Source organism: Canis lupus, chromosome 2 (assembly GCF_011100685.1).
Source record: "Canis lupus familiaris isolate Mischka breed German Shepherd chromosome 2, alternate assembly UU_Cfam_GSD_1.0, whole genome shotgun sequence".
NCBI classification, from domain to species: domain Eukaryota; kingdom Metazoa; phylum Chordata; class Mammalia; order Carnivora; family Canidae; genus Canis; species Canis lupus.
Genome location: NC_049223.1, coordinates 28,314,513 through 28,602,870, shown reverse-complemented (window position 1 = coordinate 28,602,870; position 288,358 = coordinate 28,314,513). Strand labels below are relative to the sequence as shown.

The following is a 288,358-nucleotide window of genomic DNA, read 5'->3' as shown; positions in this document are numbered from 1 at the left end:
ACACAGAACAGTATAATAAATCTTCCTGTACCCATTACCTAGGTTTGGTAATTACCAATTCTTGTTTCACCCATGTTCACATTGAATTCATTCTTGCTGTTCTTGAAAGCAAATCATTTCACTGCATCTCTAAATACATAAAATAATGTACATGTATTTCTAAACTTCTCTAAAGAAGTTTTTAAAAGACATAACTACGATACCATTTATTATACTAAGAAGATCAGCAATAGTTTTAATATTACCAATGCTTCAGTGTTTCAAATTTCCAAAGACTTCATGTCATGTTTGTTTATTTGTTTTGCAGTTTTTTTGAATCAGGATTCAGATAAGGCACATGCACTGTGATGAGTTGATGTCTTTTGAGTCTTCTTAAATCTATAGTTTTACCTCTTCCCCCCTTTTCCTTGAACTTTATTTGTTGGAAAACTTTTGTCTTATGGAATTGCTTAGCTTGGATCTTGCTGATTCCATTCCCTAGGTGTACTTTGACATATTACTCTGTGTTCTTTCTGTATTTCCTATAAATTAATACTTGGATATAGAAGTTTGGCTAGACTTAGGTTTGATTTATTTTTTATTTTTTGGCAAGGATAACAGTGTTCTGTTCTTTTATGAGACAAAATTGGGGTTATCTTTCTTTTGGAGATGTTAGAAGCTGATGCTTAACACCTACATCTATTAATTCTTTAGGTGTTACTATTTATCCATTCAAATGTTAATGGGCATTTGGAATGCCTCCAGATTTTTGCTATTAAAAACAATGTTATACATATTCTCCTGCTATCTTCTGGTTAATAATTTTAACAGTAATTTCTCCATAAAAGAAATGGCTGAGTTTAGGGTATATTTAGCTTCACTAGTCAGTGCCAAACTGTTTTCCAAAGCAATTGTCCTAATTTATGTCTCTACCAGCAGTGGGTGAGCATTCTTGCCGCTTTACTTCCTTGTCTAACTTAAGTTTTGTTCATCTGGCAGATGTGTGATGGTATTTCATTGTAATTTTCATTTTCGCAGTAATAGAGAGGGCTAAAAGGAAGTTTAGTATAAAGACTTTACGTGACCAAGGACATTTTTCACCATTCAATCTGAGCTGCCTCAGGATTTATGGAAAAAAGAACTAAATCCAGATGTTTGCTATTCCTTGTAACCTCATTATACAAGACTTAATACCGGAGTTCCTCTCCCACCCCCCAGTTGGAGTATTCCTTTCTGTTTCATTTCACATATACTTTCTAGAATTTCTCATTGGAATTCCATTGCAGCTATTCCTAAAAGGATTTCCAAACACTACAGTTTGATAACAGTAAGATAATATCCTCCACTTGGGTTAAAGTGAGTCAACCTACAGAATATCTTTCACTTTATAGCCTGGAGGAGATATTGTAGCAGGAATGTCAACATAATAATGAAAAGCTATTTTTCATGGAGAGGGAAAAACAGCTAGGATTAAGGTAGCAGACCAAGAGGAAGTTTCTTTGTTCATCCATTTACTCCCAATGGCAAAATTACAAGGCTTGTAATGTGGCAAGGTGAGTTCATTAGGCTTTTGGGGAAATGTGTTAAAAGGTTGGTTAATGCCATGATAAGCACAAAATTTAAGAAGCGTTTTTAACTCTAGAACTGCCTTCCATCTGAGGTCTGGTAGCATGCTCATTAACTTTGTAGCAAATGTTGTGGGGACAGAGCAGAGGCCTAGCCCTTTAACACTTTGAGTACTCACTTGTCAATAAATGTCTTCATTTACTGATTGGTTGATTTTGAGATGATTTGCAATTTGTTCGTATTAAGGGACGCTTACAGGATTGTTTAAAGTGTTGCCACTTTGGCAGGATATGCACTTTTAAAGTGAAATAAATCCTTAAGTAAATGAACAAAGCTCCTAAGTTGGAATCTAAAGTGCCAGAGATTGCAGCTGGTTTTCTGTATGGGACTCTTCATCATCCTGGCTGAATGAGGCTGATGAGAAAATACCTTTTCCTTCCATGCTACTGCCTTCTTGGGAGGAAATCTAGGGCAGAAAGTGGAGCTTTATTTCTAGGTCAACAGCTGCGAAGGTTGACCCCCAACAGCATTACAATCCAGGGCTTTAGGTAGCAGTGGTGTTTGGAAACACATGGGTGCATTTTTAAAAAAAAATTCATTTATTTATTCATGAGAGACACACACACACACAGAGGTAGAGACACAGGCAGAGGGAGAAGCAGGCTCCATGCAGGGTACCTGACATGGGACTTGATCCCAGGTCTCTAGGACCACGACCTGGGTCGAAGGCAGCGCTAAACCGCTGAGCCACCCTGGCTACTCCGCATTTTTGTTTTTTTGAAATGGCCCCCAAGGTAGCAGTGGTGGGCATTATTGGCATTTAGGTATTGGGGACCAAGTGGGCAAAGCATCTTACAATGAGTTGAGCATCTCAAAACAGCAAATAATGGTCCTTCTCCTAATTCTAGTTATTACTTTTGAGAAACACTGCAGACTTCTTAGAGGAAGTAACCACTTTGACCTTCAAGTTTTATAGAAAATCTAAAGGTTTTTTAGGCAATAAGTAATTTTTATTTTAGCCTCTAGCTTATAATGGGAGAAGAGTCTAGTGTTAAAATCTCAACTAATTCTCTAATAGTGGTGTAATCCTGGCCTAGTTACTTAGCCTTTCTGTATTTCAAATTCTCCATCAGTTAGGTGAGCATAATCTTAGTACCTACTTTATGTAGTCATGAAGATTAAATTAACTAGTGCATTTAAAGTTCCCTACCATGAAAAAAAAAAAAAAAAAAAAAAGTTCCCTACCATGTAGTAAGTACTCAAAAAAAAAAAAAAAAAAGTTAGCCATGATTATTCTCCTTATTCCTCTTGGGAAAACCTGTCATTGTTTAGTAGTTATAGCAGAAACGTGACTCTGATTTGGGAAATTTCCAAAAGTCTAACATTATTTTCTCTACTGTGAGACAAATTCCTATGATGCCAAATCACTTCAGAAAGACAGAAGATGTGGGGCATCATGATCAGATATAAATGACTTCTTTTTTTAAAATAATAAATTTATTTTTTATTGGTGTTCAATTTACCAACATACAGAATAACACCCAGTGCTCATCCCGTCAAGTGCCCCCCTCAGTGCCCGTCACCCATTCACCCCCACTATAAATGACTTCTTGACTTTTTTCTAGGGATTAGCCAATTCCCAATTCTAGGGATTAGCCAATTCCCAATTCTAGGGATTAGCCAAAATTCCATTTTGTAAATATAAGTAATATATGTAATTCCATTTTGTATTTATTTTGTAAATAAAATTGTATTAGTACACCCATTTGTTTCCATATTGGCGGTGACTGCTTTTGTACAGAGGGTTGAGTAGCTGTAACAGAGACTCTATGGCCTGCAAAGGCTGAAATGTTTAATGTCTAGTCCTTTACAGAAAAAGTTTGCTGACCTCTGGCTTAGCACATAATTTACCTTATAATATGGCTATTTATCACTGTTTCCCAGTGACCATTTATTAACATAGCTCAGAAAGAGAAAAACAAAGGGTTTATATATTGATAATAATACTGGTGATAATAGCTAGAATGTGTTTGCCCACTACGGCCAGACATGCTTTTAAGTATATGAGAGGTATTAACCCTTTTAAATGAGTACTTATGATAATGTCTGGCATCTTAGTATGTTCTTCAAGCTTACTTAGTAACTGGCAAAATCAGCTTATGAACCCAGGCAATAACTGGATGTTGAGGAGAGGCTTTTATTTATTTATATTATTTATGCTATTTATTTATTTATTTTAAATATTTTATTTATTCATGAGAGACACACAGAGAGAGATAGAGACAGAGGCAGAGGGAGAGAGGCAGGGTTGCTGCAAGGAACCCAGTGTGGGATTAGATCCCATGACCCCAGCATCATGACATGAGCCGAAGGCAGACTCTCAACCACTGAGCCACCCAGGCATTCCCCCCGCCCTTTTTTCTAGAGAGAGGCTTTTAAATGTGATAAAGTTATGGTAAGAAAAATCTAAGAAGCCATATTTAGGCAATGGAGAATTTAGTTATCTTAGAATTTGCTTAAAGATGTAAAAGAAATACATTATCCTAAAATTAGTTTATAGATTCAGTGCAATCCCAATAAAAATTTCAAGTTGGGGGACACCTGGGTGGCTCAGTGGTTGAACATCTGCCGTTGGCTAAGATCATGATCCCGGGGTCCTGGGATCGAGTCCGGCATCAGGCTCCCCGCAGGGAGCCTTCTTCCTCTGTCTGTGTCTCTGCCTCTCTCTGTGTGTTTCTCATGAATAAATAAAATCTTAAAAAAAAAATTTCAAGTGGGAGTTTTAAAAGTAAAATGTAAGCTGATTTTAAAGCTAATTTGTAATGGTAAATATGTAAGAATAGACAAAAAGTTTTTGAAAAAGAACAATTGCCTTACGGGATGTCAAACTGTATCATAAAGAGAAAATAATTAATCAAAACGGCTGTTAGTGGAAGAATAAATAGCTTAACAGATCATAATAGGAAATACTCAACAATGTGTGTGGTAGATAATACATGACGGAGATAGAATTTTGAATCAATGGGGAAAGAATACATTATCCAATTAGTAAGTAGTATTGAGTCAGTTGGTTATCCATTGGAAAAATCAATAAGGTTACATCCCTGCCTCACACCATATATTAAATAAATTCCTGATTGATCAGATAAGAACATTCTGACCACTGTGCCTCTGTACACTGGTAGAGTGTAAGTGGATAACACGTGGCTTGAATTACTGATTCCTGCAACAGTTAGGGCCAGTAGACACAACTGATATTGTCAGAATTCCTAGGTTTGTTGTCTTCCACAGTCATTCATGAATACAATTGCTCAGGTGCCCCAGTTTTTTGCACATAAATAATTTTCTGTGTGTTTCCACAACTCTCAAAAGGTTAGGCTTAATTTAAAAAGCAAAAACAAATGAATATTAAAACTTCTGTGACAGTGATTGCCAAGAGATGGGAAAAAAATGAGGTTAGCCTTAGCCTTGTACCAGCTGATTCAAGGTCATGGAGCATGGAGGGGGAATCCAGGGAGATTCTGGCAATTTCCTTGAGTTGAGCTGATGGAAGCAGGAGTCCAGAGGTTCTAAGGCAGCTGGAGTTCACATGACAGTGCATCAGAGAGCTGGGGGCAATGGGAATCCAAATATCTATAGAGGGTGCCACTCCAGTGTTTAGCACATACATGAGGAAACTGCCCATGGCTTAGAGAAACTACCAGAAAAGACTAGAGAAAAAAGTGCCCAGAGCTCACCAAGAACCCAAAATAGTGCCTGTTTCCAACAGCCAGATTGCAAATCCTCTCACTCTACAGGGCAGTGGCTAAAATATAAGAAGGATCTTGCCTCAATAGTGCAGAAAAACTAAACGTTTTTCTGGTCTTTTCTATGAGAGCTCAAAGCAAGATCTGAAAGAGCAAGCAGTTTCCAAGTAACATTATCACATCACAGACAAAGCTCAAAAATACTTTTTGGGGGGAACAAATGTATCCAGTAACCAAAAAGAAAATTTTCCGTGTTTGACATCTATTCAAAAGACTACCAGGTGAAGGGGACACAAAGAGATGGAAAGACATTCCATGATCATGGATTGGAAGAAAAAATATTGTTAAAATGTCTATACTACCCAAAGCAATCTACACATTTAGTGCAATCCCTTTTAAAATACCAACAGTATTTTTCACAGAGCTAGAACAAAGAATCCTGAAATTTGTATGGAACCACAAAAGACCCCAAATAGCCAAAGCAACTTTAAAAAAGCAAAGCAAAGCTAGAGTCTTCACAATTCTGGACTTCAAGTTATATTACAAAGTTGTAGTGGTCAAAACGATGTGGTACTGGCACAAAAAAAAAAAAAAAAAAAAAAAAAAAGACACCTAGATCAATAGAATGGAATAGAAAACCCAGAAATAAGTCTACACTTGTATGGTCAATAAATCTTTGACTAAGCAGGAAAGAATATCCAATGAGAAAAAGACCATCTCTTCAACAAATGGTGTTAAGAAACTGGACAGCAACATCCAAAAGAATGAAAGTGTACCCCTTCTTACACCATACACAAAAATAAGCTCAAAATTGATTAATGGTCTTAATTGTAAGACCTGAAACCATAAAAATTCTACTAGAAGACGACACAGGCAGTAACCTCTTTGACATAAGCCAGAGCAACTTCTTTCTAGGATATGTCTCTTGAGGCAAGGGGAACAAAAGCAAAAAAAACCCAAACAAACAAACAAAACAAAACAAAACAAAACCCTACTAGGACTACATAAAACAAAACAAAACAAAAGAAAGCTTCTGCAGTGAAGGAAACAGTCATCAATCCTAAAAGCAATCTACCAATGGAATGGGAGAAGATATTTGCAAATGACATATCTGATAAAGGGTTAGTATCCAAAATATGTAAAGAACTTATAAATAAAACTTAACACCCCAAACAACTTAAAAATGGGTAGAAGACATGAATAGGTATTTTTCCAAAATCAACAACAGAAGAAACATCAGGTGTTGGCAAGAATGTGGAGAAGGGTGGGAATGCAAACTGGTGCAACCACTGTGGAGACCAGTATAGAGGTTCCCCGAAAAATTAAAAATAGAACTAAACTGTTATCCAGCAATTATAGTACTGGGTATTTGTCCTAAGAATACCAAATACTAATTCAAAGGGATACATTCACCGTAATGTTTATAGCAACATTATCTACAATATCCGAACTATGGAGACAGCCCAAGGGTTCATTGACTGATGAATGGATGTAGATGGAGCTACATGTTAAATGAAATAAGTCAGAGAAAGACAAATACAATACGATTTCACTCATATGTAGAATTTAAGAAACAAAATAAATGAGCAAAAGGAAAAAGGGAGAGAAGCCAAGAAACAGACTTTTAATTAAGAGAACAAACTGATGGTTACCAGAGGGGAGGTGGGTGTGGGATGGATTAAATAGGTGATGAGGATTAAAGAGTGCACTTATGTGATGCATACCAGGTGATGTATAGAGCTGTTGAATCACTATACTGTACACCTGAAGCTAATGTAACACTGTATGTTAACAAATTGGAATGTAAATAAAAACTTTAAAAAAAAAGCTGCCAGGCATACAAAGAAACTAGAAAATAAATCCTATAATTAGGAGGAAAAAAAGTCAACTAGTCAAAGCTGACCCAGATATGACACAGATCATAAAGTTAATAGTCAAGTGCATTAAATATGGTATAACTGAATTTGTAAATTCAAAAAAGAAGAAATATTAAGCATGTTAGTATAGACATGAAAGGTATTTTAAAAAGTAACCTTCTGGAGGTGAAGACTACAGTGTCTGAGGTGAATATGCACTGATTAGATACTGTAGAAGAAAAGATTTGTAAACCTGAAGATGTAGAAGTAGGAAACATCCAAGATAAAACCCAGAAAGAAAAGTGACCCTCCTCCCCCCAAAACAATAATGTTGGTGAGCTGTGGGATAAACCTCAGATGATCAAATATATATATAATTGCAGTTCCCAAAGAGAGGAAGAGACAGGAAAAATATTTAGAGAAATAATGACCCCTTTTTCCAAATACGATGAAAATGTTAAACCAGCAGATCCAATGAAACAAAAAACATGAAGGAAATTACATCAGGCATATCATAATCAAATTTCTTAAAACTAGCAATAAGAAGAAAATTAGTTTAACCAAAGAAAATACATCTATCTATCTACACAGTAAAATTGGGAAAATGTGGCTCATTCATAAAACCCAGGTTAAGGACTCCCTAGTTTAGATCAAGAGAGTGAAGTGAAGATAAGCTCATGGTCAGGGAGAGGTAACAAATCATACTGAAAACCAGTGGTTAAGGTTTTGTTACCACCATCCATAAAATTCCATTTATGTTAAGAATCTAGAGAGTGGGGATCCCTGGGTGGCGCAGCGGTTTGGCGCCTGCCTTTGGCCCAGGGCGCGATCCTGGAGACCCGGGATCGAATCCCACGTTGGGCTCCCGGTGCATGGAGCCTGCTTCTCCCTCTGCCTGTGTCTCTGCCTCTCTCTCTCTCTGTGTGACTATCATAAATAAATAAATAAATAAATAAATAAATAAATAAATAAATAAATAAAAAAAAAAAGAATCTAGAGAGTGTATGTTTTTGTGCACTATTCTGGGATTGGTGGGGTCTATGGAACTCCTCTGTTGGAGATTGTTTCTTTTTCATTTCAAGTTTTTATTTAAATTCCAGTTAGTTAACATTATAGTGTAATATTAGTTTCAGGAGTAGAACTTAGTGATTCATCACTTACATACAACAACCAGTGCTCATCACGACAGCACCCTCCTTAAAACCCCTTGTCCATCAGGCCTGTCCCCCACCAACTTCCCCTCCAGGAACCTTCAGTTTGTTCTCTGTAGTTAATGGTCCCTTATGGCTGCCCTTCCTCTCCTTTTATTTTCTTCCTTCCCTTATGTTCATCTGTTTTGCTTCTTAAATTCCACATCATGAGTGAAATCACATGGTATTTGTCTTTCTTTGAATTATTTCACTTGGCATAATACTCTCTAGCTCCACCCACGTCATTGCAAATGGCAACATTTCATTCTTTTTGATGGCTGAGTAATATTCCATTGTGTATACACACCTCTTCTTTATAGAGATTTGGGCTCTTTCCATATTTGGCTATTGTCGATAATGCTGCTATACACCTCAAGGTGCATGTGTCCCTTTAAATCAGTATTTTGTATCCTTTGGGTAAATACCTAGTAGTGCAATTGCTGGATTGTAGGATAGCTCTATTTTTAATTTTTTGAGAAACCTCCACACTGTTTTCCAGAGCAGGGCAGTTGCTCCTAATGTTTTTTTTTTCCTTTTGAAAAAGGATTGGGCCAGTTTATAGGCTACTTGGCAAATACATCTCCTTGGGGGAGTCAAATATTCACCGTGATAAAACAATTTAAATATTTGTTATGGTTGAAGAGACATATAACAAGCGCAAAGTACAAAAGATTCTTATTTTCATTTCGCTCGGGGGTTCAGCTATTTTAGGATCAAACTTGGCTAGTAGGATCAACTTTCCTTTTGATAAATTCTTCCTCATAAATACCAATACCATCATTTATACTTGGAGGAAATACAATTTTAGGACACTAGAGGTCTCTACCTCACCATACAACAAATAACTTCTCAGAGGAAAACCTTAAAAGCACAATTTCCATGGCAACAATGAGTAGGTGGTGGAGGATGGTAGGAGGGGGGGGAGGTTGAAGAGAGAGAAATCTGTGTGACCATGAGGACAGTTCAAAATGGGTGGTTTCTAGTTTCTCTCTGGTGGATGTCATCTGTTGGTGTTTTGACATACTGACTGAAATTTGAGTAGGCTTTGTTGGACTTAGATTTTCCACTTGTTTTTCAGATTTATATCTTTGATTGGACACCCAGAACTCTTAAAGCCCGAAGCACTGGAAAAAAACAAATACCGTGTGGTCATTACTACAAGCGCTTGCGGAGATATCCCCTTTCCCTTTAGGTTTAAGCTATTTCTAAATAGCAACATCTCTTTTAAAATTAATCACATGCTGCTGTTTGCATTTTAAAGTGCCACGTGTGAATGCAGAGGAGAACTTTTGCATTTGTTAGAAAGAAAAGAAGAAGATGACCTCTGAAATACGTGAGGCAGAATCAGTCTTTGAGTATGAACAGTTTTTAGACTGATAACATTTCTTGGCATCTGTCTCTTGTCAGAGGACACTGATGAGCTGAGAACCCATAGGAATGCTAGAATTTGTTCCGGCGTAAATCCCCACGTACTCCTTCCTGTGAGAGGCCAGTCTGGGCCTCCTCTGACTTCCCCCAAGAGACAGGAAACAAAGCTAAGCCTGGTTCCTTCTGGTTGTGGTCCTTTCCCTCTGTCCCCAGCTCTGGTGAGCTGCCACAGTAAGGGGCAGGTGAGGGTGGGAGGGGTGAGCCGAAACCTGTCTGCTCATCCTTTCAGGACTCTTTCCAGCCCTCTCCCCACCCTAGGCATTCAATTTAGGAGCTGTCAATCGTACCTTATCTTATCTATCTTAACCTGTCTAGCTTAGCTTAATATATCTCAAGTACATTTGGGTATTGCTCTTCCATGATTTGTAAATGTTGAGATATCTTTTGTTGTCCTGATACTAAAGACGAGCATTTATTTCACCCATTCCCTCCTACACTTGCCCTCCACTCTTCCACTGGTCTCCCGATTCCATTAGCTCTCAGTTTGATTAATTCTGAATTTACCTAACGATTGGCATGTGACTTATTCACGGTGGATCCATCTAATGTATTGTGATTATACATTTTTATTTTATCTAGAACTAATAGCTACCTCATTTATTCGTGAGTTTGGTTTTCTGTATATCTATCAGTAATTTACCCTCAAATCTCTGATAGAAATGAAGGCTTTTGTGTGTGTGTGTGTGTGTGTGCACTTAAACCCACCATATTCTCTTCTCTGTGTTTGGTTCACTTCCCCTCAGGGTGAACCTTCTGGTAGCCTCTTTTGCCTGCTGTCGTCTGAACTGGTTGCCCTGTTGGGCTACACTACAGCAAGGCTGCTGTGTTGTAATGTTTCGTCACTGGCCTGGGAACTCACGCTGTTATAATTGATCCCATTTTCACTTGTGTCCGTGTTCTGTTTTCTCTAACTTGTAGCTGAGACAAATAACTCTTTTTTATGTAACCCTTCAAGTATTTGTCCTAGAACCATAGCTTCTCTTTTCCTTCTACCTTTTCTTCAAGCCAACCACCTCCAATTCTTTTGACTATTCTGGTGTAACATAATTTGGTTTCCTTTTGTCTTTCTGATACTGCTTCCCCCCCCGCCCCCCCGCCAGCTTCAGGTCTTCGAGGTCCCTTTTAGAATGTAACACCCAAATTCTTGACATGGCCTTATAATTTTAGAATTTGCTACTGTTGTTCCTAGATTCTCTACTTTGAACCCACTACCAGGTCTGTTCTGGGGGAGTAGAAACCTTGGTGATCAAGACTGGAATTGAATAAATCTTCCCAAAAAGAAAGAACACAGTATACTATAGAGGAGTATTCCTCAAATTGGGACATTTTCGATTGTCTGAAGGGTCTCACTACACATTTGAAATTTGTGTGTACTTACACATATGTATGTTATTTTGGTTATATATATATTTATACACACACATGCATAGATTTTTTATTTATGTAAGTTATGGATCATGCTAAGTGCCTTAGTACCAAGTTCCATCTTGAGATTTCAGAGCTGTGCTGTCAACATGGTAGCTACTAGACACATGCGACTATTTAAAATTAAATTATTAAAATAAAAACATAAATTCAGTTTCTTAGTCAAAGCCACGTTTCAAGCAGTAGCCATGTGTTGCTATTGGCTACCATTTTGTACAGCACAGATACAGTACATTTCTAACATTGCAGAAAGTCCTATCAGTGTTGAAATCCAGAGCTTGTGGTACATTTTGTTCACAACTGTGTTAGTAACAACGGAATTACTTTGTCATGCGCTGTAAGAAAAGAGCTGAGGTGCACTTCAGCATTTGCGACAAACAAAGGTCAAATGAATCCAGACATGTAGCTGATTCTATGATATTTCAGTAAAGAAAAGCAGTGGATGGACTGAGTCATCACACTGTACACGGTCATCTAAATTGTGCCAAAGTTGAAAGAATTTATTCTGTGTAGTCAGGACACATTGACACTGGGAGTGGTGGTTTCGTTTCAGCTTCCAATGTCATCAGCACGTACAATTAATATTGTTAATTTCAGTGTTGTCACTTTCATAGTTTTGTCTCAACTTTTACAAACCATAACTTTGCTTTGGTTCTATTGCTGCATGAGAGCAATAAGGTAGAGAGTGTGTGTGCGTATATTTATTTTTCACTTGTTCATATTAAAGTTTGATTCCCTCCTTGGTGATAAGACAATTATTTCTCCTATAAAAGAGATCTCTAAATTATTTGTTGAGCTATGTTAGTATAATAACAATGCTGATGTATTAGTGGATGCTTATTGTACAGTAGAGGGTCTCTTAAGTGTTTTGTATGTATTAACTCCTTCACGGCTCACAATGCCTCTATGACGTTGGCATTGTTCTTGTCCTCCTTCTGGAAAGGAAGAGACTGAGGCATGTAGTGTTTAAGTGACTTGTCCAACGTTATGTGTCATATAGTAGTAAAACTGGGATATTCCTCAGGCAGCCTGAATCCAGAACCACTCGCTCAGCCATGATGCCAGTGTGCATCCCCTTGTAGTGATGGAAGGCACAGGCATTGTAATCAAACTTTTTTTTTTTTTGAAGACTCTAGGCAAAATACCTAACCTTTCCAAATCTCAGTGTCCTTATTTATAAAACGGGGGCAATTATGTTGTCTTCATAGGGTTGTTTTGAGGAAGAAGTGAAATAAGATACATAAACCCTCCAGCACAGTCCCTGGTATGTGGTAAGAGTTTTCCATGAGGAAATCTCTTGCTCCCCACCTGCCATCTAGGGGCTGGCCCAATAGCCACTTTATTAATGAAGCGAATGCATTCTATTAATCAGCAATCAAAGTGATACAGATGGTAGAGGACCGAGAGAGAAAAAATAGGTTCCTTTCCTGTCTCCCTGGTAGGATATCACTCCGTCTCCCAGAGGGAGGCCCCCTGGGTATGAGTTGCTTCTGGCCTCCAAGGTGCTTCCCTGACTGTGAATTTCAAGCTGTACGAAAACTGCCTACTCCATCCCCCTGTATCCTTGGGCTCTGGTTATTTGGGCCGGCTTTCACATTCTGTCATTTTAGAAGACAAAGTGAGGGGAGAAGCATCCTTGACCAGTGTCTACTGACATGGTCAGCAGAAGCCTCCTGCTGGGGGTTTGAGTCTCAGCTGGGCCTTGGGGAGCAAATTGGCTTTGGGGTTGTTTACAAGATATGGAAGGAACTTTTAGGCTGGGAGGAGAAAATGAGTCAGTTCTGGGACATCAGGTATGTAGGGAACAATGAGTCAACCAGTCTGATACTAATAACCGTATGGTGTATTTTGTAATAGTTAAGCAGAGATACACTCAGGACTCTCTGGGGTCATGGCTTCTGAGGGTACGTAGAAAACAAGGCAGTCGGGACTCCATTGTGCTGCTAATCTTCATGGAGTTGAGGGAATACATGCATCCTTTGGTTTTCTAGCTTGCCTTCAATTGGTGGATGCTCGCACATTTTTCAGGACAGTTCCCTGAGTGAGTTAGAGTCAGCTCAGTGAGTCAGAGAACCAAAGCAGGATTGACTAAAGGGTTACCTACAAAAACTCCCCAGACACCTTGTGGAGACCTCAGTAACTCCAGGGCGTTAGAGCAACTCTAGGTGCCCCCAGAATTGGTGAGTTCTAGACCACTAGAGTAGTTCCCCATTAAGTGACAGGCTACACTCCCTATCATCTTCAGTGATTGCTCTCTTCCTCCTGGCTTCTGCTGTTTACCCCTTTTGTTTTTTTGATGCCTTTTCTCTTGGTCAACTGGTTTCTGCCCTTCCTAAAATTCCCCAAGAGAATCTGGTACCAAAATTCTGACAGAGCACTTACCACCAGGCCTCCGCATCAACCAAGCCCATACATTGATAGATGATCATAATTATGTGCTCACCCACAATCTCACTCACTCACTCACTCACTCACTCACTCACTCATTCATTCATACATTGTCTTGAGCAACTGCTAGGGCATAAGATTAGTGACAAAAGGGCAGATGATCTCTGCATCCAAAATCTCTCATGAGTGCTGTGGTGCCAAGAGCAACATTGTCTTGGCTCTAATACATGTTTGTGTGTTAACAGAACTCTTAGGGTAAAACAAAACAGAGCCATCTTTGCTATTTTTTGTCTACTGCACCCAGACTTGCTCTGTGAGACTAATTCTTCAACTTTTGAAATCTTAAAGGTCCCATGACATTTCTGGTTGTTTTTTAGGTGATTGAAAATGTTGCTCACTCTCTTCTGCTCCTCCTGAGCTCAAGTTTCACCTCTGTGATTTAAATATGCAGTGCCATGGCAAAATCCGCAATTTGTTCAATGTAGGTCTTCTCCCCTCTAGTTCAAATGGGCTGCATGGTGGCCACTCAGAGTGGGAAGAAAGAGGCTCACAGCTTAATTATGGCTTCTCATCTCCCTGTGCATCAGTCTTCTCCTTTTCTGACTTGACAACTATGATTTCTGCCCTCCTGCCCTCTTCTAAGTAGGGAGAGGGGACGTGAAAAAGGAGGGGCAGAAGAAGTCTTCCTTGATTTGGACAGTTGTGAGTGGATTCATACCTTTCCTCAGCCTGGTAGGTGATTAAAGCTGATGGTTCCTTTCATGGGGGTCCTTGGTGAGTCTATCCAAGACAGATGCTCTGAATACTGAGATGTCCACCTGCATGTTTTAGATGTGTGCAGAGCTATCTTTCCTCTGGCTGGTGGTGTATGACTTCTTCCTGCACACTTTGGCATGGATGGGAAAAGCCCCAGAAAAGTGGCTGCTCTAGGTAGTTCAGCTAATGGGCTCTGAGAAAAACAGGGTGGGTGGGGGGAGTCACTCTCTATGGCCTGCATCTTGTACACAGGAAGTACTCATGTCTCTTTATTTGTTTGCATGTGCACTAAAGGTTCCATGAGAACAGCCAAACTTTCATTCTATATCTTTCCAAAAGAAACACTGATCTCCCCCTTTTCAATACCTTTGACTGGGATCCAGGGAAGAGTTCCCATTTTTATTGGCAAGATTGAGTCTAGGCAGAAGTATGATATGGGAGAGCATTGGGAGAGGTGGTAAGGGCCAGGCTTCCATGGAGTGGTCTCCTTGTGCTGAATTCCCTAGAAATGGAACAGGTAAGGCCAGGTGTCCCTGAATAAGGCAAGTCAACTTAAAACTCTGTTCAGGAAATTACAGGGCTATTATAATATTGAAGATGGATACAGGAATAAAGCAGGATCTGATCTTAAGAAATCTGGGTTCAAGTTCCCACTGTCAAGTGGGAACTTTCTATATCCTGGAGCCTCAGCTTCCTTACCTGTTAAGTAGCTATGTTAATAAGTAATTTCAGAGGGCTACCATAAGAATGGAATGAGATGTGTCGACATTCTGTATAATCTAAAATATGAAGCAAATATTGTCAGTCATCTAACAAATTCATATCAGCAACATCTATTAAAAGCCAATTATGGATTAAACATTGTTTTGGGTGTTGTGGAATGGATAAAAATCTGAATGTGATTCTTTCTTTCTTTTCCTTTCTTTTTTTTCCAGAGATTTTATTTCTTCATGAGAGACACACAGAGAGAGGCAGAGACATAGAGGGAGAAGCAGGCTCCCTGCGGGGAACCCGATGCAGGACTCGATCCCAGGACCCCGGGATCACGCCCTGAGCCAAAGGCAGCTGCCCAGCCACTGAGCCACCCAGGTACCCCTGAATGTCTCCTGCAGGGGGCCTGGGCCTGGATGCCTGGGCAAGGGGTGTGTAGAGACCTAGACTAAGGGAGAGGCATGCTGAGAGAAAGAGGGGCCTGAGGCTTCCCTCAGGTCTACAAAGCTCAGAATCAGTGAATTTCTGTATGTGTGGAAAGTATTGCTCATCAACCTTTGCAGACCTCAGGATTTTGATTCAGATTAGAACCAGAAAATGTTCAAGTTAGAAGGGATCGTAGATATCATCTTCACTGACCCCTTATTTTGAGGCCCCAGGAGATTAAATGACTTGTTCAGAGTTTCACAGTGAGTGAGAAGCACAGCTGTTTCAGAACAAATGACCCAGACATTTCCGAACCTCCGCCCATGGCCTTTCCTTTCATTCCTTGCTTCCTTTGTCCATTCTCCTGCTCCTTCAAGTATGAGCATTTGGTAAACATCTGTGACCATTTTCATCTAGAGCAAAGGAAAGAGAAGTATTGATTTTCTATATAACTAGAGAGCTGTGGTATTAATAGTATTTTTGGAGCAGAGGACCCAAGCACTGAATCAGTACTTGTGAAGATAGCCACCTATTTTCATCTCATTAGATGAGGTTCTCAGGGTTCATGTCAGCAGAATGTCTTAAAATTCTCTAAAATGCCATAATAGCCTCAAGATAGTCATGATAATTTCACAGCACACCTGTCAGACTGTCTACTCACTTTTATTATTGCCTTAAGGTAACATGAATTCCCTAGCCCTTTGGCCTGCTACGATGATTTATTTTCCTTAACAGGCTTTTTATGTCTGGAACAATTCAGTTTCACATGCACTTGTAGATTATTCCTCATAAGGGTCATCGTGGTGCCAAAAATGGGCCGGGGGAGGGGGGCGGTGGAAGGGGAGGCAAACAGAGCAGCTCCAAAATGGGTTTAGCTTTATACTTGTGTTTAATTTGAAGCTTTGAGATGCTAACTTTACCTGATTATTATTTCATTGTAATCACTTTTTCAGGTGACTTATCTGCTGCCCCCCCGAAACATCTGGCAAGCACCGATCTTTATATTGTCTCCATAGTTTTGCCTTTTCCAGAGTGTCATAGAGTTAGAGTCATGTATCCTTTTTAGATGAGCAATATTCTTCAGATGGATAATATTCTTTGTCTGGATGCCCCACAGTTTATTTATCCATTTGCCTACTGAAGGACGTCTTGGTTGCTTCCAGGTTTGGGACATTTTGAATAGAACTACTATAAATAAACATCCCTGTGCAGGTTTTTGGGTGGACATGAATTCTGTACTCCTTTGGGTAAGTATCAGAGAGTACAACTGCTGGGTTATATGGCAAGAGTATATTTAATTTCATAAGGAAATGCCAAACTGTCTTCCAAAGTGGCTGTACCATTTTGTATTCACACCAGCAGCAGGTGACAGTTTCTTTCTTTCTTTCTTTCTTTCTTTCTTTCTTTCTTTCTTTCTTTCTTTCTTTCTTTCTTTCTTTCTTTCTTTCTTTTCTTTCTTTCTTTCTTTCTTTCTCTCTTTCTTTCTTTCTTTCTTTCTCTTTCTTTCTTTCTTTCTTTCTCTCTCTTCCCTTTCTTTCTTTCTTTCTTTCTTTCTTTCTTTCTTTCTTTCTTTCTTTCCTTTCCTTCTTTCTTTTCTTTCTTTTCTCTTATTTATTTATTCATGAGAGACACAAAAAGAGGCAGAGACACAGGCAGAAGGCTGAGCCACCCAGACATCCCCAAGTGAGAGTTTCTGTTGTTCCACATCCTTGTCAGTATTTGGTGTTGTCAGTGTTCCGAATTTTGGCCAATCTGATAGGCATGTAGTGACATTTCATTGTTGTTTTAATTTGCACTTCCCTGATGACATATGATAAGGAGAGTCTTTTCATATGTTTCTTTGCCATCCACATATATTTTTGGTTGAGGTCTCTGTTAAGGTCTTTGGGCCAGTTTTAACCAGGTTTTTGTTTTTGTTTTTGTTTTTTGCTGTTACATTTTAAGAGTTCTTTGTATATTTTAGATAACAGTCCCTTATCAGATATGTCTTTTGCAAATATTTCTCACAGTGTGTGGCTTATCTCTTCCTTACCTTGAAATTGTATTTTACAAAGCTGAAGTTTTAATTTAATGAAGTCTAGCTTATCAATTCATTTTTTCATGCTTTATGCCTTTGGTGTTATGTCTAAAAAGTCATCACCATACACAACATCACCTAGATTTTCTCCTACATTATCTGCTATGAGTTTTATACTTTTGCATTTTACATTTAGAGCAATGTAATAGAATGTAAGGATGTGTGATCCTTTTTGAATTAATTATTTTGAAGGGTGTAAGGTCTGAGTCTAGACTGACTTTTTTGCACATGGATGTTCAGTTTTTCCAACAGTATTTGTTGAAAAGCCTTCTTCATTGCATTGTATTTACTCTGCTATCAAGGATCAGATAACATTTATATGGGTTTATTTCTAGGCTCTCTCTGTTCTCTTCCATAATACCAAACTGTCTTGATTACTGTAGCTTTATAGTAAATCTTGAAGTTTGGTAGTATCAGTCCTACCACTTTGTTTTCTTCTTTCAGTATTATTTGGCTGGTCTGGTGTGTTTTGTTCTCCATATAAACTCTAGAATCAGTTTGTTGGTAATCACAGGATAATTTGCTGGGATTTTGATTGATATCTCTAGAACAAGTTTGTAAGAACTGACATTTTGACAATATTGAGTCTTTCTGTTCATGAACATGGATTATCTCTCCACTTATTTAGTTCTTTGATTTCTTTCATTAGAGTTCAGCAGTTTTCCTCATACAGATCTTGTACACATTTTCTCAGTATGTACTGAAATGTCATACTCAAAGACATACTCAAAATGTCTTAGTATGACATACCTAAGTATGTCATTTTAGAGGGTGCTAATGTAAGTGGTATTGTGTTTTTAATTTCAAATCCCATTTGTTCATTGTTGGTTTTTAGGAAAACAATTGATGTCTGTATATTAACCTTGTATCCTGCAACCTTGCTATAGTTGCTTATTACTTCCAGGAGTTTTTATGTTGTTTTTGAATCTTTTGCATTTCCTCCATAGATAACCATGCCATCTGCACACAAAGACAATGGTATTTCTTCCTTCTCAATCTTCTTCCCCTTGTTTTATTGCATTAGCTAGGATTTCCAATTTGATGTTGAAAGTGGTGAGAGGGGATATCCTTGCTTTTTTCCTGATATTAGAAGGAAGGCTTCTAGTTTCTTTTTATTTATTTATTTGACAGAAAGAGAGAGAAAGGCCGAGTACACAAGCAGGGGAGGGGGGGGGAGTGGCAGGGAGTGGGAGAATCAGGCTCCCTGCTGAGCAGAGAGCCCAACACAGAGCCATCCCAGGTCCCTGGGGTTATGGCCTGAGCTGAAGGCAGATGCTTAACTGACTGAGCCACCCAGGTGCCCTGGGAAGCTTCAAGTTTCTCACTAATAAGTATGTTAGCTGTAGATTTTTGGTAGACATCCTCTATTAAGTTGAGGAAGTTCCCCCTCTATTCCTAGTTTACTGAGAATTTTTACCATGAATGGGTGTTGAATTTTCTCAACTGCTTTCTTTACATGTATGGATATGATCATGTGATGCTTCTTTTTTAGCGTGTTGATATGATGGATTATATTTTTTTTTAATTTTTTTTAATTTATTTATGATAGTTACAGAGAGAGAGAGAGGCAGAGACACAGGCAGAGGGAGAAGCAGGCTCCATGCACCGGGAGCCCGATGTGGGACTCGATCCCGGGTCTCCAGGATCACGCCCTGGGCCAAAGGCAGGCGCCAAACCGCTGCGCCACCCAGGGATCCCGATGGATTATATTTAATTGAAAGTGGTATTTGCTTTGCATACCTGGAATAAATCCCACTTGGTCATGGTATATAATTTTGTTTTTTTTTACACATTATTGGATTTGATTTGTTACTGTTGAGGGTTTTCGCATCTATGTCCATGAGAGATCTTGATCTGGAGTTTTCTTTTCCTGAAATGTTTTTGTCTGGTTTTGGTATTAGGGTAATCCTGGGATCATAAATTGAATCAGGAAGTATTTCCTCTGCTTCCATTTTCTGTATGAGATAGTAGATAATTGTTAGAATTTATTCTTTAGATATTTTCTAGAATTCTGCGAACTCATCTGGGCCTAGTGCTTCCCATTTTGGAAGGTTATTATTATTAAAAATTATTTATTAAAAGGTTTTTTTTTTGAGAGAGAGAGAGGAAGAATGAACATGAGTAGGGGGAGGAACAGAAGGAGAAGAAATGAGAGAATTTTAGGCAGACTTCCCGCTGAGTGCAGAGCCCTATGCAGGATCAATCTCACAGCCCTGAGATCATGATGCAAGTCACAAGAATCAGATGCTTAACCAACTGAGCAACCCAGGCACCCCTGGAATTATGATAGATTAATTATAGATTAATTATACATTCAACTTCTATAGTAGATATAGGCCTATTCAGATTTTCAACTTCTTTTGTGAGTCTTGGGAAATTGTGTCTTTCAAGGAATTAGTTCATTTAATCTCTGAAATTTATGGGCATAGTTGTTGTTCATAGTTTTCCTTTATTGTCCTTTTTATTGCCTGTGGGATCTATAGTGACATTCCTTCTTTTATTTCTTTTATTTGTAATTTGTGCCTCTTTTTTTTTTTTTTTTTTTTTTTTTTTTCTCATTTGGCCTGTTTAGAGGATAATCAATTTTATTGACCATTTCATAGAACTAGCTTTTGGCTTCCTTGATTTTCTTTATTAGTGTCACTTTTAATTTCATTGATTACTGCTTTAATTTTTGTTATTTCTTCTATTTACTTTGGATTTAATTTACTCTTCTCTTTTTGCAGTTGTCTAAGGTGTAAGCTTACCTGATTGATTTTGGATCTTCTTTTCCCATATATGCGTTCATTGCTATGAATATTCTGTAAACACTGCTTTTGCTGCATTTCACAAATTTTCATAGGTCATGTTTTTATTTTCCTTTACTTCAAAATATTTAAAATTGGAACACCTGGGTCACTCTGTGGTTGAGCATCTGTCTTTGGCTCAAGGCGTGATCCTGGGGTTCCCCTGCAGGGAGCCTGCTTCTCCCTTTGCCTATGTCTCTGTCTCTCTCTCTGGGTCACTCATGAATAAATAAATAAAATCTTTAAAAAAGTATTTAAAATTTGTCTTGAGATTTCTTCTTTGATCCATATGTTATTTAGAAGTGTGTTTTTTAGGGGCATCTGACTCTTGGTTTTGGCTCAGGTCGTGATCTCAGTGTCCTGAGATTTAGCCCTGCATTGGGCTCCGTGCTTAGTGTAGAGTCTGCTTGAGAGCTTTTCCCCCCTCCCACTGCCCCTCCTATTCATGTATTCTCTGTCTCTCTCTTTAAAATAAGTAAGTAAATCTTTAAAATGTGACCACTTTTCTTTTGAATATTAAAAAGTTGATTTTCCAGTTTTTCAACTTTTTACTTCTGGTTAGTCATGTTGTTCAAATCTTCTATGTTCTTATTGATATTTTCATGTTTGCTCTGTGAATTGATTACTCAGTGAGGTATGTCAAAAACCCCTACCATGATAATGGATTTGCCTTTTTCTCAATTTGTCAACTTTTAAGATTGAAATTTAGTTGACATATAATGTTATAATAGTTTCAGGTGTACAACATAGTGATTCAACATTACACAGTGCTAATTAAGATAGTATAGTTACCATCCATCACCATACAATATTATTACAATATTATTGACTATATTTCTTATGCTACTTTTCATCCCCATGACTTATTTATTTTATAACTGGACATTTCTACTTCTTTAATCTTCCTCACCTATTTTGCCCATCCTCTGAACTCCTCTCTCTTCTGATAACTATCAGTATGTTCTCCATATTTATGAGTCTGTTTCCAAGTTTGTTTGTTTGTTCATTTTCTTTTTTTTTTAGATTGCACATATCAGTGAAATCAAATAGTATTTGTCTTTCTCTGACTTATTTCACTTAGCATAATGCCTTCTAGGTCCATCCATGTTGTTGAAAATGGCAAGGTTTTATTCCTTTTTATGGCTAATATTCCATTGTATTTGTGTGTACTGCCCCCATCATCTAGATCCATTCGTATATCAGTAGACAGTTGGGCTGTTCCCATATCTTGGATATTGTAAATAATGCTGTGATAAACCTAGTCATGCATACATCTCTTTGAATTGGTATTTCTATTTTCTTCAAATAAATATCCAGAAGTGGAATTGCTGGGTTGTATGGCAGTTTTAGTTATTTGACAAACCTCCATACTACTTTCCATAGTTGACAGCATTAATTTACATTCTAACCAACAATGCATGAGGGTTATGTTTTATCCACATACTCACTAATACTTGTTATTTCTTTTTTTATTTTTTTATATTAGCCATTCTGAGTGGTGTGAGGTGATACCTCATTGAAGTTTTGATTTGCATTTCCCTGATTAGTGACATCAAGCATGTTTTCTCGTATCTGTTGGCTTTATGTATACCTTCTGTGGAAAAATGTCTTTTTCAGATATCTGCCCATTTTAAAATCAAATTATGATAATTTTTTTGGTGTTGTTATATTAGTTCTTTATATATTTTGGATTTTAACCTTTATCAGATGTCTTATTTCCAAGTATCTTCTCCCACTCACTAGGCTGTGTTTCATTTTGTTGATGGTTACCTTTGCTGTGCTAAAGCCTTTTAATTTGATGTAGTCTCAATTATTTATTTATATTTTTGTTTCTGTTATCCAACATCCAAGAGATTATTACCAATGGTTTCTTTTAGGAGTTTCATGCTTTCCAGCCGCACATTGAGGTTTCTTTTCTTTTCTTTTTATTTATGATAGTCACACACACACACAGAGGCAGAGACACAGGCAGAGAGAGAAGCAGGCTCCATGCACCGGGAGCCCGACCTGGGACTCGATCCCGGGTTCTCCAGGATCGTGCCCTGGGCCAAAGGCAGGCGCCAAACCGCTGCGCCACCCAGGGATCCCCCCGCATTGAGGTTTTTAATCCAGTTTTGAGTTTATTGTTTTGTATGGTGTAAGAAAGTGCTCCAGTTTCATTCTTTTGCATGTACCTGTCCCAGCTTTCCCAATACTATTTACTGAAGAGACTACTCTTCACTATTGTATATTTTTCCCTCCTTTATCATAGATTAATCATGTAGGCATGGGTTTAAGTTTCTGGGATCTTTATCCTGTTGTATTAATCTATGTTTCTATTTTTAGGTCAGTTCCATTCTGTTTTGGTTACTAGAGCTTCGTAGTATATCTTAGAGTCCGGGATTGTGATACCTTCAGCTTTGTTCTTCTTTCTCAAGATTGCTTTGGCTACATTTTTGTGGTTTCATGCAAGTTTTAGGATTTTTGCCCTTGTTCTGTCAACTATACTATTACTATTTTAATACGGATTGCTTGAATCTGATCTGTAGATTGCTTTATGTAGTATGGACATTTTAACACTATTAGTTCTTCCAGTCCATGAGGATAATATATCTTTCCATTTTTTTGTGTGTTGTAATCAATTGCTTTCATCAGTGTCTTAGAGTTTTCAGAGTACAGGTCTTTCACTTCCTTAGCTAAATTTATTCCTAAGTATTTTATTATTTTTGGTGCAATTGTAAGTGGGATTTTTAAAAATCATTTTCTCTTTCTGTCCCTTTGTTAGATTTCTAAGTGTTAAATTCATATGCTACTACTTTATCAAATTCATTTATTCTAATAGTTTTTTGATGGAGTCTTAGGGTTTTCTCTATATAATATCATGTCATCTGTGAATAATGACAGTTATACTTCTTCCTTAACTGTGAATGCCTTCTATTTCTTCTTTTCTTTTCTTTTTTCTTTTCTCCACTCACTCACTCCCTTCCTACCTTCCTTCCTTCCCTCTTTCTTTTTTCTCTGATTGCTATGGCTAAGACTTCCAGTACAATGTTGAATAAAAGTGGCAAAGGTGGAAATCCTTGTCTTGTTCTTGATATTTGAGGAAAACTTCTCAACTTTTCACCATTGAGTGTGATGTTAGCTGTGGGTTTTGTATATATGATCTTTATTATGTTAAAGTATATTTCCTGTCGGCCTACTTTGTTGAGAGTTTTTATCATGAGTAAATGTTGAAGTTTATCAAATGCTTTGTCTGCATCTGTTAAGATGATCATGTGTTTTTTTTTTAATTTATTTTTTATTAGAGTTCAATTTGCCAACATATAACACCCAGGTTTCTTAAAGAGTTAAAAATAGATCTGCCCTACACCCAGCAATTGCACTGCTGGGGATCATGTGTTTTTTATCCTTACTCTTGTTAATATGGTGAATCATATTGATTGATTTGTGAGTACTGAATCATCTTTGCATCACTGGAACAGATCTCACTTGATTGTGTTAATGATGCTTCTAATCTATTGTTGAATTTTCTTCCAACCTTTGAATATATACTGCCACTTTCTTCTGGTTTGTAGAGTTTCTATTGAAAACTCATCTGATAGCTTTATGGGGTTTTCCTTTTATGTGCCTGGTTGGTTTTCTCTTGCAAGAGCTCCCTCTTTCTCTCTTTTTTTTAAGGTTTATTTATTTATTTGTGAGAGACACAGAGATAGAGGCAGAGACATAGGCAGAGGGAGAAGCAGACTCCCTGCAGGGAGCCCAATGCGAGGCTTGATCCTGGACCCCGGGATCATGCCTTGAGCAAAGGCAGATGCTCAAACCATTGAGCCACTCAGGCATGCGGCAAGATTCTCTCTTTATCTTAGTATTTGACATTTTAATTTTTATGTGTCTTGATGTGGAAGTTCTTAGGTTAATCTTGTTTGGGGCTCTTCTTACTTATTCAACCCAAATGTCTTTTTCTTCCCCAGGTTAGGAAAGTTTTCAGCTATTATTTTTTCAAATAAGTTTTTCCCCCCTTTCTCTTCTCCTTCTGGGACCCCTATGATGTGAATGTTAGTTACTTGATATTGTCCCAGAGATCACTAAACCTGTATTCATTTTTAAAATTCTTTTTTCTTTTTGCTGTTCCTCCTGGGTGCATTTTATTACCCTGCCTTCAAGATTGCTCATCTATTGTTCTGCACCCTGATCCATTACTGATTTCTTGTAGTGTATTTTTCATTTCAGTTGTTGAATTTTCCAACTCTGATTGGGACTTTTTAACATTTTTAATCTTTTTGTTTGCAGTTCTGGGTTTATTACTCTTATTTTCAAGTGTGGTGAGCATCTTTATGACCATTACTATGAATTCTTTATTACATATATTGCTTATTTATATATATATATATATATATATATATATATATATATATATATATATATTGCTTATCTCTCTGTTTCATTTAGTTCTTTATTTCCTGGAGATTTATTCTTTCACTATGAACATTGTCCTTTGTGTCTTTATTTTATTTGACTTTCTGTGATGTTTTTATTAATTAGGTGGAACATCCACTTTTCCGAGTCTTGAAGGTATGGGTTTGTATGAGAAGGTGATCTATGCAGACTGCATGTTGCTGGTGGCGTTGGCAGGCTGGCTGGATCTGCAGCAGGTATGGGCTAGTGGTCCTGGGGCACTCTGTACCAGGGTTGCCCTGCTGGAATGGCTGGAGTTGAATCAGGCACAGGTTGGGCATTGTTGGCATGCTCTGTAAAGGGTACACAATAGCAGGATGGCTGGAGCTGAAGTTGGCATGGGCTAGTACATTGGAGGGTTTTCCATGCAAGGGCTGCCCATATGCGACAGCTGGAGCTGAAGTTGGTGCAGGTTGGGGGTTCTCAAGGTGCTCCACTCAGGGTTAATTTGTTAATTTTTTGCCTTGTATATCTTGAAGCAATGTTATTAGGGGCATACAGATCTAGAGATTTTTATTGTTGAATTAAAACTTCAGTCATTGTGAATTATTGTTCTTTTTAAATAATGCTTAAAATGTACTCTTTCTGATATGACTACAGCAATGCCAGCTTTTAAAAAATTGTTTTCAATGTGTCCATGGTAAAATTATTTTGTAGCCCTTAAATTGCAACATTTCTGCATACATGTATTTTAGATGTTTCATATACAATTAACATCTAATTATTTTTAATTATATCTTAAAGTTTTTACCTTTTAGTTAAAGCATTTTGGACATTTAAATTTAATCTGATATCTGATACATTTGGGTTTCAATATATATTGTACTATTTACTTTTTATTTGTCTTTCTTAATTTCTACTTTCCTTTTTTCTCGCTTCATGCCTTCTTTTGAGTTAACTGGAGTCTTTAAAAATATCTCTAGAATATTCCATTATTACTTTCTGCTACATAGTAGTTATGTATTTTATACTATTTGTAAGTGATCTCCTTAGCAATTATTCCATATATTTTTGCCTTATCAAAGTCCGATGTTATTTTTTACTTTCTGCAGCTTCCTATGCAATTCAGAGACCTTTGTGCATTTCCCACTTCCCAATATACTCTTTTTGTATTGAAAAAATATATACATATATATGTTATATGGTCATATATACACATTCATACATATACTTGACTCAAAAAATGGAAGTTAGCATATTATTGACTCGAAAAATGGAAGTTAGGAGCACTGCCCCTATACATTTGAAAATCCTTGCATAAGTTTTGATTGCCCCATAATTTAACTACTTATAGCCTACTATTGACTAGGAGACTTACTGATAATATAGTTGACTAACACACATTTTGTGTGTTATATGTACTATATACTGTATTCTTACAATTAAACTTTAGACACTTTTTTGGTATTTCTAGGCTATGCAGTTCATAAGCAATAATTTTTAAAAGAAAACTTGCATATCTCCATGAAGTTTTCCAATATATTATTGAAAAAGAAATCCATGTATAGGTGGAATCATATTTTACCTTTTTCATTGTTCTTTTCCTCTTGCACCTGTAAGCTTCCATGCTGGATCATTTTCCGTTTTCCTAATAATATTTCCTTTAAAATTTCCTTTAATATTTAGTATTAATCATATTTATAAATTATATTTAATATTTCCTTTAGTGTCGGTCTACTGGTGATAAGCTATCTTCATGTTTGTTTGAAATATCTGTATTTTGCTTTTATTCTTGAAAGATATTTTTGCCAGATATAGAATTCTAAATTGGAAGAGTTTCTTTTAGCAACTAGAGGATATATTCTGACTGTCTTCTTGCTTTACTTCTGAAAAATCAGCTATCTATCTAATTGTTCCTTCTTTGTAGATTATTTATTTTCTTTGATTAAAGTTTTTTGGGTCATCTTTATAAAATATGCCTAGGTGTTTTCTTTCTAGTCTTTGAATTTCAAAGGTCAGGATTTTAGAGCTTGAAGTCTCTAATTATTTACCAAATTTATCATCCATTATCTTTGAAAATATTGCTTCTGCCTAGTCTTTTCTTTTTTCTTCTTTTGACTCTAATTAGATACCTTCTTTTCTAGACCTTGTGTCTTTCTATACTTCTGTGTATTTCTATACTTTTGTCTTTTCATACTTCAATAGATAGTTTCTTCTGACTTATCTTCTACTTCACTAATTCTCTACTTATTTAACTCTAATATACTGTTAAAATCACCCATTGTGGTCTTATTTGTATTAATTTTTCATACAATTTTTATACTTTTATAGCTAACAGTTCTCTCCTGAAATTCTTATTTGTATCTTTTATATATTTGAAAATATTTTGCATAATTATTGTAAGGTGTATCTGATAACACCTGTTATCTGGATGTCTTGTTGGCCTGTTTTGATTTTCTCTTATTATTGTGGTTTCTATTTTTGCTTATATTCCCACATGCCTATTATTTTTTTACTGAGCATTGTACATTGTACAAGAGAAGTATAGAAATAATTTAAGTCCTACCATGATGGTGACTTTCTCCAGAGAGGATCTAAGTTTGCTTCTTGCATTCAGGTAGCACTGCTCGTAATCTGGAATTATTTTCATTCAGTTTCAGTGACTTGGATTATTTAAAGCTGGGCTTTGGTTTTTGCTAAAACCAGTCTTCATTAGGGGGCAGGTATCACTTTGAATTAATATTTTTGTATTCTTTGGATAAATACTTAATAGTGTAATTGCTGGATCACAGGGTAGTTCTATTTTTATTTTTTTGAGGAACATCCATACTATATTTCAGAGTGGCTGCACCAGTTTGCATTCCCACCAACAGTGCAAGAGGGTTCCCCTTTTTACACATCTTTGTCAACGTCTGTTGTTTCTTGTTGATTTTAGCCATTCTGACAAGTGTGAGGTGATATCTCATTGTAGTTTTGATTTGTATTTCCCTGGTGCTGAGTGATGTTGAGTAGATTCTTTTCATGTGTCTGTTAACCATCTGTATGTCTTCTTTGGAAAAATACCTACTCATGTCTTCTGCCTATTTTTAAATTGGGTCATTTGTTTATAAGTTCTTTACATATTTTGGATACTAACTTTTATCAGATATGTCATTTGCAAATATTTTTTCCCATTCCATTGGCAGGCTGCCTTTTAGTTTTGATGATTGTTTCCTTCACTGCAGAAACTTTTTATTTTTATGTAGTCCGAGTAGTTTATTTTTGCTTTTGTTTCCCTTGCCTCAGGAGACATATCTAGAAAGAAGTTATTCTGGCTGATGTCAAACAGATTACTGCCTGTGTTGTCATCTAGGATTTTTATGGTTTTAGGCCTCACATTTAGATCATTAATACATTTTGAGTTTATTTTTGTGTATGGTGTAAGAATATGGTCCACTTTCATTCTTTCGGCGGTTGCTGTCCAGTTTTCCCAACAGAATTTGTTGAAGAGACTCTTTTTTCTATTGGATATTCTTTCCTGCTTAGTCAAGATTCATTGACAAAATAGATGCGGGCTTATTTTTGGGTTTTGTATTCCATTCTGTTGATCTCCATTTGTGTGCAAGTATCATACTTGGTTTGATCACTACTGCTTTATAATATAATTTGAAGTCCAGAATTGTGATGACTTTGGCTTGTTTTTCTTTTTCAAGAGCACTTTGCCTATTTGGGGTCCTTTGTGGTTCTGTAAAAAGTTTAGGGTTGTTCTAGCTCTGTGAAAAATGCTTTTGGTATTTTGATAGGGATTGCATTAAATGTGTAGATTGCTTTGAGTAACATAGACACTTTAACAATAGTTTTTCTTCCAATCCATGAGAATGGAAAGCCTTTCAAGTTTTTGGTGTCCTCTTCAATTTCTTTCATCAGTGTTTTATAGTTTCAGAGTATAGGTCTTTCACTTTGGTTAGAGTTATCCCTAGGTATCTTACTGTTTTTGCTGCAAATATAAATGTGATTGATTCCTTAATTTCTCTTTCTTCTGCTTCATTATTGATTAGTAGAAATACAACAGATTATTTGATTTTATATTCTATTGCTTTACTGAATTCATGTGTTAGTTCTAGCAGTTTTTTGGTGGAGTCTTTCAGATTTCCTAGATATACTATCATATATCTGCAGATAGTGAAAAGTTTTATTTCTTCCTTACCAATTTTGATGCCTTTTATTTCCTTTGATTGTCTGATTGCTGTGGCTAGTACTGCCAGTACTGTGCAAAATAATAGTGGTAAGAGTGGATGCCTCTGTCTTGTTCCTGACTATAGAGGGAAAGCTCTCAGTTATTCCCCATTGAGGATGATATTAGCTGTCAGTTTTTCATATAAGACCTTTATTATGTTGAGGTATGTTTCTTCTAAACCTACTTTGTGGGTGATTTTTATCAGGAGTGGACGTTGTGCTTTGTCAAATGCTTTTTCTGCATCTATTAAAATAATCATATTTTTAATTTTTTTTATTATGTATCATGTTGATTGATTTGTGAATATTGGTTGCATCACCCTGCAACCCAGAAATAAATCCCACTTGCTTGTGGTGATTGATTCTTTTAATATATTGTTAGATTCGGTTGGCTAGTATTTTATTGAGAATTTTTACATCTAGGTTCATCAGGGATATTGTCTGTAGTTCTCTTTTTGAGTGACATCTTTGATTTTGGTATCAGGATGATTCTGGTTTCATACAATGAATTTGGAAATTTTCTTTTCTATTTTTTGGAATAGTTTAAAAAGACTAAGTAATAATTGTTCTTTAAATATTTGCTAGAATTTCCTTGTGAAGCCATCTGACCTAGGATATTTTGTTTATTGGGAGTTTTCTGATTACTGATTCAATTTCTTTCGTGGTTATTAGTATATTCAAGTTCTCTGTTTCTTTCTTGTTTCAGTTTTGGTAGTTTATATGTTTCCAGGAATTCATCCATTTCTTCCAGGTTGTCTGTGTTGTTGGCATTTAGTTTTTCATGTTATTCTCTTATAATTGTTTTTATTTCTGTGTTGTTGGTTATGATATCTCCTCTCTCATTTGTTATTTTATTTACTTGAGTCCTTTCTCTTTTCTTTTTTTTTTAAGATTATTTATTTATTTGAAAAAGAGAGAGAGAGAGAGAGAGCAAAGGCAGGAGGGAGGAGCAGAGGGAGAGGGAGAAGCAGAGGAGTCGATGTGAGGTTTGATCCCAGGACCCTGAGATCATGACCCGAGCTGAAGTCAGATGCTTAACCAAATGAGCCACTCAGGCACCTCTCTCTTTTCTTTTTTAAGTCTGGCTATAGGTATCAGATTTATTAATTTTTTTTTCAAAGAAACAGCTCCTGGACTCCTCGATCTGTTCTATTGTTTGTTTTGTTTTTTAGTTTCTATATAATTTATTTCTGCTTTAATCCTTGTTATTTCCTTTGTTCTTCTAGCTTTAGGCTTCATTTGTTCTTTTTGTAGATCCTTTAGTAAGGTTAGGTTTTTATTTGAGATTTTGCTGTATACTTCCCTCTTAGGACTGCTTTTGCTGCATTGCAGAAGTTTTGGGCAGTCTTGTTTTCATTCTTATTTGTTTTTCTATGTTTTGAAAAATTTCTTCTAGTGAAAGGGAATATAAGAGAAGGGAGAAGTGTGTGGGAAATATCAGAAAGGGAGACAGAACACAAAGACTCCTAACTCTGGGAAATGAACTAGAGGTGGTGGAAGGGGAGGAGGGCGGGGGGTGGGGGTGAATGGGTGACGGGCACTGAGGGGGGCACTTGACGGGATGAGCACTGGATGTTATTCTGTATATTGGGAAATTGAACACCAATAAAAAATAAATTTATTATAAAAAAATTTCTTCTTTGATTTCCTTCTTGACCCATTCATTGTTTAGTAGCATGTTGTTTAACCTCCATGTATTTGGAGGGTTTTTTTCTTGTGGTTGACTTCTAGTTTCATAGTGTTGTGGTAAAAAATGGTGCATGGTATGACTTTAATCTTTTTGTATTCATTGAGGTCTGATTTGTGACCTAATATGTGATCTCTTCTCAAGCATGTTCCATGCATACTTTTTAAAAAAATATTTATTTATTTATTTATTTATTTATTTATTTATTTATTTATTTATGAGAGAGAGAGAGAGAGAGAGAGGCAGAGGAGGAGGGAGAAGCAGGCTCCATGCCAGGAGCCCGACGTGGGACTCCATCCCGGGACTCCAGGATCGCGCCCTGGGCCAAAGGCAGGCACCAAACCGCTGAGCCACCCAGGGATCCCCTCCATGCACACCTTAAATGAATGTGTGTTATGCTGTTTTAGGGTAAATGTTCTAGATATATCTGTTTAGTCCATCTGGTTCAATGTGTTATTCAAAGCCATTGTTTCCTTGTTTATTTTCTGTTTAGATTATCTATCCATTGGCGTAAGTGAGGTGTTAAAGTCCCCTACTATTATTGTATTATTATCAATTAGTTCTTTATGTTTGTTATTAAATGTTTTATATATTGGGTGCTCCCATGATGAGTGCATAAATATTTACAATTGCTGTATATTCTTGTTGGATTGTCCCCTTTATTATGATATGGTATCCTTTGTCTCTTGTTACAGTCTTTGTTTTAAAGTCTGTTTTGTCTGGTATAAGTATTGCAACTCTGAATTTCTTTTGACATTCATTTGTGTGATAAATGTTTCTCCATCCTCTTATTTTCAGGGATCTTTAGGTCTAAAAAGAGTCTCTTGTAAACAGCATATAAATAGAATTTTTTTTTAAAATCCATTTTGACACCCTATGTGTTTTGGTTGGAGTGTTTAGTCCATTTAAATGGAAAGTAATTATTGATACATATGTATTTAGTGCCATTTTATTACTTATTGTTTCTGGAGATTTTCTCTGATCCCTTCTTGTTTTTGTCACTTTTGTTCCCTCCTTTGCACTCCAAGCATTCCCTTTAATGTTTCTAGTGGTCATGAATTCTGTACGTGTTTGTTTGTCTAAGAAACTCTCTCTTTCCATTCTGAATGAGATAGCCTTGTTGAATATTCTTGACTGGCTGCAGATTTTTCTCATCCAGCACTTTAAACATATCATGCCACTTTCTTCTGGCTTGCCACATTTCTGTTGAAAAATCTCCTAGCCTATGGTTTTATCTTTGTGGTAAGGGTCTCCATGATATATTCTATTCTTTTGTCAATCCCAGTGAGGCAAGCTTGACTGAAAGGGAGGGGAGCACAGGGGATTAGGGCTCGGTGTAGGCAAGTTAGGTAGCTAGTGTCAGTGCTGTGCTGCTTTCTACAGGTGGCTCTCTGTTTAAGCCAACTTCTTTCTTCCTGGAAAGGTGTCCCATGAACTCTGCCTCTCAGGGACACACTACAAGGATAGTGAATAGTTTCCCCACTGTGTGCTCCAGAGGTTCTTCAGATTTCTGTTTTCATGTCATCTGCCCCTGGATTGTTTGTCTGTCTTCTCTCCAGGAACAGGGCAGGATACCTTTAGTCTGTATCCTAGACAAGCCTGCTGACATTTATAACTCCAGGCTGTAAGCTGCACTAGTTGCAAGAACTCATGAAATTCAGTCCTTCTCATTTTCCAAGCCAGTGTGACTTTGTGGAAACATTCTCCTTGTGCATTCCCTCTGTGCTCCTCTCTCTTTTGCACCCCTCTCCATGACCACAACTCCCTTGTTGCAGCAGTAGCTATGATCTGTTTCTCCCCTAAAACATGTCTCTGCACTTCTTACCTTCTTCCACGTGGCCTCTTCTGTCCCTTTAGTTGTAGAGTTTTTCTGCCAGTCCTCAGATAGATTTCTGGGGTATTTAGGATGATTCTATAGTTATCTAGTTGTGTTTGTGGGATGAGGCAAGCCTAGCATCTTCCTGTTCCATCACCATTTTCCTGCTCCTTCTCTTATTTGAATGTTTTGAGGAACCACCATAGTGTTTTCCATAGCATTGCACCATTTAATGTTCTCACCAGTGGTGCACACAAGGGTTTTAATTTCCCTACAGCCTTTTCAACACTTGTCATAGTCTGTTTTATTGTAACTATTTCAATGGATGTCCAGACTATACCTTATTGTAGTTTTTATTTTAATATTATTATTTTCACATTTTCTTTTCTTTAATTGAAGAATAATTGACATATGGTATGGTACTAGTTTCAGGTGTACAACAAACTTATTTGATGTTTATATACATTATGAAATGGCCACCCTAATAAATCTAGTTATCCTGTTACCATACAAAATTATTACAATATTATTGACTGTATTCCCTGTGCTATATTACACCCCCATGTCTTATTTATAAGTGGAAGATTGTACTTCTTAATTCCCTTTACCTATTTCATTCATGCTCCACCCCCTACCTGTGGTAACCATCAGTTTGTTCTCTGTATCTATAAGTCTGTTTTTGGTTTGCTTGTTGGTTTGTGTTTTAGATTCCACATGTAAGTGAATTCATGTGGTTAGTTTTTTTTTTTTTTTCTCTGACTTATTTCACTAGCACAATACCTGCTAGGTCCTTCTATGTGGTTGAAGTGACAAGATTTCATTCTTTGTTATGGCTGAGTAATGAATACTTGTATATAATATACCACATCTTTATCCATTCATCTATCAGTGGACATTCATGTTACTTCCATGTCTTGGCTATTATAAATAATGCTGCAGTAAACATAGGGGCGCATATGTCCTTTCAAATTTGTGGTTTTCTCTTTGGATAAATACCTAGAAGTGGAACTACTAGAATATATGGTAATTCTAGTTTTTATTTTTTGAGGAACTCCATGCTGTTTTCATAATGGCTGCACCAACTTATAGTCCCACTGACAGTACATACGTGTGCATATTCTCCACATCCTTGCCAACACTTGTTACTTTTTGCCTTTGATAAGAGCTACTCTGATAGGTGTAAGATGATCTCTTATTGACAGGTTTTGATTTGTATCTACCTGATGATTAGTGATATAGACCTCTTTTCATATATTTGTTGGCCATTGTGTGTCTTTTTGGAAAAATGGCTATTCAGATCGTTTGCTGATTTTTATACCAGATTGGTTTTTTTCTATATTGAGTTTTATGAGTTATTTATTAATTTGTATGTTAACTCCTTACCAGATATATCATTTGTAAATATCTTCTCACATTCAGTAGGTTGTCTTTTCATTTTGTTGATGTTTCCTTTTCTGGGAAGAAGTTTTTTTAGCTTGCTGTAGTCTTATTTGTTTTTGCTTTGTTGTCCTTGCCTGAGTATATAATAATATATCACTAAGAGCAATATCTAAGAGCTTACATGCTATTTTTTTCCCTAGGAGTTTTATGGTTTCAGGTCTTATATTTAAGTCTTTAATCCATTTTGAGTTTATATTTGTATATGTTATAAAATGGTGGTCTGGTTTCATTCTTTTTCATGTAGCTGTCCAATTTTCCCAAAACTATTTATTGGAAAACTGCCTGTCCCCCATTGTATATTCTTGCCAACTTTGTCATAGTTTAATTGACCATGTAAGTATGGGTTTATTTCTGGGCTTTCAATTCTGTTACTTTAATCGGAGTCTGTTTTTGTGCCAGTATCATTCTCTTTCCATTACTATAGCTTTGTAGTATAGTTAGAAATAATGGAGCATGATAATTCCAGCTTTTTTCTCTAAAGATTGCTTTGGCTCTTTGGGGTATTTTATGGTTTCATACAAATTTTATGACTTTTATTCTAATTCTATGAAAAATACCATTGGCATTTTGATAGGGATTGCATTGAATTGCAGATTGCTTTGAATAGTGTGGTCATTTTCACAGTATTAATTCTTCCAATCCATGATCCCAATGTATTTTGCCATTTACTTGTGTTCTCTCAATTTCTTTTATAGTGTCTTGTAGTTTTCTGAGTACAGGTCTTTCATCTTTGGTTAAACTTTTTCCTAAGCATTTTATTCTTTTTGATGAAATTATAAATAAAATTATTTTAAAAATTTCTCTTTCTCATAGTTTAGTGTATAGAAATGCAGATTTTTGTTTATTGATTTTGTGTCCTTAAACTTCACTTAATTTATTTATCAGTTCTAATAATTTTTGGATGGATGTTTTAGGGTCTTCTTTAGAGAATATCATGTTTTCCACAACAAGGGACAGCTTTACTTCTTCTTTTCCAAGTTTTTTTTTTTTTTTAATTTTTCCAAGTTTGATACATTTTATTTTTCTTGTCTAATTGCTTTGGCTAGACATTCCCATTCTATTCTGAGTAAAAGTGGGGATAGTGTCTTATCCCCTGTCCTTGTCTTATTCCTTATCTTAGAGGAAAATCTCTCAACTTTTCACCATTGAATATGATATTATCTGTGAGCTTGTTACGTATTACCTTCATCATATTGAGAGGTGTGTGCTCTCTAACTTTGTTAAGAATTTTTATCATGAATGGATATTGAATTTTGTCAAATGCGTTTGTCTATCTATCTATCTATCTATCTATCTATCTATCATCTATCTATCTATCTATCTATCATCTATCTATCTATCATCTATTTATTTAGAGAGAAAAACAGCATGCAAGTGGGAGTAAGCAGACTCCATGTTCAGCACAGAGCCCAATTTGGGGCTCAATTCCACAATGCTGAGATCATGACTTGAGCCAGAATCACATAACTACCCAAGACCCTGCATTTTCTTTATCTATTGAGATGATTATATGATTTTTATCTTTCTGTTTGTTAATATGGTTTATATTACATTGATCAATTTCTGAATGTTGAACAAATCTTGTATCCTGAAACAAATCTCACTGAATCACAGCGTATGATTCTTTTAGTGTTGTTGAATTCAGTTTGCTAATATTTTGTGGAGGATTTTTGCATCAATGTTCATCAGGGACATTGGCCTATAATTTTCTTTTCTTTTTTCTTTTTAAAATAGTGTCTGATTTAAGTACCAGGGTAATACTTCATTTAATGAGTTTGGAAGTATAGTTTACTCTCTGAGTTTTTGAAATAGTTTGAAAAGGGGCCGCCCGGGTGGCTCTGCAGTCCTGATCCTGGGGACCTGGGATCGAGTCCCATGTCGGGCTCCCTGCAGGAGCCTGCTTCTTCCTCTGCCTGTGTCTTTGCCTCTCTCTCTATCTCTGTCTCTCATGAATGAATAAATAAAATCTTAAGAAAGAAGAAATAGTTTGGAAAGGATAGGGTAATACATATATTTGTTTATATGTTTGGTAGAATTCACCAGTGAAGCCATCTGGTCCTTGTCTTTTGTTTGTTGGGAGATTTTTGAGTAATGATTCAATGTAATTCCTAGTAATCAATCTGTTTCTATTTTATTTTATTTATTTTTTTTTAAAAGATTTTATTTATTCATGAGAAACACAGAGAGAGAGACACAGAGAGAGAGGCAGAGACACAGGCAGAGGGAGAAGCAGGCTCCATGCAGGGAGCCCGACATGGGACTCCATCCCAGGTTCCCAGGATCACGTCCTGGGCTGAAGGCAGCGCTTAACCGCTGAGCCACCCGGGCTGCCCCCTGTTTCAATTTTATATTTTTAATTCAGTCTTGGGAAATTGTATGTTTCTAATAATTTATCCAATTTTTTAGGTTCCATTTTTTGTTGGTGTATAGTTGTTTGTAGTGATCCTTTATATTTCTGTTGTATTGATTATAACTTCTTTTTCATTTCCAATTCGATTTATTTGGGCCCTCTTTTTTTTTCAGGTTTCAATTTAAATTCCAGTTAGTTAACATACAGTGCATTGTTTGTTTCAGGTGTATAAAATGGTGATTCAACATTATATACAATACCTGTTGCTCATCACAACAAATGCATTCCTTAATCCCCATCATTTATTTAATCCATCCATCACCCAACTCCCCTTTGGTAACCAGCAGTTTGTTCTCTATAGTTAAGAGTCTGTTTCTTGGTTTGTTTCTCCCTCTCTTTTTCTCCCTCCTTTCCTCATTTGTTTCTTAGATTCCACCTATGAGTGAAATCATGTTGCAATTGTCTTTCTTTGACTAACTTATTTTGCTTAGCATAACACTCTAGCTCTATCCACATCATTACAAATGGCAAGATTGCATTCTTTTTGGTGGCTGAGTAATATTTCATTGTATATATATATGCCATATCTTCTTTAATCATTCATCAATCCGTATATATTTGGGCTGCTTCCATAGTTTTGCTATTGTAGATAATGCTACTATAAAACTTAGGATGCATTCTTTTTTCTCTTGACAATTCAATTTTGCTTATCTTTCCAAAGGACTAGCTGTTAGTTTCAGTAATCTTTTCTATTGTGCTTTTGTTTGTCTTTTTTTTGGGGGGGGGGGCAGTGTCTCTCATTTATTTCCACTCTGGTTTTTATTCCTTTCTTCTATAACATTGGGATTTGTTTGTTTTCCTTTTTCTAGGAACTTTAGATGTAAGATTAGGTTGAGACTTTTTCTATGTCTTGATGTAGGACCTGTATCTCTGTAAACTTCCCCCTTAGACTGCTCTGTCACCATCTCAATGATTTTGGAGGATTGTATTTTGATTTTCAGTTGTCTCCAGGTATTTCTTTTTTCATTTTCTCTTGATTTCTTCATTGACTCATTGGTTGTTTAGTAGCATGTTTTTTAGTCTCCATATTTTTATTTCTCCCCCCCCCCCCATTATCTTCTTCTAGTTGATTTTTGGTTTCATACAACTGTGGTCTGAGAAGAAGCTTGATATGGTTGCACTGTTCTCAAACTTATTGAGACTTCTTTTGTGGCCTAACATGTGATCTGTCCTGCAGAATGTCCCAGGTGAAGTTGAGAAAGATGTGTTTTCCACTGTTTTTGTATGAAATGTTCCCATATATATATATTAAGTTCATCTGGTCTAATATGTGATTCAAAGCCCCTGTTTCCTTATTAATTTTTTGTCTGGATAAGCTATCCGTTGATGTAGATAAAATGTCAAATTCTTCTACTATTGTTACATTACTGTAAATTTCTTTCTTTGCATTTGTTAATATTTGCCCTATATATTTAGGTGCTTTTGTAATGGGTGTTTAGGTATTTACAAGTATTATATCTTCTAGTTGGATTGATCCCTTTATCATTATGCAATGCTCTTCTTTGTCTCTTGTTAAAGCTCTTTTTTTTTTTTTTTTAGAAATATGTTTTTTCTGATGTAAGTATTGCTACCCCCACTTTCTTTTCATTTCCACCTAAATGGAATATCTTGTTCCATCCCTTTACTTTCAGGCTGTGGGTATCTTCAGATATGAAGTGAGCCTCTTGTAGGCAGCATACAGATAGGTTTGTTTTTTTATTCATTTAGTTATTCATTTTGGTTGGAGCTTTATTCCATTTACATTTTAAGTAATTACTGATAAGTTTATATTTACCATCGCTTTGGTAATTGTTTTTTGCTTCCTTTCATAGTTCTTCTTTGTTCTCTTGCTCTTCCTTTGTAATTGATGACTTTCTTCAATGTTATGTTTGGCATTCTTTTCTCTTTATTTTTGTGCATCTATCATAGGTTTTTGGTTTTTGGTTTCCATGAGGTTCAGATATAACAACCGATATATGTATATATATGTTTTAAGTTGGTGATCATTTAAGTTCCAATGCATTCTGAGAGGACTGCATTTTTACTCCCTGACCATGTTTTGCATTTTTGATGTCATAGTTTATATCTTTTTACTTAGTTTATTCCTTAAGTAGTTATTATAGATTTAATTGATTTTTACTACTTTTGTCTTTTACTTCTCATACTAGCTTTATAAGTGGTTGATTTATGGCCCTTTTTATATGTCTGCATTACCAGTAAGATTTTTTTCTTTCATATATTTTTTTAGTGCTAGTAATGGTCTTTTCTGCTTAAAGAAGTCCCTTATTATTTCTGTAAAGCCTATTTATTGATAATAAACTCCTTTAGCTTCTGCTTATTTGGAATACCTTTATTGCTCCTTCAATTCTGAACAGTGACCTTGCTGTGTAGTGTTTCTGGTTGTAGGTTTTTTTCCTTCCAGTACTTTGAATATATCTTACCACTCCCTTCTGGTCTTGCTACATTTTTGCTGAAAACTTAGCTGATAGTCTCATGGAGGGGTGGGGGGGTTCTCTCTGCATAATTAATTGCTTTTCTTTACTGTTTTTATGATTCTCTCTTTATCTTTAATTTTTGACATTTTAATTCTGATGTATTTTAGTGTGTATGTCTTCAGGTTCATCTTGTTTGAGACACCTACTTTCTGAACCTGAATGTTTGTTTCCTTCTCCAGATGAGGAAAAATTTCAGCTATTTGTCTTAAAATAACTTTTCTGCATCTTTTTTTTTTCTTTCTGGGTTACTTATAATATGGATATTAAGATACTTCATGTCTCAGAGGTCCCTTAAGCCACCTTCATTTCTTTTAATTCTTTCTGCTACCTTGAGCCTTCCTCTTTTTTTTTTTTTTGAACCTTCCTCTTCATTGCAGTTTGGATTTGCATTTCCCTAATGATCACTTATGCTGACCATCTTCATGTACTTGCCAGCCATTTGTATTTATACTTTGGAGAAATATGTTTTCAAGTCCTTTGCCCATTTTAAGCCAGATTACTTGTTTTTTGTTGTTGCTATTGAGTTAGGAGTTCTTCATTATTCTGGATATTAATCCCTTATGGAATATGTGATTTATAGATGCTTTCTCCCATTATATAGGTTGCCTTTTTACTCTGTTGATTGTGTCCCTTGATGCACAAAAATTATTAATCTTGATTTAATCTAATTTATCTATTTTTACTTTTGTTACCTTTTCCTTTGGTGTCATATCCAAGGTATCATTGTCAAATTTAATGTGATGAAGATATCTCCCTATGTTTTCTTATAAGAATGTTATTGCCTTAGGTCTTATGTCTAGGTCTTTGATCCATTTCAATTTTTGTATGTGGTTTAAGATAAGGATCTAACTTTATACTTTTGTATGTGGATATCCAGGTTTTCCAATGTCATTTGTTGAATTAACTGTCCTTTCTCCATTGAATAGTGTTATCACCTTTGTTGAAAAAACCATTTAACCATAGATGTGAGGGTTTGTTTCAGGCCTCTCTATTCTATTACATTGGTTTATATGTCTGTTTAGGCTAATACCACACTGCTTTGATTACTGTAGCTTTTAAATAAGTTTTGCAATCATGAAGTGTGTAAGATGTTTAATTTTATTTCTTTTTTTCCCAAAGATTTTATTTATTTATTCATGTGAGACACAGAGAGAAGGCAGAGACACGGCAGAGGGAGAAGCAGACTCCTTGCAGGAAGCCTGATGTGGGACTTGATCCTGGAACTCTGGGATCATGCCCTGGGCTGAAGGCAGTGGCTCAACCACTGAGAAAACCGTGTCCCTAATTTCGTTTTTATTCATGATTTTGTTTTGGCTATTCAGGGTCCCTTGATATTCCATATAAGTTTTAGATTTTTTTTTCTTTTTCTGCAGAAACCGTTATTGGGTTCTAATAGAGGTTGCAGTAAATCTGTAGGTAGTGTTGGGAATGTTGACATCTTAACAATATTAAGCCTTCCAATTCACAAACATGAGATGTTTACTTTATTTATGTCTTTATTTGCTTTCAGCAATATTTTGTAGTTTTCACTGTACATATATTTTATCTAATTAGTAAGTTTATACTTAAGTATTATATTCTCTTTAGTGCTGCTGTAGTAAGTAGAATTGTTTTCCTAATTTCTTTTTTAGATTGTTTATAGTTAGCATAGAGAAATACAATGGCTTTTTTATGTGTTGATTTTTTTATCCTGAAATTCTTTTTTTTATCCTGAAATTCTGCTTAATTAATTTATTAGTTATAATAGTTTGTATGTGTGTGTGTGGGGGGGTGGGGATTCTACATATAAGATCATATTACTGCAGAGATAATTTTACTTCTTCATTTGTAATTTTGATGCCTTTTATTTCTTTTCTTGCCTGATTGCTCTAGCTAAGATTTCTAGTATTGTGTTGAATAGAAGTGGTGAAAGCAGATATCCTTGTCTTATTCCTGGTCTTAGAGGACAAATTTTCAGTCTTTTCCAATTGAATATGATATTAACTTTGGGGTTTTCATATATGGCTTTTATATCTTGAGACAGTTTTCTTCTACTTCCATTTTTTTTATCATGAAAGGATGTTAAATTTTGTCAAATGATTGTCCGATATTATTGAGATGATCATGTGTTTTCCCCCTTTAATTCTGTTAATGTGATATATTACATTAACTGAGTTTTATATGTTGAACTATCCTTGCATAAATAAATCCCACTTGGTCAGGATTAATAGATTTTTTTAAAACCTATTTCTTAAAGTCTATTTTAATGATTTATGTTTTTTCTAGGATATGATCCATTTCATTTAGATTTCCAAATTTATTGAGATGTAATTATACATGATATATTTTTATAACTTTAATATCTATCATTTCCTTTTGTTTTTGTAATTATAATCCATAGAAGCTCAGTTGTTAACAAGTAGCCAATTTTTTTACTTAAGAAACCAAAATTTGGATTTATTCATGAAGTATACTATATAATTTTTCTTAATTTCTGTTTTTTATCAGTATAATTTTCTTTTAATTTTTAATGTTTCTTTGCTATTTTGACTTCTTCTTGGGCAGCCCTGGTGGCCCAGTGGTTTAGTGCCACCTTCAGCCCGGGGTGTGATCCTGGAGACCCAGGATCAAGTCCCACGTTGGGCTCCCTGCATGGAGCCTGCTTCTCCCTCTGCCTGTGCTTTTGCCTTTCTCTCTCTCTCTTTCTCTCTCTCTGTGTCTGTCATGAATAAATAAAATATTTAAAAAAAAATCTAGACTTCTTCTTAGTTCATTTTTAAGTATTTTTTTTTAACACCTGAAACTAAAACACTTTTAATGTGGAAATTTTCACATACATGGAAGTGGAGAAGATGCTACAAAAAAAAAAAAAAAAACAATCCCTAGACATCAGTCACCTAGTTTCAACAGACATCAAAATTCTGCAGGTTGTGTTTCATCTCCTTTTAAACTTTTTCTTTCTGGAATATTTTAAAGCAAATTCCAGATGTCATATTTTTCACTTGAGTACTTTAGGTTGTATTTCTAGCAGATAAGGACTTTATTTTTGGTGGTTTGTTTAATAAAACCACGTTTCATTTATTTATCTTCCCTGTTTTATAACATATAAACTTTAAAAAAAATTTTTTTTAATTTATTTATGATAGTCACAGAGAGAGAGAGAGAGAAGGCAGAGATGCAGGCAGAGGGAGAAGCAGGCTCCATGCACCGGGAGCCCGACGTGGGATTCGATCCCGGGTCTCCAGGATCGCGCCCTGGGCCAAAGGCAGGCGCCAAACCGCTGCGCCACCCAGGGATCCCCTAACATATAAACTTAAGTTACATTTTTTCTTTGAGAACTTTTATGGGATATCCCACAGATATTAACCTATATATTCTTATTGTCATTCATGTCTAGATAATTTATAAATTTCATTTTGATTGCAAGTCTGTTTTAAACTCCCCATGTAGCTAGAATATCATTGCTATCTTCCTACTGCTACTTTCTGATTGTGGTCAGGGCTACAGCTTTATGACTTTTGCTTTGTAGACTTTGTTGACATTTTCATTGGCAAATTTTGAGAATAACAATAGCATGAACCTATTGAGTATTTACTAGGTGCCCCACACTAAGTATTTTCCATATGTTAACTCATTTAATTCTCATAGTAACTCTGTGAGGTAAGGTACATTTTTCCCTGGAAAGAGTGTATATTCAATGTTTATTGGCTATAAAGTTCTCTTTTTATATATTAGGTCAAAATTCTTAATTCTGTTGTTGAAATATTCTCTGTCCTTACTTATTCTTGTTTAAGACATGGGTATTTTAATGCTTTCCATTGTGACAATGAATTTGTCTTTCATTTTTATCAGTTTTGCTTTTTATATTCTTTTTAAATCCTTGTTTTTGCATGTATTTTCATGTTTTTCTTCAATGTGGAATGTATTTGTTTCAATTCTGTTTTGTGTGGCATCAGTATTACTAACCTGAGTTTGTCTGTTCCTCCCTCTCTTCGTTTCCACTGTTCCTTACTTTACCTTTCTTTTCTTTTCCATTTGACTAGTATGTCTTATCTTCTTTTCTTCAAAATGTCTTGTTATCTGTTATAGATCTACCCCTCTTCAAAAGCATTCGACAGACTTTTTTTCTTTTTCTTTTTTTTTTTAATTTTTTTTTTATTTATTTATGATAGTCACACAGAGAGAAAGAGAGAGAGGCAGAGACACAGGCAGAGGGAGAAGCAGGCTCCATGCACCGGGAGCCCGATGTGGGATTCGATCCCGGGTCTCCAGGATCACGCCCTGGGCCAAAGGCAGGCGCCAAACCGCTGCGCCACCCAGGGATCCCTCTTTTTTCTTTATCAACCTGAGACTCTATCCTTTATCAGAAAGATTGAACTCATTGGCATATATTATGATTTGTGTCATGCCTGGATTTATTTTTCCCTTTTACTATTCTTCTTTTAATTGTTCTTTTTTTTAAAACTTTGTTCTGTTTTTCCCTTCTAATTGTTTGTAAGTAAAATAGCCTATTTCTAATCTTCTAGGGCTTTTCCTTACATTAAAAGAAAACATTTAAACCTAGTATACTTTCTACCTCTAATTTTTAATAAATTTAGGTAAATAATTTTGCCTCTTCTTCCTTTCAGGTTTCCTTATTGTTTCCTTCTCTTTGACCATTTTACTATTGCAATTAAAATCATCTCTACTAGAGATGAATAATGAGCAGACTGCTGCATTTCCTTTACAAAAGGTAATTGCTCCCATGAGTGAACAAGTCTTTGGATTTACAGTCTATTGACATTTTAAGTATCTTATTTGAAATTTGAGAGTGAAGATTGTGACTTGTGATTGTAGACCTATATCGACGTTTTTAATGTAGTCAGGGGATCTTAAGGCAGCAAATTATTATCCTTCTGAGTTTACAACTTGTATTTTTTTAAGGGATCATCTTGTTAGAGTGTATGAAGAGGATCAGTGGTCTCTCAGTATTGATGATATTTGCCCCGTGTTCTGGAAAAATGCTTGATGGCTTGAACCAAATGTTTAAGAGGGAATTTTTGGATCATATCAGCATTCTAGTTATATTGTTTTTCCTGTCTTTACATCATCATTGACTATTGAGGATTGGCCTTTTTGGAGAAAAGGAAGAGGAATGATGCCTTATAATAGCACTTCTACTTAGTATTTCATGTATGCATTCACTATGTATTTATTGAGCACCTGTGATGTGCTAGGCATGATTCTAGGGGCTAACGGTACACTCATTGTCCCTATCCTCAGGGAATTCAGTCTGGTGGCAGAGACAGACCAGTATAAGAAGGGCCAGGGTAGGGCAGCCCGAGTGGCTCAGTGATTTAGTGCCACTTTCAGCCCAGGGCGTGATCCTGGAGACCCGGAATCAAGTCCCACGTCGGGCTCCCTGCATGGATCCCGCTTCTCCCTCTGCCTGTGTCTCTGTCTCTCTTTCTGTCATGAATAAATAAATTAAAAAAAAAAGAAAGAAAGAAAGGCCAGAGGAGAGGTGTGCAAAGTGTGCTATGGAAGCATAATGGAAGGCCTCTAATTTGGCTAGAAGGAGTCAGGAAATGTTTCCCAGACAAGGCAATTTTGGATCGAGAATTGCAGGATGGTTAGGAATTGGCCAAGGCAAGAAGTGGCAACCCTATTCTAGGCATGTTCGACTGCAGGCTTAAAGCCAGGAAGTGAGCAAGAGTAGAGTTAATGGACTGCAAGTGGTTGAAATTAGGAAGTAGGTGGAGGAAGAGTGGAAAATGCAGATGGAGAGAGAGTCAGGACCCAGATGTGAAAGAAAATGAAGAACTGTAATACCCAGGGTTATTAATTTAGGCTCAACAGGGAGACTTCAGGGAGTCCATGCCCCCTTTGACATTGTATGACAAATTGCATTCACAAAAGGTCAGAACCATTGCTTTAAAGGTACCTAAGAGGGCAGCCCAGGTGGCTCAGTGGTTTAGCACCACCTTCCGCCCAGGGTGTGACCCTGGGGACCCGGGATCGAGTCCCACATTGGGCTCCCTGTGTGGAGCCTGCTTCTTCCTCTGTCTGGTCTCTGCCTCTCTTTCTCTTTGTGTGTCTCATGAAAAATAAATAAAATCTTAAAAAAATAAAGGTACCTAAGAAGGAGAGGTAGGAATGATACTATCATATTAGCCTGTTAGAATGATTTTGGGCACACTACGGATGCATCAGAGAGGTTGGCACTATAACTGGGAGACCCTTAATGCACTCTTGCCTGGTCCAAGCAGGAGGAAATGAGAACTAGAACTAAGATTAGGCAGTAGAGGTGGAGGGCAGAGGACAGATGGGAGAAGCAAAGACAAGACTTCTTGACAAGAAGTCGGAGATATAGGAGGGAGAAGGGGAAGCATGCAGGAGGACCCCAAGTTTTCTACCTTGAAATTCAGGGTGGATGGGTTGTGGTGACCTTCTGAGATTTGTTATGACACAGTAGAGTTTATGCAGTATCCTTATGTAATATCTTTGATTTTAGAATCCTTGCTTCTGAAGTGTGTCTTATTGTTTCCATATTGCAAATGTACAAACCATGTTAAGAAGACCTTAAGTGGCCTTTCCAAAGTCACTCAAAACCATGTTTTCTGACATTAAGTCTGATGTTCTTTCCACTGCACCATGACCACAGCATGCCAAGGCAACATTTGGGGCAAAATAAAAAGGACTCACTGCAACTATTACTAACAATCTATGATTCTATTATTTTTTTTATGGAAATAATTTCAAATTTGCAAAAACTGCAAAAACAAAAATAGTACAGAGAATACCCAAACACTCATTACTGGATTCACCCTTTCTGAATGTTTTGCCCCGTTTGCTTTATCATTTGTTCTCTCTTGTTTGTATTTTTTACAAACTATTTGAAAGTAAATGACATACATTATGGCTCTTTATCCCTAAACACCTCAGTGTATATTTCCTAAGAATGAAGATAATCTCTTACAAAATTATAGTTCAGTGATAAGCTTCATAAACTTGCAGTGATACAATATTTTAGCTAATAAACCTTCCATATTTAAATCTTGCCAATTGACACAATAATGGTATATTTTCTTGCAACATAGAACCCAATCTAGGGGCAGGCTTTGGATTTAGTTGTGATTCTTCAGCCTCCTTTTATCTGAACATTTCCAGTCATTGTCTTTTATGACATTGATAATTTTGAACAATATTCTCCTCTCTTTCTCAACTTAAAAAAAAATTTACATCTTGTGCTCATCTGATGCTTTCTCATCAGGATTATATTGAGGTTAGGGATTCATGGCTGGAGTACCACATAGGTGATATGTCCTTCTTAGTATAGATGGTCTGGAGGTCCTATGATTCTCTTATCCCTTATTGATGATGTCAAAGTACTGCCCAGTTTGTATACCACTAATCACTGGGTTTTTTCCCCTTTCCTTGCAACTAAGAAGCCATTTATGAAAAGACACTTTATGACAGTGCAAATATTCTGTTCCTCATCACAATTTCCCCCTAGATTTAGCATCCACAGATGGTTATTGCCTGCTCCAAATGATGCTTTCCAATTCTAATACTGTCTCCATATTTACCAGTCAGTCCTCAGCATTCTACTTCTTCACTTGTTTATCTATTTATTAATGGGTTTATGGACTAACACATTCCTCATTTTCAGTGATTTATAATTCATTACTATGCTGCACTATTTTGTGTTTTTTTTTTTGTATATTTTTTTATTGGAGTTCGATTTGCCAACATATAGTAGAACACACAGTACTCATCCCATCAAGTGCCCCCCTCAGTGACCATCACCCAGTCACTATGCTACATTATTTTGATGCCCAGACTGTCCCTGGTGTGATCAGTGGGAGCTCCTTCCATCTGGTGCCTTGTGACACACTCCTATCATTTCTTTTGAGTACTTCATTACTTTGTGATATGACAAGAAGTCCTGGCTCACACCACACCAGCCATATAATCAGCCATTTCTCTAAGGAACTCTGGTTCCTTTAATGAAGAATAGTATTGGAGACTAAGACCGGAGTGCTCCTTGCCACTGGGTGTCTTTAATCCTTGGCTTTTTCAGCAGAAAGAATTGAGACTATAGGCACATGAGAAACATACATACTCATGTATATGCACATATATATGCACATATGTATATCAGCATAGAAATGAGAGTACTTCTAAGCATGTACATGTTAGAAATTATGAGCCCATACTGATTCAATTCCAGCTTATCGGCCAAGTTCTTTCTCATCTCTTTCCCTTCAATCTCTGTATGTCCCTTCTTCCACAGTGAGAAACTTGCCTCCAGTGTCAACATATTCAATCATTTGTTCAACCCTGTATTACATCTAAAGCACTGTCAGAATTGCTTTGCTGATACTACTGTAGTTAAAACAAAATACCGAAAAGGAGTTCCGGACTTGTTTGCAATTCTTCAATCCATTCTTCCTGGACTCAGGATATTTATTTAAATACTGTGTTCAGGGCAGCCCTGGTGGCTCAGTGGTTTAGCACTGTCTGCAGCCCAGGGTGTGATCCTGGAGACCCGGGATTGAGTCCCACATCAGGCTCCCTGCATGGAGCCTGCTTCTCCCTCTGCCTGTGTCTCTGCTTCTCTCTCTCCTCTCTGTGTATTCTCATGAATAAATAAATAAAATCTTTAAAAAAAATAAATACTGTGTTCATGAGTTACTTGGATTAGTTCTCTTTCTTTCTCTTCCCTTTTTCTTTTCCTTATTACTTTTCTTTCCTTCTCCTTTGATGAGGTTATCTTGTTCATTTGAAATACAATTGGACTAATTTGTCTTAGTTTGCTTTCAGTTATAGATCTTTATCTCTCTTCCTATTCTACTCTGATTTTTCTTTTTGAATATGTAGAATTTCCAAGTCAAAGCATATTTTCCAAAGTCAAAATTATATAAGAGGTGTTCTTAGAGAATACCATTCTTTCCCAAATCTCTTTTGTCACTTTTACCCTTGTGGGTAACTACCTTTGGTATTTTTTGGCTTCTCCTTTCTGTGCTTCTTCCTGCAATGATAAACAAATGTGTATGGATTTTCCCTTTTAAGAAAAGTATTGCATACTATATACAGCTGACCCTTGAACAATATTGCTTTGAACTGCACAAGTTCACTTAGATGCAGATCACAGTATGTGCTATAAATGTACTTTCTCTTCCTTATCACTCTCTTAATGACCTTTTCTCTAGCTTACTTTATTGTAAGAATACAGTATATAATACATATAATCTGCAAAATATGTGTTAATCAACTGGTTAATGTCCTTGGTAAGGCTTCCAGGCAACAGTAGGCATTGTAATGTTTTTGGGGAGTCAAAAGTTATATGCAGATTTTCAACTGCAGGGAAGGGTGGTTGGTGCCCCAACAATGGTGCTATTCAAGGGTCAACTGTATATTCTTGCATTTTTCTTTTTTTCACCTACCACTGTCTCGTAGAAAGCACTCCCTATCAGTTCTTAGAGGTCTTTCTTTATTAGAGTAGGCAAATGCTTTTTTGAGTAAGTTTTTAGTAGTAGCTTGACTTTGGATCATTTATATAAAAATAATTTACATAATTTTAAGCCACAGGTAATAGCAAACAAAATAATCTACTTGAGAATTGGGTATGGTGCAATAACAGGCACCCAGAAGGTGCCCCTTGCCTTCTCAGTACCTTTTTTTAGCTTCACTTTCCCCAACTTGAAATCTGATCATGTTGCTTTCCTACTGCTCACCTCCGGTTTTCTGTAGGATCAAGTCTAGCCTCCTGGGCTCCGACATGCTGGCAGGCTTGCTTATTGCCCCCTTCCTCTTCACCTCAGATTTTCCAGATGTTCCTTAGTCCCCCAAACCCACTGCATTCTCCTTTACCTTCTGGTCTTTGGAACTTCCCTCCCTCTTTGCATCATTCATGTCACTTTATTATTTATTTACTATTTATTTATTATTTATTTATTTATTTATTTATTTTATTTATAAATTATAAATTTATTTTTTATTGGTGTTCAATTGGCCAACATAACACCCAGTGCTCATCCCATCAAGTGCCCCTCTCAGTGCCCGTCACCCAGTCACCCCCACACCCCCCGCCCACCTCCCCTTCCACCACCCCTAGTTTGTTTCCCAGAGTTAGGAGTCTCTCATGTTCTGTCTCCCTTTCTGATATTTCCCACTCATTTTTCTCCTTTCCCCTTTATTCCCTTTCACTATTTTTATATTCCCCAAATGAATGAGACCATATGTTTGTCCTTCCATTCACGTCACTTTAAATGCCTCTTTACCAAGGAGGCCTTCCTTGACCCACTATTTAATTTACAACCCCCATCCCCTGCATTCCCAGCACACCCTGTGTTTCATACTTTATATTTATCATGATGCAAATTGTATGTTTGACTACTGTACATGTCACAAAGGTAGAAATTGTGCATCTTCCTCAGTGATTCATTCCCTCATATCTAGCACCATATTTGACCTATGTTCAGCACTCGAATGCTGTGAAATTAAACTTCAAGATGGAGAATGTGTTCCAGGTTTTCTGAAGAATGAATCAATGAATGAATGGGTGGATGAGTAAGTGAAATGGTGCCAATACTCATTTAGGGTAGCCTATGGGTACTACGGGAGGAATTGTCATGACATGTGGATATCATTATGGTGCCTGGAGGCTCATGATGACCTTCCCATGGAGATCCAATCTTGAGGTCAGGTATTTGGAATACCAATTTGCTAAGACTACATTTCCATTTCCTGCCACTACCCACTGTAGTCCTAGGGCTCTGTTGTTACCTAGCATCAGTAAAGGTTTTCTCCACACATACCAAGCTCAAAGTATATGAAGAAAAAGGACAGCTAGTCCTTTTTATTCTATTGTGCCTCCAGTTTCTATAAAGAGTAGCTGTGTCTCCCTTCCTCACACTGCTATGGGTGAAAATACTTCACAAAAACTCACAGCTCTAGTAGTTCTGAAGGTCAGAAAAATTGCAATGTCTAAAAAGGTCTTTTTCTTCCGGCCTCCTCTTGTGCCTTTTCCTTCCTTTCAGTGATCTTGGGTTATCAGATATTTCTGTTTACTGGCTGGCTCATTCCAAGTTCTTAGCAACTCTGACCAAGCATCAGTCTGTGGGATCTTGTTTTTGTAGGAGTGTTTTGAACTGTAAAGGAAGGTTTTCAAGCAGCCCTAGGGTCACACTCTATGGGTAATGACATATACTTGGGGCAGCCTTGCCTAGGTGCCATTTCTACCCCCAAATACCAGTTGCTTGTGTAATCAGAGGGCTCTCATCTCATCCTTTGGTCACTTGATGTCTCTCCCTAAAGACTGAGGAGCAAATAATTTGCTAGGCTATATAAAGTGCCAGAGACATTCAGCTTTGGAGAATTTCTTAGTTTATTTGGACTGCTATTGCAAAATACCACAGACTGGGTAGCTCATACACAACAGAACTGTGTTTTTCACAGTTCCTGATCCTGGAAGTAGGAGATTAAGATATTAACAGGGCTGAGTTCTGGTGAAGGCTCTCTTTTGGGTTGTAGGTAGCTATCTTCTTGCTGTGTACTTGCAAAGAGCAACTCTTTGGGGTCTCTTTGGAGTCTCTTTTATAAGGACACTAATGCCATTCATGAGGGGTTCACCCTCACAGTCTAAATACCTGTGGGTTAGGTTTCAACATGTGAATTTGGGGGGGACACAGTCTATAACAGAGGGGTGAACAGAATTTGAACACCCCTTTTATGAAATCTGGCAAAATGGCTCCAGAAAACAACTACTGGGAAGAGAATTTTTACGATCAGTATAATTTTATTTCAAGGGATCTCCTTGAGAATCTTGGGTCAGTAAGGCTAATCACCAGCATCAGGGGCATAGGTGCTGTCATCCTGTCTATGACACAGTGTGGGGAAGCTATGTCTTTAAGGTGAAGCTACACCACCATTTTATAACTTGTTCTGCCTTTGAAGGAATTGCTTTTGCTCCTCTCTGCTGGCCTGGAAGGGAGTAAAAAAGGCATAGTGGTCTGGATATTTTCTCATTGCTACGTCTTCTGTAAATGGACTCCCTTGTTAAGATGATGGGTAAAGCAGTTCTGAGGGAGGAGTGAGAGTAACATGGAAGCTATACACACTCGCCTGCCCACCCCTGCTTTTGTTACTGGGCATGATGAAAAATTAAAGAAGGTGCTGAAGAAAGAGAACTTGCTAGACTGTCCTGAGGACAGGGACAGGGACTATTTCATGCTGATAAGGCGGAATGTAGGTTCAATGAGGAAATGGTTGGTGGTGTAACATGGAGGGAATGGCCTCACATGGAAAGAGTATGGACAGTTTAGTTTGAAAAGGGAGAGAATTAGAAAAAGCGTGCTGTCAGGTTAAAAGCTGGAGGAGCTTTGAAATTAGAGCGACCGAGGTTCAAATTCTGCTTTGGCTAATTGGCTGTAAAACGAGGCAGTGAAATGGATATAAATTATAATACCTGACTCAAGGGGTTGTGTGTGTATCTTCTCTCTCCCTGATATATAAGCTGCTTACGTATTGATTCTTCACCCAACTTCCCTTTTCTAAGCCAAAGCTCTGGTATGGAAAATTTGGAATTTATCTTGCTCTGCATGGTTGAGGAAGCAATGGATTGGGTCATAATGACCCAGAAGAGGAGCTCAGAAATGGCAATCTCTCTCCATCATTGTCTAGCTGTGACTTCAGGGGAGACCACTTGTCTTTCAGAAGCTTTTGTTTCCTTAAACACAAACTAAGGGGTCAGGATAGCTAAGTATCCTCCAGTTCTGAAATGCAATGAGATGCCTTTATAATTTTAGGAGGCCATGGCCATCTGCCTTCGTGCTCCCTTTCTATGAAGATGATAGAAGATCTAGAGAAGAGGGTTAAGCTCAGTGATCAAGGGCAAAAGTTTGTTCTCTGGAAATCAGAATCTGTATTAAATTAATTAAACACTTTCATCCCATTTTTATAAGTCAGACCATCACACACTGCTATAAATAGACTACGTAAGTATAGATGAATGTTTTAAATATGCTTTTGTCACAGAAGCTGTGACATGAACAAAGAAACCAAAATGGACATAGATTTATTCTCAGAGTTCCCACACACATCTGGAGGGAATGTGTGTAAGATTTACAGTAATATAAGGCAAGGATGTCTAGAAAAAAATAGAGTTTGCTTTAAAAGAAATGGTGGGCTCGTGACACAGAAACCATGAGTTTGTGAGCATAGATTAGAGGCACTAATCACTTTCCTGCATCAGAAGGAACCTTACTTCTTATGAAAAGGCTAAGAATACTGCATTGACCAAAAATAAAACTGGTCTCAAATTCATTCTAAAAATCAATGTAACAAATACATTAAAACACCAAGAACTATTTGGAGGGCCCCACTGGGCTGATTCATCCCAGGCAGAAATTACCTGGGTGTAGTCACAAAAAATTTTTGTTCTGATGGGAGGAATGGGTACTTGCTCTTCTGCTTCCCCTGGGAGTGTAGTAGGGGCCTCTTCTGGGACAGAGAGAGGTTTTTGTGTTCTCTGCATGCAGGTATCCAGCCCCTGTGGCCTTCTCACTAAGGGACAGTAGACAGCTCTTTGTGAACAATCGGCCAGACCCACAGGCCTCTGTCTAGACACAGGGGTGGGGAGGCCAAGGGATGGGGAGGCCAAGTGCGTGAACTCTAATTCTGACTCAGCTACTCTGTCACTCCATCTTCCTGGTCAATACTTTTCTCCTCTGAGCATCTTCCTTCTGTAGAAACCAAATCAACTTTTCTGGCGTTGGTGCCTCAGGGACCTACTGCTGCCAGAGGCTTGGGAGATGCACATGCTTCTTCATTCATACAAAATAAGCAGTGTACAAAATATGTATAGGCCAATTTAATGTAGAGAGATTATTTTCTTCATTGTATTTATGTTTGAGTTTCTTTCTTTAAAATTAAAAGAAAATTTCCCCAGCTATACTGAGGTATAATTGACAAAACTTGTGTAAGGTGTACAACTTGATGTTTGGATATAGGTAGGCACTGTGAGATTTTTCACCACAAATTAATTAACATATCCATTTTCTTCGCATACTTATCTGTGTGTGTGTGTGTGTGTGTGTGTGTGTGTAGAGAACACTTAAGATCTACTCTCTTAGGGATGCCTGGGTGGCTCAGCAGTTGGGCATCTGCCTTTAGCTCAGGGCGTGATCATGGAGTCCTGGGATCGAGTCCCACATCGGGCTCCCTGCATGGAGCCTGCTTCCCCCTCTGTCTGTCTCTCTCTCATATTAAAACAAAACAAAACAAAACAAAACAAAACAAAACAAAAAAAATCTACTCTCTTAGCAAATTTCAAGTACACAAGACAGTACTGTTTTATAGTCACAGTGCTCTAGTTTAGAACTCCAGAATTTACTCATTTTTGCGTAACTGCAGCTTTGTATCCCTTGACCAGAATCTTCCCATTTCCTCGTCTCAGCCCCTGGCAACCATCATTCTCCTCTCTGCTTCTCTGAGTGTGATTATTTTAAATTCCATATGTAAGTGAGGTCATGGAGCCTTCTCTGGCTCATCACTTACTGTGATGTCCTCCAGATTCATCCATGTTGTTGCAAAATGTCAGAACTTTCTTTGTTAAGGCTGAATAGCATTTGTTGCATATATGCACCGTACTTTCTTCATCCATTCATCCATTTATGGGCATGTAGGTTGTTTTTTATATCTAGGTCAATATGAATAATGCTACAGTGAATATAGAAGTGCAAATCTTCTGAAGTACTAATTTCATTTTTCTTTGGACGTATACGTGCAGAAGTGGAATTACTGGACCATAGGATAGTCCTATTTGTAGTGTTTTGAGGAAACTCTGTACTGTTTTCCATAGTGGCTGTACCAGTTTACATTCCCACCAACAGTGCATGATGGTTCCCTTTTCTCCAGGTCCTTGCTCACACTTATTTCTTGACTTTTTGATACTAACATTCTGAGACAGATGTGAGTGAGCTAGTATCTTGTTGTAGTTCTGATATGCATTTCCCTGGTGATGAGTGATGTTGAGTACCTTTTCATATAACTTTTTTTTTTACATTTTTAATTTAAATTCAATTTGCCAACATATAGTATAACCCCCAGTGCTCATCCCATCACGTGCCCTCCTCAGTGCCCATCACCCAGTTACACCATCCCCCCAGTCACCTCCCCTTTTGCAACCCTTTGTTTCTTTCCCAGAGTTAGTAGTCTCTCATGGTTTGTCCCCCTCTCTAATTTTCATCTACCTTTTGTAGCCATCTGTAGGTCTTCTTTTGAGAAATATCTATATATGTCCTTTGGCCATTTAAAATTTTTTTTTCTATTTACTAGTATGAGTTCCTTATGTAGTTTGGGTATTAGCCTCTTAGCAGAAATGTCTGCAGCAGTGGAAAAGCTGCTGGGGTCCTAGGTGTGCAGGCCTTTGGAGTCTCCTGCCCTCCTTTTCCTTCTCAGGGAGAAGCTGTGCCTGGAGGACTTCTTGCAGCTGAGTGGTGCCAGTATGAGAAATAGTGATGCAGGTAAAACACGCCAGTACAGTGGATGCTTCAACAACCCAGGTTTAAGCTGCACAGGCCCACAGATATATAGTTTATATCTATATATCTATATATATAGTACTATAAATGCATTTCCTTTATGATTTTCTTAACACTTTCCTTTTTTAGCTTTCTTGTAAGAATACAGCATATAATACATATTATATACAAAATAAGTGTTAATAGGTGGTTTGTTATTAGTATGGCTTCTGGTCAACAGTAGGCTATTAATAGTTATGTTTTGGGAGAGTTAGTAGTTACTTGTGGATTTTTGACAGCACAGAAGTTGATGCCCCTAATCCTCCGATTTGTTGAAGTGGGTCAACTCTACTTTTCTACATGTCCATCCTTGGTTTTTTGTCCTCCACTGGATTGTTGCTGCTTCTCAGTTTACTTGGGAGCTCTCCCAGAACTATTTACATCCATGAATAGTTGTTCACTCATTGTTTCTGCAGGGGTATGAGGGCCAAGACCTCTTACTCTTCCATCTTGCTGAACTCCTCCTCCTCCTCAGATGATATGATCTTATGTGTAGGAAACTCTGAGTGGGTCTTTGCTTTAGAAAATTTGCTTCCAGGTTGGCAGAAAACTTTCTCTTTTTTTTAATTAAAAATGTTTTCACTTGTGTTTCTGGTGCTTATGCCTTGGGGATTTCATTGGGGTTTGTTGGCATAATTTCAGTGGCTCTATCTTGCTCACAGAATGACATTTAAACTCTTTGTCCAAATATTTGCAGCACTGGAAATCTGGCTGTCATGTACTTTTCTGTCTTTAATCTTCTGTTACTCCACATGCATCTGCTAGGCTGTTGGTTTGCCTACTGCCCCTGAAGGCCAAGCCCCATGTGTGCAGTCTTTGTAATAGCATGGAGGTTGTCACCAGAAAAAGAACAGCAGAGTCTGACTACAAACTAATCCACCACCTTGCCTTGAAGATAGCAGAAGTTCATCTGCCTTCCTCACAATTCAGAGTAAAGGGTGCTCTTTGCAAAGAAGCAAGACTAGCCCTGAAGACAGCTTCAGGGAATTGATTAAGGAATAGTATCACCATTTAAGAAAAAAGTCTTTAGTCTGTGGGAGAAAAATATATAGATTTAAAAAGATCATGTCTATGACAACTGCACTTACCAAATTTTGGCTAAAAAATTTTTGAGTTGCACATATCTTACATAGAACAGGAAGTAGGGATCCCTGGGTGGCGCAGCAGTTTGGCGCCGGCCTTTGGCCCAGGGCGCAATCCTGGAGACCCGGGATCGAATCCCACATCGGGCTCCCGGTGCATGGAGCCTGCTTCTCCCTCTGCCTGTGTCTCTGCCTCTCTCTCTCTCTCTCTCTCTCTGTGACTATCATAAAAAAAAAAAAAAAAAAAAAAAAAAAAACAAACAGGAAATAGAGAGGAAAATTAGAGTTCTTTGGGAGGGTCTTGAAGACAAACCAGGTACTTCTAGGTACATAGTAGGTGCACAATAAAGATTTGTTGAATGATTTTGTGATTGGGGACCAAAACAATGTCTGAGAAATAGTGGACTACAAGTGGTTTTCTAGTCTCTTATTAGTGTTTTAAGAGGAAGCACAAGAGTGTGCCTTTAAATAGAATATTAGAATTGTTTTCATGCCAGCCTATCTTTAGGGTAAATTAGACTGACCAAGGCAAGTGAAAAAAATGTTCCGTGTATCTTCCCAAATCCCCTCCTTATACTGAGAGCTAGGAAAAGATGGGGTTGGGGAAGTATAATTTAGAAATCTCAAATCTTCTCTCAATCCAGAAAATCTTTCCACAAAATTGGTAGAGAAAGAACACAGTTTTTTCTTTTTTTTTTTTTTTTTCCTGAGTAGGCATTAAACCAGACTGTAACATGTATCACAGGTAAATCTGCTAAGAGATTGCAGAGATAGGAGGCCCCTTATGCAGTGAAGCAGATACAACCTCTCATAAATACATGTTCTCAAGATAAATAAGAGGTGTTACAGCATCTTTTGCTGTACATAGTTCATAGTAACTGGGAGACCACCTGTCCTGATTTTATCCAGAGAAGAAACGGATTCCTCATAGAATTAGGACAGGAGGTTGTTTTGCAAATGGAAACAAGGTACCCAATAAAGTTAGGCTCTTCTCCTCTCAAGGGAACAGGGATACAGGGGGAGCTACCTCACCTGATGTTTGCATTTCAAAAAGGATGGCTCTCAGGTCGGTGAGTAAACATTCTTGAATTGTGAGACCTGAAAAAGGTTACTTAGTCATTATAAAGTCTTACATACACTTGAAAAGGACAGAGAAAGGTTCTGAAAGAAAAGGGAGAGGTGGGGAAGATGTTTCTTTCCTTAGTTTTAACAGAGAGAATTAAACCTCTTTTGTTAATTTGTATTTGTCTTTACCCTGGAATTATTGTGGGCCAGATGTGATCCAAGTTATCAAAAATCTTTCTGTAATCTCTGTAGGTGGTGGGATGGGAGATGGAGGGGGCTCCACTTGCAAGCCAATCTGAACTGAAGACCACCCAATAACCAGGAGATAGGCAATTAAAAAAGAATTCCCTCATTTTAACTAAAGTTGCTAGATTCTCTTTTTTCCAGTCACTTCACACTATCAAGGCAAAGGAGGCTAGTAACAGCCACTCAGTTAATGTCACAAAGGCTGTTTTTGTACTACTTGGTGGAGACAATAAATAATTATTTCTCTTGCTGCCAATTTCATTTATAAGACACACTAGATATATCTCAAATCTACCTAAACATCTGTCTAAAGATATAGATATATCTGTTTATCTTTCCGCCTGTCTATCCATCTTCATACAAGCATATCATGTTTCATTGAGCTTTGCTTTATTGTGTATCATACACATTTTTTTTATAGATTGAAAATTTGTGGCAGCCTTGCATCCAGCAAGTCTATCAGTGCCATTTCTAACAGTCTTTGTTCACTTTGTGCTTCTGTGTCACATTCTGGTAATTCTTGCAATATTGCAAAGTTTTCGTTATCATTTTATTTATTATGATGAGCTATGATGTAACTATAGCCATGAACTGCACCTGTATAAGATGAGAACTTAACTGATAAGTGTTGTATAGGCTTTGCTTGTTCCACTGACTGGCCATTCCCCCATTCTTTCTCCCTTCCCTCTGGCCTTTTTATTCCATGAGATACAGTAATATTGAAATTAGTCCAGTTAATAACCCTACCATAGCCTCTAAGTTTCAAGTGAATTGAAATCATATATCTCTCATTTAAATCAAAAGCTAGACATGAGTAAACTTAGTATGGAAGGCATGTTGAAGACCAAGAGAGGATGAAAGGTAGGCCTGTTGCACCAAACAGCCAAATTGTGAATGCAAAGGAAATTCTTGAAGGAAACTACAAGTGTTACTTCAGTGAATACATGAGTTATGAGAAAGCAAAACAGCCTTACTATGGATATGGAGAAAGTTTTAGGGGTCTAGATAGAAGATCAAACCAGCCACAACATTCTCATAAGCTAAAGCCTCATCCAGAGCAAGGCTCTGACTCTTTTCAGTTCTATAAAGACTTAGAGAGGTGAAGAAGCTGCATTAGAAATGTTTGAAGAGAGCAGAGGTTGGTTCCTGAGCTTCAAGAAAAGAAGCCATCCCTATAACATAGTAGTTCTATGTGAAGCCGCAAGTTATCCAGAAGATCTAGCTAAGGTAATAAAAGTAGCTACCCTAAACAGCAGATTATCAATGTAGATGAAACAGCCTTCTATTGGAAGAAGATGCCATCTAGGACTTTCATAGCTAGAGAGGAGAAGTCAATGCCTGGCTTCAAATCTTCAAAGGACTCTCTTATTAGGGGCTAATGAAGCTGGTGACTTTAAGTTGAAGCCGTGCACACTGACCAACCATAATGACCACTGTGAAAATCCCAAGAACCTGAAGAATTATGCTAAATCTACTCTGACAGTGCTCTATAAATGTAATAACAAAGCCTGGGTGACAGCACATCTGTTTACAGCATGGTTTACTGCATATTTTAAGTCCACTGTTGAGATCTAATGGTCATAAAAAAAGATGCCTTTCAACATATGACTGCCTATTGATAATGCACCTGGTCACTGAGAGCACTGATGGAGATGGACAATGAAATTAATGTTGCCTTCATGCCTGCTATCATAATATCCATTCTGCAGCCCATGGATCAAGGAGCAATTTTGACTTTCAAGTCTTATTGTTTAGGCAATACATCTCATAAGGCTACGGCTGCCATAGATAGTGACTCCTCTGATGGATCTGAGCGAAGTACATTGAAAACCTGCTGGAAAGGAGTTATATTCTAGATGCCATTAAGAACATTCATGATTCACAGGAAGAGGTCTAAATGTCAACACTCACAGGAATTTGGAAGAAGTTGATTCTAACTCTCATGGATGTCTTCAAAGGGTTCAAGGCCAGTAGAGGAAGTCACTGGAGATGAGGTAGAAATAACCAGAGAAGTAGAATTAGAAATGGATTCTGAACATGGGACTGAATTCCTATAATTTCATGGTCAAACTTGAACAATAAAGAGTTGCTTTTTATGGAAAAGCAAAGAAAGTGATTTCTTGAGGTGGAAACTCCTCCTGGTGAAAATGCTATGAAGATGGTTGAAATGATGACAACAGATTTATAATATTGTATAAACTCAGTTAATAAAGCAGCAGCAAGGTTTTAGAACATTGTCTCCAATTTTGAAATAAGTTCCATTATGGGTAGAATGCTATCAAACAGCACCACATACTATGGGGAAACCATTTGTGAGAGGAAGAGTCAGTTGCTGTGGCAAATTCCATTGTTGTCTTACTTAAGAAATTGCCACAACCACCCCCACCTTCAGCAACCGCATCCCTGATCAGTCAGCAGCCATCAACATCCAGGCAAGACCCTCCACCAGCAAAGGTTACAACTTACTGAAAGCTCAAATGATGGTTAGCATTTTTTAGCAGTTAATATTTTAAAATTAAGGTATACACATTGATTTTTTAAAGATATAACACTATTGCACACTTAATGGACTATAGTATAGTGTAAACATAGCTCTTATATACACGGGGAAACCATAAGCTTCATTTGACTCCCCTTGCTTTATTGTGGTGGTCTGGAAGTGAACCCATAATGTCTTTGAGGTATTCCTGTAGATATCTATCTATATTAAGAGATAGGTAGGTAGGTAAGCAGGTACATACAGGCAGATATAAATATCTTCTGGCAGGCTTATGATTAACTTGAAATTGTCACAATAACTCTCATTTCGGAAACATCCATTAAAGTTCCCCCACTGTGCCAGAGCATCTCGTATTCTCATAACCACACAACACACTGTGGAAAATGAGCTCCATTTTATATGGAAAAAATCCCATCCAGGAAAGTAACTTCCACAATGCTGCAAAGCTTATCATGGCTGAGCTTGGACTTGGACTGAGGTCTCTCTGGCTCCCACACTTGCCATTTTTCTATAGCACCCCATGGCCTCACAGACCCAGCACATCTCAGCGTACTAATGAGATGAAAGGAAGGCATTTCTTTTCAACAAATGTGTTCACAGCAGGGAGAACAACAGCCTTTCAGTGCTGTATGGGAACAGTTCTGGGACCACAAGGAAAGCTAAACTAATTGAAATCCCAAAGCCCTCACAATGCTAAGACTGTGATCTTTGCTGGTCACTCCTTGACCAAACTCTACTCAGGTTCTCCTGAATTCTTTTTTAATGAGGTATAACTTTTGGGCTTCTGTGTTTGTCTTTGCATTGTCCAATTTTAGCACAAATCTTGGCAAGTTGGTTTAACTAGAACCTCCTATTCTAGATATCTGATTGAGTTCCTAATTTTCCACCATTGGCAGGTAATCTCTGATCACCTGGTTTGGTCAGAATCCCTCTTACTCCTTCTTACTTCCCCTTCATTCACTGACCTACTGTCTATAAATTCCCACTTTGCCATGCTGTATTTAGTCGTCCAATCTCTCTCTCCCTTGCAAGACCTCTTCACAGGGGTCCCTACAACCATTGTGATGGCTCTCCTTGAATAAAGTCTTCCTTGCTAAGGGAGGCAGGTGAGGGAAAAAGCAGGCAAGAGAAATGAGGTAATAGGAGAAAAATGCAAGGAAGAGTGGGAGCTACTTCAGAGAATTCATATGGACAGAAAGTTGAGTGATACGGGACATTACATCATAGGAGAAGTGGTGTGAGGGTCTGGCAGGAAGCAGACACCCCTGTTTGTGTAGTGGCGGGGGTAGGCAGGGCACACAGAGCTCCCTGTAATTCCCTAGTGCACCCCTGGTGTCATTTAATAGTGTGTATTTCTTGCGGTTGCTAGAATAAGTTACCACAAACTGGATGAACCAACAGAAATCTATTCCTTCACAGTTTTAGAGGCCAAGAGTTCAAACTCAAGGTGTTGATGGGAGCATGTTCCCTCTGAAAGCTCTATGGTACAGTCCTTCTTGGTCCCTTCCAGCTTCTGGTGGCTTCTGGTGTTCCTTGGCTTGCAGCCACCTCACTCCAGTCTCTGTCTCCCTCTTCACACAGCCTTCTTTTCTCTGTATGTCTCTCTTAAGGACACTTGACACTGGATTTAGTGCCCATCTGTACACTCCAGGGTCCCAGGTGGACATATGTTTTGAGGGGCTACCATTCAGATACTTTTCTGTGCATCTGTTTATTACTCATTTGTCCAATGATTCTTTTTAAGCACTAATACACCACTGATTCCTGAAGAAATCAGGTTTGAACTGTGCATATCCACTTATATGTGGATTTTCACAGTACAGTACTCTAAATGTATTTTTTCTTCCTTATAATTTTCTTAATAACATATTCTGTACTCTAGCTTACTCTTTGTAAGAATACAGTATAGAATATCTACAACATACAAAATATGTGTTAATTGTGCATGTTATGGGTAAGGCTTCTGGTCAATAGCTATTAGTAGTTGATTTTTGAGGGAATCAAAAGTTATATGTGGATTTTCGACTATGCAGGGGGATCACTGTCCCTAAATCCCATATTGTTCAAGGGCCAACTGTACAAAGGAGCTGTGGAAGCATAAAAACAAACCGGACTGAGTTCCTACCCTTAGGGGTTTACAGCCTAGAAAGGGAGGCAAACCACACACTCTCATAGCTTGATAGAGTGCCATGAGAGGACAGAGAAATACAATCTTTTTTTTTAATAATAAATTTATTTTTTATTGGTGTTCAATTTGCCAACATACAGAATAACACCCAGTGCTCATCCCGTCAAGTGCCCCCCTCAGTGCCCGTCACTCATTCACCCCCACCACCCGCCCACCTCCCCTTCCACCACCGCTAGTTCATTTCCCAGAGTTAGGAGTCTTTATGTTCTGTCTCCCTTTCTGAATCTGATGGGAGCTTAGAAAGGTCAGAGATACATAAGCTCATGGGATACCCCAGGGCAGAGATACTTTATGGCAGATGTGTCAACTGAATTGGATCTTGAGAGACAGATGTTGAATGTGTAGAAATGGGACATTCTAGACAGAAAAACTAATATCAGGGAGTCCCAGAGGTGGGAAGTGGTGGGAGTTTAGGTGGCGCTAAGAAATTCAGATTGACTAGAGCACAGGTGAGTGAAAGGTGGAAATGGGAAGTCGGGTAGAGAGGTTGGGGACAGAATGGGTGGTCTTACATGGGTTTTAGGCAGTGAAGATGACACAGAGTTTTGAAAATGAGTGTGATGGGATTAAAAACTTTGATTTGTGAAGATATTTTCATAAATAATAAAGATTATCTTAAGCTAAGACACTTGGGATTCAACAGATGCAGAAAGAGGCCTTCTGGGAGCTTTCCTTATCTAAGAACAGAAATTTCAGAGAAATGAGGACTCCTAAAAATTCCTTCTTCAGAGTGGGTCTATTGGTAGGCATGAGACCAAGAGTAAACCTACTTATCATAAATCCCCTTTCTGGGGGAATGTTATGGCCCTAAGGAAGATGGAAAGAGCACTCATACCTGTATAGACAAACATTATCACAAACTTTCTTATTTCCTATTTGTTCTCCTGAAACCCCATTTACACTACTTAAAGAAACTTATTTGTCCTTCCCATAGGAGGCTTTTCTCTGCCCCCACCCTCCTTTCTCCTGCTAAACTAGGAACTTAAGTCCCAAATTCCCCAAACCACTCCTTTGAAATACTCATCACTGGGCAATCCTATATATATGCATGTAGCATGTGTAAGTAAAAGTAGGCTTCTCTTGCTGATGTCTTTTGTCAGTTTAATCAGCAGGCCCAGGTTATTAATGGAGGAGGGTAGATAAAAAGTTATTCCTACCCTATAACGTATGTTGTATGCATGAATTAAAATGGGGAGAAAGGCTTAAGATGGGGGATATTGATCCAGGCATGACTAGCAGAAGAGAATGTAGAGATGAGTATGTTTTTTTGGACACACTACAAAAGCAGAATCATAAGGATTTGGTTAAAAATTAAGGAGAGGGGACAGTGAACAATGACTCTGAGGTTCTGAGCCTAGATGACTGGACCTAGAGTGGTACCATTAACAGAGTTAGGAAACACAATAGAGATAGAGATTATAAGAAAATAGAGCAAGTCAGCAGAGACTGTTTGAAAGCTGGAAGCAAAGTTAGAACTGGAGATGTGGACTTGAGATGATATGCGCTGGGTGATGAAGGTATGAGGTATGATGTGGCAGGAAAGAACCAAAGGAAGGTGAAACCAAGATGAGGAATGGGGCCTTGGAAGTGATTTGAGGTAGGAGGAAAGGGGCTGGTCAAGGGGGCAGTCAAAGGTGGAGGGAGAACAAGGGAAAGTGCTGTGTCACAGTGTCTAACGGGGCTGAGATTGAAGGGAGGATCTTTCCTCATATTAAAAAAAAAAAAAACTGCAGAAAGGTAGGTGAGGACCTAGTGCATTCCAGGAAGGTAGTCCTGGGAGGAAGCAGTGCCTGGGGACATGTAGGAGGACAGAGCTGGATTCAGATGTTGGAGGAGTAGAGACAATGTGTAGACCACTCCAGAGATATCTCATGGTGAAGGGAAAGAGGAACATAGTAACAGTAATTTAGAAGTTACCTGAGTTTCTCACCTATTTGGGGATTTTTAGGGATTCCCAAAATTTACAACATAAACTCCATGCTAGCTACATTTTGATGATAACCACAAAAAAAAACCCAAGTTCTTAGGGGCAAGTAGGGAATAAAACTATTAGGAGGCATCTTTCTTTCTTTCTTTCTTTTATTCCATTTTTACATATCTCCACCTCTGTCATTAAGTCACAATATTTTATCAAAATATACAAATAGCACAGATACTTAAAAATGTATAGCTAAAATTCTAGTTAAACAAGATCAACTGCTACAAGTAGCATGCATAGGTCTTTTATCTTGAATAATGCCTAAAGGGAGACAAATGAGTCATCAAATCAACTTTAAGGGTATAAGAGATTGCTTTGCTTTTCTGTTGTAAGGATTATGCACTTCCTTTTTTTTGTTACAGTGTGAAGAGTATGGTAATGAGTGACTTCCACTGATACTGAAATCAACTGAGAATGGGTGGATGGGGTGGTTCTATTGGCAGGAGTAAGTGATTCTATCTTTGTTGGACTCTACTGTCTATGTTGACAAGATAGCCAGAGTAGGTGTTTTATTAAACCCTCCATCTCAGTGACATGAGCTCTTCTTTACTTTCCATTTTCCTCTTTCCCGAGAATCTCATGCCTAATCAGAATGAATGGATCTGTAAATCTCGAGTTACAAGCTATGTTTATTGTGAAGAATTCCCATAAAAACCTATTCAGGGCTTCCCCCACCACCATTTACGCTTCCACAGATGCAAACAGAACAAAACAGGTTAGTGGTTACTTGTCTGTGGCTGAATGAAGTCCACTCCTGCAGAGGGTGAGGCGCTGTTTCAGTCTTGAGACGTCTGTGCTCACTCTGCCTTCGGCCACTCATCAGCTGTTGATGCCCATGTGAAGAGCCATGATTTCGGGCAGTATTAACTTTTCAGGTCTTTTCACATTGCAGAGAACCATTGTGCCAGTAAGTAACTATGGTTAGTAATGACCTCGCTTCAAGAGTGGCCACAGGAGAGGACAGAGAAGCACCGAAGGGTGTAGTTATTAGTGGAGGAGTTGGCTTCTGCTGTAGATGCAAAGTCAGTGAGGAGCTAAAAGGTCTCAGCCTGTATTATTGAGTGTTTCTTTTCTTTCCCAAGGTGAAAAGGAATCCAAGGAGCGTCACTGGAACCAGTTCACAGACACAAGACAAATTCCCTTGTGTGTCAGGGGATGTGCTTCAGGATATCAACTTCTCCATCCCTGGGTTAATGAAGGAAAAGTTTCTGAACATGTTCTGGTCCATGCTGTTGATCAGGGCTCTGTCAGCAAATGACAGCCGGGGTTTCTCATTTAAGAATTCTTTGTCGAAATTGCTGCAGTCATACGGTGATTTCTTCATCCGAGTTTAAGGGAAGGGTGGAGGGAAAAAGGGAAGAAAATCAGGCATTGAATTATTTATCTTCATTTTTGTTATCTGGGTTCAATCTGTGTATGACCATGTGGGCATTCCAGGTAAACTGAAATAATATTTATAGATGGTCATAGGATTTATGGAACATTTCTAAGATCCTGAGCTGTGCCCTTAGCAATGGTACAATTAAATTCATGTCAAGGAATTTCATTATATACATCAAATAGTATCTCATGCTTCTGGTCAATAGTTTACATGAAACAGGATTGACAACCTTTGAAACAGTGGTGAGCCCAGATTTGACCTGTAGCCTTTTGGTGTTCAGGGGACAGTTTGGGGAAGGGGAAGAGGGTCGGAGCAGAAGTCAGGACTTTTGCAGATTATATACTCCTGTTCTTATATCAATATCCTTCACTATTTTTAGTCCTCTACCCATATTAATTTCATTATTAACCATTTTGGACTTCTTCTATAGACAGATTGGGACTAGCTCCCCTTAAGCCACCTGGTCCATTGGTGCTCATGAGAAAAGAAAAAGAAAGAATGTAAAAACGAACACCTATTTATAAATACTGCTTTGTATGGTGTATGGTTCAATTTTTTTAGATTATCAAAAGTCACCTTTGTGTATATATGAGTAACTAAGAGTCAGGCTCTTCCTATCCTCAAGAGGGCTCCTGGCTGGTGAGACCAATAGCCTGTGGCCTCTGCCTACAAATAGCTGTTTAGACAACACATGAGGGAAATTCCTTCCTACTGGTAGAATCGAGAATTGTCCTCTAGGGAAAGTGTAGATCAAAAGTCTGATTTTTAGGTGGATAATATCAAGTTGATTGTAATGTACCATGGAAGTTGAGACATGAATTATATTGTTCTGATGAGCTAAAACAAGGTAAAAATTCATTTTATCACAAATTATTAACTCATAGTTTAGGTATGACGCTATTAAAAATAACAAGAGTGCTATAGGCCAGCCTGTAGAACCCTTAGAGCATCCCCAGAGCTTGGGTCAAATGTTGAGACTAACTTTGCTAACCCTGAGAACACAGTTGCCTCCTCTGGTCAACCGCTATCCTGATGAATGGGAGTAGCTCTTTTCTAGAGTGGAGCATGTCATCCCACCCATGGAACATCTCACCCATGGAACAGACATAGAGATGTCATCTCTATGCAAAGAGATAGTCGAGATGGTTTATATCTATCTGGGTCATTACTTCTTTTTTTCCCAGGAATCACCAGGAATGGGTAAAGATGGCAAACACACCCCTTTGGTTTACTCTTTTAAAAAATAACTTCATGTAAAAATTGTACTAAAATATACCTAACATAAAAGTGACCATTTGAACCATTTTTAGGAGTACAGTTCGGTGGCATTAAGCGCATGCATTGTTATCAACATCCATCTGCAGAACTTTCTCATCTTAACTGTGTTTTATTTTTGTCTTCACTTTATGGCGGCTTGTTCTGCAAGTGGTCAAGTCACTTTTTCTCAGTGAGGTTAGTGACTTTTGCTAGTGAGCGTACACATGGGAGTTTAGAGACCTGTCTTTTCTTAAGCTCCAATTTACTTCTTAAACCAAAGAACATGTAACAATCACCATTAGGAGATACAGGTATGTGAATGAATTACAAACATCAGACAAACTCCTTATCTCATCTGAGAGTCACCTGGCACGTGCGTGTTAAGTCTGAGGCACGTACGCCCAACAGCTCCTTTTCATGCAGGTACATTTTCGTTGCAGAGGTTAGATACTGCAAACAAGAGTAACATCCCCTTGCTCCCCAACCCCCCACCAGCCAAACAACCTGAATTATGGTTAAGGAAGCACCTTCCTCCAAGAACTGAATCCAGGAGGGAAGCTGGGGCCCACACAGGGGTGAGGGGAAGCAGGCAGGCAGCCTTGGGGGTGAGTGGAGCAAGGCGGGAATGGTGGGGAGCCAAAGGTCCTGGGTGGGTCCTTACCACTTTAGGCCGGAATGGTGGGTCAATCTCCTTTCTTTCAAGCTCTTCCCAGTTGATCTCCCGAAACAAAGGATGCTGGCGGATGTCTCCCCTCACTCCCAGCCTCTTTTCAGGTTCCCTCACGAACAGCTGAGCAACAGCAGAAAGGAGCAGTTATTTCTAAAGGGAAGCCTCAGACAAGGTTGCATCTCTTAGTACCTGAGCTTGGATCCCCAGGAATTTGACTCCATGAAGGTAAAGGCTCAGCGATTTGACACATGCTTTTCTAACTTTATTTTCCTACTTACCAGTGTCACCTGTTGCTTCAAGTCACACCGGTGACAACATTCTCCCTCAATTGAGCCTTCTAAATATTCTGGAATCTGGGCTTTTGCTTCCTTGCTCTTTGCCCTAGAAATGCTGTCTTTCAAGGGGATCTAGACCAATTTATAGGACCTCTGGTAGGATACCAAACTTTTCGACTCAGTGTCCTCATGTGTAAAGTGAGTCAAGTGTCCTTCCTGTGGGGCTGTTCTGTGGGTGGGATGATAAACACACACACACACACACACACACACACACACACACACACACACTGATTCCTGGGGTGTAAAGTGCAACAACATAGAATAAGTGATCAATTGGTTGACTTCCCATTGATCAAGTCTGATTTCTTACAAAGCTGCCTTCTAAGGATAACCGTCTTGCTATGAGGAGAAGCTCACTTCAGGGATAATATAAACTAGTTGCCAATAGCCCCCTTGGAACAAGACATCTGCAAACCTGCTGGTAAAGTAATGTTTAATTCAAATCATCTTTAATATTTTTTGACTTGTTTTTTTCCCCACACTGTCCCCTCTCCTGTTACTTTCCTCATGAGGTGAAACTGAACATTGGCCAGGATAGGAAAGAAATCTGGAAACTCTTCGAACTGAAACACAGCAGGTCAAGGGCAGTACTGAATGGGAGAGACCAAGCCTCTTGAGCCAAGAGGCAAGCCACAGGTCCTGAGTGCCTGCAGTGGTTACCCCTTTTTTCATACCCCTGCTAGATGTTTGTTTAGAATGTAACCGCTGGCTACAGGGTGTCTTAAGGACACCATGGGTCCCTGAAACAGAAACCAGAGTGAAATGAAGTGATTTTCCATGAGCTTCTGGCAGGAACTCACCTCCATGAACAACTAATTTATAGGGATCTCTTGCTTTTACTTCTTTTAAGAACAGCCAGTCTATATGTTTTCAAACACTGCTTTACTTGTCTTGCCTTCCTACCTGAAAATCTTCAGAGGCTCTACCAAAACCACCCTTATCCCGCAATCCCAAAACTAAAATAACAAAAACCAACATGCTTGGATGTTGCATGTTCACTTCGTGCAAAGTGAAGTGTTTTTTTCCTTTTTTGTAATTATGATAATCTTTTTAAAAGTCCAAGTGTAACACTCATGCAACCACCTAGTAGAGCCACATGGCTAGTCACCCTAACTTCCTTCCCCCCTTACCCTATGCTGGCTGCTGAGGTCTCTCAATGGAACTTAAGGTTCAGCTCTGTTAGAAAACCACTAACATGAGGCTGTCACCCAAGAGACTTACTACCCACGAGGCTGTGGGCAAGTTTTCTGAGTCTCGAGTTCCTCACCTGTAAAATGCAGGGTGAAGCAAGGTCATCTCTATGCCCTGGTGAGCCCTAGTCCTCTGACCGCCTAGTGACCTAGGAACGCCTAGGGCATCCCAGGCTCTCTGTTGACACACATCCTTCCATTCCCACTGTACCCCTCTATTTTGTGCAGACATGTCTACTCACTGGATGTGCCACCTGTCTTTCCTACCATTGTCCTTCACTAGTGACATTTCCATCTTGCAAGGAGGTACTTCTCCCCATATTCTGCTCCTATTTCCTTCTCCTCATCTTTATTTTTTTTATTTTTTCTCTCCTCTTCATCTTTAAATCCCAGCCCACCAGTCATGGTGACATTATACTCCCTCTTCTTTGTGAAGCTTTCTTTGATTACATTAACTCTGGTGAGCTCTCCCTACCCTTCAAGTCAAGCTCACGGTCATATGGTTGATTCTCTGACTCATTCCAAGCAATGTTCTTTGAGAGTCAGGGATGCTGCTAGATGTCTCAGCTATATCATCCTGATTTTAAAAACAGATTCTAAAAGCAGATATCAGTGTCCCATTGTCAGCTGAGGAAACTGAGGCTCAGAGTAGCTATGTAACTTGCACAAGACCACAGATCCAGCCCTAGTCAGGGGTAGAGTCTAAAAAAAAATAAATTAAAAAAAAATAAATCTTACAAGATTTATCACTGCCGGATCCTTGGTTGTGACCACGTCTGTCTCAGTTCTCTAGGCTGGAGGAAATTTTCATCTCCCCAGGGGCTTTGTGACACATCATTGAAAAATGTTCCTTGATATGGAAGGTAGTTTTACACATGAGGATTTGGCAGCTTGAAATATGTAATTAAAACATTTAATTTAAGTTTCAGACTTAAAAAAAAAATAAATTATAAGCAGCCCCTTCTTGCTCTGGTGTTGAATTAGTCTCTCCTCTAAGCTCCACAGAACATCTGAACATATTTCCTTCATTAGAGAAAATATCACTATATATATATTTTTAAAGAGTATTTTTGTTTTACCAGAGTATAAGCTCTGAGGGCAGACACCATTTATGTTTCTCTTTCTTACAGAACCTTGCACAGCCATGCAAAAAGTAGATGCTCAATAAATGTTTGTTGAGTAAGTGAGCAAGCTATCCTTCTACTTTATTACTTGCAGACCATGTCTTCAGTCTCAGCTTCTGTTAGCCTCTTGTTTTTAGCAATAGAACAGCATATAGAAAAGGCACCAAGGTCACACAGTAAATATTTTTCCTGCAGACTCAAACACCAGTGTAAGTCAACAGATGGAAAGCAGATTGAGGGGCACTTGGGTGGCCCCAGATGATTAAGCGTCTGCCTCCTTCATCTCAGGTCATGATCCTAGGGTCCTGGGATCAAGCCCTGCATTGGGCTCCCCTGCTCAGTGGGGAGTCTGCTTCTCCCCTCTGCTCATTCTCTCTCTCTCTGTATCTCTATCTCAAATGAATAAAATCTTTTTTTTTTAAACAAGCAGATTGATTTCTTAGAAGCAGAGGGAATAAGTGATTTGCCCTGTATCTCTTCCCTTGAAACAACCATAATATCCTATTGACCTCTACTTCTTAAGGATATTTTGATGAAATAAGATGAGAGGGAAGATGTGCCTTGAGCACAGACCAAAACGTAGCTTGTGTTGTTATAATTAAAGGCTTCAGTGAATTAAATTAGAAGTAACTGCCCCAGGCCACATGTACACCATGCTGTCTCCCATTAGATTTTCCCAGTACCATGTGTGGCATTTGTACCTAGAGCATCATGACAAAGCTTTCTGAGCCTGGTCTATGTACCTGTGAAGTTAAATATATATTTAAAAAGATAAGACATGTAATGAGACTATAACATGATCTCCAGCTTCAGAACTCAAATTTCTTTCTAGTTTTGCACAAGAGTAAATCACTGTCTTCTCTGGCCTATGGCAAATCACTCCTCCTCCTCCCAGGTCCTGAAGATGACTGGTGAACTCACAGGAGGCCATTGGCTCTGTGCCTTGGATGCTGCACGGGGGGGACTCAATGTTCATGAATAGAGACTTGCTTTTGTTCACTAACACTGTCAGAGAATGGTTTACATTTATAGGAAACAGCACACCTTGTACATGAATGGCCAGGATGCAGCTGGAGTTTGTTTAAACTTATCCGACTGTCTGGGCTAGAACGTCAGTGCTGGGCTGCTGAGGATGGCCACCAGCATGTAGTGCCCATCCCAGGAGTGCTCTCCCCTCTTCATTCCCTTCTCAGATACATCTTTCTACAGAAAGGAAAGGTGGTTCTGTTTGAGATCATTCATTTTCCAGCAGTTTCCAAATAAACAAGCAGAACATACTGGATGAATGAATGAGGGGTGTTTCATTGGCAAGAGTCAACTGAACAGCAGTGTCCCTTTTGTAATTCTTGACAGAGCACAGCCTCCTCCACTGTGTAGCTGTTCAGGACACCACATGCATCTATGCCCTATAAGGGCTAAAAGGGATAGAGGCTGACATTGCTGCTGCTGCTGTAACAGATGCCACTTTTTCAGAGGACCCATTTCTTCTGGGTTTTATAACATTATATATAATCCTCTAGAGGAAGTTTCTCAGAAATGTTACTACCTTTGATCTTTGCAGAAAACGGATCTGAAGGATGTGGGGAACTGTTGGATCAAAGTTATAGAGCAAATGGGGAGCAGAGATGAAACTAGAAGCCAGTCTTATTGTCAGCAAATGGCATGATGGAAACTAATTTTTATCAGCCCAACTGCTGGAACACAGGAGAGGACTTTCTTTCTCATGCAGCAAAGGACAGGGAATTTTTACTAACTCACATGGGAACTAATAAGCCCCATCTCCTCAACAGGGATTTAAAACCATGTTCACCAACCAGCCCTTCCCTCCAGCATTCTTTATCTCCAGTTGTCTTGGTTTCTGCTCTGTTCAACAAGATTTATTTTCCATTGTGACAGCAAATCTTTTTCCTGCTATTGAAGCTGCACCTGATTTTGGTTTTGGTATTTGTTAGCTTTAGCCTTAGATTTTATTTTGTTTTTACACTTTTTTATGTTGAAGTAATTATAGTGTCGGTCTGCTTGGGCTGCTAAAACAAAATGCCATCGACTGAGTGGTGGCTTAAATAGTAAACATTTATTATAGTTCTAGACACTAGAAGTCCAAGATTGAGGTGCCAGCCTAGGCAGTTTCTGGTGAGGACTCTCTTCTTATCTTGCAGGTGGCCACCTTTTTGCTATGTCCTCACATAGCCTTTCCTTGGTAAGTGCACTTGGAGGGAGCAAAATCTTTCTCTTCCTCTTTGTATAACTGTACAGTCCATATGGTCCCACCCTCATTATTTCATCTATGCCTAATTAGGTCCCAAAGGCCTCACCTCCCATAATCATCACTTTTGGGGGTCAGGGTTTCAATATAGAAATTTGAGATGGGCACACTCAGTCTGTACAGATAGATTCACAGGATGTTAAGAGCTAGTACAGGTGTCCTGAGTACCCTTCACTGAGTTTCCACTAATGCTTACGTCATTTGTGATGACAGTGTGACACCAAAACCAGGAGATTGGCATTGATACAATATCTGTGTCTGGTTCTCTGTCATTTTATGTCCTGTGCAGATTGGGGTAACTACCATGACACACACGATACAGAACTGTCCTGTCAGCACAAAGCTGTCCCTAGGGATACCCCTTTACAGTCATACTCCCTAACCCCCACTGCCACTAATCCGATTTCTGTCCCCACAATGTCCTTTCAAGAATGTTACACAAGTGGACTCACACAGTATGCGGCCTTTTGAGACTGGGTTTTTTTCACTCAGCATAATGCCATACAAGTGGTTTTGTGCATCAATAATAGTTCATTCCTTTTTACTGCTGAGTAATATTCCATACATGTGACTTGTCATCTTTCCTCCTCCAACTGGATGCCTTCTTTCTTCCCCCCACCCCCACCAGTCCTTCTGTCCTTTAAAACCATCACTCCCAGCATTTACTTTTGATTAACTCCACCTGGCCCCATTACTCCTTCACCCTCCTTCCTCACTGGGAGCTCTTCCAGAACCCAAGGAGGAACTGGGTTTGGGAAGCACAGCTGTTGAGCTTTATGGAACACCAAGAGATGAAGGTGGATCGCCTACAGGCAGCCCCTACACTCTTTCCTTATTTCCTTCTTCCAGTGGGTTTTGTGGGCTCAGGCCTTCCCAGTGTACCCTCACACCACAGATTGAAGTGTGTCCCCTCAAAATTCATATATTGAAGCCCTAACCCCCAAAGTGAGTGTGCCTGGAATGAGGGAGTAATTAAGGTTAAATGAAGTCATATGGGTGGGAAGCTGGTCCAATAGAATTAGCATTCTTCTAAACAGAAACAGCAGAGAGCTCTTCCATGTGAGGACGTGGCAAGAAGGTGCCTGCCTGCAAGCTGGGAAGAAAGCCTTCACCAGAAACTGACCCTGCTGGACCTTGCTTTTGGACTTCTAGCCTCCAGAACTGTTAATAAATAAATTTGTTAGAGTCTGAGTACCTCAGTTTGTGATATTTCATTACAGCAGCTGGAGCCAACTAACCACCTTAAGTCCTTCGGAGGGCAATGTGTAAAATAACAGCAGCAACTCTAATAATGTTTGAACTTGCCTTTATGTAAAGCAAAATTGTTCCCGTTCCTGCTTTGTTTTTACTGTAGTCATATTTTTAACTGGCTAATTTTGAAATCAGCTTTCATTTAATATGTGTGTTGTTCAGTCATTAAAAGCGTATTTAATTGGTCATTCTGAGAGTTTTCTAGGTTTATGGCTTGTTTGGATAATAGAAATGGAAAGTTGAATTGAACTGAGTCAGATTTTAAATGCCATCAGCCTTGGGCTAGGTGTCCTGGGAGGGCTTTGTCAGCACTTTAGATTCAACATCTTGATTCCTGAGGGGGAACTTTAGAGTTGCCTCAACATTTCAAAGACTCTGGACAAGTTGTCAGTTGTATGAGAGCGGGAGAAGCGGATGCCCTTTACATTTAAGTCCAAATAGTTCATAAGAAACAAGTAGACTAGTGGAAAAAAAAAATGGACCTGGTAATCTTTTTAAGTTTAGATTTAAAATCCACTGGTATGTTCTGATGTTGAAAAGTCTTATTCCCATTTCTCAATATAAAGACACCAAGGCTGAAAATTATTTACCTAAATGATTTTTTAAAGCAAGCTGAGATAGGAGATGTCAAAATTCAAAACACCTGTATTCTTGGCCCACTTCTTTTAGAGTTGTTAGCTTCTTGATCACACTGGTACATCTTTCCTTGATCTAAGTAGATGTCAGGACAGCTCATTGGGAGCAGGTGGTTGTTATATGTAATAGGATTTGTAGTACTGTGATTTATGGTTTTTTTTTTTTTGTACTGATACACTGTTTTGCATCCTACAAAAAGGTAAACTAAGACTGCCTAAAATCAAAAATTTTTTAAAGATTATTATTTAGGGAGAGAAAATGGGGGGGAGTAGCAGAGGGAGAGCGAGAGAGAATCCGTAGCCGACTCTGCTGAGCACGGAGCCTAATGCGGGGCTCAATCTCACAACTCTGAGATCATGACATGAGCTGAAATCAAGAGACACTTCACTGACTGAGCCACCCAGGTGCCCCTAAAATCTAAATCTTTAATGACGGCTCTCAGGTGCTTCTTATGTCCCTACATTAGTTTATCCGAGGAGCTCCCAGTGCCCATCTGTGGCATTACCAGTTCTGCATTGATTCTGGGCTATCATGGATAGGGATCTGACTCCTATGGTGGTGATTTCTGGGGACTGCTGCAGAGGTGATGACAGTCTGAATTCTGAGTTATAGGGTGAAAAATGCATCCATTTTTTTTCCCAGTGAACAGAGGAAAGTGATGTGGCAGGGGAGCTGGTCTGCATCATTTTAAATACTGCCTAAGAGGTTCACTCAGCAGGCAGCGAGTAGTGAGATGGAGCATCATGAAAGTGGAGTTTGGTACAGTAGCTGGGCCAGGGAATAGACTGAACAGCCTGTGTATCAAGGGCTGCCACCAAAAATGTCCCCACCAAATAGTACTTTGAAAAGACCCACTAGAATGCTCCACAATAGTGGTGGCCTTAACAACCCACCAGGTTCAGAGTATGAAGCCACCCAGACAAAAGAACAATTGTTTCTCCTTATCCCTCCGTTCTCTCCCTACTTTTAACTGGGTATGACCTGAAATAGAAACTCAAGAATTAGGAAGAGAACAGTTGGAGGACACAGCTGACCACAATATGACCACATTCCCTTCTCCAAAGGTGATTGGCTGCCAGCCCTGAACATGATGGAGGAGAGGCATTAGAAGTCTTTGCGTTAGGGATTAGGTTGATGTGATGACTTCTGTCTGGGGTTGAACAGTTTTAATTTCTAAACTGAGATTTTTATGGCTTAGGAATGATGAAAGATTTGTCTTTCACCGAAGAGTGAACAGGAATGTTGCACGTTCTGTCCAGGTGGGAAGGGGAAGATTAACTGGACCAAGTGGGTTTAATGGGGACAATGGGAAACCAAAGGTTGAGTGTGAAGCCACAAATTGTGCTTGCAAATGGGCCAGTTATATCTGAGAGTGAGGGCATTCGAGAGTCATGGAACTCGGAATGCCTGGGTGGTTCAGTGGTTGAGCGTCTGCCTTTGGTTCAGGTGGTGACCCCGGGGACCTGGGATCAAGTCCCCCATCAGGCTCCCTGCAGGAAGCCTGCTTCTCCCTCTGCCTGGGTCTCTGCCTCTCTGTGTCTTTCATGAATTAATAAACAAATAAAATCTTAAAAGAGTCATGGAACTAGTTTTTGGGCCTTTCTTGTGTAAATTATGCCCATGAATGTTCATCTTCTCATTTTGGTATCTAACGTCCATCCTGTTGGTAACTCGACGCAGATGGTTAACATCCCATTTAAACCCAGTTTGAAAGGACTATTGTTTACCATATATAAATCAGAGCTTAGATCTGTCTGGGAGTACCAATCAGAATACGTAATACTAATCCTATGGAGTCTCCTTGACTTCATTTCTTACCTTCACTAAAAGGTCCTTCGCCTCCTTCTCAAGCCATCGAGGGTAAAAGGGATTGTCCATGCGGATGGAGTGGAAAAGCTCTTCTTCATCTTGCCCATGGAAGGGTGACTGACCAATTAGCATCTCATAGAGGAGAACTCCAAATGACCACCAGTCAACAGAATGGTTATATTTCTGACCCAGCAAGATCTGTGACCAAGAGGTAGAGGTGTAATTAATAAACATGAGGTGGATGAGTGAAAACCCTGCTTGAACTTTTCAACACCACTCAGTAAATAGTTGATGGCAATGACACTATGTGGTTTTAACACCCATCACAGTGAAAACTGCATCTTTTGAGAAGCTAATGATTGGATAGAAATGAGTGGGCAGTGCCAAACTGAGCAAACATTTTTTGATTTTAATTTATACTTTTCCTCTGGCCTTATGTGCAACAAGTGACTTGTACAATTGGCCTTCATTTTCCCACCTGGGATGTGAGGACTTGGGAGGTAGACTTAGACCTAAGCAAACTGGTATCTGCTCTCCTGTGAGTAGCTAAACCAAACCCACATGTTTTACTGACTTCTGCTGACCTGAGACTTTGCATAAACTTTCAGTAGGTAATCACACATCCAGATAAGTCATCTGATCAAATCCATTCCTTAAAACCTGTCCAGACACAGTTGTATGACTAAGGAGTTCCATCTATGGTTTCTGTTAAAAAGTCAAGATATAGTAGGGCACCTGGGTGGCTCAGACGGTTAAATGTCTGACTCATGGTTTTGGCTCGGGTCATGATCTCAGGGTTGGCAGATTGAGCCCCGTGTTAGGCTCCACACTGAACCTGTTTGGGATTCTTTCTCTCCCTCTGCCCTGCACCTACCCCCTCCTTCGCAGCTTAAGTTCTCTCTCTTAGAAAAAAAATTTAGGGAGTATGCCTAGCTCAGTGGCCCCCCTGTATAACAGACTAGGATAACAGACTTCAGATTCAGAAATCCTCTGAGAGTAGTGTCCAGCTTGACAGCAGTGCTTTGAGTAGAACTGATCTGATCTGTCCTTTAGGGACATGGGTTTAAAGTCTGGGATCCCACCTAACAAAAAGATTTCTACCCTTTCACCAATCCACTCTCCTGGTAGGAAAGACTGTATTCTGGCCTTTCAGCTGCTTCCTTGTTTAATGTTAGAAGGTAGAGAGCATACACGTGACTGTGCTTGATGCTTGTCATCCTAACAAACTGAGCTGTGACCTTCTCTAAAACTGTGCAAGTGTCCATCAGCAGATGAATGGATAAACAGTGTGGTCTATACATACAGTGAAATATTATTCAGCCTTAAAACAGAATGAAATCCTGACACATGATACAACCTAGATAAACCTTGAGGACATTGTGCTAAGTGAAATAAGGCAGACTTAAAAAGACAAATACTGTAATGATTCCACTTATATGAGGTCCCTAGAAGAGTCTTATTTATAGGGACAGGAAGGAGAGTGATGGTTGCTGGGGTTTGGGGAAATGGGGAGTTGTTTAATGGATATAGAGTTTGAATTGTGCCAGATAAAAAATTCTAGAGACTGGCTGTACAATAATGTGAATGTATTTAATACTAACTGAATAATATTCTTAAGAATGGTAAAATGGTATATTTTATAGTATGTATATTTTGCCTCAATTAAAACCAGTACACCGTAGGAATACAATAACAATTTGTTAAATGAAGAAGAGGAGATTAAGATTTGTAGGGAATCAGAAAAGACCCCGAACAGCCAGAGGAATATTGAAAAAGAAAACCAATGCCAGGGGCATCACAATGCCTGATTTCAAACTGTATTACAAAGCTGTGATCATCAAGATAGTGTGATAATGGCACAACAACAGACACATAGATCAATGGAATGGAGTAGAGAACCCAGAAGTGGATCCTCAACTCTACAGTCAACTCATCTTTGACAAAGCAGGAAAGACTATCCATTGGAAAAAGGACAGTCTCTTCAATAAATGGTGTTGGAAAAATTGGACATCCACATACAGAAGAATGAAACTGGATTGTTCTCTTACACCAGACACAAAGATAAACTCAAAATGGTTGAAAGATCTAAATGTGAGACAAGAATCCATAAATCCTAGAGGACAACACAAGCAACATCCTTTTTGAACCCGGCTGCAACAACTTCTTGCAAGACACATCTATGAAGGCAAGGGAAACAAAATAAAGATGAACTATTGGGACTTAAGATAGAAAGCTTCTGCACAGCAAAGGAAACAATCAACAAAACTAAAAGACGACCTACAGAATGGGAGAAGATATTCACAAATGACATATCAGATAAAGGGCTAGCATCCAAGATCCATAAAGAACTTATTGAACTCAACACTCAAGAAACAAACAATCCAGTCATGAAATGGTTAGAAGACATGAACACACATTTCTCCAAAGAACAACTACTCAGCCAGCAGAAAGGATGAACACCCACCATTTGATTTGATGTGGATGGAACTGGAGGCTATTGTGCTGAGTGAAATAAGTCAATTGGAGGACAATCATCATATGGTTTCACTTATATGTGGAATATAAGAAATAGTGAAAGAGACTATAAGAGAAGGAGGGAAACTGGGGAAAAAATAGAGAGGGAGACAAACCATGAGACTCCTGACTCTGGGGAACAAAGGGTTACAGAAGGGGAGGAGGGTAGGGGGATGGGGTGACTGGGTGAAGGGCACTAAGGAGGTCACTAAGGAGGTGGGATGAGCACCGAGTGTTATATGTTGGCAAATTGAACTTAAATAAATTTTTTTTTTTTTTTATGGGACACTCAGGTGGTTCAGTGGTTGAGCATCTGCCTTTGGCTCAGGTCGTGAACCTGGGGTCCTGGGATGAAGTCCCATATTGGGCTCCCTGCAAGGAGCCTGCTTCTCCCTCTGCCTGTGTCTCTGCCTCTCTCTCTGTGTCTCTCATGAATAAATAAATCTTTAAAAAAATATTTTTTTTAAAAAAGAGAAAATCATTGTCTTTCACAATTGCCACTTCCAGGATGGGTTGGGGACGAGCTGCTTTATTACCCAATAGGGAGAAGTGATAATAGTATTGAAGCACAGGATTAAAAAGTGAGACTCTTGGGATGGCCATCCTTCCCGCCCCACAATTTGAGGCCTACCTCAGTGGGCCTCCCTGTGTGAACATATACTCATAAATACACAAAGGTCATTTTACTGTTAGAATTCCTTGTTTGAAATGGAATTTTTTCTTACACGGACCTATGGAATGAATAGTAGAAGTACTATTCAAAAAGCACTGGTTGCTTTTGGAAAGGAAAATGATGCTACATTCTAGACATTCCATGTCCTGGTGCTGGTGAGGCTTGCGATGCAGCAGAATGATGTGCATAGCTTCCATCTCTGACTGCTACCTGACTCCAGGCCTGTCCTGGGGAATCAGATACATCTGGTATGAGTCTCAGGGATATGGCAGGAGTGTCTCTAACACAAGAGTTGATAAGCCACAATGCAACTGTGTCAACCATGCAAAATGTTGTGGGTTCTCTCTCTGGCTCAGTCCCTCATGGTGTAGTTTGGGGCAGATTCTTTCACGGCCCCGCCCCTGCATCTCATTTGTGAAAAGTGGTGATAACATTTGGCTTATTACTGGGTTGCTGTGAGAACCCAGTGAAAAGTAGGCAAGACCGCGTGCTGCATCCTACGGAAATGACTATATGTCCTAGGATAAAGACCTATCTTGGTCAACTGGTACCCATTTGTGAAAATAAAGACTAAGTTGCAGACAGATGTTTGCAATCTGCGGCTGACTTCCAGCATAAAAATGCTAGCCACCATCTGTAACTCAGTTTTTAAATACAAAAGTTGAAGTTTAGAGAAGATGTAGTATTCCTTAAGGGAAAGTTTAAAAGTAGCTGCAGGGAGAAAGATAAAGAAAACGTTTGTGTGCATTTGTATGCACACAATTTTCATTCAGATGCATTTGCCTTAAAAGGGTTGGGAGTGGGGGTGAGGGTGGGGGAGGGGGTAGGGGTGGGCTGCTTCACATGCAATTCTCAGGACATGTCAGAAGGGGGAGCTAAAGCAACCAGAAATTGCTCTGAGCTTCAGGTCTTCATAAACCACTTGATCTGGAAGGACAGATGAAATTTGGAAGACAGGACACAGCTGTGGTGGAAATTAAGTTTTCTAAAGCTAGGTGATGTTCTTTTTGTTTTTGATTTTGTTTTTAAAGATTTTATTTCAGAGAGAGCTAGTGAGAGAGAGAGAGAGCGCGCGCATTGTGCCAGGGCACAAGCAGGGAGGAGGGGTAGAGGGAGAAGCTGATTCCCCACTAAGCAGGGAGCCTGATGCAAGACTCCATCCTAGGACCCTGAGATCATGATCTGAGCAGAAGGCAGATACTTAACCAACTGAGCCACCCAGGTGTCCATAAAGCTAGGTGATGTTAATAAAGAATTTGTTTTAAGTAGGGAGGATGAAGCACAAAGCAGACTCACACAGCCACAACAGAAAGTCTGCAGATATATGCTGACGTGCATTAGGTGTTTGCCATAATTATGTGTTTTATTTATAAGAACTCCTGAGGCGCAGGTCCTGTGATACCTATATAACAAAGGGAGTGATTGGACTTCGGGTGGTTACCTGTCTTATTTAAGATCTCTTAGTGAGCTGAAGTGATATTCTGAAACCTGATCCTTTCATATTTAATGTCTCCTAGATTAAACCGCAACCTAACATGGCTATACTCACATTGTCCATATTTTTTAAAGAAACTGGTAGAGAAACAATGGCTGGAGTGGCTCCTTTTTCTGCTTCACAGCCTCTGCTGCCTTCTTATGGCCTCATCATCTTTTGTCCTGTTTCCTTCCCCAAATGAGTGACACTGGTGCCCTCATTTAGAATTTTAAACAGTAACTGAGGTCTCCAAAGAGGAAAATGGGAAGCCCCTCTCAGAGGGAGTGTGGGGGTGGTTGCATTTGTATGTTTGCTTTCAGCATATTGTAAGGTGTGTTACCATCATTGCTATTACTTATTATCCTGAGGCATGTCGTTTATGTTGTGTGCCCAATTATGTGGATTGCTGGGCTCTCTTTAAACAAAATTCATTTTGGCAAAATGGCAAATCCTTAAAACTTTGTCTGGAGGGAGGCTTGAAGATCATGCTGAAGAATACAAGGATATATAGAATGTAAGAAAATGGTAGCAGAGTGGTCTCTCTGACTCTCAGTACAGCTCTTTGTCACCAACAGTGCCATTCATTGAGACAAGAAAGCTAAAACAATAAAAAAGTCAGATGTATCAAAGACATTGTTTTGAATTATGGAATTATTTGAATTGCAACCACTACTGTCAATGATGAAACTTGCCCAAAATATATACTGTGAAGTCTAAGTGAAACTATGCCTTCATGAGCTATCTTTTCCAGGTATGATGGCCAATGAAACTAAGAATTAAAAACCTAATCAGACTTTTGAATCTCAGGGTGCTAAAACATTAAATTAAAATTTTAAGAAGTTTTTTGATCTCAGTATTTTAATGAATCACAAATGTACTATTCATAAACAATAAAATTTAGTTACTTAAGATAATTTTATTTTGGAGTGCCTGGCTGGCTCTTGATCTCAGGATTCTGAACTTGAGCTCCATGTTGGGTGTAGAGATTATTTAAAAAGTAAAATCTTAAAAAAAATGTATATTTCATTTTTAGTTCAACCTGATTATATTCTTCTCTATGCATGTTTTATAACATATAGGCTATACTGGTTGGCAATAATATGTGTGATTCATATAAAAAGTAGACTGGGGATGCTTTTAAGTGATGAGGGAGCATCTTTTACAAAACTTTAAAACTATGTAAAGAGAATGCCCTGAAGTTGGATGGTGTTGGAGAGCAGAGGGCGTCCAGGCAAGAGATGCTCAGGGCCTGGAGTAGGGTAGCAGCAGGGAAGTTGGTGAGGGAATTGGAGAATCAATGGAGGTCAAATCAAAGGGATTCATTTTGAGGATTGAGAAGGAATCAAGGGAGATTCTTAATTCAGTCACAAGACTGGGGAGGGGAAAGAATAGACGTCCCTGAGGGCTACATTTTGGCGTTTGGATTTGGGAAAGGTAAGAAAGATAAAACTCAGATTATTCCTAGCTTTCTAGCCAGGTGAGTAGATGAATAGGTGTGTAATTTACCAAAACAGGGATAAAGGAGAAGGGTGGGGTGGGGCGGAGCAGGTTCAACAGAGAAAGTGAGTTTGAGACCTGTTATATTTGAATGGCCTGTGATAGCTGGAGCAAGAAGTTTGGGCTGGCCATATTGAGTTTGGAGTTAGAACCATAGTCCTAAGTACTATCTCTCATGGAAAATCTATAGTAGGAAGACAAGGGGGCCCAGAACGGAAGAGTGTGAAGACAAGCATGCTGGAAGATGAGAGAGACTGAAGTTGCAAAGAGAGAAGTTGGTTGCTGACGCTATATTCTGGAAGATGCAGAAGGAATCAGAACCAGGGAAAGGCTCTGGTGTAAGGAATTTGCAGACAAGAAAGTTGAAGTTCAATCAAAATTAAATACCAAATAAGCACAGGACAAAGCCAACATATTTCTTAGACTCAGGGTGCCACAATTATGCGAGCAATGACAGACTTGCTAAGTTTTGACCAAAGAAATCAGAATTCCATCACTATCGAACAACCATCCCCTTTTTCCACATTGATTGATATTCATTCATCCTTCTGAAAGATATTTTATTAGCAGTGCAATGTGTCAAGCGCCATGCTTGTTCCTTGAATATAAAATTGCATAAGATCACACTAATCTATACATATGATAAAATGATACAGAACTATATATACGTTGTACCAATATCCATTCCCTGGTTTTGGTATTGTACCATAGTTAGAGAAGATGTAGCCATTGGGGGAAACTAGAGAAAAGGGGTGTGTGTGTGTGTGTGTGTGTATACATATACATATACACACATACATATATATACACATACACACATATATACACACACACACATATGACATTTCTGTACTATTTGTGCAACTTCTTGTTAATCTATAATTTCAAAATAAAAACTTAAAAAGTAAATAGCTTGACTTTAGAGCAATCAACCAGGAGCACAGGGAGATTGAGATAAAAAAGGCAATGAAGATGAGTGTTTTGCTATGAGAAGGCTCAAGTGGTAGGGGATGTCCAACCTCCCTGGGGTTGACAGCTGGGGAGGACTCCATTACCAGGGGGCACATGGATAGAGTACTACTGCTGGATGCCTTCTGAGCAACTTCCATTCTTCTAAGGGCTTAGAATATGAGCTCCTCACCCTTTTTTTTTTAAAAAAAAAAAAACACTTTCGGGATGCCTGGGTGGCTCAGTGGTTCAGCGTCTGCCTTCAGCTCAGGACCTGATCCCAGGTCCAGGGATCAAGTCCCACATTGGGCTCCTTGTGAGCCTACTTCTCCCTCTGCCTGTGTCTCTGCCTCTCTCTGTGTGTCTCTCATGAATGAATAAATGAATGAATAAGTAAATCTTTTAAAAAACAAAACAACTTTTATAGGCTTTTCCATTTTTTTTTTTTTTGGCTTTTCCATTTTACTCTTAAAATGTCACTGACCATAAATATCCTCCTCATTTTACAGAAGAGGGGATGAGGGTCAGCAGACTTCAGCAATCTGGTCACATGACACGAGAGAGCTTAGAAACCAGAGTTTAGGTTTTTCTGGTCCCAAGGTGAAATCACTGGACTTATTCAGGTGGATACTTATGAGCCTGTTCAGTGACCACCTGGATCTTCACTGTTGTTTCCTCCGGCTGGTCTGAGTGGAGTGAATACAGCTTAAGGCTGTGGTAAGGAGGAGCCAGGGCTATGGAGGATATGCTGAGCCATTCAAGACTTAGACTAACTAGTCAGCTGAGCACTCATCAAATAATAATATAGCCCTGTGTGCAGCCATATTTATGAAATACTCAGAAAAACAAATATAAATCCTGAAACAAACTACTTAAATTCTTTGGATTTTTTTTTTTCAGGAGAGGAAAGAGCAGTGATGCTTGGCTTGGGACATGTGGGGCTGGGCAAGGGCCCGTGCACACCATTCGGGCAACACATCCCTACCTCTGGGGCAATGTAGTCAGGGGTTCCGCAGAAAGTGTTTGTCTTGGCATCTCCTAACATGTTCTCCTTGCACATTCCAAAGTCTGCTATTTTGATATGTCCATCTTTGTCTAACAGGATGTTATCTAGCTTCAGGTCTCTGAAAAACAAAAGCAAAGCAAAATCTCACTTTAATAAATACATATTTTGTTAAAATAGAATTGCCACATGAGGGGCATTCACTTGTCCCATCACAGCCTAAGATGATCATGGGCACATAATTTGCTGCTCCTCTTCTTCCCTTTCAACCCTGTTCTTCAATCTATGGCTCTGTCCATGGGCTCACTGCCTTCTCCTTGGTGGTTCTTCCTTGACTAGTGTCTCGTGATTGGGACTTGACCTGGCTCTACTTGGCTCAGGTCAGCTTTCTCAGGCTGGACTCTGACAGACTTTTGCATCCCCCATGCCCAGTGAAATGCTTGGTGCATCTCTGGAGCTATGGATGGATGGCTGCATGGGTGGTGGGACAGGAAATGTGTTTTCTCTCCAGTGTAGCATCTTTCAGTTTTAAGGTGGCTTCAAGAAACTATATTGGGATGTAAAGAAATAGCTAGTGATGAAATGCCATCTGGGTTTGTAGTTGGGGATGGTCTGACATAGGGTCGTATTTAATACTACACAACATGTACACCTGTCTACTTGTGTACAAGATAGCGGTGTGGGTAGCACTGACTTTTCAGGGGAATGGTTCAAGTTTTCTGATTCCTCTTTCTGACTGACCAAGTGCAGCTCAATATACTAACAATAGGCAAGACATGGGCTTGGGACTCTTTATCCCAGTTTCTTTCTTTCTTTTTCTTTTTTAAAGATTTTATCTATCTATCATCTTATTTATTTATTTATTCATTCATTCATTCATTCATTCATTCATTTGAGAGTGAGCGAGAGAGAAAGAGAGAGGGAGAAGCAGGCTCCGTGCAAGGAGCTCGATGTGGGATTTCATCCTGGGACTCCAGGATCATGCCCTGGGTCGAAGGTAGGTGCTAAATTGCTGAACCACCCAGGGATCCCCTCAGTTTCTTTCTTTTATGGAGAGGGAAGAAAGGCCTGAAAAATATACTCATTTTATGTGATTTTTCATGTATTTCTGTTTCTTTGTGGATAAATTATACTGCACCTAATTCCAAGACTGATGGAGGAAGACTGCTCCTAACTAAGAATAATTCTAGAACCAGAATCCATCTGATGCTGGAAACCATATCAATAAATTCCTCTTTACTTAGAGAACTAGTACCCTTGTAGATTACCCATTCCATTTTTAGGTAAATGTGACTGATAAGATTAAAAACAAAAACAAATTATGCCTCCCTATGATTGTACTAGATCACTATTATTACACATGATATTCTGAATATTTGGAAAGTGACTTCAAGTTTTGTCTTGTCTTTCCTTCACCGAGGTCAAGAATTTTGTTCCTCATATGGCCTGGTGTTCAGATGCTTTAGCATTCTGGCCCCTGCCCTCCAAATAGCTTGAATTCATCAGTTTTCTCCTTAAAATTTGGTGCTGAGACTGGAACCAGTATCCTCCAGAGATATAATCGAATTGTGCCAATGACCGTGGGTGGCACTGATAGCTTCTGTCCTGACTCCCTTGCTCCTTCCTGCTGCAACCTAGGGGTTTCCCTGCTAGGTCCTAACACTCGGTTACTGTAGCGGTTAGTAGTGAGCTTACTATGAACTAAAAAGTCCAGGTGTCTTTTTCTTTTCCTACACAAATTGCCATTATGCCAATTTCTTCTCACTCTTACCAGTGAAATTCATGTTTTAAAGATCATCCAAGTACTACACTTGACATCAATTGCTTTAAACTTTTTTTTAGTTGATGGTAGCTTATGAATCCTAGTTTGTTATATAACATCCAGGTTTCTTTTCCTTTATGTCCTCTGCCCTTGGATTTCTGAATTTTCTGAAACCCAAGCTTAGGACATGTGGCAGTGATGGCTACCATGGTCTTCCTTATTAGTGAAGGTGACTTCGGAGAAAATAGGAACAGCTGTCGGTTTACTCTTTTCTGTACCTCCTCTTGGAGAATTTGCTTAGCATTTTCTTCTCAAAGATCCTGCTCCCAAAGGGCCTCGCAAGTAGCCCTGTCTCCTCCGCCTCAGGTGACTAGATTCAGCTGGATCATTCAGGTTTTCTTTTGGGGGATGTTGGGGCTGTGAGAAGGCAGCACTAATTGGTCTCTCTGTCTCCGTTAGGTTTCTGATAAGGGCTGCTGATGGATGTCCTCCAGCATGCCCTTGAGGAACGGATGACCAGTTAGAAAAGTGAAGTGGCTAGGCCAAGAGCAGAGACAGAGCCTATGTAAACCCAAAGAGAGATAGTGATGAGAGAGAAGTTACTTGGTTTCTGATGGGTCTGTGCTCTCGGTTATAGTTTCTCAAGGAGGCTGAGATTTTGCTTAAGCAAAAGTTTGAGTGGTCTTCAGTATTCATATTAGCCTGAGGTTCCCATCACTGTTTGCTTTGCTTCTCATTAAACCCTTCATGAGGGTGGAAATGTGTATTGTTTGCTGTCCACTGTATGGGACACCTTGGGCAGGAGGGTAGCACATATGGAGCATTCAATACATGTTCGCTGAATGAATCGTCACCTACCAGGGACTGGCTCAACACCAGCAATTAGGAGTTGCAATGAAGTTCAGAGTCACTGTTCCCTTCCATTGCTCTCTCCACCTTCTGCTAGAGTAAATTAGCTACAGAGAATGAGCATGGAATGCAGCTGTGTTCTGGTGGAGTGACACTATTACCAGATGTCCCTAGAGTTGACATCTTCCATCTGGGCTAGCTTGGTCCATAATCCCCATAAACCAGGGCATCACTGACTGTTCCTGTCTGGTTGGGTAGCCAGAGTATCTCCAGAGGGACACGTGAATATGTATCTCACATTCATATCCATACTGGTTCTGTTTCTCTCTCATCCTAACTCAAATGTTGTCACACTTTTATTATCAGGACAAATATATCTGTCCAATATGTCTGTCTTTCCTTAGGTCTTCTACCTTCCTGTTCCTTAATTTTTTTCTGTTCCTTAATTTTAATTAAGTACACTTTCATTGTGATTTATGAATTCCAATAAATCCAAGTATAGGTTATGTTACTCCTTATGCCAAAACTACAGATTCATTTTCTAATCTACACTCTATGCAATGTTGGCATCATTTTGGGTTTCTGCTACATGGAACATATTGCATCATTTATAGCCATGTACACATGTTCCTAGAAATTTGGCTAAAGGATGATTTGGGGGTCATAAATAGGGAGCCAGATATCCAGCTACAGTGCTATATGTAAATCCTGAGGATAGTGAATATTGTGTCTAATATTCGTATTGGATTTTCTTGCTCTCACATCCATTTCATCATTTTATTCTCACAACAGCCCTCTGACCTGGAATTATTATTTGTATTCACATTTTTTTTTTGACTGAAAGCAAGGCTCTTAAGGGTTGTATAATTTATTCCAGCTCACACAATTAGGGAGCCAGGATGCAAACCCAGGCCTTCTCTTCTACATCCTCTTAAACCAAGCTTGCCTACTCTTTCTCATTGAACTGAATTTGCTAACATCCAGGGTCTTCTGTGACTACACGGGTGAATTTTAATCAATCCTAAAAATAAATGTTCTCTGGGCCTCAGGCTAGGAAAATGAGCATCATGTTTGATTTTCATTCCACCCTCTAAGGTGAACCAAGTGTTAAGGATTGGGAGAGAAAAGGTCAATGATGTTTTGAGAGATTAAGTTAGAATGTGAAAGGTCCAGAGGTCTGCCCTGCAGAGCCAGACCTCCATGAGGAAAAGGAATGAGGGCAGAGGAAGACTAACTGGAAATGCCACAGAACCCAAAGGCCAGAGCATTCACAGGTACATCAGCTATTCACTCCACATATATACCTTACAGAACACCAGCTCAGCCAAGCTACCTCCTCACTGAGCCTCCATGACTTATCTGGAAAATGGGTATAATGATGCCTGTCTTGCTTATCCCGCAGTACGTTTGTGAGCTTCAAATGAGGTAATTCATGTGAAAGCATTTGTAAGTGGCTTCAAATATAAGGGTTGGGCCAGTGCTATCACTAATAAGATATCATCTTAAGAGGGATTTCAGTTCTAAGATTGGAGATTCTCTTATCTTTCTTTGTCTGCATATTTCCCAGCTCCTCATTTTTACATTTAACCCAAACCAGGGCTGAGACATCTTTTAAGATGTCACCATTTTTATAACACTGGCAGATGGTAAATGATGATGTTAGCACCTGCTTCTCTACTTCTCTCAGCCTCAGTTTTTGGGATTCTTTAGCCATAACCTTTCCAATAAAACTGAACCCATTTGTTTAGTGTTCCTTCCTTGACCTCCTTACTTCTGTTTCTGTGCCTTTTCTGGAATCACGTCTTCTGTCTGCAAAGGCTCTGTTCCTCTAAAAAAAAAATCCCCTTTCTGATAGGTTTTTTTTTTTTTTTTTTGGCAAACCCTCCCCTAATTCTGAGGACACCATTTTTCTTCCTGTTGACACTTTTAATTAGAATCTTACTCACTTGGACTTTTTTTTTTTTTTTGAGTGTAGTTTCATGTACTTATACTTTACCTCCAAAAATTATAAAATAAAAACCCAGGAAGTGCCTGCATTAGGCATCCAGGGCTTGGAACTTCAGTAGCTTTTGTGCATGCCACAATGCTTAACAAAGGGCCACACATTCCAGGGCTATTCCATCTACATCACCAGCCATATGGGGTTGAATGGTGGCTCCTGAAAAGATAAGCTCATATCCTTAATTAAGGATCTTGGAATGAGATCATCTTGGATTATCTTGATGGCCAAGTATCTTCCAAAGAGATATACAATGAAGACAGAAGAGGTGCAGGGAAATGAGAAGGCTGTGGGAAGACAGAGGCAGACAGGAAGGATGCCACCCAAAGCCAAGGAGCGCCTGAGCCACCAGATGCCAGAACAGGCAAGGAAGCATTCTCCTTGAGAGCCTTGGGAAGTAGGATGGTCCTGCTATCAGCTTGGTTTTAGAGCTCTGGGCTCTAGAACTGTGAGGGAATAAACTTCTGTTGGCTTAAGCTGTCAACTGTGTGGTAATTCTATAGGAATGCTTTAAAACTAACATACCTCTTTGATGAACAAACCCAGACTTCATAAATCCAAGTGGTCAGAAGAAGGAAATTAATAGAATCCCCTTGTTAACTTAGTTGCCAAATGGACAGTTTGGGTCAGTAAAGTTACACATAGGGAGCTGAATGGTTTTTAATGCAAGCCAGTCTCAGTCTCATGTACTTGCTAGATGATGACCTCTTCTTAGCTTTAATTATTTGATGGTATCTTTCAAGGTCTCTCTACAACTTCAGTGAATACACTACTAAATAAACCCAATATTCTGTCTTGGTGCATAAAATTCTGTCTTATTGGTTCATGATTTCTCATACATGGACATAGGAAGGGCCCTCAGGTGGGTACAGTTTGTGACAGTAAAGACAGTTAAGGATGCTATTGGTCTTTTTGTTCTGAATGTCAATTTATAAGGTGAAATGTTAGAGAAAAGCACTGTGCTATGGAGAAGTGGACTATACGGGGGCATGTGGGCTTTTCTCTCAAGAGGTTTCTTTCAGCTCTAAGATGTCTTGCTCTTTCTAATCTTCTTCCCTCTCTCCCTCCAATCCATGCAACCTACACAAGCTACTGAGACCTCAGTGCTGGTATATTTTGTATATATTACAGGCATTACAGATGTAAAGAGAAAAAAACCCATAGATTCAGATCAGGGTTTTCAATGTTCTGATGGGTATTTTTCAATTTTCCTGGAGATTAAGGAATTGTACAAAACAACTTTTTCATGTTATTTTTGTACAGAGACCAGAAACAACCCAAACCCCCCCCAAAACCAGCCCCATTATATCCAAAGATTGCCAAAGAGACTGCTTAAGAAGAATGACTTGCACACCTCCCCTAAGACTATTCTGTGACTTGAAATAGGGCAACTCTCCTGTGACTATGCCCTCCAGGAATGGAGAGTTTTTTTTTTTTAAAAGATTTTATTTATTTATTCATGAGAGAGACAGAGAGAGGCAGACACACAGGCAGAAGGAGAAGCAGGCTCTGTGCAAGGAACCTGATGCACAACTCAAATCTGGGAATCTGGGATCACGCCCTTAGCCAAAGGCAGATGCTCAACCACTGAGCCACCCAGGTGTCCCATGGAGAGGTTTTTCAAAGTGTTTGCAGCCTACCCTGTAAGTATCTCAATATTGACCATCTCTGATGGAATGTTTCTGGGTTATATTACACAGTTTGCAACCTTCAACACTCAGTGTGGAGCATCATTTAACCTTTCTTTTGTGGAAGTATAGTTGACAGAGAATATTATATTTTTCAGGTGTACAACATAGTCATTCAACAATTCCATACCCTATGCTATGTTCACCATGAGTGTAGTCACCACTTGTCCCCATACGACACTTTAGCAAGATTGTTGACTATATTCCCCATGCTGTAATTTTCATCTCTGTGATTTATTTGCTTTATAACTGGAAGTTTGTACCTCTTAATCTCCATTTATTTCACCGATCCTCCCTGCCAGTCTCCCCTCTGGCAACTAGCAGTTTTCTAGCACTTTTAAGAATCTGTTTCCGGGGCATCTGGGTGGCTCGGGCAGTTAAGCGTCTGCCTTCTGCTCAGGTCATGAGGTCCAGGTCCTGGGATTGAGCCCCATATTGGGCTCCCAGCTCAGCAAGGAGGCTGCTTCTTCCTCTCCCTCTTTTTGTGCTCTCTCTCAAATGAATTAAAAAAAAAAAAAAAGAATCTGTTTCGATTATGAGTCTGTTTCTGGTTTGTTTGGTTGTTTTTTTAGATTCCACGTATAAATGAATTCATATGGCATTGTCTTTTTATACTTAGCATAATATCCTCTGGATTCACATTTCATAAATGGCAAGATTTCATTCTTTTATATGTTTGAGTAATATTCCATTGTATATTTATAGAATATCTTTTTTTATTAATTCATCTATTGACGGATAGTCCTGTTGCTTTGATAGCTTGGCTACTGTAAGTAATGCTGCAGTAAACATATGGGTGCATGTGACTTTTCAAATTCGTGTTTTTGTTTTCTTTGGATACATACTAGAAGTGGTAATACTGGGTGATATGGTATTTATATTTTTAATTCTTTTAGGAACCTTCATCCTCTTTTCCATAGTCTTTTTGATTTTAGACCTTCTGATGGGTGTCAGGTAATACCTTATTGTGGTTTTGATTTGTATTTCCTTGATGATTAGGGGTGTTGAGCACCTTTTGTGTTTCTTGGCCATGTGTTCTTCATAAAAATGAATATTCATGTACTTTGCCCATTTTAATCAGATTATTTTTTGGTATTGTATGAGTTTTTTATATATTTCTGATATTATTGCACACATTGCAATTATCTCTTATTGCATATATTATTTGTCAATATCTTCTTCCATTCAGTAGGTTGCCTTTCTGTTTTGTTGATGGTTTCCTTGCTGTGAAAAAGCTTCTTAGTTTGATATAGTCCCAACAGTTTCTTTTTGCTTTTGTTTCCCTTGTCTTTGGAGTCAGATTTAAAAAACGCCATTAAGTCTGATGTCAAAGAGCCTTATTTTCTATGTTTTCTTCTAGGAGTCTTATGGCTTCTGGTCTAAAATTCAAGGATTTATCCATTTTGATTTTTTTGTGTATGGTGTGAGAAAGTGGTCCACTTTCCTTCTTTTGCATGTAGCTGCCCAGTTTTCCCAACACCAGTTATTGAAGTTTTTACTTCGTTTGTCATAAATTAGTTGGCCATATATGCATGGATTTATTTCTGAACCTTCTATCCTAGTCCACTGATCTTTGTATCTGCTTTTGTCTTAATACCATATTGTTTTGATTACTATAGCTTTGTAGTAGAGTTTGAAATCAGTTTGATACAGCTTTATTTTTCTGTCTCAAGAATGTTTTGGCCATTTGGGTTCTTTTGTGGTTCCATAGAAATTTTAGAATTTTTTGTTCTAGTTTGGTGAAACATGACATTGGAATTTTGGCAGGAATTACACTGACTGACTCTGCAGATTGCTTTGGGTAGTATGGACATCTTAACAGTGTGCTCCAAACCATGGGCGCCAAATATCTTTCCTTTTATTTGTCATCTTCAATTTCTTTCATCAGTGTATTACAGTTTTCAGTGTACATATCTCTAACGTCCTTGGTTAAATTTATTCCTACGTATTTTCTTATGTAATTGTAAATGGGATTATTTTCTTGATTTCTCTGATACTTCATTATTAGTATATAGAAATGCAACAGATTCTATATTAATATACTAATTATTAATTTTGTATCCTGCAACTTTATTGAATTCATTTGTTAGTTCTAATAGTTTTTTTCCTGGGATCTTCAGGGTTTTTTTTTTACATATAGTATCATGTCGTCTGCAAATAATGAGTTTTACTTCTTTCTTGCCAATATAAATGTTTCTTTTTCCTGTCTGATTCTAGTACTATGTTGAATAACAGTGGCATGAGTGGACATCCTTGTCTTGTTCCTGATTTCCTGATCTTAGTCAAATGCTTTTACTACATCTACTGAAAAGATCATATGATTTTTATTTTTCATTTTGTTAATGTGGCATATCATATTGATTAGCAGTTATGTATCCTTGCATTCCTAGAATAAATCCTATTTGATCATGGTGAATGATCTTTTTAAAGTATTGCTGAATTTGATTTTTTGATTACTGAATCAATTTCGTTATTCATAATCGGTTCAGATTTTCTATTTCTTCTTGACTCAGTCTTGGAAGACTGTATATTTGTAGAAATTTATCCATTTCTTCTAGGTTGTCCCAATTTGTTGGCATGAAATTTTTTTGTAGTAGTCTCTTATAATGCTATATACTTCTGTGGTGTCAGTTGTAACTTCTCTTTCATTTCTGATATTACTTATTTGGGTCCTCTCTCTTTTTGTGATTAGTATGACAAAAAGTAGGCAGCATATAACTGGGTCTTGTTCTTTATTCAGGCATCTCTGTCTTTTGACCAGAGCATTTAGTCTGATTACATTTAAAGTAATTTGATAGGTATGTACTTATTTCTATTTTGTTAATTGCTTTCTGGTTGTTTTTTGTAATTCTCTATTTCTTTCTTCTTCTCTTGTTCTCCTCCCTTGTGATGACTTCCTTTAGTGTTATGCTTGGATTTCTTTCTCTTTAATTTTTGTATATCTATTATAGATATATATGTCTCATGGTAACTCCATTTATATAATACCATCCTGGATATATAGCAGTCTATATTAAGTTGATAGTCACTTAAAAGCAAACACACTACATTCTTAGTCCTTCCCCTCCATGTTTTATATTATGTTCTATTTTATGTACATTTTTATACTGTGACCTATTAATTTTTGTAGATATAATTGATTTTACATTTTAACCCTCATACTAGGTTTAAAAGTGATCTATATGTTTACTTTTACCAGTGATTTTTTTTCCTTTCATAATTTTCTTCAAGGCCTTTTCTGTTTAGAGAAGTCTTTTTACCATTTCTTATAAGGCTGGTTTGGTGGGGAAGAACTCTTTTAACTTTTGTCTGTGAAATTCTTTGTCTTCTTCAATTCTGAATGATAACCATGTTAATCACAGGTTTCTTCCATGCAGCACTTTGAATATATCATGCCTTCTTGCCTTCAAAGTATCTGCTGACAGCCTTATGGGGTTTCACTTATACATAACTAGTTGCTTTTCTCTTACCTTTTTAAAGATTCTCTTTAATTTCTTACATTTCAATTATTTTTAATTATTTTATTTCTTGGTGTGGACCTCTTGAGTTCATCTTGTTTTGGACCCTCTATGCTTCCTGAACCTTGATGTCTGTTTCCTTCCCTAGGTTAGGGAAATTTTCAGATATTATTTCTTCAATTAAGTTTTCCACCCCCTTTTCTCTTCTTCCCTCTCTTCTAATACAAATGTTAGTATACTTGATGGTTTCACAGATGTCCCTTAATCTACGCTAATCTTTTAAAATAAATAAATAAACACATAAATAAATAAATTTATTTGGCATGAAATTTTAATAAATGAAATAAATTCATTTATCTATTTATGGCGGGGGGCGGGAGGAGAGAAAGGGCAGAGGGAGAGAATCTTCAAGCAGACTCCATCCTGAGCACTGAGCCCAATATGGGGCTCAATTCTCACAACCCATAAGATCATGACCTGAGCTGACTGTGCCACCTAGGTGCCCCTATGCTAATTTTTTAAGACTCTATTTTCTTTTTGTTGTTCAGCTTTGAGTGCTTTCTATACTTTGTTTTCTGGATGCTAATCTATTCTTCTTTATCTTCTAATCTGGTATTGATTCCCCCTAGTATATATGTCATTTCTGTTATTGCATTCCTTATTTGATTCCTTTTTTGTATTTTCTGTCTGTCGAAGTCTCACTGAGTCCATCCACTTTTCTCTCAAGTCTGGTGGCATCTTTATGACCATTATTTTGAACTCTTTGTCTGATTGCTATCTCTACTTTGTTTGGTTCTTTTTCTGAAGTTTTGTTTTGTTAGCTTGGAGCATATTCCTTTGTCTCTTCATTTTGACTTTTTGTTTATTTCTATGAATTAGGTGAAAAAGGTACCTCCCCTAGTCTTGAAGGAGTGACTTTGTGTAGGAATGTCCTCTGTATGGACTGTGTATGCCTGGGTTGGTCTGGCTAGAAAGCTTCTTGGAGGGATGGCTGGAGCTGAAGCAAGTACAGGCCAAGAGTTCTTGGGGCATTCTGCACTAGGGCTGCCCTGGCAGGATGGCTGGAGCTAAAGTTGGTGCAGCCTGGGGTTTCCTGGGACACTCCACACTGATAGGTAGGGTCTTGATAGGGTAGCTAGAGTTGTGTGGGCATGGGTCAGCATGCTGCATATAGGGGGTGCCCTGGCAGGATGGCTGGAGCTAAAGTGAACAGAGGCTGGTATGTCCTAGGGCAACTTGCATTAATTTGCCCTGCTAGGATGGCTGGAGCTGGAGTGGGCATGACTATGGGTGTCCTAGAGTGCTTTGCATTTATGCTGCCTTAGCTCGATGGCTGGAGGTGAGGCAGGCACAGGTGGAGGGCTGCCTTAGGGGGATGGATGAGGCTGGGTACTGGCACCCTGGATCTTATGGAAACAGCAGCCTGGCTAGAGTGCCTGGACCCTGTTCCTATCTGCACTATCAAGGTGGAGGGAGAGCTTAAACAGTGCCAGCACCCTTGACCTTGGAGAGAGAGTTCCAGCAGTTCCTCCACTGTTTGGTGGACATTTTAGGATTAGTAAATGGGTTTCCTTCACTTAGAGTCTAGTTGCCCTTTAAACCACTGTGCCCCCAGCTGGGCAAGTCTACATGGCCCTCCTCAGTGCCATCTCTCCTCCCCTGCAGTTGGTAGTGTTGGGGATGGGGCTCCGTCATTACTGTGCCTCTATCCTTTATTGAGGAGAAGCTGTCCAGCTGGTGCTCAGTTCTTCAGGAGGAATTGCTCCTTTATGTATTGGAGTAGATTTGTGTGTCTATGGGAAGAGTTGAGTTTAGGGTTTTCCTCTGATGCCATCTTGGATCCCCTCTTACCACTGAGCTTTATTGATGACTCTGGGTCAGTGTTATGAACATTTGCCACAGAAGAGCACATAATCCCACTCTCCTAGAGCCCCCCCCCCCCCTTTTTTCTTGCATCTTCCATTTAGGTCAGATTCAACATGCCCTTCTCACTGTGCTTGTTTGGTCAGCCTCCTGTCTAGCTCTTTATTTTATTTTATTTTATTTTATTTTATTTTATTTTATTTTATTTTATTATTTATTTTATTTTATTTTTTTAAGTTTTACTTTTTTCTCTATCCTCAGTGAGTCAGAAATGAGACAACTAAGCTTTTGATGATTTCTATGTTAAATAAATGTCAACTCTATTTTGAGAAAGGAGGTAAGGAGATTAAATAGCTTTCCTCTAAGAAGGATGTGAAAAGATGGTATAGGATAGAGACAGTTTGGATGAGTATACACTCATGACAGAGGGTACATGTGACTTCCTATATACTTCTACAGGCAAGAAGGTTTCCAGAGGTGTGTTTGGGTATTTAAGGGAGAGTTCTCCTCCCTTACCCAAGAGGAGAACATTCAGTAAGCATTTCTAGTTGGCCCAAGCAAAAATAGGAAATATGAAAAAGGCAGAGCGAGAAAGCCATAAGATGCCAAAGAGAAAGCATGGCAATGGAAGGAGAGGAGAAAAGTGGAAGTGAGAGGGAGAAGAATTGTCAGGATTAGAATAAAGAACAAAATGAGATCAGAACCTTACTGCTTTTGAGACTGGAGTTTCTGACTTGATTGTCATCACCATGGGTATGGAACTTCCTGCCCCAAAGTACACTCACCATTTCACATCACTACAGTGGCTAAATTAACTGGATAGGGAAATCCAGATATCTCAGTATGTGTTTCCAAAGAGTAAAATTTACCTGTACACAATTCCTTTGGAATGAAGGAATTGTAGACCGAGAATGATTTCAGCAGCATAGAATCTGAAGGAAGGAAAATCAAAGTTGAGTATGGATGCATTAATGGAACAAAATAAAATCCCCATTTTGTATAGTGAGTTTTCTGTCAAGTACTGTCCCACGTGTGTACACACAACTTTGTACATCACTTTATTCAGTCCTAACAAAAGGGAGACGTCATCCATTCTACTGGTGCAGCCCCAGCGCTGAGAGGTTGAAACAAAGAAGTTACCTTAAATTAGTCTTACCTGTACTAGTGCTTATTTTTATACATTAAAGTTAATGTTCAAACTAATTTTTTTGCTAATAAAACACACATGGACATCAAACGTAATAGTGTAAGTATTAAGGGAAAATAATTTTCCCTTTTATTTTAAATTCTGCTTAGAGCTCTTAGACCTGCATTCAGAGTCATTCCACATAGACCCGAGTTGTTTATGGGCAAGAAATGCAGCCCAAAGGCAGAGGCTAGGATATTGGAAGATAGGAGTGAGATGCTGCTCTCCATATCCAGTGATGACAGACACCTGGGAGGCATTGAAGGCACAGCAGACAGTGAGTCTGTGATGGCATTCCAGAGGTAGTGAGGAAGGCAGACTGAGAATCCTTTAGCACAAAAACTGCCTGATGATTTCTCTGCTGCAGAAATCCCATTAAAATATCTCCGGGCACTTTGCTTATGGTTCCTGGAGGTGATGAGCTTAGTGGTATGCTAGCCCCTGGCTTTGACAAAAAGCCGTTTCAGTTAGAGTTTCTGTAGGAGCTGGTAGGACCAGTCCATCTTTCAACCCAGCTCAGCATAAACTACTCAAAGTGCTCATTAGGGGCTAGTGAAGATTACTGAGCATCAGGCAAAGAAAGCTAGCATGTACCTATATTTTTAAGTGGGCCTAGTGGCACAGTTTTCTTTTTTCTGAATGTCACAGTGGTTTTATCACTGAGGAAACAAGGCCCACAGGAGGAAGAGTGGCAGGGGATTCTGTGGGACTCAGCTGAATTCACACCTGCTAAATGCAGCCTGCCCGATTTCACTTGACACCAAAGAAGGTGAAGGAGTAATTCTCAAGGAGTAAAAGCCTCTTCTGGTTTCCTAATACTCATGCCTCTGGAACCAGATGCTTTACGCCTTCACATTGAGCTTCCCATTAGTTAAAGCCTTATTTAAAAGCTTTAGTTGAAGCTTCATCCCCATGACCACCTTTTAAGATCTGTGTTTCATTTGACTACTTCTTTTCAAAGGGCAAATATTTGCCTCTGTGTTTATTTAGAAGTGTGGTGAATTGGGGCAGTTTCTTAAGAAATTAAGTCATTGATTTCAAAACACAAAGAAATGAAACAAAATGCATTCTAGTTTAAGCTTCACAAATTGGGAACATAGTTACCTTGTTTGATATGTCCCCAGAGGGTTACACTGACCTGGGAAAGTGCCACATGGGAGAAATATTCTGTGGGTATCATGGGTACTCAGTACTTGATAAGAACAGTGGAAAAACCCCAAACCCTTTAAAAGGCTCTTACGTTGCTCTGGAAAGATCAAACTTGTGGCAGCTTTGGATGTGGTACATTAAGTCTCCTCCATTGAGATACTCCATCACAAAAAAGAGGTTTTCCTAGGAAAAAACAAAACAATTCCAAATCAGCTTTTTAAAAAAGAAAACAAGGACTACTTTTTAAATGGATTTAGGTTATTTCAGGGGAACCAATTTTGTCTTGAGATCACTTATAAAAAATCTGTCAAAATAATTTAGCTACAGATCAATATCCCTGATGAACATGGGTACAAAAATTCTCACCAAGATACTAGCCAATAGGATCCAACAGTACATTAAGAGGTTATTCACCACAACCAAGTGGGATTTATCCCCAAGATGCAAGGGTGATTCAACATTTGTAAAACAATCAACGTAATAGATCACTTCAATAAAGAAAAGGCAAAACCATATGATCCTCTCAATAGATGCAGAGAAAGCATTTGACAAAATACAGCATCTATTCCTGATTAAAACTCTTCAAAGTTTAGGGATAGAGGGAACATTCCTCAGTATCATAAAAGCCATTTATGAAAAGCCCACAGTGAATATCATTCTCAGTGGGGAAAACCTGAGAGCCTTTCCCCGAAGGTCAGGAACATGACAGGGATGTCCACTCTCACCACTGCCATTCAACATAGCACTAGAAGTTCTAGCCTCAGCAATCGGGTAACAACAACAAAAAATAAAATGCATTCAAATTGGCAAAGAAGTCAAACTCTCCCTCTTCTCAGATGACATGATACTGTATATAGAAAACCCCAAAGACTCCACCCCAAGATTGCTAGAACTCATTCAGCAATTCGGCAGTGTGGCAGGATACAGAATCAATGCACAGAAATCAGTGGCATTTCTATACACCAACAATGAGACTGAAGAAAGAGAAAGTAAGGAGTCAATCCCATTTACAGTTGTACCCAAAACCATAAGATATCTAGGAGTAAACCTAATCAAAGAGGGAAAGTATCTGTACCCCAAAAACTACAGAACACTTATGAAAGAAATTGAGGAAGACATAAAGAGATGGAAAAACATTCCATGCTCATGGATTGGCAGAATTAATATTGTGAAAATGTCAATGTTACCCAGGGCAATTTACACATTTAATGCAATCCCTATCAAAATACCATGGACTTTCTTCAGAGTTGGAACAAATAATCTTAAGATTTGTATGGAATCAGAAAAGACCCTGAGTAGCTGGGGGAATGTTGAAAAAGAAAACCAAAGCTGGGGGCATCACAATGCCTGATTTCAAGCTGTATTACAAAGCTGTGATCATCAAGACAGTGTGGTACTGGCACAAAAACAGACACATAGATCAATGGAACAGAATAGAGAACCCCGAAATGGGCCCTCAATTCTACGGTCAACTCATCTTTGACAAAGCAGGAAAGACTATCCACTGAAAAAAGGACAGTCTCTTCAATAAATAGTATTGGGAAAATTGGACAGCCACATGCAGAAGAATGAAACCAGACCATTCTCTTACACTGTACACAAAAATAAACTCAAAATGGTTGAAAGATCTAAATGTGAGACAAGAATCCATCAAAATCCTAGAGGACAACACAGGCAACACCCTTTTTGAATCTGGCTGCAGCAACTTCTTGCAGGACACATCTATGAAGTCAAGGGAAACAAAAGCAAAATGAACTATGGGGACTTCATCAAGATAAAAAGCTTCTGCACAGCGAAGGAAACAATCAACAAAACTAAAAGACAACCTACAGAATGGGGGAAGAGACTCACAAATGACCTATCAGATAAAGGGCTAGGATCCAAGATCTATAAAGAACTTATCAAATTCAACACCCAAGAAACAAACAACCTAGTCATGAAATGGGCAGAAGATTCACCAAAGAAGACCTACACATGGCCAACAAGCACATGAAAAAAATGCTCCGCATCCCTTGCTATCAGGGAAATACAAACCAAAACCCCAATGAAATACCACCTCACACCAATGAGAATGGCTACAAGTAACAAACAGGGGAGGATGTGGATGTGCACTGTTGGTGGGAATGTGAACTGGTGCAGTCACTCTGAAAAACTGTTGAAGTTCCTCAAGAATTTAAAAATAGAGCTACCCTATGACCCAGCAACTGCACTACTGGGAATTTACCCCAAAGATACTGATGTGGTGAAAGACTGAGATACCTGCACCCCAAAGTTTATAGCAGCAATGTCCACAACAGCCAAGCTGTGGAAGGAGCCACGATGTCCTTTGACAGATGAATGGATATAGCAGAGGTAGTATATGTATACAATGGAATATTCCTCAGCCATCAGAAAGGACGAACACCCACTATGTGCTTCGATGTGGATGGAACTGGAGGGTATTATGCTGAGTGAAGTCAGTCAATCATATATGGTTTCACTTATATGTGGAATATAAGGAATAGTGAAAGGGACTACAAGGGAGGAGGGAAACTGGGGAAAAATTAGAGAGGAAGACAAACCATGAGAGACTCCTAACTCTGGGAAACAAACAAAGGGTTACAGAGGGGAGGAGAGTGGGGGGATGGGATGACTGGGTCAAGGGCACTGAGGTGGGCACTTGAGGGGATGAGCACTAGGTGTTATATGTTGGCAAATTGAATTTAGATAAAATTAAAAAAAATAATTTAGCTGATCTATAGCATTTCTGAACACCAAGAAGCTTGAGGCATCTGGGAGGCATATGTGTAACATTTCTTGGGATACTTTCATGCTATGATTCAGCAAATGGGGCAGTCTGAGGAAGGGTCCAATTGGACTTGCCCACCCAACAACAGGATGATGTTGGGCACTTAATAGGTGCTGACTGTATACCTATTGAAATTGATAGTGTGTAGGATGGTAGAGAATATAAATCAGGGCTCTGATTGGGGGCAGGACTTGGAAGCATGTATTCAAAACTTAGTTCTGAACATGTTCTATGAGCGTGGCACTATGGGAGGAGTGAGTGGGGACGTGCATTCCTGCCTCATCCACCAGAGATGATGAAACACAGTCCTGCCTTCAGAAACCTTACAATTAAGTATAGTCTTATTTCTTTCCAGTACTGATTTTTCTTGTTTCAATCCACAGCTGATGAGCTAGCACATTGCTCCTAACAGAAGACGCCATGCTTGTTATTAGAGCTGGCCCCCTTGAATGACAGCCACCAAAAGCAAGGCTGAGTGGTCTTCAGGTTGTGTTTAGAGCATCAGAAGTGACTACAATTGCAATGAGCCTGAGGTACTCATACTATGTGAGACAATACTTCTTCAGTAAGTACATTTATGACATTTTGAGCATCTTGATTTTGAGAGCCCTCATGAACCACAGAATTAGTCATCCTTAAAGTGTGAAGACATTTAACATGTCAGTGCATGAATTTGCACCCAAAAGCCTCACTTGGGTGATTTTTTAACAGAATTAACCTTTGAGTTTTGATGTGAGACTAACCAAGGCCCTGGGGCATACGAAGTGATGGTGTTCTGGTCTGACAGTGACATACACTGCCTGCCACTTCTACTGGGAAACCAAATATTGTGGCTATTACCTCAGTGGTTCAAGTGAAGGCTAAGTGTTGTCCTGCTTTTTCTAAGGTTGACCTCTGATCTAATTTACTAGTTCTGTATATCTTTAGTTGGGTCCCTTTTTCTTATGGATAGGCCAAAATACTCTGCTGACAGAAGTCCTAACTTAACATTGCTGTTTCACACATAACTTGAGATTAATCATTTGTCTAATCTGTACATATCTGTTTTTATCAATAGCACATCTTTCCTTTAGCTCTCATTGGACAGCTTCTAACTACCTTTCAACATAAAACTATGATGGCCTATATGCACACAGTAGTGGAATCGCCTAGGTACTCAGGAAAGAATGAAAGATATAAAAGCTTAAAGTAAGACCATTTATAATAGTGCTCAGATGAAGGGATCCTCTTAAGAGTTAGGAAGCTTACAAGTTCCTATAAAAGTTGAAAATTGGGGATCCCTGGGTGGCTCAGCAATTTAGCACCTGCCTTTGGCCCAGGGTGTGATCCTGGAGTCCTGGGATTGAGTTCTGTGTCGGGCTCTCGGCATGGAGCCTGCCTCTCCCTCTGCCTGTGACTCTGCCTCTCTCTCTCTCTCTCTCTCTCTCTCTCTTTCTATCATAAATAAATAAAAAAATCTTTAAAAAAATAAAAGTTGAAAATTTATATATTGTCAGTTAGGACTAGAGGCAAAAGGCCAACCCTAACTTCTACACAACCCTGGGCATAGTAGTCCCACCTGTTCTTAGGCTTAAATCAGTTCTGCACCTAGGTGTGAAGGATTGGGTGCTGAATCTGTGCAGTGCAAAAGTCTAAGATATCATAGGCACAATCACTGTTTACTCCCTTGAGCATTCCAAGATGACCACAGTATCACAGTGATTATTAATTAAATAGTAATGGAGATTTATAGCATCCTGGATCCACACTTAATCCTACTAAAATATTTTATGTCTCTACAATAAATCCTTTAAAACAATCTCTTCTAATTCTCATCTTTATATTAAGCCAGGGGCACTGAAAAAAGCCAATCGATCATCTTTGGTTATTTATGATGGCATTTTGCTTCAGTTGGAGTGCTTGATTTGGGTGACTACCAGCTAAAATGTGCTGCTTACAGGGAAAAGGGCAGCCCATGTCTAGAGGTCCAGTTAGGATGGGCAGGATGGAGGAAACCTGTTATACTGCTAGATGGTGCTGCCCTTTTCTAGAGGGTTTGGAAGTCTCAGGAATCTACTCATCCAGGGAACTTTTGGGTCCACTCTGAGCCCAATGAGATGGCTCTGTGATGAAATCATAATAAATATATACACATACAAACCATGCAGTCCTAGGTTTTGTGTTTCAAGAATCCCATTTTGAAGGATGGATAAACCTTTTAAAAGTTGAATCCCAAGTGCCAGTCATAAAAAGAAAATACAAATATAATAGACTCAGACTTTCATAAATGGCTGTAAGAGGGTTGCTCAGAGCTGAATGAAGGTGACCAGCCTTTGACCTGGAACCCTGCAGGACCACTCTCAAAAAGAAAAGTCTGCCACTGAAGACTCCACTTTGGGTCTGGTAGAAATAAACCCAGAAGGACAAGACTCAGGGTAATGGTCAAGACCAGGGGCTTTGCCCTTACTGAGAACCAAGTTCATGCTTCCTCTATTTGTGACCTTGAAGAGGTTAACATCTTCTAAGCTTCGTCTTCTTATCTGCAAAATGGAGGAATAATGTTCCTGCTTCATAGGGTTTTCATGAGTAAGACATGAAATGATATATGTAGAAAGCTGGCTCAGGGTTAGCACTCAGCATGTGCTTGCTAATTGGTAGCTGTTGTCACATGAAACAATTTAAAATCCACTCAAAAAACCTCAGCAGATCAGAAGAACTAAATAAATGGAGAGAGATTCCATGTTTATAAATAGGAATTAAATATTATCAAGATGTCTGTTCTTACCAACTTGACCTACAGATTTAGTGAGATCCCAAACAAAATCCCAGTGAGTTATTCCAGTGGATATCTACAAACTGATTTTAAAGTCTACAAAGAGAGGCAAAAGACCTTGAATTGCAAAAAAATAAAAAAATAAGTAAAAATTGAAGGAGAGGAATAAAGTTGAAGGACTGACACCACCCATCTTTAAGACTTACCATAAAGCTACAATAATCAACACAGTGTGGTATTGGCAAAAGAACAAACAGATCAATGGAACAGAAGAGACTTATACAAACAGTCAACTGATCTTTGAAAAAGCAGCAAAAGCAATACAAAGGAGCAAAATATATAAAGATACTCTTCAAGAAATGGTGCTGGACATGTATAGAAGGAATTCCACCTTTCTTAATTTTCATTATGTCTTAAAGGAAGAATTCACATGATGTCAAAAATGAAACAATAGCAGATACTTCTCAGGAAAGGGGCCCTCACAGTCCTTGGTGGCTCTTGAAACAAAAAGGAAAGCAGAGAGCTAGGTCTCCTCCAGTGCTGTCCTATCTGTTCTAGGTCATGAGCTGAGAGAAAACACAAAGCAGGCTAGTGAGGAGGGACGTGGGCTTGTGAACAACATACAACAGTGTGGACTTCCCTTAATGCTGAGTAAGACATTAACTGATGCACATAATTCTTTTGAGGAGTGAGAACTAAAGGTGGTAAGGGTGTTGGGGGATGGGGTGCTCCAATCTGCCCTGGATTTAGACTTTATCAGCAGCTCCTGGTACAGCATCCATGAGGTAGGAAATTCTTGTCTCTGTGCTGTCACTGACTGGTTATGCAATCAATAAATCACACCATCCCTGGACCACAGTCTCAACCTCTGAGAAATGAGGAGTACTGACTAAACTCCCCTTTAGTGGCCTCAACACCCCCTGACTTTCACCATACATTTTATTGTTTTCCTTTGGGAATAAAGATGACATTAACAACTAGAGCATGGAAGATCCATGCAGTGCTTCCCAGATGATAAAATACATATAAGAGGATGTGATGCTTGCAAAAATGTTACAAAGAGTCTTTGTCTAGTAACAGTGCATATTTGAAGTAAAATTGAAGAATAGAGATGAGCCTCCTCTTGGAACCCTCCTCAAAGGATGTCAGTGTTAAGGCCCACCATGACACCCCAAAGAAGGTTCTACAATAGTGGTCAGATGGCTTCCTTCCATTTAAGTGGCCTCCTGGTTGTGCTCCTAGAACATGGCTATTGGTTGAGTGCAGATACCTCTGTTTCCCAAGGGTCTAGAATGTGACTGCTTTAACAGCTAAATTAATCCTGCAAAGGACTGAATGTCACAATGGATTAGGGGCCACAGAATGTGCCTTAGCATTGTTCTGAGCAGACTCTGAGTGGCAAAAGAATAACTTTTTGATTGGTCTATATTATTTCTGAATCATGCATCTTATTCTTTTTTTTTTTAATTTTTTATTTATTTATGAGAGTCACAGAGAGAGAGGCAGAGACATAGGCAGAGGGAGAAGCAGGCTCCATGCACCGGGAGGCCTGATGTGGGATTCGATCCCGGGTCTCCAGGATCGCGCTCTGGGCCAAAGGCAGGCGCCAAACCGCTGCGCCACCCAGGGATCCCGCATCTTATTCTTTTTGAACTCAAGCAGACCTGCTTTAAGAACATCTCCGACTTTAGAAAAGAATAGAAACAAAGGAGTAGAGCCTGACCACCTGTAGGGTTATTGTCCCTAGTTCAATCACTGAGCTTTCTCATTTTGTGTATGCAGGTGGCAAAAACCTAGCATTTTGTCAAGTACTCCTTGGAAAAGTGAAATTTATAGAAGATTGCCTTGCTTAGCCAGTTTCCTGCAGTAGGAAACATGCTAAGGTTCTTGCAAACTCTGTTGGTGTCAGCTCAAATGGACTGATTCATAAAATGAGTGTTTAGTAAGGCTTCGTGGTCTTTTGAGTGAGTTCTATGAGTGACCTTCTATCATCCATTGATTTTGTTAATAAAGCAGTAAAAACACTGAGCATATTTCCATCCTGTCAGTAAACTAAGTTTAGTTGGGGTTTGAGAGTACAATGACATTAGAGCCACTGGAAGAAGCACTTCATTGAATAGTCCTGCAGAACCTCTACCTAACAAGAAAGTATTTGGTATACCATTCAATAACTTTTATCTATCAACACTCCAGTTCATAAATATACCTGTGGCATGCTGTTCTATACGCCAGACCATAAAAACAAGAGAGTGACAGTTATGTATTGCTTTGCTGTGATTTTCTGACAACTGAACACAATAATCAATGCTGATACTCGTAGATAGATGGGCAAAGTTCTATAGCTAGCTGTTTTCTTTGGTGCTTTAAAAATGGTATTTATGATATTCTTATAAGATCACTTAATACATATCAAGTACTATCTTTTTTCAAGTACTTTCAAAAATTCAAAATAGTCTAGCATTTTAGCAAAGAATTCTGTATGTTTGTGTACAAAGTACTGGATTTTCCAGTTCCCACAAATCTCTTTCATTACTTGGCTGGTGGGACAGTATAGTTGGTTCTCCTATATTTTTACAAAAATATGAAATTGCTGTAGGGAGACACTAATATCTAAATATCTTTGTATTCATATACTTTATGAAATAGCTATATCAAATTTAGCTGTAAAAATGATTTATACTGGTAAAGAGGAAAGGAAGTAAATATCGTATATAAGAATATAAATATTTAAGTACTTTGCCAATCCAAGAACTAGAAAAAAAATCATTTTTTCAGCTATTATGTACTAATTTCAGTGGTATTCAAGGCTGAAACCTCTAAATCATTCTGTTCTAAATTTAACCAAGATGTTGCCTTTGAATCTCTACCTTTGTGCCTCCCATCATTTTTACTTATACCCTTGACATGCTGAGTCTTAACTAGTATTAGAAGCGACTGTGGGTCCTCTTCAGAGTGTGAACTCCCTTAGAAGTTTTTACTTCTGCTTCTTGTCCCCCCAAAAGTAAGGTTTTAGTTGAGAATTACAACCTGTGAGAGTTGCCTTTTTGACATCCCCAGCTCTGTGGTCATGTAGAAATGGAGGGGTTTCCTGTCTGGAAGAACACAGAGCTGGGTGGGGGCAGAGCTGCCCAAGCTGTGTGCCTGGACGGAGCACCCCAGGTGGGGGCAGAGCTTGCTTCTGGTGGGCACAGGATGGTGGGCTCACCTGGGTACTTACTTACACACCCTCTGTCAGTTTTGGTCACACCAACACTCAATTTCTTAGTTACGTCTGCAGTTTAGGAGGCTGGAGCAATTATGAATCTGGGGGATTATATCTATTGCTTTCTTCTCATGTGAGCTATATATTTAAACATCCTACAACAAACAACAGGTTTATTTCCCTTTTCATTAAGGACACAGTCTCAAACCCAACAGATAATCACATGTGTACATTTTATATCTAAATATGGAGTCTATGGAGTGGGGGTAGGAAAGGGAAAAGAAATTGCTCTCTGTACACCAGCAAACTCATTCATTACAGCTTGTTTATATTTCTACTGTAAACTCTAATTAGTAAAATTCACTGCCTTTAATAGACCTATTAGTACATTTCAGAAATAATGTGCCTGAATTGCTAGAGGTTTGTACCTTGCAACAGGAACTCAGACTCAGTTGGTATTTACTGGCTTAATTGTCCCACGGGGTCTTTTTGCATTAACTAACAAATTATTTCCTTCCATAACAAAGTACAAACAGGACTCCATTTCATGAATTTTAAAATTGTTTTAAAACAGGTCTCTACTGAGAAGCAATATAGCAGTTAGGCCTATGGACCTCATCACTTGAAACGCCTGAGTTTGAATCCTGGCTCCCCTGCTTACCAGGTGTTTCACCTTTGATGTGTTGCTTATCCCCTTAGGGTCACCTCAATTTCTTTATGTATAAAATGGCTATAATAATAGGATCTACTTCATAGGGTTGCTATGAAGAGTAATTGAGCTAAAATATGTAATCTGCCTGCAACATGGACTGGAGTGTAGGGAGTGAATGCTCTATAAATGACAGCTCTTAGTACATTTATAACTTAGTACATTTATTGTCTATGTATGATATATGTGAATATGCATGTTGAGATATATATTCTCAGGCACAAAGTGATCTCAGGAACAGACTGAGTTTTAACATAAAAGGCAAGTTTAAGGAGTATATGGTTTTCTTTTTTTTTTTTTTTAGACTTTATTTATTTGAGAGAGAGAGAGAGCACAAGCAGGGGGAGCAGCAGAGGGAAAGGGAGAAGCAGGCTTCTCATTGAGCAGGGAGCCTAATATGGGGCTCAATCCTAGGACTCCAGGTTCATCATCTGACCTGAAGGCAGATGCTTAACGGTCTGAGCCACCCAGGTGTCCCTGGAATCTATGGTTTTCATGTGAAAATGACTTACTTTGCTAAAGATTTTTAGTTACTACTAAATTTAATTTACTATTTATTACTATTTAGTTAATACTAGATTTAGTTAACTAGTTACTACATTATTAGTTACTAAGAAAGATGCAAAAAGAAGATAAAATACTCAAAAATCCCACCTCTGAGCACCTTTGAATGATATAACTTGGAATGACTCTCTTCCTTTTTCTAGTACTTTATGTATTTTCCACTTTTTAATGTATGTTTAGGTATAATTTTATAATTAGGGAAAATATTAATGTGACTTAAAAGTTGTAAGGGAGGGGTTTTTCTATCACCTTATATTTATATGGTATAGATTCTCAATATTTTCCCAGGGAACTTGTTAATCTTGTTCAGATTTATGCTACTGAGGAACAAATCCCCAAAGTATAAGGAATAGCTAGGGCCTTGCGCTCTAGGCAGTGCATCCATTTCACTGCACTCTAGGCAATGCATCCATTTCAAAGAGGTCTGAAGAAGTCTGATCCATTGATAGATCAAAATGAGTATTGCTATTTGTAGTGCTGGCACAGAAATTTAGATTAAGTGTTTGATATAAAGCAAGATGCTATCTTTTTTGTAGCTCACCTAAATTGAAATTGGCAGGTGTAAACCTTCTGATGAAAGTATGGCCCAGGCACAGAGTAGTAGTGTCTTCTGATTAGAAGTGCTTTTGAAAGTATGTAATCGAAATAGTATATAAATAGAATAATTATTTCAAAAAAGACTCAAAACTGAAAAGATGTAAAAAGGCAAGCATCCTTAGAATAAAAATCTATATTCATGATATGAAAGAAAGATGGTTAAATAGAAGATGAAAGCGACAGATTTCATAAAACCCGTTGTATAATTCCCACAGGGCTGTTTGCAGACAGATGTCATTTAGTGAAGTTTAAAGTCCTAGGGCTGTCAAAACATGTCCTCTTAAAATATTATGTGATATTTTGTGAATGAATATTCTAGAATTAGTGAAGGGGGGAATTGCCAAGGTAGACTAAAAAAATTATGTTAATATAATGTGCCCTCAATGCTGTCTTCTCCTTAAGAATCACCATAGTTCTTTTTAATAAGAGAATGAAAATAAAGAGCATGGGAAATTATTTAGTGAGGACCACTATTCAATATGGCCAAGTGCTGAATAAATAAGAGAACAGTTGCCAAATGTGCTCATGTTATTGGATGAATGCAGACTTTATGGCATTAGAGACATTAATAATCTTATCAAAGCTGTAATGATTTTGAAAAATAATGGAGAACTTGGCAAATATGCACATGAGGTCAGGAATATAGACTATCTCCAGAAAAAAGGAAGAGAACTATAGTCCTTTTCCCTAGCTTTCTTCAAAGGCTAGTAAGAATGTCATAAATTGTATACAAGAGAAGACATACAGTGTCTGAAGAAATACAACTATTTATTACAAAGTATACCAGTACCTCTTTCAGAGTATCCTCTGTCAAGTATCTTTAATAAATGCTGTAATATTCAAGATTATAGTGTAACAATATGGAAATTGGAGAGAATTAAAGTCTTTGGGATATACTCTAACAGAGCCAGTGGAAGGAGTGGGAAGTGCTCCCTGGAGAACACAGAAGAGCTGGTCCAAATTAAAATGAAATAATACACCTAAACTATTTAGCTCTATGCCTGGGATAGTGCATATTACCATTATTTTATCACACAGGGAATGAAAGCATTAATCTGTATTATAGTCAGAGCAAGGATGGCCCTCATATCTGTAAGGTCTGGAGCAAGAGTACAAATGGATGCCAATACCATGCATATAAAAATTTAAGTGTTCTAAATCAAGTTTACCAGTTTGTATTAAATATATTCTATATTCCTATATATTCAAATATACAGAGTGCTAGAGAGAGAGAACTAGAGAGCACCTCCTCTATTGCCTCTCATTGATCTCAACATGGTCCTTTTATCCTTTGTTGTGATGAGCACTTCATCTAGTTTCATATATTCTTCAGGGGGAAATGATCCCCATGCAACCGTGGATTTGGTCTGTCTGCGGGAGGACACAAATTCAAGGTCTTCATATGATACCATCTTAGACCCCTTCCCCAACGCCTTGTTAATTGAAAGCCTCTTTAATAATGCCTTATCATTAGAAGAAGAACAAATGAGTACAGCAGATATAATTAGTAGTTCCAAGCAACCAAGATGTTCCCCAACAGGTGAATGTTTAAACAAGCTGTGGTCTATCCAGATAATGGAATATAATTCAGCAATGAAATGAGCTGGCAAGCTATGAAAAGACATGGGGTAACTTTAATGCATATAACTAAGTGACAGGAGCCAATCTGAAAAGGCTACATACTGAATGATTCCGAGTATATGACATTTTGGAAAAAGCAAAATTATGGAGACAGTAAAGAGATCAGTGGTAGCCGGGGGTGGAGGAGAGGGAGGGAGGATTTTAGAGCAGAGAAATAATTCTGTATGATACTGTAATCATGGATACATGTCCTACATTTATCAAAACCTATATAATGTTCATACAAAAAGTAACGCTGATAGAAACGATGGACTTTAGTTAATAATAATATATCGATATTGACTCTTCAGTTGTAACAGACATACCACACTGAAGCAAGATTTAAACATAAAAACTCTCTGGCTAGCAGGGAGGAATGAATGTCTACTCCCCAGTTTTTCTATAAACCTAAATCTGCCCTAAAAATATAGTCTATTAATTTAAAAAAGCTAGTAGCTCTAGGCTAGCCAGTACATTCAAAGTGATGCTAATATACAAGAAGCCTAGAAGAAAAACATGCTTAAAATTCTTCCTCCTGTGGAATTCACACAAATATCAATAGAATAATGACTGAAGAATATGAAGACTAATAAAACTCCCCTTTCTAGGACTCTATATGTCCTAGAAAGGTAGGAATTTATACCAAGAAGGTAGCATTGCAGGTCCTATGTAAAATCTTCCTTGAAAATATGACTTCCAGAAACATTTTTATTTACTTTGGTTGACAGCATCTACTTAATCAAAATATTTGTAACTGCTCTTCTAGAAAAAAAATTTTTATAATAGAGTTTCCTGGAGAATCATTGCTTATGTCTTTTAACCTATTACACACTTAGGATTTAAGAGCTTATTCATATTCTAGCTAAATCCTAATCCTTATAAAGTGGATGCAGAAGGTATACTGTCATTTTATTTCGATTTATTTGTCTAAAGGCTGTTTTCACCTTGCCAGTTTCTATCCCTGGCAAATTCTCATCCCACCTTCCTCTTCACACTCTGGCCCTTAGATGGCTCCTCACAGTTTGTGCTCTGTCTTGTACTAAATTGTTATTGGTGCCCTCACTGCTGACATTTCAAGCCTTTTTTTTTTTTTTTTAAGATTTTATTTCTTTATTCATGAGAGAGACACAGAGAAAGAGGCAGAGACACAGGCAGAGGGAGAAGCAGGCTCCCTGCAATGTGAGACTCGATCCCAGGACCCCGGGGTCATGCCCTGAGCTGAAGGTAGATGCTCCACCGCCAAGGCACCCAGGTGCCTTTCAAGCCTTTTCTGAGTCTGCTGGTGCTCATTCCCACTCCTGTCCCTGTCATTTCCAGCCTGAGAAAGCTCCCTTCCTTCCTGTGGTGACATGCACATGCACTCAAACATCTCCTGGCTCCAGCTTTCACTTCATGTCCTACAAGTGCCCCTCTCTTTACCAGTTTGTTCTGTGATTTATCCTAACCTCTTCATTTTTCCAAAATCTTCCTCCATGAATTCTTGCCTTTTGTCTGGCTTCCTTCTTCCCAAGAGTTCTCCCTCCATTGACCTTTGAGCCCTATGATCACATGCTTTCTGAAAGACTTCTATGTAACCACTGAGTCTACCCAAACTGCCACTCAAAACTCTGTAACCCAACCGAGGCCCTCATCCTCTCACTAGATGCTTCTTTCTGTTCCTCCTAAACCACCCAGTCAGACCCCTCACCACTCTGAATACACAGTCCCTTCTTTTTTGAAATTCTTCCCTCTCCATTAATCTTTCTGCTCTGATCACCCTCTACCCCTGCCCTCCCCCACCTCCCCACACTTCCCTCCCCAGGGGCCTTTGTCACTTATCTTTCCTCTTCTTCCTTCTACTTCCTAAGATTGGGGGGTGATTTGGTTTGGTACTTGAACCTCTTTAGTGGGTTTATTACAACTCACATATATTCCCATAGTTTCAACTACTGCCTGTTTGCAAAGAGTACCACATGTAAAGCCTCCTCAGTGTGTATGCATAATCCCCGTAAATGCAATGTAGTCTTTGCTTTTGTTAAAAAACGAGACAAAAGATGCAAAACACAATCACTTGAGCTAAACCCACATCATCAAACCAAGATGTAATATCTAACCTCACTGCAGTTTCAGCCTTTCTCAGCAATGTGACTTAACCAGTCAACCTGGAGTTACCTGGCCAGTCCTAGTGAGGTAAACTGCGTGATAAACCAGCCCCCACCACCCTTCCTCCAAAAGAAAGTGGCTTGCCTGAAACAATACGCATTCTTTGTCTTGCCTCCTTCCTGCCTATAAAAACCTTCCATTTTATGCAGCTCTGTGGAGCTCCTTTCTATTAACTAGATGGGATGCTAATTTTAAATCATTGAATAAAACCAATTTGATCTTTAAATTCATTCAATTGAATTTTTAAAAGATTTGGTGGCAGGGATGGGATCCAAGGCAAACTTCTGACAGTATTCAGACACAACAAGAAACACAGGTGTGGTACCCCTGAGTTCTTCTGAGCACCCCCACCCCCCATTTCTGAGGGCCATGGGTAAGTTCCTCTCAGTTCTCTCTGTGTGAAGCTCCTGATCTAATTGGCTTTTAATCAGTTGTACATGGGCAGCTGCTGGTAATTCAAGCCACAATTCTCATTTAATTGGTGGAAACATCCAGCCCTTAATTCTGTCCCAGAATCCACAGGGGAACTGTTAATGGCAGTTTGCAGTTCCCTGCTTAAGTAGAGCTGCTAAGTCCACAGTCTGCATTTGTTGAGGTCTGCTGGTTCAGCTGTTTCCCCAGTGCAAGGTTCCAGGGTGGGAATTGGTGCCACAGTATGTAAGCCTTCTCTTGGCAAGGATGCGATAACATCTCTTGGTTACTACTGACAGACTAGGGTGCACATGTTTGTTTGTTTGGCATGGGGCCTTCTTTGGGTCAGGATGTAATAAAATATCTTGATTACTACTCTACAATGTTAAGCTGCACATACTTTTTGTCTTGTTTTGTGTAGATAAAGGCTGTTGCTAATGGGTAGGTGTCCACTGTTAGAATGCTCGCCACCTAACTCAAAGATACCTACATTAGGATAAAATTTCTATGCAGCAAGGTACACTGAAAAACACCACAACGTCCCCAGCCCAGCAGCAGCACATACACCTTAGGGGTTAGCTTGACACCAAGAGACTTACTTTAAAAAAAGAAAAAGAATCCTTAAATTCTAAAAAGTTAAGCATGCTACCTGCAAGCACACCTGCTTATTTATGTCTAAGAACTTTGGTCCTGGAAGCTATAAATACTACAAAATGGCAAAATCTTACTAAAGATAACCTAGGATGATAATGGCTATTATGGGGAACAATTAGACAAGATCATTCATTTAAGAAATGTACTTGAAACAAGAGTGGAATACATAAACAGAAATACCTATTTTAATTTATATGCATTTTTAATGCATTTTAATAGGCTTCAAGATTCCAAAATGGCTTTTTAAAAAATTATTGCAAAGGCTAATGAAAAATTAAAGATGCAAGAGGCACCCAAAATAAAGATGATAAAACTGATGTGACTCTTTGTTTCACTCTATCCTCCTTTGCCTGAGCATTCATGGTCTACTGATCCTCTGAATGCCTTTCCACTCCAGTTACTTTTTAAACAGTTACGTTTAAAAATAAAGCTACTCAAGGTTACAGGAGACCTTCCTCAGGTATCTTTCATTCTTTGGTCAAAGACTGAACTAAGTAAGGACCATAGATTAAGAACCTCCTCAACCCAGGGGAAGGTACACAAAAGCATCTGAACAATTTAGGGTCATTACCCCAGGCTTCCAGATCTTTTCCAGCTTATGTATCTGTTGGTAGAAAAATGCAAGAAGCGGGATTGTGTAACCCTGAGGATGATATCCAAAATCATTGCCTTTCAACATGGCTCCCACAAAGACCAGAAAAAGCTGGCTTTTAAAAGATCAGTTGCTACTCTGCCATTCTTGGAGTCCTCCAAGCCCACATTGATTGGCCTATCATTCAAAGATGCAAACAATGAAAGATAAATTCGTGGCAGACTTTAAAGCCAGTCTGGAAACTCTCTTCCTATGGCATTCTAGATTCCATACATTAAATGAGGTCACCCAAACTGTTCTAGCTGCCCTGTTTGTAAATGGAATATCTCCTGAGATTAGATTAAATAAAAGGTAGAAAATGGGATGGGAGGCCACCAGTTTGACTGAACTTGTGAACAGAACTGAGCACTGCGAAAGGAGTTTGGAAGACAGCTGTAAGCGAAAGTCTACCAAGATACAGCCCTTTCAGCTAGGACAGCTCTAAGGGCAGGGACCTAACATAACACCTGGACCCTCCCCACATGACACTCCCCTACAAATCCACCATCCAAACAGTGACCTGCAGTCAATCATCTACACCAGAAAAAAAAAGTGTTCTCAGAATTCCTATGCAAATTCTTCAGTGTCAGCTCAAATGAAATAGATGTATCCTACACAAATATTAGTAAAAAGCTTTGGCCATCTGAGCAGATAATCTTATTATACCTACTTAGAACCAACTTCTTGGCCTGCGCCCGCCCCGAGCCCGTGTCCTCCACTCGCCCCGCAGCCAGGGACACGCGCCGCGCACCGACCCCGACGGAGCGGACATGGGCAGAGCGATGGTGGCCAGGCTCGGACTGGGGCTGCTGCTCCTGGCGCTGCTCCTACCCACGCAGATTTATTCAAATCAAACAACTATTGTAACACTTTCAAGTAACTCCTCCTAGAGTACCTCGACTGCCCCAAATCCAGCAAATACCACCACCACACCAACTGGCGGTGCTCTGCTGTCAACAGCCAGTCTCTTCGTGATCTCGTTCTCCCTTCTACATCTCTACTGTTAAAAGACTCAGGCCAAGAAGCGTCTATACTTCCCCATCTTCTAAACCCAATCCAAATGGCGTCTAGACATCCAGTGTGACAAGGAAAAATACAGGTCTTCATTGAATCTGCTAATTCCACACCTTATTTTATTGACACAAAATGTTGAGGATCCCAAATTTGATTGAAGAACATGTGAAGGGTTTGACTAGATGATGAATGTCTATTAAATCTACTGGAGTTTCATGTACAAGATGAAGAGACAACATCCAAGATTAGATAAGAGATAATTTCTTTAAATGTGGCTTAAAAAGTATGGACATGTAAAATTCTACCTTGAAAATGAGAATAGATTTTCTCTTACCGAGATGTAAAAGATGGGATATGAACAGATTCAGTTTTCATTCGGTTCATTAAATCTTGAAGGCCATAAAACGGTTAATACAAGAAGCTTCCATGATTCTATTTATATGTACATTAGAAGGAACTTCCAGGTGTTACTGTAAATCCTCAATGCATTGTTTCAGCAGTACTAATTTAATGCCTATGTACTCTAGATAAAAGTTTTACATTGTTAAGCTATCACTGTTTCTTGGGAACTGAACTCTTTCCTCTGAGGCTTTGGGTTTGACATTGCATTTGATTTTTTATATAGTAATTGACATGTGCCAGGGCAATGATGGATTGGAATCTACCCCTGATTGTGAAGCATAACGGATAAATTTTGCTTAAATACTTATCACTTATTCCTATTGAACAAGGGTGCCAGATTCATTTAGCTAAACTGATTCCAAAGAGTAGAAGTACGTTGACTTCAACTAATTTCAAAATGCTTATTTCTGCATAGGTGGAGTACTTCTTAAAATTTAAAAATGATCTGTTTTGAAGGTAAAATCGACAAATCTTGAAATTAAAAAAGGCAAAATATGTGCGGGAGCCAAAAATCATAAATCAAGTATTTGGGAAGTGAAGACTGGAAGCTTGCTTACATTAAATTCGGAAAAACTTTTATACTTTTTCTGTAAATACTTTTTTTTTTTTTTTTTAAAAAAACTCTGAATCAGAATAGCCACATTTGGAACACTTTCTGTTAGTCAATATTTTTAGATAGTTAGAACCTGGTCCTAAGCCTAAAGTGGGCTTGATTCTGGAAAGTAAATCTTTTCACAACTGCCTCGATGCACAGAAAGCTTTTTAAAAATAGACACTCTAAGGTCTTTTGTTCGCATGGTCACACACTGATGCTTAGATGTTCCAGTATCTAATATGGCCACAGTAGTCTTGATAACCAAAGTCATTTTTCCCATCTTTAGGAACCTACACCAGAACAATATCCAACAGATCTCAAGCTACTGTGTGTGTGAATGAACATTACGTTTTGTTTCATCCCTGAATGCTGTACATCAGTTTTGGATTGTATATTGTGTTTGTGTATTTATGCTTTGATTCATAGTAACTTCTCATGTTATGGAATTGATTTGCATTGAACACAAACTGTAAATAAAAAGAAATGGCTGAAAGAGCAAAAAAAAAAAAAAAAAAAAAAAAAAGAACCAACTTCTTTATAAGTAGTAAGCTTTGCATTGTACCTGATTCACGGCAGTAATTTTTTTTTTGTAAATTTATTTTTCATTGGTGTTCAATTTGCCAACATATAGAATAACACCCAGTGCTCATCCCATCAAGTGCCCCCCTCAGTGCCCATCACCCAGTCACCCCTCGCCCAACTCCCCTTTCCCCACCCCTAGTTCGTTTCCCAGAATTAGGAGTCTCTAATGTTCTGTCTCCCTTTCTGATATTTCCCACTCATTTTTTCACGGCAGTAATTTTTAAATGGAACTTATAAAGTCTCTCTGTTTACATCTGTTAATATGTGTTGTAGATGTGTGGTATTTTTAATGCTAAAATTAATTTGTAAAAGAGATGTAATTGGCTTCAAGAAAAGTAAGCACTTATATAAAGTATTCCTAAAATTCTCCAGAAATATAATAGAAATGAACTCAAATGCTTTTCAGGTTCACATGACTGGGAACATACTCAGCATTAAAACTAATTTAAGTTTGTGGGTTTAATTAAAATAGACACGTCTTTGGCCCTCTTAACACTGAATATAATGCAGACCTACAACATTTATTCTGCCTGGGTTTACTAGTCAAGTAAGTTCTTACTATTAAAAAACTTGTCAGAAAGAAAAAAAAAATAACCAGTCTTACTTTAGGACACTTCTGAACTAATTGCTGAAAACAAGTGAATTAAATAGATGTAATTAAAATCAAAGTTTTTAGAGGAATTTTTAAAATAATTTTCCTAATCTTTTTGGTAATTTTCCTAATCTTTTTGGTAACCTGAAACCTTAAAGTTAAGTAAGTGAAATTAACTGATGAATAGTCGTTAAATATCTAGATCATTTCCAAATGAGATAAAATACTGAAAAATTAACTATTAAATTTTTGGTTTATCCATTTTTGGTTTATCCATTTTTTGCTTCCTTTTACAGAGGAACTAAAGATACTTGGATTTATTAGTAAATACGTTTTGTGCCGTGCTGAGAAATTTGCTTGAGAAAGCACGCATTTCTGGAAATTATAAAAAGCATAAATCTGCCAATCCACTAAATGCTAATGTAAGAGATAATTCATAATTAAGGTGTTTAGGGTTAAAAATTCTAATATATGTAATTAAAGCCTCTAAGGCTTGTGGAGAGGAATTGTAGGTGTGGTCAGGACTGGCTAAGATTGGAATGAATTTAATTAAATGAATTTTTTTTTTAATTTTTATTTATTTATGATAGTCACAGAGAGAGAGAGAGAGAGAGAGAGGCAGAGACACAGGCAGAGGGAGAAGCAGGCCCCATGCACCGGGAGCCCGACGTGGGATTCAATCCCGGGTCTCCCGGTCGTGCCCTGGGCCAAAGGCAGGCGCCAAACCGCTGCGCCACCCAGGGATCCCTAATTAAATGAATTTTAATAACAAAAGTAAACTGGTACAAAATTAGAATTTGATTTTCTCTTTGTTATTAAAGGACAAAGTTTTCTGGATAAGAGATTGTAAAACATTTTTTTGTTTACCTTTTTAAGTAATATGCCTAGAAAAACAAAGATTTTGTCTTCTGTTGTTTTATCAGTTCTCTGATTACTTTAAAACAATACTTAAGTATCTAACCAGAGTGACAGAGAATTTCGAAGGCTTTAAAGAAAGTTAAATAGCAGTAAAACATTAACCTTAGCTTTTTTTAAATGGGGAAGACTCCATTTCTTTTGTTATCTATGATCCTTTATGACCAAATATTTTTAAAACTTTTGATATTTTTGACAACTTCTTAACACCTATTAAGAGATCAAAAGTTTAAGAAAACTTAAGAAAACAAAACTTAACTTTGTATCAGTGTATTTTTGATATTAAAACTCATTAACTTACTTTAATTTGTTCCAGTCTTAGCACTGACCACACACAATTCCCTTCTGAGATTTCCGTCATTGCAAACCTTCTACAACTTTACTCTCTACATTCAGATTTTGTCTTAAGTGTTCCTTCTTTTAAATAACCAGTCTCACTTTAGGACAAAATTGTTTTCTTTTCCCTCAATAAAAAATGTATTCTCATTCCTCATATTGTTTTTCAAAAACACAAATCTTTGTTTTCTTGTATATAGTTGTTTCCCTTATTTCCAATAGTCTTAATTACATTTAGAATTCTTAACTCTTAGTTTTCACTAGAAACTAAAGTGATGTGGGAAACAAAGGCAGAAGAGAAATTTTTAGATTTCCTTACTACTTACAGCCCATTGATAAGTCCTTGAGACAGACAGAGTGACCTTCCTCAGGGACTCAGCTACTTTGGTGTTATACTCTGCTCAGGGCAAAAGGCAATTTTAGCCCAACCCCCAGAATCCTGTGAGTCTACTTTTAACATATAAAAATTCCTTTAGAAACTTCCTTTATGTCTAAACCCCCCAAGATACGTGTTGGCGATCATCCTCCAAGCACATGACCCACAGATGTACATCTGAAGGGTCTCATGACTCAGGTTTTATTAGATGGTAACAAATGACCTTTTCCCAACAATAGCGACCCCCTCAAGGTCCTGGGAACCTTCCTTCCAAAATTCCTTAAAAGGCTTAGGCTCTCCTGACCCCCTCCCAACTTGAAAGTATATAATGAGCCACTCCTCATGCCCCCAGTGCTGCTCTTCCTGCCCACAGGTCCTGGCCCCAGTCTTTAATAAAACCACCTTTTCCCACTAAAGACATCTCAAGAATTCTTTCTTGGCCGTTGGCTTTGAACCATAATGTCCTTTCCTACATCAGTAAGTAATTGTGAAATTTTGTTGTATCAGTATTCTTTTGTTTGTTTGTTTGTTTTAAGATTTTATTTGAAAAAGAGAGCAGGAGCAGGAAGGTGGGGCAGAGGGAGAGGGAGAAAAGACTCCCTAAGAGCAGGGAGCCCAACATGGGGCTGAATCCTAGGGACCCTGGGACCATGACCTGAACCAAAGGCAGACACTTAACTGACTGAGCCACCTCAGTATTCTTTCAATTAACAAACTTATGAATACATTTACTGGAATTTAAATTTTAAAACTATATAAGTTTTGATCCCAAACTAACTTTTGAAGGAGGTCCATAGGTCACAAAAGATTTGTTCTCTCTCTTTTTATAAAAAGTGAGATAGAAAAAGGATTAGGCTTATTTGATATGTTAAATTACATAGGAAGAATTGTCAAATAGTAATCAGCTTTGTTATATTTGTATGTGTTTTAAGTGTTCTAAAAATAATATGAAATTCCTAAAAATCAGAGCTGTTTTGGTATGTGATTAGTAATACTTTCCTATAGCACAAATCAACTACATATCCTTGTCAATTCTACAATAATGAACTCTCATCAGACGTTTAACCATGGACATTCAGTCTTTTGTCATTCAGTCTTTTACTCTGATGCTTTTGCAAAAGTGTTCCTGCAAAAATTCATCTTTGAGGAGATTCTGGAAAGGACTTTAAGATCATAAAACTGACTTGGGTAAGTATTTCCAGAATTAGTAAAAAAAAAAAAAAAAAAAAGCTAGATTCAAGCAGAACAAGAATTAATAACGGGACTGAATGAAGTAAGGAGGAGGATTATAGTTTTTATGACTTCTTATTTGAACAATTGCTGGTTCACTAATTTTTTTTTTTTTTTTACAAATTTGAGGAAACTTTTTCTGTTAAGCTATCTATGGTTTATAATTTGGTAAAGTATAGCTTTGTAAACAAAGACGAAACATTTTTTTCTTTCTGCCTGATTCTTCCAGTGTTGGGAAACTCTTGAACTCTATTTCATGGCAGTATAGTTATTTATATAATAGGACACAACTGAAAACATTGGCTATGTCGTGATGGCTTTGACTGGAATGGCCCTGCAGGTGAAGTCTGATGGTGAACCTTGGTTTAGCTTCCTGGCCTCAGAGGCTTCTGAGGGTTCAATCTGACATTCCATGTGAAAAGCTCCAGCACAGTCTTAAAAAAAAAAAAAAAAAAAAAAAGCTTATAGGGTCAATCACCATTCTTGCTACTCTTATGTAACTAATCAGGCCACACTGAATGCAAACAAGTTTGTTTTACTATAATTATCTTTGACTTAAAAATGGGGGTAATTAGAGAAATTATGTCTGCACCTTTGCAGATATTAGATTCCAGTCTTGTTAATTGTATTTGAAGTTTTGTTATATACCTGTAAACTGGACTGGCCCTGAATTATCCTAGCTCCCTTAAATATCTGGCTACAACTCTCCAAACTAACATTTTCAGTTTTATCCCACCGTTCTTAAGAATTTGGAATCACTAAAAACAAAGACTGGTCTTGAATCTCCATGGGAGGGACTATACCATGTCCTCCTCCCTCCCCATATTGCCTCCCAACTTTAGGGCATATATATAAACCTGAGGCACATATTTCACAGCTAAAGAAGGCTTTGCCTGGCATCTGCTGCTATGTAAATCAAAGTGATGATGAGGAGGAGGAGTAGCTTACATTGATGTAGACTACTTCCTCCCAAGATGCCTGCCAAGACTTCATACATTAAGTAAAATCCTTTCTTCTTTTTCTTTCCTTCATGCTAGAACTGGCCTGGAAAGAAAAGCCCATTGTCCATATCCCCCCAGCCCTTACTAAGGGGAGTAACCCTTCAGACCACAGGATTTGGCATCAAAACCTGATCTGTATGGGGATACCTGGGTGGCTCAGCGACTGAGCATCTGCCTTTGGCTCAGGGCATGATCCCGGAATACTGGGATCGAGTCCCACATCAGGCTTCCTTCATGGAGCCTGCTTCTCTCTCTGCCTGTGTCTCTGCCTCTCTCTCTCTCCATGTCTCTCATGAATAAAAAAAGTCTTAAAAAAAAAAACAACCTGATCTGTATGTCAGAGACCCCCTTCCCCCCCACTCCCCCCGCCCCCGGCACCATTTTCTTATCTCTGATTAACAACCCCAAACTTGGGAAACTTCATATTCAGGCTCTCTGCAAAGTAAGGGACAATAAGGCAAAGATGGCCAGAATAAAACTGCCTTTGTAGTCTGCAGACCGTTAAAATTTCACTGGCCCCTGTGACTGTCGCCTTTCCAGTTTCAAACCACATATTCAAATAGGAATTCCCAGGATGTGTTCAGGATTCAGGATTAGCTTCCTTTGGCAGGGCCCTACTTTCCCAGCCACTTAATGTACCTGGATTAGCACTTCTAGGGGAGTTGAAACTTGGTTATGCAAGCCACTCAGTTTAAAACATAAGGTCTTTCTTTGAAACAGATCAAAATCAAGACCCCAAAAATCAAAGTCAGTCTTAGGGACCATGGCTACAAGAACCCTCCAAACAATGGGAATTATCCTGCTAATAATAATCATAGTAGTTTTCCTGGCATATTGTGTTCTCTCAAAAGCTTTAAATGCATGTTTGTAGCCACTAACCACAAAACAAATGACCAACTTAAAAATTTGAACACCACACAAAGCACCAATAAAACAATGAAAACTTCAGCGGGGTAGCTGGCAGTGATCCAATCCCTTAAATTTTGATCACATGTCTCAGATGGACTAGGAGTCTGATCAAAAAGGGGGGTGTTGTTTAAAAAGAGACAAAAGACACCAAGTAAGAGTCACTTGTGTGAAGCTTCCATCAGCAAACCTAGATTAATGTCTAATCTAACTGCAGTTTCGGCCTCTCCCAGGAATGTGACCTTTAGCAGTAAACCTGGAATTACCTGGTCAGCACTAAGTGTGGTAAGCTGCATGACAGGCTCCTGACCTTCCTCCAAAGTGACCATGCCTAAAGCAATACACTCCACGTCTTGCTCACTTTCTGCCTATAAAAAGCCTTCCAAAGTTTTATACAGCTCTTTGGAGCACCTTTCTATTTGCTAGATGGCTGGTGCCCAATTCATGAATCTTTTAAGAAAGCCCATTTGATCTTTATATGTACTCAGTGGAATTAAAAAAAAAAAAAAACAGATGAATAAGGGAATGCATCTTCAGGTACTCTGCTTTCAGAAAATATTGCTGAGAACAATACATTTTAATCTGTCATATGCTTTTTATCATGTATTTCCTTTAAGATTGTTAGCTGAGAAAAGGACACTGAAGCAAAACGAGTTTTAATGTAGAGAGACTAGGAATGAATGATTTGGAGATGAAGGCAGAGGGTCCAGAGACCGGTAGCAAGCACAAGATCACAGGAACAGAGAAGTGGTAGAAATTATGCTAAAGAGGCCTACTCTCCTCTATAGTTTTGTCCAGGACCACCTGAGGACTCTGGCAGACATAGTATAGTCAATATAATACAAGCAATAGAATTTGCTATAGGACATTTCTTTTTTTTTTTTTTCTACCCTCAGAACATTAGCAGTCTGTGGGAAAATATAAAACAGGAAAAGTGCAAAACATTTTTCTCCATACGAAGGAATGTATTAAGTGGCAAGATAGAGTAAGTACATATGAAAGCAGTCACAGAAAAAGCTGAATAATACAGGAACAAAACCACCTTTCCGGTCTTGTAAGCTGAGCAACCTTAGGGAGTGAAAGACAGTGGTAATTAAGCAGAATTGAGTGAATCTGAAAGCCATTATGGAGGAGATGGTCTTGGAGCAAGCTTTGAAAGGAAGGTATGTAGATTCACAGAGAAGGGGTCTTTTCCTACTCTTGAGGGAGATGCAAAATGGTCATGTCTTGAGCAGAAGCTGGTGACAATACGTTTGGGGCTTTGAGAGAACAGCTGACAGAGGAATAGATTGACGTTGTGTGCACATAATCCCTGAAGAAACATTAAAAAGTCATACACAAAGGTGAGAAAATATCTGTGAGCTTAAAAAGCAGATGTGCAGAAAGGACATGACATTTCAGACTCACCAGGCAATGCTCATAGTCAAAGACTTCCTGAATATTTATTCACTAATTGCTGATTATCTCCAGTGTCTTGTGGAAGGAAGAATCTAGAGCAAACTTTGCAACACAATTTACCATAACTCTATCATCTGCCAAATCACAGTCTGGTTGCACACAAAGGGCATCCAAAGCACATCAAAGTGATGTGCAGTTTCTGAAATAACAATTTTCAAGTATTCTTAGTATCAGAAAACTGCTAAAGTACTTTAAAGAAAAGAGACTTACCAGTCACTATAAATGGGACAACACAAAGTTAATTCTTACTTCATGGATAAGTGTTTTTGAGGATGTGGTTTATGTGGCTTTTTTTTTTCTTGCTAAAATTGTGATAATTAGCAGCACTCTTAACTGCAGGGCTTATGGACTGAAGTGTTAGAGCTTTAGATGAAGCAGTTCCTGAATAAAATGCTTGAAATTAAAAACCTTCTGGCAATCTTGGATGGATTTTGCCTTCAAGCCATGGAAATACCAGAATGACATACTTTAAAAACCTACCATGTTGAAGGGGTTTTTCTTCTATTTCAAATAGTAATAATATCTTGAAGTCAGTATGGTACTTTATCCACAAAGGATTCAAACCTCTTTGTAAGTGTTCTTTTTAAAAATATGATCCTTTTGGAAGCAAAAAGAGGAGAGCAAAGGATATAAACAAGTGGTGACTTGAAAGTCACATGAAGCATCAGGCATAAACTCATACCTTGAGATCATAAGCAGAGGGATGACCATGGTAAGGTTGGTCCGGAAGTTAAGCTTTGTGTATTCTATATATATGGAAAGTGAAACTCCATTTTATTTTTCATAAAAACTAATGTGCAAAGTGATACTGACATAAAAGGCTCAACCGATTCAGCATGGGAGTGTGGAAGTCAAGGGCAGTGGTATAAATATGTAAAGTAACACTAGCATCCTCACTCCTGACATCGTGCTGGAGAGGTTGTATACAGAGACCTGTAAAACCACAGTGCTTTCACTCACATTCAACCTGAGGGGCCCAGAGTTGTTCTCAGACAATCTAAAACTTCTCTTAGAGTGTGAAATTCTAACATTTCTCAAATCAATTCAAAGGAGATACAAATGAAGGTAGCCTATAGTTTTAATTTATAAGGAAAAATTATTTCCTTAAGACTAAGGATCCAGTTCAAGATGGTGACACAGGAAGACCCTGAACTCATCCTTCTCCAGGGACAGACCATATACCTATTTATACAGCAATTCTTCCTGAAGAACTGACAGATGGCTAAAGAGCTTCTGCATGATAAAACATATAGACCATATAGAAAAACAGCAAAAGAGATGGAAACATGGTAATAAAAGGAACCCCGACTCTTGAGGCTGGGAACTACAGTAGGGAGAGAGAGTACTGAGGGCCATGGGGCACAGAAATAAGCAGAGATCTAAAGGGCAACTAGAATATAAAGGAATACGCCTTAGAACTTTGACAAAGAGTGAGAGAGGTACTAGAACTCTCTCTGGGTCAGAGGGGCAGGCAAACACTGTGAATTATACCCCCCTGCCCTCCAGCACAGATGAGAGCAGTGTTTGGTTGTCCTATCCAGCCTACTGTCTCAGGGAGCCCCAGGTCCCTAGCCCACACCAGGTCTGGATGCTCTAGTGCAGAGAAAAGAAGCTATGGCTTAGAAGAGCAACTAGAATATAAAAGATCTAGCCCTAGAATTCCACCAAAAGGTGGGGGACCTGCTAAAACTCTCTCCAGTTGGATATATTCCCCATCTACCTTGACAGCACAGATAGGAGCAAGTAGTGTCTGGGTATCCTCACTAGCCTACCACCCCAGTCCTGGGCACTCTTACGATTCCCTGGATTGCACCCATTTCAACGTCAGCTGTCCTGCTAAGGTGCTCTCTGCACAGAGACTGCAGGGGCCACCCCACCTGGGCCATCCAGGTACTGAATACCCCAGGATCCAGTTACACCTTCAGCCAGCCATTGTCACCAGGTACACAGGGGAGGATCATACACATGGCCATTTCTTCAAGTTTAGAAGTAGTTTTTCTTTGTATTTTTTAAAAATTTTATTTTATTCATGAGAGAGGCAGAGACACAGGCAGAGGGAGAAGCAGGCTCCATGCAGGGAGCCCAATGTGGGACTTGATCCTGGGACTCCCGTATCAGGCCCTGGGCTGACGGCAGCGCTAAACCGCTGAGCCACCTGGGCTGCCCAGAAGTAGCTTTTCTGAATCATTCACAGAAACACAGAAAGTCAAAAATGACAAGACCAAGAATAGCTACAAACAAAACAAGATATTGGAATGGAAATAATATGCATGGTAAAAGGTTTAAAGTAATAATCACAAAGATCCTTACTGGACTAGAGAGAAGAATGGATAAACTCAGATCTTTAACAGTTAGAAAATATAAAAACCAATCAGACTAAAGAATACAATAGCTGAAATGAAAAAATACACTGGAGGGGATGGAGAACAGATTAGCAGATGCCAAAGCATGGGTCAGCAATCCAAAAGACAGGAAAATGGAAAATACTTAGGTTGAACAACAAAAAGAAAAAAATTTTAAAGAGGCTAAATTAAGGGTCTTTTGAACAACTTCAAATGAACAAAAATTTACATTCTAAGGGTCCCTAGAAGAAGGAGAGAGAGAGAGAGAGAGAGAGAGAGAGAGAGAGAGAAAGAGAGAGAGAGAAAGGGGCAGGAAACAGACACCTAGGCTCAGGAAGCACAGAGAATTCCAATCAAGACGAACCCAAGGAGATCCACCCCATGACACATAATAATTAAAATGCCAAATGTTAAACATAAAGAGACCATTTTAAAAGGAGCAAGAGAAAAGCAAATAGTTGCATATGAGGGAAACCTCATAAAGCTACCAACTTATTTTTTAGCAGAAATGTTGCAGGCCAGGAATGAGTAGCATAATACATTCAGAGTGCTAAAAGATAAAAACCTACTACCAAGAACACTCTATCAAGCAAGTAATAACATTCAAAATTTGAGAGAGAAAAACAGAAAACAATTAGCAAAATGGGGAATACATACCTATAAATAATTATTTTAAATGGTTTAAATGCTCTAACCAAAAGATGTAGGATGGCAAATCGGATAAAAAACCCAAACCCACATATATGCTCCCACCAATGTACTCACTTTATTCATAAAGACAGATACAGACTGAAAGTGAAAAGATTAAAGATATTCCATGCAAATGAAGCAAACCAAAAGGCAGGGAAACAATACTTATATCAAACAAAACTGACTTTAAAGCAAAGACTGGAACAAGAGATGAAGAAGAGTATTAGACAATGATAAAGGGATCAATTCAACACATTAGAGTGTCTAAATACATAAAGCAAATATTAACAGACCTAAAGGGACAAACTGACAATAATACAAGAATATACATTCTTTTCAAATGCACATGAACATTCTCCAAGATATATTACATGTTAGGACACAAAACAAGTTTCAATAAATGAATAGTGAAATCATATCAAACATATTCTCTGACAACAAAAGCTGCATGAAATTAGAAATCAATCAAAAGCAAAAAATTGGAAAAAACAAAAACAGACAAAGGCTAAACAATGTGCTACTAAACAGCAGTGAATCAATGAAGAAATCAAAGAAGAAAGCAAAATAATATAGAGACAAATGAAAATACAATAGTCCAAAATCTTTGGGATGCAACAAAAGTGGTTCTTAGAGGGAAATTTATAGCAATTCAGGCCTACCTCAAGAAATAAAAATCTCAATCTAACCTTTACCAGGAACTAGAGAAAGAAGAACAAAGCCCAAAGTAAGAAGAAGAAAATAATAAAGATCAGATGAGAAATAGACTGAAAAAAAGGAAAAAAATGAAACCAAGAGCTAGTTCTTTGAAAATATAAAATTAATATACCTTTAGCTAGACTCTACAAGAAAAAAGGGAATCCAAATAAATCAGAAATGAAAGAGAAATAACACCTGATAGCACAGAAATAAAAGATTATAAGACTGCTATGAAAAATTATATGCCAGAAAATTAGACTACCTGAAGAAATGGATAAATTTAGAAACATGCAATCTTCCAAAACTGAATAAAAAAGAAACAGAAAATCTTGGGGTCCTTGGGCGTCTCAGTCAGTTAGCATCTACCTTCAGCTCAGGTAATGATCCCAGGGTCCTGGGATTAAGCCCTGAGTCAGGCTCCCTGCTCATTGTGGAGTCTCCTTCTCCCTCTCCTTCTGACCCTCCCCCTGTTTGTGTTCTCTTACTCGCTCTGTCAAATAAATTAAAAAATCTTAAAAAAAAAAAAAAGGAAATCTGAACAGACCAATTACTAGTATGAGATTGAATCAGCAATCAAAAATCTCCCAACAAACAAAGTACATGACCAGGGAGGAACTTGGAAAATGGCAGAGTCAGAGGACCCTAAGTTTACTCCATCTTATGTTTACAACTAGATATCACTCACATCCAATAAACCAGAGAGTGATCTGTAAAAATCAGTTAAGAGAAATACAAAAGAATATAAAATATGATACAAAAGATCTGAAATGTGGAGGGGAGAGGGCTAAGGATGAGTTCAATGTTAAGGAATCGATCATCAGCTTAACATAGACTGCTATATGTAGATGTTATATATAAAGTAAACAAATGGTAACCACAATGCAAAAAATTGTAAGAGATACACAAAATAAAGAGGAATTCAAGTATTCTGCCAAAGAAAGCCAACTAATCATGAGAGAAGCTATCAAGAGAAGAAACAGAGAAGAACTACAAAAGAAATCATAAAACAAGTCACAAAATGGCAACAAATACACACATATCAATAATTACCTGAATGTAAATGGATTATATGCTCCAATCAAAAGACATAGGGAAAAGGCATGGTTAAAAAAAATAAAACCCATCTGTATGCTGCCTGCAAGAGAGTCACTTCAGACCTAAAGACATGAAGACTGAAAATGAAGGGATGGAGAAACATTTATCATGCAAATGGAGGTGAAAAAGTAGCAATAATTATATTGGATAAAATAGGCTTTAAAATAATGGCTAGGGGATCCCTGGGTGGCTCAGCAGTTGAGCATCTGCCTTTGGTCCAGGGCGTGATCCTGCAGTCCAGAGATCAAGTCCCACATCGGGCTCCTTGCATGGAGCCTGCCTCTCCCTTTGCCTGTGTCTCTCATGAATAAATAAAATCTTTAAAAAAAAATAATGGCTATAGCAAGGGACAAAGAAGGACACTACATAATGATAAACAGTGCAATCCAACAAGAAGATAAAGTAATTGGAAATATTTATGCATCCAAAATGGGAGCACCCAAATATATATAGCAGTTATAACAAAAACAAAGAAAATAATTGACAGTAATACAGTAATAGTAGGGGACTTTAGCTCCACTTACATCAATGGATAGATCATCCAAACAGAAAATCAACAAGGAAACAATCACTTTGAATGGCACATTGGACCAGATGGATCTAACATATATTCAGAACATTCCATCCCAAATCAGAATACACATTCTTTTCAGTGGCACATGGAACGTCCTCCAGAAAAGATCACATATTAGGCCACAGAACAAGTATCAACAAATTAAAAAAGATAGAAGTCTCACCATGCATCTTTTCTGACCACAACACTATGAAACTAGAAATCAACCACAAGAGAAAACCTGAAAGGCAAACAAATGCATGTTACTAAACAATGAATGGGTCAACCAAGAAATCAAAGACAAAATAAAAAACTACATGGAGACAAATGCAAATGAAAACATAGTTGTCCAAATTTTTTGAGATATAGTAAAAGCTGTTCTAAGAGGGAAGTTTATAGAAATACAGGCCTAACAAAGCAAGAAAAATCCCAAATAAACAACTTAAATTTACATCTAAAGAAACTATAAGAAGAACGAAACCCAAAAGTAATAGAAGAAAGGAAATAATAAAGTTAGAGCAGAAACAAAACAGAAACTAAAAAGACAATAGAACAGCTAAAGATCAGTGATATCAGGAGCTGGTTCTTTAAGAATTTCAAAAGAATTGATCAGTCTTTAGCCAGACACATTAAAAAAAAAAAAAGAGCAAGTATTCAGATAAAATAAGAAATGAAAGGGAAGAAATGACAACCGACATTACAGAAATACAAAAGATTGTAAGAGCTATTATGGAAAATTATATGCCAACAAATTGGACAAGCCTAGAATAAATAGATAAATTCCTAGAAACATATAACCTTCAAAAACTGAATCAGGAAGGAATAGGAAATTTGAATAGACCAATTGCCAGCAAGGAAATTTTCTCAGTAATCAAAAAACTCCCAGCAAACAAAAGTCCAGAGCCAGATGGCTTCACAGGTGAATTCTACTAAACATTTAAGGAAGAGTTAATACCTATTCTTCATAAACTATTCCAAAAAATAGAAGAGGAAGGAAAACTTCCCAATTCATCCTATGAAGCCAGCATTACCCTGATACTGAAACCAGATAAAGAAACATTTAAAAAAAAAAAAAAGAACCGGGATCCCTGGGTGGCGCAGCGGTTTGGCGCCTGCCTTTGGCCCAGGGCACGATCCTGGAGACCCAGAATCGAATCCCACGTCGGGCTCCCGGTGCATGGAGCCTGCTTCTCCCTCTGCCTGTGTCTCTGCCTCTCTCTCTCTCTGTGTGACTACCATAAATAAATTAAAAAAAAAAAAAAAAAAGAACCACAGGCCAGTATTTCTGATGAACATAGATGTAAAAATTCTCAAAAATATACTAGCACAAATTGGATGGGAAGAAGTAAAACTCACAATTTGCAGATGACATGATACTATACATAGAAAACCCTAAAGAATTAAAAGAATAAATGAATTAAATGGAATAAATCAGTTATGGAATATAAAATTCATATACAGAAATCATTTGTGTTTCTAAATACTAATGAAGTAGCAGAAAGAGAAATTAAGAAAACAATTCCATTTACAATTGCACCAAGAGAATGAAATATCTGGGACTGAACTTAACCAAAGAGGTAAAACTTGTACTCTAGAAATTATAAAACTTTGATGAAAAAAAGGAAGATGATACAAACAAAGGAAAGACATTCCATACTCATGGATTAGAAGAATAATATCGCTTAAATGTCCACATTACCCAAAGCACACTACAGATTCAACGCAATCCCTATCAAAGTACCAATAGCATTTTCCATAGAATTGGAAAAATAATATTAAAATGTGTATGGAACCTAAATGATCCTGAATAGCCAAAGCAATCTTGAGAAAGGATAAAGCTGGAGGTACTACAATTCCCAATTTCAAGATATACTACAAAGTTGTAGTAATCAAAATAGTATAGTACTAGCATAAAAATAGACACATACAGTAATGGAACAGAATAGAGAGCCCAGAAATAACATTTATATGGTCAATTAACCCATAACAAAGGAAGCAAGAATATATTATGGGGAAAAGCTACATGCAAAAGAATGAAATTAGACCACTTTCTTAGACCATATATAAAAGTAAAATCATAGTGGACTACAGACTTCAGTGTGAGACCTGTAATGAAAATCTTCTATATGAAAATATAGGCAATATTCTCTTTGGTACTGGCCTTAATAGCATGTAGGATTCCTCTACAGGAAAGGGAAACAAAAACAAAATTAAACAATTGAGCCTACTCCAAAATAAAAAAGCTTTTGCATAGTGAAGGACTATCAACAAAATGAAAAGGCAACCTTGAATGGGAGAAGAAATTTGCAAATGACATTTCATATAAGGGGTTAACATTCAAGATCTATAAAGAACTTACATAACTCAACACCAAAAACCCAAATCTGATTTAAAAATAAGCAGAGAAACTGAATAGTCTTTTTTTTCCAAAAAGACATAAAGGTGACCCACATACATGTGAAAAAATGCTCAACATCACCAATCATCAGGGAAATGAAAATCAAAACCACAGTGAGATATCACCTTATGCTTATCAGAATGGCCACTGTCAAAAAGATGGGCAATATCAAGTTTTGGCAAAGATGTGGAGTAAAAGAAACCCTCATGCACTGTTGGTAGAAATGTAAATTGGAGCAGTCACTGTGGAAAACAGTATGGAGGTTCCTCAAAAAAGTTAAAAATAGAACAGCCTTATGATCCAGCAATCACACTACTGTGTATTTACCCAAAGAATATAAGAACATTAATCCAAAGGGATAACATGCACCCCTATGTTTATAGCTGCATTATCTACAACGTATGGAAGAAGTTAAGATACGGAAGCAACCCAAGTGTCCATTGACTGCTGAATGGATGAAGAATGAAATCTTGCCATTTGCAACAACCTGGATGGAGCTAGAGAGTATTATGCTAAGTGAAATAAGTCAACCAGAGAAAGATAAAATATGGTTTCACTCATACGGAATTTAAGAAACAAAACAAATGAGTAAAGGGGGAAAGAGAGAGACAAACCAGAGAAACAGACTCTTAACCATAGAGAACAAACATGGTTGCCAGAGAAGAGATGGGGGCACAGTTAGTTAAATAGGAGACGGGGATTAAGGAACGCACTTGTCATGATGAGCACTGGGTGATGTATGGAACTGTTGAATCACTATATTGTACATCTGTAACTAATATAAAATTGTAATGTTAACTAGGATTAAAATAAAATAATTAAAAAATTAGTAAAACACACACACAATGGAGTATTACTCAGGTGTATAAAAGAATGAGATCTTGCCATTTATGACAACATGGATGGATCCAAAAAACATAATGCTAAGTGAAATAAGTCAGAGAGACAAATATCATATGATTTCTCTTTATCTGGAATCTAAAAAACAAAACAAACAAAAATAGAAACGGACTCATAAATACAGAGAATAAACTGATGGTTACCAGAAGAGAGAGGAAGGATGGGCAAAGTTGGTGAAGAGGAGTACGAGGTACAGGGTTCCCGTTATGGAAAGAATAAGTCACAGGGATGAAAGGTCAGCATAGGGAAATGTAGTCTGTGGTTTTGTTAATGTTATATGGTGGCAGATAAAAATCTACACCTGTGGTGAGCATAGCATAATGTACAGACTTGTTGAATCAGTATATTGCACATTGGAAACTAATGTAACATTGTCAACTGTACTCCAATTAGAAAAAAAAAAAAGCAAAAACAAAACCATTCTCACATTGTTAGATGCATCTTTCCTTACCAAACTAATTTAGCAACTAAGCCCCCCTTATTTTTCCATAGTGTTATCAGAGATAGAGAAATTTTGGATTATTGTCCCTTTTTTTTTTGCCCTAATATAATTAGGAATATTACTTTTCATGGTGTTTTTGCATCCCTAAAAGTATACATTTAGTGATTAGAGAGATGACATGTTGCCAAGACATTTGCAATGTATGAATATACAGGAGGCCAATATCTGGACACAGAGACAAAAGTAAGATTGAACATTGTTCCCAGTTCCCAGCTGAATGGTCTCAGGCAAAGCTCATCCCCTTTAGCCTCAGTTTTCTCATAAGTAAAACGAGGTTTATAATAATACCTGCTTCATCAGAGTTAACAGAATTCAGTGAGATAATATTTTTAAAGTTCTTAGGAAGCTACCTGGAACAAATAGACCCTCAATAAAGGTATTTTTAATCATATTTTTCTATTTTAAAATATTTGTCGGTACAGGGATGGCTTGCCTACTTTAGCAAAAAAATTTATTCTGGGTGCCAGTGTGCACAACTGAAAGATTAAATGTCTAGCTTTCCTTGCAGCTATAGATGACTCAGAAAAATGTAAGTAAGTTTTTTGTGGTCCTATGGAAAAGTGATTTATTAAAGAAGAGAGTTAGCATGGGGTTGTTCTATCCTTTCCCTCTACCTCCAGAACCCTATCTAGACCATGGCTGTGAGGGTTGGGTTCCAGCAACCACGTTTGACTGAGGAGTACCCTTGAGGATGGAAGCAAAGTGCTGTGGATGATGGAACAGGGAGCAGATGGTGCCTGGATCTCTGATGACACCATAGAACTGTCAAAGCTGCTCTGAACTGCATGTGTCTCACTTCCTTTAGATGAAGAAACACCTCTAGCTCATTGAACCATGTCATTGTTACCAGCAGCCAGTGGCAATTTTTCTTTTAAGGTTTATTTTAGGAGTAGGGAGGACAGAGGGAGAGGGAGAGAGAGTCTCAAGTAGACTCTCTGATGAGCCTGGAGCCCAACATGGGGCTTGAACTCACAACCCTGAGATCAGGAACTGAGCTGAAACTGAGAGTCAGATGCTTAACCAACTGCACCCCCCAGGCGCCACCCCAATGGTAATTTCTAATTGACACATTTTCACATTTAGACAATCTTAAAATTTGGAAATAGCTTCTAATATATAAAATTTTAAAATAATTGTTTTATCAAGAAAATTAATACTGCATCTCATTGTTAAAGATATCTTAAGATAAAGAAATTGGAATATTTTCCAAGTTTGGTAGGACTTTGTCTTCTGTTTACTAGATTTAGGTAGGAAAGGGAAATAGCCTTGTGATTTAATCCCCATACAGTTTTAGAATCTTGCCTATTTTGGGGAAACGTAGAGAACTTACAAACAGTAGGCCCACAATAAAAATTTGAATTACAGAGTAATGTTTGAAAGTAGGTTTTGAAATGGATGTTTTTTTAAGGTTTTATGATTAATTTAATTCTAATAATTTTTAATTTACTTGTTAGTACAGTGAAAAGATTTATGACAATTATTCTTGTAGACAAAACTTTACTGTGGATTTTCTTATTTTTACATTTTTTTGGAATGTAAGTAATGGGAAATATGTACAGAGTATATGGGCTTAAAACACAGTAGTCTGAAGTTGGCTGGCATACATACTGAAATTGATACCAAGAGGAACCATGCAATTTTAAGCCCTTCTGGACTTTCATACAAGATATGGAAAATATAAATATTTTTAAAATGGAGGAATGTTAGTAAAAATAAAGAATAAAAAGTCATTCCCTCCTAAGACAACTTTTCATAATATTAATTTATACTAGACTCTGATACCAATAATTGATGCTGTAGCCTGAACGATGTACAAAGTAATCTTGATGTATCACAGAAAAAATTTCAAAAAAATTTTTTGAGCCTCACTCAGATTCAGGTTTAGATTCAACTGATATTGTTTTACATATCTAGATCCTAAGCACTCTGATTTCACATATGGTACTGGGTTTATACTCTACAACCCTTCTGTGTGGTAATTCTCTCTATTCCATGCAGGTGAGGAAGGGAGCCTCAGAGCCCTGTTGATAAATGGTTGAGCTGGGACTAAACTGCTTGAGAATCCAAGTCCACAGCTATTTTCATTCTCTATAGCTCCCTAAATGGTTTTGCCATATTTGCACACACTTCACATGTCATAGGTTCCTCATACTGAACTTTAAAAGCCTTTAATGATTTAAACCAGTTTCCCTCATAATAAATGAATAAGATCAGTCCAAGATGGTGCCACAGGAAGATGCTGCACTCACCTTCCCTAGACATAATGAATATATACCTACATATAAAGCAATCCAAGTGAGTTGCATCACTTAAGTTGTTGGCTTGTGTGTCCATGTTGGGGGGATAGAGTTGAACTCAGGATTTCTAGTTATGACCTTTTCTTTTCCACTAAAGACAACCCTTTAACATTTCTTTTAAGACCAGTATAGGGGTGATGATAGTTCTTCTTCCTTTTTTTTTTTTAAAGATTTTATTTATTCATAGAGACACACACACAGAGAGAGAGGCAGAGACACAGGCAGAGGGAGAAGCAGGCTCCATGCAATTCTCTAGAAAAAGAATTGAGGGCTAATTGAACAGCTTTTGCTCAACAAACAAAAGAGGGGCCAGATAGAGGAGAGCAGGAAAGATGGAGACAAGTGGTAATGATGGGAACTCTACTCTAACATAGTGACCTACAGTATGTAGGGATATCACTAGGAGGCTGGTGTGTACTCACTTGCTCTAGGGCACAGCAAAAAAAATAAAAAAAAAATCTGGTTTAAAGGCAACTAGATTGTAAGTGAAATCCAATTACAAACCCTAGGGTGTCTACCAATGGGTGGGGAACTGCTGGAATTCTATCCAGGGCTGGAGATGCCAGGAAGTACCATTTTTATGTTCACACTCTACTTCAATAGGACAGATGGGGGCAGGATCCAGTTGCTCTGGCCAACCTGCTAGGGCTACCCCAGTGAGTCTCAGACCCCTTGTCCACACCAGCCCCAGCAGTCCCCACAAGGTGGCCCTACCACAGTGTACCCCAGGTACCCTTGCCCACCCCTGGCCCAGATCAAGCCATATCACCAAAGTAGCCTCAGCAAAGTGTGCTCCAAGGCCCTCAGCCTATGGCTACTCTAGCTCTAGCTATCCCTTCAGGGAGGTTGACTGCAGTGCACACTGGGATCCTCTGGGCTGCACCTGGTACAATACTGCTGTTGTGACAAGATGGCCTGTGTGTGGTATATCTCAAGTCTACTTCCCAGCCTGTGCCCAATCCAGCTGTTTAACAAGACGGCTATAGTAAAGCTCACTCCAGTACACCTAGCCCACAACTACTTCAGCTCTAGCTGTCCTGCCAAGTCAGCCCAAGAGAAGCATGCTTCAGGACCTTCTTGCCCATGCCAGCTCCAGAACCAGCCATCCCTCAAGGTGACCCCAATGCAGCATGCCCTGGGACCCCTAAGACTGCACCTGCCAGCTTTAGCTGGCCTGCGAAAGCTGCCAGACACATTCAGTATAAAAATGATGCTGATTTTTTTTCAGCAGAAACTTTGCAGGCTAGAAGGGAGTGTCAGGATATATTTAAAGGGCTAAAAAGGAAAAACTTTCAACTAAGAATACTCTACCCAGAAAGATTATCATTCAGTAGGAGAGATAAAGAAGTTCCCAGACAAGAAAAACTGGGCAGCCCGATGGATCAGAGGTTTAGCACTGCCAGGGCATGATCTTGGAGACCTGGGATCGAGTCCCACATAGGGCTCCCTGCATGGAGCCTGCTTCTCCGTCTGCCTGTGTCTCTGCCTCTCTCTCTCTGTGTCTCTATGAATAAATAAAATCTTAAAAAAAGGAAGAAAAACTATCATCACCCCTATACTGGTCTTAAAAGAAATGTTAAAGGGTTGTCTTTAGTGGAAGACAAAAGGTCATAACAAGAAATCCTGAGTTCACCTCTATCCCTGCAACATGGACACACAAGCCAACAACTTAAGTGATACAACTCACTTGGAAAGACTTGAAGTCTAACTGTACAGATCTTCCACAGCTAAAGACATAAAGAGGAAGTCACACTTTATGGTGTGGATGGTGGAAGAGGCAGAGATGGAGTCAGGACTAAACTCTTAGCATGGCAGACCCCAGTGGGTTCCCTCTGAGGAATGAGGGGATTGAACCCCACATCAAGCACACACCAGCCCTGGGTACCTGTACCTGGAAGACAAGTCAACATAATATCCAGTTTTGAAAATCTGTAAGACTTAACTCCAGGAGCTTTGAAAATCAGTGGGGCTTACCTCTGGGAGAGCTGGAGGGCTACAGGAAACAGAGACCCCATTCTTAAAGGGCCAGTGTTCTATAGCACTTGGTTTGAGATAGCACAGAGGCAGCATTTAAAAACCTCCTTATATGTGAAGGAGATTCAGTGACTAATTTTAGAACATGTGCTCGAAGGTGAGGGATCTGTGGAAGCTTTCTCCAGAAGGAAAAGTCCTGGCAGGCACCATTTTTCTTGCCCTTCTTCATCCTAGCTTGCCAGACACTTACAGGAGCAAGTTCTGACACTTTTCATTTACTTTGCTAGTACTGTTCACCCTGTGGACCTACCCCATCCAATACAACTGCGTTAGCAGACACCCCTCCAAAGCAGCTCCCATCTGACCACATTTGGTGGGCAGCCTTGATCAGCACTGGTAAGCTCCCCCCCGCCCCGCCCCCGGAAAGTGACTACATCTACCACACCTAGCAGACAGCCCTGGCAGAGACTGATGACTCTGCAAGGCCTCTCCCTCAGCACAGGGGGTAGCCATGCCCATGAGTAGATCCTTAGCAGTTGCAGTAGACCTCTCAAGTAGGTGTGGTAAACACACCCATAAGTACACCTGCAGTAGCTCCAGCTGGGTTTCTCAGCCTGCCATGATAGAGTCAGCTCTATCTACTAGTGCTCCTGCATTAGTCATGGCCTGACATTGTTAATACCTGGGTGGAGGGCCAAGCCCATCAACCAGGGTGCCAGCAGCAGTTTTAGGCCAGTCATAAAAAGAGGGTTCATGCAGCTCACAGAGAGGATACCCTAGAATCCCTGGTTCTAGAAAACAATGAAGGATTGTGCAACAGGGTTTCATAGGACACCTACATAAGACCACCACTTTTAAGATTAGGAGACATAACTAACTTACCTAATACATAGAAATAAACCCACAGAATCAGACAAAATGGGAAGACAGAGGAATATGTTGCAAGTGAAAGAACAAAGCAAAAGCTCAGAAAAAGTACTAAATGAAAGAGAGGTAAGAAATCTTTCTCATAAAGAGTTCAAGGTAATATCACAAAGATGCTCACTGGACTAGAGAAGAGTGGATGAACTCAGAATTCATCCATCAGAACATAATTAGAAAATATCAAAAAAGAACCAATCAGAGCATAAGAATGACTGGAATGAAAACTGGAATGAAAATCCCCATTAGAGGGGATCAACACTAAACTAGATAATATAGAAGAACAAATCAAGGATCTGTAATACAGGGTAGTGGAAAGTACCCAGCTGAAGAGCAAAAAGAAAAAGAATTTTTAAAAAGTAAGCCTGAAAAAGATGAACCTAAGAAGGATCACATCAAGACACCTAATAATTAAAATTTCAAAGATTACAGATAAAGAAAGGGTCTTAAAAGCAGCTAGAGAAAAAAAGTCACATAGAAACCTATAAGGCTGTCAGATGATTTTTCAACAGAAACTTTGCAGACCAGAATAAAATGGCATGATGCATTGAAAGTTATAAAGGTAAAAAGCTTATGATCAAGAATACTCTACTTTGCAAATTCAGAATTGAAGAAGAGATAGTTTCCCAGACAAACAAAATTAAAGGAGTTCACCACTAAACCAGCCTTACAGGAAATGTTAAAGGGTGTTCATGAAGCAGAAAGTCAAAGGCCACCAGCAGAAGTAAGAAATATAAGAAATTTATGAAAGGAGAATTTCAATGGTTAACCCAAATATATAGTAAAGGTAGTAGATCAATTATAAATGTAGTATGAATGTTAAAAGGTAAAATTAATTATAATTGCAGAAATCAGATAAGAAATTCACAAAATGAAAAGATGTAAAACATGGCATCATATACATAAGACATGGTGGGGGAAGCAAAAAGGTAGTGCTTTTAAATATATTTGAAGTTAAGTGATTATTAACTTAATACAGACTGCTATATTATGTTATAAAGCAGCATGTTGTATAGAAACCTTATGATATACCCAAATTATAAACCTATAATTTATACACAAAAAACAAACAGAAAAATCCAAGTATAATACTAAAGAAAATTAATAAATTAAAAAAAAGCTGAGAGCAAGAAAAGACTGAGAACTACAAAAAAAGTCAAGAAAACAATGAGGAAAATGGCAATAAGTATACATATCAATAAACACTTTATTTTATTTTATTTTTTTATTTATTCATGAGGGACACAGAGACAGAGAGAGAGAGAGAGAGAGAGTGAGAGAGACAGGCAGAGGGAGAAGCAGGCTCCATGCAGGAAAGCCGATGTGGGACTTGATCCTGGGTCTCCAGGATCAGGCCCTGGGCCGAAGGCAGCGGTAAACCACTGAACCACCCGGGATCCCCTCAGTAAACACTTTAAATGGACTAAATACAGCAATCAAAGGGCATGGTGACAGAATGAATTAAAAAAAAAAAAAAACACAGTAAGACTCATGTCTTATTAGCTGCCTACAAGAGCATTACTTCCACCTAAAGACACATACAGACTGCAAGTGAAGGGATGGAAAAATATATCCCATTCAAATGTAAATGAAGAGAAAGCTGGAGTAGCAATATTTATATCAGATAAAATAAACTTTAAATCAAATACTACCCAGAGACAAAGAAGGGGATTAAATAATGATGTAACTATTTATATGCCCCACGTAGGAGTACCTAAACACATAAAGTAAATATTAACAGACATAAAAGGACAAATTGAAAGTAATGCATTGATAATAGGGGACTTTAATACCTACTTACATAAATGGGTAAATCATCCAGACAATATCAATAAGGAAACAATGACTTTGAAAAACACATTAATGAGATTGACTTCATAGATATAAACAGAACAGTCCATTCAAAAGAGGAGAATGCACAGTCTTTTCAAGTGTTCACGGAACACTGTCCAGGATAAATGGCATGCAAGGCCATTAAACAAATCTCAATAAATATTAAATACTGAAATTATATCAAACATCTCTTCTGACCATAATAACAGTATGAAACTAAAAATCAAGTAAAAGCAAAAAAAGAAAAAACTGTAAAAAATGACAAACACATGGAAATAGATAATGCTACTAAGAAACCAATGGGTAAGTGAATAAATCAAAGATGAAATTAAAAAATACATGGAGATTGAAAATGGAAACACAATGGTTCAAAATCTTTGGAAGACAGCAAAAGCTGTTCTAGGAGGGAAGTTTATGTGATACAAAAAACAACAAAAACAATCAAGTAAACAATATAATTTTAAACCTAAAGAAATGAGAAAAAAGTAAACCAACAAAGTCAAAAGTTAGTAGGAGGGTGGAAATAATAAAGATCAGATTGGCAATAAATGAAATAATGAAATAGAGACTAAAAACCCAATAGAAAAGATTAATGAAGTTAGTAAAGTTTCTTTGAAAAAATAAAATTGATAAGCTGCTAGTAAATCACATCAAAAAAGAGAGAAAGAAAAAAAAAAGTGAGAGAAAGGACTCAAATAAATAAAACCAGAAATGAAAGAGAAGTATAACCAATACCACAGAAATTGATAGTATTATGAGACTACTACTAGTACTACAAAATCATACACCAATAAGTTGGATAAAAGAAATGATAAAATTCTTAGAAACATTCAATTTTATAAGACTGAATCATTAAGATATAAAAAATCTGAACAGACCAGTTACTAGTAATAAAATTGAATCAGTAAAAAACAAAACAAAACAAAACAAAAACTTGCAAAAAACAAAAGTCCAGAACCAGATGGCTTCACTGGTGAGTTCTGTCAAATATTTAGAGTTAATATCTCTCCTCCTAAAAATATTCCAAAAAATAGAAGAGGGAGGAATGCTTCCAAATTTATTCTTTAAGGCTAGCATTACTCTCACACAAAAAACAAAGAAACCACAAAAAAGAAATTATAGACCACTATCTCTGATGAACATAGATACAAAAATTTTCAACAAAATACTAGCAAACCAAATTCAACAATACATAAAAGGGTTATTTAACAAGATCAAGCAGGATCTATCCCAGAGGTGCAAGACAGTTTGACACCAGCAAATCAATCAATGCGGTACATCACAATAATAAAATCAAGGATAAAAATCATACGATCATCTCAATAGATACAGAAGAAGCATTTGACAAAATTTAAGATCTGTTTATGATAAAAATGCAACAAAATGGATTTAGAGGGAGTATACCTCAACATAATAAAGACCATATGTGATGGACACACAGCTAACATCATATTCTTTGATGATCAGGATTCAAGCAAGATCAGGAACAAGACAAGGATATCCATTTTTGCCATTTTTATTCAACATAGTACTGGAAATCCTAGCCATAGCAAACAGATAAGAAAAAAAAAGACATCCAAATTTGCAAGGAAGAAGCAAAACTGTCAGTATTTGAAGATTATATGATATAAAAAATGATGACTCCACTAAAAAACTCTAATATAAATGAATTCAGTGAAGTTACCAAATACAAAATTAATATACAGAAATTGGTTGCATTTTATATATTAATAATAAGTTAAGAGAAAAAGGAGTTAAGAAAACAATCCCATTTATAAATGCATCAAAAGTTTAAAATATTTAGGAATAAATTTAACCAAAGAGGAGAAAACCTTGTATTCTGAAAACTTGTAAGACACTGATGAAAGGAAATAAAGATGACATAAATGAAGGGACAGATATTCCAATCCCATTAATTGGACGAATTAATATTGACAAATATCTGTACTACCAAATCAATCTACAATCCAATATAATCCCTATCAAAATATTAATAGTAGTTTTCACAGAGCTACAATAAATAGTTCTAATTTGTGTGGCGCCATGACAGACCTCAAATAGCCATTATAACCTTGAGAAAGAGGAATAAAGTACAATACTAGGTTTCAACTACACTACAAAGCTAAAGTAATAAAAATAGTATGGTACCAGCACAAAACTGGACACCCATATCAGTGGAACAGAATAAAGAGACCAGAAAGAAACTCATGCTTATATTGTCAATTATCTGTGACAAAGGTAGCATGCATATGAAAGGGGAAAATACAGGTCTTCAACAAATGGTGTTTGGAAAACTGGATGATTATGTGAAAAAAGAAAGAAAAAAAGAAAAGAAAAGAAAGAGAAAGAAAGAAAGAAAGGGAAAGAAAAAAGAAGGAAGAAAAAGAAAGGAGGGAGGAAACTGACCTTTTTTTTATACCATATATACGCACCCACATAACCTAAATGGATTAAAATCTAGCTGTAATGCTCAAAGCCAAACAAGTCCTACAGGAAAAAAAAAATAGGCAGTAAAATCTTGGAGAGCAGCCTTAGCAGTGTTTTTCTGGATCTGTCTCCTTAGGCAAAAGGAAACATAAGCAAAAGTAAATATTTGGAACACATTAAATTACAAATTTTTTTGCACAGTGAAAGAAACCATCAACAAGACATAAAGGCAATCTACTGAATGGTAGAAGTTACTTGCAAATGATTATTCTGTAGGAGGTTATTGTCCAAAATACAGAAAGCACTCAACATCAAAACAACAACAGCAACAACACAACCTGGTTAAAAAATGAACAGAACACTTGAACAAACATTTTTCCAAAGAAGACATTCAAATGGCCAACAGACACATAAAAATATGCTCAACATTGATAACTCTCAGGGAAATGCAAATCAAAACCACAATGAATATCACCTCCCACCTATTAGAATTGCTAGTATTAAAAAGACAAGAAATAACAACTGAAACTAATGTAATCTTGTGTGTCAGCTATGCTCAGATTTAAAAAAAGAAAGAGCAAGTGTTGGTGAAGATGTAGAGAAAAGGGAACCCTAGTGCACTGTTGGTGGGAATGTAAATCGGTGTAGCCATTATGGAAAAGTATGGAGGGGTTTCCTCAAAAATTAAAATACAATATGATCTAGGAATTCTACTTCTGGATATTTATCTAAAGAAAATGAAAACAGTAATTCAAAAGGTTATATGCACCCCCATAAATAATAATTCGATGCAGTATTATTTATAATAGCAAAGATGTGGAAGCCACTTAAGTATCTATCAATAGATAAATGCTAAAGAAGCAGGATGTGTGTGTGTGTGTATGTGTGTGTATAAAATTGAATATTAGCCAAATAAAGAATTATATCTTTCCATTTGCAACAACATTCATGGACCCAGAGGGTCCTAAGGGAAAGGAGTCAGAAAGAGAAAGACAAATACTACATTATTTCACTTATATGTAGAATACTAAAAGAAAACAGATACATAAACTAACAAAAACCGAAAAAGACTCATAAATACAGAGAACAAACTGGTAGTTGCCTCAGGTGAGGAGCTGTATGGATGGGTAAAATAGGTGAAGGAGATTAAATACAAATTTCCAGTTATAAAATAAGTCACAGGGATAAAAAGTTCAGTATAGGGAATACAGTGAAAGTATTATAATACCTTTGTAGGGTGATAAATGCTAACTACACTTATCACTGTAAACATTTCATAATGTTTATAATTGCCAAATCACTATGTTGTATACTTGAATCTAATATAATATTGTATCAACTATACTGCAGTTAAATTTTTTTTAAATTAAAAAAACGAAAATATAAAAGGAATAAATCTTATTGTCCAGGGCAATTATATAGTAAAGGCAGTGGATCAGCCACTTAAAAAAAGCTAGTATGTAAGTTGAACAGGCAAAAATAGTAAAATCAGTTATAACTACAATAAGTAGTTAAAGGATACACAAAAGAAAGGTATAAAATATGACATCAAAAACTTAAAATGGGAGATGCCTGGGTGGCTCAGCAGTTGAACATCCGCCTTCAGCTCAGGGTGTGATCCTGGAGACCCGGGATCAAGTCCCACATCAGGCTTCCTTCACGGAACCTGCTTCTCGCTCTGCCTGTGTCTCTGCCTCTCTCTCTCTCTGTGTCTCTCATGAATAAATAAATAAAATCTTAAAAAGAGAACATAAAATGAGGGTATGTTGTATTTTCAGAATGTGTATCAACTTAAGCAACTATCAGCTTCAAATATACACACATACATTCACACATATATATAGGCTGACAGTATATACAAACACACCACACACAAATCATAGTACTGAGAAACCAAAAACCTACAATAGATATGCACTAAGTAAAGAAAAGGAATCCATATATAACACTAAAGAAAACCATCAAACCACAAGGGAAGATAGCAAAAGAAGAGAGAGAGAAAAAAAAAAGAACTACAAAAGCAACCAGAAAACAATCAATAAAACAGAAGTACATACCTATCAATAATTAATGTAAATGAAAATGGACTAAATGCTCCAATCAATAGACACAGGATAGCCGAATGGATACAAAAATAAGACCCACCTATATGCTGTCTGTAAGAAACTCACTTCAGATGTAAAGACATACAGATTGAAAGTGAAAGGATGGAGCAATGCTTCTATCAGACAAAACAGACTTTAAACAAAGACTCTTAGAAAGCACACACACACACACACGCACGCACAAAAGACATTAAATAATAAGGGAAGTCCAAGAAGATAAAACATTCATTAATATTTATGTACCCAACATAGGAGCACCTATATGTAATAAGCAAATATTAACAAATATAAGGGAGAAATTGATAGCAATACAATTGATAACAGTACAATAATAGTAGAGAACTTGAATACACCACCTATATCAATGGAGACATCATCTAGACAGAAAAGTAAGAAAACATTGACATTAAATGACACGTTAGACCAGATGGACTTAATTGAGAGTACAGAGAATTTCACCCAAAACAACAAAATGTATACATAGAAGACTTCCAAATTGGAAAAGAGTAAAACTCATTATTTGCGGCTGAGATATTATATACAACTCTAAAGACTCCAGCAAAAGACTATTAGATTTAATAAACAAATTCAGTAGTCACAAGATACAGAATTAACATTCAGAAATTGGTTACTATATACTAATAATGAACTATCAGAGACAATAAGAGAGCAACCCCATTTATAATGCATCAAAAAGAATAAAGTACCTTAGAATAAATTTTATCAAGGAGGTGAAAAATCTGTACTCTGAAGACTGTACGACACTGGTGAAAGAAACTGAAGACAACACAAATTGAAGATATATAATGCTCATGGACTGGAAGAATTAATATTAGATACTACCTAAAGGTATCTACAGATGCAATACAATCCCATTCAAAATACCAGTGGAATTTTTTCACAGAACTAGAACAAAGAATTCTAAAATTGTATGGAACCACAAAAGACCCTGAATATCAAAGCAATCTTAATTTATTAATTAATCACTAATTATTACTATTTATTTGGGAACCACAAAGACTCTGAATACCCAAAGCTGGAGGTATCAGAAGCCCAGATTTCTTTCTTTTTTAATTTTTAATTTTTAATTTTTTAAATTTATTTATGATAGTCACAGAGAGAGAGAGAGAGAGAGGCAGAGACATAGGCAGAGGGAGAAGCAGGCTCCATGCACCGGGAGCCCGATGTGGGTTTCGATCCTGGGTCTCCAGGACCGCGCCCTGGGCCAAAGGCAGGCGCCAAACCACTGCGCCACCCAGGGATCCCAGAAGCCCAGATTTCAAGCTATATTACAAAGCTCCAGTAATTAAAATAGTATGGTACTGGCCAAAAAACGGATATAGATCAATAGAATAGAACAGAGATCCCAAGTATAAACCCACACACTATGGTCAATTAATCTATGATAAATGAAGCAAAAATGTACAAGTAAAAATACAGTGCTTTCAATAAATGGTGTTGGGAAAACTGGACTATGATTTTATACTATACAGAAAAATAAATTCAGAATGGATCAAAGACTTGAATATAAGACCTGAAACCATAAACTCTTGTAAGAGAACATAGGCAGTAAGCTCTTTGACATCTATTTTAGAAATATATATATATTTTTTATCTTAGCAATATTTTTTGGACCAGTATCATCAGGCAAGGGCAACAAAAGCTAAAGTAAACAAATAGGTTTGCATAAAACTACAAAGATTTTGCATAGTGAGGGACACCATCAACAAAATGAAATAGCAATCTCTTGAATGGGATAAAATATTTGCAAATTATACATCTAATAAGGTGTCAAATCCAAAATATATAAAGAACTTTAATGATTTATTATTTAAAAAACCCAAACAACTGGATTATAAATGGGCATAGGACCTGAATAAACATTTTCCCAAAGAAGACATACAGATAGCTAATAGGTATGTAAATGAGTCTCAACATCACTAATGGGGAAATGCAAGTCAAAATTACCTCACACCTGTCAGATTGGCTATTATCAAAAAGATAAAAAGAATCACAAGTGTTGGAGAGGATATGGAGAAATCGAAGCCCTCGTGCACTGTTAGTGGGAATATAAACTGGGGCAGCCACTGTGGAAAACAGTGTGGAGGTTCCTCAAAAAGTTAAAAATACAATTACTGTATGATCCAGCTCTTCCACTTCTGGATATTTGTCCAAAGAAAACAAAAACACCAATTTGAAGAAACATATGCACCCTTATGTTCATTACAGCATTATTTATCATATCCAAGATATGGAAGCCACCTAAATGTCTATCAATAGATGAATGGATAAAGAATATGAGAAATGTGTATATGAATATATATACATAATACATAATAACACACATACATACAATAGAACATTGCTCAGCTGTAAAAATATATAAAGTGTTGCCATCTGTGACAACATGGATCAACCTAGAGGGTTTTATGTTAAGTGAAACAGGTCAGATGGAGAAAGACAAATACTATATGATCTCACTTATATAGAGAATCTAATAAAACAAAACAAAACAGAAACTGATTTATAGATACAGGAAACTGTGAGTCATCTGAATGGGGAGGGGTTGGGGGAGGTCAGTGAAATAGGTGACAGGTTTTAAGAGATACAAACTTTCAGTTATAAGGTAAATAAGTCACAGGATATAATGTTAGCATAGAAAATGTAGTTAATAATATTGTAATAACTCTTTATGGTGATGGACGGTAACTACACTTATGAGGATCATTTTGTAATGTATACAAGTACTGAATCACTATGATGTACACCTAAAACTAATATTACATGTAAATTATACTTCAATAAAAATAATAATAAATAGTAAATGAATAACTATCATCAGAATCTCTTGAATCATCTGGCATTCAACAGCTGGGCTCTTTGAAGGTAGAAGGCAATGAATAACTTTTCCTAAAAATAACAATTCCACAGAAAAGTACATAGTACATTTATGTTATCTAGTACCTTCCCTCGTGTATAAAGGTAACTATTATTCCCTCAAGAAAGGCAATTTCCAAAATGTTCCCATAGCAAATTGTCATCCATTTCAACTGTTGCTTTTCACACTCATCTTTGGTGTTTAATTGGTTATTCTGTTTGACATGCAAGATCTGAATAATAAGTCGGGACATCTCAAAAAAAGCAACTCAGTGTCCTCGGGAAAGTATAATGCAAGATGAATTCCTCCATCCCTTATTTCAAAACGAACTCACTTCCTTGAACTCTAAGTAGTGAGCCAGTCAGTTTTTACATTTGATGTACATGTTCTCTGCCACTTTCCCCCATGCACTTCCTTCTCTAGTTTTGCTAATACGTTACAGCTGCATGGAACCTTAAAAGCATCTTCTGAGAGAAGAAAAGTAGCAAACACTGCCTGAAGCTCTGATAGACAAGCATGAGAAGGGAATATAGTTTCTACAAAGAGGATTATAAGAGCTTTCCCCATAGGATATAAAAACAATTATATATATAACAATTATATATATAAATCTGTATGTATGCATAAACAGGGAGAAAGTACCAGATGAAGCCTGATTACATCATACTCCTACAGGGACCTCGTCTTAAGTGTATTTAGCAGTTGGATACAAGCCTCACAATATTTCAAGAGAAGAAGTGAGATCACACAGCCCAGGATGCACAGATAATCCCGAATGCAGACTGTGAGCACATTGCAGAGCACTTCACTTCGCCTTTTGGTAACATAGTGACAGATATTTATGATCCCCAGGAGGAAATTTCTGGGAGGAAATCTCTAACTCATTATCAGAAATCTCAAGCTCTTTCTTGCTGAAGAAAATGAGTCTACTTTTTCTCAAATAGCTTATAATCCCTTCATTCTTTTCTGGTTTCTCCACTAGCCACCCGCACCTCTTCTGCCCAAGACCCTTTCCGCCTACTCGTACTCTAATTTCTAGCTTCTCTCAGCTCTGGGGACTCTTGTATGGAGTCTCTGTTCTGCAATTTAGTATCACTCACCTCTTTTAGTCTTGCCCCCTCAGTATTACTATGAAATTCCTGAGGTCAGGAACTTTATTTTACACTCCTGTATCCTTGGTGGTGCTTTAGATACTATACATGATTATTAAGTGCTTTAAAAAGTCATCTGGTTTCTTTCTTTTTTATCTAAGTGTATTTATGCATTTATTACTTTATTAAACATTTGTTGAGAATCTACTGGGGGCTGGGGAAGTAGGGATGAAAGGCCTACTTGCCATCCACATTTTCTGACTGATTCCACAGCTTCCCGAACACTCTACCCTCTGTGACTGGGGCAGCTTAGAGGCCTTCTGTTACTCGTATTTACATTAAGGTAGAACATTATCATGCAGGCTTGAAACAGAACAGCAGAATAAAGTCTTCATGCCCTTTGGATCTTAACCACACAGTCCCACGTGGGTCTGCTTACTATTCTAGCCCGTGTACAATGTGGAGAGAGTGAAGGAGAGTAGAAAAATGAAAAGAGAAAATCATAATGCTTGTGTATGAAGACTGATCTGCAAGGATGTTCATTTCAGTGTTATTTAAATCTGAACAGAAAGTTAGAAATGTTCTAATTGGATCAATCCCGTTGTAGAATATTCACTGATGTGAGGAAATATATAATAAGAGAGCATTGAAAATGCCAGTTATAGAATAGGAGGTCTTTACAATGGGTGTTTATTTTTATTTGACAAAATCCACTGGGGGAAAAAATCTGAAAGTTTAAATTTCAAAATACTAATTCTGAGTATACCCAAGTGATGAGATATTTTAAATGATTTTTTTTTGAGTATGAAGCATTTTTCCAAATTCTCTAAAATGATCTTGAATAACTCTTTAGTCACAAAAAATAGGCAATTAAAAAATTTATTTAAGGAATAAGGAGATCAAGAAGAGAATCTTCCCAGAATAAGAGAACCTTCTGAAAGAATTCACTCTTTTACCTCATTGCTCAGGCCTCACTCACTGATAAAGCTCACTGTAAAGGCTGCTTCTTCACTGACCATATTTAGGAAAATAATAATGCACATGTATTTTTATCTACTGTCCAACTTTTGTCTTTTCAAATACATATATGGTAGATAAAGAAACAAGTGTTATGTCTTTCTTCCTCATAAAACACTGCTTTGTCAAGCAAGTCACAGCTGCTTAGAATCCTGGTTGTTATATAAATTAAACCAAATTCTAAAAACAAGCAAACAGACAAACCCACAAGTAAAGCCCTTTCCCAACCGACTATGCTAAAAAATTTAAAATAATATCTCAATGATGTTTGGACAAATGGAAGGTGAGCTGAAAAGTAAAGAAAAAAATATGGAGACAATTCCCCACATTTCCCAATAAGGGCACCTTAGGGGCACCCTGCATAGACAGGCACATTTGCTAAGTAAGAATTGGATGAAGAGTTGTCCAAATAGAAGCCTTACCTTGGTCTGGAATGTACAGAACATGTGCGTTAAGAACGGATGCTCCCAGGCCAAGGAGAGAACTCTCTTTTCTACCATTGTACACTCAACATCGTCATCCATCAAAACCACATCTTTCTTTAAGGCTTTTATTGCGAAAAATTGATTGGTTTTCTTGAACTCTGCTAGGAAGACCTAGAAGGAAGGGTGAGAAGTAATTTTATTTTAGAAGTTGATCTCACACTCATTAAAGAAGAGACAAAATTCTGAGAGAGATCTGTGTTGGGTGAGAAAAGAGGATTTCTTCTCCAATATCCCTTTATAGAGACAAAATAAAGTACTTTACTGATTTTAGGATATTACCTAGTAGTTTCAGACATGCTTTGTACCTTTCAAAGGATTCCACAAAAGTACTGTACAATTGGATGGGTTACTCTCAGTCCCTGAAAAATTCTGTTTAAAAAAATATGACCTGTCTGCCTAGGGAACTGAGTAAATTTATAATATAAATCCCCAGGGACTAAGGGCATACTGAAGGAAGCAAGAATAAGCAGGAGAGAGAGAGGAAGATTTGATTACACTTGAAACATCAGTGCAAATGAGCATAAAACTTATATGCTTAAAGAATGTACACCATTTCATCTGATGGCATAGATGCTAATGCCATTTTTATCACCTACTATGTGCTACACACTCTGCTATGCTTTATATGTGCTACCTAATTCTTAGCTCAGAACTCTCTGCAAGACAGATAGTAATTTAAAAAAAACAACAACAACTGGGTTTAAAGAGTAAACTTACTCAACTTACTCAAATTCATGGAGCTACTCAGTAAGAAAAAAAATCTAATTCCAAATTTACTTTTTCTACTTGATTTCATGGATCTTATATGAAAGGACACCAGATGGCGTATAATGGGGAGTTTCTACAACTTTTGCTTTTGCAAATGATGCAACAGATGACTGACAATTGTGAGGACATGGCATTTGGAAGAAGAAAACTCCAGCTTGGGTCTCTTTTCACAGACATTTACTAGCTGTGGGAATGTGGGCAAACCAATTAACCTCTCTGGGCTTTAGTTTCCTAATGTGTAAAAGAGATAATTGTCATGACATTCTCCAACTTGCAAGACCATTGTGAAAATCAAATGACTACCACATGGGAAAGTGATTTGGAAGCTATAAAATGCTCTCTAAATGACAGTTATTAAGAATACTTGTCATTTGTTTCTTGACTTTTAGGGAATGTCAAAATCAATGACACCAAACCAGTACTGAAAATGCATGTGTCTATATTTAAAATAATATGGCGCAGATATATAGCTTTGAGGGTAGCTGGCTTGATAGAGGGCATAGAACTTAGATGAGAATGCAGGCAAATGGATGATGTGCATACCTCCAGAAAACAATGCTATTTTTTTTTTCCTGGACCTCAAGGTAAATTGAGAATAAGAATATAGAGGCTAAAAAAAAAAAAAAAAAAAAAAAAAAAAGGAATATAGAGGCTACCATTTTGATGAGAAACCATACTTTCTATCTACAGCTAAAAAAGGGAGAAAAACAAGTTTTGGAGTATTCTCAGTGTTGTAAGAAAGGGAAATATGGCTGTTCCATTTTGCTTTGGTGCTTCGTCCTCCTCTCTGAGCCCTATGGTTCTATCTTCTCACTATGTAGGGACTCAGGGTCCTGATGGCGAGGGGCATACTGCTTTGGACAGAGAGCAGAGGATACCTGAGGCTCTCAATTGTCTGTTGGGATATTTTACTAAGGCTTGTAGGTTTAACTTAATGTCTTTCTTATTAACCTTGTTCATATATAGAAACCCACATGGGAACAAAGAAATATAAACATTTCATTAACAATTAAAAGTGCTCTTTTGGTAATTGTTTCTTTCAATAAAACATTCCCAAGCCAGCCATAAACTAAGAAGCTGAAAAGGCAATTTCCATCTCTATAATGGGCTTTCAATTTTTGGTAACAGGTTATAATTGCACATTAATTGATGCTAAATTATAATGAAGACTGGCTGTAAAATTGCCTATCACACAGATTAACACCAAATGAGCCTGCTGTGTTTCATATTATTGTGGAAATGAACTAAAAGAATTAATGGATATCAGCTAGTTTGCAGGGCAGAACAGATTTTGCCAAAAGCAATGCGCGGTGTTTCAATCCAAACCCAATTGTAGCACAGTGTCATTCAGCTGTGGTGATGCTCAGTTGCATTCTAGTTTATTATTAAATAAACTGGGTGAGTTTCCTGGCCAAAGACCAGGGAGCAGATGTGGAGCATAACGCTGGCTTTGGATGCACAAATTCATAGAACAGTAGTCTCTGGCTAAAATTTTCCGAAGAGTTTCATCCAAGACTAGGACAACAGAGGGTGCCATTAATATAGTAGATATCCTTAATATCTAGAATAATCTCACAGTTAAAGTTCCATGGCATCTCTTTTTACATTCACTAGCTTGAAATTTTTTTCCATCACTGATAGTTGATCGTTAAATTATGTCATCTTCCTTCTTTTCCTCTTGTCCTTTGTGACTGACAGAGACGGCCCATAACTTGAGTGTGTGGCAGGAAGAGTTTAGAGGAGGGACTTTCCCCCATGAAACTCTTCTCATGACTCTTAAACTACAGCTTTGTGATGAACTGAATTATGTCCCCTCCAAAAATTTACATGCTGAAGTCCTAACCCTGGTACCTCAGAATGTGACTATGTTTGGAGGTAGGGTCTTCACAGAGGTAATCAGGTTAAAATAAGTTCAGTAGGGTGGGCCTTAATCCAACATGACTAGTGTCCTTATAAGAAGAAAATACTAGGACACAGATACACACAGAGGGCGATCATGTGAAGATACAGGGAGAAGATGGCTATTTTTATTTTATTTTATTTATTTTATTTTTTATTTTATTATTTATTTATTTATTTATTTATTTATTTATTTATTTATTTATTTATTTATTTTGGCTATTTATTTTATAAGCCAAAGACAGACCTCAGAAGAAACAGCCCTACCAACACTTAGGTCTTAGACATTTGGCCTCCAGAATGAAAAGAAAATAAGTTTCTGTTCTTTCACTCACTCAGTTGTGATACTTTACCTTCATCTTAGCAAACTAATATAAGACTGAGGACATTTGATAAAGAAAGAAATTGCATTCAAAGTAAAACAACACTCCAAGTTTGAGAAGGAAACAAAAGAGAATCATCAACAACAAAAAATCCTGTGTGAAACAGAAACTGGCTGAGGTAGCTTTTCATTTTTTTGATGTCCAACTATACCAAACTTATAAGTGTGTGGGTATGCATCTTTGAAACAAAATGGCTTGGGAACAATGATTCCCAGGAAGCAGAGGCCACTATTTCCTAGAGTTCTTGGGTTTCCTTTTTATTAGGACTCCTCTCTATCCTGTTAAAAAATGCACAGGAGAAATGTTCTCCACGTACACACAACCAGTCCTTATCCCATGAGTTTAAGAGCTTTGCTTTTCAATTTCTATAAGTTGGTCTACAGAATTCCATAGTGTATGTCATACCTTGCCAAAACTTCCTTTCCCCAACATTTTGTGCAAGATAAAATCCTCAATTTTTAATTTCATATGTACAGATGGTCTTTCTACATTCGGTTCAGGTTCCGGACGATGGCATATTTTCTCCATCCCATCCAAAGGAGACTCCCAAGAGATTCCCTGAGGCTCTGAAAATAGTAAGCCAGTGGTTAAAAATAAACAAGGAACAATGGAGGATCATTCTATTATTTTGAGAACACTTTTTCTTCCACTTCCCACTCTGAGGCTCCATGCACAAAAATGAAGAGAAGGGTCCCCTTTGGTGGAAAGGCAGTACCTTCCGCCTGTGAGCCTGGTACTTGGAACATGGACTGTATCTCTTATCTACTCAACAGACTGGGAGAAATTTTATGTTAAGAAACATATTATAATTAGTAAAATACCACTATGCAAAACAAAGGAGAACTTCAATGTCAAATCATGGACAAATAAAGATTTTAAGCAAATTTGAGGAAAAATGGTTCTCAGCTACTTGCATGGCTCACAGGCATTGTAGCATCATGTGATGTTGCATGTGAGGGAAGAGGAAATGGAAACCAGACTGCTGGAGATCAGAATTGCATCACCCCTTACTCTATTCAAGTCAGCCAATTTATTCCACACCCAATGCCAGAGGAAGTGCAGAAAACTTTTTTGAAAATATCCTCCTTTCCACTTACAACATTTCTTTCCCTAAGATTTTATTTATTTATTCATGAAAGACGTAGAGAGAGAGGCAGAGACATAGGCAGAGGAAGAAGCAGACCCTCCGTGGGGAGCCCAATGCGGAACTCAATTCCAGGATCCCGGGATCACACCCTGAGCCGAAGGCAGATGCTCAACCACTGACCTACCCAGGTGCCCTTTCTTTTCTTTTTTATTGAAAAATATTTGACACAACATATTATGTTAATTTAAAGGGTACAACATGTTGACTTGATACATTTATATATTGTGACATAATTTGCCATTTTACAATAGCACCTCTATCACATCACATAATTTCACTTCTTTCTCGTGGTTGGAATAATGACATTTTTTTTATTTTAAATCTCTGGATATACCTTTCTTCTCCCTGAGTCCAAGGAAAGTCAGTAGAGGCATCCCCCTAGTTTTGAAAGTTCGCCTTTGCCACTTTGCTTTCATTAAAAATCTACATTGTTACCTGTTCTCGCTGACCGTAAAAAACCTGGAGAGAACTTTGTCTTTTACAGAAAAAAAGAGAAGTGCAAATAATATTCAGCACTGGTTTTGCAGTGGGCCGGAAGAGGCAGTGCACCTGAGTGAGAGCAGTGCCACCCAGCCCCTTCTGTGGAAACAACACTCAGCACCTGAGCAACCAGCTGAAAAAGCTTTGAACTGTGTGAACATCTGTGCTTGATGTTGAGTATTCTGTGCCTCTGTTAGCAACATGTGTTCTAGGCTATCAGAAAAGCCTAAGGTGATTTTTAGGGGCCTAGGAATACTAAAAAATTGTTCTATGTAAATTAACAGTAATTGCTTCTTTGCTTTATGCCATTCTGGCTTACAAAAGATTTTTCAGGGAGTCAAGGGGAAGATGGTGGGGGAGGATCCGAAGCTTACCTCATCCCATGAGCACAAGGTAATAGCTACATCTATGCAACTAACACTGAAAATGGTCTAAAGGCTGGCTGAACAGACCTTCCACAGTTGATTACAGACAAAAGGCCACAGTGAGAGAGACAGAAGGAGTGGAGATGCAGTTAGGAGCCAAACCCCTGTGAGACTAGTCACAAATGGGAGGGACACCACAAGCATAGAGAAGCCACAGGTGCCACAGGTGCCACAGGTGCCACAGGCCTGGGTGGGGGACCTGCAGTGGGAAGACAAATATCAATAACATTTGGCTCTGAAAACCAGCGGGGCTTAAAACTAGGAGCTTTAAAAATCAACCAGTCTTAACTTTGTGAACTTTTAAATAATGAGAGGCCTTAACTTTGGGCAGAGCAGGAGGGCGATAGGAAACTGGGTCCCTACTATATAGAACTTAAAGAGCCACCATAATAACTTGGTCCAAGGGATCCCTGGGTGGCGCAGCGGTTTGGCGCCTGCCTTTGGCCCAGGGCGCGATCCTGGAGACCCGGGATCGAATCCCACGTCGGGCTGCCGGTGCATGGAGCCTGCTTCTCCCTCTGCCTATATCTCTGCCTCTCTCTCTCTCTCTCTGTGACTATCATAAATAAATAAAAAAAAAAATTTAAAAAAAAAAAAAAAAAAAAAAAATTAAAAAAAAAAAAAAAAAAAAAAAAAAAAAAAAAATAACTTGGTCCAAGACAGCACAGAAGCAGCAGTTTAAAAAATGCCTGGGGTTATACATGAGGAGGTCTATTAATTAATCTTTGAATGTGAGCTGGAGGGTCAGGGATCCTCAGGAGATTTCTCTGGGAACCAAACTGCTAGCAGGCACCATTTTCTTCCTCTTCCCAATCCTAGATAACCAGATGGTTGTGAGCACCATCAACCTTGCTAACACCTGCCCCAGTGATCACCTGTGGACCTGCCCATTCAACCTGCCCACTTTAGCAGGCATCCCTCTAAAGCAGGTCTTGCCTCACCCTCCACCCCCAGGAAGTCCCAGTAGAGACCAGTACCACTCCAAAGTGACTCCTCCCCTGGGGAGTAGGAGAGATAACTTCACACACCAGTGCACCCCCAGTTCCAACAGCTGAGTCTCCTAGCTGGCTGTGCAGGGAGCAATCCCTGCCACTCAGGGTACCTGCAGCTATGGCAGAAAGGCTAACTCCAGATAGGCTGACTGATGACCCCACCCACCAACAACCCCATAGTGGCTTCTGATAGGCCTCTCAACAGCGTGGGGAAGAAACCCTGCCCTGTGCACCCACAGCAGGCAAAGTGGGTCAGTACAGCCAGCTGGGCTGAAGGCAATTATGGCTCAGCCTCCATAGTAGGGTAAATGCAGCACAACCAGGGATACCTCTAGAGCTCCCAATTCTGATGACCAGGGGGACTGCACTACATGACACCACAGGACTTCTCATCAAGGCCATTACTTTCAAGACCAGAAGATGTAGCTGAATTACCTAATACACAGAAACACAGATAAACAAAATGAGGAGACAGAGGGGTATGTCTCAAAAGAATAAGACGAAATCACAGTGAAAGACCTAAATGAAATGGAGATGAGCAATTTTCTTGATAAAGACTTCAAATTAGTAGTCATAAAAATACATCCTGGATTGAGAAAACATTGGATGATCTCAGTGAGAACTTCATCAAAGAGATAGAAAATATATATATAAAAAAAGAACCAGAGCTGAATAATACAATAACAATTGAAATAAAATTACACTAGAGGGAATCCACAGCAGGTTAGAGAATGCAGAAAAACAGATCAGCAATCTAAAAAGGAGAGTAATGGAAAGCAACCAAGCTGAATAGCAAAAAGAAAAAAAAAAAGTAAGAGTTTAGTTAGGGAAGTTAGCAACACCATCAAGTATAATAACATCTGCATTATAGGGATTCAAGAAAGAGAAGAGAAAGAAAGGGGAACAGAAAATTTATTTGAAGAAATAATAGCTGAAAACTCCCCTAATCTGTGGGAGAAAAATAGGCATTTAAGTCCAGGAGGCACAGAGAGCCCCAAACAAGATGAACCTACGGGGGTCCACAACAAGACACATAATGATTAAAATGGCAAAAAGTAATGATAAAGAGAGATCTTAAAAGCAGCAAGGAAAAAGAAAAGAGTTACAAACAAGAGAGACCCCATAGGGCTATCAGTTAATTTTTCAGCAGATATTTTGCAGGCCAGAGAGAGTGACATGATATATTCAAAATGCTGAAAGAAGAAAATCTGCAACCAAGAATACTCTATCTAGCAAGGCTATCATTCAGAATAGGAGGAGAGGTAAAGAGTTTCCCAGACAAACAAAAGTTAAAAGAGTTCATTGCCACTAAACCAGCTTTATAAGAAATGTTAAAGGGAATTCTTCAAGTGAAAAGAAAAGGCCATAATTAGAAGAAAGCTATGAAAGGAAAAACTTTTACTGGTAAGCATAAACATTTATTAAAGGCAGTATAGTGGTTAGAACACAAAAGTAGTAAAATCAATTATATCTACAAAAATTAGTCAATGTAGTCACAAAATGAAAGCATGTAAAATATGACATCATATACATAAAGGGTGGGGGAGGAGTAAAAATTCAGTGCTTTTAGAATGTGTTAGAACTTAAGTGACCATCAACCTAATCTAGACTGCTCTACACATACGATGCTATATATGAACTCAATGGTAAACACAAATCAAAAGCCTATGATATACAAAAAATAAAGAGAAAGGAATCCAAGCCTAACATTATAGAAAGGTATCAAATCACAATGAAAGAGAGCAATGAAGGAAAGAAAAAATAGAGAAAAACTAAAAAACAGCCAGAAAACAATCAACAAAATGGCTAGAAGTATATACCTGTCAATAATTACTTTAAAGGTAAATATACTAAACACTCCAATCAAAAGTCTCAGGGTGCCTAAATGGATAAAAAACCAAGACCCATCTATATGCTGCATACAAGAGACTCACTTCAAACCTAAAGATACATACAGACTGAAAATAAAAAAGATGGGAAAACATATGCCATGCAAATAGAAGTGAAAAAAAAAAAAAAGGCTGGGGTAGCAATACTTACATCAGACAAAATAGGCTTTAAGACAAAAACTGTATCAAGAGACAAAGAAGGGCACTAAATAATGATAAAGGAGTCAACCCAACAAGAGGACATAAAATTATAAATATTTATGCATCCAGCATTGGAGTACCAGATTATATAAAGCAAATATTAACAGATATAAAGGGAGAAATGGACAGTAATACAGTAACAGTAGGGGACTTTAATATCTCACTTATATCAATGGATAAATATCCATGCAGATTATCAGTAAGGAAATGGTCGCTTTGAACAACATATTAGAGCAGATGGACCTAACATATATAAAACATTCCACCCCAAAACAGCAGAATACACATTCTTTTCAAGGACACATGGAACATTCTCCTGAATACATCACATGTTAGGCCACAGAAAAAGTGTCAGTAAATTTAAGGATGCTGAAGTCGTATCATGCCTCCATTCGAACCACAATGGTATGAAACTGGGAGTCAATTACAAGAAAAAGATCTGGAAAAAACCTAACACATAGAGCTGAAGATACATGCTCCTAAGCAACACAAATGGGTAAACAACTCAAAGAGGAAATCAGAAAATACATGGAGACAAATAACAAAAAAATGTTCTAAAATCTTTGGGCCCCAGCAAAAGCAATTCTAAGAGGGAACTTTATAGCAATACAGGGGTACCTCAAGAAATAAGAAAAATCAAATAAACAACCTAACCTTACGCCTAAAGGAGTTAGAAAAAGGAAAACAAAGCCCAAAAATAATAGAGGAAGGAATAATAAAGATCAGAAGAGAAATAAGTGAAATAGGGATTAAAAGCAATGAAAAAAGATGAATCTAAGAGATGGTTCTTTGAAAAGGCAAACAAAATTAATAAACCTTTAGTCACAATCATCAAGAAAAAAAAGACTAAAAAACAAATAAAAGTCAAAAATACAAAATTAATATACAGAAATCTGTTGCATTTCTATACACTTATAAAGGGAAAAAGTCATTAAGAAAACAATCCCATTTACAACTGCATCAAAAAAAAAATACTTAGGAATAAACTTAACCAAGGAGGTGAAACCTGTACTGTGAAAACTATAAAACATTGAAGAAATTGAAGATGACAGGATCAAATGGAAAGATGTCTGTGCTCGTGAATTGGAAGACTTAACATTGTTAAAATGTCCATACCACCCAAAGCAATCTATAGTTTTCAGTGTCCCTATCAATCCCTATCAATCAATCCCTATCCCTATCAATATACCAACAGGATTTTTCACAAAACTAGGACAAATAATATTAAAATTAGCATGGAATCACAAAAGGCCTTAAATAGCCAACATAATCTTGTGGAAGAACAAAGCTGGAGATATGACAATCCCAGATGTCAAGATATAGTACCAAAGCTATAATTATCAAAACAGTTAGGTACTCCCACAAAAACAGACACATAGATCAATTAAACAGAATAGAGGGTCCAGAAATAAACCCATACCTATATGGTCAATTAATTTATGATAAAGGAGGTGAGACTATACAATGGGGGGAAAAGTCTTTCTTTTTTTAAATAGTCCTTTCTACAATGGTCTTGGGAAAACTGAACAGATATATGCAAAAAACCAAAACTGCACCTCTTTCTTATACTAAATACAAAAACAAACTCACAATGGATTAAGATTTAACTGTGAGACCTGACACCATAAAACTCCTAAAAGAAGACACAGACAGTAATCGCTTTGACATCAGTCTTAGCAACATGGATAGGTCTCCTGAGGCAAGGGAAACAAAAGTAAAAATAAATTATTGGGAATACACCGAAATAAAAAGCTTCTGCACAGCAAAGGAAACCATAAACAAAACAAAAAGGCAACCTAGAGAATGGGAAAAGATATTTGCAAATGATATATCTGATTAGGGGTTAATATCCAAAATATACAAAGAACTTATAGAACTCAGCACCAAAAAAAAAAAAAAAAAAAAAACAATAAAACAAAAAAACAAAAACAAAAACAAAAAAAACCAAACTGATTAAGAAATGGGCAGAAGACCTGAACAGATATTTTTCCAAAGAAGACATACTGATGTCCAACAAACATGTGAAAAGTTGCTGAACATCATCAATCACTAGGGAAATGCAAATCAAAACTACAATGGGATATCATCTTACACCAGTCAGTATGGCTGGTATCAAAAAGACAAGAAATAACAAGTACTAGCAATGATATGGAAAAAAAGGAAGTCTCATGCCTTGGTAGTGGGAATGCAAACAGATGTAGCCACTGTGGAAAACAGTACGGAGGTTTCTCAAAAAATTAAAAATAGAAATACCCTATGATCCAGTAATTCCACTACTAGGTATTTACCTAAAGAAAATGAAAACACGAATTAAAAAAGATACATGCATTACTATGTTTCTTGCAGCATTATTTACAATAGCCAAAGTAGAGAAGGAATCCAAGTGCCCATTGATAGATGAATGCATGAAGTAGATGTGGTATATGTAAAATGGAATATTACTCAGCCATAAAAAGGAATAGATATTATGGTAAATGAAATAAATCAGACAGAGAAAGACAAACACCATATGATTTCATTTACATGTGGAATCTAAAAAACCAAACCAAACCAAACATTTTTAAATATAGAAAACAAACTGGTGGTTGCCAAAGGGGAGGTGGGTGGGGAAGCAGGTGATGTAAAGGGGATTAAGAAGTATAAACTTCCAGTTACAAAATAAGTAAGTCACAGAGATGAAGAGTACGGCATAGAGACTACAGTCAATAATATCGTAGTGACATTGTATGGTGACAGATGACCATTGGGTAATATGCAGAATTGTTGAATTGGTATATTGTACACCTGAAACTAAGCAATGCTGTATATTAATTAAATTTCAATTAAAAAAAAAGGTTTCGCAGAAATACTATACTTTAGGATAGTGGGGAAAAATCTGTATTTCATGCTGTATCGTGAAACTATTCTGTTCCCGGATTCACGTAGGCATATCCTCTAGTGAACTGCTTTCAGAAAGTAGGGGTAAACTTCCATAATGTCACAAACGTTGAGGTCCCACCTTTCTACTCTTCAATTTCCCAAAAGAGTCTCCAAGGTATGTAATATGATGGTCACCTGTGGCATTTCCACCATTAAGATTTCTGGTAGATTTATTTTGCAAAACCTTTTAACAGTGACAGGAAGTAACATTCTAAAATTCTAAGGAAACTTCTGCAGTTCTTTACTACAGACCTATTCCATTTTCTCCCTGCCCCCACTTCCCACCCTCTTATAAAGGTTTCCTAATGGGGCACATTTGGGTTTCACTTCCAAGACATAGGAGCCTCTTACCTATCAGACCAGGTAAATGGAGAATTTAAATGCAGAAGACTCAGGTTAAGGTTGACCAAGATTAATTACTGACAATGTTTCTATTGAGGATCGGGATAGCTACCTTTTTTCCCAGGTGCTGGTACACATGGCAGCCTTGCTTCACCTTTTATGGAGCATGGGAGACCAATTTCAACCGGACCTTCTCTGAAGATGTGTTCAGTATCTCTTAAGCAGCGAGCCTAGATAACAAACAAAGAGTCAGACCACCCACCAACCCACCCACTACTGTCAGGACAGCTTGGCCTGCTGCCCTTGGAGATGAAATCCATTGAAGATTCCTAAATGCATTAGATAACTAACATTCTTCTTTCCTTCAGCACTCTTTAGGGTCCCATACCCTGTAAGAGTCTATTATATTTTGTGCACAGCTGAACACGTTTGCTTCCTTCATACTTTTCTGGGGGGGCCAACTGGTTTCTTCCATGCTATCTACATAATTTGGTCACAAATAAGAATGGAAGGTCAATGTATGGAAAAAGAACTTACATAAACAACATCAAGTCTGAAAGAGGGTTTGTTCTTGGATACGTAAATTCCACACACTAGTGCTAATGCATGTGAGTAAATGACAAGGCAAAAGTCATCCTGGACTCCATGTTCTGTGCACATCTTAGGGATGAATCTAGCAAGTATATAGGTATAAAGCTTGTAATGAATCCTCATTTTAATGAATTTGTTTCTGCCCCTGCTCATTCCACAAAGAATTTTTTTAAAAGATTTTATTTGCTTATTCATGAGAGACAGAGAGAGAAGGCAGAGACACAGGGAGAGGGATAAGCAGGCTCCTCACAGGGAGCCTGATGTGGGACTCGATCCCAGAACTCTGAGATCACACCCTGAGCTGAAGGCAGATGCTCAACCACTGAGCCACCCAGGAGTCCTGTCATTCCACAAAGAATTTAAGATCTTATAAAGATCTATGCAGGACAAAATCATTAAGTAAGTAAATATCTCAAAGTGGGGATATGTGCATGAGGATGAAAGTCAAAGGCAAGACAAGTGCTCAGGAACAGACTCCATGTTGTCCCACAGCTCCAAGGGCAAACGGACTAGAGTAGTCTTTGCTGAGTTGAAATTGCAGGAACTTAACCTAAAATGCTTTCTTACCTGTTGAGTGCTCTCGATCATTGCCAGTGCTTCAGCCATTAGCTTCTGATTTATGCCACAAAGGTTGGCCACCTTTGTCTGGCATCTGTGATGTACGTTCATGCCACATGCTGAAAAGGAGAAAGAGACACTGAACAAGATGAATAGAACTCACCGAGTGGACTTTGCACAGGACTGTTTAAGGTACACAGATGTTGAGGAGCGATTGGCAAATCCCTAGAGCCCTCTTCCCAGCAGAAGGAGAGACTGCATACAAATAAATTAAGGCATTGCTTTTACGATGCCACTACACATCCCCCCCCCCCTTCCGAAGACCACACCAGATGCTCTTCCATGTGAGGCTGCAGAATGACTCCCACTAGAGGCAGAACCAGCAGCACTGAAGGCTGCTGTCTGTGTAATGCATTTACACTGTGCCATTGCTGAGGAAAAAAACCTGACACTGGGTCTCTCTGGTGGAGATGTGCAATGCTGGGATGGAAGGTGTTCAATTCCCACTCTAGATTGGAGCCCATGCATCCCTTTTCCTACATGGGCTGCAAGGAGCTTCTCTCCCCTCTAGATTGAAGTCTAGGGTGCAGCCTCAGCCTGTAGAACTGAAATAGAAATAAATGGTTGGGGTGGTCTGTGCATAGGAGCAGGAGTGGGAGTACAGAAAGTGGGCTAGAGACCTCATTCTCACCCTATGGCTGAGTTGTGCTAGTTGAATCAAATGATTTATATAGATCTATAATTCTGGGGGGAATATTATGATTCATTAGTCCTGAAAATAGCACAGTAAAGGTCCACCTTTCACTCACTATGATCCCAGGAGGCTTCTTGGATTGGGATGTATCAATACACACAATACAGATTGTGTGTCTGTATAAAGACAACTACTACTTCATGTCCTTAGCTTGGAATATTGAAATTCTGATTATGAAACATCACTGTTACTAAAAAAAAAAAAAATCTAACTTAAGATTTCCAAACCTGGCTGATAGAGTTAAATTCTCAAGTTCTATTTCATTCTATCAAGGTCTATTAAAAGGGATTATTATAAAGCTACAAAATAAGCACTTTTACCCCCACATGCTTATGCAAAGAACTTAGCACAGTGATTTGCATCAAATAATCAACAAATCAACTATTTCATCTTCATTATTTATTCCAGTAAGATATGTGTTTAATATTTAAGTGAAATCTTAGCAGGCTTCAGGCTTTAGTTTTAACTAGCTTACTCTTCCTCAGATAGTTCATAATAAAACAAAATAAAACAGCATTTTCTAAGTATAGACCAGTACTTGTGCCAGCATATATGCACTGATACAACCAAAATCCATTCTAAGTGAAATCTTCTATGTATATCTAAAGCCTTTACTATAGTAAAGATGCTATTGATGAGGGCTTTCTTCTTTCTGAATTTAGCATGACTCATACTGGACTTGTTGATACAGATTGGACAGCCCTCACTGAATTTCTTTACTCATTAGCGCAAGGCAAAGGGAGGCAGTGAGCAAGGACTGAGCATGAGGGATTGGAGAGTTTCACTTTGCTTTCCCAACATGGTAGCTGGACCTAAGCTTGTCTCGGATGCTTTCACAGGAAGATAGGCCCCATTCATTCCCACTATGATAATGTCATATATCACTGTTACTAACCTATTAGGTGACAACTTGATCTCTGTGAGTGCGAACAGTCCCTTTGGACGATGATTTTCATGGGAATTAAAGTGAAGACAGAAAGGAACAGAGTCAAGATGAAGGGAGGCCGTACTTAGGAAGGTGGTTTAGAAGAGAACAAGACAGAAAGAGCGGGGCCAAGGCAGAGAAGGCAGGGCCTGAAAAGTAGATTGGAATGGGAGGTAAAGTCAAGGGCATGGAGGGTGGGTAAGGACACAGAGATGTCTGCAGGTGTCAGCCACAAGAGGAGAGGGTGCTGGGGAGGAGAGGGAGGGGAGGAGAGGGGAAAGGAGAGGAGAGGTGAGAGGAGAGGGTCTGCCTGGCGTGGAGGCAGGAAGAGAGAGAAGGAAAGAGAAGGGACCAGGGGGAAAGAATGTTAGGGGAGATGGAACAGAACAGGCATGTGGGCCATGAAACAATGGCAAGGAACCCTTGTGGAGGTTCTAAGCTCAGAGGCATCATCAGGCTGTTGGCAGCACCGGGCAGGTGGGATGTTCCAGCTACAGGGAAAAGAAACCTCCCCCCAGGTGAGGGAGACCATTAGAAGACCCGGAGGGCCATCAGAGGGGATCTGATTATTCATGTCCCCTTGTTCAGTTCTGAAATTACATCTCGCCTATGAACTCCTAAAAATACTCCATACAGTCAGTACCAGCTCCCCGTGAGCTCTTGGACAGGTGTAGAGAGCAGGGCACCCAGTGATACTCCTGGAGGGATTATTAAGGTGAACTTTCACTGCATGTGGGTTCTGCTTTCAGTATGGCTTGAAAACCCAACCTTCCCTATCTCCACTAAGATGTCCCTCCAGACTCTGTCAGACATGGGAGTACAACGGGGATGAGGAAGAGAAAGCCATGGGGGGGTGATCCTCACCTTTAGCACTTAAAGGATAAAAATTGCAAAAGATTTAGTGAGTGGCATTAAAACAAAATGGGGCAGCCAAGAAGAAATAAAGTGGCTTCCATATTTAATAATTTGAAATAGAAAGGCCTCTGACGCAGCAGGATGCCCTCCTTTTTGAATGTCTATCTGGCCTTTTGAATGTCTATCTCACCCCCACTTACAAAGCAGAAGTGCCTTGCTGAAATTTTCCCTCCCTACTGCCTAATCCTGGTGTAACAGCATCTCAGTTTCTAAAGGTTATCGTCTTAGCAATTTGAACTTTTAGGGCAAGAAAGTTCTTTTTTGCTCTTTCTCAGGACCGGTCTGAAGAACTTCAAAAGTCAAAACTCAAAGCTCAAAACTCATCAGTTTTGAACCTCTCCTTGTGGAACTGAAAGAAGGGAGAATGTGTGACCATATGCATGTCCCTGGTTTGCAACCTCTGGTGTCTTAGCAGAGACTCTAGCATAACTAACAGAGCTACAGGCTCAGGCCCTGATGTAATGCCAGCCTTTAAGGAGAGACCAGAGGAGAGAACATGATGGTCAGTGTGGGGGACTGGGCCCTTACTGGGCATGCTTTGGGCACAGACTCTCCAATCTAAGTCACAGAATGCCTATGTGCAAGATCACCCATTGGCCAAACAGAATCTGTTCCAGGCTTGGTCCTTCATGGGCTACAGAAGGCATCTTAAGGTGTGAGGGAGAGTGGTGGGGGCACAGCTTGAGCTGCCAGGGTCAGAAGGGGCAAAAGGGCAGGTCTCAGTGAAGGGGGCCAGGTACAACGGAAGAGTGACAGGCCAGGAGACTTGACATTGAGTCTGAACGGGTTTGCACTTCTCTGGGATCCAAGGATGATGGTGTTGGGGATGGAAGGAAACAGGCAGCAATTAGTTCATTTTCATGATCTCGGGGTCATCTGGGCTAGTTAGAGAAGTCAACCCTCTATGCTTCCTCCTCCCCTCATGGTCTCCATTAGAGCTGCAAAGCCATCCTGTAGGGGTTCCGTACCAGGGCCCATGTCCATTTCCCGCTGGACTCACCATCACACTTGAGTCCTTGCCTGGCCAGGCCCCACAGCAGGGTCCCACAGTGCTCACAGAAGGTCGGGCTTTTGTAATTGTAGACTTTAAATCTATGCGGCATGTCAATTTTGAACCTCTCCTTGTGGAACTGAAAGAAGGGAGAATGTGTAACCATATGCATGTCCCTGATTTGCAACCTCTGGTGTCTTAGCAGAGACTCTAGCATAACAGAGCACTAAAAACACTGGGACAATGTGTGCTTTAAGCCATAAGCCTTACTCATCAAGCCTTAGAGCCATGGCCAAAGAAGGCATGCAGCCATTAGCTCTTCCAGGCAAGGGGCATGTGTACGATATACACATATCAAGTAACCCGGGATAGGCTGAAGTCTGAGGCATTCCCACAGATAGGCTAACATCTTCAGGAGGACGGGAGTAGGGTTATTTATCTAAATGGGATCTGAGCAAACATTGGACTGTCCTTCCTATTTTACTATAAATATTTTATTTTCTTTTTCAACCCAGAACTAGGACTCTAAGCTTTGGAAGAGGTTATATAATACCTCCTCTAGAGGAAACACTGCTATGGCTCTATTAGTATAAAAGCCTGAGTATGAACCATTTCACAGCTATTACACATGGACCAGAGGGGGTGAAGGGCAGGTAACAGGTCCTGCCAGGTGCTGCGGACAAGTGTGTCACATGTATTTTTTTACACCTCTGATACTGGAATACCCCCTTTGAAGTAGCCTGTATTAGAATCTTCATTTGATAGATGAGGAGGTTAAGCTTGGAGAGGGCAAGACACTTGTCCGGATCACGCAGCTAGAAACTAAGCTAGGACATCTATAAGCCTAAAGTCAGAATCAGCCTATTCTCTTTCCACCGTTACCCCTTTCTTCTCTCAAAGTCAATGTGATGAGTTAGGGGATGGGGAGTGGGGTGACAAGAGAAGGATGCTGGCAGTTGATATATTACAGGATTTTTTTTTTTTTTTTTTTTTTTTAGTTTTCCAGAGTTGAAATTTTCTCCTTTAGCCAAACATATCACATAAACAACAACAATAACAAAATCATGAGGTTTGATTCCTGGTAAGAATACCAATATTCATGTGTAATATAGAAAGTTTTACTTAAGATTTATGATCTTTCCAAGAAGTTTTTAATTAAACAATTCTTTGTGCACAGCAAAGAAGCCTTTTTCACTAATAGTGATATATCTAATGTTCCCGCTGAGGATGTGGGCTAGCATTGGGTCATTAGAACAGCTGTTTAGAATTGTTTAAAAGTTGCCCAGAACTTATTTTAGCCATTTTCAACCAAGAAAAAATAATTTTCAGGTCCCATTTATATAAACGTTTCCATGCAAATATTAACAATTAATGTCAATATTCTGGCTGGAAGACTTGCAACTCAGATCTTGACTCCTAGCTCAAAATAGTTCAAGATATGTCTGGAAAAGACTGTAGATTTGTGCTTTCCGATATAATATCCACTTAGCCACATGGACCAAGTGAGCACTTGTGAGGTGGTAAAACAATATGCTATCAGTGTAAAATACACACTGGATTCTGAAGATTTTTTTTATGAGGAAAAGAATATAAACTATCTCCTTATTTTTTATGTATGAAGATTTTTTTTATGAGGAAAAGAATATAAACTATCTCCTTATTTTTTATGTAAGGATACCCAAAAATTTTAAATTAAACTTGTGGCTTTCATTCTATTTCCAGGGGACATTAGCTATTGAGGTTAACAGTCATTCTTATAATTTGTGATTTTCCCAGGAAAGCTGAAGGCATCATGTAGAGAGAGCAGGAAGACAGGTTGGGAGGTGGCAATTTGACTTAAACAAACAAAACGCTTGCCAGAGAAAGACACATGTTGTATGATCTCACTTATACGTGGAACCCAAAATCAAAATAAACCCAACCCTCTGCCCCCAAAAAAGAACACCAAAAGACCACACCAAACTCCAAGAAAGGGATCAGACTGTGGTTGCAGAGGTGGGGGGTTGCAAGAAAGGAGGAAGTAGAGGAAGGTGGTCTAAAGGTACAAATTTCTGGTTATAAGATTAATAATTCCTAGGGAAGACTGTCCAGCATGGTGACCACAGCTAACACTGCTGTGTGATATACAGGGAAGGTGTTAAGAGGGTGGATCTTAAGAGTTCTCCTCACACGGAGAAATCTTGTTTTCTCTTATTGTATCTAAGATCTACGTAAGGCAGCTGAACCTATCGTGATCATTTCATAGTATATGTAACTCAAACCATCACGCCGTGTGCATTAAACTCACACAGTGATGTATGCCAAGTATTGCTTAATAAAACTGGGAGAGAAAAGTCAATCATACTGCTCTGGGAGATTGAGATCTGAAATTTCGACCCCGCCAAGTTACATATACCATAGGTGATTGACTGCAAACAAACTACTTTAGCCTCTTTGAGCCTCAGCAAAGTCACTTGTTATAGGAAATTGTCCCCTTCTGGCTCTAAATTTTAGAAGAAAGTCTACTCTGCAAAAACTCCACCAATTTGTCTTTTCTGAGCCTGTCCTTTGGCTAGAGAAAATCACACACCTGGGCAGGCTGGCCTCTCAAATTCAAGTGGACTTTTCACTGTCCTCAGCAATCCTATTGCTCTTCTCCAGCCACTTGCTTCCCATCCTGAGATAATTATCTCACAGATCCTTTCTCCCCAAAGCCACTTGCTGCCTTCTCTTCTTTCTCTCAGCCTTCAGACTACACTGAAGATATAAGCTGTCTAAGGGAAGCTCTCTCATCTGCCTGCCCCCAAATCTACAACCCACTGCCCTCTGCAACCATCTTCTCTTCCTTTTTTGTTACAATTGATGAACTGCCCACCTGTCCATCAGAGACCCATCTCCACCTGTGCATTAGACTTCTTCCCCCTTACTGCTTTGTTGTCCCTTCCTCTCCAGCTTCATCCACCTCTCCTCTCTTCTCTAGCTATGTGAGTACTTCCATCCCTTGGGTTTCATGTCCTTTCAGCTACTGTTCTACCTCAATGAACTTCAGGTTAATGTTCTTGATAATATTAGCATATAAATTGTTGCCATGTCACCAACTTTCAGTAATCCTCTGTGTCGGTCAATGAAGCAAACACCTTTACAATTCTATGAAATTTTTTGGATCTGGAGGGCTCTGGAGATCTCCATGTGGATCCCATTTTCTTCAGCATCTTAGCTGCACTGAATGCAACTGACCCTTTTGCTTTTTGCTTTCTATAACTTTATGTAATTTTAATATATGAAGAGCCCTCTCTGAACTCTTATTCTCAGTCTTTATTACCAGCTCCTTCTCTTCTCCCTACCATGTAATTTTAGATTTTGGAGTGTGGGGGGGTGGTGGTGGAATTTATATATTTGGTCTGTTGGCTCCCGTGAATTCCAAGTGCATGTAAAATTGTTCACTTGAAACCTCCACTTGGATATCCACAGGCATCTCAGGCTTAGGTTGGACTTATTAAAAACTGAAATATTAATTTCTCCCCCATTCTTACATTGTTATGGTTCTGCCACTACCCCACTGCTCAAGACAGAAACTTTTATTTTTCACACCCAATTTATTGACAAATCTAGTCATTTCTAACAAGGAAATAACCTGAAAATCTGCTCACTTTACTCCACCTCCATTGTTACCATACTGGTACAAGCCATCAACCTTCCCCCTTGGGGGGACTTCTGTAGTCGCCTCTGGTTTTTATGTTCATACCTCAACCCACAGTTTCCCCAACAGCAGTCACCAAGAGGGCTTCCCACTATAGGTCAAATAAAATCCAACCACTTCTCCAGGGTCTTAAAAAATCTAGGTCCTGCCAAGTTCCCCAACTTCCTATTCTATTCACTCTCTTGCTCTTGCTGTTCCAGCTGCATGGTCTCATTTCAGTTCCTAGAACATGCTGACTTTTTCCCCCTTTGGGCCTTTTCTGTCCGAAGGCTGCTTCCTCCTGCTGTTCATATAGCTGGTGCCTTTCACCCTTAGCTCTCAGCTTACATGCTTCCCTGGGAGATTCCCTGGCCCCAGTTTAAGTAGGTCACTCATTTTTTTTCTCCATCATCACACCTTATTGGTTATTTAATATAAATGGAAGCAATACATTGTCTTTTGTTAGTTATGTGTTTCCCTAATTTTACAGTAAGGTCCCTAAAGCCAGGACCAGGTCTGTTTTGTGCTCTGCTGTGCATTGTACATAGTATAGTACCTTCCGTGTATAGATACACACTAAATATCTGTTGAATGAAGAAAGTGTAGGAAAAGGAAGTGTGCTTGACTTTCCAGCTCTGCTTGCTTATCCTGTGGGGTAACGTCTAATCTGTCCCCATGCTATATATCTTAAAATTCATTATGAAAGAGACATTTGTTTCTCAACATAAGAATTAGACTTGTTATAGCTCATACCAACCTTGTAAATGCTTACATCTATATTTTGTCATCATTTGCCTCTATTCCTTAACTGTCACTTATAGCTATAGATACCACGAGAGTTGTTCTCATATAATTGACCAAAACTGTGTTTTCTGGCCACTTTCTATCATGCTTTTCTGGAAGGTAGTTGTCAACAATTTTATTATGCTTTTTATATTTATTCCCTAGTTTTGGATCTCAGTAACAATCATATTGAAGAGGAAAGGGTTTTAAGGAGATTGATGTTCATTGACACGTTTAAGGATTCACTCTCAGGCAATACTAAAAAGAATTAGTGGGCTGCCAAATTTAATGTTAGGATAAAATTAACATATGCCAGACAAAAAGAAGAACATGAACACATACCATGGTTTCTCGGCTATTGATAGCTGATCCTGTGCACTTAGCTATAACTTTATCGATACACTTCTTGTGAATTGCCGCATTACACTCTGAAAAGAAATTATTGCAGCTTAAGATTTTCCAAAGTTAAGGAAAAATGAAATAAAAACAATGACAATAATACGACAGAAATCCTTCTTACTTACGTCGACACTGGTAGCCTTGTTTGTTCAGACCCCTGCAATAAAGCATATGTTTGATTTACTTGGATGTCTGAGTCAACAGCAGCACCATCAACATGAAAACAAGATCTCAGAGTTTCCTACCACAGTATTCTCGGATCAGTAGTCGGTCACTGGCCAAGAGTGTTAACACATGTTTGTTTGTTTTTTTTTTTAAGTGCTTTGTTAAAAGTCTGATAATTAAAGAAACGAGGAACTGCTTTTCTTCTCTTTTGTGTCTTTCCAAACAAACATGTAGAGATGAAAATGCCTGACTGAAAACGCATCACAGGCTCCTAGTAGCAAATTTCATTGTCTAAGCTCAGTATAGATGAGCAAAGACATCTGTACAATGTGTTTCCTTTTTCCAAGTATCTGAGAACACTTGCAACTACTAATTCTTAAGCTTAAGATCCATTCCTGAGTAGCACTTACTATTAGAAAGGAAGGCAATTCTAATCATTCAGTGAAAACAGTTGGTGGAAATCCACCAAAAGTCTATTTGACCTTTGAGTACCCTAGTTAGGCTGCAGTTGTGAGTTGATGGATTCTGAAGTAGTCCCAAGAAAAAGAACACCCTACCAAGAAGCGAGAAGGCTGAAACCAGAGACAGGAGTCATTTCAAGTCTCTGTAGTCCTATCGCCTTTGCTATGTGCTTACTGAGGCTTGAACCGATCTCCGTCTGAGGGCTGCTAAGATGCCCAAGAGCCCTGTAAACATCTAAACCCATTAGCTCCAATGCAAAAGTGTTGTCTTTTGCACACATTAGCACAGTTGGGCTATCAAGGTGATAGACATTTCAACTATAAAACTGTGCCAACAGTAAAGATGTTTCCCTCTTCTGTCCTTCCCTCTTACCCCCAGTGGCTCCCATTTAATCAGAAGCTAAAGTTCTTAAAAACTTTTTCTACTAGAGTTGGCTTCCTTGCTCTATAGGAGTCATAGTATGAAAATATTGTTTAGAATCATACTCTTTCAGCCTTATCCTTCCATGTAGTGCTTATGCCAGCACACTCCCCTGAGGCGGAGCATGCCAGGCCTGACAGGTTGAGAGGATCTGACAAAATGCATAAGCTGAAGCTTGGAGTGAAATGCCAAGTTACCGTACCAGACAAACTCATGGCAGACAGAGCAAAATGTGGGTTGTGGGAAAAAGGTGGCGGTGAACTCATGGCACTTGACATGATGGACTTTGGCCTGTTTGATGGCTCCTCGGCGGTGATGCAAAGCAAAGAAGCCTTCAGTCTCAAATTCACTCATGTCCTTTGTGTCTGCAGGAACAGGACAAGGTACAAAGTAGGTGGAGAGGGTTGGGGAGATGGAGAAAAGATGGAGATGGACAAGGAATTAGGCAAGCATTGAAACCAGTAAAATCCCAAGTACTTATTAAGGTCGGTATAGCTCTAAGCTTCTTTAGTTCTCTAATACAGAATTATCACAGGGTGTATTACTATATGGTTGAAACAATGGGGTTGGAGTACTGGCTCAATCCCTCATTCCTCTTTGACTATGCTGAGCTATTCTCTTTCAGTTTTTAAAACCAGAGGTCAGAACTTTCAAAGTATTTATCAACCTCTCCTATTCACTGTCAGTGATGAATCAGCCAGAAAAAGCAGGAAGTGGTAAATACTTTTCTGCCTGTAATTCTAGAGAACAATGTGGTTACTGACAACAACTTAGAAACAGCATTTTTAAAAAATTTCCCAAGATACTTTATATCTGGTTGTTTATGGGCAGGGTCCAGTAGACTGAGGGGAGCTAGCTGGACTTGTGTGTGAGGGCCAAAGAACTTTGGAAAGTTGTTTATGCTCTGGTTCCCGATGTCCACAGTAGTCAGGTGCACCAGATATAGGCTTATAGACTACACTGGTCAGTGTGGAAAAATCCAGAAATCAATAGATCACTGCAATTGTTTTTTTAATGTCTAGGTATCTTGGATATTATTTAGTCATCTACATAAAATCATCACATTCACATTTTTTCAGTTCACCCTGGATTCAGGATACTGGTGAAGGTATTTATGACAGTGACTGTAGTGCCCCATGCCACATAACATCTTCCCATAAGGCTGATAGAATTCTGGAAATACTAGTGATTCCCTGGCTGTAGGCCATACTCAGAAAAAACACACAAAAGCAAGGCAGTCATGGTTCAACAGCATAATAACAACTCCAGCATGCAGGACAGAATAAAATGGTAAACAAGAAAGCAATATGAAAAATAATGATCATTACTAAAATAAGGATAATGCATTTAGTGCTTTTAACTTCTAGTGTTATAATTTTTAGTAGCTTGAAAGATTCTCAGATTATTTATTCTATTATACTTTTACAAGTATAAAAAATAGAGCTCTAGTGAGAATAAGAGGCTCATCTTTCACAAATATAAAGAGTTAACAATATTTAAACTAAATACTACCACTCTGAATAAACAGTGGCTAAGGTCTGCTAACACACTTGAAACAAATGTCTCTGCCAAGGCATGTTATTTTCCATACTCCTAATAATGGCCAGGCTAGAAGCTCATTGGGTAAATAAAAGGTGGGGGGCATGTGGATGGAGACCTCCCCCCAGGAACCCATCATCCTAGTCACATTTTATGGCTAACATCTTTTCTACAATGGTCCACAGGTCTGTTTTATGGCAATCCAAACTCCCAGATAAAGAACACTCTGTCACAAAAAAAAAAAAAAAAAAAAAAAAGAACACTCTGAATAACTCTCTAAAAAGTTCTGTACTTAATACTCTAAGGTTAGGTAATGTAGGTCTTTTTATTTAGAACTGGGTTAGAGATAAATTAGCTTTGGTGAATGAGGGGTTAAATTCAGGGTCGCTGAGGCAACTGCTGCTTTCTGCAAGTTCTGGTATAGCAGATCTATTTCCAACTTGTGACTGGTGGTAGTAGGTGGTTTGTCAGTAAGATTTGACTCATTTCTATTTTAGTTCAGATGAAGTGAAATAAAGTATAAAATTACTTTTAAATTCAGGCAATGGAAGTGAATTATTCTGGGAACCCTAACTGTATTACTGTAAAAAAAAATTATATATATATATATGTATATATATATATATATATGTATATATATATATATATAAGAGAGAGAGAGAGAGAGAGAGAGAGTCTGAGCACTAAACTTTAATACTGTAAATTTTTTTAAATGTCAAAAAGTGCTAGAAATAAATTTATTCTCTTGGGTCTTCCTCTGATTTTTTTTATCCTCTAACCATTTCGATCATTACAAGAGAGGAACTATATAAAAGCTCAGAATTTCTTGAATTCTTCTGGTATTTACTATGCTTTATGCTTTTTTTCTGAAGTTAATTTGTTTTTGTGTTTATTCGCTTGAGTAAGTTTTTGGTTTCTGTATGTTTGGTTATTTCTTTTATAGTAATGGTTCATAATCTATCTATTTAGCCTAACCTATCACTTATTTGTAATCAGTCAACCACAGATGTTTCCTGGACAGCTATGAGCAACTGTTATGCTGAATGTTCTAAAGAAATATGAGATGTTATCCCTAATTTTTGAGTGGCTAACAGTCAAGTCAGGGAGACATGTCACTCACACAAAGAACAGTAAATGATGGTTTGGAATAGACGTATAGACATGTACACCCATATCTTTTAGGGTAGTAAAAGGAATTACAAAAGAAACCATGAAGAAGCAAGCTAAAAAATTAAGAGGAAATCTTAAATAGTATCAAATTGAGTAAGCCAGGAAGGAATGAGTTTTTCAGCATTGATATAGGGATATCAGGGAACTGGATGGAGCCTAAGAAATAGAAATTTGTTTTGAGGAATCAGTCTTGAAGAAAGCAATGTAGTGGGATTGGTCAAAATATAAGCCAGCCTCTTAGGGTAAAAAAAAAAAAAAAAAAAAAAAAAATTCCAGATTGGACAAGATGGTTTAATTCAGTATGTCTTGGCAATGAGTTGGAAACTGAAAAGAAAAGGAAACATTGAAGACACTACAGGGCTTATGGTATATAGCTGCTAGGAATTTAAGGCAGGAGACCAAGAAAAGGAGGGAGGCAAAAGAGCAGGAAGCAAGTGTAGGGAGCAGCAGCTATCTCTAAAGTGCAGAGACAGACAGAAGACAGAGTCTTTCCCAGTTAAACTGGGGGCAAGGCCAATCTCCAAAAGTGAAAGAAGGAGATAAACTAATATGGGAATTTTTGGAATAGCCATTGTATGGGAATCAAAAGAAAACAAAAGGAATTTCTAAATGCCAGGGTGAGTCTGACTGAATAGTTCAAACAAACACTTATTAAATACCTCCTATGTACCTAGCACACAACCTGGTGCTGGCGTTAAAGAGACAAATAAGATGTGATTCAGCCATGCAAGAAATTTAGAGTCCACAAAGAAGGACAATTAATGTAGTAAATGTCAGAACAGAAATATTCATAGGATGCTATGTGACCAGAGGTAAGGAAACTACACCAGATAAAGCAAGTATATATAGGTGGAGGAGAGAAAAAGAGGAAAGTTGAGCAGGAAAGCTACTAAAAGATGATTTCTGGGCTGGGTTCTGAAGAATAAATAATTTCTACTAATGTGTGGGAGAAGGAATGGTGGGGAAAAGCAAAAGATGTTCTCTTGAGATGGAAGAGAATGTAAAAGGGCACATTCAGATAAGGTACCTGAGGATGTGTGTACTGTCAGAGTGTGGAATATGAAGCAAAAAGCATCAGTGATCACACACAAAAGATGTGTAAGTATCAGGTCAGTTTGAATATTTTCCTGTAGATAATTTGTAAACACTGAAAAGCTGTAGGCAGGGGCAGAGCCAAAAGGAGGAACAGAGGCATGGCATATTCAGAACAGAGTTTATATAGTTTAGTTTATTCTGGCAGCCATGGAGGGGAATGACTGGGATTTGGCAAGAGGTAATGATGATGCAAAGCAGGGGAAAAATTAAAAAAAAAAATACTAAGGAAACAACATGGGTAGAAACTGTTGGATTAATGTGGAAGGTCAAGAAAAGGGAGACTATAAAAGTTAATTCCAGGCTTCTGGGTGGATAGAGTAATAATTAACTGAGATAATAACTACAAAAGGAATAGGAGACTGATGAAAATGGTGAGCACAACTTTGAACATATTGAATTTAAAGTAACTGTGGGAAATCAACTTAGATCCACTAAGCCATTAAGTATATGAGTCTGGAACATGAGAATATTATCTACCGGCAACAGTCTGTAATGGACTCAGCTGGATGGCATTTTCTAGCAAAACCTTGAATAAGAGGAAGACATGCAAGGTTTGGAGATCAGGACATCTTTGGCAGAAGAGGGTGTTCATGAGAGCTGGAAAGGGTTATGGACTTAGGCCAACATAGGGAGTCAAGGCCAATGTGGGCTAACGAAAGGTGTGAAGAGAGAAACCAGATTACAGCAGATTCTTGTATTGAGTGAGTGAAAGAGAGGACAGAATTGATAGGGGAGGAGGCTGAGCTCTGAGAGAAAGGTTTGACCCTGAGTCCTTGACAGTGGAGAATTCCAGGTGACAAACTCTGGTGTCACTGCTGGTTCTTGAGAGGATAAAGAAAGATGTAGGAAGGTGTCAACATATGAGGAGGGAGTGTTAGATGGTGATGGTGAACACTAAAGCTACCAAGAGTGATAGTAGGAAAGCAGGAGGAGAAGACAAAGTAATTCTATCACAGAAATCATGGAACAAAGATTTTGAAGGAGAGAGAATGGACTGATGTGTGTGTGGAGAGCAATGAGCCATTTGCTTCCCTATAGAGTAGAAAAATATTGATGCTTCCATAAAAGAAGAGTGTGGAGGACATGATATAATCTTAAATGTTATCTACGATGAAATCCCATATCCTCTCCCAATTGCTTTCTCTTTCCATATCTCTAATCTCTACCACTCCTATTATCATTTTCCTAGTCCAACTATTCTAAGAAATACCATCAACATCTTTCCCTTCATTCAACTTTTATTTTTAAAGAATTACAAAGCAGTTCAACTACATACTTTTTAAAAAAAGATTTTACTTATTTACTCATGAGAGACACAGAGAGGGAGAGAGAGAGGCAGAGACACAGGCAGAGGGAAATAGGCTCTATGCAGGGAGCCTGATGTGGGACTCGATCCCGGGACTCCAGGATCAGGCCCTGAGCCAAAGGCAGGCGCTCAGCGGAGCCACCCAGGGATCCCCCAACTATGTACTTATAATGGACATACCCTTTCATCTACACTGCCATGAGCTCTTATTCTCTTTCTTTTATTTCATACTTCAATCTTATAACCATAAGATTGGACCAGTTTTTCATCACCTCTCCACTGAAAAAATGAAATTTTATAGTCTCTCTTTATATCCAGTCTATTTCCTTTCCCATATCTGTCCCACATTTTATTAAAAGCAATTTCTCCCAAACATTGCTTCCAGAATATTCTGGCCTGCTCAAGAATGGGGCTGTGACTCCTTGTTGGTGACTTTCCGGGGTCTTCACACTCTTGCTTGGTTTCCAAGTCTTCCAACATCTGTCTTAGATTCTTCATTCTGGTTTTAGCAGGGGCCCTCTGTTCTGCCTAGACTGGTCTTCTCATGGTTCTGCATCCATTTATTTTTGCTCAAATCTTCATGTTTTCCTCCTAGAAAGCTATCCCTCTTGTCTGCAAATTCAACTCTGCCTATCCTTCAATGTCCACTCTGGATTTTTATGGAATGAAGGTAACCCAAACTGATCTCTTGGTTAATCAATATTTATGTGGTTTAGGACTAAATTCTTCTCCAGTTGTTTAGTTTGTATCACCTCTCCAAACTAGACTTAAGTTCCTTGGGTATGAGAACTTGTGTCTTGGTTTTCTGAATCCTTCTGAAAACAATTTCTTATATATAATAGTATCCTTAAAATGGAATGATATCCTATACTTCTTGTCATCAATAAAGAATTTTCTAGTTGGGTAATTCCACAATATTGTTTGTTATAAACCAGAGCTTTGAGATATATAAAAATTTAGAAATGGAGTCTCAATTTGGGTCTAGATAGAAAAGATTTTAAACATGACAACATTTTATCCTTAAAAAAAAAAAAACCTTCCTGGACTTCCATAATTATTGTCTATGAAAGATCATTGTTTTCACCCCACTTGAATGTTCTCTCTCTCATTCTAAGAGAAAATTTAAGTTTCATAGTAATAGGATAAATATTCATGGAATTATTTATCAAAGTGGCAGTCTTTAAACCATTTACCCAAAATACCTGGCATTCTCATGGAAGATTTACTTCAATTTACATTAGATCATGTTTTGAACTAATGGAAAGAACATACTTCCTTTTCTTGTGGGAATCAAACACTATTGGCATTATCATTTAGCCCGGCACTTGCACTTGTTATGCAAGCCTGGTTATTCAGCTCCTACAACCACTCTATCATTTGGCCAACTCAGAAATACTATAATGCTATGTTCTTTGGCCAACTCAGAAATACTATAATGCTATGTTCTATGTATCTAGAGCCTCCACCACGAGGTAAAAGAAGAAAGTTCAGATTGTATTGCTACCTCTTTAAGGATCTTTTCTTCTAAAAAAAATTTTTTTTAAAAGCTTTATTATGGGAATTTTTAAATCCATACAAAAGTTGAGCAAATACTGGATTCAATTTCCCATTGCTGATCATCCAGCTTCAATAACGACCTATCCATGGTTACTATTTTCCAATATACACAATCTGCTACCCACACCTTCATACCAATGGGTTATTTTAAATCATATCTCTGGTATTATGTTATCTATAAACATTTTAGTATGTGTCTTAAAGATGAGGACCCATTTTAAGAAGTAGAGCCATAATACCATCATCACATCTAAAAAAATAATACTGCCTCAATATCACCAAATATATGGTAAGGGTTCAAGTTTCCCTAATAATCTCATGACGTGTTTTTTTTTTTTTTTCAATGTATTTGTTTGAATCTAGATTGAGGGACATTGTATATGTTAAGCCAAAACCCAGAAAGCACCATAAATCTCTAAACTAAAACTTGTTTCTTTGTAGTAAAACTGATTTAGGAAAAACTAAAATTAGTTTGTGATAGGAAGTACACATATTCACCCTGAGGTTTAGGATTTCATGAGTAGTAGCATTTGATTTGTTTGCACAGCACTTTGATGACAGAGTACAAATGCAACGGAAGGAACTGACGGGCGACTGTCACAGGCACCAACCACACTGCTCATATATGTAACCTCTGTGATGCATGTCTGTGTATGGCATTGAAATGACACTCCTTAGCGAAGCATGTTTTCCTTCCTGTTCCTAAAAGGATTTGAGATGACTAACTTGAAGCACTATTATTTTGCTATTAGCATTATGAAAAATACTGGTTTCTTATTTATTTTATATTTCACTGATAGTGTGATCATTTGTTTTATTACTCATTTATACACAGTGTGTGTATATATATAGTGACATGTAAACAGAGCCTCTTGTATTTATGTTAAATTCCCAAACTAAAATAAAGACAATATAAATGCACTGGGCACATGAGTTCACACTATTTAGAAATTAATGCTATAACTGATGAATTATTGAAAACTACATCTGAAACTAATTATGTGTACTATCTGTTGGCAAATTGAATTTAAATAGAAAAAAAGAAAATAATGCTATAAATGTTTTATATTTCTATGTGTATCTGGCGCAGATATTACATTTTCAACTAATATTTGCGCACCACTGAAAAGTTTTAAGAAAACTTCCTGTCTTTCCTTTTTCTCCTAATTCTTTTCTTTGCTATTGTAAAAGTCAAATAAATTGCACATGAGAAGGAATATGCCCTATTCACCCCCAGACAAGAAGATAAAATGTCACTTACCACTCATTTCCAGAAAGTATCTGGCATTCATTAGCATTCGGCCTTGAGGTTTCAGCTCTAACTGATTGAGAGGAAAAAAAATATCAGAATGTGAAACAAGTACTGCCAGAGTTTAATGACATAGTAACTGACAAATGTGGGAATGGCAGGAGATTTCCGATGTAAAGGTGCCTCTTTTCATTTCATTCGTACCAATTACCATCAGAATAGCACAGCATCCATGAATACAGCCTTTCTTTTATTTTAAAATTTCTTTTAAATTATTATTATTTTTTAATTTAAATATTTTTATTTACTTATTTGAGACAGAGAGAGTATGAGCAGGAGAGAGGAGCAGAGAGAGAGAGAGAGAAGCAGACTCCCTACTGAGCAGGGAGCTCCATGCAGGACTCAATCCCAGGACCCTGAGATCATAACCTGAGCTAACGGCAGACGCTTCACTGACTGAGCTACCCAGGTGCCCCCAGCCTTTCTTTTATTAAAACACCTCAGCAACTCATTAATTTTGCTTGGAGATAAAAATTTCTGGGTAATTACATCTATGGGTTAACGAGAATAGCTGAGAATTAACAAGAAATGTCTGGTTGAACCCGGGACCGAATTTGAATTGTGGTTCAATAATTTACTGGCTGTGTGACCTTGTGCATGTCCCGAAGCCTTTCAGGATCTCTGAAAAGCTGACATGATAGTGAGACTTATGTCATAGCATCACAACTATTAGAATTTTACAATAATATAAGCATTTACTGCTTGGTCAACTATATAAACCCTCATGCTAGCTTAAACATATCAATGAGAAGGGAAGTGCTTTTAACACCAATTATACACCTTGTTCTATGATTTAGGGGATAAGTAATAAAGATGGGGATAAAAAGAGAACTAGAAGAGCAAGAAATAAGGGGCTTGTTCCCAAGCGAAGTGGGGGAAAATTGATACCAAGTAACCACAAAGTTATCACTATTTGGGACTTAGTGGTGATCAAGGAAATTGAATCAGCTACTGGAAAAACAATCATGTATCCACAGCAAATCACGTTGCATCATGATTTTAAGAGCAAACAAGAGGTAACCACACAAACAGTCATAACCCTGGGAAAGCAGAAGGCAAGTCTCAGCGCAGTATGTAGAAACTAGATGGAGTCTGTGGAGCTAAAGAGCAAATTTCAAAAAATAAGTATTTTTTAAATAGAAAATTTATTTTTAAGAAAATGGACTTCAATAGAGCAAGGGGAAATCTAAGTCAAAAGTACCCGGTTGGTCTTTAAACACTATAAATGAAAGTAAACTAAGAAATATCCCTGGGAAAAAAAGCTGTAAAACGTAAAAAGTTTGCTTAAGTTAAATGAGGATCTGTAGACCACCAAGTGCTTATGTCTAAATAATCCTAGAATGCAAAAAAAAAAAAAAAGTGAAAACTCTGACAGGAATAAAATCAGAAGAAGCCTAACAAAAAATCAGATACAACTTTTAGAGAGATAAATAGAAAAGCAACCTATTCAACAGCAAAGCCTAAACAAATCACTTAAAAATTAGTTATCCTTTTGTTAACTGAGAAGGAAATTAAATAGCATGCTGCTTTTGGTTGTTGTTGTTGTTGTTGTTTTTAAAGGTCTTATTTTTGGGACACCTGGGTGGCTCAGTGGTTGAGCAGCTGCCTTCAGCTCAGGGTGAGATTCCCAGGTTCCAGGATTGAATTTCGCATCAGGCTCCCTGCATGGAGCCTGCTCCTCCCTCTGCCTATGCCTCTACCTCTCTCTCTATGTCTCTAATGAATACAAAAAACTTTTTTTTTAAAAAAAAGGTCTTATTTTTAAGTATCTCTACACACATGTGGGGCTCGAACTCACAATCCCAAGATCCACAGTCACATGCTCTACAGACTGAGCCAGCCAGCCACCCCAAATAGGATGCTGCTTTTAAAAATTAGGGATTTGATGACCCTTTTTAAAAAAATGAGGCAGAAAACAGAAAATAAATGAGGATGAATGGAAAACCAGGGAACATTTCATCTAATTAATCTCTACTCCTAGCTGAGCTAAGTGCTGTAGCAACTCAGGCCCCAAACAGACTGAAGTCTCACACTCCCTGTCTTGTGTAAACCTTTTCACACTAAGTGGCACACCTGTGACATTATCTAGTTCTTTAGCCTTTTTTACCTACCTAAGCAGTGCCCCCAAGATAAGATCTGTTTCCATGATTGTTTCTCCAAGTGGACACAGAAGTGCTCCCCAGATATTGCTGGACTACATTTTCCAACATATCTAAGCATGAGAACTTAAAAAAAAAAATCTTAGTATATGTTTACCTTCAAAGATTACTTTAGTGTCACCAACAAAGATGTATAAAAATACATATTCCCCTAAAAAGTACTGATTTTTTTCCCTGAGGTCAAAAATAGAAAAATGACCCCAAAATCTAATTGTTAGCTTTTTATTATTCACATTTTGAAACAAGCAATTACAAAATCTTCAGGGTGGACTTCTTAAAAATCTGAGTTACAGGAAATAAGATGGAAAAAGGTAAAATTCTTCCCTTTTGCATAGATGATAAAGCATTTGAAAACATTTTCTGGGTGTTAGATCATTTAAAAAACAGTTTTTACTGGTGTTTGTTACTGTTTTGTTTTTCATTTTGTGGATCCCAGAAGTTTTCATGAGAATTTTTTATGCTTTTATCTCACTCTTTAACATTTCTAAACATTCACTACCCAAACAGTTATAACCTAAGTTTTCAAAAACTGTGGCAACACAGATTGTGTATGGTGTACTGCTTAGTACAAAGGGAGCTAAGTGAATACATTATGGCTAAAAAAATTAATAGGGCTTGGCAAAGTATGGAGGGAGAAGACCAAGCCTCACGTGGATGTAGCTGGTCCTCTCTCATATCTATCACCTTATCTAATCTATCTTATCAAGAGATCACATAGATACTGTATCTCAACAAATAGACAACAATTAGGTTCCCAAGTTAAGGGGAATTTGTGATATTTCTGAGCTTACTTTTATACTTATAAATCAATAATAGTTCTTCAGAGCCTAAGAGACCTCCTTCACCTTTCACAGGAATCAAGATATTTGAATATGTCTATAGTCTACAATGGATGGTCATTGTCATTATCAAGTCATCAGTGAGTAAGTGGTAGGGAATCTGTTTACCCATGACTGGTGTGTCATAATTTCAGGATGACACTGAAACTGTGCATTAGTCTTCAGTGAGCCTGGTGCTTACCACTTAATAGTGTGAACACTTTAAAAGAAGCTCACAGGCTGGATATTTACCCATATCTCTGCCTTCCCATTGTTCTTCCGACATCGCTCTGCCAGAGAGGAGAGCTCCACAGTAGTTTCAGATATCAGGTCCACGTTCTTGCCCTTCACAATGATCTGCATTACTCTTCCCTTGTTGATGTGAGCATCAAAAGTGCTGTCCCAGGGTGGGTACATAGTTGGTTTCTTCTGGATATACATCTGCCCATTCTCTAGGAACAGAAAGATATGTTCTCATTATTCCTTTAGCCAAATCAGGAAAATAATTAGACTTGACAGCGGCACCTGCTCCCTCTGTTCTCTAGGATATATAATTCCATTGGAAAGTCAAAAAAAAAAAAACAAAAACAAAACAAACATGTAAAACAATTAGAGACAATATAGGAGGGGATGAGATAGTCCTGAGGTCTACATGCAAGGTGATATATTGAAACTTAGAAGTCAATCTCTTAGTTTAAGTAACAAAAATATGATAATGTCTTGGACGGGCAATGTTCTTTTCCTATTCAACAGTTAGTTGCTTCACTTGGAGCAAATAGAAAGACATCAGGGCCTAGCTGCTATATTTGGGAGGGCAGAGTGACTAAGTCCCATTCTTTACATATCATACACTTTTTTGCCTTTGGGGATCTTCCTTTGATGATCTACAAAGGGTGGACACATAACTAATTTCACTGTCATCTGGTTAAAAAAAACTTGATAGACTACTACTGTGTGTTCATCGGAAAGACTCTGTAGCATAATTTAAGGCTTATAGTGAATGCTCCTTTAAAAAGACATTAAATTTATTTTCCATTTGACATAAATAAATGCACTGTGAGGTAAAATCCTTTAAAACATAATAAGCCATTATTTCTTTCTCTAAATCTCAAGTGAGGATATATTTTTACATGCACCATGCACCCTACACAAAAACTAACAAGTAACAACTAAAAAGAGTGATCTTAATCCATGGGATCAGAGAAGCAGGCTAAAGACCTACAAGTGAGGAAAGGCAGGCAGGCAGGGGATCCAGAAGTCTGGTCAGGGTGATAAAGTGTAAGGAAAACCTCTTCCGAACCACCAAGTGATTGGAAAAGAATTTGCTAATGGAATTAAGTGGTGTTGGCAGAGCTTTCATCCCCACTGGATTTTCTGTAATATTTATTCTTTAATCATTTCAGGAGCAGCAAACTGCAGCTGTATTTGAGTGTTGGTTTCTTGTGATAATAAGCACACTAAGTGGCAGATTTAGCAATTCAGGGATGTTGGTAAAGCAAAAGGGAAAAATCCATTTAAGCATGGAAACAAAGCAGTTCCAACTCCTGATGGCCCCTTCTCCCTGATGCACAATGCCAAAGCAGAACACGCACCTACGATTTGCTAAATTGTCATTTGGGAGGTATATAAGCACTTGGATAAACAGAAACTTCGAATTTTAGATAAACCTGGTTATTAAAGGGATAAACTCTAACAATGTTAAGGGTGGAAGAGGGAGGAGAAAGTTTTTATGGCTTGCTTAAAAAAATTTTTAGCTGGAAACTGGACTTTTAAAAAATGCCAACAGCAATTCTAACAACCGTAGTAACATTTTACTTCCACAGACAGGAAGTAAACAGGAGTTTCTTATAACTGTAACCTTTCTCCACTACTCTGCAAGAGACTGACATGCCTGCAGTAAGCCTCTTCTCACCCTCTCATTCACTAGGTTTGTAACCACCTTAAAAGAAGACTGGAACTCATGATCCTCTCTACTTGCAGTGAGTTTTATCATTTCCCAAAGCTGCCAGACTGACAGCACTCTGCCCTGTTTGTCCGTGTTCTGTTGATTTATTATGGAAAATGCAGTCTAAGACTTCCAAGACTCATACATTTTTAAAAGTTGGTACGGCCACTGTGGAAAATAGTATGGAGGCTTCCCAAAATTTAAAAATAGAAGTATCATATGATCTAGTTCTTCCACTGCTGGGTATTTAGCCAATGAGAACAAGAACACTAATTTGAAAAGATACATGCGCTTCTACATTTATTGCAGCATTATTTACAATAGCCAAGATGTGGAAACAACCTTTGTTTTATATATATATATATATATATATATATATATATATATATATATATATACATCTGTATCTATCTATACACACACACACCCCAAAATATTACACAGCCATAAAAGGGATGAGATCATGTCATTTGTAACAACATAGATGGTCTAGAAGGTTTTATGCTAAGTGAAATGTCAGTTTAAGAAAGACAAATACTCCATGAGTTTTTACTCATATGTGGAATCTAAGAAAACCAAATGAATAAATACACAAAAAACAGAATTAGACCTATATAGAGAACAAACTGATGGTTTCTAGAAGGGTGGGGTGGGGGGATGGGCAAAATGGGTGAAGGGCAGTGGGAGGTCCAGGCTTCCACTTCTGGAATGAATAAGTAGTCGATGGTACTGTAATAGTGATGCAATGTAACAGATGATAGGTATACTTGTGGTGAGCAAAGCATAATGTATAGATTTGTCATGTCACATATGAAATGAATATAACATTGTATGTCAACTATAACTCAATTTAAAAAAATCGAAAAAACCATAAATTCTGTAGAAGTAGTACTTGAATTGTAATGTGCAGAGTGATTTCTTTTCAGAACAAAACCAAAACAAAATCAAAAACCCAAATCTCCAAACTCTGCAGGCTAACCTTTTGGAAAAACAAAGTCTTCTTTCTGACAAGGTCTCTTGATCCACATAGCTGATCAGACCAAGTTCAAAGGCAAGACCAAAAGAAGAAGAAATTAAAAAAAAAATAATAATAAAAGGCTGGGACGCCTGAGTGACTCAGCAGTTAAAGTGCCTGCCTTCAGCCCAGGGTGTGATCCTGGAGACCCAGGATCGAGTCCCATGTCAGGCTGCCCTGCATGGAGCCTGCTTCTCTCTTTGCCTGTGTCTCTGCCTCTCTCTCTCTGTTCTCTCATGAATAAATAAATAAAATCTTTTTTTAAAAAAAGAGGCTCTCAGGAGGCAAATGTCAGTGAGGCCTGTGTTTACAGAGAATGGGATCCAGGAGATCCATTAAGTCGAAAGCAGCTTTGAAAAACTCAGACATTTTACACTTCAAAGGTTTCTGTGACATTTGAAACGTTTTAGATTGGGAGCAAGTGCCATTCTCACTTTTAACTGAACAGGAGAGAAATCCAGGCAGAAAGGAAATCAGGATGATTCAGACATTCTCCTCAGCTTTGATGCACTCACAGTGGCTGGAAGAATGGAGTCAATCACAAAGCACAGGTCTTCTAAGGGAAGTAAAAGCCAGTGTGGTAGGATTTGTAAACCCCAGATTCGGAGCTGGAAATGCCTCTTTGGAGGTTCTCAACTGCTAACTCAGGTTCTTCCTGCATCTGTAAATGCCACTCCGTAAGAGGCCTTTGGAGGATGACCCTATATGAAATAACACACACCTCTCTGTCCTCAAGCCTTCTCTCCTCTTTGCCCTGCTTTGGTTTTCGGCCCAGCACTTACCATTATTTCCGTATATTCCAGTTTGTTTCATGCCTCTCTTCCTCTGCTAGAATAGAAACTCTAAAGAAAGTGCACTTTTCCTCTCCCATTGTACACTAGGCACTCCATAAATACTTTCTGTGTAAATCAACTGGAACGGCTCCTATAGTTACTACAAACCTGTATCAGTGTTAATCACATGTCTCTCCAACATGTCTACTAAAACAAGAGAGGTATGTAGGGAAATATAGAAAAGTAGTGAAACTGGGAAAAAGTTGAGATGTAAACTTCATAGAGAGACTCCAAGCAGAATAGGATTATTTTAACTGAATGATCTAAACCCAGAAAAGGAATTTGGGGATCTGTCACACTTTCCCTGTCACCATGAACTGCCTTTAAATAGCTACAGTTGACAAAACATGACTATTCTTTCACTCATCCAGGGTCTTGATAAATACATAAGTAAGTTTTCTGAAATTTGGATTCTAATGGCTAATTACATATTGTTTTAACATTCATCTAATTTTAGCCTAAAGAAGAAATAAGCTGTCTTTAGGGTTAATTGTAAGATTATGAAGACTTTATCGATAAGCACTGGAAACACCTCAGGTTAACAATATGGAGCCCATGTTCTACTTGAGCTTACCAGTAGATTTTATCAGTCCCATTAACTCCTCACATCATGTCCTCAACCCATTTCTCCTTCCCTTTGTTCCTTTTGCTTATATTGAAAAATAGCTCAGGAAAATGGAACGTGAGGTAGGAGACTTGGGTTTCCTTCCGAGTCTGTCACTGTCTCATATGCCCTTGAGGAAGTACTTGGCTTGGCTGGGCATCAGTCCTATTTGTAAAATTAGGTTGAACCAGACGACTCTGAAGTTCCTGGAAGGACTTGCCTCATAGTTCACAGCAGGACCTTCCTCTTCCCCCACCACCTCGAATACCCACTCAAGCTTACCCGATTCAACGTATTCTTTGACAAGCACAGCGCAGTAAGGGTTAACAGCCTCTCCTTGACATGACTGGCAGGATCCACAGTCAAAGTTGGACAAACCAATTCGAAGAAATGGTGACATGGTGGTTGCTCCCTGCAAAGTGACCAAAGACAAATGCTATAAAATAAATTATTTTTGGTATCCCATTCTCACTTAACCAGAGCTTTATCACCAGCAGCCCAGAGGCTCAAATGGTTCAACTATCCATTTGAACAAATGCTTTTATTTCCCCTTCTGCAAAGGACATTACTGGGCTCACCCTAAACCACAGACTAACTTGCCAAGGAAAGAGCCTTTCTGGACGTCTCTATTATTCAACCTCATCAGTTAGAACTATAATTCTACTCTTAATTTAATGGAATTACATTTAATAGTTAGAGAGAGAGGGGCAAAAAATTTCCAACATCTATTATTCGAGTAGGTACCCAAGAAATAATACACAATAACAAGAAAATGAGTTTAGAAAGGGTAAGTCTATTTTAGTCACAACAGTTAAATATGACACCACAAGATTCTTACATGGGCTATTTATGTGAGTGACGCAGTTGGCTCTGAGCATTTAGCAGCTGAACTGTTTACTTCAGACATTTCAGAAAGGTCTACTTTCTTCACAGTCACATATGTGTGTGTGTGTGTATATATATATACATAGGCACATATGTATACCTATACCTATAATAAGCCTTTGAACATTATAAACTACATAAAAAATCATTGCTCACCATAAAATAATGCTCCATCATCTAAGAATAAGTAAAGTACTTCACAGAAGCCAAATTACCAGTCATTATACATACTTAGATATATAGGTGAAAACCATCATCAGATTGGCTAACAAATTCCAGGATTCCAGTCTGATTCTTCATCTACAATTCCTTCCTTGTCGCTGTTTGGCCACTTACCTCAACTAACCACCCCCCCATCCCCACTTATTTTTTTTTTAAACCTACTTTACCATGAAGTTCCATTAATCTGAAACTATCATCTGGTATCCAGTGAAAAAAGTTACTTCTTTGCTTCTTCTGATTCGTTTTGAACTGTTTTCTCCTCCCTAATTTTCCTCACTCTCTTAAGTAAGCCAAAGACAAGAAGAACAAAGTATGAGCTGTCCTTTCTACATTTGTTAAAGAAAGACAACTCCTCAGAATAATAAGAGCCCATACGTGAGCACCAATGCATAACTAGAAATCTGGGGCCGGTAATCTCAAATCCAGCAGAGCCATTAAAGACCGCTAATTCTCTGAAATGCTCATGGTCTTTGGGTATTTTTTGAACCCATCGAGACAGATTAGGGGCTCTTAACAACTGCTATTAACTTCACAGATTCTAAGGAAGTCTCAATTTCCCACAGTTTAGCAGGTTTAATTAAAGGAGATGGTTATACAATCATATTTTCCGGGTGTTCTTAGTCTCTGAAACACATTCTGTATAAGTCACACAGTTGAAACAGTTGTTACATGACTTCTAGATGTGTCTGTAGGGGCCCCCATTATCCTCCTAGTTTTAGGATTCTCAGGCTAATGACTGAGAGCTCTCTGGAGAAAATTTCCTAGAGAACCGCCTTTCCAGGGTCACGTAGGTCTCCTGGACAAGCCTATATTTCTGCACTAATCTGGAAAGATCACCAAGAACTATCCTCATTTATGAGAGTGTTTACCATGTGTGGATGCTCTGAAGATTTCCTCAATGCAAGGAAAGGTAAGTAATTAATTCAGATTTGAGCCTGGAAGGATCATTGACTCATAAAGCGTGAGTTACAAGCACTGTGACCTTTTGTGACGGATGTGTCATTCTGCTATTTCCAGGCAGGGTTCAGAATTAGCAGCAGCAGCTCAACGTGCACCTGGGAAAGTCTGTCTGGGGAGTAGACGGAAACCTCTAGAGTGACCAGGGTTCTGGTACGGTATGGGAGAGAGTCATAGTGGAAGCCCCCCTCCTCCTGCATGCCTTGCTTAGATATTAGCTGACTTCCTACCCCACTAGCCGTCCAGATTCGCTTGCCCCAGCCCCTCACACATCAACATTTTGGCAGATTACCCAATGCATGCATCTGTTGGATAGCCAAGCCACTGCCTCTCTTTTTAAAGGTCTAGTCACGGTGACGTGATCTGACATTTTGACATCTAGAAGACAGAATTGTCATCTGTGAGCTGAACCTAACATGTTGTTTGCTCAGGGGTGCATTTTTAGGTCAAAAGGAAGCATTTGATTCCTGAGTTACTCAGAACATTTTCCCCCTCCTGTATAGACTGCAATGTGATCACTATGAAAAATAAAGAAAATACAGAACATTGGTTAAAAAAATCTCTTCATAGTTCCTTCCACCAGCAGAAGCAAATCTCTATTACTGTTTCAAGGCATTTTCTCTAGTATTTTTTTTCTAGTATTTTAAAATTTACAGGTTTTGTGGGTTTGTCCTAGATGCTATGCTCATACAGTGTTTATGAGATTATAATTGGCTTTTTAATTTAACATTTTATCATAAAAATTGTCCATTAGTATGTCATCTTTGTAAGCATCTTTTTAATTCTTACATGATATTCTAATGAGGGGCAGCTCCATGATCTGCTTTATTAAAGTCTTATAGTTACATATTTGGACTGTTTCCAGATTTTCCATAATACAAATATGGAAAAGGTGCTATGATTAGCACCTTTTTTCAAATTTTTTTAAATTTAGGAATATTGCATCAGAATGGATCACTAGAGTATTCAGTATTACTAGATCAAGTGGTATTACTATTTGTAAGTCTTATACATTTAAAGAAAGTAATAAAACATAAAGGCAAAGCCTTAACAGGGAAAAAATCTATGGTAAGTACAATGGACAATAGCTAAGTATCATTCTTACATAATAAGCATACACAAAGTTGTAAAAGCAATCAAAAACAAAAGCTGCCTATGACCCAAGTAATTAAGTGGCAATGACACAAGTTATACTAAATATTTTTTAAAAATAACTAGGTATGTGGGAAAATGTTCAACCTTGTGGAGCAATTTAGGAAATGCAAATTAAAATAGGATATGGAGCACCTGGGTGGTTCAGTTGCTTAAGCACTTAACTCTTGCTTTTAGCTCAGGTTGTGATCTCAGGGTCATGGGGCTGAGCCCCATATCAGGCTCTGCATTCAGTGCGGAGTCTGCTTGAGACTCTCTCCCGCTCTCTCTACCTCTCCCCACCTTGTGCTTTCTCTCTCTCTCATAAGTAAATATATCTTTAAAAAATTAATAAAACAAGATACCTAGTTGCATTTATATGACATCCTTGAAAAGACAAAACTGTATGACAAAAACGTGGTTAGCAGTAGTTTGGGCAGTGGACAGGGTGTAATAAGGATACAGCATAAATAAGTTTAGGGGGGAAGATGAAACTGCACTATAGCCTGATTGTGGTAGTGATCCCAGAAATCTAGATGTAAATTCATAGAATTATCAGTAACCATCAGTAAAACCATCATTTTTACCATATGATCATTTAAAGACCAAAATTTTAAGATATGCTATTGGCATTTCAAGACATGGACTATAAATTCAGAGGTTATATAGATAAAATGCATATAAGGTAAAGATGAAAGAATACAAAGTAGGAAACTGGGAATTCATATAATAAAATATGAAATTAAAATCTAAAGTTATCAAGAGAAGCTTCAATTTACTGAAGGGAAAATGTCAGAGCCTCAAAAATATAAATAGCTTTTACTCTGCTATTTAAGCTCTTGTGAAAATTTCTGCATTTTGGAGCAAAATAGCTGAGAGAAAAATAACATTAGAATTTGATAATGCATTTTCCTTGGGGATCCATTAATACCCAGCTCTTGATTTAAACTATAATAATAAAAAAAGAGGTAAATTATTTAAAATATAAAACACAATAATATTTTTTACTGGCGCAGTTAGCAAATATTTTTGAAATGCTCTCACCTAACACCGGCAAGGACAACACGAATCATACACTGTGATACGATGTTGTTGTGAGCGTAAACGTCCACAATCCTGTTGAACACACACAGCTATGTGGACGTATACATGTATACATATGTTGAGAGCCTATAAGGGTGGTATTAACATGCAATATTTGGGTGGGCTGGCCTTCAGTGCTCAGAGCTTGATGGTAAGGGAGAAGGGGGATTTCCCTGGGTACTAAAATAGAAAGGGGAATTGCTGTCTACAATAATACATGCACTGTAATAGCATCTATCAGGGATACCTCCCCCTCTCTGTCTGTGGAATGCAAATTTCATAAATCTCCTCTTTGCTTGCCATTCATGGTGGCCTCACCCTTTACAACAAATAAGGTGTGTATAGGACTGACTGGCCAGGCCGTTCTGGATAGTGCAGTGGTCAGGTCCCTCTATAGACCTCCCCTCTGAGCAACACAATTACACATTCAATTCTCTCCTGATCAGCTCCCGAGGAGCCTCACCCTGTCGGGTCCAAGCAGAACTCACTGTCCTGCCTTTCGAATCTGCCCCTTCTAGGTCACCAGCTCAGAAGCTGGTACCATGGCTCTCAGCTCAGCACGCAGATGTCACCTTTCCCCTCCTGTGCCAGAGACAATTTGCTTCCTTCCTCCCCACTTCCCTCTCTGCTCCACTCGCCTAACTTGACTCCGCATCGCCGCAGCTTACCTGTCACTCTACCCAGTCCTGGCACCTCTCACTCCCAGTCAGATCTCCATGCTGCAGCCCAAAGGATCTGATGTAGGACCGTGCAGAACTACTGCAGTTTCTCCAAAGTGACAAGCTGTTTCACAGCTCTGGGCTTTTAGTAATACTGTTCCCTCTCTCTGGAACGCCCTCCTATCTCACTCCATCCTCTATCTGCACCCCACTCCCACTTCCTCATCTTTCAAGTTCCTGCTCAGTCCCTACCTCCTCTATAAAGTCTTTCTTCCCTCCACCTCCAACATCCTTCCTTCAGCATCCTCCCTCAGCCCTCCAGGTCCCCCACAGCTTTCTGGGCATGGCTTTGAGACAGCACCTGCCATATTTATTTGCCATGGCTTGTCATTTCCCATTTCTGATTGGGGGAGATCCTGCCACTCACATTCTCTTTGTCTTTTGCTCTTGGCATCCAAACCTGAGGGCACAGCAGAGCCCCACCAGGATTTCTCCTGATTAATTCTTGAGGTACCACAGATACTCAGAAGAGGGATGTGACTCAGAGGGACTATAGAACTTCCTCTGATTTCTTCTGCAATGTATCTAGCAAAATCCCTCCAGAGTGAGTACATGTGGGTGCCTTACTTACTAGACCCGAGTTGTGATAGCGAGTTTTTTTTTTTTTTTTTTATTAACACATCCCTTGGGACACTTTACTCAGCTTCATGGGCATGTGGAGGAGATCCGGTGCTGGCACTTACACAGCCAGACTTCCCCTTAATACTTTATTAGATGTAGTTCTTCATATTGGTCTTTCTAAATAAGGCTGTGAGCTCTGAGAGCAGGGACCAAACCTTCATCATCCATGCATCTCCAGGGCTAATCCCTCTGATACGTAGTAGATGCTCAATGCATTTTAGCTAAGGAACTTAATTTTCAAAAGCAATGCTTCTGAAATGATCTCTTAATAAGACTTCATGCATTTCTTTTACCTGCAACGGTATACTGTGGTCCAATTAGGCAGCAGGCAGTAGTAAAGGAAGTCACTACAGGGGAAATGCTCCAGGCGTTGTTATAGACAAAGAATGGAGGCCATTATGAACTCAAATGCAGGAATTATTTAGCCTCCCAAACTTATTTTTTCATTTGGAAAGTGGTAATAATGCCATTACTTGTCTTGAAGGGCTATGCGGATGGAATGGGCAAATACATGGAGGTGCTTAGAACGGGGTTGGCACACAGTAAACTCAAAAATGTTGGTTATTATTATTACTGCAACCCTGATTTATTTTCCAATGGACTTTACTGACTTTATTAGTTTGTACCAAAAAAGGGCAGGAAGAGAGTAGAAATAGTCTTTTAGGAGCATATCTGGAGTGAATTATGTGGCCTCCCTCTGTGCTCTGCCACTGAGCTCCCATAAAACCCCACATGTATCTCTCCTAGAGCACTTATTACTCTCTGATAGAGTCATCTCGATGCTGGCACTTATCATGATGGACTGTCAGTATGCCCATCCAATCTTTGCTTTTGCTACCTCAGCTGCAAAATATCATCATAATACATACTTTAAATTTGCAGAGAATCTTTACTCTTATGACTCAATGTTTTCACCTTTAAGTGTGATCTCATTTGTCTTTAGCAAGTAGCTATGATGCGGGTAGATGGCCAAGTTTAATTGCTCAGCAGCATGTTTAAGGTCATACACCATTAAGTGCTGTACTGAGAATTCTGATCTTGACTCCCTTGGTGCTGACTCACCCACTTACCCAGACTGACTCACCTACCACAATTCAAATCTGCCAAATGCTTTCACAGTAATGTTCAGGATTGCCACCACATAACAAAAGCTGAAGAAGAGAAGTTCCATAGAAATAGAAAGCAACACAAGTTCTATAAACTCTCATCGGCTAAAAAAAAAATACCAAGACTTCTCTTTCTCCGCAGCAAGTGAAGTAAGAATGAGCATACTTCTTTATTTAAAAACAAAAGTGTGGACAGCATTTGTATTGTGATAATTTAGCAGGAGGTTTCTCAGTGACAGAGGGAGGGTCTTACAGAAATATCAACACCTCGAACGTGTAGAAGAGAGAACACGAATGAATCAGCAGTCAACCTGGGAATGAGACAAAAAGCATTCAGTGGTATCCAACTGGGTCAGCTCTGCTAAAGTTTGAGAAGTCAAACATCAGGCAAATGCAGGCAAATTAAGTGACATCTGTAGCATTTGCATTTCTTTACAGATAGAAATGTTTCTTGGGTAAAAGTGACTGTTGTAGAAAATAACCTATAAATTAAGCATAACTTGCCTTGCAGTGGGCAGAGAAGAAAGATGGCAAATAGTGAACGATAGAATGAAAAGTGTTTTACTGTTCTACAAAGTAGTATAATAAAAAGCATCAGATTAAATATTAGCCTTTTGTCCAAAAATATGGTCTTAAAGATGAATTAACATAATAAGCATGACCTGAAGATAATATTTTTTAAAAATCCCTCCTACAGGGATCCCTGGGTGGCGCAGCGGTTTGGCGCCTGCCTTTGGCCCAGGGCGCGATCCTGGAGACCCAGGATCGAATCCCACGTCGGGCTCTCGGTGCATGGAGCCTGCTTCTCCCTCTGCCTATGTCCCTGCCTCTCTCTCTCTCTGTGACTGTCATAAATGAATAAAAATGTTTAAAAAAATTAAAAAAAAAATCCCTCCTACAGTATGTGCTACAATGACCGAAGAATCTAAGCCTAACATTGAACCAGCTGTTAGAAAGAATGAGAAAGGGGATTTGTTGACAGAGCTAGTACTGTCCTCCTACCTGAAAACATTAACAAGACATCCCTCTACCAACTGTTAGGGTCAGAACTGTGTCCCCCACAAATTCACACACTAAGACTCTAAGCCCCTGTGTGACTATATTTGGAGATAGGATCTTTAGGAGGTAACTAAGGTTCAATGAGGTCCTTAGGGTGGGACCTTAATCCAATAGGATAGTCTCCTTATAAGAAGAGGAAGAGACACCAGTGATTTCTCTCTGTTCATGATGTGAGGACACAGTGGGAAGGTGCCACAACATGCAGGAAGACAGATCTTACCAGAAACCAACCTTAATCTTAGATATTCGGCCTCCAGAACTAGGAGAGCCTCCCACTCTGTGGCATTTTGTTATGCCATCCCAGCAGATATAACTAATATAACCAAAAATAATATAGAAGCAAAATAAATATTGAAATATAGAAAACAAAACACCTGGAATGACATTGTTCCTATTCTGACACTAATTTTAATGTGTGATATGAACAGACAGTCCACTAAAGCATAGCTCTGATCAAGTTACACCAGTATTCAAGAACACTATCCTGGTACTCGCTGAATTAAATCATGACTTCTTAATCTGTTATTTCAGAGCCTCCTATGTTGGCTCCAACTTGTCCTCCCCACATAGCATGCCTCTTAGCGTATCTTGACTTCTCTATTTGCTGGGGACCTCTTGACCATCCATCTTGGTGGCTGTGTACACCAGTCCCTCTGTTTGGAATGCTCTGTCCTCTCCACCCTCTCCAGCACAACTGCTGTCTCTCAATCCTTCTCATTTTTTTGGGGACCTCCTTCATGTACTGCCTCATTTAGAAATCCTTCCCTGCTCCCCACAGAAAGAGGAGTGATTTATCTGATGGGTAAGTTTTAGGAGAATAAATTGTACCTGCCCAGCCTAGCCTCTCCTTTCTTTTGGGTAGAATTTGCTGACTTTCAGGGAGCATGTTTCTCCACTCTTCTCTGCCATAAGCAGGGTGGGGCCCACTCACCTCAGTCCTGGGAGGCCGGCCATTGTCCAGCATTGCCTAAGACACTGTGAACAAAACCAGCCTATTTGCTTGAACACTTTAGCCATATCCATCAATCCAGCCTCAAGCTGACTTTTTTCCATCTCTGACTTCCAATATCTCTCCATTTGTTATAAGCGTAGCCTCGAGAGGTTATTTATTGGGTCCTCTACAATTCACATGTATGTAAAGAGCTCTACATAGTTTATATTATTCAGTCTTCTAAGTCCACGAGGTGGGTGTAATTAGCTCCAGTCTACAGATAAGAAGCCTGAGGCTTGAGTGGGTAAGTAGCTTGCTGAGAGCTACTCAGAAAGCTAGCACAGAGCGGAGCCTGGATTCCAGCCTTGGATGTTGCTAAACATCTCCACCCAAACTAGTTCATTATTTCTTGTTAGAAAATGCCTTTTAAGGTTAGGTCAGGAAGGAAGTGAAAGCATGGAGATTTCCCCACAGAGTGGTTTCCATCTGCTTTACCAGCCCCTAATTAGAAAGGACTATTACGAGCATCCGCATGGGCTTTCTCAGCAGCCTCCATGCTGCGTACTTGCTTAATTACCTTAGGTACTAAAATAATGTTCCTCTTTGTCAGTACCTGTGGTTTAATGATCTTTCTACCCCATCGCTATGAAAAAGTGGCTAATATAATTGGAGTTTAAGTTTCCTGGAATAACAAAAGCTCTTGTGTGGAAGTGAAGTCAATGCTGCTGAACTGGGTAACATCTCCAGGACGTCACCAGTGTATGCTATCTCACCTCCCTGCTTCTGTCATTCATGATATTAGAGATGGCAGGTTGGGATGAGTGGGGATTTACGTGGCCAGGGTCTAGAACAAAGCTGCTTTACATAAAGTTGGGAGGGACTTGGTCTCCTTGGCACCATTTTCTAACCTCGGTTAGGGTAATCTCTTACTGAGTCCAAAGATGCTGCCTCAGGTAGGAAGCAAATTTAATTTAAGGCTCTGTCCCTGTGTCAAAAGATGATCTTCACCACACACACACACACACACACACACACACACACTCACAAAGTAACTATGAAGTGGATATGTTAATTAGCTTGATAGTGCTCATATTTCACAATATATAGGTACATCAAATCACCAAGTTATATACCTTAAGTATGTCTAATTTTAAGTTGTCATTTATATCTCAATCAGATTGAGGGGGAAAGAGACAATTTTCTCTGTGATTCCACCTTCTTGTCAACCCAGGACTCTCATGAGACACAGGATGCTTTGAAATCTTCCTACTGCACAAGAGTAAGAGTTCTTTCTGGCAGTTAGATATTCAGTGAAGAAAAGCAACTGCCTCAATCAGAGCCAGGGCCCAGGGCACTCTGGTCAATGAGCACCTTGACTGAGAAGGTGAAGCTGAAGTCCCTGGACACACAGTCCACTTTCCTCCAGCCTTTGCAGGGCAGTAGACAAAGAAGAGGGAGACACATGGATGAACTCACAGATGTGCAAATGACACTGGCATGGAATAAAAGCCAGCTTTTACAATTGCATAGTATGAGACAAATGACCCCATTTCTTTGTGTCTATGTTTCCATATCCGTAACATAAGGAAAATAATTGATCTATTTCATAGAGTTGTCATGGGGATTAAATTAATTAATTTATGGGAAATGCTTACAATAGTGTTTGGTGGAATCACTTCAGACTTTCCTAGAGTATCCTTAGAAATCTCCCCAATGAATAAAATCTTAAAAAGGCGGGGGGGTTCCCTGGGTGGCTAGGAGTTTAGTGCCTGCCTTTGGCCCAGGCCGTGATCCTGGAGTCCCAGAATCAAGTCTCACATCAGGCTTCCTGCATGGAGCCTCTTCTCCCTCTGCCTGTGTCTCTGCCTCTCTCTCTCTCTGTCTCTGATGAATTAATAAAATCTAAAAAAAAAGAAATCTCCTCGATGAAAATGAGTTACCAATGATGATAACTTGCTCAATGAACTATGTTATATACCTAAACTACTGGTTAAGGAAAGAAGCAACATGCACATCAACCTTTTGCCATTGCCCAGTAAGCATCTGCTTAACCTACCTGCTATATACAAAGCACCACGCTGGACACAAGAAGGAGGTTTTGAGAGCCTGAACTCTACTCCCTTGCCCTTTTATCATGTTAGTAAAGTGAAATGGCCAGTCAACGTGGATTTTGCATTAGAGACAGAAAAAAACAAGAAATGGCAACAGAGGCTTTCACTCTTGAGTACATCAGTAGCAAAACACCTCTGCCTTCCCAGTGCTGCTCTGATACCACACCCCACTTCCTCCTGAGGGTGTGTGTGTGTGTGTGACACTTTTCAAAGAAAATACAGTATTTAGTAGTATCACCACAGCAAACGGAAATAGCAATGTTCAGTCCACAGATGAGCTAAGAGCTTTGTACAGAATAAGGTACAGGGAATCCTCCCTGTGTAAGCTGTGACAAGCAATGCTGCTCTGGGTTACTACTCATCGCATGAAGAGTGCTGCAGAGAAGGGGATGGGATGGACCAAGGATAGAGACCAGAAGGAAACAAAAGAGGCAGAGTAGGGTCATATGATCTTGAATGGATCTGTGCATGTGAGTCTAGGGGAATCACCCCAACCTTGCTGCAGAGAGAAATGTCCCTAACTTAGAAATGAGTAGGTTTTAAAAGCTTATTTGGAATTAGAGGTGAGAATCCATGGAAACTGTGAAATTAGATACTATTTAGGTTCCTACACTAGCTCCTTAACTGACTTATTAATCTGGTCACTCAGAATGAAGTCAAAATTAATTTATAAAATTGAGCAACATTTGTCATTGTTCTAGGTTATGAGATCCTCTACTTGTTTTTCTCCCTGGGACATGTCAAATTCATTATAGGTTTAGTAGCCCATCTGGGGTCCATTGCTTCATTTTAAAAACCACATATCACTCTGATTCTCAGGGAACAGTTTTAATGCATGAAAAGAGAACTTCCGTATTGTCACCCATAACTGCAGTGGACACCCACCTAGCCAGCAAGATGGGAACTCACTAGCTCAGGGGTTCTCATTGAGCATCACTATCAATGTGGGGAACTCTAGAAATGCAAATGCTCTAGCCCCACCCAGCCCCACTTGTAATAGAAGCTTTGTAGGTAGGGCTCAGTACTCTGAGGCTTCCACTTACTAGGAACACTCTGAAGTTCTAGAAAGAGCACATTAGCATAAACACCACAAGGCCAGGCCCATGTCCTTTTCATTCTGACTTGCAGCATCTAGCACAGTACTGGGCACTTAGGTGGTTCTATATAACTGGTTCTCAACCAGGGTGGTCTGACTCCAGGGGACATTTCACAATGTCTGGAGACTTCTTTGGTTGTCACAAATGTCAGGGTGAGGGTGTGACTCTCACCAGGTGCATTGGGGCCAGAGATACTTCTAAACAACCTACAACACACAGGACGGCCCCCACACAAACACATCAACAGCGTTGAGGTTGAGGAGCCCTTGTTCTAACTAAATGCATTAAATGTGGTGAAGCCCAGAGGATTTCCCTTATCCATCCCTTACTATCTCTCATCACTTCCCCATGGTTAGTGAATTCTAGCCCCACAGGAAGAAGGGAGTGCACAGGCATGGGGCAGGGTGTCTTTTTCATACTGCCTTCCCATTTGGGGACCATGAGTAGCACAGTAACTGGCATATAACACTCACAATAAGTATCATTTGAAAAAGTGAATGGATAAATGAACTACGAATGAATAAATCAGTGAATAAATTAGTTGATCTATTTTCTTTCTTTTTGAAAGCTGAAAGAGCTCTGAGTCATCAAGTGGTCTGTCCTCTTGATGGATTAAGGCTCAGAGAAATTAAGGCAAGAGATCAAAGTTACCTGTCTAATGAGGGGAAGAAGTGTAACTAGGACCCAGGCCCCCCTAGTTTCTTCTTCATTTCTCTCTCCACTGTGCCTGTATTCCACTGTTGTGGGTATCATTCAGTGAGGAATATGATCTGGACAAATGGTTGGATTTATATACTAAAGTACTATATGCCTAGAGTATTATTAGTTCTGCTCACACAGAAAGAATGTGCAACCCACCAGATGTGAGACCCTTGGCCCACTCAGATTTATTTGTGACATGGATGACCTTGCGAATTTTGGCCAGCAGCAGCAGCTTCAGATACAGTAGCCAGGCACTCACTCACTTAATGAACCTAGCTCACTGCTCATTATGCACATCCCAAAGGGGGGTTTCTGTATTCATCATACACATACAAAATGTGAAGAGATTAGAAACTTTGCTTCTTTGAAGGAAAAAAAAATGGTAAAAAGAAAAAGAAGCATTTGATTATGGGATATATCTCTTGCAAATGCCAAGCTTTGACTTTATGTGGTGAATTTTTAGTGAGCTCTTAAGATTATTTGGTGATCAGAGCCATTGTTTGAAATGTACTTCAGCCTATTCTTATAAGACAACAGTCTCTTAAAAGGACACCGCAGCATTTCATAACTGCAATTTCATTGTTCTCCAGAGTAGAAGGTAGGTGGAGTGAATAAGTATCTTCATTTTAACAAGGAATGCATTACAGATTAGTGGCAAATAACAAGCAATATGCATAGAGTACTTGACAGTTTACAAATAGCTCTTCAAAAATGAAGGTAATAAAAGAGACTGCTAGTGTTAATAGGTATTGGAAATTGCTTTTGTTTTTTTAAAAAATTGGTTCTTCATCACAGTTTGAGAAGCATTGTTCTGTAGTACCCATTTGTATCACAATACTTGCTAAATTGCAATCTACTCTAATTTTCTATTTATCTTTTTATACCCCCCCCCACTTAGGATGTAAGCTCTTTGATTTCAGAAGCAATGTCTAGTTTTGGATTGTTGTTGTTTTTTAATAGAATTCATTTCTCAGAGCAGTTTTAGATTTACAGCAAAATTCAGCATAAGGTACAGAGATTTCCCACACACTCCTGACAGCCTCCCCCACTATCAACATCCCCCACCAGATGAAACACTAGTTATGATCCATGAACCTACACTGACACACCATCATCACCCCAACTCCAGAGTTTACCTTAGGGTTAATTCTTGGTGTTGTGCATTCATTGCGTTTGGACAAACAAATAATGGCAAGTTATCCATCATTATAGAATCACACAGAATAGTTTCACTCTCCTAAAAACCCTGTGATCAGCCTATTCATCCTTCCTTCCTCCCTAACCCTAATAGATATCAAAATAAAGGTGTAATAATATAAATTGTGACATGCTGGCAGCAGAAGAGTTGGGTAGATTGTCAGAAGAAAATAGAATGTCCCAAAACAGATCCAAATATTTACGAAAGTTTTGGTTATAATAAAGATTGCATTTGAAGTCCAGGGGGAAAGAAGGATTGTTTCATAAATGGGGTTGTGGCCATTTGCTTGATGTTAAAGCTAACATCAAAATAAAATTCAGACAGGTTGACGGTATTAATGCAGAGATTAAAACCTCTACACTACTAGAAGTACTAGATATGTAGATTAATAATTATATCCTTTGGAATTAGGGAGGACTTCTCAAATATGATACCACAAACCAGCTCCATAAAGGAATACATGTCTATACTATGTTACCTAAAGAATGTATGTGTGGCAAACATTAACAAAGTATAAGAAAAACAGCAAATTGGGAGACAGGACTGTGAAGTATATGGCAAATATCTGACAAATGTGTGAAAAGCTAATAATGTGAAAAGCTAATAATAAAAGGACAAGCCTAATAATGAAATATTATTTGCCTAATCAAAAAATTGGCAAAGTTTGAGAGCAGAATTTTACAAAATAAATATTATGAAGGGTCAATAAAATATGAAAAAGGTCAGTTTCACTAGAAAAGAAGAAATGTAAATTAGCCAGCTTCATAATCCCCTCTCTGCAATTCCAAAATCCAAGATGCTCAGAAAATAGAAAAAAAAAATTCTGTAGTGCAAGCTGATTTCATAGCAAAACCTGATATGGGCTATTTATGACCAATTTTTATACTGAACATAACTGTTAATGTCCTCCCCCCAACATGCAAGTTTATTGGGAATATTTTGTAATATACAGTGCATAACTTTATTACCTTTATAAAGTCTAAATTCAGAAACAGATGTGGCCATAATGGTTTGTAGAAGGGACATGTACAATTTTTATGAAAGAAAACAAGTATTAAATGACTTTAAAATAAGGCAAGCATATGAAAGTATACCTATAAGAATGCCCATTGTGGCATTGCTTAATTACGGCATAACTGGAAACAGCCTTAATGACCAAAAATATGACATTGTTGGAATATATTAAGGCAAATAACTACAATGGAATATTTTACAACCAGTAGATTGTTATTCAGTAAAATAAAGATATTTACAGGATATAGTTAAGCTAAAAAAAGGGATGTACTGACCATATATATATGTAATATACATTATATATGTAATATACATTATATATAGTACATATATAATATAAATACATTATATATATACACATACTATGGTTAGCACATACTACATAACTACATTAATACATAGTTATATATATAATATGCATATATAATATGCATGTATATAATATGCATATACACAATATATACATAATATATGTATATAATATATAATATACATATATATAGTAGGAACTCACTTAAAAAGCTATAAATTTACATGCATAAATCTTGGTGGGGAAAAAAACCTGAACAAAATGCCATCACTGGGTAGACCAGATTTTAGGTGATTTTAAATAGTTACTTCTGAGGAGATTGCAATTCCAATTTTTTTTTTATAATTTTGATTTTTAAGAATGATCTTAGATAACAAAAAGGGGAAAATGCTTTTCATCTATTGACTCATCTTTCACTCCTAACAATTATGTAAAGTAGGATGGATGGTTCCCATTACAGAGAAGGGAGAAATGGGTCCCCACAAAAGTTAGGGCTTTCTTCAAGGCTGCAGAACTTGTAGGTGATGAGGCCTTCATTCTCTGATTCCACACTTAGTCCCTTTCCATGGCAAGGCATCTGTGGGCCTGGCCCGGGGTCTCATGTGGTGTGCATTCAGATCCCAAGTCCTGATAAGATTTAGCGATTTAACAAGTCATTCTTTCACCTGATATCACTTGTTTGGGAGTATCGTAGGCAGGAGGTGTCATGGGGCAGCACTAAGACAATGAAGCCACAGCCCTTGATTTCCAGACTATCCCAATTCTTATAAATAGGGCTTCCTAATTTAGGAAAGAACAGTGGTCCACAAGTCCTTTAATAACTAGCTTGTTTAGATCAGAGAATATAATTTTCCCAGAGAAGTGTTATCCATGATACTGAATCCAAATGTACACATTTTCTAAAGCACTCAATGATACTGTGAAACCACCTACAGTGGATTTACAATAGATTTACCAGGAAATGTATTCCAAGCTCCCATTGGGAGTTTTAGGAACACACTGTAAGGCCGCTGGGCAGTCAGGTCAGATGTTCTTCATTTTTACTGAGCAGTGATATCAGATCCCTCCCTAGCTCCAGAACACCTGAGGGGACATCTGAGGGGTTCCACAGCCAAGGGCAGTGAGAGTCAGGGCCCAGGGAAGGACTCTGGGGAGGAAGGCAGATGTGGGGGAGACAGCCGGGCAGGTGATGCTGAGCATGGAGAGTAGAGGTGCAGCAGGAAAAGAGGATGGATGGCAACAGAGACTGGCTGGAGGTGGGCATGGAAACAGGGCAGGGGAAGGGGGATGACAGGGAAGGTGAACTAGGGGAAAAGGAGGATGAGGGCAAGAGAAAGAACATGGCCAATGGTAGTCTCCAAAAGAGGGCATTTGAAGGTCGGGGCAGCCTATGGCACAAACCTTAGAGTCAGCACAGAGACCAAGAGCTGCCCTTAGATCCATTCCCTTCAATTCCCCTGGAGCTGGATGTGGCCAAAACAGGTGCACAACTTCCAAGTTTGGGCCCACCTGCCTCCTGCCACTGGCAAGAATATGGAGGTGGTGGCATTGAATCACCTTGGCAATTGTGTTGGCAATGCGCTTGGCCACCTGAGCCCAGATTCTCAGGTGGGAGAGAAGTCAGCTATCAAGCTTAGGCCACTGTTACTTCGGAGCTCTGTCACAGCACCCAAACAGATAGACTAACAAATACCACACTTCACAAGACTTAAGTAGGAAACAAGAATATACTGAAAGCATTTTCTGAACAATAGAGAATTATCCTGATGACAAAACAGAATTTTATTCTTATACTCTACAAACTCCTCCTCCCCCTCTCTGCTCCTTCCTCTTCTCTGCCTTCAGAGTGAGCAGCCAAGTCTCTCTGTCCTGCTCAACAAGAAAAGAGGATGTGACAATGGGGCATCTGGCATCGATGTCATATTCCCGTCCCTACAACCGACAGTGCAAAACAAACCCAAACCATCTTCTGGGCACAGATATTTATCTGAGGTTTAAAAATTTGAAATTCAAATTTGCCTGGGGAAGATCTCTGAGTGAGAAAGCAGAAGGAAACACATTGTGTACTAAGTACCTCTGTCATGCTCTTGGGCTGCAAGTAGCAAAAGGCTGAGCTCGGGGGCACAACCTTTTGTTCCTTGAAAGAAAACCAAACCTACAATATCTTGAAAATACTCTTGCCTCTAATTCTCAACATCTCCCATCCCAACGGTTGAGAGTGGAGTGAGCACTGGTCAGGCTGCCTCTACAATAGGCTGGTCAGGCTTTGGGGACAGAGACAGGTCCTGGAGGCAGGAGCATGGATTGGCAGACATGGAAGAGAGGCTGAGTACTCTTGGCTCTTCACTAGGGGCATTTGTGAATGGTTCTAGGGAAGTGGGGGATTCTCTTTCTCTCTTACTTTTATTTATTTTTAAAACTACCATTTCATCTTGTTCTAGAAAGAATTGAAAGCATTAAGGATTTCATGAATCTTTGCCTCAGTTTACCTCTCAAGGAAATGAATAAGAATGAAGGATAGCAGAAATGGACATTTACTCAAAATGATTTCATATACGTTTCCTCCATTTGAATGCTGGGGTCTTATGACATATTCAAGTTGCTCTTCTTATCCACATTTTATAGATAGGGAAAGAGGCTCAAAGAGGTGAGGACATTTGTCCAAGGTCGTACAGCTAATCATGGTGGGGTGGTGACTGGAACTCAAGAACCACAGGTGTTAACCCGAGGGCCCTCTGCTGTAAACGTTCTCTCCCCTTTATGGGGTCTATTCTAAAAGACACACAGTTCTTTGATCTCCTGTAAGCTCAGTTCTGTTCTGTAAGTAATTATTTTTAATTACATCTGACCGAGTGAGTTATGTTGACATCTTTGCCAAGAAAACCTTGGGGTTCCCACCGAGTTCTCTACAGCTGGTCTTCACTGCGGACGCACGGTGATTAAAAGGTATTATTCATCTAATGCTTCTCTAAGGTCCTCAAGGGACACCTTCACCTGAATTGATCCCAGGAATGAAACCACACTTCCTGTCTTTGCAAAGCTGGTCAGGGAAGCAGGAGCAATACTGGTTTTTTTTCTGGTTCCACAACTATGGTGCCACCCAACCCACGCTTCCTCCTCTGGGGCCTCTGCAGTTCTGTGCTTCCTCCCTGGTGATGGAATGGCATAAAAAGTGACAGAAACAGAACATCTGGCCTTCATGCAAATAGGAAGGCAGAGAGGAAGGAGGGAGATTTGCTCCCGGCACCCTCTCTCCCCAGAAGGAGCAGTAAGAATGGGACCATGGCTTCTGCCAGTGTCCCCCACAATCTGCCTTCAGCTCCTGGCTGAAATGCCCCTCATCTTGCTGAGCTGATTAGACTCTGTGGCTTGTCCAGGGAGAATGTCTGCTGTGCTCTGCTCTGGCATCCAACGTTTGGGACCATTGGACCTGGGGTCCAGGGATGGCTGACTTTGGGGCAGCAGGACATCGGTATGCAAGTCTGGCCCAACTGACCTTCACCAATTGCAGCTATGTCCTTGCTGGGCCTGTAGTTAGCTAGGAAAGCCGGGCTGGATTCTGACTGGAGGAAGATGGCATTCCAACAGGAATGGCCTCGTAGCAGAGGGAGACGAGAAGCATCTTACAAAGTCCGTTTCATTGGGAAATGTTAAATTCTTGGTTTCAGATCTAACAGCTGGCATGACTAGCTTTGAAGGGCATGAGGATTGGCTCTTTAAAACCAAGACTCTCCCCACTGGTTCCTTCTGCTTTCAGAGATCCCAGCAGCACTAAAACTGAGAATTTCCTGGCTTAGCGCTGATGCCATGTTGCTGTCACCAGGGTGACACAGGTGTGACGGAGCAGGCCTCTCACCGCTGCTTGGAGGAAAGTCTGAATTGGAGTAAGACCAAGCATCCTACTTCCGAGTCTAGGCTGCCTGTCAGCTTTTAACTGAACTGTTTCCAAACGACCTGCAAAGGAAGTGCTTTTAATTTAAATAATCGAAAGTGACACGGCTAAGCATCGAGTTATGGTTCTTCACATCAAGAGAAGAAATATTAGAGGATTTGATAGTTAGAGCCTCTGGTTTCCTCTCTGTGGATCCTAATACTTTGTTTTACCATAATTCCACGACTCGTCAGTAAATGACAGTGACATGTTAGAACTTGGAGGATTTTGCCCAGATACCTTGTGGACAGTCTCTGAGTTCAGCACTTGGAATCACAGATTGCATAAAAGTTCTTTCCAAAAAAAAAAAACAACAACAAACAAACAAACAAAAAAAACCCAAACCCAAACCAAAAAAAAAAAAGTTCTTTCCAGAGAATACTGTGAATCCTCAGATGTGCATTTAGCTATGAAAGGTCTTTCCTTAAAAAAAAAAAAAAAAAAATATATATATATATATATAGTTTTAATTTGGTTGGAGATGCCTTTCTGTATTGAAATCTACCCCCCCAGATACCACTTCCTCCACTAATCCTGAGATTGTCGCTCCTTGGCACCAGCGGGGCCATTTCCATATACTCAGCAAGAGGATTATAAGACATAAGACATTCCGGGTAAGTGTCTCACTGAAATCAAAATGCTCCCTCGGGGAAAATCAAAATGCTCCCTCGCTGGCCTAGTATTTCACTAGTCTGGTAACCCTACAAAAATGGAAATTAGGGGAGTTTGGCATGAAATCTAGTAAATCTGTGCTGACTTCTGCTGATTATCATTTTTATCCTTTTTTTCAAATAACTAAACAGAAAACTTTCTGCTATATTAAAAGCCTATTTCTCCCTTTTAAGTGAAGACCAGAAAATTGCTAGTTAGTACTCTCTTTTCAATTATCTTGCTTATATTGATGCTACATATTAAAGTCACCCCCAAGCCTCCTCTTTGCCATACAAAGTAATATCTATTCTTTATTCTTTTCTCCAAAAAGTGTTCATATTCAAATTTCAAATGATTTTCCCCCTACTCACTGGATAGTATCTGATTTCCATATGAACTTATTAAAATGATCAGCCCAAGGGCAGTTCTGCAATATTAAGTTCAAGATCTAGGAAAGCAAACACGTTTTGTGACAATCACCATGCTCCTTGATTCTCTGCTATAGGCAGGTGCCTGGGCTACGCAAAGGGACCGAGATTGTAACTGTGGCCGGTTCTTGTGTTTGCACCGAGAATATGAGGCCAATACAAAGCGCAGAGAGGAAGTGGCAAATCTGGGAAAAATCACTTTATCTCTGTGGGTCTCAGCTTCTTGGCCTGTAAGACATGGGAATAGAGATTAATCTCTCCCCTCTACGCCCCAACGCCCTATGGTATGGGATGGCTTCTGGGCCTGCTAGGTGCTCACAACTTCTGCTCTTCTAAAGTATTTACAGACACAAAGCTGTTATCCTGGAGAAAGATCCTTGTGCTCAGATGTTATAGGAATAACATATAAATGATCTGTTCAATAACATGCACACAATAAATACTCATTGAGCATGGATCATAGGCATTTCCTCTTTGCAACACTTAGTTTTAGTGGAAGCAACAAACCAGGGATATGTGAATAACGAGCATGTATGATTCTAGACCTAAGAATTCTAAGACAGGAGCAGCATCTGAGCATAATTCAGCAGCAGGACTGTCAGGTGGGATTTGCCTCCCATTTTGCAATGTTAGATTGTGGCACACAGGGCACATACTAGGAAGTCACAGGATCAGCTCAATGTTGAATTTGCTGTCCCAGGTGACCCGTTTGCTCTGCACTTCAAATTCCTTATCTAAAAAGCACAGTCACTACATCATAGTTTCCTTAGGTATTCCTAGAAACACGGTGGGAAAATACACCATCCATAAGGTGCAAAGTATTTCAAGGTCAAGTTCACATGCTTTTCATTGTTTCTGCCAAACAAACTTATAAAAAGATTTCTTTCTTTACTTGGGTTCAGAAGGTCCCAGAGCCAGAGGGAATCCCCACTGCCAAGCTGTCCTTTCCCTATGTGAGAGTTCCTTATGCAGGGCTCTGAGAAAAGTCCAGGGGTAGGAAGTGGACTCTTCTTCAGGGAGAGCACAGCTCTTTATCTGCCTGGCAGGGAGGCAGCAGCTCCCTCCGCCATCCTTTGAAGCCAGTCCTGTAGTTCTGTGTGCTCAGTAATTGGTGCATGCACACCCTGCTGTGTTTACTTTTAAAAAGAAAAGAAGAAAAAGTCACACAGGTGGAGCCCGGGTGTCTGAAAATACTGTCAGCACAGCACATGCTTCCTGACATTTTCTGCTGAGCCTGCTTGGGTTTCTTTGTATCTCCAAAGGAAGGGGAAACCCAGGTGGGGATGGGTTGAGTTGGGGAAAAAGGAGAGAGGAAGAAGTAAGAGCTAGGTCTGTTTGACTAAACTAAGTTCATTCTCAGAATTAGACTTCATACATCATTTTTAAGCCAGCAGCAACTTCTCTCACCCTTATCTATTAGAGAGAAACCAACCGCTATTTTGTGGTTACATAAGAAAAGCAAACATACACCTCCAGACGCTTAAGACACTGTCATTGAGGATGACACAGACTCACCCTAGGAGAGCACATTTTCTGACAAGGCTGTCCTGTGCCCGGCGGGGGTGTTATTCAGGGAGGGCCACACCAGTGCTGGGATGAGTACCCAAGTGGGGAAATCTGGGCACTGGGCACACGGTTTCCACCTGTGCCCCTCCTGGCATTCACTCTTCAAGTGCATCCTTCCTGGCTGAGAGGAAAAGTCATCTTATTTAGCTTATGCTGTGTGTAGGCAGTTGTCAGGACTGGGAACCAGCAGGTCAACCCTCCTCATTATGGGAAAAGGAGAAGTCATTTCTAGACCCCTATTGCTAAGAGGGTCACACATTTTTCAGATGGTTTGCATACAGCTTCAAGGTAGGTTACCATTCTTCCCTCAGGTAAGTAAAACTCACAGTATCACTTACTATAATAAACAGAAAACCTCGTTAATTCAGTTGACCCCTCATCCCTGATTGATTTGGAATGTGTGTCAAATTTCCCAAGGAAGAGATAGACTGGACGTTGACTCTGGAGAACATGTTTTGGTGACTTTGCGAAGTGCTAAGACTATTTTGAGTCTTAAGTGGATATGCTGAAGTACATGAGTTACAGATATTTATGATGGAAATGCGAGTTAAAATAATATGATTGGCTACCATTGATTGAGCACCTACTATGTGCCCTATACTCACATAAAAAAAAGGTTCAAAGCTGCTCTGCAAAGTGGAAAACATCTACTTTGCAGATGAAGAAACTGGGCATAGGGGTTAAACATTTCACACAAGGATTTACAGGTAAGCAAGAAAAGAGCTATGAGTTAGCATGTGAGGCCCATTCCCCTATACCAGGACCCCCCAGTTTCTAGTTTTAAAGGTGGCTGCTGCTGACAACCCATTTTTAGCTATTTAAATTACTTTGCCTGCCCTCAAGTTGATAAACTAGAATTAAAACAATTGAACTATTTATTCTGAAATTTCATTAATTCACACTTAGTTTTCTCACAACGTGTCTGGTAACACAAAGGGCTCACAACTTCTGTACACGTGGAGAGAAAGGCAAGACGGCAAAAATATGAGTGCCGTGTTCGTTTTTATCATTATGTGCAGGATGGATCCAGAGATCTGAGCCCCTTCTGCATCCCCACCTGCCCTGCCCACAACCAGGGATCTAGCACTGCCGTGTTTGTCTCCAAAGCAACCGCTGCTTAATTGCTAAGATACTCTCTCCTTTGGGAGACCCTGTGTAACCCTTAAAGATGGGACCCTGGGAAGGAAGAGCAGGATGGGTTGTTTGTATGGTATTATGTTTTGCCTTTTATTTTTATACGATCTCCAACTCTGTAAGACCCACACTTGATTTTGGTCTCTAGTTTTAGTACAGAGGTAACCTCATTTTACTAACTTCGTTTTATTACACTTTGTGGATGCTGCTTTTTTTTGGGGAGGGGGAGGGTATAAATTGAAGGTTTGTGGCAATATGGCTTTGAGCAAGGCTATCAGCACCACTTTCCAAAAGCAGGCACTCACTTCATGTCTGTATGTCACATCCCGGTAATCTTTGCAATATTTCAGGCTTATTCATTATTCTTATATTTGTTATGGTGATGTGTGAGCAGTGATCTTTGGCGTGACTATTGTAATTGTTTTGGGGCGCCATGAACCAAACCCACATAAGATGGTGAACTTAATTAATAAATGTGTTCTGACTGTCCCTCCAACTGGTCACTCCCCTATATCTCTCCCTCTCCCTATTCCCTGAGTCAACAATACTGAAATTAGGCCAGTTAATAACCCTACAGTGGCATTAAGTGTTCAAGTGAAAGAGTCACACATCTCTTTCTTTAAACCAGAAGCTAGATATGTTTATTCTCAGTGAGCAAGACCTCTTGTAGCAGCTATCTAAGTTATGAATGCAAAGGAAAAATTCTTTTTTCTTAAGGTTTATTTATTTATTCATGAGAGACACACAGAGAGAGAGAGGCAGAGACATAGGCAGAGGGATAAGCAGGCTCCGCACAGGGAGCCTGATGTGGGACTCGATTCCAGAACCCCGGGATCACGACCTGAGCCAAAGGCAGGTGCTCAACCACTGAGCCACCCAGGTACCTCCAGGAAAAATTCTTGAAGGAAATTAAACATGCTACATGTAAATTAAACATGCTACACGAATGATAAGAAAGCAAAACAGCCTTACTGCTGATATGGAGAAAGGTCTAGTGGTTGGACAGAAGATGAAACCAGACACAACATTCCCTTAAGCCAAAGTCTCATTCAGAGCAAGGTCCCAACTCTATTAAATTCTGTGAAGGCTGAGAGAGGGGACAAAGCTGTAGAAGAAAAGTGTGAAGCTAGCAGAGGTTGGTTCATGACATTTAAGGAAGACACCATCTCCACAACATCAAAGTGCAAGGTGAAGCAGCAAGTTATCCAGCTCGAGCTAAGATAATTAATGAAGGTGGCTATACTACACAACAAGACTGTCAATGTCAATGAACCAGCCTTGTGTTGGAAGAAGATCCCTTCTAGGACTTACATAGCTAGAGAGGAGAAGTCAATGTCTGGCTTCAAAGCTTCAAAGGACAGGCTGACTCTCTTGTTAGGGGCTAATGCAGCTGGTGACTTTAAGGGGAAGCCCATTTACCATTTTAAAAAGTCTATGACTCTTACGAATCATGCTAGATTTACTCTCTCTGTGCTCTATAAATGGAACAACAAAGCCAGGATTACAGCACATCTGCTCACAGCATGGTCTACTGAACATTTTAAGGTCACTGCTGAGACCTAATGGTCAGAAAAAAAAAGATGCTTTGCAAAATATGACAGCTCATTGACAATGCACCTGGTCACCCAAGAGCTCTGATGGAAATGGACAAGAATAATGTTTTTATGTCTGCTAAGACAACACCCATTCTGCAGCCCAGGGATCAAGGAGTCATTTTGACTTTCAAGTTTATGGTTTAAGGAATACATTTCATAAGGCAATGGCTGCCATAGATAGTGATTCTTCTGGGAAAATCCATCTATAATGATGGATCTGGGCAAAGTAAATTGAAACACTTCTGAAAAGGATTCACCATTCTAGATGCCATTAAGAACATTCATGGTACATGGGAAGAGGTCAAAATACCAACATTCACAGGAGTTTGGGAGAAGTTGATTCCAGCCCTCATAGATCTTTAAGGGGCTCAAGACTTTAGTGGAGGAAGTCACTACAGATGAGGTGGAAATAACCAGAGAACCAAAATTAGAAGTGAAACCTGAAGATGGAATTGATCTACTACAATCTCGTGATAAAACTTGAATGTATGAGTAATTGCTTCTCATGGATGAGCAAAGCAAGTGGTTTCTTGAGATGGAATCCATTCCTAAAGATGCTGTGAAGCTTATCGAAATGATGACAAAGGATTTTGAATATTCTATGAACTTGACAAAGCAGCAGCAAAGTTTGAGAAGACTGACTCCAATTTTGAAAGAAGTTCTACTGGGGATAAAATGCTTTCAGACAGCACCACATGCTACGGAGAAATCGTTCATGAAGAGAAGGGCCAATCAGTGTGGCAAACTTCATCAGTGTCTTATTTTATGGAATTGCCACAGCCATCTCCAGCTTCAGCAACCACCACCCTGATCAGTCAGCAGCCATTAGCAGTAATGCAAGACCCTCTACAAGCAAAGGTTACAACTCAGTGACGGCTCAAATGATGGTTAGCATTTTAAAATAATATTTTAAAATTAATATTAAGTATGTATATTGTTTTTTAGACATAATACCATTGCACACTTAATAGACCATCTATAGTGTAAACATAACTTTTATATGCATTTGGAAACCAAAAACTTCATTTGACTTCCCTTATTGTGATGTTTGCTTTATTGTGACATTTACAGGTGGTCTGGAACCAAACCCATAATGGCTCTGAGATATGCCTATAGCACAAATAAAGCATTCCTTTATTTTCCACTCAGTTAAAGGGTTGGACTTCCTGAGATATGTAATATATTATTTCTAAAAGATTCGGAAGCCTAGTTTTTTAACAAAGAAGACACATTTACTTTCAACAAACTGGAAAGCTATATTACTTTAGGTGCCTAATAAAATATTCACATACTTTACCAATCTAATTTTTCCTAAGAAAAAATAAAAGAGATGTGACATTGTTTTCTACATACATTTACATGCTCACTGCTGTCTCAACCTAGATAGGCAAGATTCATTTAATTGAAAAATAATTTCAAAAAACTTGACTTTTCTCTCTGAGCATACTCAGGGTGGAGTAAATCATTCATACTGAAGCAAAAAGAAATTCTTAAAGCAAAAAGTTTATGTGTTAAATTAATATTTTGGGGGAGCTCTAAAAAGAGAGGTTTGGGGAAAATAGAGTTTTAAAAATCAAGAGAGAATGTAAACTAAATTCTTTCACAGTAATTTTACCAATGAGGAAAATCAATCTGATTGTCACAGAGTCGGTTTTTAGTTTAATTCCTGCCACTCAGCATCCATTCTGGAAAGTTCCTGGAAGTCTTTCTATTTCTACCATAATCAACATCACTCAAGGTTCTTCATCAGATTTGCCTTTTTAGTGACCCAGCTACCCTGGCAACATAAGTATCCATTTGCCATTCTAATGGAAAGACCATAGAACATACTGTTAACAGCAAGAAGTGAGACTATAATTAAGTCCATAGTGATTAACTCTAATTGACTTAGGCCAAAAGATGATCACAAATTAAGATAACTGAAAACTGGGTCTTTGGCTTGATTTTCTCAGCCTGTCCTAACTGTCTGAATTTATGAGATAACCATTGAAACATTCGTTATTACCTAAGCTATTAAAGATCTGAATCCTATGGTGTATTACAACTTTGTCTTCCTGAGTGATGGAGGTCTGCTATTATTATCTCTATGATATTGATTTATAGGTAGGGGTGAGGAGCAGGAGCAGAAAAAGTGTGAAACAGACAATCACTTTTATAATGCTGGGACCCTGGCAGAGGATCTCTAATTTACCAAATCTGGGGATTCCTCGACTCAGTTACACCTAATCATTTCTGTGCACTCACTACCGTGTGACGTAAGGAATTAGGGAAATGAGAAACACATATTTTTTTGCATCTGGTCCTTATGAAATTTATAAAGTAGAAAGGGAAAGAAGGAAACTAAATCAGTATGTTAAGTCAAAGCCCTGTGCTGGGCACAGTCCACCATTGTTCATGGTCTTGTTAAATCATCACAGCAAACTTTGAGGAACAGGCCACTGATCCCATCCTACAGAGGAGGCAACTGAAGTCCAAAAGGCTTAAAGTAGAATATTATTCAGTCCCCAAAAGGAACAAAATTCTAATACATGCTACAACATGGTTGAACCTTGAGGATATTATCGTAAGTGAAATAAGCCAGACACAAAAGGACAAATATTATGATTCCACTTATGTGAGGTATATAGAATAGTCAAATTCATAGAGACAGAAAGTAAAGTAGAGGTTACTCAAGGCTGGGGAGGGGCAGGGAATGGGAGCTAGTGTTTAGCGGGGACAGAGTTTCTGGTTGGGAAATTGAAAAATTCTGTAGATGGAAGGTGGCTGTGGACCGTACAACAATGTAAACGTACTTAATACCACTGAATCGCACACTTTAAAGGGGTTAAGATGGTAAATTTTGTGCTATGTATATTTACCCCAATTTTAAAAAGACTTAAACTGTCACAGCTTGTATGTAGAATAGTAAGGAATTGAGATCAGAGACGTTAGATATCAAAACAAGGCATGATTCTTTCGATGTTGTATAAGCCCTGGTATTTATCATTTTTGCTACCTGGTGTCTGTTTTCATGTGCCAATTAATAGTAAGCCACTTAAAACAAAGAGAGCCATAAAAATGTGGTGGCACAGGGAGCAGGAGAGCAGAGTAAAGCCAACCTTATGGACTCTCCATCCAGGCTTGGGGTGGAAGTGGCTCTTTGGATAAAGCAAGATGGGGCTGTTGAGAGGAAATGTGGTGTTTGGTGCAAGGAATATCAGTAAAGCATAGGGAAACCAGAACCTTAGTAATTCTGAGAAAATATTATACTTAATTTTTACCACATTCAGTTCAGCTACATCTTTAAAATCCCACTGATAGATCCATCCATTCATCTGATCATTTATTCACCAATCTTATTGTGTGCTAGCTATAGGCAAAGCTCAGTGACAAACCTATGCAACAAAATTCTAGTTAAGGGTGATCAAATACCTCTGAAAAATTAAGAAACAATACATAGATGAGACGAGTAATGGACAATAGGTTGTATGCAAAATAAGTGTACTGAGTCTTCCAGGTAGTAGGGATCCAAATGATTTAGGATGGTTCCTGATTCTATCAAGGAGAACGCAGAGTTTAGTTGGGCATCCTCCAGTGGGATCCATCAGAATTACCTTCAGGTAGGATTTAGATAGTTAAGAGGAAATAGACAGTATTCCAGAAAGGCAAAATGCTCACTATGAACCAACGTAAAAGACTAGAAGCAGGGAGTCTGAGAAAGAAATACAATTAGATAATTCAGATTTAGTTAATTTACTATTTTTTAACAATAACTGGAGTGACAGCAAGTAACCCAAAAATCCCTAGGTCAGACAAAATCTTGTTATAACCATTAATTTATTTATTGTGGCCAAAAAATATAACATAAAAGGTACCATCTTAACCACTTTTAAGTGTATACAGTTCAGGGGTGTTAAGTATATTCACATTGTTGTACAATAGGTCTCCAGAACTTTTCACCATGCAGAACTGAAACTCTGTACCCATTAATCAACAACTGCCCATTTTGGCAACGTTGCCCCCAGCCCCAGCCCATGGAACTACCATTCTATTTTCTGTTTCTACAGTTCTGACTTACATTTGATACCTCATGTAAGTGGAATCACTCAGCGTTTGTCTGTCTTGTAACTTGCTTATTTAGATCATATCCTCAAGGTTTATCCATGTTATAGAATGTGTCAGAATTTTCTTCCTTTTTAAGACTGAATAATACTCCACTGTATGTATATACCACATTTTGTCTATCCATTCATCCAGCAATGTTTTCTTGGATTGTTTCCACACATTGGCTATTGTGAATAATGCTGCTATGAAGAGGTGCGCAATGTCCCTTTGACTGTATGCCCACAAATGGGACTGTTGAATCATACTACGATTCTATTTTTAATTTTTTGAGTAACTGCCATATTGTTTTCCAACACAGGTGTACCATTTTACATTCTCAATAACAGTGCACACATTTCTCTGCATCCTCACTAAAACTTGCTATCTGGGGTTTCTGAGAGTAGCCATCCAGTAGGTGTGAGGTAATATCTCGCTGTGATATTTGCATTTTTCTAATGGTTAGTGATGTTGAACATCTTCTTACATGCTTCTCAGCCATTAGTATAATATCTTTGGAGAAATGTCTGTTCAAGTCCATTGCCTATTTTTTAGTTGGGCTTTTGCTTTTTATTACTGACTTGTATATGACTTTTAGTTAGTTTTTTTTTTTTTTAAGATTGTATTTATTTATTTGAGACAGAGCCTGAGCAGGGAGTGGGGGTGGGGAGAGGCAGAGGGAGAGAGAGAAGCAGACTCCTTGCGGAGCAGGGAGCTCGACATGGGGCTTGATCCCAGGACCCTGGTATCATGACTTGAGCAGAAGGCAGATGCTTAACTGACTGAGCTACCCAGGTGACCCCAGTTATTAGGGTTTTTTTCTTCTCTCTTTTTTTTAAAGACTTTATTTATTTATTTATTCATGAGAGAGAGAGGCAGAGACATAGGCAGAGGGAGAAGCAGGCTCCATGCAGGGACCCCGATGTGGGACTTGATCCCAGGACTCCAGGATCATGCCCTAGGCCAAAGGCAGGCACTAAACCGCTGAGCCATCCAGGCATCCTTGGTTATTAGTTTTTAAATCTTATTAAAAAACATTCCAGGCATACAAAAACATAAAAAAAAATAACTTAAGGAACACCTTACACCTATAATCCAACCAAAAAGGAAAACCTAACCAATGTGTTTCAAGTTTCCAATGTCTTCCCACTGACTGCATTCTCTTTCATTTTCATTCTTTTTATCAAAAGAATTACTGTACAGACTGTAGAGTTTATTATTTCCACCATATTTTGATACATGTAGTATATATCTACTCTATATGTAGCATGTTTTTCTGGCTTTAAAATTCTATTTATATGCTTCTGCAACTCCATTTATTGTGTTTGCCAGACTCATTCTTGTTGATACATACAGTCTCAATTTATTCACTTTCCTGACTTTATAGCAGTGGTTCTCAAACTTCTGGATCTTAGGATTCCTTCACTTTCTTGAAAATTATTGAGGATGATGAAGACCTTTGGTTTACATGGATTAAATCTCTTTGCTGTATCAGAAAATAACACTGAGAAAATGCAAAAACTGCTATTTTCTAACTAAAAGTAACAATAAAAATCCATTATACATGATATCCTAGCGTAAGCATGATTTATGATAAATAGTATTTTTAAGGCAAGCAAATGAGAAATGTGGTACTCTTTTATGTTTTTGCAAATCTTTTTAATATCTCAGTTCATGGAAGACAGCAGGCTTTTCATATCTACTTCTGCACCCAGTCTGTTTCTATTCTAACATGCAGCCTCTGGAAAATTCCCACTGGACAGAATGAAAAGGTGAAAATGCCTTAGTAGTTCTGTAAAGTCAGTTTTGAGATGAGAATTCCCTGAAAAAGTCTTGAGGATCTCCCAGGGTCCCCAGGATCACACTTTGAGAAGTACTGCTCTCTAGTATACCGTGAAATACAGATATGACAATCTTATATCTGTTCTTCGGTTGATGTTTGATGGGTTTTGTTTCATTTTGTTTTTGCTGGTTTGTTTGTTTGCTGTAATAAACAAGTAGTGTTACAACCATTCTTGTAGGTGTTCCCTTTGGCACATGTCTGAGAATTTCTATAGAATGTGTGCAAAGTAGGAGAACTACTGGGTATAGACACATCTTCAATTATAGTAGCTGTTTGCAAATTGCTCTCTAAAATGTAAAATCTGTAAATGCATCACTAGCTTCCAAACACCTAAAACTTCAATCAAGATGACCTCTGGAAGGCAGGAAATGGGATTATAATTTTAAAAACCAAACTATAACTAATAGTATGGAATTGTACCTTGTGCGGAGAAAGATCTCTGGAACACGAAGGTGCCAATTAGCAATAGAAACAGAAAAAAAAAAGCTACAGAGAGAAACTCTGGCAGAGCCCATTCAAGTAATTTTGGGGAAGAAACACACATTTCTCCCTCCATCCTCTTAAATGTGCTAATCTACCATCTATCTGTTGAATTCGGCTGTGTGACCTTAGCCTAGTTACTTCACCTTTCTGGGCTTAATGTCCTCATCTGTAAAATAGTAACATTTTATGATTTTACAGATGAAAACACACACCTGCAAGATGATTATAGATTCCCTGGGATACATGACTGACCCACATAAAGCAACAAAGAACAGTCTGTGCTCACGTCCACACAGATTTCTGAGGCAAGTGTTTCTGATGAGAGGAAACTCCAGATTAGTGGCTTTAGGAGACAGACGGGGCTCAAAGCTGAGAAGCAAAGATGCATGGGAATGGGATGAGGGGAGGTAAGGTCGGGGGAAGGGAAACAATATGAACACAGTTCCCCTTTTTGATAGCAGGGTCAGCAATGTTTAGAGGGGAGTAGCTAGCTTTGGGGCTTGGGAAGTGCAATGGCTGTTGATATCTCTTCTTCTTCTTTTTTTTTTTTAGTGGTCTCCATGCCCAGCGTAAAGCCCAATGCAAGTTTATTTTTTATTTATTTTTTTAAGTGGGAAAGGTTTTGAACTCACGATCTCGAGGTTAAGACCTGAACTGAGACCCAGAGTCACACCCTTGACTGACTGAGCCACCCAGGCGTGCCCCCCTCCCGGCTGTTGACCTTTCCATGTGAATCCCCAATTTATTTTTTAAATTTTTTTTATTTATGAATTTTTTTATTGGTGTTCAATTTGCCAATATATAGAATTACACCCAGTGCTCATTCCATCAAGTGCCCCCCTCAGTGCCCGTCACCCAGTCACCCCCACCTCCCCTTCCACCACCCCTAGTTTGTTTCCCAGAGTTAGGAGTCTCTCATATTCTGAATCCCCAATTTAGAAGGCATCTGGCAAGGCCCCACCTACTGGGTACAGCCGTAAGAAGAGGTACATGTCACTCACCTCCACTGCGGGAATTTTGTCCTCTCTTTCTGGGGTTGGTCACAGAAAATGAAAATAGAAGTTGTGTTTGGAAGATGATTATAGTATCAGACATTTCTTCCAATAGGTCTTCCCATCCAAATTAACTTTCATTGGGAATCAAACAGGATTTCCATGAAAAATAAAGGAGTCTCATGCCAGAACTACTCATTTGAATCTCCTCTTGGACACTGAGGATCTGTTCACACAACCTGTAGCTGACATTAAAGCCGAGGGGTTATCTGTTTGCATATCTTAGTAGTAGAATCTCTCATCTTTCTAAGTGATGCACATACAGGCTATTTTTAGGAGCTTCTATTTCAGACAACACAGATTCAGCTGAAGAAAGCAATCCTCGGAAACAGACTGCCACACGGAAAAATATTTACCAAACTGCAATTCTGTGCTATCATTTGGGTGAGGGGAAAAGACACCCGTTGTGGTGTATATGGATACCGTGAACAGACACTGAAGGTGAATTTAAGGGTGCTCAAAGTGAATTTGAATTACTTCAAGGGTAATGCGTCATACCGAGTTTATAACAGGGTTGTTATGTTTTAGAAGTGGATACCGCAGTGTGGATTAAGAAAATAGGGGAGGGTTTAAGAACGATCTCTTCATCTACAGAACATTCTAGTAAGAATGATTACCTTCTTGTTATTCCCTTTTTTTCTTACTTTGTGCAACATGCTTTAAAAGCAACAAATAGGAGAGACCTAGAACAGGCAAATCCGCAGAGACAGAAGGTGGAAGGGCGGTTTCTAGAAGTTTTGGGGAGCTGGTCATAGGGAGTTATTGCCTAGTGGGTCCTGAGTTTCTATTTGGGATGATGAGAAAGCTCTGGAAATTGATCACAGCAGTGATGAATCTAACTAACGCCACTGCGCCGTAAGCTTTAAAAAAAAAAAAAAAAAAAAGGTAAATTTGTGCTGTGTATTTTTACTATAAAACAGCAACAAATACATGGAAGCCCTGCATCTCCCCCCCACTGATACCCTGCCCTGTGCATCTCTCCCATTTGGCTTTTCTTGGCTTGTATTCCTTATAATAAACCAGAAATCATTAGCAAACACACACACACACACACACACACACACACACACACAGAGCAACAAATAAGATCTTATTTAGGATTATAAAGCATTTGATTTATTATCGAATTTGATAACAATCTTAACTTTATTTTTTATCTCATCCCTGGGCTGCTTCCCTTCCTGTTTCCTAAATAGGCTATCCTACGCTTGTTCTCCTTACGTTTGAATCTCCTCTTGGACACTGAGGATCTGTTCACACAACCTGTAGCTGACAGGTTGTGTCTTCTCTGCCCTGGGCATATGGGACAGTCCATTTTGGTGAGAAAATGGGAGCCACAAGGCGCAAATTTGCTCGAGCTTCCTTCCCTCTGGTTCAAGCTATCTCTACCTCCACCTCTTCTCCCCATAGTGTCCCATGTATGATCCTGCCCCCCCCCCGCCCACCACCAGCCACATCTCTGCAATTACTCCCTCCCTGCACCCCTTGTCCTTCTTGTGATTTCAGCCTCTGTCCCCCTCCCATCTGCAAACACTCTCACACTTCCCATCGCCTGACAACTTCTGACATTGCTTCTTCTGCAGATGTGGCTCTGCCTCTTTCCTCTGCCAACAAGTTTTGCAGACCATTTTCATTTCCTCAACTTCCCTTGGCTTCCCCACCCTGTGCCATTTGGCTTCTGCCACCCATCACACTGCCAATCCTGCTGTCTCAAAGGTGGTGGCGATGCCAGCCTCCAGACCCACCGACTCGCTCTTGGTCTTCCTCCTCCATATCACACGTGGCACTGGCAGCTCCCTCCCTTCCCTCCCATCGTCCCCTCCATCCCTTTGGTCACTCCTGGTCTACTGTGTTGGTTTGGTTTGCTTTGCCTAAATACTATGGAAAAAACATCCAGGTTTGGACTTGACTTTTTTGTCTTCCAATGGCTTCAATGATCTTCTACTTAGTGGTAACTTCAAGAGCTACATTTTTCTTGAAGTCCATCTGCACGTCCCTCAGTCCTATTGTTCTCGGCTACATATTGGCCTTCTCCAAGTGGTGTCACACACAGTCAGAATAAATAGGAACGCTACCTTGCCCCCAATGCCTCTGCCCCCAATGCCTCTGCCTCTCATCTCTCCTCTGTCTTGATCAAGGCAATTACCATATCTTGAGTCCCCAAGCTACACATATTGGACTCAACGGTGAGTATTCCTTCACTTTCAACCTTTCCACACAGCTATGCAATACGTCCTGTGAATTTTATCTGGTTATTTATTTTCTACTTGATCCCTACTCTTCAGTATTTTAGCTTGAAAACATTATTTTCACTAAATTATTATAATAGATTCCTACTTAATACCACCTCCCCACCTTTGCATATTCCATGGCAGCTATAAGAGATGCCTTTCAAAATCTCTTCCATGTTGAAACACATGGAACAGCTTCTCTGCTTAAAGCATGGAGTCCAGCCTCAAAAGTCCCATGATCTCTTCATTACAATCAAACATCAAAACTTTAAGGGAATTCAACTATGGCTAAAATTATAGGTCTAAAAAGCATTTTTGGTTTCTTAAAATGTGTTCTTCTAAATAGTTTTGAATTTGTTTTTAAAAAACCTTAAGCAAAACAAATCTTCCTTCACACAACTAAAAAGATGAAAACAGACATAGAATGCTAATTTTTTTTTTTAGAAAAGGCTTAGTAAACACATGGAGTAGATATATGCAGAAACCCACAACTGATTTAATTTGCAAAACCACAGCTTTAGCTCAACTAAGGTAAAGATGACTTAGATAAAATACAACCAGAAAACTGAGATAAAAGATACGGGGTAAAGAAGTTAGGCTGATGCTTCAGCAAATAAGCACCAAGAGTGTAGTATGAAGGTCTGGGAAATTGCTTTGGAAGCTGGTGGACTGACTCCATGGAGCCCCTGGGAGCATAACAGTCCTCCTGGCTAGAATGGTGTCATCTACAGAATCACTCCCTTTCATTTGTGAAGATATGGTCGGTCACCTTGATACAGAAAGAGAAGTTAAGATTTTTAGGTTAAGGCTATTTTTTCCCAGTTGGCATGGGAGATTACTGGTATTTGTGAAGGTTGCTTTAGAGTCAGAGTTAAATAGTGGGAGTCAAGAGGCCTTCAGTGTTATCAGACTTGGGGAAGATTCTAAGAGATGGTTTTTATCCTTAAGATTTAAGAAAAAGGGACTGTCTTTCTTCCAATGGATAGTCTTTCCTCCTTTATCGAATATTAGTTGCCCATAAAGTTCAGGGTCCACTTCTGGATTCTCTATTCTGTTCCATTGATCTATGTGTCTGTTTTTGTGCCAGTACCACACTGTCTTGATGACCACAGCTTTGTAGTACAACCTGAAATCTGGCATTGTGATGCCCCCAGATATGGTTTTCTTTTTTAAAATTCCCCTGGCTATTCGGGGTCTTTTCTGATTCCACACAAATCTTAAAATAATTTGTTCTAACTCTCTGAAGAAAGTCCATGGTATTTTGATAGGGATTGCATTAGACAAATACCCACCATTTGCTTCAACGTGGATGGAACTGGAGGGTATTATGCTGAGTGAAGTAAGTCAGTCGGAGAAGGACAAACATTATATGTTCTCATTCATTTGGGGAATATAAATAATAGTGAAAGGGAATATAAGGGAAGGGAGAAGAAATGTGTGGGAAATATCAGAAAGGGAGACAGAACGTAAAGACTGCTAACTCTGGGAAACGAACTAGGGGTGGTAGAAGGGGAGGAGGGCGGGGGGTGGGAGTGAATGGGTGACGGGCACTGGGGGTTATTCTGTATGTTAGTAAATTGAACACCAATAAAAAATAAATTAAAAAAAAGATTTAAGAAAAAGGGGCAAGAAATGGCCCTATTTAAGAACTAAGGAGAGCCATTCTCTTCCCAGGGAAATATGTAGGGTACCAGGTGCATTCTCAGGCATAAAAAAGCACGTCCCTTCAGATGTTGCCTATGTGGAAGTTACTAAGAAGACAGGAAGTGAAAGCTCTGGGGCTAGAGCTGCATGAGTGGGAATTAATTAGGCAAGCCGACTTTTAGTTTCCTTCTTCTCGTGTGCTTACCTGCTGAAATTGTAGCAATAGGCAGTACAAAGTTAAGATTTTGTTTTTTCTTTTAAGAAAAGGTGTAGCTCCTCATTACTAACAGGAATCCTGAGTCAAATTCCACATATATGGAATATCTATATAGATCTATATCTATTTCTATTTCTATATCTATCTATCTATCTATCTATCTATCGAGAGAAAAATATTTATTGACCACCTACTGCATCCCAGGCATGTATCAACAAAGGAACACAGTGATGGAAAAGGAGCCATGGTCCCAAGAAGAATGCAGGATGAGAATTAGACATTATTTGGGACCAGGAAAAAGCAGAATATGCATTTTCTACATCATCTCATTTTTATAAAACCATGGTTTTGTGACAGTGAATATCAGAAAAATATCAGATATTTTTCCTCTCTCTCATTGTCCATAAAAACAAAGCATTTAGCAATCTAAGAGCAGGCCACATTCCAGAAAGTTGAAAGTATCTTTACTTTCCTCACTGTAACTTAATTGCACTGTCATCATCTAAATTATCTCATTTATGGACTGTTTACCTTTTTTCATAGCCTTTCTCCTCCAAAAGAAAGTAGGCTTCATGCAGGCCAGGATCTTGGCCCCCTCTTCTCCCCTATACCCCTAATATCTAGATGAGTCACTGATCAATAACCAATTATGTGCTTGATTGATTCATATTTGTGGACTGAATAAACTCCAGCCTTCCGTCTCATGAAGACTCCCATCTTCTCTAAGTTACTGAGTAACATGGGAACGAAATCTCATCAGGACTGGAATTTCTAAGAGGATGTGTGTTCCTTATACTTCTAGTTGGCAGAATTTTAGATACTAAAGTGAAGTGAGAACATTCTGGCAGCATAATGGAAGGTATTTTGAGATCAGGGAGGTAAGTAGTGCTCCAAAGCTGGTCACCCTTGGATTTGCTGGGAAGTCCACTCCAAGAAAAAAAAAAAATCCTCTGTTCTATTCACAGCTTCTTCCCTTCCTCTGTTGCCGAATCCATAAGTCCTCTAAAAGTACTGGCTGGAAGCCAGGGGTCCATGAAGGAGGGATCAGGTTAAAACAGAAGCGTACAGAAACGTAGGCACTTTGTATCTGCCTCTGAGATAATGTTGTATGCCCTAGGTAGTTATTATGAGTTTCCTATTTATATATATTTCAAGGCTATTATTTATATTCAATGAATTGCTCAACCTCTGAAAATTGGCCATTTGCTCAAATAGGAAGCAGCTATTGTGTTTCTGATTTTATTTTGCAAACCAACAAAAAATGACAAAGTACAGATTCCTTGGGATTTAAAAAATTAATCTTTGGAAAATATTGACAAAAGTAATGTTTTCTTAAATAAATATCTCTCTGAACTTTTCAGAATCTGTGCTTCTGGAACTTGTCAAATAATAATAATAAATCATAGACCTAAAAAGATCAAAAACTTAATGTGAACCTTATTAGTGATTCATAGATATGAGAACTTACTAAAAAGCAGATTATAAAGTCACATCAGGGATATACTAAAAAAAAAAATTAAATCTATCTCCTAGTATAACAATATATCATTCTTCTCATTTCCAGAACAATCCCATAAAGCTGAAGTTGAGACTTCAAAGTGATTACTAAAGAATGTTAATCTGGCTGCATTTCTCACTCATTTTTAATTAAACTAACGTTCCTCTCACAGCTTTTTGAAAGCTACAGCTGTCAGTATACATGTACGTACACGTGTGCATCTACATACGATAGAATTTGCCAATTTTAAATGTGCCGAAAACAATAACTGAGATATAAAGAGGGAAGGAATTCTCAAAACTCACTTCTCAGAATTAATAACAATGTCAAGTAACATTTTTTTAAAAAACGAGACAGTAGCTACAGTATATTGGCAAATTCAGGCTTGGCCGAGTAGAATGGTTAAGAATAGAGACTACGACACCAAACTGCCTGTGATCACATGCCAGCTCTGCCATTTAGGAGCTCTGTGACCTTGAACAAGCCTTTTACCTGTGTCCTCATCTGTGAAATGAGGACAACAGAGGACCTACCTCAGGTGAGTTAATGGGTATAAGTTGACCAGAGCAGCATCTGGTATACAGAAAAAATATTTTCACATGATGGTTACGTCCTTTATAGTTGTTCAGCCAGAAGAGGACTATGAGTTCTTTCAAGGTGGATCTCCTTTGATCAGGCTTAGTGGTCACCCCACCTCTCCCCAGTCACACCACGTCCCCTGTACTTTGTCACCAGAGCCAAGCACATCACCATCAGGGTCACATTCATGTGATTCAGTCAGTTGAGCTTGGGGATGGAGGTACTCCCGCAAGCGACACAAGTGACATCTCCCTTTTAGGTGTGATGGCCCCACACATTTTCCCAGAAGCAGGCTCTTCCCTTCTCTCTGCTCAGCTTCTCCTCTGCCCTCTCAGGGTGGTGGTCACTTGCTGAGAGCCACACACCACTTGGATCAGGGTGTCCTGGCTTCTCAAAACATTTCAGGTCCAGGGTGCCCTGGAGGGGTGCCTCTTGCACATCTCTGTAGAGGCCACGGGGCTGGTCTGAGGTAAGGCCCTCTGCTCACAGTTTCGTGCTTTCTTAAATAGGACACGCCTTGCTCTTCCCCATATCTAATCGAATTTTCTGTTCTACTGACTATGCTTGTTTCTTGTCTTTGGTTTATCCAACACATTCTTCACCTGCACTTTGGTAATACTGCACCTGCAGCTTGGGCTGGGTCACACAGCTCACCGTTCTCCTCATCACACCTACCTTCTTTCTCTTTGGGGTTCTCTGGACTCTCCTGCAGGCACTCTGCAGCTCTGGCATTGCGCTGGGATGCCGACATCAGTAAATGGTACCAAGCACTTGCAGAGGGGCCTACCTGCTAAGGTCAAGGGCTGGATGGCAGAGCAAGAGACAGATGTCTGCTCGCGTGCACCAGCAGTGGGCCTGGGGAGAGGGCAGGGCCATCAGTGCAGGACCCCAGGCACATGGGGGATGTGCCAGTGTTGGGGGGCAGGATTCTGGGGGTAAGCAGGGCCTCCCAGCACACGGTCCCACATGGAGTGCTGCTACCTGAGAAGCAGCTGAAGAACTGGGGTGCATAAGCCTTTGAGCAGAGAGGCTGGAGGAGTAGGTGGGGGACGGGGTGGGAAGGGCATGGCAAACCAAGCCAACAGTCTGAATTGCATCCTACAGGTGGTGTGGAGTAACCATGGACTTGTCAAGTGGAGAGTCGCCTTAAGATAGTGTGTTAGCTCTGCTGTCATGCAGAGTATGGTGTGCTTGGGAAGAGAGACATAGGGGCTCCAGCTGAGAAGACAAACATGAGATCACCTTCATGAAATGGTTTAGCAGATAGCCTAATGACTCGTGCTATACCATGCCTCCTCTTCTGCAATGCTGCATGGCCTCACTCCAGAGAGATGCAACCGTGACCTTGGTTGGCCTTGACTTGCTGACCAAGGAAATGAAGCAGAAGTGATGCTCTGGGAATTCTTAGTTTAGCCCCTAAGAGTTCTCAGCTTTGGCCTTTGTACACTCAGAACACTCACTCTTAGGCTCTAACCACCATGAAGAGAAGCTCAAGGGAGCTGCACAGAGAAAGAAAGGGAGTTGGGGTGGTCCCAGGCTTCTAGCCATACCTTCTAGGAGCCATAGACCCATCTCCTATCTGTCCACAATCTCATGAGAGATCCCAGGCGATTCCCCTAAGGAGTGGAGTCAGCCCAAAAAGTTCCTGATCCACAGAATCATGAACAAATAAAATGATGCTGTTTTAAGCCACTAAGTTTTAGTGGACGTTCATTACACGGCGATTGACATCCAAAGCAACACTCTGAGCCGAATGTCAAATAAATAATAAACTGCAACTCTGACAACCTCAGGGCAACAGCACTGGCCCACAATCAACATGTGTTAAGTTGTCCTTTACCCTTGATTATTTATTACCACATCTCATTTCAAGCCTATGTCACACTTAACTGATTAGTGGTCAAGCTTTTCAAACAGTGGTTCTCAGAAAATGTAATCCTCTGACTCTACCTTGCAAAAGCCTATGAAAATGTGGTGTGTGGATTAAAATTCCCTGGAGTTCAGTCTAAATTTTTCTATTGGTACTTTTTAGACAAATATCTGAAGAAATATATGTTTCATTCGTTGGATCTGTAGGGTGTTTGATGATTCTTTACAGTTTGCTTTTGTAGCTGTATTATGAAGTGTCTTGAGATAGTGCAGTACTTGAATACATAGTGTGATAAATAGTGGGATCCCTGTCTAGGTCTAGATAGTTAGACCCAAAGGACTTGGTTATTTTTCCATGAGAAAATATCTACAATATTTATACTTAAATAAACATATGTTCTCTCTGTTCTGAATACTTGCAGTCTTTTCTCTGAAGAGAAGGGGCTTGTTCTCCCTTTCATTTCTATTGAAATAATAAAATTCGAATACGATGTCATGTATACACATTTCTCTCTATCAGCTCTACCCATGAGAAACTGTTAATGGATGAGTTTTATTTCATTAATTTCTAAAATTATGTGCTAATTTATACTTAGCAATATAGGCAGGGTTTTTTTTTTTTGTCAAATATATTGCATTTATTTCAATAGGTAACAAAAAGCCTTTTTTTTTTTTTTACTGCTCATGTGGCTTACGCTCCTGAAGTACGTTTACTCTCAGATCTCAAGTGTACTATAAACATTAACAAATCTCAATGCCCACGAACCAGGAAAGAATCTCAGTAGTAAAATCCCCCCCTCCCTTTTTTTTTTATTGGAAGACAGGAAGGAAGTTTCAAGAATCCTGGGCTGTGCCTTCGGCAAATACTTATGCTGCCTTTGCTTCAGAATTTGGGATTATGCAAGTTCTTTCTCGCTGAATTATTTCATCAAAATTAAAAGGATTTTTACAAAACTTTCTAAGATTGGTCTAGTTATATGCGAGGGGTAGAGTGATTCAAGTTCCTCTTATGAAAGAGTTTATTTATGGTTACTATGAATATCACCCCATCTAAATAGCCTGAATATGTGTAAAAAAAAAGCCATGTTAATTTATTATTCTACTTGAATAATGCAGAAGAAATTTTTAAAAACTCCCATTCTTAGAGAAGATTCTATCTGGCTGCTATTCCTCATTATCTTATCTTCCAGAAACAAAATCCACTGAGGTTGTTCCTTTTGGAGAACCAGTACTGTCAGAAAACTTGGTTTTACAGTATCTGAGAAAATTTGGCATATTATCATTACTAAGACCAAAGGAAAGATGTTCTGGTGTTACAACATCAGAACTCCAGATGGAAGGCTTTGGAGTTCGGGTGACTATGGTCCTATATGTGGGTGAAGGATTACACATACCGCTCTTGGTGACATTTGTTCATCATCCAAGCTATTCATCAACACTTACAAATGGGCTAACCTGAGCCTGGGCACCTTGCCACTTATCCAGCACTGTACCCCTCTATCCGGCACTATACCACTCCAGGTACCTGGTGACATGTGATTGGAACATGCAGATATACCAAAGGAACACCCAGAAAACAGCTATAAAATATTAGGATCAGGAGGGATCCTAGAGACCCCTCATTCAACTCCTGCATCTTTTGGTCCATATGGTAAAACTGGATTGAGAAAATTGTGTTCTCATAGCCATGTCTACAACCTTCCTCTCTGCCTTCACAGTTGGATGGCCATGAAAGACTGGAGTGTCCATGGAAAAGCAGGACAAAGGCAGGGAGGTGAAGGTGATGATGCTCTAATTCAGATTCTTAAAACCCTGTGTGCCAACTATCTATGTCCCCACTTAGCAAGGAGCCTGGAGAATGATGGGCAGAGAAGACACCAGATAACTAGTGAGAGGAAGCAGGTTGGGGGGGGGGGCAGCAGATGCCAAACTAGGGACTGGCTACCAGAAGTCAGCACTGCAACTGCAACAATGTACTTGGCTCTATGAACCACTTTTCAGTTAGATCCCTCAGCCTCACATTGCAAATATGGGCAAAAATTGCAGAGCTTAGGGCTCTTAGACGCTAATGATCGGGCCCTAGGAAATGTGATATTCACTGAAACCTTCATGCTGACAGTTGGAGGAAAACAAAATATATTCCCTGACTCTGAGGGGCTTCCTGACCTTCCTCACTTGGGTCCAGAGGCAGCCTGAGCTCTGTGCCATGAGCTAAAGTAAAAGAAAGAAACCTAAGACCTGGCACATGCCCTTAAGGTGAGCTTACTAGAGGAGATAATAACATAATTAAAATATCATTACTGAGCTCTGGTGAGGAGCTGGAGAGAAACTGCAAGTCCTCAGAGACATAAGAAAATATTAGAGAGAGAGAGAGAGAGACATTACAAGCCACACAGCAAAGGCATAACCAAAAGGACACTGTTTTTGTAGTTGCCCAAAGGGACTCTGATTGTGAAGAGCTCTTCATGAACAGATGGAAGAATGCACTTAGAATTTACAGGGCTACCTTATTTTCTTATTTCCCAAAGGAAAGCAGGATACTTTGGATGGTGAAGCCATGATGGGGCTGGAATGCAGAGTAGCTGAGTCTTGGAGGTGAGAAGTGTCTCCCTTAGTCTGCCGGCAAAGGTGAGCATAACTATTTGGTTATCCTCAGCTGACCTCCTGCGGCCCCTCTCCAGGAGGGAAATGTCACTGTGGAACTTTGAAATCTGCCTCTGAAATCCCACAGGGGCTTTTTGTTGTTGTTGTTACAAACAAGAATCCTAAACTCCAGTTTTAGCTGTGGCTTACTTACTGTTAGGAACCTCTGCATAGGCCCGTTTAGTTTTATTATTGTTGGGATTTATTTTTTTATCTCCTTTAAAGGATTATGGCATTTTTTTCCTTTGGTTTCAATATCTTTTGGTTATTCTACCTGTGAGTCCCCCTAAGTAATTTATTATTCTTTAATTTTAAAACATCTTTCTTTAAATGCTTTCAACGATTTTATCTTTGGCACGCGTTTGTCGTCCTAGTTCTTGAATTTAGTTTTTTTTTTTTTTTTTTTTTTTTTTTTTACTTTTTACCTTTCTTTCTATTACCTGCTTCAATGAATTTTTAAGATGATTATGATTTTTTTTCTGAGGAGTCTTTAAAATCTTTTATTGTTTCATTAAAAATATTTTACCTCTTTTATCCTTTAATATTTTCTTTTTACTAAAATAATTTTTGAGTCTTGGTATATCTATATTTAAAGTTCACCTATTACTTCATCCTCTGCTTGCAGGATATTTCAGGATATTTCAATATTGCCTTTTATTCCCTGATCATTCTTAACTCAGTCTTTTTTCCTTTTATTGTTGGTGTTATAGTGGTCATTAAAGTGAGAAACTGTGAGGAGGATGGAGAAAAAATAAATCACACCATAAAGAGGGGAGATGGAGTTTTTATCTTGCAGCAAATTGCTTTTTGCATCTTTGAATGTTTCCCAACACTTCCAACTCTTATTTTTTAGAATTTATCCAGATAAATCCACAGACCCACAGGACTGTCCAAGATGATAATGATTCTACTTGGGCAGATATTTAAACCCTTAGACTGGGATTCCTTCCTCCTATCACTTAGCACATAGTCTCTTAGACAAAACAGGTTCTAAAATTTAGGCTCATTTATTTATTCCACTAATATTTATTGAGTACCTACTATATGTCAGATTTGTTGACAGAGACTAGGGATTCAACAGAGAATAAGTGGGAATGTGGCATCTGCCCTCATAGAGTTTATAATCTATTGGAGAAATCTAAAAGCCAACAAACAATGACAATACATTCTAAGTGCTGTGGTCATAACATTTGGTGTTTGGCTACTAATGCTACACGTTGTGGTAAGGACTTTATATGGATGATCTCATATATCTTTTAAGAACATGTGGAAGGAAACAAAATCCAAATTTACAGGATGAGGAGAAGATTTCTGTGGAAAAGATGTCTAAGGGACTGAACATGTATAGGAATTTGCCAAAAGATGGAGAGTTTTAGAATTTGGGCAAGAAGTTCCATGAGCCATGGGATGCATGGGACCACTAAGGAACCAAAAGGGGCTCAGACTGGGAGGAATGTGATGTGTGTGTTGCTGGAGAGATGAGGCTTGAGGACAGGGGGGTATAGACCAACTAAAACCCTCTAATTCATGTTACAAGGTCTGGGTTTCGTTTCAAGTATAGTGGGTAGCCACTGGAGAATTTAAAGCCAGGAGTGACACACTCAGATCTGGGTCCTAGAAGGGTTCTTCTGCCTGTAACAGGGACAACTATCTATAGTAACAGAGGCCAGGTAGGAGGTTCCAGAAGCCATACAGAGAGGAGAAGTGGTGGTGGCCTGTAAACGGAGTGGGGAAGAGGAGGTGGGAAAGGGTGGATGGAATAAAGAGATGCAGGAGGTGAAACTAATAGAATGTGGTTTTGGGTGAGCTATGGAGGTGAAGGGCAAGGAAAAACATCTAGATTTCTGCTTATGTGAGAAGAGGTGATGCCAATGCCAGATACAGAAAAGAGTGGTAGGGAAATATTTGCAGCAAGAGAAAGGGGAAGCTGATGTGTTCGGTTTGGGGCATCCGGTATTGAATGTGTCCATCAACTAGTGGCAGAAGAAGATCAGTAGAACTTTGGAGAGGTAACTTTTGGGTAGTGGTCAGTGAGGAGATGGCTCTTAAGATGAATGAGGAGTGAGGCTACCATGAGGAGAGAGAAATGAGGATCATCAGCCTTCCAGGAGACAGAAAAGAAAGGAGGAGATTGCAAAGGAGAAGAAAAGAAGGAAGAACAACGAGAAAGAGGACAGAAGGAAACTTTGCTCTAAGAACGCAGGAGTGCTCAATGCACAGTCTGCTGCAGAGAAGTCAAGCAAGAAAGGAGTGGAATTCAGCAAGGATTAGCAATAGGGAGCATGAGTGACAGCTTCCTAAAAGTTAGTAGAGGCAAAACCAGAGGTCTGTGGCCATGACTTTGTGGAGCGAGGACAGAGGAGCTGGCAGAGGGGACAATTTAAGGGGTCTGGTTGTGAGGAGGAAGGAAGAGAAAAGAAAGTAGCTAGAGGAAGGACAGTCTTTTTCTTCAGAGAGGGAAGGGGTTTAAGCATGTTTGATGCAGTGAGAATGGGGCCAGTGATGAGGGAGGGAAGGGTAGCACAGATGAGAGAATGAGGAAGAAATGGATCCCAAAGGATCAATGGAGGAAGAACATTTGCCAGGGGATGAGGCATCATTTTTTTCATTGTAAAGAGGAGGGGAGGGTGGGAGAATAGACTCAGTTGAAATATGTTACAGCCCTGTGATCACAAAGTCAGGCTGTTTTTCATCAAGAAGACTTCCATTTTTCTCAGTGAACCAGGAAACAAGGCAACGTGTTGAGAGTACGGGAATGGGGTGGCAGGAGAAGGTCAGAAGTGGCTGCTGTAGAAAGCAAGCAGAGGTGACCAGGGAAAGTTCGAGAGCCTGGCTGAAGGTGGAAATCATGGAATTATATAGCATCATGAATTTACATAGTTGCATAATTTTGTCCAGTAAAAACACCCATCAATCTCTGTATACACACTGGGGAAAGTAGACAGTTGGTCTCAGCCATAGCCCCAGGGGTCCTGGCTTTAGAAAGGAAAGTGGCTCATCTCACATGGCCCCTCCCCAGAGAAGCACCTGGGGAAGGAGAGCTTTAGGGGCAGAAAGAATAGCTGCTTTCATCTTTGTCAACTTCAGGTGGAATGATCCCTGGTCTATATAATCAATATTATTTCTACCTAACTGATCTAGTCCTTTAGGAAGCTGATGGGATAGCAGCACCTGGGTGGCTCAGAGGTTGAGCACCTGCCTTCTGCTCAGGGCATGACCGCGGGGTCCTGGAATCGAGTCTCACATCAGGCTCCCGGTAGGGAGCCTGTTTCTCCCTCTGCCTGTGTCTCTGCCTCTCTCTCTCTCTCTCTCTGTCTCTCATGAATAAATAAAATCTTTTTTTAAAAAAGAAGCTGATGGGATATAGCTCAAAGTTTATATTCTTCCTAACAATGTGGAATATGGTTATAACACTTGCCCCAAGAAAATATCTTCCCTAAACAACCAACCGATAAACGTGGGGAATCCAACCCACATATATATGCCGCGGAGGCATAAAAAGAATATTAAATTGGAGCCAAGAGATCAGGGTTCACCGCCGGTAATTTGTTGTGTGACCCCTGATCAACCTTCTTAACCTCAACAAGAGTCAGGGTTTCCTCTGCAAACCATGAATGACCCACCTAGTGCACAGAGCTTTAGCAGTAAATGATCCCATGCAACCAGGCAGCCGGCACAGCGCATGCTCAACAAATGGCACTTTCTGTTTTTCCTTCTTCCCTCCAGCCCAGAGTTTATGTGATTCTGAGACTTACCAGGAATGGTACAGAAAACTAAATGCCATAAGCCTATAATTTTAAATGTTCATGTAAGAAGCAGATTGAGCATGCCCTAAATTCCATGACATATAGCTTCATGAAATAATTACTCTCGCTGCACAAAATGGGTTCTAGCATTTTCTGTTCCATTTCATTTTTAAAGAGAAATTCATCACAAATCAATAATTCCATAACCTAATAACGGATCATGTCTTGAAGTTAAAAACAACAACAATGGTGTAAGAGGCCTATTTTTTGTATCACTGAAATCAGTACACAGATGGACCACAGAATGGAAAAGGTTGAAGGCTATTGTTGTAAAAATGCAAAACACACAACTAAATGAACTTCTCCCAAAACGACAAGAAAGGCGTTCCAGCTTACACTCATAGAAGGCCTCACTTGTTCACCTGAGCTGTGGGGAGTCACCTTATCTTTTTTTTTTTTTTTTTTTTTTGAGTCACCTTATCTGACTATATACTCATAGCACCTGGTTTGGTCTGATGGCACTCTAGTAACTAGGGACTTGGTCAGTCAGGGAGAATGGTTCAGGGGGCTGCAGATGAGCAAAGGACAGTTAAGGGTCTGCTCTTTGTACTTTTAACTAGAGTGGCAGTGGATGCCACAAACACACTTTGAGGGGAAGCCTCTGGGCTTACCCTGCTCTCTTGCATCTCCCCACCCCCCCGCACTGTGCTCAACCCAGACTGCACTCCTCTCCTTGCAAAGATGTCATGCTCACATGCGGTCAGGCCATCCTACAAATGCCATCTCCAACTTCTAGAACATCCTCGCCTGGCTCACTGCCACCTAGCTGAGCCATCACTGCTCCTGAGATATCTTCTCAGACACCCCAAATTTAGGTATTCCCATGTACATCCCCAGGACAGCACTTCCACATTCACTCTGCACTGATTTACTGGGGGCCCTCCTATGTGCCAGGCCCTGTGATGGAAACTAGGGATATGGCTACGGATGAAACACTAGCCTTCACATGGTTTACATTCTAGAGGGGAAAACGGGAAATAAATACGCAATATAGGTGATCACCATAATCCTATAAGCTGACATATAACAATGTAAATACATGATGAAATTATCACAGGTCATTTTAATTTCCTTTTGAGTTGTGTGCATCTCCCGTATGGATTGTACACTCCAGTGTGTGGTTCTGAGGCCTATAACAAAAGCCTGATGAATTAAAGTAGAGCTGTCAACCTTTTGGCTCTCTCCAGGCCCCAGGAATTTGTCTTGTTTTGATTGCATACAGGAGATAATTTAACTTTTAATCTGCAAAAGGCCTGTTCCACACATTTAGAGCTAGTGGCACTAATACCAAGCCTACTTTATTCTTGACAATGATTTATTTCTAAATCACGAGGTCCTTCACATTAGGTAGGGACAACCCTACTTAGAGCAACCTTTTATTTTTCAAGAGCCCTCCTGCTTATGGGTTCCCTGGTCCCTGAGCGTCAGTTTCTTCACCTATAAAATGAAAATGGTGATGACAATATCTAACTTATAAAAGCTTGGTGAAGATTAAATGAGACAGTAATGTTTGTCAAATACAAAATTCTGAGGTTCGTATCTGGCACATAAATATAAGTACGAATGCATCAAGGGCATCATGAGCAAAGGGAAGTTAAGTTAAAAATCATGCTTTAGTGATTTTTCTGGCTCTGACTACTATCACTAATCATCAATATTACTAGCTTAACTCAAAAATTAACATCCACCTGTGGAAGCATGTCCCGCCAGAGTGAGTACCTTACAAATCTTCTAATTTAATCCCAGAGCAGAAATCTATGATTCTAGGCTGGGGTAAACTATTCCTAATTTCCGAAGTCTCTGATTCTCACTGTCCCCAAGGATATTTTTAGATGAGAGAGCAATGTGAATTTGTGTATAAATACCTGATGTGTTAGGGTAATGAAGCTATTTCCCTAGAAAACACTTTCAATTCACCTTTCAATGTTTTTCTGACTTTCTCATGATTTCTTCCTGCCTCAATGTTTTTCTGCATTTCCCATGATTTCTTCCTTAACAAGCAGAATAGATGTGACAAGGCAAAATGAGATGCACTGCTGCTTGAAAATGAGACATTTAAATTTTTAATATAATGTACAGAAACAGAAAGAAGAAGTTAAATGCTAGGTATGTTACCGTAAGACTACTTTCTCTACTTTCAATTACAGATTTGATTTGGGGCAACAAAATTATATAAACATAGTGTCACATGCTACATCTGTGTTCTCTGGGATTTTTCATCCTACAACAATTTGTTTTAAACAATTTCGGAAAATCACTTCAAAAAAAGAAAAGGCTGAACCCTATAAAAAGAGAATCACTTGAGATAAAATATACCCTTATTAACAGTCACGTGTGATTACTCTATCAGCAATATTCTCAGGGGCAAACAACATAATAATCAGTCTGAAACATGAACTGCATTAAAAACAGGAAGTGCTAATTCTAATTCCTATTTTAAAGGAAAGCAAATGTCCTAGCATCATTAAATCTTGCATTATGAGGGGATTTGTGGGACTTTACTCCTGGATGCCAGTTACAGATTTGCACTGTAAGCCCACACTCTCAAAAAATCCTGAACCCAGTCCACAGAGAATTTTAGATAAAACATTAAGTTCATTATACAGAAGAACTGTATCTTTCCCACAGAAGAGAGCGAATATAACAGAATGAGTGAGCCTTTATAGAAATGACCAAAGACAAATGGGCTATTCAAGGGAAACTCCAGTACCTGCTCTGAACAAGTGAAACGGAGGATTAGTGTTGAAAGGGATCTTTGAGATGGTAAGAAGGACCAAGGTGTCAATGATTGGACAATATCCCTGCATAGCTGAAAGGGAAATGGCCATGGCAAAAGAAAGTTCCAGCCGCTGACCCATGTACATTCAGAGCCAACTCGATAAAGGAATTTCTGTCTTCAGAAGGTAGACCCGTAGGAGAACCTACAAAGAAGCTTGCCCAAGCACTACTTGCCACTCTGAGCCACCATCGCACAAGACAGCAGCGGAAGTGAACATGACAAAGTGGAGGGTGGTGACAAGAGTCCTCCCTGGAACTTCACATTTTAAACGTTTACAAGAAAATCACAGGAGGCTGAAAACAAAGGCTGGTGATGCTGAGCCGGTTACTTTTGAAATCGGAGATAAAAGTTTATGAGACAGAGAGAGAGTGAGAAAAAAAAAAAAAAAAAAGACCCGAACCAAACCGAACAACTTAATTTAGTCTTAATCACTAACTGGGAGGAGTTTCACAGCTGGGGCTTGGAAGGTTTTAGAAGGTCTTCCTGTGCCCAGGCTTTAAATATACATACATTCAATCAGCAGAAGAAAGGGACTAACAGGACCAATCTGTGGCAGACACCTGCCTCGAACAATGGCACCGATCTCAGAGGGATTTTAAACAGCTGTGCATAAACTTCAAAAGTAATTTGCAACCAAATTAGTAAGCGTCACCCTCTTTCCCACTAGACACAGCATTTTTTAAAGAGATCAAGCATCCGCAGTAAGCCTGCCATTTTACAAGAGATACCCAAGATAACCTAACAAACGCATGAGGATGGTGATTCGCAAGGCTGGGGTGTAGGGTGGGAGAGGGGGGGCGACCCAGGGGCCTTAGCAGGGCTCCTGTGCCAAACGTCAGGTGGTGGGCACTGCTACAGAGAGGTGCGAGGGGGGCATGGAGAGAACTAGTGCAGCAGCCGCCAGACTTGTGCTGGGGTGGGCACCTGGGGCGGGCACCTGGGGCAGGGGGGCCTACGTCCTACCCCCGCCCCCCGGTGGGCTGCTGCACTCTCACCCCCTGCGGGGCAGAGCAGTGAGTTCTCCATTCTCCCTGCACCTGCACGTCACCACCCCGTCCGGTCAGCTTGTGCCATGACTGCATAACCTTTTCTTAGCACCCCTTTGAGCAGGGCAACCCCAGAGGACAAGGCAGCTGCATGGCACACTCCTGGCGGAAAGAATCCGCGTCTTCCGAGGGGTGGGGGCGGCCTTTGGGATTCGCAAGGCGGCCCAGAGCGAGCCCCCAAGCCCTGGGGCGTGGACAGGCCGTTTCACACGGATACCTGGGGCTCTAAGGAACCGAATGAAATAAAGCTCTTTAACTCCACTTGCCTAACACGGGGCCCTGAGAGCCGGTGCAGCCTCGCTTGAGGTTACAGGACGGAGCCCACACTTGCCTCTTTCCTGTGTCTGCCTCCGAGCCGCCTCGCCCTACCCCAGGCCCTTGAAAAGAAACTTAGGGTTGCCTAGAAGAGACAGACCCCATGAAAACCAGTTGTTTGCCCCCGTGGACAGGTCGCCACCCGCATCAAGCGGCTCTCCATCAAGGGTTTGCCAAGGGTCTGAGACTTGCCACCTTCTTCCCTCCCGCCTGCCCCAATCCGTGCAGGTAAGACTGGGGTGGGGTGGGGTGGGGACAAGAAGGAAGAGAAGGCGCCCCCAGCCCCGGCCCCGGTGGCATCCACACGGCCAGGGGCGCAGCATCCCCAAACCGCGAGCGCCCCAAAGTTCGCTGCGCTCGGGTCCCTCTGCGGCTTGGGGGTGGCCCGCGACCCCCTCCCCGGACCGTGGGGCCGGCCCCGCGCGCGCCCCGCGCGCACCCCGCGGCGCCCGGGCTCCTACCTGCAGGCGGGGCGGCCGTCCCGACGTGTTGTTGCTCGGCGGCCGCGCGGGCTCTGGCGGGCCGGGTCCGGCCAGGGGGCGCTCGTCACCCCGCCGCCCGAGCGCCCCAGCGGGCTCCGCAGACGCCGCCCCGCAGCCGCATCCCCGCCCCCCGCGGCCGCGCCCCCCCCGGGGACCCCCAACCGCACGCCCCCCGCCCCCCGCCCCCGGGACGGGGCAAGGTCGCGGGCCCGGGCCGCCGAGCGCGGGGGACTCCGCGCCTCCCCCAGCCCGAGATGGAAAAGGATCCTTCCGCAGGGAAGGAGCAGGGTCCTTGGGCGAAAACGGGCTTCACCGCTTTTGTCTATTTTTACTCTGCAAAGGGCTCCATCCACATTCGCTCTCAAATTTTCAAGTGACCTACTCCAGGAGGTTTGCGTGGATCATCCTTTCTAGACTGTGCCCTAACCTGCGATTTTAATACTTTTCTATTTTTTCTTTTCTTTCTTTCTTTTCTTTTTTTTCTTTTTTCTTTTTCTTTTTCTTTTCTTTTTTTTTTTTTTTTTTTTGCACACTGTGGTCTTGTGTCTACTTTTCAAAGTTGCATCGCTTTAAGTTGGACAGCGCTTGGAACGGCGACGTAATGTCCAGACACTGCGTTTGTCATTTGAAGACTTGCCCACCGTGGTGGTGGTACTGATGGTAATCATGGTGAGGATAATTGGGCTGGTTTTTTTCCTATAGCCCGGAGAGTTCATCTTTCATTCCGGTCGGGGAACTGTTATGTCTGGTTACCGAAACTATTACAGGGCTCTTCTCTCTCAGTTATGACACGACATGATTAAAGTGTACTTGGTTTGGGCTTTTGCTACTGTAATGTGCTAAGACCAAATTAGTCTGAGAAATATTTTCTTTTTTGAGAGAGAGGGAGTGATCTAAAAGGTATAAAAGAGCAAAACCTTGGATTAGTAGGCTTCTGATCACAGGTGCATTGAGTGTCAGCTAAAAAGGTCCTCTGGTTACAGCTCTAAACTCTTTTTTTTTTTTAATTTTATTTATTTATTCATGTGAGAGAGAGAGGCAGAGACACAGGCAGAGGGAGAAGCAGGCTCCACCCAGGGATCCCGACCAAACTCTTAATCTAAAGATGCAAATGGGGCCAGCCCAGGTGGCTCAGCGGTTTAGCACTGCCTTCGGCCCAGGGCCTGATCCTGGAGATCCAGGATCGAGTCCCATGTCAGGCTCCCTGCATAGAGCTTGCTTTGCCCTCTGCCTGTGTCTCTGCCTCTCTGTCTCTCATGAATAAACAAATAAAATCTTAAAAAAAAATAAAGATGAAAATGGGAGCACCTGGGTGGCTCAGTGGTTGAGCGTCTGCCTTCAGCCCAGGGGTGTGATCCCGGTGTCCCAGGAATTGAGTCCCTCATCAGGTTCCCCAGAGGGAGCCTGCTTCTCCCTCTGCCTGTGTCTCTGCCTCTCTCTCGCTCTCTCTGAATGAATAAATAAATAAATCTTAAAAATAAAAAATAAAATAAAAATGAGAATGTAGGCCCAGACTGTTTTGGTGACTTGAGCGATTCACCTTGCAGCTTTGTGGCAGGCCTGTGCTGGGAAGCCACATATTGGTAACTTTAATCTACATGAACTCAGCAAAACAAACATACCTTTTATGGATAAAAATATAATCCCTGAAAACCAGCCCCTCTCCTATACTTGTTAATACCTAATAGCGTTGAACCGACACTTAGGCCAGAATCACCCAGCAGAATCACCTTTTGCCACCTCTTGGAAGATTCTAGCCAAGAGGTGTGATGGTAGATAGACACTCAGATGTGCCGCTCAATCATGGCATCATGAGAGCCTGGCACATGGTAGGCACCTATTGTATACTTGCTAGTAAAATTTGGTGGCAGAAAGTATGTATGGCTGGGAAGATGGCAGAAGAATTAGCCCCACTGAGAAGTCTAGCTTCACAGACTGCAAAAGAGAAACCTCCCTGTTCAAATCGCCTTCCTCCTGGCTCTTCTCCAGCCGTCCTTAAGCAGAGCCTACGACATCAAGAAGAGATGACACTGTCAATGCTGCAGTGCCTGCAAGATCGTGAACACATTCACTCCCCTTTGATGGGATTTTCATTGACCATTCGAGAAAGGAGTTACGTATATGTAGAAGAAGCTCAAGAGAAATGCGTATGTCTTTTTAATATAGTCTAAAGTTGGTGGCTTTAAAAAAGTTCCAAATAATGTCATCATTATTGTCATTATGGATTGCCTGGTATCCATGTCCTGAGAACCCGGATACCAGACAATGTGATGAGTACTTTCGATGCACTGTTCATTTAATCCTCATAACAGATATGGGGTAGATGTTCTATCATCACCAGTCATCTCTGTATTAGAGATGAGAATAATGGAGCTTACAAGGATAATGCAGCTTGCCCCAAACCCTACAGTTAATAAAGTACCAGAGCCAGGATTCAAACTCAGGGCTGTGTGAAGCAGGCCCATCAAGCACCGTTGAATATTGTCTCCATTCTACAGCCCATTCCCTGTGTTCTCTGCTTGTCTCGCCTTTGGACAACTGGTCTCCGGGGCCCTATGCCCCTCTGCTATTCTATGACCACATAGTCTTACAACTGAAAACACATTAATCCAAAGGCTGAATCTTTTAAAACCATATTCATCATACGTCTAGGAAGAGGTTTTTGGCTTTTTTGGTGGGTGTTTGTATATTTGTCTTGAATCTCACCTGGAAAAAAAAATCCAGATCTGCTCTTGTTACATGCTAAATGCTAGGGATACCTGTAGATCTTTTTGATCCTAGCATCCTGTGGGGCCAGCCTCCTCCTTCACCAGGCTATAAGGTATTTGTGTTTTATATCAGATATTGTCTCATTGTTTTATCAACACGGCTGCTGCTCAGAAGTTCTCCACACCTTTGTTTCCTGGAAGAGGAAATGGCATTTCCTGGAGGGGACTACATGTGGGTGGGGAGGTTCCACTCATTGCATGAAACACACTCAAACTTTCAGTTGTGTACCTCTTTTCCCCCTTTGGTTTCTGCCCTAAAGTTTCCTGGAATGATGCTGAATACACACTGTGGTACAGAGGCTTCAGTCCACCTTAGCTGAAACAGGGATGGTTTCTGCTTTGGATCCAGAGCTAAGAAATAAACAACGTCAAGAATCTTATCCCTGGAGAGACCACAGTCCATCTTCCTCAACTGGGAATTTGATGACCGAAGACCTCACCTTGCTTGGTATTTTGGACCTGGCTGGCGGTGATCCTCTGTCTCCTGAAGAGACCACATCTTGCAGCTGTGAAGGATTTAGGATAGAAATTAAAGACGATGTTCTTATTATGAGCCTCAAATTGGAGGAAGATAGTATTTGGGGAGAAGTAGGACATGACCAACACAGACAATTTGAGCAAAGAATTGTTTAACAAGGACACTTTTGTCTCTGCGGAAAGTCACCACTCAGAGGGAAACCAGTTTGGACAACATCATGAGGAGTTGGCTACTCAGCTGTCACTTTCCCAGAGGGCTGGCAGAGATTGTGTTTAAAGTAGTCCGCCTGAATCCCCAGAAGAATTGGCATGGAATTAGAAGGCAATGATCTACCCTAACCAAAGACCTGAGAAACATGTGGAATTTAGTGTAAATTTATTCAGAAAATGTCAAAATTATTCTAGGAGCTAGAGGTGAAAGTGACAGAGGCACAGATGAAAAACAGGTATTTTAAATTCACAGCTTGGACAAGGGAAAGGGAGGGTTTTTTTGTTTGTTTCTTTTCCTATGCAGTCGAATGTTATGCATTCAAATGGGAAAAAGGAAAATTAGAAGTTAGAAATTGTTATTGCAAGAAGAGAGCTCTAAATGGTGAAGCCAAACCTGGCCCTCCCTTAAGAGAGTAAATAAACCTTAATTTCTATTGATAATAAGATTGATACCAACTCTTCCAAACCATGAAGGGGGGAATGGTGAATACGGATTTTATTCTGAGGTAGAAAGGTAACAATGTTCACCGTGTGATGTTTTTGAAAGTTCCGTTGTTGTTACGTATGCTTAGTAAGATTAAGCTAGTTTTAAAATCTTAGATGAGGTATGGGAGGTAGGTTTTATGTCTTCAGTTAAGACAAAGATGATGAGTGACCTCATAGTAGATAATGTTTACTGTGCATTTATGACGTGTGCCAAGGCCTGGTGTGGAACACTTTAATTATTTCATTTTGGTGTTTTGTTTTGTTTGTTTTGTTTTTTGTTTTTTGTTTTTAATTATTTCATTTGATTGTTACAATGAATCCCCCTGAGATGGGGAACATCTTCTTCATTTTACAGAGGTGACAGCTGAGCCTTAGAGATCAGACGAATGACTTGCCAGGCTCACGGAGCCAGTAAGTGATGGGGTATGGCTGGACTCCTAGTCTGTTGAGCCCCAAATTCAAGATTTTTGCCATAATATACACAGAAACAAGACAAGAGCTGAAATTTTAGCCTGACTCTTGAAACGGTAAAGGAATTGTGTAGGGTTACAGATGTCCTAATTAACAAGGTTTTCGGAGAAGAGTTAACGGATGTATACACGGTCAATTTATAAATTATAATGTGTCAAAATGCCCACTTAACAAGACAGCCATAGAAAATAAAGCAGAATTCACTTTTTAATGAAGTAGAACATTTAGGGGTTACTTTTTTCCTTGAACACCAACTATTATTACATTACAGAAGAATGAAGTTGAGCGTGATAGTGTCTCCTCTCCATCACCCACCCCACCCCATTTTTTTTAAAGTAGTGGAGTTATAAGAACACAATATTGCTGTCTTGTGTTAATTGTGGCTTCTGACATCCTATAGCACTGATTTTTTTTTAAAGTCACCACTGACAACAAAGAGACTAATTATAACATAAGTACCTGAAGCAGATAGCAAATGGTAACATTTTCAATACTGTTGCATAGAAACAAGTTAACACAAAAACTTTTGGTGCCTCTGTGAGGTCTAATAGTAGAATCAGGGAAAAAGGAAAGGTCTAGTATTTCTAAGGACCCATAGGTACAGCTTTGGATTTGGTAAGTCCAAGAATATCAGCATAATGAGTATGGTCCAAATGTATATAAAAATTGGTCTGAAACTAAAGAAATATTGATTAGACACCCCTTTTTAGTGCTTCTCCTCCACTGGAAAGTAAAAGCAGCCTGAAAGTCAAAAAGACTGTACATCTGATGAGAAATTCTCCCCCGGGAAGACTAATAAATCTGAGAACTAATCTGTGAATCCCAGAGGAAGAAATCAAGATGAAACCTGTCAAATTTATGAATGGGATTATTATAATTCTACCATTTGACATAATGCAATTGCCTAGGATTTGAATATCTATCAGTGAAGGCATATTACTTTAGAAGAAACCACTTTATTCCCTCAATCCCTTTTGTAAAAAAAAGCAAAAACCACACCTGCCCCTCAATACTCCCTTTTTCATCCTACCCTCAAACACACATCATTTATGATTTTATTTTGATTAATACACACACAGAGAATTCATGTTGGACTATGTGGGAGAGTCTATCAGGTTTCTTCTAACTTTAAAATTCTGCAAATAAATGCCAATTAAAAGAAAGTTCTGATTGTCAGTGATGGGGAATGTAATATAATTTGCTTCTAGTACTGATTGCTATTTAAATATATTCACTGGATAAAATATTCAAATACTTTTAAGGAAGTCATACACAGCATAGGAAGCATGGCAAATCCTTACTTTCTTCTTTGTATACAGCTTTCTGGCCTACACCAGAGTCTCAGCCATTCACTTTACAAATTTTGTGGAAAAAATATGAGTAATTTTTTCCCCTCTAGTCAGAACACTGGTCTAATGAGGCTAAATTGACCATATTTTGCTGTTATGTGAGTCAGTTAGGTGTGCTGTTGCATGGTCACACTTCATCCCCCAACCCAACCATCTCATCCCTGAAATGTTTGGTTTTGACCTGAAATGGCAACCCTAGAGACTGGTTATTTTTTTAAACTCATATTGGCTCATAAGTTGTAAGTAGATCCAAGCTGACATTTTCTTCTTTTTCTTTTTTTCTGCTCATTATTTGACAGAGTCAGCAAACAAAAGAAGTAAAGCACTACACTTGGGATTCAATATATCTTTTGGGGAGTAGATGTTTTGTCTCAGTTTTACACATTAATTACACACACTCACATACACACTCAAATTGCCCAGTACTTGAATAAATGTACTCTGATGATTAAAGAAAAAACTGGGATATTTAAGTAGTCATAGCAATAGCTTTTATTTGTACATTTATGCAACATTTAAAATAATGAAAAACTAATGTTTTCTCACCTATTTGAACTTGATGGAGATATGCTCAAGAACCACAGTTAAATGTATAGAATCACTATGTTGTGGATTCCAAACTGATGTGCCATTCATTCTATTTTGGCTATATTTCAAAAATAATTTAAAAAAAATCAAGGACATGGCATTTCAGATTAGAAGATACACTTACTTTTCTAAATAGACCACAAACATACATTATTTTAAAAATTCTGTCCTCTGTTTTAAAATCAATAAAAGGGGGAGATAGTCATATTGCTTCCTGCAAATTTCATAGGGAGAATAAAGTAGACGAGGCCTATAAAGTACTTTGATGAAACCTGTCAAATTTATGAATGGGTATAAAGTACTTTGTATACAAAGTATAAAGTACTTTGTATCAAAGTATAAAGTACTTTGATCCCTAGAAAACCTTGAGAATGCTGTACTTTGATCAACTACCATTTGTAGAGCATTTGTGCCATGGTATTTTACATAAATCATCTGTTAAGCCGTTGTAACAATCTCATAATATGGGTGTTATTATTCACACTTTACAGATGAGATTCAGGTTCAGAGAAGATAAGTGACTTATCCAGTATCACATAGCAAATTAGTGGCAGAGCCAGAATTGGAACACAGGTGGGGCTCATTTGGACCTCACTAATTGGGTTTGGAGAATTCCGGCCACCATCTACGAAGGCTAAAAATCCAGGCCACATTCTGCAAGTAGATTTTGAAAAATAATATTATTTTCCTATGATAAAAGTTACAAATTTATTTGCATGTACACATACACACACATATCTAGGAAATTAGAGACAAGTAAAAACAGGAAAAAGATTACTCACAATTCCCCAACCCAAGGCAATGAAAATTTTGGTATATTTCCTTACCAACTTTTAACTATGTGTAATTTGGGGAATTATTGTATTTTAAAAATAAATTTTACTTGTTGCCTGATTGTAAAGTAATGGATACTCATCACAGAAAACTTGAAAAATATAAGCATGTATATAAAAGAAACTTTAATTCCCTCGTAAGCTCAAAATAGAAAAATGACTATTTCTTTGTTCTCTTATTCTCCTCATGGCTGAGGGTACAAGTCTTGAGATACAAGCTAAAACCATGTACATCACACGTGTAGTTTACAATCAATGAGATATTTTTTAATGTCTGATTTTTACTTGATTTGTTGATATTTTGTCAAGGAATTATTACCAAGGAATTAAATGATTGTAATTCTGTGGTTGCTCTAAGTAGGACTAGCTGCTTTGCTTTTTACTAAATGACAAAAATTATTCCCCCCCTACACAAAATACCTTCAAGAATGAACAATGCCACTGTTTAAATCTGCCTTTATAACTCTACAGAATGGGTTTTTTCCCCCCTTCAAATATAACTTGTTTTAGCAGTGTCCCTTCACTGTGAAAAAAAAAAAAAAAAAAAAAAAAAAAAACCAACCCACGAACTCCCTGTTTACTAGCTGGATCATGCACATTAAGCTAGAGGAAAAAGATTTTGGTCAGGTGAAAGCTACTGATCCTGACTGCCAGATTAAGTAAATAAGTTTGGGTGTTACATAAATCTGGGAGGGCTGCAGAAATGTGGATTAATTTTAATCACACTAAGAAAGTTTGTCTCCAGGCAAAAAGACAAGAAAGCTGTTGCTTGAGAACGTCATGTCTTGTGACTTGACCTGCCAAGGGAACTTAAAAAGACTTAAAAACTTAAGAATTTAAAAAGGCTTCTGGGTGAAACACAGCAAGGTGCAGAAAAGTCTAGCTGCTACATGTTATTACCCAGCTTCTACTTTTCCTAGGAACCTAGTAAGAACCTCAAGAAAGAAACCAAACAAGCAATCAACTGAAGCGTTTAGACATAGGTTCTTGAGGTTATTGTGGCCTTCTGCATGTTCCACAAAGTGTCAAAGAACTTAAAAGAATTAAAAAAACTATTGTACGTGTATTTGTTTTTCCAAACCTCTATTTACTTACTTTTTTGCGGATTCACACTCTTTCCTTTTCAATTTCATTTGGACAGAATGGAGACCTCTTCCATGGTTCTAAACTTAAATTCTCCCTTTTATTTCTTAGCTAAAGAAGAAAATTCCAAAAATTCCACCATCTATTTTGTGACTCCCTGGGAATAGTGAGTCCATTATGTACATTATGGGGAGGTTATGAAGAAAGCAGAATTCTCATGCAAATTAACACCACTTTGGGAAACTTCTTGGCAGTATCTATTGAAGCTGAGTAGGTGCATATTCCATGATCCAGGCACACAGGAACACACAATCCACAGAAATGGATATGCACTAAAAGATAGGTACAACATATTCACACCAGTACTATTCATAATCATCTCACCCTGGAAATGGCTCAAGCATCCATCAATGTAAAATGCAATAATTAAGCTGTGGTATGTCAATCAATGGGCACGATGCAGCAGTGAAAATTAACGCACTAGTGCTAGGGTACAAACAAATCTTGGAATTGTAACATTGAGTGAAAGAAGCCTGGTCTAAAAGATACATACTGTGTGATTCCATTTACATAAAATTCAAATATGGGTAAAATACATTTATGTTATGAGAAGTCAGGATTGCAGTTGCTACATTTGGGGAGGTGGGGGTGTAGTGTCTGGGAAGAGGGGTTAGGATGGCTATGCTGCGTTGGTGATATTTTGATCACTTGATATAAGAAGTAGGTTACTTAGATATGTTCACTTTGCAAAAATTCATCTAGATGTACATCTGTGGCTTCTGTACTTTCCTGTCTGTATCAACCCCAATAAAAAGGTTATTTGAAAGAGACTAGAAATAACAAGTGTTGGCAAGGATGTGGATAAAGGGGAAGAACCCTCATGCACAGTTGGTGGAAATGTAAATTGGTGCAGCCACTATGGAAAACAGAATGGAGGGTCCTCTAACAATTATATAAAGAACCACCATATGATTCAGCAATTTAATTTCTGGGTATTTATCCAAAGAAAACAAAAATGCTATTCCAAAAAGATATCTGCACCTCATGTTCACTGCAGCATGATTTATAATAGCCGAGATATGGATGCAACCTTAGTGTCCATTGGTGGATGAATGGACAAAGAAAATGTCATATATATAATGGAATATTACCTAGCCTAGCCATTTAAAAAAAAAAAAAAAGGATGGAATCTTGTCATTTGCAACAACATGGATGGACCTCAAGGGCATTACGCTTCGTGAAATAACAGACGGAAAGACAAATTGCCATTATATGTGATCTCTCTTGTACGTGGAATCTAAAACAAACAAAAATCAAGTAAACTCAGATACAGAGAACATATCTGTGGTTACCAGAGGTGGGAGATGGTGGCAGGAGAAATGGGTGACCTGTTTTTTGTTTATTCGTTTGTTTTAGTTTAAATAGATTTAATTTAAAAAAAACTATTTGAAGATGGATTGCAATATTATCATATTCATAAAGGCCTTTCTGTATAGGCAGAAACAGGTTTGGTGTCCCAGGTAATGGAGAATTGATGAATTCAGTGAATGTGGACAGTGAGAGCAGATGTATTCTCTCTTCCTGTCTCTCTATCTCTTTGTGATTCTCTGTCTCTATCTCTGTCTCCCTGCTTCTGTCTATTTCTTGCTCTTTCTGTTTCTGTCTCTATCTTCCTCTCTCTTTGTGCTTTTTAGGAAGCCAACAAATTAAGTATGATGACAGTGTCACCCCAAATCATTAATACTTTTGAGTCCCTTTTTTTTTTTTTAATTTTCTTGCTTTATGAGTAAAGGAATTAGGCAAGATGGTGTTTCCAGTCCTTGTGAATCTCCTTGCTATAATTCTAGGCTCCTCCTCCTCACCTCTTGTTTTCACAGTGATCTCTCTCTCTCTCTCTCTGAAATCCTGTGACACACCCTGCCACTCCTGCTGAGTGGCAGCCCATCGACATCTCCTCGGTATGGATTTATGTGGCGTCCCTGTATCCCTACCACCACACCTTGTACAGAGCAGACGATGCAAAATATTTGTTCTATTAAAGATCAGATACCCAGTAAAGAAAAATGAAAGTTCCTCATTATAATCAGTTGGCAAATGCCCCCAAAATTAAAAAAAAAAAAAAACACAAAATGTTTTTTCAACTTGGGCAAAAGGCAGTTCAACCCAATTTCTAAATGTGATCCAATCAAGAACACGAAGTACAAGTGGGAGTTAATCATGACCACCCAACGTGGAGATGGCATGTCCGTGAGACTAAAGCATTGTGAAGTAACTGTCCTAACAGGGAAACAAAGGCAACAGAGAATCATCCAGACAAGTTTTACTTGCATTAATGAGACATAAGGTTTATACAATGGAAAACCGAGGATTGAAAAAGCATATTAAACAGTAAGATTGACTGCTAAGAACTTGTCTGCTTGTCTTCCTAATTGTTCAATTATGCTTCATTGTACTTCTTTAGTTAAGGAGCTGAAAATATTTATTTCAAAAGAAAAGTAGCTGGGAGGCCTGGGTGGCTCAGGAGTGGAGTGTCTGCCTTCGGCCCGGGATCGAGTCCTGCATGGGGCTCCCTGACTGCTTCTCCCTCTGCCAATGTCTCTGCCTCTCTCTCTCTCTGCATCTCTCATGAATAAATAAATAAAATATTAAAAAAAAGAAATTCTACAAAAGAAAAGTTGCTACACTGCAGAAAGACAAATCTATATGTTAGCTCGGTATAAAGACCTTTGGAGAACACTCACGTTCCTTTATTACTGTTTTTCAAATATTTCTTTGCTCACAAAGGAGCGATGTGATCTGCGGATAGCCTCCTGAGGGGCTGGAACCGAGCACGGATCATAGTAGACAAAATTGATTTTCTACAACAGCCAGAGCTCCAGGGTCAGGTGCTGGGATAGACTCTCCCAGGGAGCAGCCGCCCTGAGCGGCCAGCGGGGCCCAGAGAAGGGAGGAGCATCGCAGGAGCAAGGGAGCCACTGTGGCAGGTGCTGGCCATCCAGGCTGAGGGCCCCGGGGGGGCCCCCTCCCCTCCCCTTCCCATCACAGAACCTGAAGCAGGGACGCTGCCTGGCACAGGGTGCAAGTCTCTTCACCCCTTGGTCCTGAGGGGCCTCTGCTCCTGCTGAGGATCTCTGAGAAATAGAGGGAATTTTCAAGCGCTGCTTTCAGAAAAGTCTAGGTGTCAACTTACTTGGTTTCTGACAGCCTTATAGAAGCACGATCACCTATTTCTGTACCTTCAGCAGCAACTAAATCTTTTTTTTTTAAGATTTTATTGTATTTATTCATGAGAGACACACTGAGAGAGGCAGAGACCCAGGCCCCCTGCCAGGAGCCAGATGCAGGACTCGATCCCAGGACCCCGGGGTCACAACCTGAGCTGAAGGTAGATGCTCCACTGCTGAGCCACCCAGGGGCTCCTACAGCACCCAAATCTTGATTATAAAAGGCTCCCCATGACATTTAAAGTTCTTGCTTGCATAGTAGTTGCTCAACACATTTTATAATACTTCTTTGCTCCCATTTAGCTACCTCACAGGTAAGAATTAGATTAAATATGACATGTGGAAGTTGGTAAGTAAGCCCGCACTCCATGTACCCCTCTCCCCTTCTAACATGATCTGCTATATTACGAATACAGTTAGGGAGGTCTGGTGGAGAGTGTATGGACTTTAGAAGCGTAGAAGCCCAGATTTGTGACCGAGCTTCACTATTGACCAGCCACATGGATATGAGGGAGATCCATCTCTCTAAGCCTCTGCTTCCTCCGTTGGGATGGACAATATGTTTATCACAATGTCAAAAATCCATAAGGTATACAATAACATGGCTCTGACAAATATTTGTCCTTTTTTTTTTTTTACTCCAGATAACTACTTTGATCTCAGATAATTGATTTGTATGCATTGAGATTGGCTAAAAGTTAACATTTTCAACTTATTAGAATTTATTGCAGCAGAGGAAGCCATAAGTAAGACATTTCCATTTCCATTGACAGCTACCTGGTATTTTAAAGTCTTGCATTTCATTGTTCACCCTAATGTTTTCACTAAAACACATGTGGTTTTCAAACACAGGAAAGAAAACATGGTAACCTGTGGTTATAATTTCCACTAGAAGATAGAAAAAAGTGTAGCTCAGAAACAGTGTTTGTGGGGAGTTCCTTTAAACATGAAAGCCCAGGCTTGAAGCCTTTTTCTTCTTCTTCTTCTTGAGAAGAACGCTGTTAATTGTTGCAAGTTTCAAAAGTTGTTGAAAATAGGGCCCAACTGCCTACATGTCACAGTTCTGATAGACCTGTGGGCGCAGGGCCATGAGCGCCTCAGGACCTTGGACGTTTGCAATCCTTCAGTGTTTTTATTTATTTATTTATTTTTACTTTTTTTTCAGTGTTTTTAAGTAGCCACTTGTTTCTTCTTTCGATTCAAAATTCTGGGAAGTTTGGAGAAAGTATCTTTCCAGGTGACTCTTCGCATTTCCCAAACAGCCCCGGTGTCCTTAGCAGACTGTATCCTTTTTTTTAATTGATTTTTTTTTATTGGAGTTCAATTTGCCAACATATAGCATAACATATAGCATAACACCCAGTGCTCATCACATCAAGTAGCAGACTATATCTTGAAGCAAATTGGCCCCTTGGAAGTACCTTTCCCGCCTGCATTTGACCTTCGCAGTTATTCCCAGGACTGGCTCGGCCTTCCGCTGTGATCGGTTGACTTCATAGCAAAATTAAGTAATTTTTCAACACGTTTTTAACGAGCACCAACTAAGTGTATGATGGATTTCACAGTGAATCAGCAGTAAATGCAAAAAAACAAACCAAACAAAAATCCTTTGCATTTTGTGAAATGTAAGCATCGAGAATGATTAGAGATGCAGAGTAAGTTTTATGTAAATTTCTATGTAAATTCTGATTTCTAGATTTGTGGAGTAAGTTTTATGTAAATTTCTAAAAAAAAAGAAAAGAAAAAAATTTCTATGTAAATTTTGATTTCCCAAGACACTATTATTTTAAGTTAGAAGGTCCTCTCTCTTCAGGTGGTTGGGTTACCTCCTACTGAGGGAGAGCCCACTTGGCTGAATTGCAGGCATTGGTTTGAGAAGCCATCTGCTAAAGCTGCCAGAGAAAAATGCGTAAGTAGAGGACTAAATACACGGCAATTTAATTTTTTTTCTTGCTATCACAATTGTGAGTTGCCTTACTGGGTAAGTGAAGCTCTTTAGCATGTCAAGAGGAACAAACACAGGTGATTTTCACATGTGGGTTCAGTTTTAGAGAGAACAGCGGTGTAGGTATAACAAGAAAGCCGGGGTGACTGTTCTAAGTCTGACGGGCTCTTATCTGCCACAGAGGGAGATGTTATCAGCGTGTAGGTGTTTACACACAAGCACAGATGTGTGCGGTAAATAGGTCTTCGTGTCAACACAGGACTGCGCTGGGGAGGTCCTCCAGGGAGGTGCTCCCGCTTCCCTCCTGCTCCGCAGTAGCCTGTCTTCCCCCCAGCAGCCAGAGAGGCCCTGTCCACATCCCAGGCAGGCATGCCACCCCCCTGCCCTGCCCCAACCCTCCAGGGACTCACTTCTTGCTGACGCGGTGGCCTGGCCTCACGCCTCAGCCACCTCCCTGACGCACCTGCTGCATTCCGTTCTCCTCATGCTCCTCCACATGCCAGGCAAGCTTCAGCTCCTGTGCGTCTTGGTCTGAGCATCAGTTTCTCAGTATTTCCCTCATCACACTGCAGCCCCTAAGACCTCCAATCCAACCATACACACCATTCCCTGTAAATCCCCTCTCCAGTCTCTTCTACCTTTCTAGAACATAAGCTCCATGTGAGTGAGACTATTTCTTGTTTCATTTTCTGTCATGTCCCCAACCACCTGGCACATAATAGTCACTCAAACAATATTAGTTATATTAATCATAGAATTAATCGAAGGCAGCTAATCACAATTCATTTACATAAATAATGAAATGCATTCACTTATATATTTATGTGAAAGAGTTAAAGAGCTGTAGGTGTAATTAGTTCTTTCATATCACAAAGTAAGACATTTGTGAGTAAAAACAAAGAGCAAATTATTTATTTTTACTTATTTATTTTCTTTTTCCCCCTCAGTTTTATTGAGGTATACTTGACAATTAAAAAATCGTATATATTTAAGGTGTGCAATGTGATGATTTGATGTGCAGGCAAGATGATGCTACTAACTATGGCCACATTATTGTGCATTAGTTCTTGAATAACTAAGGAATTAGTCCTTACATATCATAAGAAGTGTTTGATATCTTTATATGTAAGAACAGAGAGCAAATTCTTTACATGGAATTTCCTCCTTCAGAAAATAGGCATCGGGGTGCCTGGGTGGCTCAGTCGGTTGAAAACCTGACTCTTGATTGTGGCTCAGGTCATGATCTCATGTCCTGAGATCAAGTCCTGACTCAGGTTCTGTGCTCCGCAGGGAGTCTGCTTAAGATCCTCTCCCTCTGCCTTTCCCCTGCCCGTGCTCCTACCCTCTTTCTCACTCCCTCTCTCTCAAATAAATAAATACATCTTTTTTAAAGAAAGAAAATTGGAATCAAATCACTTCCATAAAAATCAGTAACAAATCAATGAATATACTTATTCATTGATAATTCATCAATAGTGCTGAGTCAAGGAATTACGATTTTCAAATAGAGTGCTGTTTGTTTGCTATGGCTGCTGTAACAAATTACCATACTTAGCAGTTTAAAACAAAACAGATTCATGATCTCACAGTTTGGAGACCAGAAGCTGGGGTGATCTCAGCTGGCTTCATTGAAATCGGGGTCTTGGGAAACCGTGGAAGGGAAGAATCTATTCCCCAGGCTCATTTGGGCTGGTGTCAGAGGCAGGTCCCTTGAAGCTGTAGGACTGAAGCCTCATTTTCTTACTGGTGGTCAGATAGGAGCCACCCTAAATTTCCTCTTGAGTCCTCACAGGAGGGCCCATATCAAGGATCAGCAATGTCCTTGCTTTCCCTTTCTTGGAATCTCCCTGACTCTACGTCTGCCGCAACCCTGGTCTCCAGCCAGAGAACATTCTCTGCCTTTAGGGGCTCATTAGGTCAGATTGGGTTCACCCAGATAATCCAGGATAATATCTCTATTTTAAGACCTTCAATTTTAGTTCTATCTGGGAATCGGGGAATGGACATCCTTGGGAGGTGCTGTTCTGCCTCCTACAGGTGCACATGCTTAAAGAGTGTTTCAGAAAAATATTACCTCCTTGAATTAAAGGCTTCACTCCCAGAATAATAACTGCCCAGGGTTTGTGGGTGGCTCAGTCAGTTAAGCAACTGACTCTTGATTTCAGCTCAGGTTGTGATCTCAGGGTCCTGAGATCGGCCCCACAATGGGCTCGCACTCAGCATGGAGTCTGCTTGTCCCTCTCCCTCTGTTCCTCCCCCCCACCTCCCACCCCCACGGCTCCCTCACTCTCTCTGTCTCTTGAATAAATAAAAAAATAACATCTTCAGAGAAAGAAAAGAAAAGTAACCGCCAATGAAGGATCCTAAATCCAGGTAGCTGTTGAGAATAGAATGCTTCTTCTCAGTTTTTGTCAAGCTACAGGTCTGGGTTGAAAGAGTGAGACTGAAGGACAAACAAGTGGCTTCTTAGACTAGCTACTGCTTTGTCCCAGAGTCCCCTTGACTTTTTGCGTTCGTGGTTTTGATAGACTCAAAACCGATCAAGAAAGATCAGCCCTACAGATAACAGTTTATGTTAAAGTAACATATAGGAGACTGATCTATAAACCAGAAGGTCCCATGGATAACTTTTTTAGTGTCCTCATTCACAAATATCTATTAGAGCCTTTTTGGTATCAGGGATTATTTCAAATATTGCTTCCATTCTAGGACGGAAAGGAACTGAAGTCAAGTAAGCAACCAAGGCAGCCGGATCCCTTCAGAGAATCAGAAATGCTTCAAAGGCCATACTCTAGGGTGATGTGAAGGAGACAAGGGGCCAGAGCTGTGTGGGGGGAAGTGTGGCAGTTCAGTAAGACCTGACTGAGGCATCCACGTCAGAGGTTTGGGAGGAGGTGGGGAGCAGCAGAGCTTTCCAAGGTGGCCAGAGCAGCAAACTCTAGCCTAATGTACAAAGCCCCCAATTTCCAGGATTGAAACAGCAGAGTTAAAACAGAGTTTCTGTCTTCTATCAGAAATTGCCTAAAAGCCACAAGGCCACAGCAACCAACAGCGTGAAATCTCAACTACATCAAACTGTAGCCTACGGAGAAGCACTGTCAGAGGCTTGAGACAGGAGGCCGGTCCGTGTGGCCTTCAGCTGGGAGAAGCCACGTTTGAAGGATCATAGGGGATCACGCCCAGGACGTGATGGTAAGGGTGACTCCCACCGGCTGGGAGCACAGCTTTGGTGCTGCCACCACCATCGAACTAGTCCCGGTCAACATCTTCCACCGTTTGCTGAGTGGAAGAAGCCGGTCACACCTGCATGGTTCTATTTATGTGAACTGCTGGAGCAAGCAAAACCTATCTGTGCACTAGAAGGTCGATGAGTGGCTTCCTGGGGCAGGTGCTGGTGATGGAAACGGGCAGCGCGGGGACGCAAGCGATGGAAGAGAGGGCTGGAAATGCTCTGTGCCTCCCGTGGGTGTACCTCATAGACGTTTGGCAAAAGCCGTTGACTTGTATGAATAAAATGTATGAAATTTTGCTGCAGGCAAATGGTTCCTTAATACATTGGTCAAAAATAATAAAATTATTAAAAGCACTTACATCATATCCCTATTATTGAACAGAAAAAAGTGCCAACCAAGTGCACGAGACCAGTGCTACTTTTTAAATTTTTTTGAATTTTTATTGCAGTAAGAAATCCTAACGCGATAGCTATCCTCATAATAAATTTCGGGGTACCTAATAGTGTGTTGTTGACTGTAGGCACAATGTTGTACGGCAGATTTCTCGAACTTGTTCATCTCGCATAACTGAAGCTTTAACCTGTTGAACAACAGCTCCCTGTGGCCCTGCTCCTAGCCCCCCAGTCCCTGGCAACCACCGTTCTCCTCTCTGTTTTATGAGTTGGATTCCTATTTTAGATTCCTTGTGTAAGTGGAATCATCACGTCGTCTTCGTCCTTCTGTGACTGGTTTATTTCACTTAGCACGATGTCCCCCAGGTTCATGCACGTTGTCACATCTGGCACGGTTTCCTTTTTGTCAAGGCTGACTCATATTCCATTGTCTGTATACACCACATTTTCTTTATGAATTCATCTGTCACATCTGAGGAGGACCTCCAGAGAATCACAGCCCAGTCTTACTGGTAAATACAGATGCGAATCATGAGCCAAACAATTCCAGTAATATTTGAAAATCATAATCCATCATGCCTAGTTGCAAGATTAGTTTAATATTAGAAAATCAGTATAAGTCACCACAATAACTGATTAAAAGAGAAAAAAATCACCCCTAAGAAACGCAGAAAAACAACTTATATAATGTAGCATCCATCCATGATGAAACTCTCTCTTAACTTAGTCATGGAAGAGCACTTCTTTGATAAAGAGCACCAAAAAAACCCCCTCGAGTTTTTTGCTCAAACATTGAAGACTTCACCACGTGATAATAAGACCAAGGCAAAAGTGTTTGCTTTCACCACATTTCAACATTACACTGGAAGTTCTAGACAGCAGAGCGAGATAAGATAAGAGGTAAACATATGAGGATTGCAGGGGGGTGGGAAGTATCATTATTTGTAGATGAGATGATGTGCATTATTTGTGTACTCATAGAACTAAAAAGGATCTATAAATAAATTATAAGGCTGAGTGTTTTGAAAGTTATATGTACAAAGTTAATGTATAAAATTAATGGATTTTAACATATCAATAAATAAATTATAGCTTAAAAGTTATTAAAATAACAAGAGATGGGGCAGAGACTGACAGCTATTTTTTTCTAGTTTTCTTGAGGTATAACTGACAAATAAAATTATAATTTATTTAGAGTGTACAATGTGATGGCTTGTTATCCTTATGCGTTGTGAAAGAACTCCCACAATCAAGTTAATTAACATACCCATCACCTTGCATAATTGCATTCTTGTTCTGTTTTGTTTTGCTTTTCACGGAGAAGGCTTAAAATCTAGTCTGTGAGCAAATTTAGAATGTACAATACGATATGATTAACTATAGTCACTATGCTGTGCATTAGACCCCAGAACTTATGCATCCATTGTTCAGCTGGAAGCTTGTGCCCTTTGACCAACCTTTTCCCCTATTCCCAGCCCCTGACCCCTGGCAACCAATTTTCCACCCTCTGTCTCTATGAGTTTGAGGTTTTCGGTGTTTTGTTTTGTTTTGTTTTGTTTTAGATTCCCATGTAAATGAGATCATACAGTCTTCGTCTTTCTCTGTGATTGGTTTATTTCATTCATCATAAATGCCCTCCAGGTTTATCCATGTTGTTGCAAATGACAGGGTTTCCTTCTTTGCTAAAGCTGAATAATATTCCATTTTGTATATATATCACGTTTTCTTTATCCCTTCACCATTGACAAACACATGGGTTGTTTCCTTATCTTGGCTTTTGAGAATAATGCCATCTTAAAGAGATTTACTTCTGAGGACTAGATATCCAACTATAGGACTAGAATTTTCAGAGTGTGAGATGGAAATGTTTATCAATACAAGCAGTGCTACCTACAACTCACCACTGAGGTGGACGGGACTTCTTGCTGACGTCAGCTATTCTGTATTAACAGGCGTCTTTTGGCCTTTGCCTGGACATTGGCTAGCAGAGCAAGGGAAACCATGTTCAGAAGCTGTTTCTTTTTTCATCTTGAAATCTTTGCTTTAAAAAAAAAAAATTGTGAGAGAGAGATCATGAGAGAGAGAGAGCACAAGCAGGGGGAGGGGCAGAGGGAGAAGCAGACACCTCGCTGAGCAGGGAGTCCTCAGGATCCTGGTATCATGACCTGAGCTGATGGCAGATGCTTAATCAACTGAGCCACCCAGGTACTTGAAACCCTTGCTTTGGAAAATCAGATTTGTAGTTAACAAAAAAGCTTTTCTACTAGAAGAGGGGTGAACATCTCTGTCAATGTGACAAGTAATTCCTTTACCAGTTTCTTATCCATGCCCCTGTTCTGCTCCATCTTCAATTTATTTCATTCAATAACCACTTACTGAGCCCATACTGGGGGACTCAGGCATCATTCTGGTCTTGGGGACTCATTCTGGCAGGAGGAGCTGGAGAAGTGGATTAGCTTGCTAGGGCTGCATAACAAAGTACCACAGGGGACTTAAATAACAGGAAGTTATTTTTTTCATGGTTCTGGAGGCTGGAAGCATGAGAGCAATTGTTGGCAGGGTTGATTTCTTTCTTTGGTTTGTTGACTAGCTGCTTTCCCCCGGGTTTTTTTTTTTTTTTTTTTTTTTTTATGGTTTTCCCTCTGTGTATGCCTGTGTCCTATTCTCATTTTATAAGGACATCAGCCATATTGAATTGGAGCCCACCCATATGAGCTCATTTAGCTTTAATCACCTCCATAAAGACCCGATCTCCATATACAATCACATTCTGAGGTCTTGGGAGTTAGGACTTCAACATATGAATTTTGGAGGGGCGGGGGACATGATTAAGTCCATAACAAAAGATAAATGATGACTAAGTGTTCTATGACACACCTTTGGGAGGCAGGGTGCCTAGAAAGCCTTCTGAGGGAAGATAGTGGTGTGACCAAGATTTAGAAGAATGAGTAGTCTTTCTTCAAGGAAAGAAATAAGCACAAGTCATTCTAGGAAGAGGGAATAGCATGAGCAAAGATAAGCTACAAGTTTATAACAGGTTTGGAAAACATGGAGCTGTCCTCTTTGAGTGGAGTAGCAGATGGGTGGTAGGAAGTAGAGGATATTCAGACCTAGGTGGTTATAGCAGCAGCCACCATAGTTGGCATTATATTTGGAGAAGAAAATTGCAAACTCAGTGGGACAGCCTGAGTAATTTGATTGCATCAGCCCCCACAGCCCATCCTGTATAAAGGAGTTCTCTGTAGAGTCATTTACTTTGCTTATTTGGCTGTTAAATTACCGCCTGTTCCTGCTGATGGGTTTGCAGAGAAATTCACAGATGTTGCCGATATTTTCAACCTAGCCATGTTGGTTTTGAACAGTGACTGGTTTTGTCTTTTGTGAGGAAAATACTTGCTTGCACAGCGTACTTGGAAAGAGACACTGTAGGGTCAATATATCTTTGTTGGATGCCTCAAGCTACTGATTGAAATCACATTTTGCTACAAACTTTTGCCCTCCTTTCTAAATGATGGAGACATGTCAACTATGGGTAAATATGGTAGATTTTTTTTTTCCATTTTCAGACAAAAGTAGCTCTTGAAACTAAGACTATGATGTTTCTGATGTGCTTTTCTGTTGTTATTTTCCTACAGGTTAACGAAAAAAAGAGTGACATTGTCAGGTCACTCTTAAGTATTTTTCCAACTTGCACAAAGCTTTTCATTCCATAGAAACACTACCACAGTACTACCAAAGACAACAGGTGTATTATGAATATTAGGCATTTTGCTAATTTCTGAAATTTTTATCCATTCTATTATCTTTGCCTAAGGAAATCTAAGTATTAAGAAGCTTGTTTAAATCATTAATTGTAGAAAATTTACAGGCTGAGTTTCTGATGTAATATAATCATAGTGATCACTTACCAAAAGCTTTAATAATGGAATCTTACAGAATTAAACTCAAAGCAGAATGGTAGAAGCAATAAAAAAATTACTGCACATTTTTAAGATTGCTGGAGAGAATTTTTGAATGAGAATATAGAAAACAGATTTTCCAAGTGATTTGAGTAGAATCTTGTGAAACAAATAAAAAGCTCTTTCGGTTTACTTGTTTTTCAATCAGAGAGGAAGCAGTGAAATCAAATCCATGGAAATTGACTTGACCATCCCTAAATGACAAGCAGGTTAGGATTTCTTACAGAAAATTAAAAATCTAATGGAAATATTTAGGTCTTAACCAAAGTTAAGCTCTGACCAAATGTAAAAATTTAATGGAGACATTTAAGTTCTAACCAACTGCTGAAATTATAACTAGGAAATTCACTGATACCCTAGTGCACAGCATAGATCTTTTAATATTTTTTTGATGAAATAGAAAATAAAACTTAAAAATTTTAAAGCTTCACTTAATCAGTCACTTTCTATAGGGATTTTTCAGGCACAATTCCTACTGTAGACTATAAGGTGGGTACCATTTCTCCCATTTTACATAAAAGGAAATTGAGGACTTGAAACTATATTCAGTTTGCTAAAAATGGCAGAATGTGGATTTGGATGCAGCTTTGACTCCAAATATGTGTTCTGATAACCTTTCCATCATACACAGTAAGCATTCAAAAAATATTTGTGAAGTGAATGCATTTTTTATAATATTAAGAATACAAAATAAAAAGGAAGAAATACAATTAAAAAGTGGCAGCTCAGTCCCTCTTCCCACTGCAGATTTTCAAGTTTTTTCCTGCTCCATCCTCACTTGCTGAATCATTTTAACTCTTTAATATATAAGCCCTTTTTCGTTTTTTTTTTTTGTTTGTTTGTTTTTGTTTTTTTTTAAGATTTTACTTATTTATTCAGGAGACACACAGAAAGAGAGGCAGAGACATAGGGAGAGGGAGTAGCAGGCTCCCTGCGGGGATCCCGATGCAGGATTGGATCCCGGGATCCCAGGATCATGGCCTGAGCAGACGGTCAACTACTGAGCCACCCAGGTCCCCTGGTGGTCAAGCCTGTAATGCTTCCTAAGCATCTCAGACCATCTTCTAAGTCTTGGAATCTAGAGATGATTTCTATAAAGAATAGTGACTTAGTTCAGAAAAAGACACTGGTGGGGCACCTGGCTGACCTGATCAGTAAAAGCACCCAACTCTCGATCTCAGGGGTATAAGTTCAAGCCCCATGTTGAGTGTAGAGATTACTTAAAATAAAATATTTAAAGTAAAACACTGGTATCCAGGTTTGAAACTGAAGGCTTAAACTGTAAATTCTTGCCTTTTGCTTCTCCTGTGTTCAAGCATTATTTAAATTTCCCACATTTACTCTTTAGTCTTCCCAAGATATGGGGGGGGGGGGGAGTAGGGGAGCAGTTGTAATGTTTAAGAGCAGACTGTGGTCTTATTTGTGTTCTATGTGACCTGAGATACTTTCTTACTGTTTCTGATCCAAAAGATGAAGCACTGTTGATAAAAGTTTGAGTCAAGTAAATTTGAGTCAAGTAAGACCCTACTTAACGCATTTCTAATTCTGATCTTTATCTTCCTCTATCATCTAATCCCACCCTATCTCCCCAAATTTGTCTCCTCTATTTCCCTAAATGTCTTCTCCTAAACTAGCTAATTACTCCCACACCACTCTGCCCAAGCCAGTCCTCAGCCTGGAAATTCCTGTCTACGCCTTTGCCTATGAAACCCTGTTTTGTCCCCTCAGTCAACTTCCACCTCTTCCCTGGAGAGTCTCTCTGAAAATAATGAGCCTTTCTTCATGTCATTTATTTAGCTTGTATTTTATTTTATTTTTTAATGTAGCTTTTAAAATATGCTATTTCATGGTATTATTTTAACTTTTCCCCTTGGGTTTTCTCTTTATCGTTTACATTTTAGGCTTCAAAGCAAGTCTTGTTGTTGCTTTTCTCTACTTGATCTTCCCCAACACTTAGTCCATATTTTGAAAAAGTACACACCCAGAAAAAACCACCCAGATAATGTTATTGGTATTGTTGGTGATGATAGGAATGAACGATTTGTCCCAGTTTTTTAAAGATAATGAACCAAAGATCGAGCTCGAAGTTAAAACATTTGTTGGTTCTAGACCTTACCTATTGAAAACAACTTCTAGCTGACCAACCATCTGGGTAGAGTCAGCTGCTCTGTTATTAGAATTTAAGTTATAAAGGATGGAAGAGACTCCATGTGGCAGCTCTGTAGCTTAGAGTTGTAACTCCTCATGGACTTTTCACTCATGGCTAACCCCAATAAATTAGTGTGGCATTTTTTTCCTAGCTTGGATTTCCTGAAAAAGGAGAAGTAGAAATCAGAATTTTTATGGCAATAATTTACTTTGAGAAGAGGTTTCAGAGGATAGGAATGGGGAGTTGAGGGGGTGAAAGAGGGAATCCACGAATGCATTGTTGAGCTGATTTCTGCTCAGCAACTGAGGCCCAATCTCGAGAATCATCTGAGAAACAGCTTGGAATATTCTTCAGATTTGCCTGTTTGTGCAAGACAGAAATGGAGTACTTGGCCACTGGCTCCCAGCCCAAGGTCAAGGGTTGCCTCAACAGGTTGCCCTCTGGTAGAAGGGCTGGTCCAGTTTCTGCAGACACCCCCACAACAGGAGCAAAGATGACCCTGGACAGATGACAAAAGATACACAATGCAGGTGAAGTGAGGTGGTAACAGACCTCACCTGTGCACAGGTGATTGCTGGAGCAAAGGCCAGAGCAAAAGATGTGACTCGAAGCAGAAATGATGTCTGACCTGTGTTCTTTCCTATTAAATTCATATATGACCCCAGAATCTTCTTAATGCAGAGTTCCAGAAAGCTTTTATTAGTTCACTGGAGTTGGCACATGAATTGACCAATTTGCTCTCTCCAGAATAGATTATCAAAAATAGTGTGGAAGCAAGTTCTTGTGTTTGCCTATGTGAAAGTTACTAAACATGGTTGATTAATCTGGTACTTAAAAACTTGTGGGTTTCCTGGGAGTCACCACTTATTCTGGGGAGATAGAGGATATTTTGCCCTCCTTATAGGACCAGGCAAGGAAGCCAGGCCAAAGACATTGTTCTTGCTATGGAGATAGATGCTACTGCTCAGGAGCCCTCTGTTATGTTTTCAGAGAGGCAAGAAATGGTAACATCTGAATGCTTTTGAATAGTTTATGAGAATCAATAAAATATTGAAATCAGTTTGCCTAGTCAGTTACAATTTATTTCAACCCCTCTTTGTCTCAGGAAATTTTTTCCCCCAATTACCATACACCACAAGCATATGTGACTAATTTCTTGATTATTAAGATAAATTATCCAGTTGATAAATATTATCTGTGAAAGATATGAGAGAAGACAGAAGCAGATGAATAACGAAATTGATTATTCAGAATAACATCTGTTCACCAAGAAATCATTAAGATGCACAATTGGAGTTTGAATCATCACTGACAAGGTGTTTCACAAAGAATTCCTGTCTGGAACTGTGTCTTAGGTAATAAACACAAGAAGATGTTCTAGCAGATTACAAATTAATCAATAGAACAGCACTGAGGAAGGAAGCCTTTAATTGAAGACAGGGCTACATATTCAGCCTAGGAACAAGTCTTATGTCAATCACCCAGTCTTTAAGACCCAGAAGAACCATGTGGTTTGCGCCTGGACCTACGTAATTAAGAGAAAGTTGGATACTATTTCTTTATTGAATCATTCATATTGGATTTTTAGAAGGACCCAAGTTGACTTCTAGAGCACATTGGCTTCTAAACCGAATAATTGTGGGAGAGGGAGCAGGTATTTTCCAAGATTTGGGTTTAGAGGCTTAGAGGTAGCTTCTCTATTAAGGTATATAAATCTCTGAAATACATCCAAATAAATGACACAAACTAGTCTTTCTTGGTGTGATTGTACTGAGGGATAAGTGGTTCTGGTTACACAGAGCATAAAAGATGTTAGAAATCTAATGCACCACTGTTAACAGCAATGACTAAGTAATAACCCTCCTCTTGCTTTATTGTAAAATTCTGAGGGGATTTGGTGATTTCCGTGTAAGGAAACAGTTTAAAAATGCTTATGGAAAACAGAAGAGATATAGAGAAAAAAGAGCAATCTCAGTCACTGGAGAATCTGTGCCAACATGGACTGTTGGGGGCTCTCAGGGATCATTGCTCTTACATAAATCGAAAGGCTCCATATGTTCGATTTGTCAGAAGCACGCCTGTAGTCCAACTTCTTCACATGCGTGCTTCCCAACTTAAATGTTTTATTATTTGATTTAATATTAAATGATTATTCTTCACAAGCCCTTTTAAGGATTCATCGTACAATCCTAGGAGTTAAAGGTAGATGTAAATGAAAGTCAAATTTGTTAATTTGCAAATGCTAATTAATTCAGCATAACTAAGCATTATCATGTGAAGATTGATGGAAAACTTCATAAGCCAGACATTTTTTCATGCAGCTGTGATGAGTGAGTTTCCAGTAGCAGAGAAAAACACAATTTGCATATGCAAACCAGGACAGCTTGAACAATGTCTTAATTGTTGTTATTTAAATGAGGCGTGATTAATCAGCATTCATGTAGCATGCTAGCTTTTACTTAGTTAATTGTATAGATACAAACTTCAACATAAAAACAGTGCATGTTTGGCTCCCACTTGCCAAATTCGATGTAAACTGAGAATTCTTAAATTGAGAAGCTAGCTGGAGGGAATTCCCCTCTGGCAGGAACCCACTCTTGCTCACTGTTGCTCTCACTGTGTATCTTGAATGTAGGAGAGAGACTGGTTTGCCTGCCTTTCTGGAATAGAATCGGAAGACTTAAAAAAAAAAAAAAAGATAAAAGTAACTATGAAGGAAAATCTAAAACACAGAAAGATAACAATGGAACAGAATTCAGAGTTCAAATTTCTGAGCCAAGGAACATATGCACTGCGGCTGAATTTCTTTCCTCACTTGCCTTCCTCCCTTAAAGGCAACTGGTCCTGCCTCCTTCTCCGTGCTCCTTCTGTTTCCCAGCTCACTGCCAGGAGGATTTTCCTGGTGTGGCCCTCACTCACCAGTACAATCATTTGGCTCATGTTATGCAACTGCAGTTTTCCAGACAGGTTCTTGATGGTACTTCATTCAGAAATCCTCATGGGAAGTGAGCCAACACCATGGATTGGTTTCTTCCCACAGCCTTCCTAGACAAAATGTCAGGATGCTAAAAATTACATCTCCTAGAACTCCCTTGCTCCTAAGGTTTTTGTGTTTTGTTTAGTTTGTTTTGTGTTTTGGTTGTGATCTCGATCTGCTGAGCAGTATCATTTGCTTGGGATTGAAATCTGAGGTGGGCAATGAACCTCCTTTCTGTTTGCATGGACCTTCGCAGAGCCAGTGTGGTTCTGGAACCCGTCAAGTGCAGAGGCAGCTTTTGATCCCTTGGTCAGCAGCTTCTTGATGTCTGACTGCAGTAGAAGCAGCGGCTCTCCTGACTGCCAGGTGCCGCAGTGTAATTTAAAAGTTGTTCTTAGAAGCACAAACCAGAATTTGTTTCTGCACTTTCCCTAATGATTCTGGAATGTGTTTAATAGTCTGTGATAAGAGTCTTTTCTTACTAAAATCAGCTATTCTCTGCAACTGAACTTTTACCCTAATGGTAATTACTATCAGTAGTCCCAAGAAAATGCGGGGAATCTGGGGATGCTAATCTTATCTGGTTGGATTTGAAAGCAGTAAAGATACCTTACCCTCGGAATAAGGGCTACTTGTTTTCAACTTGCCAGAAAACTTAATGAAAACAATATATGCTAATGCAAGGTTTAAATCCTATTTTTAATCAATAGGGAGGCAGGAAACTTCCGCGAATGCCTTTAAAAAACGTTTCTCATGTTTTGTAGCCACAGGCTGATGCATCTAAACATCAGGGGCACCTGCTACCTTTACGGGCTGCTGAATTATAGCAGAGGCTGTGCATTTCCAGCTTCACACCGTCTTTTTTTTTGTGAGAAGGGAACCATGTCAGGAAAGAGAAGATAAGAAGGAGGATGTCAGATTTAAGTCTTTATGAAGCTTCTTTAACAGCAGAAGCAGAGCCTCGTCTCCTGTCACTTCATGTAAAGATCTCACCTAAGGTGATGACCCCACAAAGGGGTGCCTGTTCCCTCACTGCCTTCAGATCCCTGATTTCTCCATTCCTGACAAGAATGGAGTCAGGGATCCCTGCAAAGATTCAGTGGGTAAACGCAGACTCTCACCTGAAAGGAACAGGCTCACACACTTAACACATTGCAAGATTTTGCGAATTAATATTAACAGAAACCGGGGAAGAATAGGAGTGGGATTCTAAAGGTCATAAAAGAAACGAACACAATATGGATTATGCTGAATTTATCAAAGGGGGCCACTTACGGAGAACCTGGATTCAGTGTGTTAAGATAGAATAATCGAGAATGGTTCTCAACGTTTGCTTGGAGTATTGACTGCAACATTGACTCGGGGAAACTGTAGCCCACACTCAAGGACGTAGCGATGCTAGAAATGCCTTGGCTTAAGGCACACAAAGGAATCAAAATACTTAAGGAGATAAAAATGCTGGAGTGGTTTTATCATGTTGGGCTCATTCACTCCTCGTATTAATTTCCTATTGGTGCTATGACAAAGTGCCACAGAGTTAGTGGTTGGAATAGCACAAATGTATTAGGTTACAGTTCTAGAAGCCAAAAGTCCTAAAATCAAGACATTGGCAGGGCTGTGTTCTTTCTGGATGCTCTGGAGGAAGTCTGTCCCTCGCTTTTCTAGCTTTTAGATGCCATTGCATATCCTGGCCTGTGTCTCCTCCTTCATCATCAAAGCCAGCCATGGAGCATCTTCAAATCTCTCCTCCTCTCTCCCCCAAAACACACATTCATCTGTGCTTTCAGCACCGTGTCTCCTTCTCCAACTCTGAGCCTCCTGTTTCCCTCTTATGAGGACCCTCGTGATCACAATGGGTCCACCCACTAATCCAGGGTAATCTCCCTATGTCAACATTCTTAACTTAATCCCATTGCAAAATCCCTTTGCAGAGTGGATCACTGAGTCCTTCTTCACAAAGTCCAACAATTTCTCCACATTTCAGCCAATCAACACATCTCATGTTTCTCTCAGACCTGTGTGGTTTATAGAAATCATTTATACTCCATGTGGAAACTCAGAGATTCAGGAGGTAAAACCTCTTGCCCCAGGTCATGTGAGTGCTTGTCAAAAACTGGGACAAGAATCTGGGTTCCTGACTTCCAGCCTAGTGTTCTTCTGGCAACGAGATATCCAATTACAGAATTAGTCAAGGTGTGAACAAAGCTCATGGAATAAGATCAGCCTCACCTACATGTGGTACAACATACCACAAATACCCCCAGCCCCATGACACACCCAGATACACCAAGATGAGAAGACACGGGGTCGTGTGTGTAGCATGTCCTTTGCTTTTCCAGCCTTGTCTCACATACGCATGCAGGTCATCTTGAATGGGCATCTCTGTCACATTTGATGTTCACCCAAGGGAGTTGATACTACCAAAGGGCGTGCCACTACATATCATGAATGAAGTAGGGCTACAACTATCCTTGTGGATTAATTTTATAATATCACATTGGGAAGACATCATAAGTTTAAGTAAATTAAAGATGAATACATACAACATAGTGGAACACATAACATTCAAAAAAATATAAAGCAGTGTTATATAGTTTTAAGAATATATGCATATATCATTTAAGTACAAAGAAATGCCTAGCGATGACAGCCCTCACACTGAAGACAGTGGTTTCCTTGGATGGAAGTTGGGTTGGGGGGATGGAAGCACAAAGGGAAAGAGGGACATGGGCACAGTGCCTTGAATTCATGGCTGCAAATCCGATTAAGAGTTTGGCTCTTCGAGGGCAGTTTTATTCAGTGCTCCAAGAGCCATTTTCAGTGCTGGGATCAGTAGGGGTGGGAAGAGGGGTGGAAAATCCTGGCCTTGGCTCAGCTATGTCTAGATAAACTGGAAACTTGCCCTGACATTTTTTTTTCCTCTATTGTGCAAGGCAGGGCCAAGTGATGTCATTGGGGCATGCAGATGTCTCTGTCTTCTTCTTTGACAAGTGCCAAGAAAAATGATCTCTGCATTCAAATGGCGCTCCTTCCCCCAACCCAGATCCAGAAGTCTGCCATTTCTATACCTGTGGCCACAGGCCAGATTCCTGAAAACTCGAGCACTCCTTTTACTTAGGGAAATGATGTCCTGCTGCTTTCAGCTTCAAAAGGGAGAGCTGGCTTATCTCCAGGTTATTAGAAAGGCTGGTTTGCACCTCGGTTCTGTTACTAGGGGGCATACGCGCACACACACACACACACACACACACACAGAGCACAAATTAATTCATTTCTTCCTGCCTTCTTTTATTCACTTATGTATTCATTCGTTTAAGGATAAATATTTACTGAGCATCTACTCAGAGACTACAGAGCCAGAGATTAAAGACACAGGTCCTGCCTTACTGGGAAATATAGACACCAGAGGAGACAAACCCAGGAGCTGACGCATCGGTGCAACACTGTGCAGCTGTAGTGATGAGAAGAGAGGGAGACAGGAGCCCAAAGAAGGATCACCTCACACAGATGGAGGATGGGCATTTGGGGAAAGGTTCAGAAAAGGGGACCCAGGAGCTAGTCTTTAGGGATAAGTGGGGGAGCCAGATGGAAAAGGGGCAACAGTAATTTCTGAGAGGGTCGCAAGGAGCAAGCCAATGGGCCGCAGGAGAGTGTGATGCAGTCTGGGAACTGCAGAGCCAGGTCTGGCTGGGCAACAGTGAGGAGACCAGATGAATTCTAATCAGGATGGTGCTGGTCCCCAATTTCCTAAGAAAGCACACACACAACCAAAGCTCCCATATGTGGAGTCCCTCTTCCACACTGGGTATTGCACTTGGAGTTTTATACACCTTCATTCACATTTAATCTCTCTGAAAACCCATTTTACAGACAAGAAAGCTGTCTAGGGATCTGAGGGTGTAGAGAAAGGAGGGAGGTAGTTTATGTTAAATTGCATAGACTTTAATATCCCCAAAGCACAGGCTGCCCCTGCACTCATTTATGATGTGCATGATCATCTTTAGAGGATCTATTGGTTTGTGACCTTTATCTTGGGTGCTGGGTGCACCTTCTGGATTCATACTAATAAAAGAAGGTTTTCCAGTAAAACCCAGGGTTAGGGAAGACATATATGGCTTTGTATTTAACATAATATGGCCCAAAATTACACTATAAGCACGACTGGCATTAATAATTTGCAGGGTCTTGGGATGCCTGGGTGGCTCAGTGGTTAAGTGCCTGCCTTTAGCTCAGGGCATGATCCTGGAGTTCCAGGATCGAGTCCCACAAGGGGTTCTTTGTATGGAGCCTGCTTCTCCCTCTGCCTAAGTCTCTGCCTCTCTCCTTCTGTGTCTCTCATGAATAAATAAATAAAATCTTTAAAAAAATGTAGGGTCTGGTACAAAATAAAAATGTAGTATCCTTTGCTCAAAAGTTATTTGAATTTCAAGATGGCAACAGGAGAACATCAGAGCAAGTGTTTTGCCCTTGCGAGCCTGTGCAGCTGTGCAAACCGTACACCCATGAAGCTGGCCCCAACTACAAGCTATGAATTCCCCACATTATCTGCTGAAGGGTGTTGGTGGAGACTAATCCTTGTAGTGAAAATACTTTGTTTGGGGGAACCTGGGGAAAGGCAGGTAAAAAAACAAAAAAGAAAAGGGGCAAACTATAGGTCAATTTGAAAAAACTCATTTCCTTATTCCTCTCTTTTTACTTTTAGCTCCCAAACTTCCCCTCTGAGTGGCTGTGTTGCCAGCCTCGCTGCTAAGGTAGTCTTGTGACACATAGCTTTTATTGGAACATTTTCTATTTGCTAAACTAGACCAGTGCTAGTGCACCAGAAACTAACCCTTTCCTGGTTCTCAGAGGAAATCAGGTTGCTCTTGACGCTGTGCTTGGTTTTCAGAGTGTCCATCATTGGAATATATCTTGCCTATTTCCACTTCTTCCAGAAAGCCACTTTCTGGACTCTTCCCCCCACCCCGATAATTATGACTCTGTTTCTTATATATGTTCTTAATGCAACTCTGGTTTTGTCAAGAAAATTTTCTTTCGCACTAGACTTCTCAACCACTCTTCCCCGCCTCCATGCACGCACACACACAGACACGCAATTACTGATTCAACACTTACTCAATCTGAAATTGAATCTTCTGTGGATGAATTCGATCCCCCTGCCAAGAGAGTGAGGTGGTTCAGTACAGCATCCTTTCCATCCATATCATTCAGCATTTAAATGGCAGGAGCTGCTTGAGGTGGTATATATGAAGTGATGAACAAAGTAAGGATGAAGCTTGCATTCTATTGGTGGGGACAGTCATAAAGCAAATAGTCACACAAACAAACATATAATGAAAATATATAATAAGCACAATGAAGGAAAAGGACGAGGTGCTATGAACAAGAGTCAGTCACTTTGTGTAGTTAAGGAAGCCCACTCTGTGCAGGAGATAATTTAGCTGAGACGTTAAAGATGAAAAAATGAAAAGGAATGAAAACAAACAACAAGCAAACAAAAAGCCTAAGTGACATGGAGATAGGGGATGGTCCAGGCAAAGTGTGATAATCTTAAGGCAAGGATTTATGATGTGAATTTGAGGATCTGAAAGAAAGTTGAGATGACCAAAGCCTTTTGAGTTAGGGATTGAGTTTAGAGAGTCAAGGAAGGTCCAGATTACATAGGTAGAAGCAACAGGAGGTATGAATCTGAAGTCATCAAAAGAGTAGCGTGCCTTGGTTGTCAAACTATTATTTCTTAGCTTCAAAGCTACCCTTCCTCATTTGTTTTTTTGATGCTGAGGTGGAGACTCTTCAAAACCACATTACTGCCTTGTCAGCTCCCGACTTGGGCTATGCCAGAAAGAGACATTAAAGGGATACTGGTAGGCTGGAGGGTAAGAAGGGACCTGCTCCTCCCTGTTCCTGTCAGCATTGCTCTAGTCAGGATTCTACACTTTGGCTTTAACAGTGAATTTCAGTGTGCAGTTTTCCTAACACTTCCAGACTCAGCTTCATTACCATCCCCACCCTCACCCCCAGTACCAGGAGCAGCTAGCTACTGACCCCTCCTCAGAGGTCTAAATTCCTATTTCATGGAATATCTCCTCCAAGCTTCTCATTATCCCAAACTTCTAATAATTCCAACCTTGTCCCCGTGTCTCCCCAGCCATAGGGCTGTAGCTGTGTCCTGCATTTACTATTGTTGTGATATCTCGACATTTCTTTTTTGCCTTCTCATATTCTCTGATATCTGGCTAGAATTCTTTATATTAAATTCTTTCTTTTAAAAGAACTAATGGGGTTTCTGTCTTTTGATTAGATCATCAATTAGGATTGATGCAGATGAAGCTAAGAAAGGGAGAGAAGAATTATTTTCAGGTTTCTAGCTTATGTTGGGTGGAAAATGCCACTTACCAGGATGGGATGAGGTGGATAAGAAATTTTTGACATGTGGCAGGAGCAAAAGTTTAGTTTTGGACGTGTAAAGTATGAAATTACCTAAGAAATCTCTAAGCAGAATTAAACATGTTTGTTGGATAGACAAATTTAGATATTAGAGAATGATTGGCAGAAACAGATGAACCTACATAGGAGATAGAAAGTTTGGAGAGAAACAAGGAAAGTTTTATGATCTGGAAGCCATAAGGATAAGGTGTTACAAGAAGTATGGTATTGCCATAAGAATAGATATATAGATCAAAAGAATAGAATTAGGAATGCAGAAGCAAACCTTCACACTTATGGTCAATTGATTTTTAACAAAGTTTCCAAAAACAATTCAATAAAAAAGGAATAGTCTTTTCAATAAATGGTGGTGGGACAACTGGGTATCTACCTGCAAAAGAATGTAATTGGACCCCTCACCTCACACCATACACAACAATTAACTCAAAATGCATGAGTTAAAACTATAAAACTCTTGGGATCCCTGGGTGGCGCAGCGGTTTAGCGCCTGCCTTTGGCCCAGGGCGCGATCCTGGAGACCCGGGATCGAATCCCACGTCGGGCTCCCGGTGCATGGAGCCTGCATCTCCCTCTGCCTGTGTCTCTGCCTCTCTCTCTCTCTGTGTGACTATCATAAATAAATAAAAATTTAAAAAAAAAAAAAAATAAAATAAAATAAAACTATAAAACTCTTAAAAGAAAACAAAGGGATAATTCTTTGTGACTTTGAATTAGGTAATGATTTTTCAAATATGACACCAAAAGCACAGGCAACAGAAGGAAAAAAAATTGAATTTCATCAATATTTAAAACTTTTTGTGTTTCCAAGAGCACTGTGAAGGAAGTACAAAAACAACTCACAAATAGGAGAAAATATTTGCAAATCACGTATCAAATAATGGACTTGTATTCAGAATATATAAATAACACATAATTCAATAATAAAAAGATAAGTAACCCATTTTCAAACTGGGCAAAGAATTCAAATAGACATTTCTTGAAGTAGAAGTAAAAATGACTTATAAGCACGTGAAAAGTACTTATTAGTCACCACGGAAATACCAATCAACACCGCAATAACATACCACTTCACATCCACTAGGATGGCAATGATCAAAAAAATGAACAAGAACAAGTATTGGTAAAAAGGAGGAAAATTAGAGCCTTTATTCATTACTGCTGGGAATGTAAAATGGCACAGCCACTTTGAAAAACAGTCTGGTGGTTCCTCAAAAGGTCAAACATAGAGCTACCATTTGGCCTGGTAATTCCACTCCTAGGTATGCACTCAAGAGAAGTGAAAAGGAAATGAAATATGATATATCCCCACAATGGAAAATTATTCGGTGATTGAAAGGGATGAAATACTGATACAGTCACAACACGGATGAACTTTGAAAACATACTATATGAAAAGATCACAAATTGCCTAATTCTATTTAATGGATATGTCTAAAATAGAAAAATCTTTAGAGATAGAAAGTAGATTATCGGCTGCCTTGGATTGGGCAGGGGGCTGGGGAGACTAGGGAGTAATGGCCATAGTAGAGTACAGAGTTTCTTTCTGGGATGATAAAAGTGTTGTAAAAATTATTGCGGTGATGGTTGCACAGCTCTGAGAATATCCTAAAAACCGTCGAATTGTATGCTTTAAATAAACTCTTTGTATAGTATATAAATTGTATCTCAATAAAGGTGTTACAAAAATAAATAACTATTCTGGTAGCAAAAAATAAAAAGAAGATGGGATGGTGAATTATGCAAAATGCTGCTTAAGAGTGGAGACAGAATCATGATACAAAATATTCAACGTATCTGGTAACCTGAAAGGCAGTGGTCAGTTGGACAAGAGCAGGTAAAGCAAAGTGACAGGGATGTGAATCAGTTTGGGGTGAGCTGACAGGTGAGGAAGTGGAAAGAGTTTGTGGGGAGCACTGTTTCAAGTGGTTTCGCTGTGAAAGAGGTCATAGGGATGGATAACATCTGGAGGTGTTATAAGGTCAAGAGTTTACCTTTTCACTTTGTTTTTAAGATGACAGATACAATAGTATGTTTTCATGTTGATGGAAATGACCCAGTTGAAAGACAGATTGGTGTAAGAGAAAGGGGACAAACACAGAGACCAAAGTCTCTGAGGGGAGAAGACTAGATGGGATGCAGGCCAAGCGAAGAGATTGTCATGGATAAAAGGAAGGACATTTTCTTCCTGATGGCAGAAGAGAGGACAGGAAGGCTGGGTCTAACTGCAAATAGGTTTATATTAAGGTTTGCTGGCGGGGAGATGAGACAGTCCCTGAGGTCTGAGGGAAGTCATCTGAAAGTAAGAGTGTTAGGGAGAAGGCATAAGAGGGGTGGTCTTTGTGTGGTTAAAAGACAGAAGGAAAAGTATGCAGTTGTCCTTTGGGAGGCTGGTAGGGCAAGCTTACCAGAGACGCCTCCTAGGGTTACCAGGCTGAGAGGAGTTACCAGGCATCAGACACGTCCCTGGTCAGCCTGGTCACATGAACTGCTTCAGAAACAACTCAGATGCCTGAGGACAGCCATGGGAAAGTGGATGCTCAGCACGCATCTGCTGTTTCCTTCTAAAACACTTTAGCATACACAGTAAGATATAAATGTGTGTATTCGTTACCCTACGCAAGGGCTAGGGGTCCTGTGACATGTCGCTAGTGATTCTGTCAGAGATCATGAATGAAACGGTAAACACCATTTCTTGAACTTCACAAACCCCATGATGCTAGTGTGACTAGTGACCCAGAAGCCTTGTTAACAATTCTGATAAGAGGGGGCACCTGGGTGGCTCAGTTGGTTAAGCGTCTGCCTTCAGCTCAGGTCATGATCCTGGAATCCCAGGACTGAGCCCTGAGTTGGGCTTCCCACTCAGAGGGGAGCCTGCTTCTCCCTCTAACCTTCTTCCTTTTTGTTCTCCCTCTCTCTCACTCTCTTTCTCAAATCAATCAATCAATCAATCAATCAATCTTAAAAAAAAATAATTTTGATAGAGGTTCCTTTGCCCTCCTGGATGGTTGTGAACAGTGAGGCTGTATTCATTTCGGGAAGACGGTTAATAAGGGTGAATGTCATCTTGCTTGTAGGGAGAGCCCTAGACTGAAGGTACCAATCTCTCCCTTTCAGAATTGTACTCACACCCAACCCTCTTGCACTCCTGACTGATCCATGGAGCAGACAAGTTGTACCCAGCACGATAATAGAAAATTGGAAGGAATTTTCACTCTAAAGAAGGAATTCTCATGTGTTGCAACTTGGCTGCCCTCCACTCCCCTCTCTGCCATTTTGCTGCTATAAACATTTCGAGGCAAACACTTCCTAGGTTAGAAGGGAATTTTATTGCAACATTTTCTTTCTTACTTTTTTTTTTTTTTTTTGCAATTTCTGCTCAGTTATTCGTTATGTATCATGCCTAATAATTCTTTGGAATTTATGTTTTCAAACATGTCTGAGAGGCCATGTGATGATTTTTTAAAATGCCATGTGAGATGCAAGAGATTTCTAGCTCTAGACCTATAGACAGTTCTGATAAAGAGTGAAGAATTGCAGTCTTTTGAGTCATTTCGTTGCATCAAAGCACACACATGTGAGAAGCCTGCACATTCATACATACGATGGAAACTGGTTGTCAGTGGAGGTTATGGGTCATCCAAATTGTCTACTCCGCTTCACATTCTCCGTGGCAAACAACTTAACGAAAGCTGCGACGGCTCTGGCAAAATGGAAAAGACACCTTATATGAAATTCAACAAGGAAAGATGTTGACAATTTTAAATAGTCATTGGAATCTCAAAACAGTGTAGAATGTTTTTTAAAGACTCTTTCAGAGAGATGACTCAGGAAGCAACTTTTTTTTAGTAGCAGAACTTCTTGTCCCAAAAAGGAAAAAGAATCACACCTTTGATGAGAACCTAATAATCCCCAGCACATAAAATTATACTGACTTAAATGCTAGGCAATTTACAGTGTGAAAAATGGGAAAGTTTCTACCTTCAAACTATATGATGAATTGTCATATTGGTGACAAGCCACCTGATGGTGAATAGGTTTTGTATAATAAACTGATAAAAACAGCTTCTTCATCTAGTTTGAGACCAGTTGTATCCTTTGTAAGGTTTGTGAATAATGGCAAAATTCAAGAAATATTGTCAGCACAAAAAGCTGCTCAAACAAGCCAAGGCCAAGATGTATTTTCTATTTCGTCTTCGTGTCTTGAAGCAAAGCATCAGTTTTGGAGGAATCGTGTTGGCATCTGCACAGATAATGCCTTTTCTGTGGTTGGCTCTGTAAGAGCTTCCCTCTTTTGTAAAAAGAGAGAGAAAATCCTGACATTGTCACAACACAGTGATTGGTTCATATAGAGATGCTTGGATCAAAAACTCTTGGAAAGGAAATGGAAAAACTTTTGGATGCCACAAATATAGTTGGCTTTATTAGGTAAAGATTAGTTCAGTGAGAATTTAAAAAAAAATATATACGAAAGCCTCAATAAATAGACATAATCTCCCACAAACAGAAATTTCACTAGTGTGCTTGAGGGGAAATTTCAAGAACACAGAAGACCACATTTTGCAGAGTGCTTCCGAGATGGAGGGTGGCCACTGACGCTTGCCACATTAGCAGATGATCTTTATCACAAGAATCAGTTGAACACGTCTTTGCAAAACCCTGGAAAAACATTTCATCCCAAATATCAAGATTTTTGGACTTAGAAACAGAATTTTTGGAAAAAATCATGTTGCAAAGGAAATCTTGAGATGTTTGCATCATTAGTTGGGTCTAAGGCTACCAGCAGACGTCAATTCTTATTGAAAAAAGACCCCAAAGAGCTGCAAAATAAACTTGAGCCATAGTTTCCGTCTATTTAAACACAAGCTCATGACCAGGTGAGGGAGCCTTTCTCTCAATCTTTTGCTCAGCCTGAGAACACAGTTTTGGGAGAAGAGGAAAGAGTCTATGAGACGTAGATATATACAATTGTACACTCTTGATGAGATTTACTAACCCCTCCCTTGACCACTGCTAGATTTCTGGGTAAAAAAGAGTGTCTCCCCTGTCACAGGGAAGCAACTAACATTTTGCTGCTGATTTCAACAGCTCACACAAGTGAGCAAGCTGCGTTATTTCATGAGCATAAGGAACAAAGGCAAAAAAAATCATCACATTTCAGTTGAAAATGAAATATGTGTGCTTATCTAGGTTCTACTCAGAATTGAGTTTTGATGCAGCACCACGCAAGCAGTTTCAAATTAAAGAGGTAAATTTCATCCTTTATTTTCAGTTTCAAAAATAACACTTTTTAATGCATATGTAGGTTTCTCAAAAAGAAAAAAATCAACACGTATAATTTTGTAATTGCTAGGCTCATATTTGAACTTGATAATATCACTTGGAAAGAAACATTTTCAAAGTATTATATAAAAATCCTTTCTTAAGCTATATTTTTATTCATTTTGCTTTGGCTTATGATTTTAGAAGCTTTGCTATTTATTACTTGTCAATACATTTTCATGCTACAAATAACATTAATTAAATTTACAATCTTTTAAAAAATTATCTCTTTTGAGCCAGATTTAGAAAAGTTTAGTTCCATTTTGATCTAATCCAGTTATTTAACAGAAATTTATTATATTTGCTTTCTGAGTGTTTAACCAATCTTTGTTGGATAAAAGGAAAACAGTTAAGCTTTGTTCACCTTTTTAAAAATTAAGCTCTTCCTTTGCTTCTAGAAATCTTAAACACTCGGAAAGCAAATATAAATTATATAAATATAATTTTTAAAAAGGTAAACTAAGCTTAACTATCTGCTTTTCCTCTTATCCAACAAAGACTGGTTAATTTTAAAGATTAACCAACAAAGACTGGTTTTAATTTTAAACAAACAAACAAAACCCCAAAAATATTGGTTTTAATTTTGAACAAAGGAAAAGTTTTCCATGTGCATATACTATATGCCAACATATATCATGCCTCTTTAGCATTTTGTATCTGAAAATCATTTAAAATTTCCTCCAGATTAAAAAAATTGAGACTTGGTGAAGCAGTCAGTTGTCATCTTAGAGGTTTACTTTTCTAGGATTCCAGAAAGGCCACACTTAATAGGCATTTACTGCAAGAAATGTAACTCTTTTTATTCCTGATCAACACTAGGACCTTTTATCTTATTAGCATAATGAATGTTAAAAATGTATTTTATTTGTGAAATTAGAGACTCATGAATTAACATAATTGTCGGAAATGGGCTCTCAGTGGTGAAATCAGTGGTATTCAATATAGATGGGCTGCCTAAAATATTTTGGAAACATTTCTTACTCTTTTTTTTTAAGATTATATTTATTTATTCATGAGAGACACAGGAGAGAGGCAGAGACACAGGCAGAGGAGAAGCAGGCTCCATGCAGGGAGCCTGACGCGGGACTCTATCCCAGGACCCCAGAATCATGACCTGAGCAGAAGGCAGATGCTCAGCCCCTGAACCACCCAGGTGCCCCAAGAGACATTTCTAACTCTTTACAGGAATCAACTATATCCCTACACAGACCTGTGTCTAGACATTGGTTAAAGATTTTCTGATTGTCTAATGACAAATGTAAGAGTTGTGCCGTGTTGTGTCTATGTCAAGTTAGTTTCATGCTACATATGGCACAGACCTCTAAGAGGTCAGAGAGCTGAACCTCCAGACCCTCTGCCACCTGCTTGCTAATAAATAATTGCACACAAGTAGTCTATGTTTGTGGCAGTATTTAATCTGTGCCTTGATTTTATCATAACCAAGTGGTGGATTTGTGGGGAAATAACCAACCCTCACTCACTTCGAACTGTCCATACTACTGTTACCAAAAAATAATCAAGAATTTTACATGGTTAAGTAAAAGTGGGCAGGGCTCTCCATTTGCAATAATTAGTTTCATCAGTGAGTGGAATTTCAGGAAGAAAAGGGCAAGAGATTTGAAGACTTAGCAATGGAAATGCCTGTGCTATTGATTCATAGAATATGAATTGAACAAGGGGGATGTGGAGTCAAGAGGGTGCTTATATGCTAAGAAAATACAGTGAGATCCAATGACTGATAGTAGAAAGAGTCGTTGCCATGTTCTCCTGAATGCCTTTCTTCTTCATGTCCAAAAAAGAAACAAATAATAATAATAAAAAAGATTTCAGTAGTGTGACCCTAAATCAAACCTGGAAAATATCCCAAACAGAGACCAGGCCTTTGATATAATGCTTTGTTGTTCAGCATGCTAAGTAGCTTCTTATTTCTGCAAATGTAGATTCTCTAAAGAGAAATTATAATCTAAGGCTGACTTCATTCCTTTCTGGTTCCTTTTCTTATATGTGTACATAGAAAGTACTAAGGGAACACACAGATACTTAGCAGCACTTTTACAAAATAAAATTTGAAATAGAAATTTGTTGTAAAAATTAATCCTAGAAACATTTCCACAGAAACAAATTTTCATTTAACCATTATTTTATTTTACATTAAAATCAGAAACTTGCACAGCTATTTGTCCACATTAATGTGATTTTATTATTTAATCTGTTCATCAACACAATTTTGCTCTTCTAGGAAGCTCTTGCTCGGGAAAATAAAAGTTGCAAGTAACTTTATTGCTCATTTCAAGAATATCCTGAAAGTTCCATCAACTCTCTTTAGAGAACAGCAAAGAATAGCTTATGCCCTGAGTCTATTTGAATCTCTTGCCTAGAAATCCTTGAATTATTATTGTCACCATCCTGAACTATTATATCTTACTCTTTACCCTCTTCTAATTCAGCCCCACATTGGAAAGACTCACCTTAAATCAGATTTCAAATCTTAGAAATACCCTAAATCCTTCTTCTGAGATGCTACTGGTCTGTAATAAGAAAAAATATAATTATAAGTACATTTATATTAATGTTCAATTTTTTTACATCAGATTATCATATTTCTCTTCATAAAACTGTAAACTAACTTTTATGGACCATTAGTAAGCATTGCGGTCGAGCACTGTAAGTACTGAGTTATCAAAAACAAGATGATGTGATAGGTGCATTTATTATACCCATTTTACAGAGTGGGAAAATGAGACTTCAAAGGATCACATACTTTCCCTAAGATTATTTAACTGGGAAGGAGAAGGGCCAGGATCCAAGCCCTGGTGATTTCTCCTTAGAGACCACCTCTTAAACCACTAAGTCTCCCTTTCAATCCTTTTATTTTATTTTATTTATTTTTTAAAGATTTTAAGTACTCACTACACCTAATATGGGGCTTGAACTTACAACCGCAAAATCAAGAGTTGCATGCTCAAAAAAAAAAAAAAAGAGTTGCATGCTCTACTGATTAAGCCAGCTAGGTGCCCCTCCTTCAATCCTTTAGACATAAATGGTTATAAGCATGTGAAATACATTTTGTGGGCTTTGCTTCTTATCTCTCTCCTAATGTATATCAGAAGAAGACTTAATACGGTATCTCATCTCCTGACTCAGCCTAAATGCTTGCTGCTCTGAAGCTGAATGTGGATTCAAGGCTGTTCCAGAGAGTTAATCCCCAAGAGCTATAAATCATCCAATCACCTTTTAGAGCATGCAATGCCTGTGAAGGAAAGAGAGATGCTGACATTTAAAGTAATCTAGCCTATCAATAACACATGAACTTGCTTTGATTTAAAGCAATTTACAAAGGGATTCGTACACCTCATTTCAACTGTTTCACCAAGGTCTTGACTCATTGCTGCAGGTTGTATAATTAGTCACATTAATCCAGCAAATGATGGCAAAATGCTTAGTAATGATGCCTAACTGGGGCATTTCCAGAGAACCTTTGTTGTTTAATTAGGAGATAATGGATGAGAGGGTAGAGAGCACAGGGGTATAAAAGGCTCTTGCGTGTCAATGTGCTTATGCCAGTTCAATACAATAGCTTCTTAAGCCAACTATTCAAATAAATTGACATCATTATGGCACATGAATTTAAAAGGGGTTATTATTCACCAACTAATTTTATTTTAACATATACTTAGGAGCAACCAATTACTACTGGGGAAAATAAAAGGTGCCCGGTGAACAAATGTACTCAGTACAAAGGAAGATATCCGTGGTCACTCCTGGGTCTCCACTGACCTACCATCTTTCCACATGGAATAATAGTTCGGGAAATTTCCCTCTTATATAGGAAACACCAAACCATTAAAGTGTAAAATGATTCTGTGTTTCCCACTTCTTGTTACAGTTCTGCTGAAAACAAATGAAGACTCCATCCTCTGATTATGTGTATACTGTTTTTTTTAAAAGGTTATATTAAAATTGACATTTCTGTTGGGTGCTTTTAACTTCAAATAATAGAAAAGCAAACTCAGACTGTCCTAAAGAAAAAGGGATATTTGTTGGCTAGAGGCAGAGTAGGCTGACTGATCGATCAGAGCTGGTTATGCTCTGCCCTCCTCCGTATCCCAGTTCCTCCTCAGGCTGATTTCTCTCACTGCAGGGAGATGGCTAACAATCATAGGTGGACCACAGCACTCCTGGCAACAGGGTGAGTGACTTCCCACTGCCATCCAGCATACGTAGAGAGTATCTCATGACCGGCCCACACCTGTGAATCCATGTGGCTAGGGGAATGGTGTAGGCCAACTGGGTAAGCCTGGGACACCTGAAGGAACTATCCTGACCAGTTCAGATCCATCAATCTCCCCGTCACCTCCTGCCCCTGTAAGCTGAGAATGGGGTCATCCACATTGTAGTATGGATGCTACACATAGAGGTAGGTAGTGTGGATGTTGTGAGGACTATTTCAATGTCTGCTACCATCTGCACCAGTAACCTAGTTTAGTTGCCTGGGGTTGGCAAAAGCCATTTATGTTAGTCAGTCATGTGGGGACACTGAGCTCCAGGGCCACTTGGTTGATCCTATTATTGACAAAGACTGTCTTTTTGAACAAACTCAGGCTCCTTTGAACCCTCTCTTTGATGAGGCCAATAAGGACTGTAGACCCTCAGCATAAAAGATTTTGTCCAAACACCCACACTAGGAGACTCGAACACATGAAGGAGCATAATTTCTAACAACTCAGAATGACTCTAGTCCTCAAGTTCCTACTGTGAAAACCCAAGATCCACTGTTTGCTCCAATCAGCACCTGAAGGTAGCACCCTTGTCTCCCAATCTCTGTGGGACAGCAGGAGTTTACCTTGAATATGCACCAGTAAACAAACTCATCAATCAACCCTCCTCCCTCTTTTTGTAAATTGCCGCCTGCCAGAGTCTTCTCCAGCGCCCTTCCATCCCCGCTCCCCTCAGATCCCATATTCTTCCTCTAAAAAGCCAGTCACCTGTGCACAGATGGAAGATGAAGTTGGTTTGTGCTCGACTCTCTTCCCTATTGCTTCTTTATCCAGTGTCCAAGGCATTGCTTATCATGTCTTTCAAGAATGACTTCCAAATCCCTATTCCTTCTCTGTCCTCCCCTTGATGCCATTTCTTTAGGTTTATACAACACAGATTTTATAGTAATACTCATTACTTTGAACTTCAGAGAACTACTAAAGCCCTTGATGTATCAATACCTTGGAAAGACAACTGTCTACACATTAGAGATGTACTTTGAATCAGTTGTTTTTATAAGTGATGGCACTGTGATTGTGAATAAATATACAACATATGCATAATGTAGCTGATTTATCATTTAAAAATGCTCTATAAGGCTTTCACATCCCTCATCCTTGTTTTATGGAGTTACTTTCAGATGACAAAACCCCATTGAAATAAGTCTCTTGAAGTTTGTCCGGAGAAACATCTTTTCTGGAAAAGGGAGGTGAAATGCTTTTCCTTCTAAAGGCTTTGGGAAGTGTAAAGTTCAAGAGATTAAGGAATCCCTAGGCAGGTAATTTATGAAATGCTTGCATGAATTAATTCATTTGTTCTGTCAATGCTCTTTAGCCAAGGGCCACCAAAAACACCAGTAGTGAAACAAGTTGAACTTCTTACTTATTGCAATGAATGAGAACACCCATATGAGGAAAAATGGGGTATTCCTGTAAGAGAGTTTTGAAAAGAACCACTTACAGCATAAGAGTGAATTGGAGGAGGATCTAAGGAAAGAGAGGTTTTCTCTAGACTGGATAATGTCTAAGGCTGCATATCTCAGTAGATCTTACATATAGGAAAGGAACACTAGAATGAAGCGTTGTAAAGTCACTTATTTTAGGCAAGATGGAGAAGTGTCTGCTCTTTGTGGCTGATACATGAACCTTGTTTTGTCTGTGCTTAAACAAAATTATGAAGTTGCTTCATTTCGTTTTATCATGGTCTCAGAGTAATTTTGTTCGGGGTTTGTATTCTGTGAGGTTGTTTATGTCTAATAAGAGAATAACATGGCTTTCCTGTGAGTGCCAGCCCAGCTTCTGAATGTCCAGGGCTGCTGTTTTTTCCTTTCTCAATTCATTCAGCATTGTTAAGTGCTTATTGTGTGACATCATCACAACTTAGAAATGGTTCCTGTTTCTAAGGAATTCACAACTTCGTGGAAAAAAACAGGTAAGAAAGACGAGTGGAGTTTATTCATCAGCAAATATGGATTGTGTGCCTGCTACATGTCAGGCTGTTTTGGACATGGGATAAAGTAGTGAGAAAAACAGCAGACATTGCTGCCCTCATACAGCTCTTATTCTACCCAGAGGGGACAATGAATAATAAACAAACTAAAGAAGTATATTATTAATTTTTCCAAAGGTAATTATGGAAAATAGGGAAAAATAGTTAGATAATGAGAAATATGAGGGGGAGAGGTAGACTGTGTGTCATACTGGGTGATGAGGAGGACTCATGTTAGGACAACTGTCGGAGGGAAATAGATGATTATTCAGGCAAAATTTGGGGATATTTTACCCATTTTTCCTTGACAATATATGAACCAAGGGAAAATAATATCTGGGCTGTTTTATTTATTTTATTCTAGAAGTCAAGTTGAATATATTGAATCAGCATGGTTTTATAGAAATATTACATATATTTTTTAGTGGAAACGGAAAATAATTTTGGTATGTTCTCTCATTTATCTACACTTTACAAGACTTTGAAATTGCAAAGTAAAATTTTAAATTTTGTATTGCAGAAAAGGGAGAAGATATTCAACTGGTCCATATTTGTTTATTTACTGACGAATTCTTCAGTTATGGATGTTGGACTATGAAGTGAATGTGGACGGTTCCATTGTCACCAAACTCATTTTTTTCTCTGTCAGCTTTAATGCCCTGGGCTTATTCACGTCTCCCAAGATTCTCATTTCTGCCAGTTCTTTTAAAATAGTAGAGTGTTGTGTTTCCTTTCAAGTTTGTCTGTCTGTCAGTAAAGATTTTTCTCCTATCAAGACTTCTCTGGCCTGGAGAATGAATCAATTTTATATTTTTTCTGAGGAAATATAGTGGGTCATGGAAAGGAAGTCTGGGGAGCTAATTTCTCCAACTAAATGTGTAGCAAAAAAAAAAAAGAGGTAACTGGGACCATCTTTCTCATGTCAAGTAGAGAAGCTGTCCTACCCATTCATTGACATGTTAATCAGCTTAATCCTTTTCTTCCCTGCTTCTCATCTCAGTTGTTACACGGAGTTTTTTTAGGAATAACAACTACTTGCTTTTTAAATGTTAGTGCCTCTCATGTCTTTAAGATACTGCCTGTTTTTCAGATTTCATCATAAACAGATGTAGTCCTGAAGAAATAGTATTGGATGAAGTCTATCTTCTGTATTCCTAGCTTTAACACTCTTTCCTTAAGAGACAGAGAACCTCAGCACAGGAAAGGACTTAAAACCCTTCTGTTTACACCCAAGACCCCAACTGGTCATAAAATTCCATGTTGAAATGCCCCAATGAAAGGAAATTAATTTCCATACAAGGGGTACCCCATTCTATCTTTCCAATCTTGCTAAAACTTTGACTCTGTGTGTGTGTGTGTGTGTGTGTGTATGGTGTGTATAGCCATTTATTATCTACCCATTTATTATAGCTCTAGAACTTGAGTCCATGAAGAATAATTGACTCTTTGGGGGAAAACTTTTAAATAATTTTTTTAAAGATTTTATTTATTTATTCATGAGAGACACAGAGAGAGCTAGAGGCAGAGACACAGGCAGAGAGAGAAGCAGGCTCCATGCAGGAAGCCCAACGTGGGACTCCATCCCAGGTCTCCAGGATCACACCCCAGGCTGCAGGCAGCACTAAACCGCTGCGCCACCGGGACTGCCCCCTTTTAAATAATTGAAGACTCTTCTGGTGTGTTTATTTCTCCACCATCAGTGTTCCCTCCTCCAGGGTAAGTATCATCAGCTCTTGCTTATGTCTTCTTACAGCATCAGATGTGCTCCACTGCTCCACAAAATCCCGTTGGAGAAAACACAATACATTATATGTTGTTGACTTTAATTAATTTTTCTTAAACCTACATAAATATAAATAGGGTATAAGTTTATATTTATGGTTCTTAAACATGAAACTTAGAATTTAAAAGCCCACACAAGTGATTCATCATTTACATATAATATTCAGTGTTCACTAAATTCTACTTTTGAAACAAATATTACACCAAATATTAACTAACTAGAATTTAAATAAAAACTTGAAACAAAAAACAAGCAAAAAGTATAAAATTGATAAAATCAGTAACATTATATAATGTGACAAATTAAATCTACAGTTTTTTGAAACCAAATTGTTTTTAATGTGAAGATATTTCTATGATGTAGGTACCTTTGAGTTCATCATGCATATCTACCTTGAAGCCTTGTGATAACCCAATTCTACCACTTTTTCTGTATATAAAATGAGGAAAGCAAAAAATAAATCTGTCTCAATGTGTTACTGTGAGAATTTCATGAAATCGTGTATATTAAGAACAGTTCTTCATGTGGAATATAAAGTTAAAATGGCAGCTCTCATTATTACTATAATTTTTTTTTTTTGCTGGTGCTAAGTATTAACTGGTGTGTATTAGCCACTTACAGATTTGAATGAAATACAATAAGACCTGGCTGATAAATAACTGCCAAATTTAGGGCTAGTTTCTAATCCTCAGTATGGCTTTTGAAATTTGCTCTGAAAATTCCTAGTCATGACTCTTTCTATATTAAATGGACTAGCAGTTGCATGCTAGAAAGCAGGTTATCTCACGCAAGTAAAGCCAGGGGAGAGTCATAATAACAGATAAAGGATATTCCTTGCTGCATTTCACTCAGGCACACTGCTTCTATCAAAGAGCTAAAATGTTATGTTCAGAATCAAGAAAATATTATTGACCTACCTTCATTACCTTGGCTGCCCCAAGATGGATTAAGTTTTGATATTCTTTGTCTTTGGATGTAATAAATGGCAGCAATGTGAAGGTTAATGAACTGCTCACAGAGTTTTGGTGTAGTGAAAGTCTATGAACACTTCCTTGAATCTATGCCACAGCAAAGAGAAGATTTATAGCTTCACGTTGGATCCTGAAAATATATTACTTCCTACTACCATTCACCAAAACTTGACTTTAATTACTCTGAAAGTCAAAGAACACAGTGAAATAGACAAAAATGTTGTTAGTTTAAGAGATCTTATCAAAATAGAGGTCATCTCCTTGGATGCATTTGTCTTTTTAAATTATGATATTTTGAGTCACAAAATAACATCAAAACTTATGCTCAGGTTTTTACTGTGGAGCAATGGGATATGTTGACTGAACACCCTCCCTGAGCTGGATCTTTCTGCTCAGATGCACCAGAGGAGGCACCATATTAGACAAGATTTGACTAATACAAGAAGACTCAAAGTAGTATTATCAGCTCAGTTTGAAGTTGCTAGTTTTCTTTCTTATCTGGAATATTTGTACAAAGACACACTGAAGAAAACACACACATACACATACACCCCTTATGGTTTCTTTCTGGTGTGTAGCTAAAATGAAACTAAAAGATCTTGGTTGTTTTGAATCAAGTTCTTTCAAAGTAATTTCCAGTAATTGTTTTTTTAAATGTCTCTTTCAGGTCAAGACAACCAGGGAAGACCTGTCTTGCTTTTAGAATGCTTTTAGAAGTTACATTTCTAGACTTTTTATTCAGGAATATTTCAATTTATAATTTCCAAACTGAGGAATGTGGGGCTACATGAAGACTTTCCAGGTGATACATGAACCAGGTCATTTTTTGAAGACTCCATTTCCAGATTCTTGAATTATCTGTGTCATTTTTCCTAAAAATGATCTAAAATGCAGTTGGGGGTGACTCTTCATGATGTTCTCCTTGGCCTCCTTCCCCTTCACAATCTTTCTCCCCTTACAATATCAAAGAAAGGCAGACATCTCACCTGTCTGAGATCTTAATATGATGTTATTTTGGGGTTTGAAAACTTCTGTGCCTTTAATCAAATGATCAATTACAAATATTGGTGCCTGGAGCCATCCCTCCATAAAGGCCCAAGAAACCCATGGGATGGTCCATGTGGGTGAAACAAAGCATTGGAGTGAAGGTATTTTGACCTGAAAAATATTCTGAACTTAGTTATATCACAACAAGTGGGTTTGCCACAGTGATTGACCATTTGACACTTTTTAAAATTATTATCTTACCCTTTCCATTCCCTGCGCATTGTCAAGGAACGCATCACTCCTGAGGGAAATTTCTAAAAGAATGAGGCAGAGAATCTGCTAAGTCCAGAATAGAGAACAGTCATAAAGATACTATAGGTAACAGCACTTTAGTTGATTTGGGGGGGAAACTCTTGGCAGAGCTCTATGCCTCCCTTATCTTTCCATTCACCCATCTGTCTATCTTAAAATATTAGAACTTCAAAAATTATTAAAAGTTTACTATGGGACAGCCCAGGTAGCTCAGTGGTTTAGTGCTGCCTTCAGCCCCGGGTGTGATCCTGGAGACCCAGGATCAAGTCCCATGTCGGGCTCCCTGCATGGAGCCTGCTTCTCCCTCTGCCTGTGTCTCTGCCTCTCTCTCTCTCTGTCTCTCATGAATAAATAAATAAAATCTTAAAAAAAAAAGTTTGCTATGAACACCCCTCTGCACACTCCTCATGCTCAGTCATGAGTAGATGCTGATAAATCACTTCCATCATTCTTGTCTCTGTTTGAGACTCAGTGCATATTCTGCAGGATTTCAAGGAAGAGGCAGGAAATGGCTTCATATTTTTTTAAAGATCACTCTTTTAAAGAAAATATATTAATTTTCCATGCTGCATAACAAATTACTCAGAAATCAATAGCTTAAAGCAACACATATGTATTATACTGTCTGTGGGTTGGGAGACTGGGTGTAGCATAACTAGGTGTTCTGCTCAGGGTCTTCAAGGCTCAAATGAAGGTATTGGCAGGTGCTGGTACATTCAGCTGAGGTTCAAAGTCCTCTTCTCAGCTCACTGGCTGTTGGAAAAAATCCCTTCCTTACCGTATGTGACTGAGATCCCATTATCCCGTTAGTTGTTACCAGGGACTGCTCTCAGCTCCTGGAGGCTAACCTCAGTTCCCTGTTGTGTGTGGTCCCATAGGTAGATCACAAGATGCCCTCTTGTTTTCTTCCTTCCGGGCCAGCAGGAGCATGGCTACTGTTGCTTCCTTTCTCTATGAGGGCCTACCTGATTAGATGAGACCCACCCATAACAATCTCTCTTTCTCTGAGCTCCAAGTCAACTGATTTTCAACTGGATTGTAAGGGCACACCTGCTCATTCTCCAGATCAAGCCTACAATCAAGGAAAGGGATTATACAAGATGTGTATGCCTCGGAGTGGGGAACTTGGCGACCATGTCAGAATTTTGCCTACCGTATACTCCATTCCTTAGCTCTCGATCATTTAGGTTCTTCCCAAATACAAAATATTTCCAAGCCTCCCAGAGGTTCCCAAGAGTCTCATCCCACAACAGCATCCACTCAAAGTCCAAAATCTCATCTAAATATTATTAGCGCACATACAAAATCTAAACCAGTGCCAGGTGGAAGTAAAGCTGCTAGGTGTAATCCATTGAGCACAGCAGGGCACAATTTTTCTCCATCTGTGCACATGTGAAACTGTAGAAATTATTTGCTCCTAACATGCCATGGTGGGACAGCCATAGAATAATACGTGCAGATATTGTGGTTCAAAAAATGGGAAAATGTAAGATAAAACCTACCTGCTAAATGCAGTTCTGAACTCCAACTGAGCAAGTGGGAATTTCCTGATCAGCTTTTGAGGCCTGGGAATAATTCCTCCCAGCTCCTAGACGTGCCCTCTGAGCTCTGCATCCTCCTTCCTTTTGCATAAACTGCAGTTGTGCAGTATTAGTAGCCAGTTTCCTGCAGAGAATTTTAAAGTCCAACAGTCTGTCCCTCCTTCCCCTATTCTTTTTGTCCCTTTTAGCCCAAGCTGGCAGTGTTTCTGCTGAAATAATTTTCTTACATTTGTGGGTCTTTAGCAAATTTTACTAATTTCACTCCACTTGATAGAAACCATACCTACAAATGTTTTCAAGAGAATCATTTCACTGTCTTAGGCATTGGGTAAGCTGGCTGAAGGACAAAACCTAAAGCTCCCAGAAGCCCTTTCACTTTACTAGAGCCCACTTTTACTCTCTTAAGGGACCTTGGTGTAACTGAATACCCTCCCCTTTAATCTTCCCGAGGTGTATTCGTTCATCAGCTGATGGACTTCAGGTTGTTTTTAGTTTGGGGCCATTATGAATAATGCTTCTACAAATACTTGTCTACAGGTCTTGGTGTGGACACATGTTTTCATTTATTGCAAGTAAATACTTAGAAGTTAAATAGCAGGGAAATAGGGAAGAAAGATTACAAGAAGCTGCTGAACGTTTTCCAAAGTGATTGCACCATTTAAACTTCTACCAGCAATCCATGTAATTTCTGATTGCTCAGTATTTTAAATTTTAGCCACTTTAGTGGGAGTGCAATAATATCTCTCTGTGATTTTAATCTACATTTCCCCAGTAACAATATATTACGCTTTTTTCATATGTGTATTGGCTATTAATACAAATTCCCTTGTGAAATTATATTAAAGATAATTTTCCCATGTTTTTAATAGACTATCTTTTCACTATTGAATTGGAGGGATTTTAAAAATATATATTCTGGAACAGGCTCTGTTTGCAGATTATAGGTGTGACAAATAGTTTCTCCCAGTCTATAGCTTGTCCCTTTCATTTTTCTTTTTTCTTTCTTCTTCTTCTGTTTTTTAAGATTTATTTATTTTAGAAAGAAAGTACAAGGGGGAAGAGCAAAGGGAGAATCTCTTACAGACTCCCCACTGAGCTTAAGCCCAATGCTGAGCTCAATCTCACCACCCTAAGATCATGACCAAGCCAAAACC

General features: G+C 39.0%; 1 protein-coding gene and 2 long non-coding RNA genes across 9 annotated transcripts; 2 read left to right on the top strand and 1 right to left on the bottom strand.

Moving 5' to 3' along the window:
- Positions 1 to 63,965: 63,965 nt before the first annotated feature.
- PRKCQ (protein kinase C theta) lies at positions 63,966 to 237,539 on the bottom strand. 4 transcript variants are annotated; one of them, XM_038530178.1, is made up of 18 exons: positions 237,434 to 237,539; positions 186,719 to 186,848; positions 182,292 to 182,491; positions 179,015 to 179,075; positions 171,289 to 171,451; positions 170,165 to 170,196; positions 169,983 to 170,068; positions 165,209 to 165,338; positions 161,624 to 161,733; positions 160,578 to 160,695; positions 152,476 to 152,636; positions 148,958 to 149,131; positions 97,431 to 97,522; positions 95,874 to 95,936; positions 83,368 to 83,506; positions 75,286 to 75,474; positions 66,654 to 66,782; positions 63,966 to 64,672 (listed from the first exon to the last, which is right to left on the bottom strand). In XM_038530178.1, the coding sequence occupies exons 2-18, from the start codon at positions 186,834 to 186,836 to the stop codon at positions 64,517 to 64,519; spliced, it is 2,121 nt and encodes a 706-aa protein (XP_038386106.1). In that variant the 5' UTR covers positions 186,837 to 186,848; positions 237,434 to 237,539; the 3' UTR covers positions 63,966 to 64,516. The 4 variants fall into 4 exon arrangements, with proteins under 4 accessions (XP_038386106.1, XP_038386107.1, XP_038386109.1 ...); XM_038530179.1 differs by lacking the exon at positions 237,434 to 237,539 and adding an exon at positions 218,295 to 218,509; XM_038530181.1 differs by lacking the exons at positions 63,966 to 64,672; positions 237,434 to 237,539 and adding an exon at positions 68,929 to 69,040.
- On the top strand, positions 163,723 to 226,650 carry LOC102154496. Of its 4 annotated transcripts, XR_005355364.1 has the most exons (5): positions 163,751 to 163,811; positions 166,198 to 166,280; positions 183,967 to 184,018; positions 224,002 to 224,473; positions 225,619 to 226,650. It is a non-coding gene; the product is annotated as an uncharacterized LOC102154496 (long non-coding RNA). The 4 variants fall into 4 exon arrangements; XR_005355363.1 differs by lacking the exon at positions 166,198 to 166,280 and having other exon boundaries at positions 163,723 to 163,811; positions 225,619 to 226,649; XR_005355365.1 differs by lacking the exons at positions 163,751 to 163,811; positions 166,198 to 166,280 and adding an exon at positions 179,431 to 179,471.
- Positions 236,626 to 254,502, top strand: LOC111091655. The gene is made up of 4 exons (XR_005355367.1): positions 236,626 to 237,200; positions 250,757 to 250,852; positions 253,598 to 253,684; positions 253,903 to 254,502. It is a non-coding gene; the product is annotated as an uncharacterized LOC111091655 (long non-coding RNA).
- Positions 254,503 to 288,358: the final 33,856 nt, after the last annotated feature.

What these genes read in the sequence shown, in the direction of transcription:
- PRKCQ (XM_038530178.1), bottom strand. Translation starts at nt 186,836, where the DNA reads ATGTCACCATTTCTTCGAATTGGTTTGTCCAACTTTGACTGTGGATCC. An exon ending in ACAAGGCTACCAGTGTCGAC is followed by an intron (nt 170,069 to 170,164) that starts GTAAGTAAGAAG and finishes ATTTCTTTTCAG; the next exon opens with AGTGTAATGCGGCAATTCAC. An exon ending in TCCAAAGGAATTGTGTACAG is followed by an intron (nt 83,507 to 95,873) that starts GTAAATTTTACT and finishes TTTGTTTTTCAG; the next exon opens with AGACCTGAAGCTAGATAACA.